General features: G+C 63.8%; 10 protein-coding genes, 2 long non-coding RNA genes and 1 other non-coding gene across 21 annotated transcripts; 7 read left to right on the plus strand and 6 right to left on the minus strand.

The window, feature by feature from the left end:
* The first annotated feature begins 14,211 nt into the window (after window positions 1-14,211).
* Window positions 14,212-16,187, plus strand: LOC138062707 (transcriptional regulatory protein AlgP-like). The gene is made up of 4 exons (XM_068921717.1): window positions 14,212-14,335; window positions 14,398-14,838; window positions 14,929-15,045; window positions 15,135-16,187. Exons 2-4 carry the CDS (start codon window positions 14,767-14,769, stop codon window positions 16,185-16,187), a joined length of 1,242 nt encoding a protein of 413 aa, XP_068777818.1. The 5' UTR covers window positions 14,212-14,335; window positions 14,398-14,766.
* Window positions 16,188-17,953: 1,766 nt separating this feature from the next.
* Window positions 17,954-34,175, minus strand: TTC5 (tetratricopeptide repeat domain 5). The gene is made up of 10 exons (XM_068921718.1): window positions 34,054-34,175; window positions 32,949-33,129; window positions 31,658-31,869; window positions 28,673-28,808; window positions 24,771-24,862; window positions 22,565-22,621; window positions 21,191-21,337; window positions 20,294-20,481; window positions 19,639-19,783; window positions 17,954-18,118 (listed from the first exon to the last, which is right to left on the minus strand). Exons 1-10 carry the CDS (start codon window positions 34,153-34,155, stop codon window positions 17,954-17,956), a joined length of 1,425 nt encoding a protein of 474 aa, XP_068777819.1. The 5' UTR covers window positions 34,156-34,175.
* A 171-nt stretch (window positions 34,176-34,346) lies between these two features.
* Window positions 34,347-37,444, minus strand: CCNB1IP1 (cyclin B1 interacting protein 1). The gene is made up of 4 exons (XM_068921719.1): window positions 37,211-37,444; window positions 36,232-36,543; window positions 35,848-36,151; window positions 34,347-34,507 (listed from the first exon to the last, which is right to left on the minus strand). Exons 1-4 carry the CDS (start codon window positions 37,355-37,357, stop codon window positions 34,347-34,349), a joined length of 924 nt encoding a protein of 307 aa, XP_068777820.1. The 5' UTR covers window positions 37,358-37,444.
* Window positions 37,445-38,148: 704 nt separating this feature from the next.
* LOC138062815 (uncharacterized) lies at window positions 38,149-38,588 on the minus strand. Its single transcript, XR_011136589.1, has 2 exons — window positions 38,534-38,588; window positions 38,149-38,265 (listed from the first exon to the last, which is right to left on the minus strand). It is a non-coding gene; the product is annotated as an uncharacterized lncRNA (long non-coding RNA).
* A 395-nt stretch (window positions 38,589-38,983) lies between these two features.
* TEP1 (telomerase associated protein 1) lies at window positions 38,984-99,918 on the minus strand. Its single transcript, XM_068921835.1, has 53 exons — window positions 99,831-99,918; window positions 99,551-99,608; window positions 98,941-99,075; window positions 97,970-98,131; window positions 97,629-97,751; window positions 96,763-96,855; window positions 95,724-95,845; window positions 94,538-94,665; window positions 93,276-93,385; window positions 92,924-92,999; window positions 91,638-91,797; window positions 89,683-89,821; window positions 87,320-87,679; window positions 85,644-85,718; window positions 84,149-84,273; window positions 83,256-83,318; window positions 83,036-83,167; window positions 80,654-80,827; window positions 80,407-80,503; window positions 79,305-79,423; window positions 78,888-79,004; window positions 78,089-78,206; window positions 77,044-77,208; window positions 75,752-75,957; window positions 74,708-74,849; window positions 74,304-74,486; window positions 72,922-73,014; window positions 72,676-72,805; window positions 70,535-70,685; window positions 69,541-69,677; window positions 68,661-68,749; window positions 68,231-68,345; window positions 64,215-64,554; window positions 62,886-63,005; window positions 60,276-60,375; window positions 59,313-59,468; window positions 57,908-58,129; window positions 56,645-56,825; window positions 55,657-55,872; window positions 52,660-52,835; window positions 52,057-52,182; window positions 48,408-48,515; window positions 47,230-47,356; window positions 46,733-46,800; window positions 45,274-45,448; window positions 44,489-44,652; window positions 43,501-43,622; window positions 42,793-42,942; window positions 41,036-41,462; window positions 40,412-40,517; window positions 40,054-40,139; window positions 39,415-39,522; window positions 38,984-39,334 (listed from the first exon to the last, which is right to left on the minus strand). Exons 2-53 carry the CDS (start codon window positions 99,602-99,604, stop codon window positions 39,140-39,142), a joined length of 7,566 nt encoding a protein of 2,521 aa, XP_068777936.1. The 5' UTR covers window positions 99,605-99,608; window positions 99,831-99,918; the 3' UTR covers window positions 38,984-39,139.
* Window positions 99,919-100,691: 773 nt separating this feature from the next.
* Window positions 100,692-109,301, minus strand: OSGEP (O-sialoglycoprotein endopeptidase). 3 transcript variants are annotated; one of them, XR_011136593.1, is made up of 11 exons: window positions 109,109-109,300; window positions 108,390-108,509; window positions 106,573-106,748; window positions 106,383-106,478; window positions 105,371-105,420; window positions 105,176-105,254; window positions 104,474-104,539; window positions 102,069-102,134; window positions 101,638-101,713; window positions 100,937-101,035; window positions 100,692-100,813 (listed from the first exon to the last, which is right to left on the minus strand). XR_011136593.1 is itself a non-coding variant. In XM_068921873.1 (11 exons), exons 1-11 carry the CDS (start codon window positions 109,221-109,223, stop codon window positions 100,774-100,776), a joined length of 1,008 nt encoding a protein of 335 aa, XP_068777974.1. In that variant the 5' UTR covers window positions 109,224-109,300; the 3' UTR covers window positions 100,692-100,773. The 3 variants fall into 3 exon arrangements, 2 of the variants coding, with proteins under 2 accessions (XP_068777974.1, XP_068777973.1); XM_068921873.1 differs by having other exon boundaries at window positions 102,044-102,134; XM_068921872.1 differs by lacking the exon at window positions 104,474-104,539 and having other exon boundaries at window positions 102,044-102,134; window positions 109,109-109,301.
* A 660-nt stretch (window positions 109,302-109,961) lies between these two features.
* APEX1 (apurinic/apyrimidinic endodeoxyribonuclease 1) lies at window positions 109,962-117,416 on the plus strand. 2 transcript variants are annotated; one of them, XM_068921836.1, is made up of 4 exons: window positions 109,962-110,058; window positions 112,241-112,407; window positions 113,604-113,796; window positions 115,697-117,416. In XM_068921836.1, exons 1-4 carry the CDS (start codon window positions 109,989-109,991, stop codon window positions 116,209-116,211), a joined length of 945 nt encoding a protein of 314 aa, XP_068777937.1. In that variant the 5' UTR covers window positions 109,962-109,988; the 3' UTR covers window positions 116,212-117,416. The 2 variants fall into 2 exon arrangements, with proteins under 2 accessions (XP_068777937.1, XP_068777939.1); XM_068921838.1 differs by having other exon boundaries at window positions 109,968-110,058; window positions 112,336-112,407.
* Window positions 117,417-119,187: 1,771 nt separating this feature from the next.
* PIP4P1 (phosphatidylinositol-4,5-bisphosphate 4-phosphatase 1) lies at window positions 119,188-127,184 on the minus strand. The gene is made up of 7 exons (XM_068921848.1): window positions 127,096-127,184; window positions 126,706-126,884; window positions 125,208-125,314; window positions 124,375-124,480; window positions 122,896-122,948; window positions 122,575-122,665; window positions 119,188-121,288 (listed from the first exon to the last, which is right to left on the minus strand). Exons 1-7 carry the CDS (start codon window positions 127,181-127,183, stop codon window positions 121,145-121,147), a joined length of 768 nt encoding a protein of 255 aa, XP_068777949.1. The 5' UTR covers window position 127,184; the 3' UTR covers window positions 119,188-121,144.
* A 694-nt stretch (window positions 127,185-127,878) lies between these two features.
* On the plus strand, window positions 127,879-149,577 carry PNP (purine nucleoside phosphorylase). Of its 3 annotated transcripts, XR_011136592.1 has the most exons (7): window positions 127,886-127,976; window positions 139,399-139,628; window positions 141,516-141,619; window positions 142,437-142,612; window positions 144,276-144,466; window positions 146,806-147,248; window positions 147,345-149,577. XR_011136592.1 is itself a non-coding variant. In XM_068921847.1 (6 exons), exons 1-6 carry the CDS (start codon window positions 127,966-127,968, stop codon window positions 147,090-147,092), a joined length of 936 nt encoding a protein of 311 aa, XP_068777948.1. In that variant the 5' UTR covers window positions 127,879-127,965; the 3' UTR covers window positions 147,093-149,577. The 3 variants fall into 3 exon arrangements, 2 of the variants coding, with proteins under 2 accessions (XP_068777948.1, XP_068777947.1); XM_068921847.1 differs by having other exon boundaries at window positions 127,879-127,976; window positions 139,462-139,628; window positions 146,806-149,577; XM_068921846.1 differs by having other exon boundaries at window positions 146,806-149,577.
* A 1,308-nt stretch (window positions 149,578-150,885) lies between these two features.
* Window positions 150,886-167,439, plus strand: LOC138062825 (protein NDRG2-like). 3 transcript variants are annotated; one of them, XM_068921869.1, is made up of 15 exons: window positions 150,886-150,930; window positions 151,316-151,366; window positions 152,307-152,415; window positions 153,385-153,505; window positions 154,883-154,945; window positions 155,083-155,143; window positions 155,255-155,341; window positions 156,769-156,825; window positions 158,790-158,884; window positions 160,773-160,817; window positions 161,059-161,110; window positions 161,216-161,263; window positions 161,345-161,380; window positions 161,511-161,562; window positions 164,502-167,439. In XM_068921869.1, the coding sequence occupies exons 2-15, from the start codon at window positions 151,319-151,321 to the stop codon at window positions 164,627-164,629; spliced, it is 1,002 nt and encodes a 333-aa protein (XP_068777970.1). In that variant the 5' UTR covers window positions 150,886-150,930; window positions 151,316-151,318; the 3' UTR covers window positions 164,630-167,439. The 3 variants fall into 3 exon arrangements, with proteins under 3 accessions (XP_068777970.1, XP_068777971.1, XP_068777972.1); XM_068921870.1 differs by lacking the exon at window positions 161,216-161,263 and having other exon boundaries at window positions 164,502-164,682; XM_068921871.1 differs by lacking the exon at window positions 151,316-151,366 and having other exon boundaries at window positions 150,920-150,930.
* An 11,757-nt stretch (window positions 167,440-179,196) lies between these two features.
* Window positions 179,197-182,900, plus strand: LOC138062817 (uncharacterized). Of its 2 annotated transcripts, XR_011136591.1 has the most exons (3): window positions 179,197-179,390; window positions 179,513-180,829; window positions 180,969-182,900. It is a non-coding gene; the product is annotated as an uncharacterized lncRNA (long non-coding RNA). The 2 variants fall into 2 exon arrangements; XR_011136590.1 differs by lacking the exon at window positions 179,197-179,390 and having other exon boundaries at window positions 179,423-180,829.
* Window positions 182,901-203,727: 20,827 nt separating this feature from the next.
* On the plus strand, window positions 203,728-203,800 carry TRNAK-CUU (transfer RNA lysine (anticodon CUU)). Its single transcript has one exon. It is a non-coding gene; the product is annotated as a tRNA-Lys (tRNA).
* A 43,990-nt stretch (window positions 203,801-247,790) lies between these two features.
* On the plus strand, window positions 247,791-248,702 carry LOC138062829 (olfactory receptor 14J1-like). Its single transcript, XM_068921880.1, has one exon. The coding sequence runs from the start codon at window positions 247,791-247,793 to the stop codon at window positions 248,700-248,702; it is 912 nt and encodes a 303-aa protein (XP_068777981.1).
* The last annotated feature ends 25,668 nt before the right edge of the window (window positions 248,703-274,370 follow it).

Here is a 274,370-nt window from a genome sequence, read left to right on the forward strand (position 1 = left end):
AACCTCCATTTTAGAGCCCCAAACCCCCATTTCGCGGCCCCGAACCCCCATTTTGGCGCTCCTGAACCCCCATTTTGAACCCCCATTTCGCGGTCCCGAACCCCCATTTTGGCGCTCCTGAACCCCCATTTTGAACCCCCATTTCGCGGTCCCGAACCCCCATTTCACGGCCCCGAACCCCACGTTGGGGCTGCCCACCCCCCTCTTTTACAGCTAACAGGCTCCGGCCCCGTTTCGGGTGGGAAAAGCCCCGTTTTGGGGGCCGACAGACTGCCGTCGGGCTCCGGCGACGCCCTCGCAGCCGCTTTGGGGGAGAAAGCGGCGTTTCGAGCGTTCGCGGAGCCCCGTTTCGGGGAGGGGGGGGGGGTTGACGCCTCGGAAGCGCCCGGGAGGGGGGCGACGCTCGTTTTGGGGAGAAACGACCCCGTTTTGGGAGCCTCGCGCTCCCCTCCTGCGACTGACAAGACGCCAACGCCCTTCCCGGGAACACCCCGCAAGGGCTGACACCCTTTTTGGGGCCCAAACGCCCCTTTTTGGGGCCCCGGCTCCCCCCCTTAGAGCTCCCATCCCACCCTGTGGCCCTCCCCACCCCCAACTTTGGGTCCAAACCCCCCCATTTTGGCTCTCAAACCCCCTTTTTGGGGACCGACCCCCCCCAAGACCCCCATTTTAAGGTCCTACATCCTTTTCTTGAGGTCCCACCCCCCATTTTAGGGTCCCAAACCCCCATTTTGAGACCCCAAGTGCCTATTTTGAGGCCCAAACCCCCATTTTGGGGTCCCATCCCCCCCTCTAGGCTACCGAAACCCCCCACTTTCCACCCCAAAGGCCAAATTAAGGGTCCCAACCCCTCTTTTTGGGTCCCAACTCCCCGTTTTAGGGTCCAACCCCCCATTTCAGGGGTCCCAGCCCCCCTTTAAACCACTAAAACCCCCAACGAGGAGCCCCCAGGCCCCAAATTAAGGACCCCCAACCCCCAAGTGCAGCTCCCACCCCCCCTTTTGGGGTCCCAACCCCCCATTTTAGGGTCCAACATCCCATTTTAAGGGTCCCAGCCCCCCTTTAAACCACCAAACCCCCCCAAATTAAAGACCCCAACCCCCATTTCAAGGTCCCATACCCCCATTTTGGGCCCCAAATCGCCCCTCAGAGCTCCCACCCCACCCCGGGGCGCCCCCTAACCCCCAATTTCAGCTCCCAACCCCCCATTTCGGGTCCCAAAGCCCCATTTTGGGGACTAAACCCCCCTTTCGGGGGTCCCACGCCCCCCCCCAGCACCCAAACCCCTTTAAACCACCAAACCCCCCCATTTTGGGACCCCCAACCCCTAAATAACGACCCCCAGCCCTATTTCAAGGGGCCCAAACCCCGGTTTTGGGGTCTAAAGTTCCAATTTTGGCCCCCAAAGCCCCCACTCGGGACCCCCCAGGCGGGTCCCCCCCCCCCCGGTAAAGGCGGCAGCGGCCGTCGCCGACCGTTACCTCAGCGCGCTGGGGGAGGGGCGGCCGCCGCCGCCGACGTCACCGCGCGCTGCGTCACCGCCCCGGCCCCGGCCGCCCCGGCCCCTTATAGCGGCGCGGCCGCGGCAGGCCCCGCCCCCCGCCCTCCCCGCGGCGTGACGTCAGGGCGGCGGCCACGCCCTCTGCGCGGCTGCCGCAGCGGGAGGGGCGGGGCCAGCGGGAGGGGGGCTCCGCCCACCGCGGACCACCCGGCCTCAAACTAGTATGAGGGGAAGGGGGCTCCCGGACGCCTGGGCCCCTTCCCCGGACACCTGGGCCCCTTCCCCGGGCGCCTGGGCCCCTCCCCGGACGCCTGGGCCCCTTCCCCGGACACCTGGGTCCCTTCCCCGGACACCTGGGCCCCTTCCCGGACGCCTGGGCCACTTCCCCGGACACCTGGGCCCCTCCCCCGGACACCTGGGCCCCCTCCCCGGACACCTGGGTCCCTGCCCCGGACACCTGGGCCCCTTCCCTGGACGCCTGGGCCCCTCCCCCGGACACCTGGGCCCCTCCCCGGACGCCTGGGCCCCTCCCAGACGCTTGGCCCCCTCTCCTCTGGATGCCTGGGTCCCTCCCCGGACACCTGGGTCCCTTCCCCGGACACATGCTCCCCCTTCCCGGGTGCCTGGGCTCCTCCCCCGGACTCCTGGGCCCCTCCCCGGACACCTGGGCCCCTTCCCCGGACGCCTGGGCCCCTCCCCGGACGCCTGCGTCCCTTCCCCGGACACCTGGGCCCCTCCCCGGACACCTGGGCCCCCTCCCCGGACAGCTGAGTCCCTCCCCCGGATGCTTGGGCCTCCTCCCCCGGACGCCTGGGCCCCTTCCCCGGACACCTGGGCCCCTGACCCGGACGCCTGGGCCCTTCGCTGGACGCCTGGGCCCCTCTCAGGACGCCTGGGCCCCTCCCCGGAAGCTTGGGCCCCTTCCCGGACACCTGGGCCCCTTCCCCGGACGCCTGGGCCCTTCCCCGGACACCTGGGCCCCTCACCCGGACACCTGGGCCCCTTCTCGGACGCCTGGGCCCCTCCCCGGACGCCTGGGCCCCTCCCCGGACGCTTGGGCCCCTTCCCCAGACATCTGGGCCCCCTTCCCCGGACACCTGGGCCCTTTCCCTGGACACCTGGGCCCCTTCCCTGGACACCTGGGCCCCTCCCCAGACACCTGGGTCCCCGCCCCGGACGCCTGGGTCCCTTCTCCTGGACGCCTGGGCCCCTCCCCCGGACGCCTGGTCCCGTTCCCCGGACACCTGGGCCCCTTCCTGGACACCTGGGTCCCTTCCCCGGACGCCTGGGCCCCTGCCCCGGACGCCTGGGCCCCCTACCCAGACACCTGGGCCCCTCCCCAGACACCAGGACCCCTCCCTGGACGCCTGGGCCCCTTTCCCGGACGCCTGGGCCCCTTCCCCGGACACCTGGGCCCCTTCCCCCGGACGCCTGGGCCCCTCCCCGGACGCCTGGGCCCCTTCCCGGACACCTGGGCCCCTCCCCCGGACGCCTGGGCCCCTCCCCGGACGCCTGGGCCCCTTCCCGGACACCTGGGCCCCTTCCCCGGACACCTGGGCCCCTTCCCCCGGACACCTGGGCCCCTCCCCGGACGCCTGGGCCCCTTCCCGGACACCTGGGCCCCTGCCCCGGACACCTGGGCCCCTCCCCGGACGCCTGGGCCCCTCCCCGGACGCCTGGGTCCCTTCTCCCGGACGCCTGGGCCCCTTCCCCGGACACCTGGGCCCCTTCCTGGACGCCTGGGTCCCTCCCCCGGACACCTGGGTCCCTTCCCCGGACGCCTGGGCCCCTTCCCCGGACACCTGGGCCCCTTCCGGGACACCTGGGCCCCTTCCCCGGACGCCTGGGCCCCTGCCCTGGACGCCTGGGCCCCTCCCCCGGACACCTGGGCCCCTTCCCCGGACGCCTGGGCCCCTCCCCCGGACACCTGGGCCCCTTCCCCGGACGCCTGGGCCCCTTCCCCGGACGCCTGGGCCCCTTCCCCCGGACGCCTGGGCCCCTCTCCGGACGCCTGGGCCCCTTCCCGGACACCTGGGCCCCTGCCCCGGACACCTGGGCCCCTCCCCGGACGCCTGGGCCCCTCCCCGGACACCTGGGTCCCTTCTCCCAGACGCCTGGGTCCCTTCTCTTGGACGCCTGGGCCCCTTCCCCGGACGCCTGGTCCCCTTCCCCGGACACCTGGGCCCCTTCCTGGACACCTGGGTCCCTTCCCCGGACGCCTGGGCCCCTGCCCTGGACGCCTGGGCCCCTCCCCCGGACACCTGGGCCCCCTCCCCGGACGCCTGGGCCCCTTCCCGGACACCTGGGCCCCTGCCCCGGACACCTGGGCCCCTCCCCCGGACGCCTGGGTCCCTCCCCCGGACACCTGGGCCCCTCCCCGGACGCCTGGGTCCCTCCCCCGGACACCTGAGTCCCTCCCCGGACGCCTGGGCCCCTCCCCCGGACGCCTGGGTCCCTCCCCGGACGCCTGGGCCCCTCCCCGGACGCCTGGGCCCCTTCCCCGGACCCCTGGGCCCCTTCCCCGGACGCCTGGGCCCCTCCCCGGACGCCTGGGCCCCTTCCCCGGACCCCTGGGCCCCTTCCCCGGACGCCTGGGCCCCTCCCTGGACGCCTGGGCCCCCTCCCCGGACGCCTGGGTCCCTCCCCGGACGCCTGGGCCCCCTCCCTGGACGCCTGGGCCCCTCCCCGGACGCCTGGGTCCCTTCCCCGGACACCTGGGCCCCTTCCCCGGATGCCTGGGCCCCTCCCCGGACGCCTGGGCCCCTTCCCGGACACCTGGGCCCCTGCCCCGGACACCTGGGCCCTTCCCCGGACGCCTGGGCCCCTCCCCCGGACGCCTGGGTCCCTCCCCGGACACCTGGGCTCCTCCCCTCCCCACCCACCCGGACACCTGGGCCCCTTTCCCTGGATGCCTGGGCCCCTTCCCCAGACGCCTGGGCCCCCTCCCCGGACACCTGGGCCCCCTTCCCCGGACGCCTGGGCCCCTCCCCGGACACCTGGGTCCCTCCCGCGGACACCTGAGTCCCTCCCTGGACGCCTGGGCCCCTCCCCGGACGCCTGGGCCCTTGCCCGGACGCCTGGGCCCCTCCCCGGACGCCTGGGCCCCTCCCCGGACACCTGGGTCCCTCCCCCGGACACCTGGGCCCCTTCCCCGGACGCCTGGACCCCTCCCCCGGACACCTGGGCCCCTCCCCGGACGCCTGGGCCCCTCCCCGGACGCCTGGGTCCCCTCCCTGGACACCTGGGTCCCTCCCCGGACGCCTGGGACCCTTCCCCGGACACCTGGGCCCCTTCCCAGACACCTGGGCCCCTCCCCGGACGCCTGGGCCCCTTCCCGGACACCTGGACCCCTCCCCCAGACACCTGGGCCCCCTCCCTGGACACCTGGGCCCCTCCCCGGACACCCGGGCCCCTTCCCCAGACGCCTGGGCCCCTTCCCCGGACGCCTGGGCCCCTCCCGGACGCCTGGGCCCCTCTCCCCGCACACCTGGGTCCCTCTCCCAGACGCCTGGGCCCCTTCCCGGACACCTGGGCCCCTCCCCGGACACCTGGGCCCCTCCCAGACGCTTGGGCCCCTTCCCCGGACACGTGAGTCCCTCCCCGGACGCCTGGGTCCCCTGTCCCCAGACGCCTGGGCCCCTCCCCCGGACGCCTGGGCCCCCTCCCCGGACACCTGGGCCCCTTCCCCGGACGCCTGGGCCCCTCCTCTGGATGCCTGGGCCCCATCTCCCGGACGCCTGGGCCCCTGCCCCGGACGCCTGGGTCCCTCCCCGGACACCTGGGCCCCTCCCCGGACACCTGGGCCCCTTCCCCGGACGCCTGGGCCCCCTCCCCGGACGCCAGGGACCCTTCCCCGGACGCCAGGGACCCTTTCCCGGACACTTGGGCCCCTCCCCGGACACCTGGGCCCCTCCCCCGGACGCCTGGGCCCCTCTCCCTGCACACCTGGGCCCCTCCCCGGACGCCTGGGCCCCTTCCCGGACACCTGGACCCCTCCCCCGGACACCTGGGCCCCTCCCCGGACGCCTGGGCCCCTCCCCGGACGCCTGGGTCCCCTCCCTGGACACCTGGGTCCCTCCCCGGACGCCTGGGCCCCTTCCCCGGACACCTGGGCCCCTTCCCAGACACCTGGGCCCCTCCCCGGACGCCTGGGCCCCTTCCCGGACACCTGGACCCCTCCCCCAGACACCTGGGCCCCCTCCCTGGACACCTGGGCCCCTGCCCGGACACCCGGGCCCCTTCCCCAGACGCCTGGGCCCCTTCCCCGGACGCCTGGGCCCCTCCCGGACGCCTGGGCCCCTCTCCCCGCACACCTGGGTCCCTCTCCCAGACGCCTGGGCCCCTTCCCGGACACCTGGGCCCCTCCCCGGACACCTGGGCCCCTCCCAGACGCTTGGGCCCCTTCCCCGGACACCTGGGCCCCCTCCCCGGACACCTGGGCCCCTTCCCCGGACGCCTGGGCCCCTCCTCTGGATGCCTGGGCCCCATCTCCCGGACGCCTGGGCCCCTGCCCCGGACGCCTGGGTCCCTCCCCGGACACCTGGGCCCCTTCCCCGGACGCCTGGGCCCCTTCCCCGGACGCCTGGGCCCCTCCCCGGACGCCAGGGACCCTTCCCCGGACGCCAGGGACCCTTTCCCGGACACTTGGGCCCCTCCCCGGACACCTGGGCCCCTCCCCCGGACGCCTGGGCCCCTCTCCCTGCACACCTGGGTCCCTTCCCCGGACACCTGGGCCCCTTCCCCGGACACCTAGGCCCCCTCCCCAGACAGCTGAGTCCCTCCCCCAGATGCTTGGGCCTCCTCCCCCGCACGCCTGGGCCCCTGCCCCGGACACCTGGGCCCCTCCCCGGACGCCTGGCCCCCTCCCCGGACGCCTGGGCCCCTCCCCCAGACATCTGGGCCCTTTCCCTGGACACCTGGGCCCCTTCCCTGGACACCTGGGCCCCTCCCCAGACACCTGGGTCCCCGCCCCGGACGCCTGGGTCCCTTCTCCTGGACGCCTGGGCCCCTCCCCCGGACGCCTGGTCCCGTTCCCCGGACACCTGGGCCCCTTCCTGGACACCTGGGTCCCTTCCCCGGACGCCTGGGCCCCTGCCCCGGACGCCTGGGCCCCCTCCCCAGACACCTGGGCCCCTCCCCAGACACCAGGACCCCTCCCTGGACGCCTGGGCCCCTTTCCCGGACGCCTGGGCCCCTTCCCCGGACACCTGGGCCCCTTCCCCCGGACGCCTGGGCCCCTCCCCGGACGCCTGGGCCCCTTCCCGGACACCTGGGCCCCTCCCCCGGACGCCTGGGCCCCTCCCCGGACGCCTGGGCCCCTTCCCGGACACCTGGGCCCCTTCCCCGGACACCTGGGCCCCTCCCCGGACGCCTGGGCCCCTCCCCGGACGCCTGGGTCCCTTCTCCCGGACGCCTGGGCCCCTTCCCCGGACACCTGGGCCCCTTCCTGGACGCCTGGGTCCCTCCCCCGGACACCTGGGTCCCTTCCCCGGACGCCTGGGCCCCTTCCCCGGACACCTGGGCCCCTTCCGGGACACCTGGGCCCCTTCCCCGGACGCCTGGGCCCCTGCCCTGGACGCCTGGGCCCCTCCCCCGGACACCTGGGCCCCTTCCCCGGACGCCTGGGCCCCTCCCCCGGACACCTGGGCCCCTTCCCCGGACGCCTGGGCCCCTTCCCCCGGACGCCTGGGCCCCTCTCCGGACGCCTGGGCCCCTTCCCGGACACCTGGGCCCCTGCCCCGGACACCTGGGCCCCTCCCCGGACGCCTGGGCCCCTCCCCGGACACCTGGGTCCCTTCTCCCAGACGCCTGGGTCCCTTCTCTTGGACGCCTGGGCCCCTTCCCCGGACGCCTGGTCCCCTTCCCCGGACACCTGGGCCCCTTCCTGGACACCTGGGTCCCTTCCCCGGACGCCTGGGCCCCTGCCCTGGACGCCTGGGCCCCTCCCCCGGACACCTGGGCCCCCTCCCCGGACGCCTGGGCCCCTTCCCGGACACCTGGGCCCCTCCCCCGGACACCTGGGCCCCTCCCCCGGACGCCTGGGTCCCTCCCCCGGACACCTGGGCCCCTCCCCGGACGCCTGGGTCCCTCCCCCGGACACCTGAGTCCCTCCCCGGACGCCTGGGCCCCTCCCCCGGACGCCTGGGTCCCTCCCCGGACGCCTGGGCCCCTCCCCGGACGCCTGGGCCCCTTCCCCGGACCCCTGGGCCCCTTCCCCGGACGCCTGGGCCCCTCCCCGGACGCCTGGGCCCCTTCCCCGGACCCCTGGGCCCCTTCCCCGGACGCCTGGGCCCCTCCCTGGACGCCTGGGCCCCCTCCCCGGACGCCTGGGTCCCTCCCCGGACGCCTGGGCCCCCTCCCTGGACGCCTGGGCCCCTCCCCGGACGCCTGGGTCCCTTCCCCGGACACCTGGGCCCCTTCCCCGGATGCCTGGGCCCCTCCCCGGACGCCTGGGCCCCTTCCCGGACACCTGGGCCCCTGCCCCGGACACCTGGGCCCTTCCCCGGACGCCTGGGCCCCTCCCCCGGACGCCTGGGTCCCTCCCCGGACACCTGGGCTCCTCCCCTCCCCACCCACCCGGACACCTGGGCCCCTTTCCCTGGATGCCTGGGCCCCTTCCCCAGACGCCTGGGCCCCCTCCCCGGACACCTGGGCCCCCTTCCCCGGACGCCTGGGCCCCTCCCCGGACACCTGGGTCCCTCCCCCGGACACCTGAGTCCCTCCCTGGACGCCTGGGCCCCTCCCCGGACGCCTGGGCCCTTGCCCGGACGCCTGGGCCCCTCCCCGGACGCCTGGGCCCCTCCCCGGACACCTGGGTCCCTCCCCCGGACACCTGGGCCCCTTCCCCGGACACCTGGGCCCCTTCCCAGACACCTGGGCCCCTCCCCGGACGCCTGGGCCCCTTCCCGGACGCCTGGACCCCTCCCCCGGACACCTGGGCCCCTCCCCGGACGCCTGGGCCCCTCCCCGGACGCCTGGGTCCCCTCCCTGGACACCTGGGTCCCTCCCCGGACGCCTGGGCCCCTTCCCCGGACACCTGGGCCCCTTCCCAGACACCTGGGCCCCTCCCCGGACGCCTGGGCCCCTTCCCGGACACCTGGACCCCTCCCCCAGACACCTGGGCCCCCTCCCTGGACACCTGGGCCCCTGCCCTGACACCCGGGCCCCTTCCCCAGACGCCTGGGCCCCTTCCCCGGACGCCTGGGCCCCTCCCGGACGCCTGGGCCCCTCTCCCCGCACACCTGGGTCCCTCTCCCAGACGCCTGGGCCCCTTCCCGGACACCTGGGCCCCTCCCCGGACACCTGGGCCCCTCCCAGACGCTTGGGCCCCTTCCCCGGACACGTGAGTCCCTCCCCGGACGCCTGGGTCCCCTGTCCCCAGACGCCTGGGCCCCTCCCCCGGACGCCTGGGCCCCCTCCCCGGACACCTGGGCCCCTTCCCCGGACGCCTGGGCCCCTCCTCTGGATGCCTGGGCCCCATCTCCCGGACGCCTGGGCCCCTGCCCCGGACGCCTGGGTCCCTCCCCGGACACCTGGGCCCCTCCCCGGACACCTGGGCCCCCTTCCCCGGACGCCTGGGCCCCCTCCCCGGACGCCAGGGACCCTTCCCCGGACGCCAGGGACCCTTTCCCGGACACTTGGGCCCCTCCCCGGACACCTGGGCCCCTCCCCCGGACGCCTGGGCCCCTCTCCCTGCACACCTGGGCCCCTCCCCGGACGCCTGGGCCCCTTCCCGGACACCTGGACCCCTCCCCCGGACACCTGGGCCCCTCCCCGGACGCCTGGGCCCCTCCCCGGACGCCTGGGTCCCCTCCCTGGACACCTGGGTCCCTCCCCGGACGCCTGGGCCCCTTCCCCGGACGCCTGGGCCCCTTCCCGGACACCTGGGCCCCTCCCCGGACACCTGGGCCCCTCCCAGACGCTTGGGCCCCTTCCCCGGACACGTGAGTCCCTCCCCAGACGCCTGGGTCCCCTGCCCCGGACGCCTGGGCCCCTCCCCCGGACGCCTGGGCCCCCTCCCCGGACACCTGGGCCCCTTCCCCGGACGCCTGGGCCCCTCCTCTGGATGCCTGGGCCCCATCTCCCGGACGCCTGGGCCCCTGCCCCGGACGCCTGGGTCCCTCCCCGGACACCTGGGCCCCTCCCCGGACGCCTGGGCCCCTCCCCGGACGCCAGGGACCCTTCCCCGGACGCCAGGGACCCTTTCCCGGACACTTGGGCCCCTCCCCGGACACCTGGGTCCCTTCCCCGGACACCTGGGCCCCTTCCCCGGACACCTAGGCCCCCTCCCCAGACAGCTGAGTCCCTCCCCCAGATGCTTGGGCCTCCTCCCCCGCACGCCTGGGCCCCTCCCCGGACGCCTGGGCCCCTTCCCCGGACGCCTGGTCCCCTTCCCCGGACACCTGGGCCCCTTCCTGGACACCTGGGTCCCTTCCCCGGACGCCTGGGCCCCTGCCCTGGACGCCTGGGCCCCTCCCCCGGACACCTGGGCCCCCTCCCCGGACGCCTGGGCCCCTTCCCGGACACCTGGGCCCCTCCCCCGGACACCTGGGCCCCTCCCCCGGACGCCTGGGTCCCTCCCCCGGACACCTGGGCCCCTCCCCGGACGCCTGGGTCCCTCCCCCGGACACCTGAGTCCCTCCCCGGACGCCTGGGCCCCTCCCCCGGACGCCTGGGTCCCTCCCCGGACGCCTGGGCCCCTCCCCGGACGCCTGGGCCCCTTCCCCGGACCCCTGGGCCCCTTCCCCGGACGCCTGGGCCCCTCCCCGGACGCCTGGGCCCCTTCCCCGGACCCCTGGGCCCCTTCCCCGGACGCCTGGGCCCCTCCCTGGACGCCTGGGCCCCCTCCCCGGACGCCTGGGTCCCTCCCCGGACGCCTGGGCCCCCTCCCTGGACGCCTGGGCCCCTCCCCGGACGCCTGGGTCCCTTCCCCGGACACCTGGGCCCCTTCCCCGGATGCCTGGGCCCCTCCCCGGACGCCTGGGCCCCTTCCCGGACACCTGGGCCCCTGCCCCGGACACCTGGGCCCTTCCCCGGACGCCTGGGCCCCTCCCCCGGACGCCTGGGTCCCTCCCCGGACACCTGGGCTCCTCCCCTCCCCACCCACCCGGACACCTGGGCCCCTTTCCCTGGATGCCTGGGCCCCTTCCCCAGACGCCTGGGCCCCCTCCCCGGACACCTGGGCCCCCTTCCCCGGACGCCTGGGCCCCTCCCCGGACACCTGGGTCCCTCCCCCGGACACCTGAGTCCCTCCCTGGACGCCTGGGCCCCTCCCCGGACGCCTGGGCCCTTGCCCGGACGCCTGGGCCCCTCCCCGGACGCCTGGGCCCCTCCCCGGACACCTGGGTCCCTCCCCCGGACACCTGGGCCCCTTCCCCGGACACCTGGGCCCCTTCCCAGACACCTGGGCCCCTCCCCGGACGCCTGGGCCCCTTCCCGGACGCCTGGACCCCTCCCCCGGACACCTGGGCCCCTCCCCGGACGCCTGGGCCCCTCCCCGGACGCCTGGGTCCCCTCCCTGGACACCTGGGTCCCTCCCCGGACGCCTGGGACCCTTCCCCGGACACCTGGGCCCCTTCCCAGACACCTGGGCCCCTCCCCGGACGCCTGGGCCCCTTCCCGGACACCTGGACCCCTCCCCCAGACACCTGGGCCCCCTCCCTGGACACCTGGGCCCCTGCCCGGACACCCGGGCCCCTTCCCCAGACGCCTGGGCCCCTTCCCCGGACGCCTGGGCCCCTCCCGGACGCCTGGGCCCCTCTCCCCGCACACCTGGGTCCCTCTCCCAGACGCCTGGGCCCCTTCCCGGACACCTGGGCCCCTCCCCGGACACCTGGGCCCCTCCCAGACGCTTGGGCCCCTTCCCCGGACACGTGAGTCCCTCCCCGGACGCCTGGGTCCCCTGTCCCCAGACGCCTGGGCCCCTCCCCCGGACGCCTGGGCCCCCTCCCCGGACACCTGGGCCCCTTCCCCGGACGCCTGGGCCCCATCTCCCGGACGCCTGGGCCCCTGCCCCGGACGCCTGGGTCCCTCCCCGGACACCTGGGCCCCTCCCCGGACACCTGGGCCCCTTCCCCGGACGCCTGGGCCCCCTCCCCGGACGCCAGGGACCCTTCCCCGGACGCCAGGGACCCTTTCCCGGACACTTGGGCCCCTCCCCGGACACCTGGGCCCCTCCCCCGGACGCCTGGGCCCCTCTCCCTGCACACCTGGGCCCCTCCCCGGACGCCTGGGCCCCTTCCCGGACACCTGGACCCCTCCCCCGGACACCTGGGCCCCTCCCCGGACGCCTGGGCCCCTCCCCGGACGCCTGGGTCCCCTCCCTGGACACCTGGGTCCCTCCCCGGACGCCTGGGCCCCTTCCCCGGACGCCTGGGCCCCTTCCCGGACACCTGGGCCCCTCCCCGGACACCTGGGCCCCTCCCAGACGCTTGGGCCCCTTCCCCGGACACGTGAGTCCCTCCCCAGACGCCTGGGTCCCCTGCCCCGGACGCCTGGGCCCCTCCCCCGGACGCCTGGGCCCCCTCCCCGGACACCTGGGCCCCTTCCCCGGACGCCTGGGCCCCTTCCCGGACACCTGGGCCCCTCCCCGGACACCTGGGCCCCTCCCAGACGCTTGGGCCCCTTCCCCGGACACGTGAGTCCCTCCCCAGACGCCTGGGTCCCCTGCCCCGGACGCCTGGGCCCCTCCCCCGGACGCCTGGGCCCCCTCCCCGGACACCTGGGCCCCTTCCCCGGACGCCTGGGCCCCTCCTCTGGATGCCTGGGCCCCATCTCCCGGACGCCTGGGCCCCTGCCCCGGACGCCTGGGTCCCTCCCCGGACACCTGGGCCCCTCCCCGGACGCCTGGGCCCCTCCCCGGACGCCAGGGACCCTTCCCCGGACGCCAGGGACCCTTTCCCGGACACTTGGGCCCCTCCCCGGACACCTGGGTCCCTTCCCCGGACACCTGGGCCCCTTCCCCGGACACCTAGGCCCCCTCCCCAGACAGCTGAGTCCCTCCCCCAGATGCTTGGGCCTCCTCCCCCGCACGCCTGGGCCCCTCCCCGGACGCCTGGGCCCCTCCCCGGACGCCTGGGCCCCTCCCCCAGGCGCAGCCACGTGCTCTCTCTGCATCATCCTTTATTCCCGCCGCCGCCGCGCGCCGCAGGGGGCGGAGCCCGGCCCCGCCCCCCCGCCATCGCCCCGCCCTGCCGCGCGGCGCCCGGGTGCGCGCGGCAGAGGCGTCCGGGCGGGCAGGGCGCGGCGGCGGCCGCGTTCCGGGCGCGCGCTGGTTCCGGCCGGGCCGGGGTCGGGGCCGGGCTCAGAGGAGCGGGCGCGGGCGCTGCGTGAGCAGGACGCCGAAGCGGCGCTTGAGGGCCAGGCGGTGCCGCGAGAACTTGTCGTCGGGCGAGAAGCGGGCCGGGTGCGCCGAGGCCGTCTGCCGCCCGTCCGGGGCCGCCTTCTGCCGCGGGCCAGCGCGCTCCACCCGCCGCCCGCCCCGCCGCCCCGCTACCGGGACCCCCCGGACCCGGTTCCCCCCAGACCCCGATCTGCCCCGGTCCCGTTCCCCCCCGGTCCCGGTCCCCCCCGTTCCCGGTTCCCCCCTTTTCCGGTTCCCCCCTTTTCCGGTTCCCCCCGCTCCCGGTTCCCCCCTTTTCCACTTCCCCCCGTTCCCGTTCCCCCCCCGTTCCCGTTCCCCCCTGATCCCGGTCCCCCTGGTCCCGCTCCCCCCCCGGTCCCGCTCCCCCCGGTCCCGGTTCCCCCCCGGTCCCGCTCCCCCCGGTCCCGCTCCCCCCCGGTCCCGCTCCCCCCCGGTCCCGCTCCCCCCGCTCCCGCTCCCCCCCGGTCCCGCTCCCCCCCGCTCCCGGTTCCCCCCCGCTCCCGCTCCCCCCCCCGGTCCCGCTCCCCCCCGGTCCCGGTTCCCCCCCGCTCCCGCTCCCCCCCCCGGTCCCGCTCCCCCCCCGCTCCCGGTCCCCCCGGTCCCGCTCCCCCCCGGTCCCCCCCGCTCCCGGTCCCCCCCGCTCCCCCCCCCGGTCCCGCTCCCCCCCGCTCCCGGTTCCCCCCCGGTCCCGCTCCCCCCCCGCTCCCGTTCTCCCCCCGCTCCCGTTCCCCCCCGGTCCCGTTCCCCCCCCGCTCCCGCTCCCCCCCCGCTCCCGTTCCCCCCCGCTCCCGCTCCCCCCCCGCTTCCGGTCCCCCCCGCTTCCGGTCCCCCCCCGCTCCCGCTCCCCCCCGGTCCCGCTCCCCCCCGGTCCCGCTCCCCCCCCCGGTCCCGCTCCCCCCCCCGGTCCCGCTCCCCCCCCCGCTCCCGCTCCCCCCCCGGTCCCGCTCCCCCCCCGGTCCCGCTCCGGTACCTGCAGCGTGTACACCCGCTCCCCCCGCTCGTTCTCGTAGAACTGCAGGAACATGATGTCGCCGCTGCCGCCGCCGCCGCAAGGTTCGCCGGGAAGGGGGGGGCGGGGCCGCACGGCACCCTGGGACGGCGGCGGGGCGCGGGGCACGCTGGGAAGTGTAGTCCTGGGGAGGGGCACACCGGGCAGGGGCCCAGGCGTCCGGGGAGGGGCCCAGGTGTCCGGGGAAGGGGCCCAGGTGTCCGGGGAGGGGGCCCAGGCGTCCGGGTAAGGGGCCCAGGTGTCCGGGAGGGGCCCAGGTGTCCGGGGAAGGGGCCCAGGTGTCCGGGGAGGGGGCCCAGGCGTCCGGGAAGGGGCCCAGGCGTCCGGGGAGGGGGCCCAGGCGTCCGGGGAAGGGGCCCAGGCGTCCGGGGAGGGGGCCCAGGCGTCCGGGGAGGGGCCCAGGAGTCCGGGGAGGGGCCCAGGTGTCTGGGGAAGGGGCCCAGGAGTCCGGGGAGGGGCCCAGGTGTCTGGGGAAGGGGCCCAGGCGTCCGGGGAGGGGCCCAGGTGTCTGGGGAAGGGAACCAGGTGTCTGGCAAGGGGCCCAGGCGTCCGGGGAGGGGCCCAGGCATCCTGGGAAGGGGCCCAGGTGTCAGCAGAGGGGCCCAGGCGTCCGGGGAGGGGCCCAGGCGTCCAGGCCCCGCCCAGAAGCCGTTGGGACGGTCGGGGCGGGGGCCGTTTCCATGGTGCCCCCCCGCTTGCTTGAGGCCAGGACACCTGGGTCCCTCTCCCAGCCCCACCACCCCGGTCGCCCGGGTCCCCTTGAGGGGTGTCGGGGGGCAACAAGGGCACCCGGACGCCTGGGTCCCTGCTTGGGGGAGGGGCGCGGACCCCCCCCTTCTTCCTGCCCCCCAGCTCCTCCCCCAGCAGAGGGAAGGGGGGGGGTCCTGCCCCATCATGGCCGCCCCAGAGCCGGGTCTCCTGCCCTACTTGGAGCAGCTCTGCGCCCACCACGACTTCCTCTGCCAGGTGGGTGGCAGGGGCCCAGGCGTCCGGGGGAAGGGGCCCAGGCGGGCCGGGGAAGGGGGCCCAGGCGTCCGGCTTCGCTCTCTCCCGCAGGCCGAGGCCGTGCTCTACCCGCCCTTCGTGGCCGCCCTGCTGTCCCCGGAGCCGCACCGCGACCCCCTGGCCCTGGCGGCGGAGCTGGAGGAGGAGCACGGGCTGAGCCCCGGCCAGGTGCCCCGGACGCCTGGGTCCCCGCGGGGCGGGGGGAGGGGCCCCGAGGCCGCCTCGGGGGTGACGCCCGCCTCCCCTTGTCCCCGCAGCTGGTGGAGCGACGTCTGCGGGAGCTCGGCCCCCCGGCTTCCTCCGACGTGGCCGCCGCTGCGGAGGGTCCCGAGGCCACCAAGATGGCCGCCAGGCCCAGGAGTGAGGGCCCAGCCAACGTGGCTGCTCCCAAAGAGCACCTCGTGGCTGCCAAGATGGCCGCCAGCCCCAGGAGTGAGGGCCCAGCCAACATGGCTGCTCCCATAGAGCACCTCGTGGCTGCCAAGATGGCCACCAGCCCCAGGAGTGAGGGCCCAGCCAACATGGCTGCTCCCATAGAGCACCTCGTGGCTGCCAAGATGGCCGCCAGCCCCAGGAGTGAGGGCCCAGCCAACATGGCTGCCCCCACGGAGCGCCCCATGGCCTTCAAGATGGCTGCTAGCCCCACAAGTGGTAGTATAGCCAACGTGGCTGCCCCCACGGAGTGCCGCACGCCCGCCAAGATGGCCGACAGCACGGTGAGGGATGGCGCCCCCATCCTGGCTGCCACCGTGACCTGCCCCGCACCTCCCAAGATGGCCGCCAGCCCCGTGAGCGTTGACACGCCCAATATGGCTGCCCCCGCGGAGCAGCCTGTGGCCTCCAAGATGGCCGACGGCGCCGTGAGAGATGCTGCGTCCAGCATGGCCGCTGCCGTAGAGCATCTCGCGGCCTCCAAGATGGCCGACAGCAGTGGGAGTGACGGCGCCCCCAAGATGGCCGCCCCCACGGAGCGCCCTGTGCCTTCCAAGATGGCTGCTGGCCCCATGAGTGACGACGCCCCCAAGATGGCCGCCCCCACGGAGCGCCCTGCATCCCCCAAGATGGCCGCCAGCCCCGTGACCCGCAGCGCCGCCAAGATGGCCGCCGCCCACGCCAGCCCCGCCCCCAAGATGGCCGCCCGCCGCGCGACTCGCGCCTCCCCCAAGGTGGCCGCCGCCCCTCCGGTGACCCGCGGCGCCGCCAAGATGGCCGCCGAGCTCCGCCCGCCGGGCCCCGCCCCCAAGATGGCCGCCACCGCTCCGCGGGGGCGGGGCCGCCCCGCCCGCCGGGCCCCGCCCCCCACCCCGTAGCCCCGCCCCCATGTCCCCCCCCCCGGTGTCCCACACGTGACCTCATACATGTGTCCTCCAACGCGTCCCGCGTCCTCGCACACGTGTCCCCCCTCCCCCACACGTGTCCCCACCCGTGTCCATCCCGGGTCCCGTCACGCCGGGTGCCACCTACTCGGCGGCCCGTGTTTGTCCCGTGTCCCCACGTCCATGTCTACGTCCCCACGTCCATGTCCACGTCCCCACGTCCCTCATGTCCACGCCCCCATGTCCCCGTGGCCGTGATGTCCCTCACGTCCATGTCCCCATGTCCCGTGTCCCCACGTCCATGTCCCCCATGTCCGGGTCCACGTTCTTCATGTCCCTCACGTCCATGTCCACGTCCCCACGTCCATGTCACCACACCCACGTCCCTCATGTCCACGCCCCCATGTCCCCGTGGCCGTGATGTCCCTCACGTCCATGTCCCCATGTCCCGTGTCCCCACGTCCATGTCCCCCATGTCCGGGTCCACGTTCTTCATGTCCCTCACGTCCATGTCTACGTCCCCACGTCCACGTCACCACACCCACGTCCCTCATGTCCACGCCCCCATGTCCCCGTGGCCGTGATGTCCCTCACGTCCATGTCCCATGTCCCCACGTCCATGTCCCCCATGTCCGGGTCCACGTTCTTCATGTCCCTCACGTCCATGTCTACGTCCCCACGTCCACGTCACCACACCCACGTCCCTCATGTCCACGTCCCCCATGTCCCCGTGGCCGTGATGTCCCTCACGTCCATGTCCCCATGTCCCGTGTCCCCACGTCCACGTCCCCCATGTCCGGGTCCACGTTCTTCATGTCCCTCACGTCCATGTCTACGTCCCCACGTCCACGTCACCACACCCACGTCCCTCATGTCCACGCCCCCCATGTCCCCGTGGCCGTGATGTCCCTCGTGTCCATGTCCCCATGTCCCGTGTCCCCACGTCCACGTCCCCCATGTCCGGGTCCACGTTCTTCATGTCCCTCACGTCCATGTCTACGTCCCCACGTCCATGTCCCCACACCCACGTCCCTCATGTCCACGCCCCCAATGTCCCCGTGGCCGTGATGTCCCTCACGTCCATGTCCCCATGTCCCGTGTCCCCACGTCCACGTCCCCCATGTCCGGGTCCACGTTCTTCATGTCCCTCACGTCCATGTCTACGTCCCCACGTCCATGTCCCCACACCCACGTCCCTCACGTCCACGTCCCCAATGTCCCCACGTCCATGATGTCCCTCACGTCCACGTCCCCACCTCCACGTCCCTCGCGTCCACGTCCCCAATGTCCCCACGTCCATGATGTCCCTCACGTCCATGTCCCCAATGTCCCCACGTCCATGATGTCCCTCACGTCCACGCCACCACCTCCACGTCCCTCACGTCCACGTCCCCGATGTCCCCACGTCCATGATGTCCCTCACGTCCACGTCCCCACCTCCACGTCCCTCACGTCCACGTCCCCGATGTCCCCACGTCCATGATGTCCCTCACGTCCATGTCCCCAATGTCCCCACGTCCATGATGTCCCTCACGTCCACGCCACCACCTCCACGTCCCTCACGTCCACGTCCCCGATGTCCCCACGTCCATGATGTCCCTCATGCCCACGTCCCCACCTCCACGTCCCTCACGTCCACGTCCCCGATGTCCCCACGTCCATGTCCGTGTCCACGTCCCCGACGTCCCCCCCCACCCCACCTCCACCTCCCCGACGCCCCCCAACCCCTCACTGGCTCGCCGGCGGCCGCTGGGGCACCTTTATTGGCCGGGGGGCGGTGACGCGGGCGGGGGGCCGGGGGGCGGTGACGGCGGCGGGGGGCGGCAGGCCAGGCCGGCGGGGGCCTGGGCGCGGGGCCGGGCCGGGCGCCCGTTCACCACCAGCCCCAGCGGCGTGCCCACCCGGATGGCGGCGAAGGAGAAGGTCTGCGGGGGGGGGGGGGGGACACAACGGGTGACAACGGGTGACGCCGGGTGACGCCGCCGCGTCCCCCTCCCCCCCCCCCACCCCGGAGCAGCGCTAGGTGCCGACCAGGGCTTCCCAGCTGCTCCCAGTAAGACCCCCCCCCCCCCGGGAGCCCCAGTGTCTCCCGCTACCCCTCCCAGGGTCCCCAGTGCCCCTCCCAGTGCCTCCCAGTGCCCCCATCCCACTCCCAGTGCCCCCATCCCCCTCCCACTGCCCCCAATCCCCCTCCCACTGCCTCCCAGTGCCCCCAATCCCCCTCCCAGTGCCCCCAATCCCCCTCCCAGCCCCCCCAACCCCCTCCCCGTCCCTCCCAGTGCCCCCAATCCCCCTGCCAGTCCCTCCCAGTGCCCCCAATCCCCCTCCCACTGCCTCCCAGTGCCCCCAATCCTCCTCCCAGTGCCCCCAATCCCCCTCCCAGGCCCTCCCAGTCCCTCCCAGTGCCCCCAATCCCCCTCCCAGTCCCTCCCAGTGCCCCCAATCCCCCTCCCAGGCCCTCCCAGTGCCCCCAATCCCCCTCCCACTGCCTCCCAGTGCCCCCAATCCCCCTCCCAGTGCCCCCAATCCCCCTCCCAGACCCTCCCAGCACTTCCCAGTGCCCCTCCCAGGCCCTCCCAGTGCCCCAATCCCCCTCCCAGGCCCTCCCAGTGCCCCCAATCCCCCTCCCAGCACCCCCAATCCCCCTCTCAGGCCCTCCCAGCACCCCCAATCCCCCTCCCAGGCCCTCCCAGTGCCCCCAATCCTCCTCCCAGTGTCCCCAATCCCCCTCCCAGTACCCCCAATCCCCCTCCCAGTCCCTCCCAGTGCCCCCAATCCTCCTCCCAGTGTCCCCAATCCCCCTCCCAGTGGCCCCAATCCCCCTCCCAGGCCCTCCTAGCACTTCCCAGTGCCCCTCCCAGGCCCTCCCAGTACCCCAATCCCCCTCCCAGGCCCTCCCAGTGCCCCCAATCCCCCTCCCAGCACCCCCAATCCCCCTGCCAGGCCCTCCCAGTGCCCCCAATCCTCCTCCCAGTGCCCCCAATCCCCCTCCCAGGCCCTCCCAGCACTTCCCAGTGCCCCTCCCAGGCCCTCCCAGTACCCAATCCCCCTCCCAGGCCCTCCCAGTGCCCCCAATCCCCCTCCCAGTCCCTCCCAGTGCCCCCAATCCTCCTCCCAGTCCCTCCCAGTGCCCCCAATCCCCCTCCCAGGCCCTCCCAGTGCCCCCAATCCCCCTCCCAGGCCCTCCCAGTGCCCCCAATCCCCCTCCCAGTGCCCCCAATCCCCCTCCCAGGCCCTCCCAGCACTTCCCAGTGCCCCTCCCAGGCCCTCCCAGTACCCCCAATCCCCCTCCCAGTCCCTCCCAGTTCGTCCCAGCACCCCCAATCCCCCTCCCAGTCCCTCCCAGTTCGTCCCAGCACCCCCAAACCCCCTCCCAGTCCCTCCCAGTTCGTCCCAGCGCCCCCAACCCCCCTCCCAGTCCCTCCCAGCGCCTCCCAGCGCTCACGTGGCCCTGGTGCTGGACGTGGTGGTGGCAGAGGTGGGGCTCGGGCACGGCCACGGCGTCGCCCACCAGGACGCCCCAGCCGGGCTCGGCGTTGTACACGCTGACGGCCACCGCCGCCCCGGCCCCGTCGGCCAGCCCCAGCGTGCTGCCGGCGGCCGCACACGCGTGTCGGTCTCCCCGCACACGCGTGTCGGCCCGGGTCGCCCCCCCCCCCCCCCCAGCCCCGTTCACGCGATACGGGGCCGGAAACGCCGCGACGGCGCCAGGACGGGACACGGTGACGTGTGTGGGGACGTGACCGCGCGCCGGGGCCCCCCCCCGCGCCGCACACGCCTCCCCGCACACGCGTGTTGGCCCGTGTCGCCCCCCCAAACAGCCCCACTGATGTAATACGGGGCTGAAAACACCGTGACGGAGCCAGGACAGGACAAGGGGACACACGTGGGGACCTGACCACGCGCCGGGGATCCCCCGTGCCACACCCAACTGCCGGCACACGCGTGTTGGCCCGTGTCGCCTACCCAAACAGCCCCGTTCACGCGATACGGGGCCGGAAACACCGCGACGGAGCCGGGTCGGGACACGGTGACGCCGGTGGGGACGTGACCGCGCGCCGGGTGCCCCCCGCGGTCGCCGCACACGCGTGTGTACTCACAAGGGCACGCGCTCGTGGGGCGTGAGGCTGAAGAGGACGCGGCCCAGCAGGGCCCGGCCGGGGTTGGGGCCGGGGCGGAGGCCGGCCAGCGGGGTGGGTGCCGGCCCCCCCGGGCGGCCCAGGGGGCCCAGGAGGGCGGGGGGCAGCGCCGCCAGCAGCCCCCGCAGCCGTCGCGCCCCCACTTTGCCCTGCGTCGGGGAAAGAAGCCGGGGGGGGGGGGACACACACACACGGGGACGGGTCCTCAGCCGCGTGTCCCCACCCCGTGTCACATGTCCCCCCCCCCGCAACGCCCTGGGTGCCCCCCACGTCCCCACCCCCATGTCCCTGTGTCCCCCCCTGCCCCCCCGTCTCCCTTGCGCCTCTTCTTGCGTCCCCCCCGCGTCCCGTGTTCCTGTCCCCATCGTGTCCCCCTGTCCTGTAGCCTCGTGTCCCACGTCCCCCTCGCGTCCCGTCCCCGCCGATGTGCCGCGGCGCCCCAATGTCCTGTGTCCCCCTGCTGTCCCGCGTCCCCCCCCCACCAGTGTCCTGTGGCCCCCCCCCGCAGTGTCCCGTGTCCCCTCTGGCATCCCGTGTCCCCCCCGGTGTCCCATGTCCCCCCATCTGCCATGTACTGCCCTAGTGTCCCCCCCCCCCCGCGGGTGTCCTGTGTCACCCCAGCATCTGACATCCCCCCCCAGCGCCCCACGTCCCCCCTGGTGTCCCACGACCCCCCATAAGCCACGTACTCCCCCAGCGTCCCCTGTCCCATATCCTGTGCCCCCCCGGCGCCCCATGTCTCCCCCAGCGTCCCGTGTCCCCCCGTATCCCATGAACCCCCCATATCCCGTGTCCCACCCGTGTCCCCCCCGTGTCCCGTGTCCCCCCCCCGGTGTCCCCCGTCCCCCCCGGCGGTACCCGGTTGGCCAGCAGGGCGCACAGGCGGCTCAGGTAGTCGAGGAGGCGGCCGTGCCGCAGCCGCGGTTCGGCCCAGCCGGGCTCCAGGGCGGCCGCCCGGGCGAAGCCCTCCAGCGCCGGCCCGTAGCGCTCCTCGTACTGCAGCAGCTGCAGCAGACAGGGCTTAGGGGGCGGGGCCAGGCCGGGGACACGCCCCCGGCCCCGCCCACACGGCCCCGGACCCGCCCACACGCCCCAAGCCCCGCCCACACTGCAGCCCCCCCCTCCAGCGCCGGCCCGTAGCGCTCCTCGTACTGCAGCAGCTGCAGCAGACGCGGCTCGGGGGGCGGGGCCAGGCCGGGGACACGCCCCCGGCCCCGCCCACACGGCCCCGGACCCGCCCACACGCCCCCGGCCCCGCCCACACGCCCCAAGCCCCGCCCACACTGCAGCCCCCCCCTCCAGCGCTGGCCCGTAGCGCTCCTCGTACTGCAGCAGCAGCTGCAGCAGATGCGGCTCGGGGGGCGGGGCCAGGCCGGGGACACGCCCACGGCCCCACCCACACGCCCCCGGCCCCGCCCACACGCCCCAGGCCCCGCCCACGCTGCAGCCCCCCCCATCCCCGCCCATAGCGCTGCTCCTACTGCAGCAGCTGCACTACAGAGCACGTTGGGGGCGGGGCCAGGGCAAGACACGCCCCCTGTCCCAAAGCCCCGCCCCTCCACCCCCTGGCCCCGCCCACAAGGCTCTGGCCCGCCCACATGGCAAACCCCGCCCCCCCCCAAAGCTCTTCCCAAACGGCAGCAGCTGCACTGGCCCACGTGCCTGGGGGCGGGGCCAGGCAAGGACACGCCCCCGCCCTGCCCCCGAGCACTTGGCCCCGCCCCTAGCCCCGCCCAGAGTGCACCCAGGGCCTGCAAAGCCGCTGGCTCCGCCCCCCCGGGTGCCCTGGCCCCGCCCCCAGCACAGCCCCAGGTCCGGGCCCCGCCCCCAACGCTCGGCCCCGCCCCCTCCGGGCTGGCCAAGGGGAGGAAGGAGCTGGCAATGGGGCACCCCGGGGTGCCCCCAGCCCCACGGTGTCACCCAGCCCCACGGCGTCACCCTGTCCCACGGCGTCACCCCCAGCCCCACGGCGTCACCCCCAGCCTCACAGTGTCACCCAGCCCCACAGCGCCACCCAGCCCCACAGCGTCACCCCCAGCCTCACAGTGTCACCCAGCCCCACGGTGTCACCCTCAACCCCACGGCGTCACCCAGCCCCACGGCGTCACCCCCAGCCTCACAGTGTCACCCAGCCCCACGGTGTCACCCTCAACCCCACGGTGTCCCCCCCAGCCCCACGGCGTCACCCCCAGCCCCCCGGTGTCCCCCCCCGGCCCCCCGGCGCCCGCTGACCGTGGCGCGGTTGAGGTGCAGGTCGGGGTTCTTGGCCGCTTCGGGGTCCACCTTCTCCTGGGGGGCAGCGCGGGGCAGCGGCGTCACCCCCGGCCCCCGGCCCCACGGCACCCAGCCCCACGGCACCCACAACATCCAGCCCCACAACACCCACAACACCCAACACCCACAACACCCAGCCCCACAGCACCCACAACACCCAACCCAACAACACCCAACACCCACAACACCCAACCCCCACAGCACCCAACCCCACAACACCCAACACCCACAACACCCAACACCCACAACACCCAGCCCCACAGCACCCACAACACCCAACACCCACAACACCCAACCCCCCAGCACCCACAACCCCCAACCCCACAACACCCAGCCCCCACAACACCCAGCCCCACAACACCCAACACCCACAACACCCACAACACCCAACCCCCCAACACCCACAACCCCCAGCCCCACAACACCCAGCCCCACAACACCCACAACACCCAACACCCACAACACCCAGCCGCACAACAACCAGCCCCACAACACCCACAACACCCAACACCCACAACACCCAACCCCCCAGCACCCACAACCCCCAGCCCCACAACACCCAGCCCCACAACACCCACAACACCCAACACCCACAACACCCAGCCGCACAACAACCAGCCCCACAACACCCACAACACCCAACACCCACAACACCCAACCCCCCAACACCCACAACCCCCAGCCCCACAACACCCAGCCCCACAACACCCACAACACCCAACACCCACAACACCCAGCCGCACAACAACCAGCCCCACAACACCCACAACACCCAACACCCACAACACCCAGCCCCACAACAACCAGCCCCACAGCACCCACAACACCCAACCCCACAGCACCCACAACACCCAACCCCACAACACCCAGCCCCACAACACCCAACACCCACAACACCCACAACACCCAACACCCACAACACCCAGCCCCACAACACCCAACACCCACAACACCCACAACACCCAGCCCCCACAACACCCAGCCCCACAACACCCAACACCCACAACACCCACAACACCCAACCCCCCAACACCCACAACCCCCAGCCCCACAACACCCAGCCCCACAACACCCACAACACCCAACACCCACAACACCCAGCCCCACAACAACCAGCCCCACAGCACCCACAACACCCAACCCCACAGCACCCACAACACCCAACCCCACAACACCCAGCCCCACAACACCCAACACCCACAACACCCACAACACCCAACACCCACAACACCCAGCCCCACAACACCCAGCCCCACAACACCCAGCCCCACAGCACCCACAACACCCAACCCCACAGCACCCACAACCCCCAACCCCACAACACCCAGCCCCACAACACCCAACACCCACAACACCCAGCCCCACAACACCCAACCCCCACAGCACCCAACCCCACAGCACCCACAACACCCAACCCCACAACACCCAACCCCACAACACCCAACACCCACAACACCCAACCCCACAACACCCAACACCCACAACACCCAACACCCACAACACCCAACCCCACAACACCCAGCCCCACAACACCCAACACCCACAACACCCAGCCCCACAACACCCAACCCCACAGCACCCACAACACCCAACCCCACAACACCCAACCCCACAACACCCAACCCCACAACACCCAACACCCACAACACCCAACCCCACAACACCCAACACCCACAACACCCAACACCCACAACACCCAACCCCACAACACCCAGCCCCACAACACCCAACACCCACAACACCCAGCCCCACAACACCCAGCCCCACAGCACCCACAACACCCAACCCCATAGCACCCACAACCCCCAACCCCACAACACCCAGCCCCACAACACCCAACACCCACAACACCCAGCCCCACAGCACCCACAACCTCCAACCCCATAGCACCCACAACCCCCAACCCCACAACACCCAGCCCCACAACACCCAACACCCAACCCCACAGCACCCACAACCCCCAACCCCACAGCACCCACAGCACCCACAACACCCAACACCCACAACACCCAGCCCCACAGCACCCACAACACCTAACCCCACAACACCCAACACCCCCAACCTCCAACCCCCCAGCACCCCCAACCGCCAGCCCCCCCCGCACCCGTAGCCCCCCCCAGCACCCACAACCCCCGGCGGCTGGGGGGGGGGGGGCCGCGCTCACCGCCTGGCCGTAGGCGCCCAGGGCCCGGCGCGCCGCCTCGGGGCTCTGGCCGCAGGCGAAGAACAGCGACACGTAGGCGTTGCCCAGCACGTCTGCCGGCACACGCGACCCCCCGTCGGCCCCCGGCCACGCACACGCCAAGGGGGGGGGCTGGCGGGTGCGCGAACACGCCAAGGGGGGGCTGGTGGGTGTGTGAACACGCCAAGGGGGGCTCGCGGGTGTGCGAACACGCCAACGGGGGGCTCATGGGTGTGCGAACACGCCAAGGGGAGCTCGCGGGTGTGCGAACACGCCAAGGGGGGTTCGCGGGTGTGCGAACACGCCAAGGGGGGTTCGCGGGTGTGCGAACACGCCAAGGGGGGCTCACGGGTGTGCGAACACGCCAAGGGGGGCTGGCGGGTGTGTGAACACGCCAACGGGGGGCTGGCGGGTGTGCGAACACGCCAAGGGGGGCTGGCGGGTGTGCGAACACGCCAACGGGGGGCTGGCGGGTGTGCGAACACGCCAAGGGGGGCTGGCGGGTGCGCGAACACGCCAAGGGGGGCTGGCGGGTGTGTGAACACGCCAACGGGGGGCTGGCGGGTGTGCGAACACGCTAAGGGGGGCTCGCGGGTGTGCGAACACGCCAAGGGGGGCTCACGGGTGTGCGAACACGCCAAGGGGGGCTGGCGGGTGTGTGAACACGCCAACGGGGGGCTGGCGGGTGTGCGAACACGCCAAGGGGGGCTGGCGCGTGTGCGAACACGCCAAGGGGGGGCTGGTGGGTGTGTGAACACGCCAAGGGGGGCTGGCGTGTGTGTGAACACGCCAACGGGGGCTGGCGTGTGCGCAAACACGCCAACGGGGGGCTGGCGGCTGTGCGAACACGCAAAGGGGGGTTCGCGGGTGTGCGAACACGCCAAGGGGGGGCTCACGGGTGTGTGAACACGCCAAGGGGGGGCTCACGGGTGTGCAAACACGCCAAGGGGGGCTGGCGGGTGTGCGAACACGCCAAGGGGAGCCCGCGTGTGTGCGAACACGCCAACGGGGGCTGGCGGGTGTGTGAACACGCCAACGGGGGCTCGCGTGTGTGTGAACACGCCAACGGGGGGCTCGCGTGTGTGCGAACACGCCAAGGGGGGCTCGCGGGTGTGTGAACACGCCAACGGGGGGCTCACGGGTGTGCGAACACGCCAACGGGGGTTGGCGGGTGTGCGAACATGCCAACGGGGGGCTGGCGGGTGTGCGAACACGCCAAGGGGGGCTGGTGGGTGCGCGAACACGCCAAGGGGGGGCTCACGGGTGTGCGAACACGCCAAGGGGGGCTCGCGGGTGTGCGAACACGCCAAGGGGGGCTGGCGGGTGTGCGAACACGCCAAGGGGGGGCTCACGGGTGTGCGAACACGCCAAGGGGGGCTGGCGGGTGTGCGAACACGCCAAGGGGGGGCTCACGGGTGTGCGAACACGCCAAGGGGGGCTCGCGGGTGCGCGAACACGCCAAGGGGGGCTGGTGGGTGTGCGAACACGCCAAGGGGGGCTGGTGGGTGCGCGAACACGCCAAGGGGGGGCTGGCGGGTGTGCGAACACGCCAACGGGGGGGGCTGGCGGGTGCGCGAACACGCCAAGGGGGGCTGGCGGGTGCGCGAACACGCCAAGGGGGGCTCGCAGGTGTGCGAACACGCCAAGGGGGGCTGGCGGGTGTGCGAACACGCCAAGGGGGGGCTCACGGGTGTACGAACACGCCAAGGGGGGGCTGGCGGGTGTGCGAACACGCTAAGGGGGCCTCACGTGTGCGCAAACACGCCAACGGGGGGCTCGCGTGCGTGCGAACACGCCAAGGGGGACTCGCGGGTGTGCGAACACGCCAAGGGGGGGCTGGCGGGTGTGTGAACACGCCAACGGGGGGCTGGCGGGTGTGTGAACACGCCAAGGGGGGCTCGCGGGTGTGCGAACACGCCAAGGGGGGGCTCACGGGTGTGTGAACACGCCAACGGGGGGTTCACGGGTGTGCAAACACGCCAAGGGGGGCTGGCGGGTGTGCGAACACGCCAAGGGGAGCCCGCGTGTGTGCGAACACGCCAACGGGGGGCTGGCGGGTGTGTGAACACGCCAACGGGGGCTCGCGTGTGTGTGAACACGCCAACGGGGGGCTCGCGTGTGCGCAAACACGCCAAGGGGGGCTCGCGGGTGTGTGAACACGCCAACGGGGGGCTCACGGGTGTGCGAACACGCCAACGGGGGTTGGCGGGTGTGCGAACATGCCAACGGGGGGCTGGCGGGTGTGCGAACACGCCAAGGGGGGCTGGTGGGTGCGCGAACACGCCAAGGGGGGGCTCACGGGTGTGCGAACACGCCAAGGGGGGCTCGCGGGTGTGCGAACACGCCAAGGGGGGCTGGCGGGTGTGCGAACACGCCAAGGGGGGGCTCACGGGTGTGCGAACACGCCAAGGGGGGCTGGCGGGTGTGCGAACACGCCAAGGGGGGGCTCACGGGTGTGCGAACACGCCAAGGGGGGCTCGCGGGTGCGCGAACACGCCAAGGGGGGCTGGTGGGTGTGCGAACACGCCAAGGGGGGCTGGTGGGTGCGCGAACACGCCAAGGGGGGGCTCACGGGTGTGCGAACACGCCAACGGGGGGGGCTGGCGGGTGCGCGAACACGCCAAGGGGGGCTGGCGGGTGCGCGAACACGCCAAGGGGGGCTCGCAGGTGTGCGAACACGCCAAGGGGGGGCTCACGGGTGTACGAACACGCCAAGGGGGGGCTGGCGGGTGTGCGAACACGCTAAGGGGGGCTCACGTGTGCGCAAACACGCCAACGGGGGGCTCGCGTGTGTGCGAACACGCCAAGGGGGACTCGCGGGTGTGCGAACACGCCAAGGGGGGGCTGGCGGGTGTGTGAACACGCCAACGGGGGGCTGGCGGGTGTGTGAACACGCCAAGGGGGGCTCGCGGGTGTGCGAACACGCCAAGGGGGGGCTCACGGGTGTACGAACACGCCAAGGGGGGGCTGGCGGGTGTGCGAACACGCCAAGGGGGGCTCACGGGTGTGCGAACACGCCAAGGGGGGGCTGGCGGGTGTGCGAACACGCTAAGGGGGGCTCACGGGTGTGCAAACACGCCAACGGGGGGCTCGCGTGTGTGCGAACACGCCAAGGGGGACTCGCGGGTGTGCGAACACGCCAAGGGGGGGCTGGTGGGTGTGCGAACACGCCAACGGGGGGCTGGCGGGTGTGCGAACACGCCAACGGGGGGCTGGCGGGTGTGCGAACACGCCAAGGGGGGCTGGCGGGTGTGTGAACACGCCAATGGGGGGCTGGCGGGTGTGCGAACACGCCAAGGGGGGGCTGGTGTGTGTGCGAACACGCCAACGGGGGGCTGGCGGGTGTGCGAACACGCCAAGGGGGGCTGGCGGGTGTGTGAACACGCCAACGGGGGCTCACGGGTGCGCGAACACGCCAAGGGGGGCTCGCGTGTGCGCGCACACGCTAAGGGGTGCTCGCACGTGCGCGTACGCGCGCCATGGCTGCACACGCCAACGGCCACTCCCCACGCGTGCACACGCCAGTGCCGCGCTGAACACGCGTGTGCGCGTCCCCGGATGCGGCTCCGGACGCACACGCGTGGCAAGGCAGTGCTTAACGCGCGCGCGCGTCCCGAGGCACCGCTAAGCGCACGCTAAGGCTTCCTTACATACGTGCAGCCGCCAACACGCCGAGCAGCACGTGCACGCGGTAACGACACGCTTAGCACACGCCAAGGGTCCCCTTCGCCCGTGCACGCAGCCAGCGCTCCCTCAACACGCGTGTGCGCACGCCAAAGCACCGCCAGACGCACGCGTGCCCCAACCGGGACCCCCCCCCCCCGCCGGGTGCACACGCGTGTCCGTCCCCCCCCAACACGCGTGTCCGGGCCGGGCGGACTCACACCAGGAGCGGCCGTCGGCGGGGTCGAGGCGCACGGCGGCCTTGGCGTGTTCGACGCTCTCGCGCACGGCCCCGGGGCCCCGGCCCGCCTGGCGCAGCGCCATCGACAGGCACCGCAGCGCCTCCTTGTCCGGGCCCTGCCCCACGCCAAGCACACGCTAAGCACACGCCAAGCACACGCTTAGCGCACGCTTAGCGCACGCTTAGCGCACACGCCTAGCGCACGCGCTAAGCACGTGTGACCCCCCCCGAACACCCTGCCGCGACCCACGCGTGTCCCCCAGCCCCGCATCGTGACCCACACGTGTCCCCCAGACCCGCACGTGTCCCCCAGCCCCGCACTGGGACCCACATGTGTCCCCCAGTCCCGCACTGGGACCCACGCGTGTCTCCCAGACCCACATCGCAACCCACACGTGTCCCCCAGACCCACACGTGTCCCCCAGTCCCGCACTGGGACCCACGCGTGTCCCCCAGACCCACATCACAACCCACACGTGTCCCCCAGACCCACACCGGGACCCACACATGTCCCCCAGCCCCACATCATGACCCACACGTGTCCCCCAGACCTGTACGTGTCCCCCAGCCCCGCACTGGGACCCACACGTGTCCCCCAGCCCCACATCATGACCCACACATGTCCCCCAGACCCACACGTGTCCCCCAGCCCCGCACCGGGGCCCACACGTGTCCCGCAGCCCCTCTCCGTGACCCACACGTGTCCCCCAGCCCCACATCGCGACCCACACGTGTCCCCCAGCCCCACACGTGTCCCCCAGCCCCACATCGCGACCCACACGTGTCCCCCAGCCCCTCTCCGTGACCCACATGTGTCCCCCAGCCCCGCATCGTGACCCACACGTGTCCCCCAGCCCCGCATCGCGACCCACACGTGTCCCCCAGACCCGCACGTGTCCCCCAGCCCGACACCAGGACCCACACGTGTCCCGCAGCCCCTCTCTGGGACCCACACGTGTCCCCCAGCCCCGCATCGCGGCCCACACGTGTCCCCCAGACCCACACGTGTCCCCCAGCCCCGCATCGCGACCCACACGTGTCCCCCAGACCCGCACGTGTCCCCCAGACCCACACCGGGACCCACACGTGTCCCGCAGCCCCTCTCCATGACCCACACGTGTCCCCCAGCCCCGCACTGGGACCCACACGTGTCCCCCAGACCCGCACCGGGACCCACACGTGTCCCACAGCCCCTCTCTGTGACACACACGTGTCCCCCAGACCCACATCGTGACCCACCCGTGTCCCCCAGACCCTCTCTGTGACACACACGCGTCCCCCAGCCCCCCGCCGTGCCCCACACGTGTCCCCCAACCCCTCGCCGTGCCCCACCCGTGTCCCCCAGCCCCCGCCGTGCCCCACACGTGTCCCCCAGCCCCCCGCCGTGCCCCACACGTGTCCCCCAGCCCCCCGCCCTGCCCCACCCGTGCCCCCCAGCCCCCCGCCGTGCCCCACACGTGTCCCCCAACCCCTCGCCGTGCCCCACACGTGTCCCCCAACCCCCGCCGTGCCCCACACGTGTCCCCCAACCCCTCGCCGTGCCCCACACGTGTCCCCCAGCCCCCCGCCGTGCCCCACCCGTGTCCCCCAGCCCCCGCCGTGCCCCACACGTGTCCCCCAGCCCCCCGCCCTGCCCCACCCGTGTCCCCCAGCCCCCGCCGTGCCCCACACGTGTCCCCCAGCCCCCCGCCCTGCCCCACCCGTGCCCCCCAGCCCCCCGCCGTGCCCCACACGTGTCCCCCAGCCCCCCGCCCTGCCCCACGTGTCCCCCAACCCCCTGCCGTGACCCACACGTGTCCCCCAGCCCCCTGCCGTGCCCCACACGTGTCCCCCAGCCCCCCGCCGTGACCCACACGTGTCCCCCAGCCCCCCGCCGTGACCCACACGTCTCCCCCAGCCCCCCGCCGTGCCCCACACGTGTCCCCCAGCCCCCTGCCGTGACCCACACGTGTCCCCCAGCCCCCCGCCGTGCCCCACACGTCTCCCCCAGCCCCCCGCCGCGACCCACACGTGTCCCCCAGCCCCCTGCCGTGACCCACACGTGTCCCCCAGCCCCCCGCCGTGCCCCACACGTGTCCCCCAACCCCCGCCGCGACCCACACGTGTCCCCCAGCCCCCTGCCGCGACCCACACGTGTCCCCCAGCCCCCCACCGTGCCCCACACGTCTCCCCCAGCCCCCCGCCACGACCCACACGTCTCCCCCAGCCCCCCGCCGCGACCCACACGTCTCCCCCAGCCCCCCGCCGTGCCCCACACGTCTCCCCCAGCCCCCCGCCGCGACCCACACGTGTCCCCCAGCCCCCCGCCGCGACCCACACGTGTCCCCCAGCCCCCTGCCGTGACCCACACGTGTCCCCCAGCCCCCCGCCGCGACCCACACGTGTCCCCCAGCCCCCTGCCGTGACCCACACGTGTCCCCCAGCCTCCCGCCGTGCCCCACACGTGTCCCCCAACCCCCGCCGCGACCCACACGTGTCCCCCAGCCCCCGCCCTGCCCCACACGTGTCCCCCAGCCCCCCGCCGTGCCCCACCCGTGTCCCCCAGCCCCCCGCCGTGCCCCACACGTCTCCCCCAGCCCCCCGCCGTGCCCCACACGTCTCCCCCAGCCCCCCGCCGCGACCCACACGTGTCCCCCAGCCCCCTGCCGTGACCCACACGTGTCCCCCAGCCTCCCGCCGTGCCCCACACGTGTCCCCCAACCCCCGCCGCGACCCACACGTGTCCCCCAGCCCCCGCCCTGCCCCACACGTGTCCCCCAGCCCCCCGCCGTGCCCCACCCGTGTCCCCCAGCCCCCCACCGTGCCCCACCCGTGTCCCCCAACCCCCCGCCCTGCCCCACACGTGTCCCCCAGCCCCCCACCCTGCCCCACACGTGTCCCCCAGCCCCCGCCCTGCCCCACCCGTGTCCCCCAACCCCCCGCCCTGCCCCACCCGTGCCCCCCAGCCCCCCGGGGCGGCTCTCACGTGGCCGAGGGCGCCGGCGAAGCAGGCCCGGGCGGCCTCGAGGTCTCCGCGACGCCATCGGGCTTCGCCCAGGCGGGTCCAGGCCTCGGCCAGACCCGGCGCCAACTTGACGGCCCGGCCCAGGGCGGCTTCGGCCCGGGGGGCGCCGGCGGGGGTGGCGCTCAGCGCCCGCGCCCGCAGCACCAGCGCCCGGCCCCGGCTGCGGCCCGACACTGCGGGTGGGGGCCGGGGGGGGGGTCATTCGGGCCCCACGGCGTCGCCTCTGCCCCACGGCGCCGGGGCGGGAGGGGGGGGGTGCTGAGCGGGCAGGGGGCCCCGGGGCATTGTGGGATACGCTGGGGGAGCTATCGGCAGGGTGGATTGTGGGACGGAGAGCGAACGGCTGCCCCAGGGCATCGTGGGGTAGAAGGGGGAGGTGCTGCCCCACAGCATCGTGGGGTAGAAGGGGGAGGCGCTGCCCCACGGCATCGTGGGGTAGAAGGGGGAGGCGCTGCCCCAAGGCATCGTGGGATAGAAGGGGGAGGTGCTGCCCCACGGCATCGTGGGGTAGAAGGGGGAGGTGCTGCCCCACGGCATCGTGGGGGAGGGGAGCCGCCACCCCAGGGCATCATGGGACGCAACAGAGCACCTACTGCCCCACGGCATTGTGGGATACAGGAGGGGAGCTGCTGCCCCAGGGCATCATGGGATAGAGCGGGGGAGCTACTGCCCTGGGGCGTTATGGGCTGTGTGCCGTGGGGCAGGACCCCTGCCCCAGAGCATTATGGGTTGTGGGGCAGGACCTCCACCCCAGAGCATTATGGGTTGTGGGACAGGACCCCTGCCCCAGAGCATTATGGGTTGTGGGGGCAGGACCTCCACCCCAGGGCATTATGGGCCTCGTGCTGTGGGGCAGGACCCCTACCCCAGGGCATTGTGGGTCATGGGGCAGGACCTCTGCTCTGAGGCATTATGGGCCACGTGCCGTGGGGCAGGACCCCCGCCCCAGAGCATTATGGGCCATGGGGCAGGACCTCCACCCCAGGGCATTATGGGCCACGTGCTGTGGGGCAGGACCCCCACCCCAAGGCGTTATGGGGATGCCCTGGGGACCTCTGCCCCAGGGCATTATGGGTCACGTGCCATGGAGCAGAACCCCCACCTTGGGGCACTACGGGCCGCGGGCCGTGGGGCGGGACCCCCACCCCACGGTATGACGGGCCATGGGGCAGGACCCCCGCCCCGGGGCATCGTGGGCCGCGCGCCGTGGGGCAGGACCCCCGCCCCGGGGCATCGTGGGCCGCCGCCGCACCTTGCACCTCCTCCATGCGCCGCAGCGTCCTCTCCATCTCCTCCTCGAGGGCGGCGGCGGCCGCCGCGTCCCCGCTGCCGTCCCCGCCGGTGTCACCGCCGGTGTCACCGCCGCCGTCACCGCCGCCCCCCGGCGCCCGCCGCAGCCCGTCCCGGAACCGGTACAGCTCCGCCACCAGCTCCTGGAACACCAGTGTCAGCAGGGCCCAGGCGTCCGGGGATGCCCCCGAGGGGCCCAGGCGTCCGGGGATGCCCCCAGGGACCCAGGCGTCCGGGGATGCTCCCGGGGGGCCCAGGCGTCCGGGGATGCTCCCGCGGGGCCCAGGCGTCCGGGGATCCTCCCGCGGGGCCCAGGAGTCCGGGGATCCTCCCGGGGGACCCAGGCGTCCGGGGACGCTCCCGCGGGAACCCAGGAGTCCGGGGATGCTCCCGGGGGGCCCAGGCGTCCGGGGATGCTCCCGCGGGAACCCAGGAGTCCGGGGATGCTCCTGGGGGACCCAGGCGTCCGGGGACGCTCCCGAGGGGCCCAGGCGTCCGGGGATGCTCCCAGGGAACCCAGGCGTCCGGGGATGCCCCCAGGGACCCAGGAGTCCGGGGATGCTCCCGGGGGGCCCAGGCGTCCGGGGACGCTCCCGCGGGACCCAGGCGTCCGGGGATGCTCCCGGGGGGCCCAGGCGTCCAGGGACGCTCCCAGGGACCCAGGCGTCCGGGGATGCTCCCAGGGACCCAGGCGTCCGGGGATGCTCCCGCGGGGCCCAGGCGTCCGGGGATGCTCCCGCGGGGCCCAGGCGTCCAGGGACGCTCCCAGGGACCCAGGCGTCCGGGGACGCTCCCAGGGACCCAGGCGTCCGGGGATGCTCCCGGGGGGCCCAGGCGTCCGGGGATGCTCCCGCGGGGCCCAGGCGTCCGGGGATGCTCCCGCGGGGCCCAGGCGTCCGGGGATGCTCCCGGGGGGCCCAGGCGTCCGGGGATGCTCCCGGGGGGCCCAGGCGTCCGGGGATGCTCCCGCGGGCCCAGGTGTCCGGGGATGCCCCCGAGGGGCCCAGGCGTCCTGGTCTGCCCCTCCCCCCCCCGCCAGGGGCCCAGGCGTCCGGGGCCGCCCCCACCTCCAGGGTCCGCAGCGCCTCCGCGTCGCCGTCGCCTTCCTCCTCCTCCTCCTCCTCCTCCTCCTTCGCCACCGCCGGCTCCGCCGGCTCCGCCGCCGCCATGGCCGCGCCGGGCCCCGCCCCCGCCGCCGGCTGCGCGCGCAGCACGGCCCCGCCCCCTCCTCCCCGCCCCTTCCCCAGGCCCCGCCCCCTCCCCCGCAGCGGCGTCTCCGAGCCGGAGACACCCCCCCTCCCGCCACGTGACCCACAACCCCCCACGTGACCCTCCCCCCTTCCTTCCCGTGGCCCCGCCCCTAGCGGCGGCGCGGGGCGGGGCCTCCGGGGGGCGGGGCCGGCTCGCCCGCTCCCCCCCCCGGGGAGCCGAAGGGGAAGAAGCTGCCGCCCGCCGCGGGGGGAGGGGAGGCCCCGAAGAGGGGCCCGAAGGCGCCCGGCGGCGTCGCCACGGCAACCGCACCTGCGGGGGGGGGGGGAAGGGGACGTCACCGGCCGCCGTCTTGCTCACCGCCATGGCGGCCGCCATAGCGCCCCAGCCCCACGGAGGCCGCCATCTTGCCCACCGCCATGGCGGCCGCCATCTTGCCCACCGCCATGGCGGCCGCCATAGCGCCCCTTCCCTGTAGTCGCCATCTTGCCCATCCCCATGGCGGCCGCCATCGTACCCCCTCCCAATGGTGGCCGCCATTTTGCCCACTGCAGCCATCTTTCCCATTGTGGCCATCTTGCCCACCCTCATGGAGACCACCATCTTGCCCACTGCCATGGCAGCCACCATTGTACCCCCTCTCAATGGTGGCTGCCATCTTGCCCACCGCCGGAGCAGCTGCCATCTTAACCCCCCACAGCAGTGATCATCTTACCCACCATTGCCATCCTGCCTACAGCCCATGGCGGCCACCATCTTACCCCTCCCTCATGGCGGCCGCCATCTTGCCCACTGCCATGGCAGCCGCCATCTTACCTAGCGTGGCCATCTAACCCCCCCCCCACCATGGTGGCCACTGTCTTACCCACGGCAGCCATCTTACCCACCACCATGGCAGCCGCCATCGCCCCCACCACAACCAGATTGCACCGTGCCCCATGGCAGCCACCATCTTCCCCACCACCATGGGGGCCGCCATCTTACCCAGCGCCATGGCAGCTGCCATCTTACCTACTATGCCCATCTAAGCCTCTCCCCCATGGGGGCCACCATCTTACTCGCCACCATGGGGGCCGCCATCTTACCCACCACCACGGTGGCTGCCATCTTGCCTACCACGCCCATATAACACCCCTCCATGGCAGCCACCATCTTACCCAACACCATGGCAGCCACCATCTTACCACCATAGCGGTCGCCATCTTACCCACCACCACGGTGGCCGCCATCTTGCCTACCACGCCCATAAAACACCCCTCCATGGCAGCCACCATCTTACCCAACACCATGGCGGCCACCATCTTACTCACCACCATAGCGGTCGCCATCTTACCCACCACCATGGTGGCTGCCATCTTGCCTACCACGCCCATATAACACCCCTCCATGGCAGCCACCATCTTACCCACCGCCACGGCGGCCGCCGCCTCCCCCACCACAACCATATCGCGCCGTTCCCCACGGCGGCAGCCATCTTGCCCCTTCCCCACAGCGGCGGCCATCTTGTCCCTTCCCCGTGGCGCCGATCACCTTCCCCGCCACAGCCGCCTCCCCCTCCCCGTGGCGGCCATGTCGCCCTCCCCACGGCAGCCATCTTCCCCCGCCGCCGCGGCCATCCTTCCGCCTTGCCCGCAGCAGCGGCGGCGCCTTACCCGTCAGCGAGGCCGAGGCGGGCAAGTCGCGGCCGGCGGCGGCCATGTTGCGCAGGCGCAGCCCGTCGTAGAGGCCCTGCAGCTTCTGGTACTGGCGGTTGCGCTCCATGAGGCGCTCGGAGAGCGCCGTGAACTTGCCCTTGTACTCCTCCAGCACCCGCTTCAGCGAGGCCACCTCGCTCTTGACGGCCGCCACCTCCGCCTCCTTGCCCTGCAGGCGCTGGGCGCAGGCCCGCTCCGCCTGCCGCAGCCGGCCCTCGGCCTGGCTGAAGGCGTACTCCTGGTAGAGGCGCTCCTGGTGCACCTGGAGCCAGAGGGCGGCGGGCAGCGGAGGCGGGCGAGGGGGCGGCCGCCGCCGCGGGCAGGGGGGAGGCGGCCGCTCACCTGGTAGGTCCAGAAGGCCAACGCGCGCGAGCTGATGTCCAGCACCACCTCGGGCCGGAGGCCGGCCAACACCATGGCTTTGTACTCCTCGGAGGGGCTCAGCTCGGTGCGCACGATGTCCAGCTTGCCCGAGAGGGCGCTGCCGCAAGCCGGGCACACGGCCGGCGAGCGGCTGAACTCCCCGCTGCCGTGCGGGTCGCAGAAGATGTGCGAGCAGGCCGTCACCCAGGCGTAACCCGCCAGCTTCGCCCGGCACTTGCGGTAGTTGCACAGCAGCAGGTCCTCGCACACCGCCATGGGCCGGGCGGCGGGCTGCAAAGGCGGCGCGGGGTGCTGCCGGCCGCCGCCGGACTTACGCCAAGCGGGGAAGCCCGGCGCCACGCGGGTTTTCCCGCCGTCCCCCCTACCCCGCCACTGCTTGACCGACGCGCCGGGCGAGCGGATCTCCCCTCCGCCCCGAGGCGGCCGCGCTACGGGGGAAGAGGGACCGATGGAGAGGGGCTCGAGGCGGCTGCTGTGGGGAGAGATGGGCAGGGAAAGTGCAACCAATGAGGGGCTCAAAGCAGCTGCCGAGGGGTGGGACGGGCAGGGGAGGTGCGAGCGATGGGGGGCTACAGGCGGCCGCCGTGGGGCGAGACAGGCAGGGAAAGCCTGAGCAATGGGGGGGCTCAAGGCGGCCGCCGTGGGCAAGACAGGCAAGGAAACTGTGAGTGATGGGGGGTTCAAGGTGGCTGCCGTGGGGCTCAAAGGAGTTGCCATGGGGCAAGACGGGAAGGGAAAGCGTGAGGGTGGCTCATGATGGGGTGGCTACAGGTGGTCACCATGGGGTGGGACGGACAGGGAAAGCGTGAGCGATGGGGAGGCTCAAGGTGGCCGCCGTGGGGCTCCGAACAGCTACCCCGGGCTGACACGGGCAGGGAAAGCGCGACCGCCATGGGGCTCCCCACAGCCACCGCGGGGCTCGAGGCGGCCACCCTACCTGGGCGCAGAGGGAGAAGCACCCAAGGCGGCGGGAGGGACGGCGGAGGCGCTGCCGCCTCCTCGCCGCCCTTCGCGGGAGGGAAGGGAGGCGCGCTTCTCCCCTCACGGCAAAAAGGGCGGGAAAGCGAGGGCCGCTACTGCGCATGCGCCGCCCGCGCCGCTTCCCGCCCTCAGGGCGCGCCCCGCCCCTAGAGACCGCTGCCGGCCACCGCGCATGCGCCGCTTCCCGCCCTCAGGGCGCTCCCCGCCCCCTCAAGGGCCGGTCCCACCCACGGCGCATGCGCCGCTTGCCGCCCTCAGGGCGCGCCCCGCCCCCTCAAGGGTCGGTCCCTCCCACGGCGCATGCGCCGCTTGCCGCCCTCAGGGCGCGCCCCGCCTCTAGAAACCGCTGCTGGCCACCGCGCATGCGCTGCTTGCCGCCCTCAGGGCGCTCCCCGCCCCCTCAAGGGTCGGTCCCTCCCACGGCGCATGCGCAGCTTGCCGCCCTCAGGGCGCGCCCCGCATCTAGAAACCGCTGCTGGCCACCGCGCATGCGCCGCTTGCCGCCCTCAGGACGCGCCCCGCCCCTAAAGACCGCTGCCACCCAGGGCGCATGCGCCGCTTGCCGCCCTCAGGGCGCGCCCCGCCCCTAAAGACCGCTGCCACCCACGGCGCATGCGCTGCTTGCCGCCCTCAGGGCGCGCCCCGCCCCTTAAGCGCCACTTCCTGCCCTCCGCGCATGCGCCGCCCCCCCCGCCTCCGGGCAACCCCAGCCCTCAACGGCCTTTCCCGCCCACTGCGCATGCGCCGCCCCCAACGCCTTTTCCCGCCCCAACCATGAGGCGAAGCGGGACGAACCATCATGGAGGCGGGGGAGGGGGGGGGGAGGGGAAGAGAAGCAGGAGGAAAAGCGGCTGAAAGGCGACGAAAAAAACTCGTTAAAAAACAACAACAAAAAAAAGAAAATAGAGGATTTTATTAAAACACACAAGGCGCGGGGCTTTCCCGCCCTCCCCGCGGCCGCTCGGGAAGGTGGTTCCGCCTCGGAGCACAACGCCGCCGCCCCCGCCGCACCTGAGGAGAAGGCAGGAAGAAGAGAGAGCGATGGCGGCGGTAGCGAACGGCCCTCGCCCGCCGCCGCCGTCTAATTGTGCGACCCCGCAAAATTCGCCGCCGGCCACCCGCGAGCGGCCGCACCGGGCCGCGGCCGGGAGAGTGAAGGAAAAAAGCCGCCGTTGTGCTCTGCGACGCCGCCAAACCCCGCCGCCCACGGCTCGCGGCGGCGGGGGGAACGCGGGTCGCCTCGGTGCTGTGGGAAAGGGGGGGGGGGGGGCAGCGTTACCTGCGCCGCAGCTCCCGCAGCTCCTTCCCCGCCGCCGCCGCGGCGCCGAATGAACGGCAGGCGGCCGAGCCCGCGTGACGTCACCCGCCCCGCGCCCGCTCATTGGGCCGCCGCCCGCCTCGCTCGCTCCTCCCCACCGCGGGGGGGCTGCCGGGGTGGGAGGGACGAGCCGCGCGACGGGCAGCGCGGCGGACCAATCAGCGCGGAGGTGGGCGGGGTTATGCAAACAGACCCGCAGGCCGGCTGGGCGGCGGGGGGCGGGGCGGGGGCGGGGCTTGCCGGCAGCGGAGCGCTGCGATTGGCGGGGGCGGGCGGAGGGGGGCGGGGCCAAGCGCTACCGTCGCAACGGGGGGGCCTTAAGGGGCCAAAACCTCCTGTTAGGGGGTGGTGGGCGGGGCTTGCTGGTGGGCGGGGCCCCTGGGCACCCCCTCCAATCAACACACAGAGACGGCAGGGGAGGGGCAACTTTATTCCACTGGGGGAGGGGTGCAGAAGAGGGGGCGTGGCCTGCCGCAGGGGGGAGCGACCACCCCTCGGCGGCAGGCCCCGCCCCTTAGCGCAGGCCACGCCCCCCCGCAGGGCAGGCAGCAGCTGGCTTGCAGAGCGCTAGGAGGGGCCGGGGGGCGGGGCCTCCGCCGTCCGGGGGGCGTGGCCAGCAGAAGGGGCGTGGCCAGCAGAAGGGGGCGTGGCCCAGCGGAGGAAGTAGACGCGGCCGCCGGCGTCGCCCAGGGCCAGGCCGGGTTCGGGGCCGGGCCGGACCTCGGCGCAGGTCACGGGGGCGGCGCAGGCGAAGTGGGCCAGCTGCCGGGGGGGGCGGGGCGTCAGCGGGCCACGCCCACCGCTAGCCCCGCCCCTCCTGTAACCCCCCCCCCCGCACTCACCGGAGAGCCCCCGGAAGGGCGCCAGAGCCGGGCCCGGCCGTCGGCCCCGGCCGTCACCAGCGTCGTCCCGTCCAGGGCGGCCACGGCCGTGACCGCGCCGCCGTGCGCCTGCCGCCCGGACGCCTGGGTCCCTCGCCCGGACGCCTGGGCCCCTCCCCGGACACCTGGGCCCCTCCCCGGACACCTGGGCCCCTCCCCCGACACCTGGGCCCCTCCCCGGACACCTGGGCGCCCCCCCGAACGCCTGGGCCCCTTCCCGGACACCTGGGCCCCTCATCCCGAACACCTGGGCCCCTTCCCAGACACCTGGGCCCCTCCCCGGACGCCTGGGCCCCTTCCCCGGACGCCTGGGCCCCGACCCGGACGCCTGGGCCCCTTCCCCGGACGCCTGGGCCCCTCATCCCGGACGCCTGGGCCCCTCCCCGGACACCTGGGCCCCTCATCCCGGACACCCGGGCCCCTTCCTCGGACACCTGGGCGCCCCCCCGAACGCCGGGGCCCCTCCCCGGACGCCTGGGCCCCTTCCCGAACACCTGGGCCCCTTCCCAGACACCTGGGCCCCTCCCCGGACGCCTGGGCCCCTTCCCCGGACGCCTGGGCCCCTTCCCCGGACGCCTGGGCCCCTCCGTGGTCACCCACCTTGCGGCAGCTCCAGGCCCTGCTGTCGCCCCGGCCCCGGGTCGCCCACAAGGTGCCATCGGAGCGGCCCAGGAAGAGCCCCTCACCTGGGCGGCGGCGTCAGGCCTCCCCGAAACCACCCCGGACCCCCCCCAAACCAGCCCCAGCGCCCCAAAATCCCCCCTTTTCACCCCAAAACCAGCCCCAGTGCCCCAAAATGCCCTTTTCACCCCAAAACCAGCCCCCAGAAACCCAAAATCTCCCTTTTTCACCCCAAAAACAGCCCCTAGAACCCCCAAAATCCCCCCTTTTCACCCCAAACGCAGCCCCCAGACCCGGCCGCCCCCAAAACCACCATTTTTCACCCCAAACCGCTCACCAGGCAGGAAGCAGCCGCCGTTGAACCACTGCGAGGGGCCGAGGGGCTGCGGGGGGGCGGCGGGGGCCCCGGCGTCCTGGGCCTGCCAGCCCCGCCCCCCCGGCACCTGCCACCGGCCGGCACGGCACGTCACGCGGGGCCTCCCAGACACCTGGGCCCTTCCCCGGACACCTGGGCCCCTGCCCCGGACACCTGGGCCCCTCCCCGGACACCTGGGCCCCTTCCCCGGACACCTGGGCCCCTTCCCGGACGCCTGGGCCCCTTCCCTGGACACCTGGGCCCTTCCCCGGACACCTGGGCCCCCTTCCTGGACGCCTGGGTCCCTTCCCCGGACACCTGGGCCCCTTCCCGGACACCTGGGCCCCTTCCCCGGACGCCTGGGCCCCTGCCCCGGACGCCTGGGTCCCTCCTGGACGCCTGGGTCCCCTTCCCGGACGCCTGGGCCCCTCCCCTCCCCACCCACCCGGACGCCTGGGCCCCTCCCAGGATACTTGGGCCCTTCTCCCAGACACCTGGGCCCCTCCCCGGACGCCTGGGCCCCCCACCCGGACTCCTGCCCCCCCCCGGACTCCTGGGCCCCTTCTCCCGGACGCCTGGGCCCCCCCCGGACGCCAGGGCCCTCACCAGGCGCCAGAGGCGGGGCTGGGCAGCCCCCGCCCACAGCAGGAAGGAGCCGTCGGGCAGCGCCTGGGCGTCCAGGGGGCTCCCGGGCAGGCGGAAAGCGGGCGGCTGGCGCGGGGCCCCGGCGTCCGGGCCCGTCGGCTCCTCGGGGGGGGCCCAGGCGTCCGGGCCCGTCGGCTCCTCGGGGGGGGCCCCGGCGTCCGGGCTCGTCGGCTCCTCGGGGGGGGCCCAGGCGTCCGGGCTCGTCGGCTCCTCGGGGGGGGCCCAGGCGTCCGGCAGCGCCTCTTCGTCCGGAGGGGCCCCGGCGTCCGGCAGCGGGGCCCAGGCGTCCGGGGAGGGGCCCAGGAGTCCGGGTCGGGCCCAGGCGTCTGGGTCCGTCGGCTCCTCGGGGGGGGCCCAGGCGTCCTCGCGGCTCTTGGCCAGCGTCACCCTGCAGCGGGGGGTCAGAGGGGGGGGACGGGGGGGGGACCCCCCGACCGCCCCCCCGGGACCCCTAATACCCCCCCCGGGACCCCCCAAATCCCCCCCAATCCCCCCCGACTCCCTATATCCCCCCCACGGGACCCCCCAGACCTCCCCAAATCCCCCCCGGCACCCCCAAATCTCCCCCAACCCCCCCCAGACCCCCTATATCCCCCCCGGGACCCCCCAGACCTCCCCAAATCCCCCCCAGGACCCCCAACATCCCCCCAAAATCCCCCCAGGTCCCCCCAAATCCACCCAAATTCCCCCCCCGGACCCCCAAAATACCCCTTAGGCACCCCCAAATCCCCCCACACCTCCCCAAATCCCCCCAAGACCCCCGAAATCCCCCCCAGGGACCCCCCCAGCCCCCCCAATTCCCCCCTGGGACCCTCCAATCCCCAAAATCCCCCCCCGAACCCCCAAAAGCCCCCCTAGGGACCCCCAACCCCCCCCGGGACCCCAAAATCCCCCCAAATCCCCCCTAGGGACCCTCAATTCCCCTCCAGGGACCCCTGAAATCCCCCCAAATCCCCCCAGGACCCCCAAAATCCCCCCCAGGGACCCCCCCCAGATCCCCCAATTCCCCCCAGGACCCTCCAATCCCCAAAATCCCCCCCCCAGAACCCCCAAAAGCCCCCCTACGTCCCCCACATCCCCCCAGGACCCCTGAAATCCCCCCAAATCCCCCCCAGGACCCCCAAATGCCCCTCCAGGGACCCCCAAACCCCCAAAATTCCCCCCAGGACCCCCGAAATCCCCCTTAAGAAACCTCAAATCCCCCCCAGTACCCCTGAAATCCCCCCAAATCCCCCCAGGACCCCCAAAATCCCCCCAAATCCCCCCTAGGGACCCTCAAATCCCCTCCAGGGACCCCCAAAATCACCCCAAATCCCCCCTAGGACCCCTAAATCCCCCAAAATCCTCCTAGGGCTCCCCAACCCCCCCCAAATCCCCCCCCAGGGACCCTCAATTCCCCTCCAGGGACCCCTGAAATCCCCCCAAATCCCCCCTAGGACCCCAATTCCCCCCCAAATCCCCCCCAGGGACCCCCAAAATCTCCCCAAATCCCCCCCAGGGACCCTCAATTCCCGTCCAGGGACCCCCGTAATCCCCCCACATCCCCCCAAGGTCTCCAAATCCCCCCCAAATCCCCTCCAGGGACCCCCCAAATCCCCCCTGAACCCCCAAATCCCCCTTAGAGACCCCCAAAATCCCCCCAAATCCCCCCCAGGACCCCTGAAATCCCCCCAAATCCCCCCCCCGGGACCCCCGACCCGCTCGGGGGGGTGACGTACGCGAGGGGCCGCAGCCCGTCGTCGCTGCCGTAGCCCCAGAGGCTCCCGTCGGCCGCCAGCGCCAGGGCCAGCAGCCCCCCGGGGGTCCCGGCCCGGCGCAGCCGCAGCACCGGGACCCCCAGCGCCCCCAGGGCCGCCCGCCGCCGCAGCCTGCGCCCCCCCCGGCGACGTCAGCGGGGCCCAGGCGTCCGGGCATCGCCCCGACACCCCCCCCCCACCGGCGACGTCGGCGGGGCCCAGGCGTCCGGGCATCGCCCCGACACCCCCCCCCCCGGTGACGTCGGCGGAGCCCAGGCGTCCGGGCATCGCCCCGACACCCCCCCCCCACCGGCGACGTCGGCGGGGCCCAGGCGTCCGGGCATCGCCCCGACACCCCCCCCCCCCACCGGCGACGTCGGCGGGGCCCAGGCGTCCGGGCATCGCCCCGACACCCCCCCCCCCCGGCGACGTCGGCGGGGCCCAGGCGTCCGGGCATCGCCCCGACACCCCCCCCCCCCGGTGACGTCCGCAGGGCCCAGGCGTCCGGGCATCGCCCCGACACCCCCCCCACCGGCAACGTCGGCGGGGCCCAGGCGTCCGGGCATCACCCCGAAACCCCCCCACCGGTGACGTCCACGCGGGCCCAGGCGTCCGGGAAGGCACCCAGGCGCACGGGGGAAAGGGGCCCAGGCGTCCGGGGGACGAAGGGGGCCCAGGCGTCCGGCTCACCTGTGCCGCTGGCCGGGTGGCGGCGCCTCCTCGACGTCCCAGAGCTCCAGGCGCCGCCCGGCCGCCACCAGCACCTGCCGGGGGGCGCAGAAGGCCACGGCCGCCACCGCCGGCGCCGGGCACTGGGGGCGCGTCAGGGGCCCAGGCGTCCGGAGAGGGGCCCAGGTGTCTGGGGGGCCCAGGTGTCCGGGGAGGGGCCCAGGTGTCCAGGGAAGGGGCCCAGGCGTCCGGGGGAGGGGACCCAGGCGTCCGGGGAGGGGGACCCAGGCGTCCAGGGAAGGGGCCCAGGCGTCCAGGGAAGGGGCCCAGGCGTCCGGGGAGGGGACCCAGGCGTCCGGGGAAGGGGTCCAGGCGTCCGGGGAGGGGCCCAGGTGTCCGGGGAGGGGCCCAGGTGTCCAGGGAAGGGGCCCAGGCGTCCGGGGGAGGGGACCCAGGCGTCCGGGGAGGGGGACCCAGGCGTCCAGGGAAGGGTCCCAGGCGTCCAGGGAAGGGGACCCAGGCGTCCAGGGAAGGGGCCCAGGCGTCCGGGGAGGGGACCCAGGCGTCCGGGGAAGGGGTCCAGGCGTCCGGGGAGGGGCCCAGGTGTCCGGGGAGGGGGCCCAGGCGTCCAGGGAGGGCGACCCAGGTGTCAGGGAGGGGCCCAGGCGTCCGGGGAGGGGCCCAGGTGTCCGGGGAAGGGGCCCAGGCGTCCGGGGAAGGGGACCCAGGCGTCCGGGGGAGGGGGCCCAGGCGTCCGGGAAGGGGGCCCAGGCGTCCGGGGAAGGGGCCCCAGCATCTGGGGAAGGGGCCCCAGGTGTCCGGGGAAGGGGGCCCAGGCGTCCGGGGAAGGGGCCCAGGTGTCCGGGGGGAGGGGCCCAGGCGTCCGGAAAGGGGCCCCGGCGTCCGGGGAGGGACCCAGGTGTCCAGGATGAGGGGCCCAGGCGTCCGAGCCCCCCCAACCAGCTGCCCCCCAACCCTCCGCGAGGGCCCAGGCGTCCAGGCCCCTCACCGTGGCTTCGGCCAGGGGGCGGCTGTCGCCCCAGAGCACCAGTCGGCCGCCGGGGCCCCCCGAGATCGCCAGGGTCCCGTCAGGGCTCCAGGCCAGCGCCGCCACCGGGCCCCGGATGCCTGGGCCCTCCTGGATGCTGGGGTCCTCATCAGGCAGCGGCTCGTCTGCGACGCGGGAGAGAGCTTAGGTGGACGCCTGGGCCCCCTCCCCGGACACCTGGGCCCCTCCCTGACACCTGGGCCCCCCTCCCCGGACACCTGGGCCCCCCCCCGGACGCCTAGGCCCCTCCCCCGGACACCTGGGCCCCCTCCCCGGACACCTGGGCCCCCCCCCCCGGACGCCTGGGCCCCTCCCCCGGACACCTGGGTCCCTGCCCCGGACACCTGGGCCCCCTCCCTGACACCTGGGCCCCTCCCCCGGACGCCTGGGCCCCTTCCCCGGACGCCTGGGCCCCTCATCCCGGATGCCTGGGCCCCCTCCCCGGACGCCTGGGCCCCTCCCCCGGACACCTGGGCCCCGACCCGGACACCTGGGCCCCCTCCCTGACACCTGGGCCCCTCCCCAAACACCTGGGCCCCTCTCCCGGACACCTGGGCCCCTTCCCCGGACGCCTGGGCCCCTCCCTGGACACCTGGGCCCCTCCCCCGGACGCCTGGGTCCCTCCCCGGACACCTGGGCCCCTCCCCCGGACGCCTGGGCCCCCTTCCCGGACACCTGGGCCCCTCCCCGGACGCCTGGGCCCCTCCCCGGACGCCTGGGCCCCCTCCCCGGACACCTGGGCCCACCTGGCCCCGGCAGATCGGCCACGCGCACGGTGCCGTCGTCGGCGGCGGTGATGAAGCGGGCGCGGGGGGCGGGGCTTCCCGCGGGGGCGGGGTTTCCGGCGGGGGGCGGGGCCACGAACGTCGCCAGCCCCGTGACGCAGCCGCAGTGGCCGCCCAGGGAGCGCGGAGCCGCCGCCTGCGCGTGCGCGGTGACGTCAGCGCCCCGCCCCCGCCCCCCCCGCGCCGGGGGCACGTGGCCGCCCTGCGGCCCCGCCCACTTCGTTGCCACGTGACCTCCCGGGTCCCGCCCCGCCCCCGCGGCCACGTGTTCCCCCCAGTTCCCTCCCAGTTGCTCCCAGTTGCTCCCAGTTGCTCCCAGTTCCCTCCCATTTCCTCCCAGTTGCTTCCAGTTGGGCCCAGTTCCTCCCAGTTCCCTCCCAGTTGCTTCCAGTTGGGCCCAGTTCCTCCCAGTTCCTCCCAGTTCCCTCCCAGTTCCCTCCCAGTTCCTCCCAGTTGCTTCCAGTTGGGCCCAGTTCCTCCCAGTTCCTCCCAGTTCCCTCCCAGTTCCTCCCAGTTCCCTCCCAGTTGGGCCCAGTTCCTCCCAGTTCCTCCCAGTTCCCTCCCAGTTCCTCCCAGTTCCTCCCAGTTGGGCCCAGTTCCTCCCAGTTCCTCCCAGTTCCCTCCCAGTTTCTCCCAGTTGCTCCCGGTTCCTCCCAGTTCCTCCCAGTTCCTCCCAGTTGCTCCCAGTTGGGCCCCGTTCCTCCCTGTTCCCTCCCAGTTCCCTCCCAGTTGCTCCCAGTTGGGCCCAGTTCCTCCCAGTTCCCTCCCAGTTCCCTCCCAGTTCCTCCCAGTTGTCCCCAGTTGCCTCCAGTTGCCCCCAGTTCCTTCCCAGTTCCCCTAGTTCCTCCCAGTTCCCTCCCAGTTGCTCCCAGTTCCCTCCCAGTTCCCCTAGTTCCCTCCCAGTTCCCTCCCAGTTGCCCCCAGTTCCCTCCCAGTTCCCTCCCAGTTCCTCCCAGTTCCCCTAGTTGCCCCCGTTCCTTCCCAGTTGTCCCCAGTTACCTCCAGTTCCCTCCCAGTTGCCTCCAGTTCCCTCCCAGTTCCTCCCAGTTCCTTCCCAGTCCCATCCCAGTCCCTCCCAGTCACCCCCAGTCCTCTCCCAGTCTCCCCAGCTGCTCCCAGTTCCCTCCCAGTGGCCCCCAGTCCCTCCCAGTCCCCTCCCAGTGGTCCCCAGTCCCTCCCAGTGCCCTCCCAGTCCCTTCCACTTGCTCCCAGTCCCTCCCAGTCCCTCCCAGTCCCCTCCCAGTTGCTCCCAGTGCCCTCCCAGTGCCCTCCCAGTCCCTCCCAGTTGCCCCCAGTCCCCCCCTGTGCTCCCCAGTCCCTCCCAGTCCCCTCCCAGTTGCTCCCAGTCCCCCCCAGTGCCCCCCAGTGCCCTCCCAGTGCCCTCCCAGTCGCTCCCAGTCGCTCCCAGTGCCCCCCGCACCTCGAGGGGCTCCCAGAGGCGGGTGAGGCCGTCGGCCCCCGTCAGCGCCAGCAGCGCCCGCCGCCCCCCTGCACCAGAATCGGGGCAAATTCGGGCGAAATCGGGCAAAACGGGGGGGGGGCAAAATGGGGGGGGGGCTGGGGCAGCAGGGGGCGTTTTGGGGTGAAAAAGGGGTATTTCGGGGCGCAAGAAGCACATAGCAATGCAGAGGGCTGCGGGAGGGCGATTTTGGGGCCAAAAAGGGAGGTTTTGGGTGCAGGCGGCAGCGCGGCGGGGAGGGGGGCTTGGGAGCGGGTTTTGGGGTGAAAAGGGGCGATTTTGGGGTCAGAGGTGATATTTTGGGGCGCCAAAGGCCCATAGAGGGGTCCAAAGAGGCCGTCGAGGGGTGCGGGAGGGCGATTTTGGGGTCAAAAAGGCAGGTTTTGGGGTGCGGCGGGCCTGGGAGCGACGGGGGGGGGGATTTTGGGGCGGAAAGCGGGCGGTTTGGGGCCGGGTACCTGGGGGGGCGACGGCGGCGTGGACGGGCGCCCTGGGGTGCCCCCGGAACTGGGTGCGGGGGGTGCCGGCGGGCAGGTCCCAGGCGCCGACCCCCCCGTCGCGGGCCACCGCCAGCACCCGCCGGCCCTGCGGCCCCGAATCCCCCCGTTTTAACCCCAAATCCCCACTGCGGCCCCCACAACCCCCGTCGCCCCCCGAATCCCCCCTTCCGCCCCCAAATCCCCCCGTCGCCCCCCAAATCCCCCTTTCTGCCCCCAAATCCCCCCATTGCCCCCCAAATCCCCCCGTCGCCCCCCGAATCCCCCCTTCTGTCCCCAAATCCCCCCGTTGCCCCCGAATCCCCCCTTCAGCCCCCAAATCCCCCCGTCGCCCCCCAAATCCCCCTTTCTGCCCCCAAATCCCCCCTTCCGCCCCCAAATCCCCCCATTGCCCCCCGAATCCCCCCTTCCACCCCCAAATCCCCCCATTGCCCCCCAAATCCCCCCTTCCGCCCCCAAATCCCCCCATTGCCCCCCAAATCCCCCCTTCCACCCCCAAATCCCCCCGTCGCCCCCCAAATCCCCCCTTCAGCCCCCAGATCCCCCCATGGGCCCCCAAATCCCCCCGTCGCCCCCCAAATCCCCCTTTCTGCCCCCAAATCCCCCCATTGCCCCCCGAATCCCCCCTTCTGTCCCCAAATCCCCCCTTCAGCCCCCAGATCCCCCCATGGGCCCCCAAATCCCCCCTTCCGCCCCCCAAATCCCCCTTTCTGCCCCCAAATCCCCCCATTGCCCCCCGAATCCCCCCTTCAGCCCCCAGATCCCCCCGTCACCCCCCTAATCCCCCCTTCAGCCCCCAAATCCCCCCTTCCGCCCCCAGATCCCCCCATGGCCCCCCAAATCCCCCCAAATCCCCCCTAATCCCCCCTTCTGCCCCCGAATCCCCCGTCACCCCCCAATCCTCCCTTCCGCCCCCAAATCCCCCCGTCGCCCCCCAAATCCCCCGTTCTGCCCCCAAATCCCCCCATCGCCCCCCTAATCCCTTCCACCCCCAAAACCCCCTGTTGCACCCCGAAATCCCCCTTTATGCCCCCAAATCCCCCGTTTCCCGCCCGATTTTGCCCATTCCGCCCCGTTTCGCCCATTTCCCACCCGGTTTTGCCCATTCCGGACGCTTTTGGCCCCGCTCCGCGACTCACGTGCAGGCCGAGGGCGGCGATCGGGGCCTGGAGCCCCTCGAGGTGCCGCAGCTGCTGCCCCGAACGCGGGTCCCAGAGCCCCACGGCGCCCGCCACTGAGCCTGACACCTGCGCCCGCCCCACGGCTCAGCCCCACGGGCGCCCGGAGGCACCCGTTGGGACCCATTGGCACCCTCCTGCCCCATTGGGACCCATTGGGACCCATTGGGACCCATTGGGATCCCCCTGCCCCATTGGGACCCATTGGGACCCACTGGGACCCCCCTGCCCCACTGGCACCCATTGGGACCCCCCTGCCCCATTGGGACCCATTGGGACCCCCCTGCCCCATTGGGACCCATTGGGACCCATTGGGACCCATTGGGATCCCCCTGCCCCATTGGGACCCATTGGAACCCTCCTGCCCCATTGGGACCCATTGGAACCCCCCTGCCCCACTGGCACCCATTGGGACCCATTGGGACCCATTGGGACCCATTGGGATCCCCCTGCCCCATTGGGACCCATTGGAACCCATTGGGACCCCCCTGCCCCATTGGGACCCATTGGAACCCCCTGCCCCATTGGGACCCATTGGGACCCCCCTGCCCCATTGGGACCCATTGGGACCCATTGGGACCCCCCTGCCCCATTGGGACCCATTGGAACCCTCCTGCCCCATTGGGACCCATTGGAACCCCCCTGCCCCACTGGCACCCATTGGGACCCTCCTGCCCCATTGGGACCCATTGGGACCCATTGGGACCCCCCTGCCCCATTGGGACTCATTGGAACCCCCCTGCCCCATTGGGACCCATTGGGACCCCCCTGCCCCATTGGGACCCATTGGGACCCATTGGGACCCCCCTGCCCCATTGGGACCCATTGGGACCCATTGGGACCCCCCTGCCCCATTGGGACCCATTGGAACCCTCCTGCCCCGTTGGGACCCTTGGGACCCCCCTGCCCCACTGGCACCCATTGGGACCCATTGGGACCCATTGGGACCCATTGGGATCCCCCTGCCCCATTGGGACCCATTGGAACCCCCCTGCCCCACTGGGACCCATTGGGACCCCCCTGCCCCATTGGGACCCATTGGGACCCCCCTGCCCCATTGGGACCCATTGGAACCCTCCTGCCCCATTGGGACCCATTGGGACCCCCCTGCCCCACTGGCACCCATTGGGACCCATTGGGACCCATTGGGACCCATTGGGATCCCCCTGCCCCATTGGGACCCATTGGGACCCATTGGGACCCATTGGGATCCCCCTGCCCCATTGGGACCCATTGGGACCCATTGGGACCCATTGGGACCCCCCTGCCCCATTGGGACCCATTGGGATCCCCCTGCCCCATTGGAACCCATTGGAACGCCCCTGCCCCACTGGGACCCATTGGGACCCCCCTGCCCCATTGGGACCCATTGGGACCCATTGGGACCCTCCTGCCCCATTGGGACCCATTGGGATCCCCCTGCCCCATTGGGACCCATTGGAACCCCCCTGCCCCACTGGGACCCATTGGGACCCATTGGGACCCCCCTGACCCATTGGGACCCATTGGGACCATCCTGCCCCATTGGAACCCATTGGGACCCCCCTGCCCCGTTGGGACCCATTGGGACCCCCCTGCCCCATAGAAAGCCATAGGGACCCATTGGGATCCCCCTGCCCCATTGGAACCCATTGGAACGCCCCTGCCCCACTGGGACCCATTGGGACCCCCCTGCCCCATTGGGACCCATTGGGACCCATTGGGACCCTCCTGCCCCATTGGGACCCATTGGGATCCCCCTGCCCCATTGGGACCCATTGGAACCCCCCTGCCCCACTGGGACCCATTGGGACCCATTGGGACCCCCCTGACCCATTGGGACCCATTGGGACCATCCTGCCCCATTGGAACCCATTGGGACCCCCCTGCCCCGTTGGGACCCATTGGGACCCCCCTGCCCCATAGAAAGCCATAGGGATCCATTGGGACCCCCCTACCCCATAGGGACCCATTGGGACCCATGGGTCCACCCTGCCCCATAGCACCCCATAGGGACCCATAGAGACCCATTGGGATCCTCCTACCCCATAGGGACCCATTGAGACCCATGGGACCCCTCTGCCCCATAGCACCCCATAGGGACCCATAGAGACCCATTGGGACCCCCCTGCCCATTAGGGACCCATTGGGACCCCTGGGAGCCCCCTGCCCCATAGCACCCCATAAATACCCATTGGGACCATCCTGCCCCATTGGAACCCATTGGGACCCCCCTGCCCCATTGGGACCCATTGGGACCCATGGGTCCACCCTGCCCCATAGCACCCCATAGGGACCCATAGAGACCCATTGGGACCCCCCTGCCCATTAGGGACCCATTGGGACCCCTGGGAGCCCCCTGCCCCATAGCACCCCACGGGGACCCATGAAGACCCATTGGAACCCATTCAGACCTCCCTGCCCCATAGCACCCCATGGAGACCCACGGTGACCCATAGGGACCCATTGGGACCTCCCTGCCCCATAGCACCCCATGGAGACCCATGAAGACCCATAGGGACCCATTGGGACCTTCCTGCCCCATAGCACCCCATGGAGACCCACGGTGACCCATAGGGACCCATTGGGACCTCCCTGCCCCATAGCACCCCATGGAGACCCATGAAGACCCATAGGGACCCATTGGGACCTTCCTGCCCCATAGCACCCCATGGAGACCCATGATGACCCATAGGGACCCATTGGGACCTTCCTGCCCCATAGCACCCCATGGAGACCCATGATGACCCATAGGGACCCATTGGGACCTCCCTGCCCCATAGCCCCCATGGAGACCCACAGTGACCCATAGGGACCCATTGGGACCTCCCTGCCCCATAGCACCCCATGGAGACCCATGATGACCCATAGGGACCCATTGGGACCTTCCTGCCCCATAGCACCCCATGGAGACCCATGATGACCCATAGGGACCCATTGGGACCTCCCTGCCCCATAGCACCCCATGGAGACCCATGAAGACCCATAGGGACCCATTGGGACCTTCCTGCCCCATAGCACCCCATGGAGACCCACGGTGACCCATAGGGACCCATTGGGACCTCCCTGCCCCATAGCACCCCATGGAGACCCATGAAGACCCATAGGGACCCATTGGGACCTTCCTGCCCCATAGCACCCCATGGAGACCCATGATGACCCATAGGGACCCATTGGGACCTTCCTGCCCCATAGCACCCCATGGAGACCCATGATGACCCATAGGGACCCATTGGGACCTCCCTGCCCCATAGCCCCCATGGAGACCCACAGTGACCCATAGGGACCCATTGGGACCTCCCTGCCCCATAGCACCCCATGCAGACCCATGAAGACCCATGGGAACCCATTGGGACCTACTTGCCCCATAGCCCCCCATGGAGACCCACGGTGACCCATGGGGACCCATTGGGACCTCCCTGCCCTATAGCACCCCATGGGGACCCACGAGGACCTATTGGAACCACGTGCCCCATAGCACCCCATGGAGACCCTTGGGACCTCCCTGCCCCATAGCCCCCCATGGAGACCCATTGGGACCCCCCTGCCCCACAGCCCCCCATAGGGCCCCGTGGGCACCCATAGGGACCCATAGGGCGCCCCCCGGCCCCCCTGCCCCACGGCGTCTCACCAGCAGCTCGCCGGCCCAGGCCACGGCACCCAGCCAGTCGCGGTGGGCGTGGGGCCAGCGGCGCAGGGGCTGCCCCACGGCGGCGGCCGCCCCCGGCCCCACGGCCACCGGCCACACCGCCAGCGCCTGCCCCACGGCGCCGTCAGCTCCATGCCGCCGCCCGCCCTGCCCCATAGCCGCCCCCTGCCCCTTATTGGCCCCCCACCCCATAGCACCCAGCCCCATAGCACCCTCAGCCCCATAGCTCCCAGCCCCATACCACCCTATAGCTCCATAGCTCCCAGCCCCATAGCGCCCACCAACCCCATAGCACCCTCAGCCCCATAGCACCCACCCCATAGCTCCCAGCCCCATAGCTCCTAGCCCCATAGCACCCAACCCCATAGCACCCACCAGCCCCATAACACCCACCCCATAGCTCCCAGTCCCATAGCACCCCCAGCCCCATAGCACCCAACCCTATAGCGCCCAGCCCCATAGCGCCCAATGCCATAGCACTGCCAGCCCCATAGCACCCAACCCCATAGCACCCAACCCCCCAGCATCCCCAGCCCCACGGCTGCCCCCCAGGCCCTCCAGTGCGCCCCACGGCAGCCTCCTTACCCTGTCGTGGCCGCCCGTAGCAAGGCGTAGGCCATCGGGGCTCAGCCCCACACATGCCGTGGGGCCGACGTGGGGCTGGATGAGGCGGGTGACGGGCGGCCCCCGCCCCACAGCTGCCCCCGGTGGGGGTGGCACCGCCAGGGCTTCAGCTGGCCACAGCCCCACGAACCCATCCTCTGTGGGGCACAGGGGCCTCAGCGACCCATAGCGACCCATGGAGACCCCCAGAGACCCATAGATACCCCATAGAAACTTCATGGAGATCCTCCTGACCTACAGAGACCCATAGCGACCTCCCACTGCCCCACAGACACCCCCTGCTGCCCCACACAGACCCCCCAGAGACCTCATGGAGATCCTCCTGACCTGCAGAGACCCATAGCGACCTCCCACTGCCCCACAGACACCCCCTGCTGCCCCACACAGACCCCCAGAGACCTCATGGAGATCCTCCTGACCTGCAGAGACCCATAGCGACCTCCCACTGCCCCACAGACACCCCCTGCTGCCCCACACAGACCCCCAGAGACCTCATGGAGATCCTCCTGACCTGCAGAGACCCATAGCGACCTCCCACTGCCCCACAGACACCCCCTGCTGCCCCACACAGACCCCCAGAGACCTCATGGAGATCCTCCTGACCTGCAGAGACCCATAGCGACCTCCCACTGCCCCACAGACACCCCCTGCTGCCCCACACAGACCCCCCAGAGACCTCATGGAGATCCTCCTGACCTACAGAGACCCATAGCGACCTCCCACTGCCCCACAGACACCCCCTGCTGCCCCACACAGACCCCCAGAGACCTCATGGAGATCCTCCTGACCTGCAGAGACCCATAGCGACCTCCCACTGCCCCACAGACACCCCCTGCTGCCCCACACAGACCCCCAGAGACCTCATGGAGATCCTCCTGACCTGCAGAGACCCATAGCGACCTCCCATTGCCCCACAGAGACCCCCAGAGACCTCATGGAGATCCTGCAGCCCCACAGAGACCCTTGGAGACCCCACAGAGACCCACAGAGACCCATAGACGCCCCATAGAGACCCCAGAAAAAGCCTTCTGACCCACAGAGAGTCACAGCTGCCCTATAGACCCCCTCTAATACCCTTAGACCCCCCACAGCCCCCCACAGAGCCCCATAGCCACCCCTAACACCCCATAGAGCCCCCATAGACCCCCATAGCCCCCCTGTAACACTTCATAGACCCCCATAGCCCCCATAACTCCCCATAGAGCCCCCACAGTGCCCCATAACCCCCATAACACCCCCAGCCCCCATAACACCCCATAGCATCCCCTATAATACCCCATAGACCCCATAACACCCCACAGAGCCCCCAATGCACCCCATAGCACCCCCTAGCACACATAGAGCCCCCATAGCATCTCATAGCCCCCCATAACACCCCATAGGACTCCCAAAGCCCCCCATAGCCCCCCATGACAACCCATAGACCCCCCTATAAGACCCCATAGCCCCCTATAACACCCCATAGCCCCCCATAACACCCTGTAGGCCCCCCATAACACCCCATAGACCCCCTATAACACCCTATAGACCCCCATAACACCCCATATCACCCCATAGATTCCCTATACCACCCCATAGCACCCCATGCCACCCCCATAACATGCCAGAGACCCCCTATAGCACCCCATAGCACCCCATAACACCCCACAGACCCCCCTATAACACCCCATAGCCCCCCGTAACACCCCATAGGCCCCCCATAACACCCCACAGACCCCCATAACACCCTATAGCCCCCATAACACCCCATAGCACCCCATAGACCCCCATAACACGCTATAGACCCCCATACCACCCCCATAGCACCCCATGGACCCCCTATAACACCCCACAACACCCCCATAACATTTCATAGCACCCCATAGCCCCCCATACCACCCCATAACACCCCGTAGCACCCCATAGACCCCCATAACACCCCATAGACCCCCCATAACACCCTATAGATCCTCCATAGCACCCCCATAGCACCCCATAGCACCCCATAGCCCCCCATACCACCCCATAACACCCCATAGCACCCCATAGACCCCCTATAGCACTCCATAGCACCCCATAGACCCCCCCATAGACCCCCATAGCACCCCATAGACCCCCCTGCAGCACCCCATAGCCCCCCATACCACACCCATAACACCCCATAGCACCCCATAGAGCCCCCATAACACCCCATAGACCCCCATAGCACCCCATAGACCCTCCATAGCACCCCATAGCACCCCCTAGACCCCCCATAGACCCCCATAGCACCCCATAGACCCCCCTGCAGCACCCCATAGCCCCCCATACCACACCCATAACACCCCATAGCACCCCATAGAGCCCCCATAACACCCCATAGACCCCCATAGCACCCCATAGACCCTCCATAGCACCTCATAGCACCCCCTAGACCCCCCATAGACCCCCATAGCACCCCATAGACCCCCCTGCAGCACCCCATAGCCCCCCATACCACACCCATAACACCCCATAGCACCCCCTAGACCCCCCATAGACCCCCATAGCACCCCATAGACCCCCCGGCAGCACCCCATAGCCCCCCATACCACACCCATAACACCCCATAGCACCCCCTAGACCCCCCATAGACCCCCATAGCACCCCATAGACCCCCCTGCAGCACCCCATAGCCCCCCATACCACACCCATAACACCCCATAGAGCCCCCATAACACCCCATAAACCCCCATAGCACCCCATAGACCCCCCTGCAGCACCCCATAGCCCCCCATACCACACCCATAACACCCCATAACACCCCATAGAGCCCCATAGCACCCCATAGACCCCCATAGACCCCCCTGCAGCACCCCATAGCCCCCCATACCACACCCATAACACCCCATAGACCCCCATAGCACCCCATAGACCCCCATAACACCCCATAGCCCCCCCATACAGCACCCCATAGCCCTCCCCAGCACCCCATAGCCCCCCCCGCCCCGGCCCCCTTACCGGTGGTGGCCACCAGGGTGCGGGCGTCCCCGGCCAGGGCCAGCAGGGCCCCCCCGGCCAGGGGCAGCACCCAGAGGGGCCGCGGGGTGCCGGGGGGGGGCGGCACCTCCCAGCTCCACAGGGAGCCCCCGGGCCCCCCCCCGGCCAGCGCCCGGGGGCCCAGCCAGGCCAGGCAGCTCACGGGCGCCCCGGCCCCGCAGCGCGCCGCCCCCCGGCCTGCGCGAGACAAGGGGCCCAGGCGTCCGGGAGGGGCCCAGGCGTCCGGGCCAGCCCCAACCCCCTCCCCCGCCGCGGCCGCTGCCACCCCGATCCCACCCCCGCGGACTGACGTGGCCAGCAGGGGCCCAGGTGTCCGGGGGAAGGGGCCCAGGCGTCCGGGAAAGGGGCCCAGGTGTCCGGGAAAGGAGCCCAGGCGTCCGGGGAAGGGGCCCAGGTGTCCGGGGAAGGGCCCAGGCATCCAGGGGAGAGGGCCCAGGTGTCCGGAAGGGGCCCAGGCATCCGGGAAAGGGGCCCAGGCGTCTGGGAAGGGGCCCAGGTGTCCGGGGAAGGGATCCCGGTGTCCGGGGAAGGGGCCCAGGTGTCCGGGGAAGGGGCCCAGGCATCCGGGATGAGGGACCCAGGTGTCTGGGAGGGGCCCAGGCGTCCAGGGCAGGACCTAGGTGTCCGGGGAGGGACCCAGGCGTCCGGGAAAGGGGCCCAGGTGTCCGGGAAGGGGCCCAGGCGTCCGGGGAGGGGTCCAGGCGTCTGGGTGAGGGGCCCAGGTGTCCGGGTAAGGGGCCCAGGCGTCCGGGGAAGGGGCCCAGGCGTCCGGGTGAGGGGCCCAGGTGTCCGGGGAGGGGCCCAGGTGTCCGGGGAGGGGGCCCAGGCGTCCGGGGAAGGGGCCCAGGCGTCCGGGTGAGGGGCCCAGGTGTCCGGGGAGGGGCCCAGGTGTCCGGGGAGGGGGCCCAGGCGTCCGGGAGGGGCCCAGGTGTCCGGGAGGGGCACTCACCCCAGGGCGCCCAGTGCACCCAGACGTCCCCGCGCTGGTGCCCCACGGCCAGGCGGGTGCCGCTGGGGTCAAAGGCCACGCAGAGGCCGGGGTCGTCGCCGGGGTCGTCGCCGGGGTCGTCGCCGGGGGGGGGTCGCAGGGTCGCCCGCACCCGGCCCAGCCCCGGCGGCCACAGCAGCACCTGGGGGCACCCGGGGGCCCCCTCAGCACCCCAAATCCGCCCTATCCCCCCACCCAACCCCCCCCAAACCCTCTCGGGGACCCCCAAACCCCCCAATTCACCCCAAAACCCCCCCGTACGGGGCCGCCGCCACCCCCCTAGAGCAGCCCTGGGGTCCCGGCCGGTTACGCCCCGGCCCCGGGGGCCACCCCAGGGTGCTCAGCACCCATCCGCCCCCACCCAAACCCCTCCAGGGACCCCCCAAAACCCTGAAATCACCCCAAAACCCCCCAATTCACCCCAAAACCCCCCCGTACGGGGCCGCCACCACCCCCCTAGAGCAGCCCTGGGGTCTCGGCCGGTTACGCCCCGGCCCCAGGGTGCTCAGCACCCATCCGCCCCCACCCAAACCCCTCCAGGGACCCCCCAAACCCCCCAATTCACCCCCAAACCCCCCCGTACGGGGCCGCCGCCACCCCCCTAGAGCAGCCCTGGGGTCCCGGCCGGTTACGCCCCGGCCCCGGGGGCCACCCCAGGGTGCTCAGCACCCATCCGCCCCCACCCAAACCCCTCCAGGGACCCCCCAAAACCCTGAAATCACCCCAAAACCCCCCAATTCACCCCCAAAACCCCCCGTACGGGGCCGCCGCCACCCCCCTAGAGCAGCCCTGGGGTCCCGGCCGGTTACGCCCCGGCGCCGGGGGCCACCCCAGGGTGCTCAGCACCCATCCGCCCCCACCCAACCGCCCCCAAACCCCTCCAGAGACCCCCCAAACCCCCCAATTCACCCCAAAACCCCCCCGTACGGGGCCGCCACCACCCCCCTAGAGCAGCCCTGGGGTCCTGGCCGGTTACGCCCCGGCCCCGGGGGCCACCCCAGGGTGCTCAGCACCCATCCGCCCCCACCCAAACCCCTCCAGGGACCCCCCAAAGCCCCCAATTCACCCCCAAACCCCCCCGTACGGGGCCGCCACCACCCCGCTAGAGCAGCCCTGGGGTCCCGGCCGGTTACGCCCCGGCCCCGGGGGCCACCCCAGGGTGCTCAGCACCCATCCGCCCCCACCCAAACCCCTCCAGGGACCCCCCAAACCCCCCCCCCGTACCTGGCCGCCGGGGCTGGCGCTGAGGAGGGCGGGGGCGGCGGGGGCCGGGGCCCAGGCCAGGGCGGCCGGTGGCCCCCCCAGGGTGCCCAGCACCCCGAGCGGGGTGCCCCCCGGCCAGCCCCACAGGCGCAGGGTGCCGGGGGTCTCGGCCGCCGCCAGCAGCCGCCCGGTCGGGTCGAAGGCGACCGCCCCGAAAGCGCCCGTCCCCCGCGGTCCCAGTTCCTGGGGGGGGGGGGGACCAGTTAGGGGACTGGGAGCACTGGGAGGGGGCCGGGGAGGGAGGCTGGGGTGTCCTAGGGTGGTTGCTGGGGGCACCCGGGGGACTCCCAGTGCTCCCAGTATCCTCCCAGTGCCTCCCAGTGGCCTCCCAGTGCCTCCCAGTGCTCTCCCAGTGTCTCCCAGTACCCTCCCAGTGCCTCCCAGTGCCTCCCAGTGCTCTCCCAGTGCCTCCCAGCACCTCCCACTGTCTCCCAGTACCCTCCCAGTGACCTTCCAGTGCCTCCCAGTGTCCTCCCAGTGCCCTTCCAATGCCTCCCAATGTCTCCCAGTATCCTCCCAGTGCCTCCCAGTACCTCTCAGTGTCTCCCAGTACCCTCCCAGTGACCTTCCACTGCCTCCCAGTGCCCTCTCAATGCCTCCCAGTGTCTCCCAGTATCCTCCCAGTGCCTCCCAGTACCTCCCAGTGTCTCCCAGTACCTCCCAGTGCATTCTAGTACCTTCCCAGTGACCTTCCACTGACTCCCAGTGCCCTCCCAATACCTCCCAGTGTCTCCCAGTACCCTCCCAGTGCCCTTCCAATGCCTCCCAATGTCTCCCAGTATCCTCCCAGTGCCTCCCAACACCTCCCAGTGCCTCCCAGGGCCCTTCCAATGCCTCCCAGTGCCTCCCAGTATCCCCCCAGTGCCTCCCAACACCTCCCAGTGCCTCCCAGTCCCCTCCCAGTGCCTCCCAGTGCATCCCAGTGACCTTCAGGTGCCTCTCAGTCCCCTCCCAGTCCCCTCCCAGTGCACCCCAGTGCCACCCAGTGCCTCCCAGTATCCCCCCAGTGCCTCCCAGTCTGCTCCCAGTGCCTCCCAGTCTCCTCCTAGTCCCGTCCCAATGCCCCCCAGTGCCCCCCAGTGCCTCCCAGTGTGCTCTCAGTGCCCCCCAGTGCCCTCCAGTCTGCTCCCAGTGCCTCCCAGTTCCCTCCCAGGTCCCTCCCAGTGCCTCCCAGTCTGCTCCCAGTGCATCCCAGTGCCACCCAGTGCCTCCCAGTATCCCCCAAGTGCCTCCCAGTCCCCTCCCAGCGCCTCCCAGTCTGCTCCCAGTGCATCCCAGTGCCCCCCAGTGCCTCTCAGTCCCTCTCAGTCCCCTCCCAGTGCCTCCCAGTGCATCCCAGTGCCCCCCAGTGCCCCCCAGTGCTCACGGTGGGGGGCGAGTCGCGGTCGAGGTGCAGCACGAGGAGGCGCCCGCCCCAACCGCCGGCCGCCAGCGCCGCCCCGCCGGGGTGGAAGGTGACGCAGGCCAGGGGGGAGCCCAGGGCCCGGCCCCCCGCCGGGACCCCCCCGGCCACCAGCCACAGCTGCGGGCGACCGGCCTCGGTGCCCGCCCGGACGCCGGGGCCCCTCCCGGACGCCTGGGCCTCTTCCCCGGACGCCTGGGCCCCTCCCGGACGCCTGGGCCCCTCCCCGGACACCTGGGCCCCTCACCCGGATGCCTGGGCCCCCTCCCCGGGCGCCTGGGCCCCTTCCCCGGACGCCTGGGCCCCTTCCCTGGACGCCTGGACCCCTCACCCGGATGCCTGGGCCCCCTCCCCGGACGCCTGGGCCCCTCCCCGGACACCTGGGCCCCTCCCCCGGATGCCTGGGCCCCCTCCCCAGACACCTGGGCCCCTTCCCCGGACGCCTGGGCCCCTCACCCGGATGCCTGGACCCCTCACCCGGATGCCTGGGCCCCCTCCCCGGACGCCTGGGCCTCTTCCCCGGACGCCTGGGCCCCTCCCCCGGACACCTGGGTCCCTCCCCGGACACCTGGGCCCCTTCCCCGGACGCCTGGGCCCCTTCCCCGGACACCTGGGCCCCTCCCCCGGACACCTGGGTCCCTCCCCGGACACCTGGGTCCCTTCCCGGACGCCTGGACCCCTCACCCGGATGCCTGGGCCCCCTCCCCGGACGCCTGGGCCCCTCCCCGGACACCTGGGCCCCTCCCCCGGATGCCTGGGCCCCCTCCCCAGACACCTGGGCCCCTTCCCCGGACGCCTGGGCCCCTCACCCGGATGCCTGGACCCCTCACCCGGATGCCTGGGCCCCCTCCCCGGACGCCTGGGCCCCTCCCCGGACGCCTGGGCCCCTCCCGGACGCCTGGGCCCCCCCCGGACGCCTGGGCCCACCTGGAGGCGCCCGTCGAGCCCGGCCGACGCCAGCAGCCGCCCGTCAGGACTGGGCGCCAGGGCGGTGACGGGGCCCCGATGCGCCGAGACGCTCCAGATGCTGCCGGGGGCCGGGGGGGGGGCGGGGGGGTCAGCCGGACCCTATGGGCCCCTATAGACCCCTATAGCCACTCCCAGCCCCCCCGACCCCCCGTGAGGCCCTATAGACCCTATACCCCTCCACAGCCCCTATAGCCCCTATAGCCCCCCTACCCCCTATAGCCCCCATGTCCCCCATCCCCCCCCATCCCCCCAACCCCCATAGCCCCCATAGGGCTCATATCCCCTATAGCCCTCTATAGTCCCCTATAGTCCCCAACCCCCCCAACCCCCTAGATCTCCCCATACCCCCTATAGCCCCCCACCTCCTATAGCCCCCAGACCTCCCCATACCCCCTATACCCCCTATAGCCCCCCACCTCCTATAGCCCCCTATAGCCCCCACCTCCTATAGCCCCCAGACCTCCCCATACCCATTATACCCCCTATAGCCCCCCACCTCCTATAGCCCCCTATAGCCCCCTATAGCCCCCATCTCCTATAGCCCCTAGACCTCCCCATACCCCCTATACCCCTATACCCCCTATAGCCCCCTATAGCCCCCTATAGCCCCCCACCTCCTATAGCCCCCAGACCTCCCCATACCCCCTATACCCTCTATAGCCCCCCACCTCCTATAGCCCCCTATAGCCCCCTATAGCCCCCATCTCCTATAGCCCCTACACCTCCCCATACCCCCTATACCACCTATAGCCCCCACCTCCTATAGCCCCCTGTAGCCCCCTATAGCCCCCTACAGCCCCCCACCTCCTATAGCCCCTAGACCTCCCCATACCCCCAATACCCCCATACCCCCATAGCCCCCTATACCCCCTATAGCCCCCCACCTCCTATAGCCCCTAGACCTCCCCATACCCCCTATACCCCCTATAGCCCCCATCTCCTACAGCCCCCAGACCTCCCCATACCCCCTATACCCTCTATAGCCCCCCACCTCCTATAGCCCCCTATAGCCCCCCTATAGCCCCCATCTCCTATAGCCCCCTGTAGCCCCCTATAGCCCCCCACCTCCTATAGCCCCCCATACCCCCTATAGCCCCCCCACCTCCTATAGCCCCCAGACCTCCCCATACCCCCTATACCCCCTATAGCCCCCCACCTCCTATAGCCCCCTATAGCCCCCTATAGCCCCCCATCTCCTACAGCCCCTACAGCTCCCCATACCCCCTATACCCCCTATACCCCCTATAGCCCCCTATAGCCCCCCACCCCCTATAGCCCCCAGACCTCCCCATACCCCCTATACCCCCTATAGCCCCCCACCTCCTATAGCCCCCTATAGCCCCCCATCTCCTGTACCCCTAGACCTCCCCATACCCCCCATACCCCCTATAGCCCCCCCACCTCCTATAGCCCCCTATAGCCCCCTATAGCCCCCCATCTCCTGTACCCCTAGACCTCCCCATACCCCCCATACCCCCTATACCCCCTATAGCCCCCTATAGCCCCCCACCTCCTATAGCCCCCAGACCTCCCCATACCCCCTATACCCCCTATAGCCCCCCCTCCTATAGCCCCCTATAGCCCCCTATAGCCCCCCCATAGCCCCCTATAGCCCCCTATAGCCCCCCACCTCCTATAGCCCCCAGACCTCCCCATACCCCCCATACCCCCTATAGCCCCCCGCCCCCTACAGCCCCCTACAGCCCCCTACAGCCCCCTATAGCCCCCGCACCGGCGGCCGGCCCGCAGGCAGCGCAGCTCCAGGTCCCCCGCGGCGCCGGCCAGGGCCACCGTCGCCTCGGCCGGGGGGGCCACGGCCTGCGCCCCCCCCGCCGCCCCCCGCACCGCCGCCGCCCCCTGCCCCGGGCCGCACCAGTCCGCACCAGTCCGCACCAGTCCGCACCAGCGCGGGCCGGCCCGGGCCCCCGCCCTCCCAGTATCCTCCCAGGGCCTCCCAGGGCCTCCCAGTATCCCCCCAGGGCCTCCCAGTACCTCCCAGTATCCTCCCAGTATCCTCCCAGGGCCTCCCAGGGCCTCCCAGTATCCTCCCAGTATCCCCCTAGGGCCTCCCAGTACCTCCCAGTATCCCCCCAGGGCCTCCCAGTACCTCCCATTACCTCCCAGTATCCCCCCAGGGCCTCCCAGTATGCCCCCAGTACCTCCCAGTATCCCCCCAGGGCCTCCCAGTATCCTCCCAGGGCCTCCCAGGGCCTCCCAGTATCCCCTCAGGGCCTCCCAGTATCCTCCCAGGGCCTCCCAGTGCCTCCCAGTATCCCCCCAGGGCCTCCCAGTGCCTTCCAGTATCCTCCCAGTACCTCCCAGTATCCCCCCAGGCACTCCCAGGGCCTCCCAGTGCCTCCCAGTATCCTTCCCAGTGCCTCCCAGTGCCTCCCAGTATCCCCCAGTATCCCCCCCAGGCCCTCACAGGGCCCCCAGTCCCTCTCCCAGTGCCTCCCAGCACATCCCAGTGCCCCCAATGCCCCCCCAGGCCCCTCCCAGTGGCTCCCAGTGCCCTCAATGCCCCCCCAGCCCCCTCCCAGTGGCTCCCAGTGGCTCCCAGTGCGGTACCCGGGGGCCGGCGGGGTCCAGCTCCAGCCAGTGCACGGTGCCCTCGGCGCTGCCGACCACCGCCCAGCGCCCGCCGGGGGCCACGGCCAGCGCCCGGGGGGCCCCCGGCAGCCGCAGCCCCTGCGCCCCCCTGCCCGGCCGTCAGCGCCCCGCCACGAGGGGCCCAGGCGTCCGGGGGGGCCCAGGTGTCCGGGAAGGGGCCCAGGTGTCCGGGAAGGGACCCAGGTGTCCGGGGAGGGGCCCAGGCGTCCGGGGAAGGGACCCAGGTGTCCAGGGAGGGGCCCAGGCGTCCGGGGAAGGGGCCCAGGCGTCCGGGGAAGGGGGCCCAGGTGTCCGGGGAAGGGCCCAGGTGTCCGGGGAAGGGGGCCCAGGTGTCCGGGGAGGGACCCAGGCATCCGGGGAGGGACCCAGGCATCCGGGGAGGGGCCCAGGTGTCCGGGGAAGGGCCCAGGTGTCTGGGAGGGGCCCAGGTGTCCGGGGAAGGGGCCCAGGTGTCCGGGGAGGGACCCAGGTGTCTGGGAGGGGCCCAGGCGTCCGGGGAGGGGCCCAGGTGTCCGGGGGGGGCCCAGGTGTCCGGGAAGGGGCCCAGGTGTCCGGGGAAGGGGCCCAGGTGTCTGGGATGAGGGGCCCAGGCGTCCGGGAAGGGGCCCAGGTGTCTGGGGAAGGGGCCCAGGTGTCCGGGGAAGGGGCCCAGGTGTCCGGGAAGGGACCCAGCTGTCCGGGGAAGGGGCCCAGGTGTCTGGGATGAGGGGCCCAGGTGTCCGGGGGAGGAGCCCAGGTGTCCGGGAAGGGACCCAGCTGTCCGGGGGAGGGGCCCAGGTGTCCGGGAAGGGGCCCAGGTGTCCGGGAAGGGACCCAGCTGTCCGGGGAAGGGGCCCAGGTGTCTGGGATGAGGGGCCCAGGTGTCCGGGGAGGGGCCCAGGTGTCCGGGAAGGGACCCAGCTGTCCGGGGGAGGGGCCCAGGTGTCCGGGGAGGGGCCCAGGTGTCCGGGAAGGGACCCAGCTGTCCGGGGAAGGGGCCCAGGTGTCCGGGGAAGGGGCCCAGGTGTCCGGGAAGGGACCCAGCTGTCCGGGGAAGGGGCCCAGGTGTCCGGGCGAGGAGGGGCCCAGGTGTCCGGGGAGGGGCCCAGGTGTCCGGGGAAGGGGCCCAGGTGTCCGGGGAGGGGCCCAGGTGTCCGGGGAGGGGGCCCAGGCATCCGGGCCGTGGGCTGTGGGTCTCTCTGGGACCAGTCAGTGGTCTGAAGGACGCCGTGGGGCAGGCCGGGGCCGGGTGGGTGGGGTGGGGGGGGGCGGGGGAGGCACCCGTGGGTGCCGTGGGGCAGCACCCACCTGCCGGGGAGGCTGGTGCCCGGGGGGCAGAGCAGCAGGCGGTGGCCGGGGGGCAGCAGGAGCCCGGCCTGGTGGCGGAGGGGGCAGGGAGGGGGCGCGTTGGCCGCCTCCTGGGCCAGCCCCACGGTCAGCCCCACGGCGGCGGCCTCTCGCCGCCCCCCGCCGAGGTCCTCCCGCTCCGCGCCGGGTCCTCCCGGCTCCGCCTTGGGTCCCTCCTCTTCCTCCTCCTCCAGCCCCACGGCGTAGAGGTCCTCCTGGGCCAGCCCCACGGCGGCCTGCACCACGGCGGCCACCTCCTCCAGCCCCACGGCCGCCACCGCCCCCCGCTGCTGGGCTTCGCCTGCGGGTGCCGGGAGCTCAGCCGTGGGGTGCCGGGAGGTCTCCTGCCCCATAGAGAGCCCCAGGAGGACCAGCGAGAGCTCCTGCCCCATAGAGAACCCATAGAGAACCAGAGAGATCGCCCGCCCCATAGTGATCTCCAGCCCCATAGTGATCTTCTACCCCATAGAGAGGTCCAGGAGAACCAGAGACACCTCCTGCCCCATAGACACCCATAGGCCCCCCCCCGAAGACCCAGAGAGACCTTCTGCCCCATACAGACCCATAGAGACCCATGGAGCTCTCCTGCCCCATAGACACCCATAGACCCCCCCCGAAGACCCAGAGAGACCTTCTGCCCCATACAGACCCATAGAGACCCTTGAAGACCCATGGAGACCCATGGAGCTCTCCTGCCCCATAGACACCCATAGGCCCCCCCCGAAGACCCAGAGAGACCTTCTGCCCCATACAGACCCATAGAGACCCATGGAGCTCTCCTGCCCCATAGACACCCATAGACCCCCCCCGAAGACCCAGAGAGACCTTCTGCCCCATACAGACCCATAGAGACCCTTGAAGACCCATGGAGACCCATGGAGCTCTCCTGCCCCATAGACACCCATAGGCCCCCCCCCGAAGACCCAGAGAGACCTTCTGCCCCATACAGACCCATAGAGACCCATGAGGACCCATGGAGATCTCCTGCCCCATAGACACCCATAGGCCCCCCCCGAAGACCCAGAGAGACCTTCTGCCCCATACAGACCCATAGAGACCCATGAGGACCCATGGAGATCTCCTGCCCCATAGACACCCATAGGCCCCCCCCCGAAGACCCAGAGAGACCTTCTGCCCCATACAGACCCATAGAGACCCATGAGGACCCATGGACATCTCCTGCCCCATAGACACCCATAGGCCCCCCCCGAAGACCCAGAGAGACCTTCTGCCCCATACAGACCCATAGAGACCCATGAAGACCCATGAAGACCCATGGAGATCTCCTGCCCCATAGACACCCATAGGCCCCCCCCGAAGACCCAGAGAGACCTTCTGCCCCATACAGACCCATAGAGACCCATGAAGACCCATGGAGATCTCCTGCCCCATAGACACCCATAGGCCCCCCCCCGAAGACCCAGAGAGACCTTCTGCCCCATACAGACCCATAGAGACCCATGAAGACCCATGGAGACCCATGGAGATCTCCTGCCCCATAGACACCCATAGGCCCCCCCCTGAAGACCCAGAGAGACCTTCTGCCCCATACAGACCCATAGAGACCCATGAGGACCCATGGAGATCTCCTGCCCCATAGACACCCATAGGCCCCCCCGAAGACCCAGAGAGACCTTCTGCCCCATACAGACCCATAGAGACCCATGAAGACCCATGGAGATCTCCTGCCCCATAGACACCCATAGGCCCCCCCTGAAGACCCAGAGAGACCTTCTGCCCCATACAGACCCATAGAGACCCATGAGGACCCATGGAGATCTCCTGCCCCATAGACACCCATAGACCCCCCCCGAAGACCCAGAGAGACCTTCTGCCCCATACAGACCCATAGAGACCCATGAGGACCCATGGAGATCTCCTGCCCCATAGACACCCATAGGCCCCCCCCCGAAGACCCAGAGAGACCTTCTGCCCCATACAGACCCATAGAGACCCATGAAGACCCATGAAGACCCATGGAGATCTCCTGCCCCATAGACACCCATAGGCCCCCCCCGAAGACCCAGAGAGACCTTCTGCCCCATACAGACCCATAGAGACCCATGAAGACCCATGGAGATCTCCTGCCCCATAGACACCCATAGGCCCCCCCCCGAAGACCCAGAGAGACCTTCTGCCCCATACAGACCCATAGAGACCCATGAAGACCCATGGAGACCCATGGAGATCTCCTGCCCCATAGACACCCATAGGCCCCCCCCTGAAGACCCAGAGAGACCTTCTGCCCCATACAGACCCATAGAGACCCATGAGGACCCATGGAGATCTCCTGCCCCATAGACACCCATAGGCCCCCCCGAAGACCCAGAGAGACCTTCTGCCCCATACAGACCCATAGAGACCCATGAAGACCCATGGAGATCTCCTGCCCCATAGACACCCATAGGCCCCCCCTGAAGACCCAGAGAGACCTTCTGCCCCATACAGACCCATAGAGACCCATGAGGACCCATGGAGATCTCCTGCCCCATAGACACCCATAGACCCCCCCCCCGAAGACCCAGAGAGACCTTCTGCCCCATACAGACCCATAGAGACCCATGAGGACCCATGGAGATCTCCTGCCCCATAGACACCCATAGGCCCCCCCGAAGACCCAGAGAGACCTTCTGCCCCATACAGACCCATAGAGACCCATGAAGACCCATGGAGATCTCCTGCCCCATAGACACCCATAGGCCCCCCCCCGAAGACCCAGAGAGACCTTCTGCCCCATACAGACCCATAGAGACCCATGAAGACCCATGGAGATCTCCTGCCCCATAGACACCCATAGGCCCCCCCTGAAGACCCAGAGAGACCTTCTGCCCCATACAGACCCATAGAGACCCATGAGGACCCATGGAGATCTCCTGCCCCATAGACCCCCATAGGCCCCACTGAAGACCCATAAAGACCTTCTGCCCCATACGACCCATAGATATCCATGAAGACCCATGGAGCTCTTCTGCCCCATAGCAACTCATAGAGCCCCATGAAGAGCCATGCTCATTTCCTGCCCCATAGAGACCCACAGACACCAGCGAAAGCCATGGAGACCCCTAGAGATCTTCAGACCCACAGACCCTGCTGAAAACCCACAGAGACCTTCTGCCCCATACAGACCCATGAACACCCATGGAGATCTCCTGCCCCATACGGACCCACAAACCCCAGTGAAAGCTAGGGAGACCCATAGAGATCTTCTGACCCATAGAGACCCATGTAGAACCATGGAGATCTCCTGCTCCATAGAGACCCATAGACCCCAGTGAATACCCACAGAGACCCATAGACACCTTCTGCCCCATAGAAATCCATACAGTGCCATGAAGACCCACGGAGACCTCCTACCCCTTAGAGACCCACAGAGTCCCAGGAAGACCCATGGAGACCTCCTGCCCCATAGACCTCAGTGAAGACCCAGAGAGACCTTCTGCCCCATAGCAACGCATAGACCCATGCAGACCTCCTGCCCCATAGACACCCATAGATCCCAGTGAAAGCCATGGAGACCCATAGAGAACTTCTGCCCCCTAGAGCCTCATGACGACCCATGGAGACCTCCTGCCCCATAGACCCCAATGAAGACCCAGACATATCTGCTGCCCCATGGTGACCCACAGACCCACGGAAACCTTCTGCCCCATAGAGACCCATAGACCCCAGTGAATACCCATAGAGGCCCATAGACACCTTCTGCCCCATAGAGACCCATGAAAACCCATGGAGACCTCCTGCCCCATAGAGACCCACAGACCCCAGTGAAGACTCATAGAAACTCTCAGGGATCTCCTGCCCCATAGCAACCCATGAAGACCAACAGAACCCCACGAAGCCCCATGGAGGCCTCCTGCCCCACAGCGACCCATAGAGACGTCTTGCTCCCCAGAGCTCCTTGAAGCCCCTCAGAGCCCTCCTGCCCCCCCCGACCCCCCCAATGCTCTGCCCCATAGCGCTGGCCCAGCCCCACTCACTTAGCAGGCCCAGGCTGTGGGGCAGGACCCCCAGGGCCCCCCAGCGCACGTGGGCCCCCAGGAAGCGCAGGTCGCTCAGCAGGGACCACAGCGGCTCCCATAGCTCCGCCTGGGCCTGCCGTGGGGTGGGGAGGGGGGACGCGTGACCCACGGCAGGCCCCGTGGACCCACCCCCTGCCCCATAGTTCCACCCCTTGCCCCATAGACCCACCCCCAGCCCCCTAACTCCACCCCCTGACCCATAGCCACCTGCCCCAGAGGCAGCCCCTCTGCCCCATAGCTCCACCGCCAGCCTCATAGCCCCACCCCCGACCCATAGCCCCACCCCCCAGTCCCATAGCTCCTCCTCCAGACCCACAGCTCTGCCTTCAACCCCATAGCTCCACCCCCAGCCCCTTAGCTCCTCCCCCTGCCCCATAGCCCCACCCACCAGGTGAAAGGGCAGCTCGGCCAGGCTCTCGGCGTCCGCCCCACTGAAGGTCCGCTGCCCGCTGGGGTCACAGGCCCGCCACAGGCACGCTGCCCCACGGCAGGTCAGCCCCCACGGATGGGTCCTCCGGGCCCAGCCATGGGTCCTCCCACCCCATAGATTAGTCCTCCAACCCATAGGTTCGGTCCTCCAACCCCTCAGATGGGTCCTCCAGCCTCACAGGTTGGGTTCCCCCCACCACGTGTGGGTTCTCTGCCCCATAGATTGATCCTCCAGACCTGTAGATGTGTCCTCCACCCCATGGATGGCTTCTACACCCCACGGGTTGGGTTCTCTGCCCCATAGATTAGTACTCCACCCCCACAGATGGGTCCTCCACCCCACAGATGGGTCCTCCATCCCACAGCTTGGGTTCTCCACATCATAGACAGGTCCTCTACCCCATAGATGCCTTCCCCACCCCATGGGTTGGGTTTTCTGCCCCATAGATTGGTTTTCCAGACCCATAGATGGGTCTTCCACCCTGTAGATGTGTCCTCCACCCCACAGAAGGCTTCTCCACCCCATAGGTTGGGTTCCCCACATCATAGATGGGTTCTCCAACCCATAGATGACTCCCTCGCCCCTTAGACCGGGTTATTCCCATCTTAGATGACGTTCTGCACCCCACACATGCGTTCTCCAGCCCCCTAGATGGGTCCCCCCTGCCCCACTTAGGGGTCATCCACCCCCTAGATGGCTCCTACACCCAGAGACGGGTTCTCCAGCCCCATAAATGACTCCACCACCCCCACAGCTGGGCCCTCCAGCCCCATAGATGAGTCCTCCAACACCATAGATGGGTCCTCCAGCCCCACAGATGGGTGGGGGCCCCGCTCACCCGCCAGCAGCTGGTGGGCCCGGGCCTGCAGCCCCCCACGGCCCAGGTACTGCCCCACGGCCTCGCGCAGGGGGGCCCCGGCCAGGTGCAGCCGGGCTCCGGGGGGGGCCAGCGGGACCCCACACGCCTCCAGCAGCCTGCGGGACCCAGGTGTCCAGGGAAGGGACCCAGGCGTCCGGGGAGGGGGCCCAGGTGTCCGGGGAGGGGCCCGGGTGTCCGGGAGAGGGGCCCAGGTGTCCAGGGAAGGGGCCCAGGTGTCCGGGGAAGGGCCCAGGTGTCCGGGGGAGGGACCCAGGTGTCCGGGGAAGGGGCCCAGGCGTCCGGGAAGGGGCCCAGGCGTCCGGGGAAGGGGCCCAGGTGTCCAGGGAGGGGCCCAGGCGTCCGGGGAAGGGGCCCAGGTGTCCGGGGGAGGGACCCAGGTGTCTGGGGAAGGGGCCCAGGTGTCCAGGGAAGGGGCCCAGGCGTCCGGGAAGGGGCCCAGGCGTCCGGGGAAGGGGCCCAGGTGTCCAGGGAAGGGGCCCAGGCGTCCGGGAAGGGGCCCAGGCGTCCAGGGAAGGGGCCCAGGCGTCCGGGAAGGGGCCCAGGCGTCCGGGGAAGGGGCCCAGGTGTCCAGGGAGGGGCCCAGGCGTCCGGGGAAGGGGCCCAGGTGTCCGGGGGAGGGACCCAGGTGTCTGGGGAAGGGGCCCAGGTGTCCAGGGAAGGGGCCCAGGCGTCCGGGAAGGGGCCCAGGCGTCCGGGGAAGGGGCCCAGGTGTCCGGGAAGGGGGCCCAGGTGTCCGGGGAAGGAGCCCAGGTGTCCGGGAAGGGGCCCAGGTGTCCGGGGAAGGGACCCCGGTGTCCGGGGAAGGGGCCCAGGCGTCCGGGGAGGGGCCCAGGTGTCCGGGGAGGGACCCAGGTGTCCGGGGAAGGGCCCAGGCGTCTGGGGCGGAGTCTCAAGCCTCCCCCCTCCCCTCCCCCCCGCCGGGGGCCCAGGCGTCCGGGCCCCGCCCCCTCACCAGCGCAGGTCCCGCAGCAGCTCCCAGAGGGGGGCGGGGGCGTCGCCGGGGTCGGGGGTCGCGGCCTGCACTGACTCCGCCCACGTGGGCTCGGCCCCGCCCAGCCGCTGCTCCGCCCCCAGCACGGCCAGCAGCTGCCCCTCCCCCAGGCCTGGGGAGGGGGCGGGGCCGGGTGTCAGCGGTGGAGGGGGCGGGGCCTCCCCATATATGGTGTGAGGGGGAGGGCCAGCTCCCCATATAAGGCATTGTGGGTGGGGCCTCCCCGTATAAGGAACCAATCACTAGACCTTTCCATATAAGGATCTGTGGGTGGGGCTTCAAGGCACTGGGGGCGTGGCCTTCCCATATAGAGCACTGCAGGGGGGCATTGTGGGTGGGGCTTGCCATACAAGGCATTGTGGGGGGCGGGGCACCCCATATAAGGAGTGGTGGGCGGGGCTTCCCATGTAAGGTGTTGGGGGCAGGGTCTTGTTGGGGTGTGCGCCGTATAAGGAGCGGTGGGCGGGGCTTCGGGGAGGTGGAGCGAATGATGGGCAGTGCCGCCCGTATAAGGTGGGCGGAGCATGCCATATAAGGCAGGGTGGGTGGGGCTTCCCATATAAGGAGCAGTGGGCGGGACTTACCATATAAGGAGTTTTGGGTGGGGCCCACCATGTAAGGAGCGGCGGGGAGGAGCGGTGGGCGGGGCCACACCATGTAAAGAGCAGTGGGTGGGGCGCAGTGGGCGGGGACACGCCATATAAGGAGCAGTGGGCGGGGCATACCATATAAGGAGCAATGGGCGGGGAGGAGCACTGGGCGGGAGCGATGGGCGGAGTCAATGGTGGGGCACACCATGGAGCAGTGGGCGGGAACATGCCATATAAGGAGGGGTGGGTGGGGCCACACCATATATAGGCACGGTGGGTGGGGCAGGCCATATAAGGAGCAGTGTGTGGGAGCATGCCATATAAGGAGCGGTGGGCGGGGACACACCATATAAGGAGCGGTGGGCGGGGCCACACCATATAAGGAGCAGTGGGCGGGGCATGGCGCAAAGGAGCGGTGGGCGGGGACACACCATATAAGGAGTGCTGGGTGGGGCACGCCATATAAGGAGCGGTGGGCGGGGACACACCATATAAGGAGTGGTGGGCGGGGACACACCATATAAGGAGCAGTGGGCGGGGCATGGCACAAAGGAGCGGTGGGCGGGGACACACCATATAAGGAGCGCTGGGCGGGGCATACCATATAAGGAGAGGTGGGCGGGGACACACCATATATAGGCACGGTGGGTGGGGCATGGCACAAAGGAGCGGTGGGCGGGGACACACCATATAAGGAGTGCTGGGTGGGGCACGCCATATAAGGAGCGGTGGGCGGGGACACACCATATAAGGAGCGCTGGGCGGGGCCACACCATATAAGGCAGGGTGGGCGGGGCATGGCACAAAAGAGCGGTGGGCGGGGACACACCATATAAGGAGTGCTGGGCGGGGCACGCCATATAAGGAGCAGTGGGCGGGGACACACCATATAAGGAGCGGTGGGTGGGACACACCATATAAGGAGCAGTGGGCGGGAACACACCATATAAGGAGCAGTGGGCGGGACACGCCATATAAGGCAGGGTGGGCGGGGCATGGCACAAAGGAGCGGTGGGCGGGGACACACCATATAAGGAGTGCTGGGCGGGACACACCATATAAGGAGCGGTGGGCGGGGACACACCATATAAGCAGTGGTGGGCGGGGCACACCATATAAGGAGTGGTGGGCGGGGACACACCATATAAGGAGTGCTGGGCGGGACACGCCATATAAGGAGCAGTGGGCGGGGACACACCATATAAGGAGCAGTGGGCGGGGACACACCATATAAGGAGTGCTGGGCGGGACACACCATATAAGGAGAGGTGGGCAGGGACACACCATATAAGGAGCGGTGGGCGGGGACACACCATATAAGGAGCAGTGGGCAGGGACACACCATATAAGGAGCGGTGGGCGGGACACACCATATAAGGAGCGGTGGGCGGGGACACACCATATAAGGAGCGGTGGGCGGGGACACACCATGTAAGGAGAGGTGGTTGGGACACACCATATAAGGAGCGGTGGGCGGGACACACCATATAAGGCGGGGTGGGCGGGGCTCACCGTGGCGGGCGGCGGCCAGGGCGGCCAATGCCAGGCCGAGGGCGGGGCCGTGGCGGGCGTGGAGGCGGCGCAGCAGGAGGCGGAGCATCCCGGGCAGGGTGGGGGGCAGGGCCGCCAGGTGGGGGGTCAGCTGCGGGGGCGGGGAGGGGGCGGGGTCAGGGCCGGCCCCGCCTCCTCCTCCTCCCTACCACCCCCCCCGGAGAGGGGGCGGTGGGCGGGGCCGGAGGGAGGGGGGGCGGGGCTTACGTCGTCATGGCGGGCGAAGGCGCGCAGCTCCCGCGTCAGCAGCGCCAGGTAGAGGGGCTGCCGCGAGCCGGCCTTGCCCAGCACCAGCCCCATCTGCCGGGGGGGCCCAGGCGTCCGGAGGGGCCCCGGCGTCCGGGCAGGGGGCCCAGGCGTCCGGGGAAGGGGGGCGGGTGTACGGGGAGGGGGCCCAGGTGTCCGGGGAGGGGCCCAGGCGTCCGGGGAAGGGGGCCCAGGTGTCCGGGGGAAGGGGGGCGGGTGTACAGGGAGGGGGCCCAGGCGTCCGGGTGAGGGGCCCAGGTGTCCGGGGAGGGGGCCCAGGTGTCTGGGGGAGGGGCCCAGGCATCCGGGGAAGGGGGAGCGGGTCTCCGGGAAAGGGGCCCAGGTGTCCGGGGCAGGAACCCAGGCGTCCGGGGAAGGGGCCCAGGTGTCCGGGGAGGGGGCCCAGGTGTCCGGGGAAGGGGCCCAGGTGTCCGGGGCAGGGGCCCAGGCGTCCGGGGAAGGGACCCAGGTGTCTGGGAAGGGACCCAGGCGTCCGGGGAAGGGGCCCAGGTGTCCGGGGAAGGGGCCCAGGTGTCCGGGAAGGGGCCCAGGTGTCCGGGGAAGGGACCCAGGTGTCTGGGGAAGGGGCCCAGGCGTCCGGGGAGGGGGCCCAGGTGTCCGGGGAGGGGCCCAGGCGTCCGGGGAAGGGGGAGTGGGTGTCCGGGGAAGGGGCCCAGGTGTCCGGGGAAGGGGCCCAGGTGTCCGGGCGAGGGGCCCAGGCGTCCGGGGAAGGGGGAGTGGGTGTCCGGGGAAGGGGCCCAGGTGTCCGGGGAAGGGGCCCAGGTGTCCGGGCGAGGGGCCCAGGCGTCTGGGGAAGGGGCCCAGGCGTCCGGGGAGGGGGCCCAGGTGTCCGGGGAGGGGCCCAGGCGTCCGGGGAAGGGGCCCAGGTGTCCGGGGAAGGGGCCCAGGTGTCCAGGGAAGGGGCCCAGGTGTCCGGGGAAGGGGGAGTGGGTGTCCGGGGAAGGGGCCCAGGCATCCGGGGAAGGGGCCCAGGTGTCCGGGGAAGGGGCCCAGGTGTCCGGGCGAGGGGGCCCAGGCGTCCGGGGAAGGGGCCCAGGCGTCCGGGGACGGGGCCCAGGTGTCCGGGGAAGGGGCCCAGGCGTCCGGGGAAGGGGGCCCAGGTGTCCGGGGAGGGGCCCAGGCGTCCAGGGAGGGGCCCAGGTGTCCGGTGAGGGGCCCAGGTGTCCGGGAAAGGGGCCCAGGTGTCCGGGGAGGGGGCCCAGGCGTCCGGGGCAGGAACCCAGGTGTCTGGGGAGGGGCCCAGGTGTCCGGGGAAGGGACCCAGGCGTCCGGGGAGGGGGCCCAGGTGTCCGGGGAAAGGGGGCCCAGGCGTCCGGGCGCACCTGGCTCTCCAGGGGGCCCCGGTCCAGGCGCCGCCCGCACCCCTCCAGCACCCCCCGCACCAGAGCCGCCCGCTCGGGGGGGGCCAGGGGCCGCAGGGGCACCTGCGTGACCCCCGGCCCTTCCCCCCAGGAGGGGCCCAGGCGTCCGGGGCCTTCGGCCGCGCTCAGCACCAGCGTCACCCGCTGCGGGGGGGGGGGCGGGGAGAAGGGGGGGAGGGGTCAGAGGCAGGCACGCCCCTCCCCCGCCCCATAGCCCCGCCTCCCCTATAGGTACCCCCCCACCGCCCCTCCCCCCATAGGGACCCTCAGCCCCTCCCCCACCCCATTGGGACCCCTATAGGGACCCCCCCACCCCTTAGCCCCACCATAGCGACCCCTCCCCCCCACCCATGGGTGCCGCTCACCGGGCCCAGCTGGGGGGGCACCCAGTCGCCCCGGGGCGCCCCCCCCTCCTGCAGCGCGTCGGCGTCGTCCACCAGCACCACCAGCCGCCGCCGGCCCGGCGCCGGCCGTCCCAGCATGGCCGCCAGCCGCCCTCGCAGCTCCCTGCGGGGCCCAGGCGTCCGGGTGAGGCCTCAGTCTCCCCCCCCCCCCCACCACCGATCTGCTGACATGGCCGCCGCATGGCCCTCCCCCCCCCCAGCACCAGCCCCACAGGAGTCTGGGTGATCCAAGATGGCCGCCACCAGGAGGCCCAAGAGTCCAGGTGACCCTCTCCAAGATGGCTGCCCAGGGGGCCCAGGCATCCGGGGGAAACCCCTCCAAGATGGCCACCCAGGAGGCCCAGAAGTCCAGGAGACCTCCCTCCAAGATGGCCACCCAGGGGGCCCAGGTACCTGGATGATCCCCTTCCAAGATGGCTGCCCAGGGGGCCCAGGGCAACCCCTTCCAAGATGGCTGCCCCAGGGGGCCCAGGCGTCCGGGTGACCCCCTCCAAGATGGCTGCCCAGGGGACCCAGGCATCTGGGTGACCCCTTCCAAGATGGCCGCCCAGGGGCCCAGGGAGACCCCTTCCAAGATGGCTGCCCAGGGGGCCCAGGTACCTGGATGACCCCCTTCCAAGATGGCCTCCCCCAGGGGGCCCAGGCGTCCGGGTGACCCCTTCCAAGATGGCCGCCCAGGGGCCCAGGGAGACCCCTTCCAAGATGGCTGCCCAGGGGGCCCAGGTACCCGGATGACCCCCTTCCAAGATGGCCGCCCCAGGGGGCCCATGCGTCCGGGTGACCCCCTCCAAGATGGCCGCTCAGGGGCCCAGGGCAACCCCTTCCAAGATGGCCGCCCGGGGGGCCCAGGTGTCTGGGCGACCCCCTCCAAAATGGCCGCCCCAGGGGACCCAGGCATCTGGGTGATCCCTTCCAAGATGGCCGCCCAGGGGGCCCAGGGCGACCCCTTCCAAGATGGCCGCCCCCCGGGGGGCCCAGGCGCCCGGCCCCTCCCCCAGCGCTCACCCGTAGGAGGCAGAGCCCGGTGGGGCGGGGCCGTCGGGGGCGGGGCCCAGCAGGGCGGCCAATTGGGCGCAGAGGTGGCCCAGGGCCTGGCGGGCGTCGGCCTGGTCGGGCCGCGCCCCCGCGAAGTGATAGGCCACCAGGCAGGGGAGGAGGGGCCGGGCCCCGCCGGGGGGCGGAGCCTCCTGCAGGGCCCCCACCAGCCCCGCCTACGGGAGGGAGGGAGGCAGGGAGGGGGGGCGGGGTCAACCCTGAGCCCTAGCCCCGCCCCCTACAAGGCCATATATGCATCAGGCCCCGCCCCTGCTCTCTGGCCCCTCCCACCAGCCCGTATAGGTCCAGCACCGCCCACTGCCTTTCAGGCTCCACCCACAACGCCATATATGGATGCTAATGCTGCCCTGCGGCTCACCGACCCCGCCCACGTGGGAAGCCCCACCCACCGCCCACGAAGCCCCACCCACGTGCCCATATATGGCCATCAAGCCCCACCCATGTGCCCATATATGGACACAGCCCACCCCATGCAGCCAATATGGCTGTAAGCCCCGCCCACCACCCCATATATGGGCAAAGAACAGCCCCTACGCCTCCTACCCCTATATAGGGACATAAGCCCCGCCCACCACCCCATATATGGGCAAACCCCATCCCACATATGGGCACAAGCCCCGCCCACCACCCCATATATGGGCACAGAACAGCTTCCACCCCATATATGGGCACAAGCCCCACCCACAACCCCATATATGGGCACAGAACAGCCCCAACCTCCATATAGGGACTTAAGCCCCGCCCACCACCCCATATATGGGCACAGACCAGCTTCCACCCCATATATGGGCACAAGCCCCGCCCACCACCCCATATATGGGCACAGAACAGCCCCAACCTCCATATAGGGACTTAAGCCCCTCCCACAACCCCATATATGGGCACAGAACCCCCATCCCACGTATGGGCACAAGCCCCGCCCACCACCCCATATATGGGCACAGAACCCCCCCATCCCACGTATGGGCACAAGCCCCGCCCACCACCCCATATATGGGCACAGAACCCCCATCCCAGTATGGGCACAAGCCACGCCCACCACCCCATATATGGGCACAGAACCCCCATCCCAGTATGGGCACAAGCCCCGCCCACCACCCCATATATGGGCACAGACCACCCCCAGGCTCCCAAGCCCCGCCCCCATCGCCATATACGGGAGCAGACCCTTCCCCACGCCCATATACGGACGCCAGCCCGCCCCAGGCCCCGCCCCCCCGGGCGGAAGCCCCGCCCCCCACCATGAAGACGGTGCGGCCGTCGCCGGGGGCGCCCGTCACCAGGAAGCGGTTGCCGGGGCCGCGGCGGATGGCGGTCGCCGTGGCGACGAGGAGGCGGCGCCGGGCCACGCCCACGGCCTGCTGGGCCGCCAGGAAGGAGCCCTGCAGGGAGGGACCCGCCCCCCCCTGCCCCGCCCCGTCAGGGCCCCGGCGTCCGGGCAGAGAGGGGCCCCGGCGTCCGGGGAGAGAGGGGCCCAGGTGTCTGGGCAGAGAGGGGCCCAGGCGTCCGGGAGGGGCCCAGGCGTCCGGGGAGAGAGGGGCCCAGGCGTCCGGGCAGAGAGGGGCCCAGGCGTCCGGGAAGAGAGGGGCCCAGGCGTCCGGGGAGAGAGGGGCCCAGGTGTCCGGGCAGAGAGGGGCCCAGGCGTCCGGGGAGAGAGGGGCCCAGGCGTCCGGGGAGGGGGCCCAGGCGTCCGGGGAAGGGTCCACGCAATGGAACAAGGGGCCCAGGCGTCCGGGGAAAGGGCCCAGGTGTCCGGGGAGGGGCCCAGGCGTCCGGGGAAAGGGCCCAGGTGTCCGGGCAGAGAGGGGCCCAGGTGTCCGCGGAAGGGGCCCAGGCGTCCGGGAGAGGGGCCCAGGTGTCCGGGGAGAGAGGGGCCCAGGCCAGGCTTCCGGGGAAGGGGCCCAGGTGTTCAGGAGGGGGCCCAGGCGTCCGGGGAAGGGGCCTAGGTGTGCGGTGAGGGGCCCAGGCGTCCGGGAAGGGGCCCAGGCGTCCAGGGAGAGAGGGGCCCTGGCATCCGGGGAGAGAGGGGCCCAGGCGTCCGGGGGAGGAGTGGGCCCAAGCGTCCGGGCAGGAGGAGGAGGGAGGGGCCCAGGCGTCCGGGGCAGGAGGGGGCCCAGGCGTCCGGGGAGGAGGAGGAGGGAGGGGCCCAGGCGTCCGGGGCAGGAGGGGGCCCAGGCGTCCGGGGAGGAGGAGGAGGGAGGGGCCCAGGCGTCCGGGGCAGGAGGGGGCCCAGGCGTCCGGGGAGGAGGAGGAGGGAGGGGCCCAGGCGTCCGGGGCAGGAGGCACCTGCAGGAAGCGCCGCTGCAGCAGCTCCCAGACGTCGGCCACCACCAGGCGCACGAAGGCGTCGAGGGCTCCGGCCTGGGGGGGGCCCCCGCTCGCCCCCCCCCACTCACACCCGTAGCTGCGGGGGAGGGGCGTCAGGGGCCCAGGCGTCCGGCACCCGCCGCCTCCCCCCTCCCCCCAACCCCACACACGCTCCCAGGGAGCCCAGGTGTCCGGGGAGGGGCCCAGGCGTCCGGGGAGGGGCCCAGGTGTCTGGGGAGGGGGCCCAGCTGTCCGGGGAAGGGGCCCAGGTGTCCGGGGAGGGGCCCAGGCGTCCGGGGAAGGGGGAGTGGGTGTCCGGGGAAGGGGCCCAGGTGTCCGGGCAAGGGACCCAGGTGTCCAGGGAGGGGCCCAGGTGTCCGGGGAAGGGGCCCAGGTGTCCGGGGAAGGGGCCCAGGCGTCCGGGGAGGGGCCCAGGTGTCCGGGGAAGGGGCCCAGGTGTCCGGGGAGGGGGCCCAGGCGTCCGGGAAAGGGGCCCAGGTGTCCGGGAAAGGGGCCCAGGTGGCCGGGGAGGGGCCCAGGCATCCGGGGAGGGGCCCAGGTGTCTGGGGAAGGGGCCCAGGTGTCCGGGCGAGGGGGCCCAGGTGTCCGGGGAGGGGCCCAGGTGTCCGGGCGAGGGGCCCAGGTGTCTGGGGAGGGGCCCAGGCGTCCGGGGAAGGGGCCCAGGCGTCCGGGGAGGGACCCAGGTGTCCGGGGAAGGGGCCCAGGTGTCCAGGGAGGGGCCCAGGCGTCCGGGCGAGGAGGCCCAGGCGTCCGGTACCTGCGCACGGCCGCCACCCCCGGATGCTCCTTCAGGCGCCGCTTCAGGTCGGCCATTTTGGCCGCCGCCTCCTCCGACTCCGCCTCGAAGTCGCCGCGGTGACGCTCCGGCACTTCCCTGCGCTCCCATTGGTCGGCATCGAGCCCCACCCCCCTCCTCTTAGCTCCGCCCCTTCTTTCATCCCCACCCCCTTCTCTAACCAGCCCCTCTGCCTTTGGCTCCGCCCCCCATGCCCAAGCCCCACCCACCACCCTATTGGCTCCACCCAGCACCTTGCCCCTCCCACCTCTTTCATCTGGCTCCGCCCTCCCTGCTGGCCACACCCTCTCCTCACCCCACCCTGCCAGGCTCCTCCCACCACCCTCCTCAGCCCCGCCCCCTCCTAGACCCCGCCCCATCCCTTAGCCCCACCCTTACTTGAGGAAGGCGGGGTCTCGCATGTAAATGAGGGTGGGGGCGGGGCCTTGCCCGGGCTGCCACGCCCCCAGGAAGTGCAGCAGCTCCAGCTCCGTCACCGAGCGCCCGGCCGGGAGCCCCTGCGAAAGGGCCCAGGCGTCCGGGAGGGGCCCAGGTGTCCATGGAAGGGCCCAGGTGTCCGGGGCGAGGAGGGGCCCAGGCGTCCGGGGTGAGGAAGGGACCCAGGCGTCCGGGGTGAAGAGGGACCCAGGTGTCCGGGGCGAGGAGGGGCCCAGGCGTCCGGGGTGAAGAGGGACCCAGGCGTCCGGGGTGAAGAGGGACCCAGGCGTCCGGGGTGAAGAGGGACCCAGGCGTCCGGGGCGAGGAGGGACCCAGGCGTCCGGGGCGAGGAGGGGCCCAGGCGTCCGGGGCGAGGGAGGGCCCAGGCGTCCGGGGCGAGGAGGGGCCCAGGCGTCCGGGGCGAGGAAGGGACCCAGGCGTCCGGGGCGAAGAGGGGCCCAGGCGTCCGGGGCGAGGAGGGACCCAGGCGTCCGGGGTGAGGAAGGACCCAGGCGTCCGGGGCGAGGAAGGGGCCCAGGCATCCGGGGCGAGGAGGGGCCCAGGCGTCCGGGGCGAGGAGGGGCCCAGGCGTCCGGGGCGAGGAAGGGACCCAGGCGTCCGGGGCGAAGAGGGGCCCAGGTGTCCGGGGCGAGGAAGGGGCCCAGGCGTCCGGGGCGAGGAGGGACCCAGGCGTCCGGGGCGAGGAGGGACCCAGGCGTCCGGGGCGAGGAGGGGCCCAGGCGTCCGGGGGAAGGGGACCCAGGCGTCCGGGGTGAGGAGGGGCCCAGGCGTCCGGGGCGAAGAGGGGCCCAGGCGTCCGGGGCGAGGAGGGACCCAGGCGTCCGGGGCGAAGAGGGGCCCAGGCGTCCGGGGTGAAGAGGGGCCCAGGCGTCCGGGGCGAGGAGGGGCCCAGGCGTCCGGGGGAAGGGGACCCAGGCGTCCAGGGTGAGGAGGGACCCAGGCATCCGGGCCGAGGAGGGGGCCCAGGCGTCCGGGGTGAGGAGGGACCCAGGCGTCCGGGCCGAGGAGGGGCCCAGGCATCCGGGCCGAGGAGGGGCCTCACCTGGGGCGGCGCGGGGGGCACGCAGCCGTACCGCTCCCCCAGGATCCCCAGCAGCACGTCGCAGCGCCCCACCTCCTCCAGGCACAGCTCCACCTGCCTGTCCGCGGGCCCAGGCGTCCGGCTCAGCCCCCGGCAGGGACCCAGGCGCCCGGGTGAACCCCCCCCCCCCGCTTTGAAACCCACCTCCCCCTCCCCTCAAAGGATCCCCCCTCCCAAAAAAAAAAGGGGGCCCAGGCGTCCGGCTCACCGTTGGGGCTGGGGGGCGCTGGCCCCCCACCGCAGATCCACCTCCTGCAGCCCCAGCCCGTGGGGGGCGGCCAAGGCCCGAAGCCGGGGCAGCGCCGCCCGCACCAGCGCGTCCCGCTCGCCCCCCATGTCCAGGAAGGTCGACGAGATGAAGAGCCGCAGACCCCGCCAACGGCTGCCCCGCCGGTCCTCCGTCAGCTTCCCGGCCGCTCTCCCGGCTTCCCGCGGGCCTCCCGAGGCCCCCGGTGCCCGCCGGAGCCCGCCGGAGCCCACCGGATCCCTCTAGATCCCTCTGGATCCCACCGGATCCCTCTAGATCCCACCAGATCCCTCCAGATCCCTCTGGATCCCACCGGATCCCTCTAGATCCCTCAAGATCCCACATGATGCCACCAGATCCCTCCAGATCCCACACGACACCACCAGATCCCTCTAGATCCCGCCGGATCCCGCCGGATCCCAGCCCTCCTGACGCTTGCTCGGGGTCACGGAGCGCCCAGCAGCCCAGAAAGCTCTGCCAACCCCCCCAGATCCTACCAGATCCCATCAGTGGCCCCTGAAAACCCCAGATGCCCACCCCAATACCACCAGATCCCTCTAGATCCCACCGGATCCCTCCAGATACCACCGTATCCCATCAGATCCCACCAGATCCCAGCCCTCCTAACGCTTGCTCGGGGTCACAGAGCGCCCAGCAGCCCAGAAAGCTCTGCCAACCCCCCCCAGATCCTACCAGATCCCATCAGCAGCCCCTGAAAACCCCAGATCCCCACCCCGATCTCACCAGACCCCTCTAGATGCCTCCATATCCCTCCATATCCCTCTAGATCCCACCGGATCCCACCGGATCCCACCAGATCCCAGCCCTCCTGACGCTTGCTCGGGGTCACAGAGCGCCCAGCAGCCCAGAAAGCTCTGCCAACCCCCCCAGATCCTACCAGATCCCATCAGTGGCCCCTGAAAACCCCAGATGCCCACCCCAATACCACCAGATCCCTCTAGATCCCACCGGATCCCTCCAGATACCACCGGATCCCACCGGATCCCACCAGATCCCAGCCCTCCTGACGCTTGCTCGGGGTCACAGAGAGCCCAGCAGCCCAGAAAGCTCTGCCCACCACCCTCGATCCTACCAGATCCCATCAGCGGCTCCTGAAAACCCCAGATGCCCACCCCAATCTCACCAGATCCCTCTAGATCCCACCGGATCCCTCCAGATACCACCGGATCCCACCACATCCCACCGGATCCCACCAGATCCCAGCCCTCCTGACGCTTGCTCGGGGTCACAGAGCGCGCAGCAGCCCAGAAAGCTCTACCCACCACCCCAGATCCTACCAGATCCCATCAGCAGCCCCTGAAAACCCCAGATCCCCACCGCAATATCACCAGACCCCACAGGATCCCACCTGATCCCTGCAGATTCCACATGTTCCCACCAGATCCCACTGGATCCCACCGGATCCCTCTGGATCCCACCAGATCCCACCAGATCCACCCATATCCCACATTATCCCACCAGATATTGCCAGATCCTGCCGGATCCCATCAGATCCCACTGGATCCCAGCCCTCCTAACGCTTGCTCGGGGTCATGAAGCGCCCAGCAGCCCAGAAAGCTCTGCCAACCCCCCCCAGATCCTACCAGATCCCATCAGTGGCCCCTGAAAACCCCAGATCCCCACCCCGATCTCACCAGACCCCTCTAGATCCCACCAGATCCCTCCAGATCCCACTGGATCCCACAGATTCCCACCCTACCTCAGCCAACCAGGCATCCCCGAGACCCCCAGACCCCCCGTGGGTGGCAGCAGGGCCCCAGGGACCTCCCAGATCCCACCAGATCCCCCCCCACACCCAGCAGATCCCACCGGATCCCACCGGATCCCCACACCACCGAGGCCAGCCAGGCATCCCCGAGACCCCCAGACGCCCCCGTGGGTGGCAGCAGGGCCCCAGGGACCTCCCAGATCCCACCAGATCCCCCCACACCCAGCGGATCCCACCGGATCCCACCGGATCCCCACACCACCGAGGCCAGCCAGGCATCCCCGAGACCCCCAGACCCCCCGTGGGTGGCAGCAGGGCCCCAGGGACCTCCCAGATCCCACCAGATCCCCCCACACCCAGCGGATCCCACCGGATCCCACCGGATCCCCACACCACCGAGGCCAGCCAGGCATCCCCGAGACCCCCAGGCGCCCCGTGGGTGGCAGCAGGACCCCAGGGACCTCCCAGATCCCACCAGATCCCCCCACACCCAGCGGATCCCACCGGATCCCAAGGGATCCCGGCGTCTCTCCGGCTCCTTCGGCCCAACCCGGCGCCCCCCCCCCCACCGGGATCCCCCCCCGCCGCCTTCCCGCCACCCGGGATCGACCGACCTGTGCAGAGGGGGCGGGGGCAGGGGGCCGGGCGGGGCAGGGGGCGGAGCCGGGGGCGGGGCCAGGCCGTGGCGGGCGGGGGCGGCCTCCACGTGGGCCACCAGCTGGGCGGCTCCGCCCGCCGCCGCGAACCTGGGGGGGGGGAGGGGCGGGGAGGTCAGAGGTCACGGCGGGGTCGCGACCCCCCCCCCCCCGCCGCCCCGGCCCCTCCCCCGCTCACCGGATCACGGCCTCGCTGCAGCCCGCCAGGGTCACCGTGTCGCTGCGCGACTCCCATTGGACCCTGCCGGATGTTGGGGGCGGGGTCAGACAGGCCACGCCCCCCTCCCCTCATTTCCCCCCCCCGGACCACCGAGCAGGAGGGGGCGGGGCTCGAACCCAGGGGCGGGGCAGGAGGAGGGGGTGGGGCTTGCTGGGAGGGGCGGGGCTTCGCTGGGGGCCAGGCCGGGGCTGGAGGGAGGGAGATGGGGGCGTGGCCAGTCCGGGGTGGGCGTGGCCTGACAAGAGGGGGGCGTGGCCAGATGATTGACAGGCCGAGGGGGGCATAGAAGGGGGCAACAGGGTGCTGTTGGGGTGGGAGGGAGTCTGGAGGGGGCGGGGCTTGGTGGAGGGGGTGTGGCCAGCCCAGAGGGGGCGTGGCCTACCCGGAGGGGGCGTGGCCAGATGATTGACAGGCCGAGGAGAGCATAGAGGGGGCAATAGAGTGGTGCTGGGGGGGGGGAGTGGTGCTGGGGGGGGAGGGAAGCTGGAGGGGGCGTGGCCAGTCTGGAGTGGGCGTGGCCTGTAGGTGGGCGTGGCCAGAGAGTAGGGGGCGTGGCCTGATGATTGACAGGCCGAGGAGAGCATAGAAGGGGGCAATAGAGTGGTGCTGGGGGGGGAGGGAAGCTGGAGGGGGTGTGGCCAGTCTGGAGGGGGCGTGGCCTGCAGGGGGCGTGGCCAGCGAGTAGGGGGCGTGGCCAGATGATTGACAGGCCGAGGCGAGCATAGAGAAGAGCGACAGGGTGCTGCTGGAGGGGGGGGAGAGAGGGAGGCTGGAGGGGGTGGGGCTTGGCGGAGGGGGCGGAGCCTGTCCGGAGGGGGGCGTGGCCTGCCCGGAGAGGGGGCGGGGCTTACCAGGAAGGGCGGTGGGTGACGTTGAGGAAGCGGCAGGGCCGGAGCTGGCGGCGCCGGAGGCAGCTCAGGGCTTCGGCCGCCGCCGGCAGCTCGGGGCCGGGGCTGAGCACCAGCAGCGTGTCCACCTGCGGGGCCCAGGCGTCCGGCTGGGAGCGGGCCCAGGCGTCCGGGGGCGAGCAGGGGCCCAGGCGTCCGGGGGCGAGCAGGGGCCCAGGCGTCCGGGGCGAGCAGGGGCCCAGGCGTCCGGGGGGGGAGCGGGCCCAGGCGTCCGGGGGGGAGCAGGGGCCTAGGCGTCCGGGGGGGGAGCGGGCCCCGGGGCGAGCAGGGGCCCAGGCGTCCGAGGGGGGGGGCGAGTCCCGGGGCGAGCAGGGGCCCAGGCGTCCGGGGGGGAGCAGGCCCCGGGGCGAGCAGGGGCCCAGGCGTCCGGGGCGAGCAGGGGCCCAGGCGTCCGGGGGGGAGCGGGCCCAGGCGTCCGGGGCGAGCAGGGGCCCAGGCGTCCGGGGGGGAGCGGGCCCAGGCGTCCGGGGCGAGCAGGGGCCCAGGTGTCCGGGGGGGAGCGGGCCCAGGCGTCCGGGGCGAGCAGGGGCCCAGGCGTCCGGGGGGGGAGCGGGCCCCGGGGCGAGCAGGGGCCCAGGCGTCCGGGGGGGAGCGGGCCCAGGCGTCCGGGGCGAGCAGGGGCCCAGGTGTCCGGGGGGGAGCGGGCCCAGGCGTCCGGGGCGAGCAGGGGCCCAGGTGTCTGGGGGGGAGCGGGCCCAGGCGTCCGGGGCGAGCAGGGGCCCAGGCGTCCGGGGGGGAGCGGGCCCAGGTGTCCGGGGCGAGCAGGGGCCCAGGCGTCCGGGGGGGGAGCGGGCCCAGGCGTCCGGGGCGAGCAGGGGCCCAGGTGTCCGGGGGGGAGCGGGCCCAGGCGTCCGGGGCGAGCAGGGGCCCAGGCGTCCGGGGGGGGAGCGGGCCCCAGGGCGAGCAGGGGCCCAGGCGTCCGGGGGGGAGCGGGCCCAGGCGTCCGGGGCGAGCAGGGGCCCAGGTGTCCGGGGGGGAGCGGGCCCAGGCGTCCGGGGCGAGCAGGGGCCCAGGCGTCCGGGGGGGGAGCGGGCCCCGGGGCGAGCAGGGGCCCAGGCGTCCGGCGGGGGGAGCGGGCCCCGGGGCGAGCAGGGGCCCAGGCGTCCGGGGGGCGTCCGGGGGGGCGTGGGGGGGGGGAGAGGGGCCCAGGCGTCCGGGGGGCGTCCGGGGGGATGGGGGGGGGAAGAGGGGCCCAGGCGTCCGGGGGGCATCCGGGGGGGGTGTTGGGGGGGGAGAGGGGCCCAGGCGTCCGGGGGGCGTCCGGGGGGGTGGTGGGGGGAGAGGGGCCCAGGCATCCGGGGGGCGTCTGGGGGGGAGAGGGGCCCAGGCGTCCGGGGGGCGTCCGGGGGGGTGGTGGTGGGGGAGAGGGGCCCAGGCGTCCGGGGGGCGTCCGGGGGGGCGTGGGGGGGGGGAGAGGGGCCCAGGCGTCCGGCCCCACCTGCTGGCCGCTCTCCAGCAGGTCCCAGAGGACGTCGCTCAGGGAGCTGCCGCCGCCCCCGGCCGCGTCCAGGCTCTGCCCGGGGGGGGGGGGGGGGGCGCTGAGGCCTCGTGCGAGGCGGGCGGGCTCCTCGTGCAAGGCCCCGTGCAATGTCCCAAACCCTCGTGCGAGGCCCCCACCCCTCGTGCAAGGCCCCGTGCAATGTCCCAAACCCTCGTGCGGGGCCCCCACCCCTCGTGCGAGGCCCCGTGCAATGTCCCAAACCCTCGTGCAAGGCCCCGTGCGAGCCCCCAACCCTCGTGCGAGGCCCTCAACCCTTGTGCGAGGCCCCGTGCAATGTCCCAAACCCTCGTGCGAGGCCTCCACCCCTCGTGCGAGGCCCCGTGCAATGTCCCAAACCCTCGTGCGAGGCCCCCAACCCTCGTGCGGGGCCCCGTGCAATGTCCCATATCCTCGTGCGGGGCCCCCACCCCTCGTGCAAGTCCCCGTGTGAGCCCCTGACCCTCGTGCCAGGCCCCCAACCCTCGTGCGAGGCCCCGTGCTATGTCCCAAACCCTCGTGCAAGGCCCCGTGCAAGGCCCTCAACCCTCGTGCAATACCCCAAGCCCTCATGCAAGGCCCTGTGCGAGGCCCCCAAGCCTCGGGCAAGGCCCCGTGCAATGTCCCAAACCCTCGTGCGAGGCCCCGTGCGAGCCCCCGACCCTCGTGCGAGGCCTCAAGTCCTCGTGCAATGCCCCCAACCCTCATGCAGGGCCCCCAACCCTCATGCAAGGCCCCGTGCAATATCCCAAAAACTCGTGCGAGGCCCCCAACCCTCGTGCAAGGCCCCGTGCAATGTCCCAAACCCTCGTGCGAGGCCCTGTGCAAGCCCCCGACCCTCATGCGAGGCCCCGTGCAATGTCCCAAACCCTCGTGCAAGGCCCCCAACCCTCGTGCGAGGCCCCGTGCGAGCCCCCGACCCTCGTGCGAGGCCTCAAGTCCTCGTGCCATGCCCCCAACCCTCGTGTGAGGCCCCCACCCCTCATGCGAGGCCCCGTGCAAGGCCCCCAACCCTCGTGCGAGGCCCTGTGCAATGTCCCAAACCCTCGTGCGAGGCCCCCAACCCTCGTGCGGGGCCCCCACCCCTCGTGCAAGGCTCCATGCAAGGCCCCCAACCCTCGTGCGGGGCCCCGTGCAATGTCCCAAACCCTCATGCAGGGCCCCCAACCCTCATGCAAGGCCCTGTGCGAGCCCCCGACCCTTGTGCAAGGCCCCGTGCAATGTCCCAAACCCTCGTGCGAGGCCCCGTGCGAGGCCCCCAACCCTCGTGCGAGGCCCCGTGCGAGGCCCCCAACCTCTCGTGCGAGGCCCCGTGCTGGGTCCCTGCCCCTCGTGCAAGGCCCCAAGCCCCCCCCGTGCCATGTCCCCGCTGCTCGTGCGAGCCACAGACCCTCGTGCAAAGCCCCAACCCCCTGTGCAAGGCCCCGTGTGAGGCCTCCAACCCCTCGTGCGAGGCCCCAAAACCCCTGTGCGAGGCACTGTGCAAGGTCCCTGCCCCTTGTGCGAGAGCCCAAACCCCGGTGCAAGACCCAAACCCCTTGTGCAAGGCCCTGTGCCATGTCGCTGACCCTCGTGCAAGACCCCAAAACCCCCTGTGCGAGGCCCCCAAACCCCTCGTGCGAGCCCCCCCCCCCCACCTGCAGGTGCTGCCGCAGGCGCCGCACGGCGCCCAGCAGCGAGCGGCCGTCCCGGAGCCAGGCCACGTGCGAGAAGGGGGCGGCCTCCTCGTGCAAGGAGGGGTCCTCGTGCAAGGAGGGGTCCTCGTGCGAGGCGGCGGCGTCCTCGTGCGAGGCGGCGGCGTCCTCGTGCGAGGCGGCGGCGGCGTCCTCGTGCGCATCAGGGTCGGCGTCCTCGTGCGCCGGCCCGTCCTCGTGCGAGGGCCGGTCCTCGTGCGAGGGCCGGTAGGCGTGCGAGGGGCCCCGGCCGTACACCACCAGCCGGCCCCGCTCGGCCAGCGCCAGCCCCAGCAGCGCCACCAGCGCCGCCTGCCCCTCCGCCTAGCGTCGTTAACACCCCCCCCCAGCTAATTAGTCTCTAGGACTAATTACCCCGCCGGGGGGGGGGGTTATATACCCTCCTAAGGCCCTAATTACCCCCCTGCAGGGTTTTATTTACCCGCCCAGGGCCCCTAATTACCCCTCCAGGGTCCCTAATTACCCCCCCTCAGGCCCCTAATTAACCCTCCAGGGTCCCTAATTAACCCCCTAGGGGCATAATTACCCCCCCCGGGCACTAATTACCCCCCTAAGGCCCCTAATTACCCCTCCAGGGTCCCTAATTACCCCCCCTAAGGCCCCTAATTAACCCTCCAGGGTCCCTAATTAACCCCCAGGGGCATAATTACCCCTCCAGGGCACTAATTACCCCCCTAAGGCCCCTAATTACCCCTCCAGGGTCCCTAATTACCCCCCTAAGGCCCCTAATTAACCCTCCAGGGTCCCTAATTAACCCCCAGAGGCATAATTACCCCTCCAGGGCACTAATTACCCCCCTAAGGCCCCTAATTACCCCTCCAGGGTCCCTAATTACCCCCCCTCAGGCCCCTAATTAACCCTCTCGGGTCCCTAATTAACCCCCTAGGGGCATAATTACCCCCCAGGGCACTAATTACCCCCCTAAGGCCCCTAATTACCCCCCTAAGGCCCCTAATTAACCCTCTCAGGTCCCTAATTAACCCTCTCAGGTCCCTAATTACCTTTCTCAGAGCACTAATTACCCCCCCAAGGCCCCTAATTACCCCTCCAGAGTCCCTAATTAACTCCCCAGGGTCCCTAATTAACGTCCTAAGGGCATAATTACCCCCCCAGGGCACTAATTACCTTTCTCAGAGCACTAATTACCCCCCTAAGGCCCCTAATTAACTCCCCACGGTCCCTAATTCACTCCCCAAGGCCCCTAATTAACCCCCCAGGGCCCCTAATTGCTGCTGTTAGGACACTAATTACCCCCCAGGGCCCCTAATTAACCCCCCAGGGTCTTAATTACCCCCTCCAGGGCCCTAATTACATCTCTCAGGGTATTAATTACCCCCCCAGGGCCCCTAATTAACCCCCCAGGGCCATAATTACCCTCCCCCCAGCCCCTAATTACCCTTCTCAGGGCACTAATTACCCTTCAGGTCCCTAATTACTCCCCCTAGGGCACTAATTACCTCTTCTAGCCTCCTAATTACCCTACTCCCAGCCCCTAATTATCTTTCTCAGGCCACTAATTACCTCTTCCAGGGCACTAATTACCCCCTAGGGCCAGTAATTATCCCCCCCCAGGGTCCTAAAGCCCCTCCAATCCCCCCCAGGGTCCTAAAGCCCCTCTCAGCTCCCCCAGGGTCCTAAAGCCCCTCCAATCCCCCCCGGGTCCTAACGCCCCTCCAATCCCCCCCTGGGTCCTAAAGCCCCTCCAATCCCCCCCTGGGTCCTAAAGCCCCTCCAATCCCCCCCCCCGGGTCCTAATGCCCCTCTCAGCTCCCCCAGGGTCCTAGAGCCCCTCCAATCCCCCCCTGGGTCCTAACGCCCCTCCAATCCCCCCCTGGGTCCTAAAGCCCCTCCAATCCCCCCCCGGGTCCTAGAGCCCCTCCAATCCCCCCCGGGTCCTAAAGACCCCTCAACCCCCCTGGGTCCTAGAGCCCTTCCAATCCTCCTCCCCCAGGGTCCTAAAGCCCCCCCAATCCCCCCCCCGGGTCCTAGAGCCCCCCCCCAATCCTCCCCCCAGGGTCCTAAAGCCCCCCCAATCCCCCCCTCCCCGGGTCCTAACGCCCCCCAATCCCCCCCAGGGTCCTAGAGCCCCTCCAATCCTCCCCCTGGGTCCTAAAGCCCCTCCAATCCCCCCCGGGTCCTAAAGCCCCCCCCAATCCCCCCCCCGGGTCCTAGAGCCCCCCCCAATCCTCCCCCAGGGTCCTAAAGCCCCCCAATCCCCCCTGGGTCCTAGAGCCCCTCCAATCCCCCCCCAGGGTCCTAAAGCCCCCCCCAATGCCCCCCCCCCGGGTCCCCGAGCCCCCTGGTACCTTCGGGGTCCCCCCCGGGCGCAGCAGCAGCACGGTGGTGCCGGGCAGGGGGGGCAGGAGCCGGGCGGCCTCCCCCGCCGCCGCCCCCAGCGCCCCCCGCACCTGGGCCAGGGCCGCCGCCGACGGGGGGAACCGGGGCCTGCGGTGGGGGGGGGGGGACAGGGTGAGAGACTCCCACCCCCCCCAGGTACCCCCCAGGTACCCCCCGATACCCCCCAGGTACCCCCAAATACCCCCCGATACCCCCCAGGTACCCCCAAATAATCCCAGGTACCCCCAAAAATCCCCCGATACCCCCCAGGTACCCCCAAATACCCCCCAGGTACCCCCAAATACCCCCAGGTACCCCCAAATATCCCCCAATACCCCCCAGGTACCCCCCGATACCCCCCAGGTACCCCCAAATAACCCCAGGTACCCCCAAAAATCCCCCGATACCCCCAGACACTCCCAAATACCCCCCAGGTACCCCCTGATACCCCCCAGATACACCCAATACCCCTCAGATACCCTTCAGAGACCCCCAAATACCCCCAGATACCCCCCAGGTACCCCCAAATACCCCCAGGTACCCCCAAATAATCCCAGGTACCCCCAAATACCCCCAGGTACCCCCCAGGTACCCCCAAATAATCCCAGGTACCCCCAAATATCCCCCGATACCCCCCCAGATACTCCCAGGTACCCCCCAGGTACCCCCTGATACCCCCCAGATACCCCCAATACCCCCACATACCCCCCGATGCCCCCCAGATAATCCCAGATATCCCCCAATACCCCCCAGATACTCCCAAATACCCCCCGGATACCCCCCAGATACCCCAAAATACCACCAAATACTCCAATATCCCCAAATACCCCCCAAATACCCCCCAAATACCCCTCAAATACCCCCAATACCTCCAGACACCCTTCCAATACCCCCAAGTACCCCCAGACACCCCCAGATACTCACAAATACCCCTGAAATAACCCAGATACCCCCAGATACCCCCTAAATAGCCCCCAACACTCCTGAAATACCCCCAAACACCCCCCTGGCACCCAAATACCCCCCTAAATACCCCCCAATATCCTCAAACACCTCCCTAAATACCCCCCAATACCCCCAGATACCACCCAAATACCCCCAAACAACCCCTAATACCCCCCTAATACCCCCAGATACCCCCAAATACCCCCAAACAACCCCTAATACGCCCCTAATACCCTCAGATACCACCCAAATACCCCCAAACAACCCCTAATACCCCCCAATACCCCCAGATACCCCCAAATACCCCCAAACAACCCCTAATACCCCCCAATACCCCCAGATACCCCCAAATACCCCCAAACAACCCCTAATAGCCCCTAATACCCCCAGATACCCCCCAAATACCCCCAAACAACCCCTAATACCCCCCAATACCCCCAGATACCCCCAAATACCCCCAAACAACCCCTAATAGCCCCTAATACCCCCAGATACCCCCCAAATACCCCCAAACAACCCCTAATACCCCCTAATACCCCCCAATACCCCCAGATACCCCCAAATACCCCCAAACAACCCCTAATACCCCCCTAATACCCCCAGATACCCCCAAATACCCCCAAACAACCCCTAATACCCCCCTAATACCCCCAGATACACCCCAAAAACTCCTAATACCCCTGGATAACCCCCCAAATACCCCCCAAACAACCCCTAATACCCCCCGTTACCCCCCAGATACCCCCTAATACCCCCCGTTACCCCCCAGATACCCCCTAATACCCCTCGATACCCCCAGATACCCCCAAACAACCCCCGATACCCCTGGATAACCCCCAAACACCCCCCAAATACCCCCCTAATAACCACCAAATACCCCCAATGCCCCCCAAATACCCCCCCAAACACCCCCCCAGCACCCAAATACCCCCCCCGCCCCCCCCGCCGGCGCTCCCAGTGCCCCCAGTGCCCCCAGTACCGGTGGCGGCGCTGGTGGGCCCGGAGGCGCCGCACGGCCCCCCGCACGGCCCGGACCCCCAGGGCCGCCCGCAGCTCCCGGCGGCCCCAGCTCGGGGGGGGGCCGACGCCGGCCGCCCCCAGCACCCGCCGCACCAGCGCCCAGCGGCCCGCCGGCCGGCCTGCCGGGGGGGAAGGGTCCAGGCGTCCAGGGGGGGCCCAGGCGTCCGGGGAGGGACCCAGGTGTCCGGGCAAGGGCCCAGGCGTCCGGGGAGGGGCCCAGGCGTCCGGGGAGGGGGCCCAGGCGTCCGGGAAGGGGCCCAGGTGTCCGGGGGAGGGGCCCAGGTGTCCGGGGAGGGACCCAGGCGTCCGGGGAGGGGCCCAGGCGTCCGGGGAGGGGCCCAGGTGTCCGGGGAAGGGGCCCAGGTGTCCGGGGGAGGGGCCCAGGCGTCCGGGAAGGGACCCAGGTGTCCGGGGAGGGGCCCAGGTGTCCGGGTTGGGGGCCCAGGTGTCCGGGGGAGGGGCCCAGGTGTCCGGGGAGGGGCCCAGGTGTCCGGGGAGGGGGCCCAGGTGTCCGGGGAGGGGCCCAGGTGTCCGGGAGGGGCCCAGGTGTCCGGGAGGGGCCCAGGTGTCCGGGTTGGGGGCCCAGGTGTCCGGGGGAGGGGCCCAGGTGTCCGGGGAGGGGCCCAGGTGTCCGGGAGGGGCCCAGGTGTCCGGGGAGGGGCCCAGGTGTCCGGGGAAGGGGCCCAGGTGTCCGGGGAGGGGGCCCAGGCATCCGGGCGAGGGGCCCAGGTGTCCGGGGAGGGGCCCAGGTGTCCGGGGAAGGGGCCCAGGTGTCCAGGAGAGGGGCCCAGGTGTCCGGGGAGGGGCCCAGGTGTCCGGGGAGGGGGCCCAGGCGTCCGGGGAGGGGCCCAGGCGTCCGGGGAGGGACCCAGGCGTCCGGGGAAGGGGCCCAGGCGTCCGGGGAGGGAACCAGGCGTCCGGGCCGGGACCCAGGCGTCCGGGGAAGGGGCCCAGGCGTCCGGGAAGGGGCCCAGGCATCCGGGGAAGGGGCCCAGGTGTCCGGGGAGGGGGCCCAGGCGTCCGGGAAGGGGCCCAGGCATCCGGGGAAGGGGCCCAGGTGTCCGGGGGAGGGGCCCAGGCGTCCGGGGAGGGGCCCAGGTGTCCGAGCGAGGAGGGGCCCAGGTGTCCGGGGAAGGGGCCCAGGTGTCCGAGCGAGGAGGGGCCCAGGTGTCCGGGGAAGGGACCCAGGTGCCCAGGGAGGGACCCAGGTGTCCGGGAGGGGCCCCGGCGTCCGGCCGCGCTCACCTCCCGCCCCCCGCCCCAGCTCCTCGTAGGCTCCCAGCAGCTGCGACGGCTCCAGGTGGCTCCGGGCGACGGCGCCCTGCGGGGGGTGGGGGGAGGGGTGACCGCGTGGCCCCGCCCCCATGGCCCCGCCCCCTCCTATGGCTCCACCCCCGTGACCCAGCCCCTCCCATTAACCCAGCCGTTCCGTGACCCCGCCCCCTCCCGTCGCCCCGCCCCCATGACTCCACCCCCTCAGCCCCCGCCCCTGTGACCCCGCCCCCTCCCTTGGCCCCGCCCCCGTGACTCCACCCCATGACCCCACCCCGTGACCCCACCCCTCGGCCCCGCCCCCCGGCCCCGCCCCCGGCGGTACCGGCTCCCGCAGGCGGCCCACGATGCTTTGCAGCCCGGCCCGGCCCAGCCCGGCCCCCAGCAGCCCCCGCAGGTTGCGCACCAGGGCCTGCGGGGGAGGGGGCGCCGCCGCTGCCCCCCCGGGGTCAGGGGTCAGCGGGGGGTCGGGGGTCAGCGGGGGGTCAGGGGTCAGCGGGGGGTCAGGGGTCAGCGGGGGGTCGGGGGTCACCGAGGGGTCAGGGGTCAGCGGGGAGTTCAGGGGTCAGCGGGGGGTCGGGGGTCACCGACGGGTCAGGGGTCACCGAGGGGTCAGGGGTCAACGAGGGGTCAGGGGTCACCAAGGGGTCGGGGGTCACCAAGGGGGGTCAGGGGTCACCGAGGGGTCAGGGGTCAATGAGGGGTCGGGGGTCACCGAGAGGTCAGGGGTCACCGAGGGGTCGGGGGTCACCGAGGGGTCAGGGGTCAACGAGGGGTCGGGGGTCACCGAGAGGTCAGGGGTCAGCGGGGAGTCGGGGGTCACCGACGGGTCAGGGGCCACCGAGCGGTCAGGGGTCACCGAGGGGTCAGAGGTCACCGAGGGGTCGGGGGTCACCGAGGGGTCAGAGGTCACCGAGGGGTCGGGGGTCACCAAGGGGTCGGGGGTCAGCGGGGGTTCAGGGGTCAACGAGGGGTCGGGGGGTCAGCGGGGGGTCAGGGGTCACCGAGGGGTCAGGGGTCAATGAGGGGTCGGGGGTCACCGAGAGGTCAGGGGTCAGCGGGGGGTCGGGGGTCACCGAGGGGGGTCAGGGGTCACCGAGGGGTCAGGGGTCACCGAGGGGGGTCAGGGGTCAGCGGGGGGTCAGGGGTCACCGAGGGGGTCAAGGGTCAACGAGGGGTCAGGGGTCAATGAGGGGTCGGGGGTCAGCGGGGAGTCGGGGGTCACCGAGGGGTCGGGGGTCACTGAGGGGTCAGGGGTCACCGAGGGGGGTCAGGGGTCAGCGGGGGGTCAGGGGTCACCGAGGGGGTCAAGGGTCAACGAGGGGTCAGGGGTCAATGAGGGGTCGGGGGTCAGCGGGGGTCGGGGGTCACCGAGGGGTCGGGGGTCACCGAGGGGTCGGGGGTCAGCAGGGGGTCGGGGGTCACCGAGGGGTCGGGGGTCACCGAGGGGTCGGGGGTCAGCAGGAGGTCAGGGGTCACCCAGGGCTCAGGGGTCCCAAGGGTCAGAGGTCGGGGGGGGTCACGCGCATGGGGGGGGAGGGGCGGGAGGGAAGGGGCGGGGCCAGGGCCTCGGAGGTCGCCGCTCACCAATCAGCTGCTCCCAGGTGACCCGGGCGGGGACGCCGGCTGCCCCTCCCCCGCTGAGCGCCCGCTCCCAGGTGCGGGGGGGGGGCAGGCAGGGCCGGGGGGCGCCCCTCCCCCACAGCCCGGCCGGCCTGCGGGCCACCGTCACCCGGACGCCTGGGCCCCTCCCCGGACACCTGGGCCCCTTCCCCGGACGCCTGGGTCCCTTCCCCGGACGCCTGGGCCCCCTCCCTGGATGCCTGGGTCCCTTCCCGGACACCTGGGCCCCTCCCCGGATGCCTGGGCCCCTTCCCGGACACCTGGGCCCCTCCCCAGACACCTGGGCCCCTCCCCGGACACCTGGGCCCCCTCCCCGGACACCTGGGCCCCTCCCCCGGACGCCTGGGTCCCTTCCCGGACGCCTGGGCCCCTTCCCCGGATGGCTGGGTCCCTTCCCGGATGCCTGGGCCCCCTTCCCGGACACCTGGGCCCCTTCCCGGACACCTGGGCCCCTCCCCGGACACCTGGGCCCCCCGGACGCCTGGGCCCCTCCCCGGACGCCTGGGCCCCTCCCCCGGACACCTGGGTCCCTTCCCCGGATGCCTGGGCCCTCCCCCGGACACCTGGGCCCCTCCCCCGGACGCCTGGGCCCCTTCCCGGACACCTGGGCCCTGCCCCAGACGCCTGGGCCCTTCTCCGGACGCCTGGGCCCCTCCCCGGACGCCTGGGCCCCTCCCCCGGACACCTGGGCCCCCTCCCCGGACGCCTGGGCCCCTCCCCGGACGCCTGGGCCCCTCCCCAGACACCTGGGCCCTTCTCCGGACGCCTGGGCCCCTCCCCGGACACCTGGGCCCCCTCCCCGGACACCTGGGCCCCCTCCCCGGACGCCTGGGCCCTCCCCCGGACACCTGGGCCCCTCCCCGGACGCCTGGGCCCCTCCCCGGACACCTGGGCCCCTCCCCCGGACACCTGGGTCCCTTCCCCGGATGCCTGGGCCCTCCCCCGGACACCTGGGCCCCTCCCCGGACGCCTGGGCCCCTTCCCGGACACCTGGGCCCTGCCCCGGACACCTGGGCCCTTCTCCGGACGCCTGGGCCCCCTCCCCGGACACCTGGGCCCCTTCCCCGGATGCCTGGGCCCCTCCCCCGGACGCCTGGGTCCCTTCCCCGGACACCTGGGCCCCCCCGCACTCCGGGGCCCCCCGGCCCACCTGCGGCCCAGCAGGGCCTGGACGAGCTCGGGCGGCTCCCGCACGTGCAGCCGTCGCACCAGCGAGCGCAGGGAGAAGAGCGACGGCGGCAGCGGCGGCCGCGGCGGCCTCGGACCCTCCAGCTGCCGGCGGGGCCCAGGCGTCCGGCCGGGGCCCAGGCGTCCGGCCCGCAGCCACCGCTTGCCGATACCCCTCCTCCTCCCCTCCCCCCGCTCCGCTCATATCCCCCCTCCCCCAGGTGACCCCCCCCCAATTGCCCCTCCTCCCCCAAAAAGGGGCCCAGGCGTCCGGGAGAGCCCAACCCTCACCCCAAAGGGCCCAGGCGTCCGGGGACCCCCCCATTACCCCCACCAAAAAGGGGCCCAGGCGTCCGGGGACCCTATTACCCCCCCAAAAGGGGCCCAGGCGTCCGGGAGAGCCCAACCCCCCCCACCAAAAAAGGGGCCCAGGCGTCCGGGAGAGCCCAACCCTCACCCCAAAGGGCCCAGGCATCCGGGGACCCCCCCGTTACCTCCCCCGAAACGGGGCCCAGGCATCCGGGGACCCCCCATTTCCCCCCCCCAAAAAGGGGCCCAGGCGTCCGGGAGAGCCCAACCCTCACCCCAAAAGGGGCCCAGGTGTCCGGGGACCCCCCCATTTCCCCCCCCCAAAAGGGGCCCAGGCGTCCGGGGACCCCCCCATTACCCCCACCAAAAAGGGGCCCAGGCGTCCGGGGACCCTATTACCCCCCCAAAAGGGGCCCAGGCGTCTGGGAGAGCCCAACCCCCCCCAGCAAAAAAGGGGCCCAGGTGTCCGGGGACCCCCCCGTTACCCCCACCAAAAAGGGGCCCAGGCATCCGGGAGAGCCCAACCCTCTCTTGCAAGGGGCCCAGGCGTCCGGGGACCCCCCCCATTTCCCCCCCCAAAAGGGGCCCAGGCGTCCGGGGACCCCCACACTGTCCCCCCCCCAATAAGGGCCCAGGTGTCCGGGAACCCCCCCCCACCCATGTAACCCCCCCTGCCCCCTCCCCCGCCACAAGGGGCCCAGGCGTCCGGGCACCTTCTTGGCGGCAGCCTTCAGGAGGCCGCGGAGGCACCGGGGCGGGGGCTGGGCCGGGGGCTGCTGGGGGCCCCGGGGGGGGCCGCGGGGGCGCTGCGGCGGGAGCGGGGCTGGGGTCAGCCCGGACGCCTGGGTCCCTGTCAGGGGCCCAGGCGTCCGAGGGACCCAGGCATCCGGGCCCACCCACGAACCCAGCCAGGGGCCCAGGCGTCCGGGGAAGGGACCCAGGCGTCCGGGCAAGGGACCCAGGTGTCCGGGGAAGGGGCCCAGGCGTCCGGGTGAGGGACCCAGGTGTCCGGGGAAGGGGTCCAGGCGTCCGGGTGAGGGGCCCAGGCGTCTGGGGAAGGGGCCCAGGTGTCTGGGGAAGGGACCCAGGTGTCCGGGGAAGGGGCCCAGGCGTCCGGGCAAGGGACCCAGGTGTCCGGGGAAGGGGCCCAGGTGTCCGGGGAAGGGGCCCAGGCGTCCGGGCAAGGGACCCAGGTGTCTGGGGAAGGGACCCAGGTGTCCGGGTGAGGGGCCCAGGCGTCTGGGGAAGGGACCCAGGCGTCCGAGCGAGGGGCCCAGGTGTCCGGGGAAGGGGCCCAGGCATCCGGGGAGGGGCCCAGGCGTCCGGGGAGGGGCCCAGGTGTCCGGGGAAGGGGCCCAGGCGTCCGGGGAGGGGCCCAGGTGTCCGGGGAAGGGGCCCAGGCATCCGGGGAGGGGCCCAGGCGTCCGGGGAGGGGCCCAGGTGTCCGGGGAAGGGGCCCAGGCATCCGGGAAGGGACCCAGGTGTCCGGGAAAGGGACCCAGGCGTCCAGGAAGGGGCCCAGGCGTCCGGGGAAGGGGCCCAGGCGTCCGGGGGGGGACCCAGGTGTCCGGGCGCTCACCTTGCCCGGGCGGCCCCGGTACTTGCCCAGCTGATAGCGGTCGAAGGCAGCGAAGCGGCTCACCAGGGCGTCGCGCAGGGCCCGGGGCAGCGGGGCCAGGACGTTGGGGTCTGGCGCCAGGCTCTGGGGGGAACCGGGGGGGGGGGTTAGGGGGCCCAGGCGTCCGGGTCGGGGCTCAGGCGTCCGGGGAGGGACCCAGGTGTCCGCGGACGGAGGGGCCCAGGCGTCCGGGGAAGGGGCCCAGGCGTCTGGGTGAGGGGCCCAGGCGTCCAGGGAGGGGGCCCAGGCGTCCGGGTGAGGGGCCCAGGCGTCCGGGGAGGGGCCCAGGCGTCCAGGCGCACCTGGTAGAGCCGGGGCACGGCCGTCCAGTCCGAGGGCAGGCGGACGATGGCGCCCAGGTAGCGCCGCAGATGGGGCCGACACGGAGGCGCCGCCGCCGCCGCCGCCAGCACGAAGCAGCTCATGGTCCGAAGGCCGAGCTCGCGGCGGGCGAAGAGAGCCACCTGCGGGGGCCCAGGCGTCCGGGGGGGGACCCAGGCGTCCGGGGAGGGGCCCAGGTGTCCGGGGAGGGGCCCAGGCATTCAGGGAGGGACCCAGGCGTCCGGGGACGGACCCAGGCGTCCGGGGAAGGGGCCCAGGCGTCCGGGAGAGGGACCCAGGTGTCCAGGGAAGGGGCCCAGGTGTCTGGGGAGGGGCCCAGGCATCCGGGGAAAGGGCCCAGGTGTCCGGGGCAAGGGGGCCAGGTGTCGGGGGAGGGGCCCAGGCGTCCGGGTGAGGGACCCAGGTGTCCGGGAAGGGGCCCAGGTGTCCGGGGCAGGGACCCAGGTGTCCGGGGAAGGGGCCCAGGCGTCCGGGAAGGGGACCAGGCGTCCGGGGAGGGGCCCAGGCGTCCGGGGAGGGGCCCAGGTGTCCAGGGAAGGGGCCCAGGCGTCCGGGAGAGGGGCCCAGGCGTCCGGGGGAGGGGCCCAGGTGTCCGGGGGAAGGGGGCCAGGCGTCTGAGGAGGGGCCCAGGCGTCCGGGGAAGGGGCCCAGGCGTCCGGGAAGGGGCCCAGGCGTCCGGGGAGGGGCCCAGGTGTCCAGGGAAGGGGCCCAGGCGTCCGGGAGAGGGGCCCAGGTGTCCGGGGAGGGGCCCAGGCGTCCGGGGAAGGGGCCCAGGTGTCCGGGAAGGGGCCCAGGCATCCGGGGAGGGGCCCAGGCGTCCGGGGAAGGGGCCCAGGCGTCCGGGGAGGGGGCCCAGGTGTCCGGGGAAGGGGCCCAGGCGTCCGGGAAGGGGCCCAGGCGTCCGGGGAGGGGCCCAGGCGTCCGGGCGCACCTGCAGCAGGAACTCGGGCTCGGCGGGCGCCAGCCTCCGGCAGAGCTCGGCCACCCGCAGCCGCAGCCCGTCCTGGGGCCGCTCCAGGTTGGCGCCGGGAACCAGCGCGGAGCACACGGCCGTCACCAGGTCCAGCTGCGGGGGCCCAGGCGTCCGGGAGGGGCCCAGGCGTCCGGGTCCCCCCTCCCCCAAGGGACCCAGGCGTCCAGGAGGGGCCCAGGCGTCCGGGTCCCCCCCTCTCCCTCAAGGGACCTAGACATCTGAGAGGGGCCCAGGCGTCCGGGAAGGGCCCAGGTGTCCGGGTCCCCCCCTCCCCCAAAGGAACCAAGGCGTCCAGAAGGGGCCCAGGTGTCCGGGTCCCCCCTCTACTCAGGGGGCCCAGGCGTCCGGGAGGGGCCCAGGTGTCCGGGTCCCCCGTCTACTCAGGGGGCCCAGGCGTCCGGGAGGGGCCCAGGCGTCCGGGTCCCCTGTCTACTCAGGGGGCTCAGGTGTCCGGGAGGGGCCCAGGCATCCGGGTCCCTCTCTCCCGCTCAAGGGACCCAGGCATCTGAGAAGGGCCCAGGCGTCCGGTGGGGGGGAGGGGAGAGGGGCCCAGGCGTCCGGGCCGCACCTTGAGCGCTTCCACCTGCTCGGGGGCCTCCTTGACGGCTCCGGGGGGCTCCATGGCTCTGGTTGGGGCAAGGCACCAGGGTGAGGGGCCCAGGCGTCCGGGTGAGGGACCCAGGCGTCCGGCTGGCGCCCCTCCCCCACCCCCTCCCGAGGGCCCAGGCGTCCGGGAGGGACCCAGGCGTTCGGGTTTCCCCCCCTCGCCCCCCCCGGCTCCAAAACGCCACCCAGGCGTCCGAGGGGCCCAGGCGTCCGAGGGGCCCAGGCGTCCGGGAACCCCTCACCCTGCTTCCTCCTCGCCCGCAGGCCGCGTCCGTGGGCGGAACCAGCACCGCTCCCGGCAACCTTTGCTCGGGAGGGGCCCAGGCGTCCGGGCGGCCGGCCCCCCCCCTCCCCCAGCCCCGCAGCGGGGCCCAGGCGTCCGGGATGCTCCCATCTGCCCCGAGAAGGGGCCCAGGCGTCCGGGGCACTGCCGTCTGCCCCATGGAGGGGCCCAGGCGTCCGGGACGCTCCCATCCACTCTGCAAAGGGGCCCAGGCGTCCGGGGCGCTGCTGCCCCCCCCCAGCCCCGCAGCGGGGCCCAGGCGTCCGGGATGCTCCCATCCACTCTGCAAAGGGGCCCAGGCGTCCGGGGCGCTGCTGCCCCCCCCCCCCCCCCAGCCCCGCAGAGGGGCCCAGGCGTCCGGGACGCTCCCATCCACTCTGCAAAGGGGCCCAGGCGTCCGGGGCGCTGCTGCCCCCCCCCCCACAGAGGGGCCCAGGCGTCCGGGCGCTCCCATCCACTCTGTAAAGGGGCCCAGGCGTCCGGGGCGCTGCTGCCCCCCCACCCCCCGCAGAGGGGCCCAGGCGTCCGGGGCGCTGCTGCCCCCCCCCCCGCAGAGGGGCCTAGGCATCCGGGAGGCCCCAACCACGAGGGGCCCAGGCGTCCGGGCTCCCCCAAGAGGGGCCCAGGCATCCGGGAGCCCCCCACCACGAGGGGCCCAGGCGTCCGGGCTCTTCCCTAAGAAGGGCCCAGGCGTCCGGGCTCCCCCCCAAGAAGGGCCCAGGCGTCCGGGTGCCCTCGGCCATCTTGTCACCCCTCTGCCCCCCCGCCCCCAACCAAATACCCACTGCGCCCCCCCCCCCCACCACAAAAGAGGCAGAGCAACAGGTCAAAGGGGGCGGAGCCTTTTATTGTGGGTGGAGCCTCCAGAGGGGGGGCGGAGCCTGGGGCGGGAGGGGGCGGGGTCAATCCCGCCAGGTGACCTCCACCTCGTCCGTGCGGTACCTGTCGAGGGGGGGGAGGAGGAGTCAGGTTGGGGGGGGGGGCGGAGCTCAGCACGGCCCCGCCCCCCCCGGAGGGAGGGGGGGTGGAGCTTGAGCGCCCCGCCCGGACGCCTGGGCCCCTCACCTCTGGGTGACGCCGGAGCGAGCGATGTCGGTGACCTGCCCCGAGCGCAGCATCTCCCAGCCGGCCTGAGCGATCATGGCGCCGTTGTCCACGCAGAACCTGGGGGCGCCCGGACGCCTGGGTCCCTGCCCGGACACCTGGGCCCCTGCCCGGACACCTGGGCCCCTTCCCGGACACCTGGGCCCCTCCCCCAGACACCTGGGCCCCTCCCCGGACGCCTGGGCCCCTCCCCCGGACACCTGGGCCCCTTTCCCAGACACCTGGGCCCCCTCCCCGGACACCTGGGCCCCTCCCCGGACGCCTGGGCCCCTCCCCGGACGCCTGGGCCCCTCCCCCGGACGCCTGGGCCTCTCCCCGGACACCTGGGCCCCTCCCCGGACACCTGGGTCCCTCCCCCGGACACCTGGGCCCCTCCCCGGACGCCTGGGCCCCTTTCCCGGGCACCTGGGCCCCTCCCCGGGCACCTGGGCCCCTCCCCCGGACGCCTGGGCCCCTCCCCGGACGCCTGGGCCCCTTTCCCGGGCACCTGGGCCCCTCCCGGACACCTGGGCCCCTCCCCGGACGCCTGGGCCCCTTTCCCGGGCACCTGGGCCCCTTCCCCGGACGCCTGGGCCCCTCCCCGGACACCTGGGTCCCTCCCTGGACGCCTGGGCCCCTTTCCTGGACACCTGGGCCCCTCCCCGGACACCTGGGCCCCTCACCGCTCGTCAGTGGCGCACAACCGGGCCCCCCGGGCGCTGCACATGGCGCCCAGCATCTCCTGGAGCCGCTCGTTACCTGTGTGGGTAGATGGGAGCGGGTCGGGGGTCATCCCGGACGCCTGGGCCCCTCCCCTGGATGCCTGGGCCCCTCCCCCGGACACCTGGGTCCCTCCCCCGGATGCCTGGGCCCCTTCCCCGGATGCCTGGGCCCCTGCCCCGGACGCCTGGGCCCCTTCCCCGGATGCCTGGGCCCCTTCCCGGACACCTGGGCCCCTTTCCCAGACACCTGGGCCCCTTCCCCGGACGCCTGGGCCCCTTTCCCAGACACCTGGGCCCCTTCCCCGGACACCTGGGCCCCTCCCCCGGACGCCTGGGCCCCTTCCCCGGACGCCTGGGCCCCACGTACAGCCGACGCCGCCCACCAGCAGCACCTCGGGGGACCGGCACTGGGCGGCCGCTCGCTCCGTCACCTCCACCAACATGGCGAACACCGTCTCCTGCGGGGGGGGGGCAATCTCACAGCGGCACCCCCAAATACCCCCCGATTCACCCCAAAATACCTCCCCGCCCCCCCCATGCCCGCTGGGACCCCCCAAAAACAACCCCTCAAAAACTGCCCCCGGAAGAAACCCTAAAACCCCCCTAATACTCTCTAATACTCATTAATACTCACTAATACCCCATTAATACTCTTTACCCCCTACTAATAGGCCTTAAAAGCCCCCAAACAACCCCAAATACCCCCAAAACAGCCCCCCAAACCCCTCCGAAAGCCCCCAACGCTCCCCAAATACCCACCGGTACTCACTCCTACTCCGTTAATACTCCCACGTGCAAAATACCCCCAGTGGCCCCTGTGGTACCCCCAACCCTCCCCGAGCCCGATACTTCCAGATACCCCAAACGCCCCATTAATACTCCCGCCCGGCCCCAAAACACTTCTTTCCACCCCAAAGACCCCCTGAAAGCCCTCAAAAATACTCTAGCATGCAAAATACCCCATTAATACTCCGTCCTGCTCTCCAGTACTTTCCAACACCCCCGATACCCCCCCCCATATTTTAGCAACGCTCCCCCAAGGCCTCAATACCCCCCAAACGCTTCCCCCATACCCCAAATACCCCGTTAATACTCCCGGATACTACAGCCCCCCCCCCCCAGCAGCCCCCAAACGCCTCCGAACGCACCCAAGTGCCCCCCAAATACCCCCAGCGACCCTGCAAATACCCCCCACGGCGCCCCAACACCCCCAAGGGTCACCCGATACCCTTTGACACCCCCAAATACCCCCCCCGGATACTCCCAAATACCCCCAAAATACAAAAAAAATACTCCCAAATACCCCAAATACTGCCCAAGTACACCAAAATACCACCCACGTACTCCCAAATACCCCCAAATAGGAAAAATACTCCCACACACCCCCCAGATATTCACCAAGTACACCAAAATATACCCCCATACTCCCAAATACCCCCAAATAGAAAAAAAATACTCCCAAATACTCCCAAATACCCCCAGATACTCCCTAAGTACACCAAAATACCGCCCACGTACTCCCAAATACCCCCAAATAGGAAAAATGCTCCCACATACCCCCCAGATACTCACCAAGTACACCAAAATATACCCCCATACTCCCAAATACCTCCAAATAGAAAAAATACTCCCAAATACTCCCAAATACCCCCAGATACTCCCTAAGTACACCAAAATACCACCCATGTACTCCCAAATACCCCCAAATAGGAAAAATACTCCCACATACCCCCCAGATACTCACCAAGTACACCAAAATATACCCCCATACTCCCAAATACCTCCAAATAGAAAAAATACTCCCAAATACTCCCACATACCCCCAGATACTCCCTAAGTACACCAAAATACCACCCATGTACTCCCAAATACCCCCAAATAGGAAAAATGCTCCCACATACCCCCCAGATACTCACCAAGTGCACCAAAACATACCCCACATACTCCCAAATACCCCCAACTAGGAAAAATACTCCCAAATACCCCCCCAGATACTCCATAAGTACACCAAAATACCGCCCACGTACTCCCAAAATACCCCCAAATAGGAAAAATACTCCCAAATACCCCCAGATACTCACCAAGTACACCAAAACACCACCCACACACTCCCAAATAGAAAAAAATGCCCCCAGATACCCCCAGATACCCCCCAAGTACACCAAAACGCCACCCAGCTACTCCCCAGCACCCCCAAAATACTCCCAAATACCCCCAGATGCTTCCAAACACCCCAAATACCCCCAGGTCCTCCCCAAATACCCCAAATTACTCCCAAAATACCCCTAAGCACCGGCCAAACGCACCCAAGTACACAACAAAATACTCCCAAATACCCCCAAACACCCCCAGGCACCCCCAGATACTCCCCAAATACCCCAATACTAACCAAGCACACCAAAACACTCTCCAAATACCACCTAGAGAGTCCCAAAAGACCCCCAAAATGCTCCCAAATCCCCCTGGATACTCCCAAACATCCCCAAATACCCCAAGTACCCTGCAAATACCCCAAAATACTAATTCATCACCTAGATACTCCAAAATACACACAAAAATACTCTGAATTACCCCCAAATACTCCCGAATACCCCCAGGTACTCCCAAACACCCCCCGGGCGCTCTCAAATACTCTAGGCCCCCACAAATGCTCCCCCCAAACCCCAAACGTTCCCAAATTACAGCAAAACACTCCCCAAAACAGCCCCCGGGGAGCCCGGACGCCCCCCCCAGGCCCGTCCGCAGACCCCCGGACGCCTGGGCCCCCGCCCCGGACGCCTGGGCCCCCCGCGGGCACCTGCAGCGAGAAGCAGAGATCCTCAACGGTGGCTTCGCCCGACGCCAGCAGCTGGGGGGCCACCGCCTGCGGGGGGGCAGCCGGACGCCTGGGCCCCTCGCCCGGACGCCTGGGCCCCTTCCCCGGACACCTGGGCCCCTCGCCCGGACGCCTGGGCCCCTCGCCCGGACGCCTGGGCCCCCTCCCCGGACGCCTGGGCCCCTCGCCCGGACGCCTGGGCCCCTTCCCCGGACGCCTGGGACCCTCGCCCGGACGCCTGGGCCCCTTCCCCGGACGCCTGGGCCCCTTCCCCGGACACCTGGGTCCCTTCCCCGGACACCTGGGCCCCTCACCCGGATGCCTGGGCCCCTTCCCCGGACACCTGGGTCCCCTCCCCGGACACCTGGGCCCCTCCCCGGACACCTGGGCCCCCTCCCTGGATGCCTGGGCCCCTCCCCGGACACCTGGGCCCCTCCCCGGACACCTGGGCCCCTTCCCCGGACACCTGGGCCCCTGCCCGGACGCCTGGGCCCTTCCCCGGACACCTGGGCCCCCTCCCCGGACGCCTGGGCCCCTCCCCCGGACACCTGGGTCCCTTCCCCCGGACACCTGGGTCCCTCCCCGGACACCTGGGCCCCTTCCCCGGACACCTGGGCCCCTTCCCGGACACCTGGGCCCCTCGCCCGGACGCCTGGGCCCCTCCCGGACGCCTGGGCCCCTCACCTCGATGTGCGACAGGAGGCCCGAGAAGGAGACGTCCAGGCCCTTCACCACGTACGGCAGCTCCAGCAGCTTCGTCCCCCTGCGGCCGCAGCCCCGACCCCGCCGTCAGGGCCCCCCGGACGCCTGGGCCCCCCCTCCCCCCCCGGCCGCGTGGCAGGGGGCCCAGGCGTCCGGGCCGGCCCCCGAAACACTCACTTCTTAGCCAGTTGTTCGATGTTGTAGCCGGGACTGGGGTCGTTGGAGATCTGCGGGAGACCGGGCAGGACGTCCAACGGGGCCCAGGCGTCCGGGGAGGGCCCAGGCGTCCGGGGAGGGGCCCAGGTGTCCGGGAAAGGGGCCCAGGCGTCCGGGGAAAGGGCCCAGGTGTCCGGCGAAAGAGCCCAGGCATCCAGGGAGGGGCCCAGGCGTCCGGGGAAGGGGCCCAGGCGTCCGGGGAGGGGCCCAGGTGTCCGGGGAGGGGGCCCAGGCGTCCGGGAAAGGGGCCCAGGTGTCCGGGGAGGGGCCCAGGCATCCGGGGAGGGGCCCAGGTGTCCGGGGAGGGACCCAGGTGTCCGGGGAGGGGCCCAGGTGTCCGGGGCAGGAACCCAGGCGTCCGGGAAGGGGACCCAGGCGTCCGGGAAGGGGACCCAGGTGTCCGGGGGAGGGGCCCAGGTGTCTGGGGAAAGGGCCCAGGTGTCCGGGGAAGGGACCCAGGTGTCCGGGGAGGGGCCCAGGCGTCCGGGGCAGGAACCCAGGCGTCCGGGGCAGGAACCCAGGTGTCCGGGGCAGGGACCCAGGCGTCCGGGGCAGGAACCCAGGCGTCCGGGCCAGGGGGCCAGGTGTCCGGGGAGGGGCCCAGGCGTCCGGGGCAGGAACCCAGGCGTCCGGGCCAGGGGGCCAGGTGTCCGGGGAAGGGGCCCAGGCGTCCGGGGCCGGAACCCAGGTGTCCGGGGAAGGGACCCAGGCGTCCGGGGCAGGAACCCAGGCGTCCGGGGCAGGGACCCAGGCGTCCGGGGCCGGAACCCAGGCGTCGGGGGAAGGGACCCAGGTGTCCGGGGCAGGAACCCAGGCGTCCGGGGAGGGGCCCAGGCGTCCGGGGCCGGAACCCAGGCGTCCGGGGCAGGAACCCAGGTGTCCGGGGCAGGGACCCAGGCGTCCGGGGCAGGAACCCAGGTATCCGGGGCAGGAACCCAGGCGTCCGGTCCAGGGGGCCCAGGCGTCCGGGCACCTGCAGGGCGCGAGCGAAGCGGTCCAGGCAGTTGCCCACGGCCACGTCCAAGGTCTCGCCCAGGATGCGGTAGCGGCGCCGGGCGAAGGCGATCACCTGCCGGCAGACGGAGAGCGAGAGTTCAGCGTTCGGCCCGGGGGCTCCGTGTCCCCCCCCCCCCCGAACACGCGTGTCGCCCCGAGCCGTGTACCTGCGTGTTGCCGCCGCTGACGTAGAGCACGAGGGGGTCGCGGGCCCCGCACACCAGCCGCCCCATCTCGATGTGCCCCACGCAGTGGTTCACCCCCAGCAGCGGCCGGTCCCACAGCTGCGCCAGCGTCCGGGCCGCCGCCGCCACCACCGCCAGCGGCGCCCCCATGCCCGGCCCTGCGCCCCGCGCACGCTAAGCACACGTCAGCCCCCTCGTGCCCCCCCATGACCCCCACGCGCCTCCCGTGCGCTTGGGACGCGGCTATAACCACCGATAAGGCCCCTGGGAGGAGTGCTGAGCGCACACGCTAAGCACATGCTAAGCACATGTGAACCCTATCACGCCTCTGGGGCCCCCCACGACCCCCACGCGCCTCCCGTGCGCTTGGGATGCGGCTATAGCCACTAATATGGCCCCCACGAGGAGTGCTGAGCGCACACGCTAAGCACATGCTAAGCACATGTGAGCCCTATCGAGCCTCTGGGGCCCCCCATGACCCCCACGCCCGTCCCGTGCGCTTGGGATGCGGCTATAACCACCGATAAGGCCCCTAGGAGGAGTGCGGAGCACACACGCTAAGCACATGCTAAGCACATGTGAACCCTATCACGCCTCTGGGGCCCCCCACGACCCCCACGCGCCTCCCGTGCGCTTGGGACGTGGCTATAACCACTAATATGGCCCCCACGAGGAGTGCTGAGCGCACACGCTAAGCACATGCTAAGCACACGTGAGCCCTATCGCGCCTCTGGGGCCCCCCACGACCCCCACGCGCCTCCCGTGCGCTTGGGACGCGGCTATAGCCACTAATATGGCCTCCACGAGGAGTGCTGAGCGCACACGCTAAGCACATGCTAAGCACATGTGAACCCTATCGCGCCTCTGGGGCCCCCCACGACCCCCACGCGCCTCCCGTGCACTTGGGACGTGGCTATAACCACTAATATGGCCCCCACGAGGAGTGCTGAGCGCACACGCTAAGCACATGCTAAGCACATGTGAACCCTATCACACCTCTGGGGCCCCCCACGACCCCCACGCGCCTCCCGTGCGCTTGGGATGCGGCTATAGCCACCGATAAGGCCCCTGGGAGGAGTGCTGAGCGCACACGCTAAGCACATGCTAAGTACATGTGAACACTATCACGCCTCTGGGGCCCCCCACGACCCCCACGCGCCTCCCGTGCGCTTGGGACGCGGCTATAGCCACTAATATGGCCCCCACGAGGAGTGCTGAGCGCACACGCTAAGCACATGCTAAGCACATGTGAACCCTATCACGCCTCTGGGGCCCCCCACGACCCCCACGCGCCTCCCGTGCGCTTGGGATGCGGCTATAACCATCGATAAGGCCCCTGGGAGGAGTGCTGAGCGCACACGCTAAGCACATGCTAAGCACATGTGAACCCTATCACGCCTCTGGGGCCCCCCACGACCCCCACGCGCCTCCCGTGCGCTTGGGATGTGGCTATAACCACTAATATGGCCCCCACGAGGAGTGCTGAGTGCACACGCTAAGCACACGCTAAGCACACACGACCCCGATTGGGCCTACATGACCCCCAGTGACTCCCACCCACCTCCCCCCCACCCGGGACACGTCTCCAAGTGCTCCCAGGGCCCCGGGGACGCACACGGCACGCACACGCTAAGCACACGCTAAGCACACGCTAAGCACACGCGACCCCGATCGGGCCTACATGACCCCCAATGACTCCCACCCACCCAGGACACGTCTCCGAGTGCTCCCAGGGCCCCGGGGACGCACACGGCACGCACACGCTAAGCACACGCTAAGCGCACGCCAAGGACACGCACCGCGGGTGAAGGCCACGGCGTCGACGTCGGCCGCCCGCAGCCCGGCCTCCCGCAGCGCCGCCGCCACCAGCCCCGGCAGCCGCCGCCGGTGGTGCCGCGCCGCCGCCCCCGGGGCGAAGCCTGCGCGGGGGGGGGGGGGTCACCCAGGGGTCGGGGGTCACGGCGGGGTCACGCGGAGGGGGGGGAGCGGGAGGGGGTCGCCCGGGGGGGTCAGGGGTCACGGGGGGAGGTCGGGGGTCATTCAGGGGTCACCCGGGGGGGGTCGGGGGTCGCCTCGGGGTCACGGGGGTCACAGAGGGAGGTCAGGGGTCATTCAGGGGTCACCCGGGGGGGGTCAGGGGTCAACCGGGGGGGTCAGGGGTCATTCAGAGGTCACCTGGGGTCAGGGGTCACGGGGGGGGTCAGGGGTCATTCGGAGGTCACCAGGGGGGTCAGGGGTCACGGGGGGAGGTCAGCGGTCATTCAGGGGTCACCCAGGGGGGTCAGTGGTCACGGGGGGAGGTCAGGGGTCACCCGGGGGTCACGGGGGGTCAGGGGTCACGCGAGGGTCAGCGCTGCCCTCACCCCCCCCGAGCGGTGACGTCACTGGGGTGGGGGGGGGAGGGAAGGCCGTGACGTCAAAGAGCGGTGAGCTCGTGGAGGAGGGGGGGAAGGGCGGAAGTGACGTCACGGCGCGCGCGGGGAAGGGGGAGGAGGGCGGAAGTGACGCGGGCGCTCACCGTGGCCGGGCGCGGTGACGTAGGTGGCGCGCGGGTTGCTCAGCACCGCCCCGTCGCGCACCAGCCCCGCCCCCACCTTGTTGGCCGAGCCCTCCAGCCCCAGCACCACCGGCATGACGTCACCGCCCGCGTCACCGCCCGCGTCACTGCCCGCGCTCCTCTCCCCGCGCCGCCGCCGCCGCCGCCGCCGCTTCCTACTTCCGCTTCCGGCCCCCGCGGGTCCCGCCCCTTCCGCTCACGTAGATCCGGCGCGCGCTGATTGGTTGGGGAAGCGGCGCGCGGGGAGGGGGAAGCGGCGGCGCGCGCGGATTGGCTGGAGCGGGGCGGGGGTGGGCGGGGGGAGGAGGAGGAGGGAGCAGCGGCCGGCGGCGCGCGCTGATTGGCTGGAGCGGGGCGGAGGGGGGCGGGGGGAGGAGGAGGAGGGAGCAGCGGCCGGCGGTGCGCGCTGATTGGCTGGAGCGGGGCGGGGGTGGGCGGGGGGAGGAGGAGGAGGGAGCAGCGGCCGGCGGCGCGCGCTGATTGGCTGGAGCGGGGCGGGGGTGGGCGGGGGGAGGAGGAGGAGGGAGCAGCGGCCGGCGGCGCGCGCTGATTGGCTGGAGCGGGGCGGGGGTGGGCGGGGGGAGGCGGAGGAGGGAGCAGCGGCCGGCGGTGCGCGCTGATTGGCTGGAGCGGGGCGGGGGTGGGCGGGGGGAGGCGGAGGAGGGAGCAGCGGCCGGCGGTGCGCGCTGATTGGCTGGAGCGGGGCGGGGGTGGGCGGGGGGAGGAGGAGGAGGGAGCAGCGGCCGGCGGCGCGCGCTGATTGGCTGCGGCGGCGGGCGCTGATTGGCTGCGGATGTGGGGGCGGGGCCTGGGGCGGAGGGGGCGGGGCCTGGCGGCGGCCATGCCGAAGCGCAGCAAGAAGGAGGCGGCGGCGGACGGAGATGGCGGCGAGGAGGCGGCGGCGGAGACCGGTAGGGACCAGTATAGACCAGTATAAACCAGTACGGACCAGTATGGACCAGTACGGCCCGGCACAGGCCGGCGCCGGCCCGTAACCCCGCCCACTGCCCCCCCCACGATATCCCAGTGCCCCCCCACCCCCCTCCCAGTGCTCCCAGTAGCCCCCCCAGTGGCCCCAGTGCCTCCCAGTGCTCTCCCAGTGCTCCCAGTAGCCCCCCAGTGCCTCCCAGTGCTCTCCCAGTGCTCCCAGTAGCCCTCCCAGTGCCTCCCAGTACCTCCCAGTTCCTCCCAGTACTCCCAGTAGCCCCCCGTGCTCTCCCAGTGCTCCCAGTAGCCCCCCCAGTGCCCCCAGTACCTCCCAGTGCTCTCCCAGTGCTCCCAGTAGCCCCCCCAGTGCCTCCCAGTGCTCTCCCAGTGCTCCCAGTACTCCCAGTAGCCCCCCCAGTGCCTCCCAGTACCTCCCAGTCCCTCCCAGTGCCCCCAGTAGCCCCCCCAGTCCCTCCCAGTCCCTCCCAGTGCTCTCCCAGTGCTCCCAGTAGCCCCCCCAGTGCTCCCAGTAGGCCCCCGTGCTCTCCCAGTGCTCCCAGTAGCCCCCCCAGTCCCTCCCAGTGCCTCCCAGTCCCTCACAGTGCTCTCCCAGTGCCCCCAGTAGCCCCCCACTGTCTCCCAGTGCTCTCCCAGTGCTCCCAGTAGCCCCCCCCAGTGCCTCCCCGTGCTCTCCCAGTGCCTCCCAGTGCCTCCCAGTGCCTCCCAGTGCTCCCAGTAGCCCCCCCAGTGCCTCCCAGTGCTCTCCCAGTGCCTCCCAGTTTTCTCCCAGTGCTCCCAGTGCTCTCCCTGTAGCCCCCAGTGCTCTCCCAGTGCCTCCCAGTGCTCCCAGTAGCCCCCAGTGCTCTCCCAGTGCCTCCCAGTTTTCTCCCAGTGCCTCCCAGTGCTCCCAGTGCCTCCCAGTACCTCCTAGTGCTCTCCCAGTGCTCCCAGTAGCCCCCCACTGCCTCCCAGTAGCCCCCGTGCTCTCCCAGTGCTCCCAGTAGCACCCCCAGTCCCTCCCAGTGCTCTCCCAGTGCTCCCAGTAGCCCCCCCAGTGCCTCCCAGTAGCCCCCAGTAGCCTCCCAGTGCCCCCAGTAGCCTCCCAGTGCTCCCAGTAGCCCCCCCACTGCCCCCCACTGTCTCCCAGTGCTCTCCCAGTGCCCCCAGTAGCCCCCCACTGCCTCCCTGTGCCTCCCAGTGCTCTACCAGTGCCCCCAGTAGCCCCCCCAGTGCCTCCCAGTACCTCCCAGTCCCCCCAGTAGCCCCCCAGTCCCTCCCAGTGCTCTCCCAGTGCTCCCAGTACCCCCCACTGCCTCCCAGTACCTCCCAGTGCTCTCCCAGTGCCCCCAGTGCTCTCCCAGTGCTCCCAGTAGCCCCCCCAGTGCTCCCAGTAGCCCCCCATGCTCTCCCAGTGCCCCCAGTAGCCCCCCAGTCCCTCCCAGTCCCTCCCAGTCCCTCCCAGTGCCCTCCCAGTGCCCTTACAATCCCTTCTAGTCTCTCCCCGTGCTTCCCAGTCCCTCCCAGTCCCTCCTAGTGCCCTCCCAGTGCCCTTCCAATCCCTCCCAGTGCCTCCCAGTCCCTCCCAGTGCCCCCCAGTGCCTCCCAGTGCCCCCCAGCGCCCTCCCAATCCCTCCCAGTACCCCCCAGTCCCTCCCAGTGCCCCCCAGTGCCCTTCCAATCCCTCCCAGTCCCTCCCAGTGCCTCCCAGTGCCCCCCAGCGCCCTCCCAATCCCTCCCAGTACCCCCCAGTCCCTCCCAGTGCCCCCCAGTGCCCTTCCAATCCCTCCCAGTGCCTCCCAGTGCCCCCCAGCGCCCTCCCAATCCCTCCCAGTACCCCCCAGTCCCTCCCAGTGCCCCCCAGTGCCCTTCCAATCCCTCCCAGTGCCTCCCAGTGCCCCCCAGCGCCCTCCCAATCCCTCCCAGTGCCCCCCCAGTCCCTCCCAGTGCCCCCCAGTGCCCTTCCAATCCCTCCCAGTGCCCCCCAGTGCCCCCCAGCGCCCTTCCAATCCCTCCCAGTGCCCCCCCAGTCCCTCCCAGTGCCCCCCAGTGCCCTTCCAATCCCTCCCAGTGCCTCCCAGTGCCCCCCAGCGCCCTCCCAGTGCCCCCCAGTGCCCCCCCAGTCCCTCCCAGTGCCCCCCAGTGACGGCGGCGCGCCCCCCCCGGCAGGCGGGCGCCCCCCGAAGGCGGCGCGGGGCGACGGGGGGGCGGCGGCGGCCCCCTACGAGGACCCCCCCGACCGGCTGACGGCGCCGGGGGGGCAGCGCTTCACCCTCAAGGTGACGTCCTGGAACGTCGACGGCCTCCGCGCCTGGGTGCGCAAGCAGGGCCTGCAGGTGGGGCCCCGGCGTCCGGGAGGGGCCCCGGCGTCCGGGGGGGGGCCCAGGGGTCCGGGGGAAGGGGACCCAGGTGTCCGGGAGGGGCCCAGGCGTCCGGGGAGGGGGCCCAGGTGTCCGGGAGGGGCCCAGGCGTCCGGGGAGGGGGCCCAGGTGTCCGGGGAAGGGGCCCCGGCGTCCGGGGAGGGGGCCCAGGTGTCCGGGGAAGGGGCCCAGGCGTCCGGGGAGGGGCCCAGGTGTCCGGGGAGGGGCCCCGGCGTCCGGGGAGGGGGCCCAGGTGTCCGGGGAAGGGGCCCAGGCGTCCGGGGAGGGGGCCCAGGTGTCCGGGGAGGGGGCCCAGGCGTCCGGGGAAGGGGCCCAGGCGTCCGGGGAGGGGCCCAGGTGTCCGGGGAGGGGCCCAGGTGTCCGGGGAGGGGCCCAGGTGTCCGGGGGAGGGACCCAGGCGTCCGGGAGGGGGCCCAGGCGTCCGGGGAAGGGGCCCAGGCGTCCGGGAAGGGGCCCAGGCGTCCAGGGAAGGGGCCCAGGCGTCCGGGGAGGGGCCCCGGCGTCCGGGAGGGGCCCAGGCGTCTGGGAGGGGGCCCAGGCGTCCGGGAGGGGCCCCGGCGTCCGGGAGGGGGCCCAGGCGTCCGGGAGGGGCCCCAGCGTCCAGGGAAGGGGCCCAGGCGCCCGGGGGAGGGGCCCAGGTGTCCGGGGAAGGGGCCCAGGTGTCCGGGGGGGGCCCAGGCGTCCGGGGAGGGGCCCAGGCGTCCGGGGGAAGGGGCCCAGGCATCCGGGGAGGGGGCCCAGGCGTCCGGGAGGGGCCCAGGTGTCCGGGGAAGGGACCCAGGCGTCTGGGGAAGGGACCCAGGCGTCTGGGGAAGGGACCCAGGCGTCCGGGAAGGGACCCAGGCGTCCGGGGGAAGGGGCCCAGGTGTCCGGGGAAGGGGCCCAGGTGTCCGGGAAGGGACCCAGGCGTCCAGGGAGGGGCCCAGGCGTCCGGGGAAGGGGCCCAGGCGTCCGGGGAGGGGCCCAGGTGTCCGGGAAGGGGCCCAGGCGTCCGGGGAGGGGCCCAGGCGTCCGGATGAGGGGACCCAGGTCTCCGGGGAAGGGGCCCAGGCGTCCGGGGGAGACCCGAAACGCCGGCCCTCGAAGACCTGACGGACCCAGGCGTCCCGCACCCGGGGGGGGGGTGGGTGGGCCGCGCCGGTGTCGCCCAGTGGGTGCAGGAGGAGGCGCCGGACGTGCTGTGCCTGCAGGAGACCAAGTGCGGGGGGGCGGCGGTGCCCCCCGAAGTTCGGGCCCTGCCGGGCCTCCCCCACCAGTTCTGGGCCAGCGCCGAGGGCAAACCGGGCTACAGCGGCGTCGGCCTGCTGGCCCGCCACGAGCCCCTCAGCGTCACCTACGGCATCGGTGAGCCCCCCGGCCCGCCCACCCGTGATACCCCCCCCAAAGCCTCCTTCTGCCCCCCCTCGAAACCGCCGGCTGCTCCGTCCTGCCCCCTGCCGAAACCGCCGGCTGCTTCATGCTGCCCCCCGCTGAAACCGCCGGCTGCTTCATGTTGCCCCCCACTGAAACCGCCGGCTGCTCCATGCTGCCCCCCACTGAAACCGCCGGCTGCTCCATGCTGCCCCCCACTGAAACCGCCGGCTGCTCCATGCTTCCCCCCACCGAAACCGCCAGCTGCTCCATGCTGCCCCCCCTGCCGAAACCGCCAGCTGCTTCATGCTGCCCCCCACTGAAACCGCCGGCTGCTTCATGCTGCCCCTCACTGAAACCACCGGCTGCTTCATGCTTCCCCCCACCGAAACCGCCAGCTGCTCCATGCTGCCCCCCACCGAAACCACCGGCTGCTCCATGCTGCCCCCCTGCCGAAACCGCCGGCTGCTTCATGCTGCCCCCCACTGAAACTGCCGGCTGTTCCATACTGCCCCCCTACCGAAACCACCAGCTGCTCCATGCTGCCCCCCACTGAAACCACCGGCTGCTTCATCCTGCCCCGCACCAAAACTGTCGGTTGCTCTATGCTGCCCCCCACTGAAACTGCCAGCTGCTTCATTCTGCCCCCCCACCGAAACCGCCGGCTGCTCTATGCTGCCCCCCACTGAAACCGCCGGCTGCTCTATGCTGCCCCCTACTGAAACCACCGGCTGCTCCATGCTGCCCCCCTGCCGAAACCGCCGGCTGCTCCATTCTGCCCCCCACCGAAACCGCCAGCTGCTCCATGCTTCCCCCCACTGAAACCGCCGGCTGCTCCATCCTGCTCCCCTGCCGAAACCGCCGGCTGCTCCATGCTGCCCCCCGCCGAAACCGCCGGCCCGCACCGCTCCGCCGCCCATCCCCTCTCTCTCCCCCCACCCCGTGCCCGAAACGCTCCCGCCTCGCTCCCCGTCGCCCTCTCCCCAAAAACACCCCGTCTTGCCCCGAAACGCCCCCTTCTCCCCCTCCCGACGCTCCCGCGCGCTACCGGCTGCGCTCCCGCCGCCTTCGCGTACTCCCCCCTACCCCAAAACGCTCCCTCGTTACCCCAAACGCTCTCTTAGTGCCTTAAAACGCTCTGTTACTGCTCTTGGGTACTTCCTAGTACTTCTAGGTACTCCTCGGTGCTTCCCGGTGCGCCCCCGATACCGTTTCGGGACGCCACGAAACCCCTTGGTACCCCCCAAATACTCCCCCTACCCCAAACTCTTCTCCCACCCCCCAAATTACTCTTTCCCTATCCCAAAACGCCCTTTGTTACCCCCAATACTCCGCCGGTACCCCGGAATACCCGTGAGTACCCTCGAACATCTCCTCGCTCCCCCCGAAACATCTCCTGGTGCCCTTAAAAGCCCCTTCAACGCGTTGGTATGTGTCCAACCCTCCCTTGATTAGACCTTAATTACTCCAAAATACTCCTCGGTGCCTCTAGGTCCTCTTCGAGTACTCGAGGATGTTTCTTAGTAGGGTTAAACGCCTCTTTAGCGCCCTGAGGTACTTTTGGGTGTCTCAAAGGTGGGGTTAATGCTCCAGCATCGTGCTGGTGCTCCTGAGTACTGCCTTGGTGGTCCAGGGTGCTCCCTGGTGGCCCTCAACGCCCGTTAAACGCTCTGGACCGTCACCCAACGCCCGTAAACGCGTCCCGGCTTGGCCAAAAATACTCGGGGGCGTCCATAAATACCTGCCCGAGAGCGTTTGCCGTCCTGTACGGTCCTCGCTCCGGCGGCCCAGGTCATCTGCTGGCGCCTCCAACCGCCTCCCCGCACCTCTGGCGTCCGTCTACCTCCCGCGTCGACCGGTTCCCACCGCCGCCGCCGTGTCCCTCTTCCCGCAGGTGACGAGGAGCACGACCGCGAGGGCCGGGTGGTGACGGCCGAGTTCCCCGCTCTCTACGTGGTGGCCGCCTACGTGCCCAACGCCGGCCGGGGGCTGGTACGCTTGGATTACCGGCGCCGCTGGGACGTCGCCCTCCGCGCCTTCTTGGCCCGCCTGGACGCCCGCAAGCCGGTGGCCCTCTGCGGCGACCTCAACGTGGCCCACGGCGAGCTCGACCTGCGCCACCCCCGGGCCAACCGCCGCTCGCCCGGCTTCACCGCCGAGGAGCGCCAGGGCTTCGGCGACCTCCTCGACGCCGGCTTCCTCGACTCCTTCCGGCACCTCTACCCGGCCGTGCCCCACGCCTACACCTTCTGGACCTACTTGGGGGGCGCCCGGGCACGCAACGTGGGCTGGCGCCTCGATTACTTCGTCCTCTCGCGCCGCCTCGAGGGAGCCCTCTGCGACAGCAAGATCCGCTCCAAGGTGCTGGGCAGCGACCACTGTCCCATCACCCTCTACCTCGCCCTATAGCGGCCCCCGCCCTCAGCCCCTAAGTCCGGCCCCCGCCGGGCTCTCTTGGCCGGCGGGCCGCGGTGGCCGCGTCGCGCCCTGCTCGGCCGTAGGGTCACCCTAGTCCCCGTTAGCCTGGTCTATATGGGTCTGTGGGCTTCTCCGGGGGGGTTGTGGTGGCCACATCACACCCGGCTTGCCGTAGGGTCACCCTACAGCCCCGTTAGCCTGGTCTACGTGGGGCTGTTGGGTCATGGTGGCCTCCTCAACCTCCACTTGACCCTATAGTCGTTCTATGTCCCCATTAGCCTGGTCTATATGGGTCTGTGGGCTTCTCTGTGGGGTTGTGGTGGCCACATCACACCCAGCTTGCCGTAGGGTCGCCCTACAGCCCTGTTAGCCTGGTCTACGTGGGGCTGTTGGGTCCTGGTGGCCACCCCAACCTCCACTTGACCCTATAGTGACTCTGTGTCCCTATTAGCCTGGTCCATATGGGGCTGTCGTTGTCTCTGCTGGGTTGTGATGACCACATCATGCCCTACTTGGCCATAGGGTCGCCCTACAGCCCCGTTAGCCTGGTCTACGTGGGGCTGTTGGGTCCTGGTGGCCACCTCAACCTCCGCTTGACCCTATAGTCGTTCTATGTCCCCATTAGCCTGGTCTATATGGGTCTGTGGGCTTCTCCGGGGGGTTGTGGTGGCCACATCACACCCAGCTTGCCGTAGGGTCGCCCTACAGCCCCGTTAGCCTGGTCTACGTGGGGCTGTTGGGTCCTGGTGGCCACCTCAACCTCAGCTTGCCCCTAGAGCCCCCATACTGCCCCATAAGTCTGCTCTATAGGGGATTATCATGTTTCTTCTGGGCTCACGATGGCCCCCTCAGCCTCCGCGCTGACCCTATAGCCCCCCCACGGCCCGGCTATATGGGCCCGCCGTGCCGGTCTTCGGGTGGCAACGGTCCCACCAACCTCCGTTTGGTCCTATAGCCGCCCTACGCCCCCCCTCCCACGGCGCTATATGGCCCCCGCGCGTGCTCGTGGGGCAGATACGGCCCCGTATGGCCCCTCCTGCCTATGGGGCAGATATAGCCCCAGGACCCCCCCCCCCCAAAAATCCATACCGCCCCATAGGGACCTCCCCCAGCTCCTGTGGACCCATAGAGACCCTCCGTGCAGCCCCTATGCCCGCCGCCTGAGCCTATAGGGCCCTATAGGCTCCTCCGCTCCATACAGCCCTATATAGGCCCCCTACAGCCCCCTTGATCTATACAACCCTACTTAACCCCTATAGACTCCTCATCTATATGGCCCTACATAGCTCTCCTGCCCCATATAGACCCCCCATAACGCCCCTGAGCCCTATAGCTCCCACCAGCCTATATAGACCCCATGCTCCTTATAGCCTCCCCCCGACCCCTATACACCCAATTCATATAAGCTCCCCCCCCCAGACCCTATAGCTCCCCCCGACCCCTACAGGCTCCCCCCCAACACCCGTAGCCCCCCTGACCCTTATAGACCCCCCTGGCAGCCCTATAGTCCCCCGTGACCCCCTATAGCCTCCCCCAACCCCTATAGATGCCTCTAACCCCTATAGACCCCCCCCAGCCCCTATAGATCCGCCCCCCAAACCTATAACTGCTCTGGCTCCTCTAGAGTCCCCTGAAACCTATGGAGACCCCTATAGCCCCCCCACCCCCTATAGCTCCCCTATAGCCCCCCCACGGCCCGGCCGGCCCTCAGGGATCCCCCCCCCCCACGGCTATTTTTTTAACTTTCCTGAAACTCCCCCCGAGGGGGCAATAAACCTGGCGAGAAACCGCGGCCCCCAGGCTCTCCGGGGGCCCAGGCGTCCGGGGAGGGGCCCAGGCGTCCAGGGAGGGGACCCAGGTGTCCGGGGAGGGGCCCAGGTGTCCGGGGGAGGGACTCAGGCGTCCGGGGAGGGGGCCCAGGCGTCCGGGAAGGGGGCCCAGATGTCCGGGGAGGGGCCCAGGCGTCCGGGGAAGGGGCCCAGGTGTCCGGGGAGGGGCCCAGGCGTCCGGGGAGGGGGCCCAGGCGTCCGGGGAGGGGCCCAGGTGTCCGGGGGAGGGACCCAGGTGTCCGGGGAGGGGCCCAGGTGTCCGGGGAAGGGCCCAGGCGTCCGGGGAAGGGGCCCAGGTGTCCGGGGCAGGGACCCAGGTGTCCGGGGAGGGGCCCAGGTGTCCGGGGAAGGGCCCAGGCGTCCGGGGAAGGGCCCAGGTGTCCGGGGAGGGGCCCAGGTGTCCGGGGGAGGGGCCCAGGTGTCCGGGGGAGGGACTCAGGCGTCCGGGGAAGGGGCCCAGGTGTCCGGGGGGGGGGCCCAGGTGTCCGGGGACAGGGGCCCAGGCGTCTGGGTGAGGGGCCCAGGCGTCCGGGGGGGGGCCCAGGCGTCCGGGGAGGGGCCCAGGCGTCCGGGGAGGGGGCCCAGGTGTCCGGGGAGGGGGCCCAGGCGTCCGGGGAGGGGCCCAGGTGTCCGGGGGAGGGACCCAGGTGTCCGGGGAAGGGGCCCAGGCATCCGGGGAAGGGCCCAGGTGTCCGGGGAGGGGCCCAGGTGTCCGGGGGAGGGACTCAGGCGTCCGGGGAAGGGGCCCAGGTGTCCGGGGGGGGGGCCCAGGTGTCCGGGGACAGGGGGCCCAGGCGTCTGGGGAAGGGGCCCAGGCGTCCGGGTGAGGGGCCCAGGCGTCCGGGGAGGAACCCAGGCGTCCGGGGAAAGGGCCCCGGTGTCCGGGGAGGGGCCCAGGTGTCCGGGTGAGGGGCCCAGGTGTCCGGGGAGGGGCCCAGGTGTCCGGGGAGGGGCCCAGGCGTCCGGGAAGGGGCCCAGGTGTCCGGGGGAGGGACCCAGGTGTCCGGGGCAGGGGCCCAGGCGGCCGGGGGAGGGACCCAGGCGTCCGGGGCAGGGGCCCAGGCGTCCGGGTGAGGGGCCCAGGCGTCCGGGTGAGGGGCCCGGGTGTCCGGGGAGGAAAGAACAAAACGGGCCCAGGCGTCCGGGGCTTTATTTACAGTCTGTTCCCTTCCCCCACTGCGCGCGGAGGAGCAATTAATTAAATATTTATATACAGGGGGCGGGGCTTATGTACAGCAGAGGGTGGAGCCTTACAGAGGGGGGAGGGGCTAGCACCCCCCAGGGCATTGTGGGATGGGAGGGGCGCTCCTTCTCGTCACCAATTGCATGCTGGGAAGAAGAAGGGCGGAAGCAGGTCCCGGGCGCCGAACCGGGGGGGGGGGGGGACCAAGATGGCCGCCGAGGGAGAGAGCGTCCGTCCAAGATGGCTGCCCCAAGATGGCCGCCGCCGCGGAGGGCGTCCGTCCGACACCCATCCAAGATGGCCGCCGCGCTGGGGCTCGGGCCGGCCAAGATGGCCGCCGCCGCGGAGGGCGCCATTCCAAGATGGCCGCCGGGCCGGCGAGCCTTCAGGCTCGACGAGGCGTGTCGAGGCGTGTCGAGGCGTGTCGAGGCGGTGGCCACCTCCCCTCGACGCGCCCCGTCTCCAGCCCACGCGTGACGCAGGCGCGTCCAACTGCGACGCGACCGCGCTGCAGCGCGCGGCGACGTGGTGAAGTATGTTGAGCCGTGCCGCGGGACGCCGAGGCGTGTTGAAGCGTGTTGAGGCGTGTCGCAGCACACTGAAGCCTGTTGCGGCACGTCAGAGCACAATGAAGCGTGTTCAAGTGTGTTGAGGCGTGTCGCAGCACACTGAAGCGTGTTGGGGCCCGTCGGAGCACACTGAAGCGTGTTGAAGCGTGTTGAGGCGTGTCGCAGCACACTGAAGCGTGTTGGGGCATGTCAGAGCACGCCGGGGCGTGTTGAAGCGTGTTGAGGTGTGTTGCAGCACACTGAAGCGTGTTGGGACACGTCGGAGCACAATGAAGCGTGTTCAAGCGTGTTGAGGCGTGTCACAGCACATTGAAGTGCGTTGAGGCACGTTGGAGCACGCCGAGGCGTGTTGGGGCAGGTTGCAGGACACCGAGGCGTGTTGAAGCATGTTGAGGCGTGTTGCAGCACACTGAAGCGTGTTGGGGCCCGTCGGAGCACAATGAAGCGTATTCAAGCGTGTTGAGGCGTGTCGCAGCACACTGAAGCCTGTTGCGGCACGTCAGAGCACAATGAAGCGTGTTCAAGTGTGTTGAGGCGTGTCGCAGCACACTGAAGCGTGTTGGGGCCCGTCGGAGCACACTGAAGCGTGTTGAAGCGTGTTGAGGCGTGTCGCAGCACACTGAAGCGTGTTGGGGCACGTCGGAGCACGCCGAAGCGTGTTGAAGCGTGTAGAGGCGTGTCGCAGCACACTGAAGCGTGTTGGGGCCCGTTGGAGCACAATGAAGCGTGTTCAAGCGTGTTGAGGCGTGTCACAGCACACTGAAGCGTGTTGGGGCAGGTCGCAGCACACTGAAGTGTGTTGGGGCAGGTTGCAGGACACCGAGGCGTGTTGAAACGCGTTGACGCGTGTCGCAGCACACTGAAGCGTGTTGGGGCACGTCGGAGCACGCCGAGGCGTGTTGAAGCGTGTAGAGGCGTGTTGCAGCACACTGAAGCGTGTTGGGGCCCGTTGGAGCACAATGAAGCGTGTTCAAGCGTGTTGAGGCGTGTCACAGCACACTGAAGCGTGTTGGGGCAGGTCGCAGGACGCCGAGGCGTGTTGAAGCGTGTCGGGGCGTGTCGCAGCACGCCGGGGCGCGTCGAAGCGTGTCGGGGGCAGAAGGCCGCCTCGCCGCGCACCGCCCCCAGCGGGCAGGCGTGTTGAAGCGTGTTGAGGCGGGCGGAAGCGCGGCGCGGGCCCTCACCCGGGCAGCACACGCGTGACGCAGCGCGCACACGCGTGGCCGAGCGCGTCGAAGCAGCAGCAGCAGCTCCGGCGGCGGCGGCAGCCCGGGGACTGGGGCGGGGGGCAGAGGCGGCGCGCCGAGGCGTGTTCAGGCGTGTCGAGGCGTGCGGAGGCGTGTTCAGGCGGGGCCGGGCAGCGGGTGGCTCACGCGGACGCAGCCCCAGTAGCCGGCGCGCAGCAGGCAGGCGCCGGCCCCGGCCACCAGCAGGGCCCAGGCGGCGTGGAGCCCCCCGAAGCGCCGGGCGGCCGCCCACGTGCCCACCTGCGGGCCCGGACGCCTGGGTCCCTCGGCTCGGACGCCTGGGCCCCTCCCCGGACGCCTGGGTCCCCTTCACCGGACGCCTGGGCCCCTCCCCGGACACCTGGGTCCCCTTCACCAGACGCCTGGGTCCCTCCCCGGACGCCTGGGTCCCCTTCCCCGGACGCCTGGGTCCCCTTCCCCGGACGCCTGGGCCCCTTCCCCGGACGCCTGGGCCCCTCCCCGGACGCCTGGGCCCCCTCCCCGGACGCCTGGGTCCCCTTCACCGGACGCCTAGGCCCCTCCCCGGACGCCTGGGCCCCTCCCCGGACGCCTGGGTCCCCTTCACCGGACGCCTGGGCCCCTTCCCCGGACACCTGGGCCCCTCCCCAGATGTCTGGATCCCCTTCACCGGACACCTGGGCCCCTTCCCCGGACGCCTGGGCCCCCTCCCCGGACGCCTGGGTCCCCTTCACCGGACGCCTGGGCCCCCTTCACCGGACGCCTGGGCCCCCTTCACCGGACACCTAGGCCTCTTCCCGGACACCTGGGCCCCTCCCCGGACGCCTGCGTCCCTCGGCTCAGACACCTGGGCCCCTCCCTGGACACCTGGGCCCCTTCCCCAGACGCATGGGCCCCTCCCCGGACACCTGGGCCCCTCCCCGGACGCCTGGGCCCCCTTCACCGGACACCTAGGCCTCTTCCCGGACACCTGGGCCCCTCCCCGGACACCTGGGCCCCTTCCCCGGACACCTGGGCCCCTTCCCGGACGCCTGGGCCCCTCCCGGACACCTGGGCCCCTCCCCGGACACCTGGGCCCCTTCCCCGGACGCCTGGGCCCCCTTCCCCGGACACCTGGGCCCCTTCCTGGACACCTGGGCCCCCTTCCCCGGACACCTGGGCCCCTCCTGGACACCTGGCCTCCTCCCCGCACGCCTGGGTCCCCTTCACCGGACTCCTGGGCCCCTTCCCGGACACCTAGGCCTCTTCCCGGACGCCTGGGCCCCTCCCCGGACGCCTGGGTCCCTTCCCCGGACGCCTGGGCCCCCTCCCCGGACGCCTGGGTCCCCTCCCCGGACGCCTGGGCCCCTTCCCCAGACGCCTGGGCCCCTCCCCCGGACACCTGGGCCCCTCCCCCGGACACCTGGGCCCCCTCCCCCGGACACCTGGGCCCCCTCCCCGGACACCTGGGTCCCCTTCACCGGACACCTGGGCCCCTCCCCGGACACCTGGGTCCCCTTCACCGGACGCCTGGGCCCCCTCCCCCGGACGCCTGGGCCCCTCCCCGGACGCCGGGGCCCCTCACTCACCGCCAGGCCGGCGCCGGCGGCCGCCATGAGCAGCCCCAGCAGGAAGCAGCAGACGCAGCGTCTCCGGGGGTAGCGGCGCCCCACGGCCGACCTGGGGGGGGGGGGGGGTCGACAAGGGACCCAGGCGTCCGGGGAGGGGACCCAGGCGTCCGGGCCCGGATCCCCCCCCCCCCTCCCTTCCCCACCTCCAACCTCCCCGTCCAGCACCCACGGGGGAGCCCAGGCGTCCGGGCTCCCCCCCCCTCCCCCCCGCCATGAAGGGACAGGGGTGCCTGGGGCCCCTCCCCCGCCGCGAGGGGCCCAGGCGTCCGGGGCACTCACACTTTGCGGCAATGGGGGCACCGGGCCAAGGTCCGCTCCGAGAACTCCGTCCACTGCGGGGGGGGAGGGGGCGTCAGGGACCCCGGCGTCCGGGTGCTGTGACCCCCTCCCCCCCCCCACCCCGCCACACACCCCCAAGGGGCCCCGGCGGCCGGGGGAGAGAGGGGCCCAGGCATCCGGGGAGGGAAGGGGCCCAGGCGTCCGGGGCGGAAGGGACCCCGGTATCCGGGAGGAGAAGGGGCCCAGGCGTCCGGGAGCAGAAGGGACCCAGGTGTCCGTGGCGAGAAGGGGCCCAGGCGTCCGGGGGGGAGAGGGGCCCAGGCATCTGGGAGGAGAAGGGGCCCAGGCGTCCGGGGGGGAGAAGGGGCCCAGGCGTCCGGGGGGGAGAAGGGGCCCAGGTCTCCGGGGAGGGGCCCAGGTGTCCAGGGAAGGGACCCAGGTGTCCGGGACAAGGACCCAGGCGTTCGGGGCAAGAAGGGGCCCAGGCGTCCGGGGCGGAAGGGGCCCCGGTGTCTGGGGCAGGACCCAGGTGTCCGGGGAGGGGCCCCGGCGTCCAGGGTGAAGGGGCCCAGGCGTCCGGGGCGAGGAAGGGGCCCAGGCGTCCGGGGCGAGAAGGGGCCCAGGCGTCCGGGGGGAGAAGGGGCCCAGGCGTCCGGGGGAGAGAGGGGCCCAGGCATCCAGGGGGGAGAAGGGGGCCCAGGCATCCAGGGGGGAGAAGGGGGCCCAGGCATCCAGGGGGGAGAAGGGGGCCCAGGCGTCCGGGGGGGAGAAGGGGGCCCAGGCGTCCGGGGCGAGGAAGGGGCCCAGGCATCCGGGGCGAGGAAGGGGCCCAGGCGTCCGGGGCGAGGAAGGGGCCCAGGCGTCCGGGGCGAGGAAGGGGCCCCGGTGTCCGGGAGGAGAAGGGGCCCAGGCGTCCGGGGAGGAGAAGGGGCCCAGGCGTCCGGGGCGAGGAAGGGGCCCAGGCGTCCGGGGCGAGGAAGGGGCCCAGGCGTCCGGGGAGGAGAAGGGGCCCAGGCGTCCGGGGCGAGGAAGGGGCCCAGGCGTCCGGGGAGGGAAGGGGCCCCGGTGTCCGGGAGGAGAAGGGGCCCAGGCGTCCGGGGAGGAGAAGGGGCCCAGGCGTCCGGGGGAGAGGGGCCCAGGCGTCCGGGGCGGAAGGGACCCCGGTGTCCGGGGGAGAGGGGCCCAGGCATCCGGGGCGGAAGGGACCCCGGTGTCCGGGGGAGAGGGGCCCAGGCGTCCGGGGCGAGGAAGGGGCCCAGGCGTCCGGGGAGGGAAGGGGCCCAGGCGTCCGGGGAGGAGAAGGGGGCCCAGGCGTCCGGGGAGGAGAAGGGGGCCCAGGCGTCCGGGGAGGAGAAGGGGGCCCAGGCGTCCGGGGAGGAGAAGGGGCCCAGGCGTCCGGGGAGGAGAAGGGGCCCAGGCGTCCGGGGCGGAAGGGGCCCCGGCGTCCGGGGAGGGAAGGGGCCCCGGCGTCCGGCTCACCAGGAAGGGGCTCCCGCAGTGGCCGCACGCCACCCGCCGCCCCCCGGGCTGCGGTTCGGGGCTGGGGGCTCCCGCCTGCACCGGGCCCAGGTTGATGATGCGTTTGCTGGCGGAGGAACACAAACTGGTTAAACTGGGAGGACTGGGAGGACTGGGAGAGGCCGCTGGGAGCGGCCGGGGCAGCCCTGGCCCCTCCCAGTGCCTCCCAGTATGGCCCAGTGTCCTCCCGATCCCTCCCAGTACCCCCCGGTGTCTTCCCAGTATATCCCCGTGCCTCCCAGTATGGCCCAGTGCCCCCCGGGGTCCTCCCAGTATGTCCCAGAAGCTCCCAGTATAGTCCAGTGCCCCCAGCAGCCCCCAAGAGCCCTCCTAGTCCCTCCCCAGTACCTCCCAGTATGGCCCAGTGTCCTCCCACTGCCCTCCAGTGTTCTCCCAGTATATCCCAGTGCCTCCCAGTATGGCCTGCTTTCCCCCAAGAGCCCCCCAGAGCCCTTCCAGTCCTTCCCAGTATCCTCCCAGTTCGCCCCAGGGCCTCCCAATATGGCCCAGTGTCCTCCCACTCCCTCCTAGTGCTCCCCCCCGACCTCCCAGTATATCCCAGTGACTCCCAGTATGACCTGTTTCCCCCCAAGGGCCCCCCAGGACCCTTCCAATCCCTCCCAGTATATCCCAGTGCCTCCCAACATGGCCCAGTGCCACCCAGAACCCTCTCAATCTTCCCCCAGTGTCGTTCCAGTATATCCCAGTGCCTCCCAGTATAGCCCAGTCCCTCCCACAGCCCCCCAGGACCCCCCGCCGCCCCACCCCCGCCCCCCAGGCCCTCCCAGTCTGACCAGTAAGGCCGGGGGCAGGCGATGCGCTGGGACGACGCTTTGCAGACCAGGAGGCAGTTGCAGGGGCAGCGGACGTACTTCTTGCCGCCGGGCGCCGTGCGGATGGGCTGCGGGCGGGCCGGACGCCTGGGCCCCCTGCCCGGACGCCTGGGCCCCTCCCCGGACGCCTGGGCCCCCTGCCCGGACGCCTGGGCCCCTCCCCGGACGCCTGGGCCCCCTGCCCGGACGCCTGGGCCCCTCCCCGGACACCTGGGCCCCCTGCCCGGACGCCTGGGCCCCTTCCCGGACACCTGGGCCCCCTGCCCGGACACCTGGGCCCCCTGCCCGGACGCCTGGGCCCCTTCCCGGACACCTGGGCCCCCTGCCCGGACGCCTGGGCCCCTGCCCGGACGCCTGGGCCCCCTGCCCAGACGCCTGGGCCCCTTCCCGGACACCTGGGCCCCCTGCCCGGACACCTGGGCCCCCTGCCCGGACGCCTGGGCCCCCTGCCCGGACGCCTGGGCCCCTTCCCGGACACCTGGGCCCCCTGCCCGGACACCTGGGCCCCCTGCCCGGACGCCTGGGCCCCTCCCCGGACACCTGGGCCCCCTGCCCGGACGCCTAGGCCCCCTGCCCGGACGCCTGGGCCCCTGCCCAGACGCCTGGGCCCCTTCCCCGGACGCCTGGGCCCCTCCCTGGACACCTGGGTCCCTCCCCGGACACCTGGGTCCCTTTCCCCGGACACCTGGGCCCCTCCCTGGACACCTGGGTCCCTTCCCCGGACGCCTGGGCCCCTCCCCGGACACCTGGGCCCCTTCCCCGCACACCTGGGCCCCTTCCCCGGACGCCTGGGCCCCCTCCCCGGACGACTGGGCCCCTCCCCGGACGCCTGGGCCCCTCCCTGGACACCTGGGCCCCTTCCCCGCACACCTGGGCCCCTTCCCCGGATGCCTGGGCCCCTTCCCCCGGACGCCTGGGCCCCTTCCCCGGACGCCTGGGTCCCTTCCTCGGACGCCTGGGCCCCTTCCCCGGACACCTCGGTCCCTCCCCGGACACCTGGGCCCCTTCCCCGGACACCTGGGCCCCTGCCCCGGACGCCTGGGCCCCTCCCCAGGACGCCTGGGCCCCCTCCCCGGACGCCTGGGCCCCTCCCCGGACGCCTGGGCCCCTTTCCCCGGACGCCTGGGCCCCTCCCCAGGACGCCTGGGCCCCTCCCCGGACGCCTGGGTCCCTCTCCCGGACGCCTGGGCCCCTCCCCCGGACGCCTGGGCCCCTTCCCGGACGCCTGGGCCCCTTCCCCGGACGCCTGGGCCCCTCCCCCGGACGCCTGGGCCCCTCCCCGGACACCTGGGCCCCCTTCCCCGGACGCCTGGGTCCCTTCCCCGGACGCCTGGGCCCCTTCCCGGACACCTGGGCCCCTTCCCCGGACACCTGGGCCCCTCCCCGGACGCCTGGGCCCCTTCCCCGGACGCCGGGGCCCCTCCCCGGACGCCTGGGCCCCCCCGGCCGCGGGGCTCACGGTGGCCTCGTTGCACACGTGACACTTCACCACGTGCTGGTGCGTTTTGCCCTCGACGCTGATGCGGCTCTGACACACGCGGCACGTGACCGCCGGCCCCGCCCCCCCTTCGGGGCTGCCCAATGGCGAGTAAGGGGGCGGGGCCTCCGCCCCTGGCCCCGCCCCCGGCGAGGCCCCGCCTGCGGGAGACGCCCGGTAAAGGGGAGTGGCGTTAGCCCCGCCCCCTCCCCAAGCCCCGCCCCACTCCTCTAAGCCCCGCCCACCACGGCGCACCGCCCCACCTAGGAAGGCCCCGCCCACGTCAAGCCCCGCCCCCAGACCGCGGCGCCCTCTCAGGCCCCGCCCCTCCCAAAGCCCCGCCCCCTCCCCGTAGCCCCGCCCCCTCCTCACCGGGGGGGGTCGCGGGTGCCGCCGCCGCCGCCGCCGGCCCCGGTTCGGGCTCGGCCGGCAGCAGCGGGGAGCGTTCGCCGTCCGCCATGGCCGCCCGTGCCGGCCGCCGTAGCGCCGCCCCCACGTGACGCCGGCGCCGCGCCGCGATTGGGCCCGGCCGGCCGCGCCGCCGCTCACGTGACCCCTCCCCCTCCCTCCGCGGCGCTCCCTCGCCACCACGTGACGCCGCGTCGCTAGGCGACCGCCCCGCCCCAGCGCTCCGCCGCGCTCGCCCGACGCCCTCCCCGCGCTTCTCATTGGCCCGCCGGCCCGCCCGCGCCACGTGACGCCGCGTTGCTAGGCGACCGCCTCCCCTAGGGCTCCGCCCCGCTCGCCCGACGCCCTCCCCGCGCTTCTCATTGGCCCGCCGCCCCGCCCGCACCACGTGACGCCGCGTCGCTAGGCGACCGCCCCGCCCATGCGCTCCGCCCCGCTCGCCCGACGCCCTCCCCGCGCTTCTCATTGGCCCGCCGCCCCGCCCGCGCCACGTGACGCAGCGTTGCTAGGCGACCGCCCCCCGCTCACCCACAGCGCGCCGCCGGCGGTCACGTGCGCCTCTCCGCCGCCTCCCATTGGCTCCGGGCGGTCGGGAGCGGAGCGGCGCCTTCACCCCCCTCCCCTCACCCAACTCCCCTTCCTTCCGCCCCGCCCACCCGCCGCCGCTGACCAATGGCGGCCGCCGCTGCCCGCCGTCGCCCGGGGCGACGCGGCGGCGGTGCCGGCGGACGGCGCCGCTGATTGGCTCTCCCGGCCGTGACGTCGGCGCGGGTGAGGGGGGGGCGGTTTTAGGCGGGCAGCGGCGACCGGCCCGCTCATAACTGACCGGCGACTATGGACGGCAGGTGCGCGGTGCGCATGCGCGGTGGGGGGGGGCCGGACACCTGGGTCCCTCCCCGGACACCTGGGCCCCTCACCCGGGACGCCTGGGCCCCTTTCCCGGACACCTGGGCCCCTTCCCCTGGACACCTGGGCCCCTCCCCGGACGCCTGGGCCCCTCCCCGGACGCCTGGGCCCCTCCCGGGACGCCTGGGCCCCTCCCCGGACTCCTGGGCCCCTTCCCCGGACACCTGGGCCCCTTCCCCGGACGCCTGGGCCCTTCCCCGGACACCTGGGCCCCTTCCCCGGACACCTGAGTCCCTCCCCGGACGCCTGGGCCCATCACCCGGACGCCTGGGCCCCTTCCCCGGACGCCTGGGCCCCTCACCCGGACACCTGGGCCCGTTGCCCACTTCCGGGTTGCCCCTTTCCCTCGTTCCCCCCCCCCGTCCCCCGCCGGCCCGAACCAGCCAATCAGGAGGCGGCGCGGCGCTCACACCCCCCGCCGGGCCGGCCAATCAGAGTGCGGCTCTCCTGACACGCCTTCCCTCCCCCATCCACCCTAGGGGCCCAGGCGTCCGGGCCCTGCCCTACGCGTGGGCGGAAGGGGTCACGTGGGTCCCACGTCATGCCGCAGTCACGCTGTGGGTCCCGGGGCCACCCGTGGGTCCGGTCGTGGGTGTTGGGGCCGTCTGTGGGGCGCCGCGTGGGTCCCACCGTGGGTCCCGGTCCATCCGTGGGTCCGGTCGTGGGTCCTGGACCATCTGTGGGTCCTGTTATGGGTGCTGGGGTTGGTGATGGGTCTCACCATGGTTCCTGGTCCATCCGTGGGTCCGGTCGTGGGTCCTGGACCATCTGTGGGTCCTGTTATGGGTGCTGGGGTTGGTGATGGGTCTCACCATGGTTCCTGGTCCATCCGTGGGTCCGGTCGTAGGTCCTGGACCATCTGTGGGTCCTGTTATGGGTGCTGGGGTTGGTGATGGGTCTCACCATGGTTCCTGGTCCATCCGTGGGTCCGGTCGTAGGTCCTGGACCATCTGTGGGTCCTGTTATGGGTGCTGGGGTTGGTCATGGGTCTCACCATGGCTCCTGGGCCATCCGTGGGTGCTGTTATGGGTGCTGGGGTTGGTGATGGGTCTCGCTCTGGGTCCTGGTCCATCCATGGGTCCTGTTATGGGTGCTGGGGTTGGTCAAGGGTCCCACCATGGCTCCTGGTCCATCCGTGGGTGCTGTTATGGGTGCTGGGGTTGGTCATGGGTCACGCTCTGGCTCCTGGCTGCATGCCCAAGTCATGCCATGGGTCCTGGGTTACATCATGGGTCTCCCCATAGGTGTTAGGTGCATCCATGGGTCACGTTCTGGGTTGTGGGTGCATCCATGGGTGCTGTTATGGGTGCTGGGGTTGATTATGGGTCTCACCATGGGTCCCGGTCTGTCCATGGGTCCTGTCATGGGTGCTGGGGTTGGTCATGGGTCTCGCTCTGGGTCCTGACTCCATGCCCAAGTCACACCGTGGGTCCTGGGTCACGCTATGAGTCTCACCATAGGTGTTAGGTGCATCCATGGGTCACGGTCTGGGTTGTGGGTGCATCTGTGGGTTATATTACGGGTGCTGGGGTTGGTTATGGGTCTCACCATGGTTCCTGGTCCATCCGTGGGTCCCACCATGGTTCTTGATCCGTCTATGGGTGCTGTTATGGGTGCTGGGGTTGGTCAAGGGTCCCACCATGGCTCCTGGTCCATCCGTGGGTTCTGTTATGGGTGCTGGGGTTGGTCGTGGGTCCCACTATGGGTCCTGGTCTATCCATGGGTGCAGTTATGGGTGCTGGGGTTGGTCATGGGTCTCACTCTAGGTCTTGACTCCATGCCCAAGTCATGCCATGGGTCCTGGGTCATACCATGGGTCTCACCACAGGTCTTGCATCCATCCATGGGTCGTGTTATGGGTGCTGGGGTTGGCCATGGGTCGCACGCTGGGTCCCGGGTCCATGCCCAAGTCACGCCATGGGTCTCACGATAGGACTTAGGTTCATCCATGGGTCACTCCATAGGTCCTGGGCCCATTCCTGAGTCCTGCCAGGGGTTCTGGGACCAACTATGGGTCACACTATGGGTCCCAGGTCCATTCACGGGTCCCGCGATGGGTCCTGGGTCCATCCCTGAGTCCCACCATGCGTCCCAGGTCTATCCATGGGTCATATTAGGGAGGCTGGGTCCATCCTTGAGTCCCACCATAGGTCTTGGGCCCATCCGTGGGTCCAACCATGGGTTCTGGGACCATCCCTGGGTCGTGCTATGGGTCCTGGGTCCATCCCTGAGTCCCACCATAGGTCCTAGGTCCATCCCTGAGCTGTGCTATGGGTCTCGGGGTGATCATGGAAGCCACCGTAGGTTCTGAATCCATCTATGGGTTGCGGGTCGCACCACAGGTCATGCTATGGGTCCTGGCCTCACCCATGGGTCACGCCATGGATCCTGGGTTATGCTATGGGTCAGATAGTGGGTCATGGGTCCATCCATGAGTCCTGCCGTGGGTGGGTGCTAGGTCCATCAGTGAGTCCCACCATAGGTCCTGACACCATCCCTGGGTCCCACCATGAACTTCAGGTCCATCCGTGGGTCACGCTATGGGTCTTGAGCCCAACTCTGGGGCGCAGCATGATTAGTAGCTCATAAAGTAGGTCCATCAAGGGGTGCTGGGTCCATCCCTGGGTCCCACCACGAGCTTCAGGTCCATGCCTGGGTCACGCTATGGGTGCTGGGTCCCTGTATGGGTCACAACATGCTTAGTAGATGACAATGTAGGTTGTGTTATGGGTCTTGGGTCCATCTCTGGGTCACAACATGATTAGTTAGATCATGACATAGATCATGTTATGGGTGCTGGGTCCATCCCTGGGTCCCACCATGAGCTTCAGGTCCATGCCTGGGTCACGTTATGGCTCTTGGGTCCATCCCTGGGTCCCACCATGAGCTTCAGGTCCATCTGTGGGTCACGCTATGGGTCTTGGGTCCATCTCTGGGGCACAGCGTGATTAGTAGCTCATAAAGTAGGTCCATCAAGGGGTGCTGGGTCCATCCCTGGGTCCCACCATGAGCTTCAGGTCCATCCGTGGGTCATGCTATGGGTCTTGGGTCCATCTCTGGGTCGCAGCATGCTTAGTAGATGACAGTGTAGGTCGTGTTATGGGTGCTGGGTCCATCCCTGGGTCCCACCACGAGCTTCATGTCCATCCGTGGGTCATGCTATGGGTGCTGGGTCCCTGTATGGGTCGCAACATGCTTAGTAGATGACAGTGTAGGTCGTGTTATGGGTGCTGGGTCCATCCCTGGGTCGCTGTATGGGTGCTGGGTCCATGCTTGGACCATGCTATGGGTCTTGGGTCCATCTCTGGGGCGCAACATGATTAGTTAGATCATGACATAGATCATGTTATGGGTCTTGGGTCCATCCCTGGGTCCCACCATGAGTTTCAGGTCCATGCCTGGGTCACGTTATGGGTCTTGGGTCCATGCCTGGGTCCCACCACGAGCTTCAGGTCCATCCGTGGGTCATGCTATGGGTGCTGGGTCCCTGTATGGGTCGCAACATGCTTAGTAGATGACAGTGTAGGTCGTGTTATGGGTGCTGGGTCCATCCCTGGGTCGCTGTATGGGTGCTGGGTCCATACTTGGACCATGCTATGGGTCTTGGGTCCAACTCTGGGTCACAACATGCTTAGTAGATGACAATGTAGGTCGTTTTATGGGTCTTGGGTCCATCCATGAGTCCCTGTATGGGTGCTGGGTCCACCCCTGGGTCACGCTATGGGTCTTGGGTCCATCCCTGGGTCCCACCATGAGCTTCAGGTCCATGCCTGGGTCACGCTATGGGTGCTGGGTCCCTGTATGGGTCACAACATGCTTAGTAGATCACAACATAGGTCGTGTTATGGGTGCTGGGTCCATCCATGGGTCCCACCATGAGCTTAAGGTCCATGCCTGGGTCACGCTATGGGTGCTAGGTCCCTGTATGGGTCGCAACATGCTTAGTAGATGACAGTGTAGGTCGTGTTATGGGTGCTGGGTCAATCCCTGGGTCGCTGTATGGGTGCTGGGTCCATGCTTGGACCATGCTATGGGTCTTGGGTCCATCTCTGGGGCGCAACATGATTAGTTAGATCATGACATAGATCATGTTATGGGTGCTGGGTCCATCCCTGGGTCCCACCACGAGCTTCAGGTCCATGCCTGGGTCACGCTATGGGTGCTGGGTCCCCGTATGGGTCGCAACATGCTTAGTAGATGACAATGTAGGTCGTGTTATGGGTGCTGGGTCCATCCCTGGGTCCCTGTATGGGTGCTGGGTCCATGTATGGGTGCTGGGTCCATGCTTGGACCATGCTATGGGTCTTGGGTCCATCTCTGGGGCGCAACATGATTAGTTAGATCACAACATAGGTTGTGTTATGGGTGCTGGGTCCATCCCTGGGTCCCACCACGAGCTTCAGGTCCATGCCTGGGTCACGCTATGGGTGCTGGGTCCATCCCTGGGTCCCACCACGAGCTTCAGGTCCATCCGTGGGTCATGCTATGGGTCTTGGGTCCATCTCTGGGGCACAGCATGATTAGTAGCTCATAAGGTAGGTCCATCAAGGGGTGCTGGGTCCATCCCTGGGTCCCACCACGAGCTTCAGGTCCATGCCTGGGTCACGCTATGGGTGCTGGGTCCCTGTATGGGTCACAACATGCTTAGTAGATGACAATGTAGGTTGTGTTATGGGTCTTGGGTCCATCTCTGGGTCACAACATGATTAGTTAGATCATGACATAGATCATGTTATGGGTGCTGGGTCCATCCCTGGGTCCCACCATGAGCTTCAGGTCCATCCGTGGGTCACATTATGGGTCTTGGGTCCATCCCTGGGTCCCACCACGAGCTTCAGGTCCATGCCTGGGTCACGCTATGGGTGCTGGGTCCCTGTATGGGTCACAATGTGATTAGTAGATTATAATGTAGGTCGTGTTATGGGTGCTGGGTCCATCCCTGGGTCCCACCACGAGCTTCAGGTCCATCCGTGGGTCACACTATGGGTCTTGGGTCCATCTCTGGGGCACGGCGTGATTAGTAGCTCATAAAGTAGGTCCATCAAGGGGTGCTGGGTCCATCCCTGGGTCCCACCACGAGCTTCAGGTCCATCCGTGGGTCACGCTATGGGTGCTGGGTCCCTGTATGGATCATGACATAGATCATGTTATGGGTGCTGGGTCCATCCCTGGGTCCCACTACAAGCTTCAGGTCCATGCCTGGGTCATGCTATGGGTGCTGGGTCCCTGTATGGGTCGCAACATGCTTAGTAGATGACAGTGTAGGTTGTGTTATGGGTGCTGGGTCCATCCCTGGGTCCCTGTATGGGTGCTGGGTCCATACTTGGACCATGCTATGGGTCTTGGGTCCATCTCTGGGTCGCAGCATGCTTAGTAGATGACAATGTAGGTTGTGTTATGGGTCTTGGGTCCTTCTCTGGGTCACAACATGATTAGTTAGATCATGACATAGATCATGTTATGGGTGCTGGGTCCATCCCTGGGTCCCACCACGAGCTTCAGGTCCATCCCTGGGTCACGTTATGGGTCTTGGGTCCATCCCTGGGTCCCACCATGAGCTTCAGGTCCATCCCTGGGTCACGTTATGGGTCTTGGGTCCATCTCTGGGGCACAGCGTGATTAGTAGCTCATAAAGTAGGTCCATCAAGGGGTGCTGGGTCCATCCCTGGGTCCCACCATGAGCTTCAGGTCCATCCGTGGGTCATGCTATGGGTCTTGGGTCCATCTCTGGGTCGCAGCATGCTTAGTAGATGACAGTGTAGGTCGTGTTATGGGTGCTGGGTCCATCCCTGGGTCCCTGTATGGGTGCTGGGTCCATGTATGGGTGCTGGGTCCATGCTTGGACCATGCTATGGGTCTTGGGTCCATCTCTGGGGCGCAACATGATTAGTTAGATCATGACATAGATCATGTTATGGGTGCTGGCTCCATCCCTGGGTCCCACCACGAGCTTCAGGTCCATCCGTGGGTCATGCTATGGGTCTTGGGTCCATCTCTGGGGCACAGCATGATTAGTAGCTCATAAAGTAGGTCCATCAAGGGGTGCTGGGTCCATCCCTGGGTCCCACCACGAGCTTCAGGTCCATGCCTGGGTCACGCTATGGGTGCTGGGTCCCTGTATGGGTCACAACATGCTTAGTAGATGACAATGTAGGTTGTGTTATGGGTCTTGGGTCCATCTCTGGGTCACAACATGATTAGTTAGATCATGACATAGATCATGTTATGGGTGCTGGGTCCATCCCTGGGTCACGTTATGGGTCTTGGGTCCATCCCTGGGTCCCACCATGAGCTTCAGGTCCATCTGTGGGTCACGCTATGGGTCTTGGGTCCATCCCTGGGTCCCACCACGAGCTTCAGGTCCATGCCTGGGTCACGCTATGGGTGCTGGGTCCCTGTATGGGTCACAATGTGATTAGTAGATTATAATGTAGGTCGTGTTATGGGTGCTGGGCCCATCCCTGGGTCCCACCACGAGCTTCAGGTCCATCCGTGGGTCACACTATGGGTCTTGGGTCCATCTCTGGGGCACGGCGTGATTAGTAGCTCATAAAGTAGGTCCATCAAGGGGTGCTGGGTCCATCCCTGGGTCCCACCACGAGCTTCAGGTCCATCCGTGGGTCACGCTATGGGTGCTGGGTCCCTGTATGGATCATGACATAGATCATGTTATGGGTGCTGGGTCCATCCCTGGGTCCCACTACAAGCTTCAGGTCCATGCCTGGGTCATGCTATGGGTGCTGGGTCCCTGTATGGGTCGCAACATGCTTAGTAGATGACAGTGTAGGTTGTGTTATGGGTGCTGGGTCCATCCCTGGGTCGCTGTATGGGTGCTGGGTCCATACTTGGACCATGCTATGGGTCTTGGGTCCAACTCTGGGTCACAACATGCTTAGTAGATGACAATGTAGGTCGTTTTATGGGTCTTGGGTCCATCCATGAGTCCCTGTATGGGTGCTGGGTCCACCCCTGGGTCACGCTATGGGTCTTGGGTCCATCCCTGGGTCCCACCATGAGCTTCAGGTCCATGCCTGGGTCACGCTATGGGTGCTGGGTCCCTGTATGGGTCACAACATGCTTAGTAGATCACAACATAGGTCGTGTTATGGGTGCTGGGTCCATCCATGGGTCCCACCATGAGCTTAAGGTCCATGCCTGGGTCACGCTATGGGTGCTAGGTCCCTGTATGGGTCGCAACATGCTTAGTAGATGACAGTGTAGGTCGTGTTATGGGTGCTGGGTCAATCCCTGGGTCGCTGTATGGGTGCTGGGTCCATGCTTGGACCATGCTATGGGTCTTGGGTCCATCTCTGGGGCGCAACATGATTAGTTAGATCATGACATAGATCATGTTATGGGTGCTGGGTCCATCCCTGGGTCCCACCACGAGCTTCAGGTCCATCCGTGGGTCATGCTATGGGTCTTGGGTCCATCTCTGGGTCGCAGCATGCTTAGTAGATGACAGTGTAGGTCGTGTTATGGGTGCTGGGTCCATCCCTGGGTCCCTGTATGGGTGCTGGGTCCATGTATGGGTGCTGGGTCCATGCTTGGACCATGCTATGGGTCTTGGGTCCATCTCTGGGGCGCAACATGATTAGTTAGATCACAACATAGGTTGTGTTATGGGTGCTGGGTCCATCCCTGGGTCCCACCACGAGCTTCAGGTCCATGCCTGGGTCACGCTATGGGTGCTGGGTCCATCCCTGGGTCCCACCACGAGCTTCAGGTCCATCCGTGGGTCATGCTATGGGTCTTGGGTCCATCTCTGGGGCACAGCATGATTAGTAGCTCATAAGGTAGGTCCATCAAGGGGTGCTGGGTCCATCCCTGGGTCCCACCACGAGCTTCAGGTCCATGCCTGGGTCACGCTATGGGTGCTGGGTCCCTGTATGGGTCACAACATGCTTAGTAGATGACAATGTAGGTTGTGTTATGGGTCTTGGGTCCATCTCTGGGTCACAACATGATTAGTTAGATCATGACATAGATCATGTTATGGGTGCTGGGTCCATCCCTGGGTCCCACCATGAGCTTCAGGTCCATCCGTGGGTCACATTATGGGTCTTGGGTCCATCCCTGGGTCCCACCACGAGCTTCAGGTCCATGCCTGGGTCACGCTATGGGTGCTGGGTCCCTGTATGGGTCACAATGTGATTAGTAGATTATAATGTAGGTCGTGTTATGGGTGCTGGGTCCATCCCTGGGTCCCACCACGAGCTTCAGGTCCATCCGTGGGTCACACTATGGGTCTTGGGTCCATCTCTGGGGCACGGCGTGATTAGTAGCTCATAAAGTAGGTCCATCAAGGGGTGCTGGGTCCATCCCTGGGTCCCACCACGAGCTTCAGGTCCATCCGTGGGTCACGCTATGGGTGCTGGGTCCCTGTATGGATCATGACATAGATCATGTTATGGGTGCTGGGTCCATCCCTGGGTCCCACTACAAGCTTCAGGTCCATGCCTGGGTCATGCTATGGGTGCTGGGTCCCTGTATGGGTCGCAACATGCTTAGTAGATGACAGTGTAGGTTGTGTTATGGGTGCTGGGTCCATCCCTGGGTCCCTGTATGGGTGCTGGGTCCATACTTGGACCATGCTATGGGTCTTGGGTCCATCTCTGGGTCGCAGCATGCTTAGTAGATGACAATGTAGGTTGTGTTATGGGTCTTGGGTCCTTCTCTGGGTCACAACATGATTAGTTAGATCATGACATAGATCATGTTATGGGTGCTGGGTCCATCCCTGGGTCCCACCACGAGCTTCAGGTCCATCCCTGGGTCACGTTATGGGTCTTGGGTCCATCCCTGGGTCCCACCATGAGCTTCAGGTCCATCCCTGGGTCACGTTATGGGTCTTGGGTCCATCTCTGGGGCACAGCGTGATTAGTAGCTCATAAAGTAGGTCCATCAAGGGGTGCTGGGTCCATCCCTGGGTCCCACCATGAGCTTCAGGTCCATCCGTGGGTCATGCTATGGGTCTTGGGTCCATCTCTGGGTCGCAGCATGCTTAGTAGATGACAGTGTAGGTCGTGTTATGGGTGCTGGGTCCATCCCTGGGTCCCTGTATGGGTGCTGGGTCCATGTATGGGTGCTGGGTCCATGCTTGGACCATGCTATGGGTCTTGGGTCCATCTCTGGGGCGCAACATGATTAGTTAGATCATGACATAGATCATGTTATGGGTGCTGGCTCCATCCCTGGGTCCCACCACGAGCTTCAGGTCCATCCGTGGGTCATGCTATGGGTCTTGGGTCCATCTCTGGGGCACAGCATGATTAGTAGCTCATAAAGTAGGTCCATCAAGGGGTGCTGGGTCCATCCCTGGGTCCCACCACGAGCTTCAGGTCCATGCCTGGGTCACGCTATGGGTGCTGGGTCCCTGTATGGGTCACAACATGCTTAGTAGATGACAATGTAGGTTGTGTTATGGGTCTTGGGTCCATCTCTGGGTCACAACATGATTAGTTAGATCATGACATAGATCATGTTATGGGTGCTGGGTCCATCCCTGGGTCACGTTATGGGTCTTGGGTCCATCCCTGGGTCCCACCATGAGCTTCAGGTCCATCTGTGGGTCACGCTATGGGTCTTGGGTCCATCCCTGGGTCCCACCACGAGCTTCAGGTCCATGCCTGGGTCACGCTATGGGTGCTGGGTCCCTGTATGGGTCACAATGTGATTAGTAGATTATAATGTAGGTCGTGTTATGGGTGCTGGGCCCATCCCTGGGTCCCACCACGAGCTTCAGGTCCATCCGTGGGTCACACTATGGGTCTTGGGTCCATCTCTGGGGCACGGCGTGATTAGTAGCTCATAAAGTAGGTCCATCAAGGGGTGCTGGGTCCATCCCTGGGTCCCACCACGAGCTTCAGGTCCATCCGTGGGTCACGCTATGGGTGCTGGGTCCCTGTATGGATCATGACATAGATCATGTTATGGGTGCTGGGTCCATCCCTGGGTCCCACTACAAGCTTCAGGTCCATGCCTGGGTCATGCTATGGGTGCTGGGTCCCTGTATGGGTCGCAACATGCTTAGTAGATGACAGTGTAGGTTGTGTTATGGGTGCTGGGTCCATCCCTGGGTCCCTGTATGGGTGCTGGGTCCATACTTGGACCATGCTATGGGTCTTGGGTCCATCTCTGGGTCGCAGCATGCTTAGTAGATGACAATGTAGGTTGTGTTATGGGTCTTGGGTCCGTCTCTGGGTCACAACATGATTAGTTAGATCATGACATAGATCATGTTATGGGTGCTGGGTCCATCCCTGGGTCCCACCATGAGCTTCAGGTCCATCCCTGGGTCACGTTATGGGTCTTGGGTCCATCCCTGGGTCCCACCATGAGCTTGAGGTCCATGCCTGGGTCACGCTATGGGTCTTGGGTCCATCTCTGGGGCACAGCGTGATTAGTAGCTCATAAAGTAGGTCCATCAAGGGGTGCTGGGTCCATCCCTGGGTCCCACCATGAGCTTCAGGTCCATCCGTGGGTCATGCTATGGGTCTTGGGTCCATCTCTGGGTCGCAGCATGCTTAGTAGATGACAGTGTAGGTCGTGTTATGGGTGCTGGGTCCATGCCTGGGTCCCACCACGAGCTTCAGGTCCATCTGTGGGTCACGCTATGGGTCTTGGGTCCATCTCTGGGGCACAGCGTGATTAGTAGATCATAAAGTAGGTCCATCAAGGGGTGCTGGGTCCATCCCTGAGTCCCACCACGAGCTTCAGGTCCATGCCTGGGTCACGCTATGGGTGCTGGGTCCCTGTATGGGTCGCAACATGCTTAGTAGATGACAGTGTAGGTCGTGTTATGGGTGCTGGGTCCATCCCTGGGTCCCTGTATGGGTGCTGGGTCCATGCTTGGACCATGCTATGGGTCTTGGGTCCATCTCTGGGTCACAACATGATTAGTTAGATCATGACATAGATCATGTTATGGGTGCTGGGTCCATCCCTGGGTCCCACCACGAGCTTCAGGTCCACCCCTGGGTCACGCTATGGGTTTTGGATCCATCCCTGGGTCCCACTACGAGCTTCAGGTCCATCCGTGGGTCACGCTATGGGTCTTGGGTCCATCTCTGGGGCGCAGCGTGATTAGTAGCTCATAAAGTAGGTCCATCAAGGGGTGCTGGGTCCATCCCTGGGTCCCACCACGAGCTTCAGGTCCATGCCTGGGTCACGCTATGGGTCTTGGGTCCAGCCGTGGCTCCAAGCGTGGCTTCTGCCTCGCGCCGGGGGTCCCGCCCCGGGGTCCCGCCCCCTCCCCGCTCCTCCCACGTCCTCCCACGGCCCGTCCCACCACCTCCCCTCCCCTTGCCCGGCCCCGCGCCCCCCCGCCCCCGGCCCCGCCACGTCCCTATGACCTCCCAGACTCCAAAACACGTGTCGGACGGGTCCCGCGTGTCTTCCTCTCGGGGGCGCCGGCGTTGGCAGCTACGAGGCCTGCGCGGCGGCGGCAGCCTGGGTGATGGCCCGGGCCGGGGGGCCGCCCCCCCGCCTGGCCGTGGTCTGCGGCTCCGGCCTGGGCGAATTGGCCGAGGCGTTGAGCGAACCGCAGGCCTTCGACTACGCCGACCTGCCCCACTTCCCCCGCAGCACCGGTGAGTCCCGGGGTGGGGGACTGGGAGGGACTGGGGGCAACTGGGAGGGTTTAGGGGGCGGATTCGAGGAGGTCTGGGGGGGGTCTGGGGGCAACTGGGGGGGTTCTGGGGGTCCTGGAGGGTAATGGGGGGGTCTGAGGGCCAACTGGGGGGGAACTGGGGGGTCCCGGGGGCAACTGGGAGGTGTTGGGGGGCCTTGGGGGGAACTGGGGGATCTGAGAGGCGACTGGGGAGAACTGGGGGGGAACTGGGGGGTCTGGGGGGCAACTGGGGCAACAGGGAGGCAACTGGGGAGTCTTTGGGGGGTCCTGGGGGGCAACTGGGGGTGACTGGGAGGGTCTTGGGGGGGGGAACTGGGAGTAACTGGGGGGTGTGGGGGGCAACTGGGGGGACGGGGGGAACTGGGGGGGACTGGAAGGTCTGGAGGGAACTGGGGGGGTCTGGGGAGAACTGGGGGGTCTGGGGGGAACTGGGGAGGACTGGGGGGGTTTGAGGGGAACTGGGGGGGAACTGGGGCTCTGGGGGGCTCTGGGGGGCTCTGGGGAGGACTGGGGGGGTCCTGGGGGGCTCTGGGGAGTCCTGGGGGGGTCCTGGGGGGCTCTGGGAGGACTGAGGGCTCTGGGGGGGTCCTGGGGGGCTCTGGGAGGTCCTGGGGGGGGTCCTGGGGGGCTCTGGGGGGTCCTGGGGGGGGTCCTGGGGGGCTCTGGGAGGACTGAGGGGTCCTGGGGGACTCTGGGGGGGGTCTGGGGAGGAACTGGGAGGTCCTGGGGGGGCTCTGGGGGGTTCTGGGGGGCTCTGGGGGGTCGTGGGGGGCTCTGGGAGGACTGGAGGGTCCTGGGGGCTCTGGGAGGGTCTGGGGGGCTCTGGGGGGTCGTGGGGGGCTCTGGGGGGTCCTGGGGGGCTCTGGGAGGACTGGAGGGTCCTGGGGGCTCTGGGGGGCTCTGGGGGGCTCTGGGGGGTCGTGGGGGGCTCTGGGGGGTCCTGGGGGGCTCTGGGAGGACTGGAGGGTCCTGGGGGCTCTGGGGGGGCTCTGGGGGGGCTCTGGGGGGTCCTGGGGGGCTCTGGGGGGTCCTGGGGGGGTCCTGGGGGGTCCTGGGGGGCTCTGGGGGGTCCTGGGGGGCTCTGGGAGGACTGGGGGGGTCCTGGGGGGCTCTGGGAGGTCCTGGGGGGCTCTGGGAGGTCCTGGGGGGTCCTGGGGGGCTCTGGGAGGACTGGGGGGGTCCTGGGGGGCTCTGGGAGGTCCTGGGGGGCTCTGGGAGGACTGGGGGGGTCCTGGGGGGCTCTGGGAGGTCCTGGGGGGCTCTGGGAGGACTGGGGGGGTCCTGGGGGGCTCTAGGGGGCTCTGGGGGGCTCTAGGGGGCTCTGGGGGGGCTCTGGGGGTCCTGGGGGGTCCTGGGGGGCTCTGGGAGTCCTGGGGGGCTCTGGGGGGGCTCTGGGGGGGCTCTGGGGGGGTCCTGGGGGTCCTGGGGGGCTCTGGGAGGCTCTGGGAGGTCCTGGGGGGGTCTGGGGGGGTCTGGGAGGCTCTGGGAGGTCCTGGGGGGGTCCTGGGGGGGTCTGGGAGGTCCTGGGGGGGTCCTGGGGGGGTCTGGGAGGCTCTGGGAGGTCCTGGGGGGGTCCTGGGGGGTCCTGGGGGGCTCTGGGAGGACTGGGGGGGTCCTGGGGGCTCTGGGGGGCTCTGGGGGGCTCTGGGGGGGTCCTGGGGGGGTCTGGGGAGGACTGGGGGTGTGTGGGAGCTCTTGGGGGGTCCTGGGGGGGTCCTGGAGGGGTCTGGGGGGCTCTGGGGGCTCTGGGGGGTCTGGGGGCTCTGGGGGGGTCCTGGGGGGCTCTGGGGGGTCTGGGGGGTCTGCCCCCCCCGGCGCTGACGGTGACGGGGGGTGGGGGGGGCAGTGGCGGGCCACGCCGGGCGCCTGGTGCTGGGCTGGCTGGGGGGGCGGCGCTGCGCCCTGCTGCAGGGGCGCTTCCACCTCTACGAGGGCTACAGCCCGGCCCAGGTGCGCCCGGACGCCGGGGCCCCCGCCCCCCCCACCCCCCCAGCCCTGCGCGCGCCCCACCCGGACGCCGGGGCCCCTCCTGAAACTCCTGGGCCCCTTCCCCGGACACCAGGGCCCCTCCCCCGGACGCCTGGGCCCCTCCCCGGACGCCTGGGCCCCTCCCCGGACGCCTGGGCCCCTCTCTGAACACCTGGGACCCCTCCCCGGACACCTGGGCCCCTCCCCGGACACCTAGGCCACCTCCCCCGGACGCCTGGGCCCCCTCCCGGACGCCTGGGCCCCTTTCCTGGACGCCTGGGCCCCTTCCCCGGACGCCTGGGCCCCTTCCCCGGACACCTGGGCCCCTCCCCGGACACCTAGGCCACCTCCCCCGGACACCTGGGCCCCCTCCCGGACACCTGGGCCCCTTTCCCAGACACTGGGGCCCCTCCCCGGACGCCTGGGCCCCTCCTGAAACTCCTGGGCCCCTTCCCTGGACGCCTGGGCCCCCTCCCCGGACGCCTGGGCCCCCTCCCCCGGACACCTGGGCCCCTCCTGAAACTCCTGGGCCCCCCGTTCCCCGGACACCTGGGTCCCTCCCCGGACACCTGGGCCCCTTCCCCGGACACCTGGGCCCCTTTCCCAGACACTGGGGCCCTTCCCCGGACGCCTGGGCCCCTCCTGAAACTCCTGGGCCCCCTTCCCCGGACACCTGGGCCCCTCCTGAAACTCCTGGGCCCCCCGTTCCCCGGACGCCTGGGCCCCGTGCCCGCACCCTGGCCCCCTCCCCGGCCCCCCGGCCCCCCACCGGCGGCCAGCTGAGGGCGGCCGGCGGCAGGTGGCCATGCCGGTGCGCACGCTGCGCCTGCTGGGCGCCCGCACGCTGGTGCTGACCAACGCGGCCGGCGGCCTCGGGCCCGAGCTGGCCCCCGGCGACCTGCTGGTGCTGCGCGACCACCTCAACCTGCCCGGCCTGGCCGCCTGCAGCCCCCTGGCCGGCCCCAACGACGAGCGGTGAGCGCCCGGCGCCCCCGGCAGCGGCGCGGGGGGCCCAGGCGGCCCGGCGGGGACGGAGGCAGGGGGCCCAGGAGTCCGGGGAGGGAGGAGAGGGCCCAGGAGTCCGGGCGGCTGCGGAGGGAGGGGGCCCAGGAGTCCGGGGAGGGAGGAGGGGGCCCAGGAGTCTGGGGAGGGGGCCCAGGAGTCTGGGCGGCTGCGGAGGGAGGGGGCCCAGGAGTCCGGGGAGGGACGGAGGGGGCCCAGGAGTCCGGGCGGCTGCGGAGGGAGGGGGCCCAGGTGTCCGGGGAGGGACGGAGGGGGCCCAGGAGTCCGGGCGGCTGCAGAGGGAGGGGGCCCAGGTGTCCGGGAACAGAGGGAGGGGGCCCAGGAGTCCGGGGAGGGAGGGGGCCCAGGAGTCCGGGCAGCGGCGCGGGGGGCCCAGGCGGCCCGGCGGGGACGGAGGGAGGGGGCCCAGGAGTCCGGGGAGGGAGGAGGGGGCCCAGGTGTCCGGGCAGCGGCGCGGGGGGCCCAGGCGGCCGGGCGGGACAGAGGGAGGGGGCCCAGGAGTCCGGGGAGGGAGGGGGCCCAGGAGTCCGGGCAGTGGCGCAGGGGGCCCAGGCGGCCGGGCGGGACAGAGGGAGGGGGCCCAGGAGTCCGGGGAGGGAGGGGGCCCAGGTGTTCGGGGAGGGAGGGGGCCCAGGTGTTCGGGAAGGCAGTGGAGGGAGGGGGCCCAGGTGTCTGGGGAGGGAGGAGGGGGCCCAGGAGTCCGGACGGGCAGGGAGGGAGGGGGCCCAGGAGTCCGGGGAGGGAGGGGGCCCAGGTGTCCGGGCAGCGGCGCGGGGGGCCCAGGCGGCCCGGCGGGGACGGAGGGAGGGGGCCCAGGAGTCTGGGGAGGGAGGGGGCCCAGGTGTCCAGGAAGGGAGGGATGGGGCCCAGGAGTCCGGGTGGCTGAGGAGGGAGGGGGCCCAGGAGTCCAAGGAGGGAGGAGGGGGCCCAGGCGTCCGGGGAGGGAGGAGGGGGCCCAGGAGTCCGGGGAGGGAGGGGGCCCAGGTGTCCGGGCAGCGGCGCGGGGGGCCCAGGCGGCCCGGCGGGGATGGAGGGAGGGGGCCCAGGAGTCCGGGGAGGGAGGGGGCCCAGGAGTCCGGGGAGGGAGGGAGGGGGCCCAGGAGTCCGGGCGGCTGCAGAGGGAGGGGGCCCAGGTGTCCGGGGACAGAGGGAGGGGGCCCAGGTGTTCGGGGAGGGAGGAGGGGGCCCAGGTGTTCGGGGAGGGAGGGAGGGGGCCCAGGCGTCCGGGCGGGCAGGGGCGGAGGGGGCCCAGGAGTCCGGGGACGGAGGGAGGGGGCCCAGGAGTCTGGGGAGGGGGCCCAGGTGTCCGGACGGCTGCGGAGGGAGGGGGCCCAGGAGTCCGGGGAGGGAGGGAGGGGCCCAAGCGTCCGGGGAGGGGCCCAGGCGTCCGGGAAAGGGGCCCAGGCGTCCGGGGAGGGGCCCAGGCGTCCGGGGAAGGGGCCCAGGCGTCCGGGAAAGGGCCCAGGTGTCCGGGGAGGGACCCAGGCGTCCGGGGAAGAGGCCCAGGCCTCCGGGAAAGAGGCCCAGGCGTCCGGGCCGGGACCCAGGCGTCCGGGAGAGGTTGGGTACGACCCCCCCCCCGACCCCCCCCCCACCTTGGGGTGCCGCCCCGCAGGTTCGGGCCCCGCTTCCCGGCCATGGCGGACGCCTACGACGCGGGGCTGCGGGCGCTGGCCCTGGAGCTGGCCGCCCGGGTGGCGCCGGAGCTGCGGGCCCGCGAGGGCGTCTACTGCGGCGTCGGCGGCCCCAGCTACGAGACGGTGGCCGAGTGCCGCTTCCTGAAGCTCGCCGGCGCCGACGCCGTGGGTGAGTGGCGCCGCGGCGTGTAATTAGCCCGTAATTACAACTTTGGGCCTGTGTAATTAGCATGTAACAAGCCCATGCGTTGCCAATTGCCCGCATTGTAATTACAATGTAATAAGCACCGCGCGGCTTTGTAATTACCATGTAATTACACTGTAATTACTATGTAATTACTAGCTAATTACCGCACGGGTAGCTCGCAGTCGGCGTGTAAGGCTGCGCTCAGCCCACACTCAGCCCACACTCAACCCGCACTCAGCCCGCTCTTTGCAGACATGTTGCATGCAGCTTGCACACGCTTAGCGCGCTCTTTGCGTGTCCTTTGCAGGCGCTTTGCACGTGCTTGGCGTGCGGTTTGCACACACTCGGCCCGCGCTTTGCCCGCTCTCTGCGTGCACTTCGCGCGCACGTTGCGTGCACTTTGCGTGCTCTTTGCACGCGCGTTGCACGCACGTTGTGTGCGCATTGCGTGCAGTTTGCATGCGCTTTCTGCGCTCTTTGCACGCTCGTTGCCTGCACTTTGCGTGCACGTTGCGTGCACTTTGCGTGCTCTTTGTGTACACGTTGCACACATGTTGCACGCACGTTGCACGCACGTTGCATGCACTTTGCGTGCACATTGCGTGCTCTTCTCGTGCTCTTTGCATGCACGTTGCATGCACGTTGCAGGCACTTTGTGTGCACGTTGCCTGCACGTTGCACACACGTTGCGTGCACATTGCATGCACTTTGCACACACGTTGCACACACATTGCACGCACGTTGTGTGCTCTTTGCGTGCTCTTTGCCTGCACTTTGTGTGCACGTTGCGTGCATGTTGCACGCACTTTGTGTGCTCTTTGCACACACATTGCCTGCACTTTGCACACACGTTGTATGCACTTTGCACGCACATTGCTTACACTTTTGCACGCACCTTGCATGCACTTTGTGTGCACATTGCACGCACTTTGCACACACATTGCACGCACTTTGCATGCACTTTGCGGGGTCTTTGCACACACATTGCCTGCACTTTGCACACACATTGCACGCACTTTGTGTGCACGTTGCATGCACTTTGCATGCACTTTGTGTGCACATTGCATGCACTTTGCACACACGTTGCACACACATTGCACGCACTTTGCACACACTTTGCGTGCACTTTGCACGCACATTGCACACACATTGCACGCACTTTGCGTGCTCTTTGCCTGCACTTTGCACGCACGTTGCCTGCACTTTGCACGCACTTTGCACGCACTTTGCACGCACATTGCACACACTTTGCCTGCACTTTGCACGCACTTTGCACACACATTGCACGCACTTTGCATGCACTTTGCGGGGTCTTTGCACACACATTGCCTGCACTTTGTGTGCTCTTTGCCTGCACTTTGCACACACATTGCACGCACTTTGCACACACATTGCACGCACTTTGTGTGCACGTTGCATGCACTTTGCATGCACTTTGTGTGCACATTGCATGCACTTTGCACACACGTTGCACACACATTGCACGCACTTTGCACACACTTTGCGTGCACTTTGCACGCACATTGCACACACATTGCACGCACTTTGCGTGCTCTTTGCCTGCACTTTGCACGCACGTTGCCTGCACTTTGCACGCACTTTGCACGCACTTTGCACGCACATTGCACACACTTTGCCTGCACTTTGCACGCACTTTGCACACACATTGCACGCACTTTGCATGCACTTTTTGTGCACTTTGCCTGCACTTTGCACGCACATTGCACACACTTTGCCTGCACTTTGCACGCACTTTGCACACACATTGCACGCACTTTGCATGCACTTTTTGTGCACTTTGCATGCACTTTGCACGCACATTGCACACACGTTGCCTGCACTTTGCACGCACTTTGCACGCACTTTCCGTGCTCTTTGCCTGCACTTTGCACACACATTGCACACACTTTGCACGCACTTTGCGTGCTCTTTGCCTGCACGTTGCCTGCACTTTGCACACACATTGCCTGCACTTTGCACGCACTTTGCGTGCTCTTTGCCTGCACTTTGCACACACATTGCACACACATTGCACACACTTTGCATGCACTTTGCACACACTTTGCGTGCTCTTTGCCTGCACTTTGCACGCACGTTGCCTGCACTTTGCCTGCACTTTGCACACACTTTGCACGCACTTTGCCTGCACTTTGCCTGCACGTTGCCTGCACTTTGCACGCACTTTGCACGCTCTTGCCGTGCTCTTGGCGTGCTCTGGCCGTGCTCGGCCGCCGGGGGGGGGGGGGGGAACACGCCGCCGCGCGTGGCCCGGCGCCGTCGGCCCCCCCCTTGACCCCCCCCCCGCCGCCGCCCGCCGCCAGGCATGAGCACGGTGCACGAGGCGGTGGCCGCCCGCCACTGCGGCCTGCGCCTCCTCGGCCTCTCGCTCATCACCAACGCGGCCGCCCTCGACTACGAGCGGCCGCCGGCCGCCGGCCACGCCGAGGTGCTGGCGGCCGCCCGCCGGGCCGCCCGCGCCCTCCGCGCCCTCCTGGCCGCCCTCGCCCGCCGCCTGCCCCCCGACGACGAGGAGGAGGAGGAGGCCGAAGGCCGCCGCGGGGAGGAGGAGGAGGAGGAGGGAGACGGCGCCCGCCGCCAGGCTGCCTAGCGGCGCCTCCCCAGTGCGCGGTTCGGGGAGGGGCGGGGGGGGGGCCCAGGCGTCCGGGTGCTTTAACCCCCTCCCGCCCCCCCCCATCCCCTCCCACAAAGGGCCCAGGCGTCCGGGGACCCGCCATCCTGCCCATCCCCCCCCTAAAGGGCCCAGGTGTCCGGGGACCCTCCATCCTGCCCATCCCCCACCCCGAAGGGCCCAGGCGTCCGGGGACCCACCATCCTGTTCATCCCCCCCCAAAGGGCCCAGGCGTCCGGGTGTCTTAACCCCCCCCCCAAAGGGCCCAGGCGTCCGGGGACCCTCCATCCTGCCCATCCCCCCCCCCCAAAGGGCCCAGGCATCCGGGTGTCTTAACCCCCCCCCACCCCAATGGGCCCAGGCGTCCGGGTGTCTTAACCCCCCCCCCAAAGGGCCCAGGCGTCCGGGGACCCTCCATCCTGCTCATCCCCCCCCTAAAGGGCCCAGGCGTCCGGGTGTCTTAACCCCCCCCCCAAAGGGCCCAGGCGTCCGGGGACCCTCCATCCTCTTCATCCCCCCCCTAAAGGGCCCAGGCGTCTGGGTGTCTTAACCCCCCCCATCCCCCACCCCAAAAGGGCCCAGGCGTCCGGGGACCCACCATCCTGCCCATCCCCCACCCCCAAAGGGCCCAGGCGTCCGGGTGTCTTAACCCCCCCCCATCCCCACCCCAAAAGGGCCCAGGCGTCCGGGGACCCTCCATCCTGCCCATCCCCCCCCCAAAGGGCCCAGGCGTCCGGGTGTCTTAACCCCCCCCCCAAAGGGCCCAGGCGTCCGGGTGTCTTAACCCCCCCATCCCCCCCCCAAAAGGGCCCAGGCGTCCAGGGACCCACCATCCTGCCCATCCCCCCCCCAAAAGGGCCCAGGCGTCCGGGGACCCTCCATCCTGCCCATCCCCCCCCTAAAGGGCCCAGGCGTCCGGGTGTCTTAACCCCCCCCATCCCCCCCCCAAAAGGGCCCAGGCGTCCAGGGACCCTCCATCCTGCCCATCCCCCCCCAAAAGGGCCCAGGCGTCCGAGTGTCTTAACCCCCCCCCCCAAAGGGCCCAGGCGTCCGGGTGTCTTAACCCCCCCCCAAAAGGGCCCAGGCGTCCGGGGACCCGCCATCCTGCCCATCCCCCCCCCAAAGGGCCCAGGCATCCGGGTGTCTTAACCCCCCCCATCCCCCACCCCGAAGGGCCCAGGCGTCCGGGGACCCTCCATCCTGCCCATCCCCCCCCAAAAGGGCCCAGGCGTCCGGGTGTCTTAACCCCCCCCCCAATGGGCCCAGGCGTCCGGGTGTCTTAACCCCCCCCCCAAAAGGGCCCAGGCGTCCGGGTGTCTTAACCCCCCCCCCCAAAAGGGCCCAGGCGTCCGGGGACCCTCCATCCTGTTCATCCCCCCCCCAAAGGGCCCAGGCGTCCGGGTGTCTTAACCCCCCCCATCCCCCCCCCAAAGGGCCCAGGCGTCCGGGGACCCGCCATCCTGCCCATCCCCCCCCAAAAGGGCCCAGGCGTCCGGGTGTCTTAACCCCCCCCCCCCAATGGGCCCAGGCGTCCGGGTGTCTTAACCCCCCCCCCAAAAGGGCCCAGGCGTCCGGGTGTCTTAACCCCCCCCCCCCCAAAAGGGCCCAGGCGTCCGGGGACCCGCCATCCTGCCCATCCCCCCCCTAAAGGGCCCAGGCGTCCGGGGACCCGCCATCCTGTTCATCCCCCCCCAAAGGGCCCAGGCGTCCGGGTGTCTTAACCCCCCCCCAAAAAGGGCCCAGGCGTCCGGGGACCCTCCATCCTGCCCATCCCCCACCCCGAAGGGCCCAGGCGTCCGGGGACCCTCCATCCTGCCCATCCCCCACCCCGAAGGGCCCAGGCGTCCGGGGACCCTCCATCCTGCCCATCCCCCCCCCAAAGGGCCCAGGCGTCCGGGGACCCTCCATCCTGCCCATCCCCCCCCCAAAGGGCCCAGGCGTCCGGGGACCCTCCATCCTGCCCATCCCCCACCCCGAAGGGCCCAGGCGTCTGGGGACCCGCCATCCTGCCCATCCCCCACCCCGAAGGGCCCAGGCGTCCGGGGACCCTCCATCCTGCCCATCCCCCCCCCAAAAGGGCCCAGGCGTCCGGGTGCCCCAGGACCAACCCCTCCCCCCAACATCCGCCCCTCCCGGGGATTAATTAACCCCTCGAGGGTTAATTAATTGGGGGGGGGAGGTGCACGGTAATTAACCCTGCTTCCGTCCTCAACGGTTAATTAGCAGCTTGTCACCCCGTAATTAACGGTCAGTTAATGGTTGGCCACCGGTTAATTAATGGTTAATTAACGGCGGGTTAATTAATGGTTAATTAACGGCGGCCGCCAGGGAACGGGCGGGTAACGATGACCAAATAGGTAATTAGCGCCGGGTTGCTAATTGCGCCCCTCCCCCGCCCCGTCCGCGGTTGATTTTTGGCACTTTTGTTTTATTTAAGGTTAATAAACGGCTTTAATTAAGTTAACGAAGCACCAATTTAATGGGAAAAGGGGCGGAGGGGGAGGTAGGGGGAGAGACGGGGCCCCTCCCCCACCCCCAGGGGGCCCAGGCGTCCGGGCACGGCCCCTCCCCCCAGTCTGGGGTATTTATAGCCTGGAGATGCCCCTGCCCCTCCCCCACCCTGGAGGGGCCCAGGCGTCCGGCTCGTGGGTGCCGGGGTGGGGGTGGGGGGGGCTGGTCGGGAACCCGGACGCCTGGGCCCCTTCCCGGACACCTGGGCCCCTCGCCGGACGCCTGGGACCTTCCCGGACGCCTGGGCCCCCTTGCCCGGACGCCTGGGCCCCTCACCCGGACGCCTGGGCCCCTTCCCCGGACACCTGGGTCCCTCCCCGGACGCCTGGGCCCCTCCCCGGACGCCTGGGCCCCCTCCCCGGACGCCTGGGCCCCTCCCGGACGCCTGGGCCCCTTCCCCGGACACCTGGGCCCCCTCCCCGGACACCTGGGCCCCTCCCCAGACGCCTGGGCCCCTTCACCGGACGCCTGGGCCCCCTCCCCGGATGCCTGGGCCCCTCCCCCGGACACCTGGGCCCCTTCCCCGGACACCTGGGCCCCTTCCCCGGACGCCTGGGCCCCTTCCCTGAACGCCTGGGCCCCTCCCTGGACGCCTGGGCCCCTTCGCGGACACCTGGACCCCTGTCCCGGACGCCTGGGCCCCTCCCGGACGCCTGGGCCCCCTCCCCGGACACCTGGGCCCCTCCCCGGACACCTGGGCCCCCCCCGGACACCTGGGCCCCTCCCCGGACGCCTGGGCCCCTTCCCTGAACGCCGGGGCCCCTTCCCGGACACCTGGGCCCCTTCCCCGGACACCTGGGCCCCTCCCCTGGACGCCTGGGCCCCCTCCCCGGACGCCTGGGCCCCTTCCCCGGACACCTGGGCCCCTCCCCGGACGCCTGGGCCCCTTCCCCGGACACCTGGGCCCCTCCCCTGGACGCCTGGGCCCCCTTGCCCGGACGCCTGGGCCCCGCGCGGGCAGTGAAGCAGTTCTGGGCCGGCGGCGGCGCCCGGACGCCTGGGTCCCCCGGAGGCCCCGGGAGGGGGAGCGGGAGCACCCGGACGCCTGGGCCCCGTCCCAGAAAGAGGCGCTGCGGGGGGGGGGGAGACGCCTGGGGCTCCGAGCGGGGGAGGAAACCGGTTCCTCCGGGGACGCCTGGGCCCCCCCCTTCCCGGACGCCTGGGCCCCGCCCTGCGGGGGTGTCCCGGGTGGGGGAGGGGCGGGGATCCCCGGCGGCGGCCGGGGGGGGAGGGGCGGGGGGAGGGGCAGGGGTGGGGGAGGGGCCGCTCGCCGTCAAAGGCAAGTGAAGGTGGCCGGAGAACGGAGGTACCCGGACGCCTGGGCCCCTTCTCGGACGCCTGGGCCCCTTTTTAGGCCTAACCCGGACGCCTGGGTCCCTTGCGGGGCTTAGTCGACCGCTTTGGGCACCTGCCCCCCGGACGCCTGGGCCCCTCTCAGACGCCTGGGTCCCTGCCCGGACGCCTGGGCCCCTCCCGGACGCCTGGGTCCTTTTTGGGTGCCGCTGGGACGCCTGGGCCCCTTCCCAGATGCCTGGGTCCCTGCCCGGACGCCTGGGCCCTTCCCAGTCTCCTGGGACCCGGACGCCTGGGTCCTCCCCCCTCCTCGCCAGGGGAATTATGGGATAGCGGGGGTGTCGATGGTGGGGGGGGTCGGAGGTCACGACCTCTGACCCTTCCCCCCCCCCCCCAAGGCCATGACGGAGCTGCGGGATGTCGGCGCCGCCCCCCCGGGGCCCCCCGAGGTGAGCGCACCCCTCCCCCAGCCCCGGGGGCCCCGGTGTCCGGGGAGGGGGCCCAGGTGTCTGGGCGACGGGGGCCCAGGTGTCCGGGGAGGGGCCCAGGCGTCCGGGGAGGGGCCCAGGTGTCCGGGCGAGGGGGGCCCAGGTGTCTGGGAGAGGGGCCCAGGTGTCCGGGGAGGGGCCCAGGTGTCCGGGCGAGGGGGGCCCAGGTGTCCGGGGAGGGACCCAGGTGTCTGGGAGAGGGACCCAGGTGTCCGGGCGAGGGGGGCCTAGGCGTCCGGGGAGGGGCCTAGGCGTCCGGGCGAGGGGGGCCCAGGTGTCCGGGCGAGGGGGGCCCAGGCGTCCGGGCAAGGGGCCCAGGTGTCCGGGGAGGGGCCCAGGTGTCCGGGAAGGGGCCCAGGTGTCCGGGGAGGGGCCCAGGCGTCCGGGGAGGGGCCCAGGTGTCCGGGGAAGGGGCCCAGGTGTCCGGGCGAGGGGGGCCCAGGCGTCCGGGCAAGGGGCCCAGGTGTCCGGGGAGGGGCCCAGGTGTCCGGGGAAGGGGCCCAGGTGTCCGGGGGGGGGCCCAGGTGTCCAGGGAAGGGGCCCAGGTGTCCGGGCAAGGGACCCAGGTGTCCAGGAAGGGGCCCAGGCGTCCAGAGAGGCCCCTCAGAGCCTTCCTGGGGCGGGGGGGGGGGTTAAGGAGAAGTAATTGGAGGGGAGGGCTGTATTAAGGGTTAATTAATACTTAATTAAGGGTTAATTAAAGGTTTATTAATGGTTAATTAACGGTTAATTACGTCTGCAGTCGGGAGGGTAATCGAGGCGACGAGGGGGCGATTTTGGGGGGGTATTTGGGGAGGGTGATTAATCACGGGGGGGTGATTAATTGCAGGGGGGGTCAATTAAGGGTTAATTGGGGGGGGGGGACATGGAGGACGGTTCATGACGGGTGTCCCCCCCGCAGGTCCGGGCCCAGCTGGAGACGCCGTACGGGGCCGTCAGCGTCGCCGCCGTGGGGAGCCCCCGGCCCGGGCGCCCGGCGCTGCTGGGCTGGCCCGACGTGGGGCACACGCGTGAGTGCCGGACGCCTGGGCCCCCGTCTCCCCCGGACGCCTGGGCCCCTTCCTCCATTGGGTGGACCCTTCCCCGGACGCCTGGGCCCTTCCCCGGACACCTGGGCCCCTGCCCCGGACGCCTGGGCCCCTTCCTCCATTGCATGGACTCTTCTCCGGACGCCTGGGCCCCCTTCCCCGGACACCTGGGCCCCTGCCCCGGACGCCTGGGCCCCTTCCTCCGTTGCATGGACTCTTCTCCGGACGCCTGGGCCCCTTCCCCGGACGCCTTGGCCCCTTCCTCCACTGGGTGTACCCTTCCCCGGACGCCTGGGCCCCCTCCCCGGACGCCTGGGCCCCCTCCCCGGACACCTGGCCCCCTTCCCCAGACACCTGGCCCCCTTCCCCGGATGCCTGGGCCCCCTTCCCCGGACGCCTGGGCCCCTTTCCCTGGACGCCTGGGCCCCTTCTTCCATTGCGTGGACCCTTTCCCGGACGCCTGGGCCCCTTCCCCGGATGCCTGGGCCCCTTCCTCCACTGGGTGTACCCTTCCCCGGACGCCTGGGCCCTTTCCCTGGACGCCTGGGCCCCTTCCCCGGATGCCTGGGCCCTTCCTCCGTTGCATGGACTCTTCTCCGGACGCCTGGGCCCCCATCTCGCCCGGACGCCTTGGCCCCTTCCTCCATTGGGTGGACCCTTCCCCGGATGCCTGGGCCCCTTTCCCGGACGCCTGGGCCCCTTCTTCCATTGCGTGGACCCTTTCCCGGACGCCTGGGCCCCTTCCTCCATTGCGTGGACCCTTTCCCAGATGCCTGGGCCCCCTTCCCCGGACGCCTGGGCCCTTCCCGTGTTGCATGGGCCCCCTTCCCCGGACGCCTGGGCCCTTCCCCCATTGGGTGGACCCTTCCCTGGATGCCTGGGCCCCTTCCTCCATTGGGTGGACCCCTCCCCGGACGCCTGGGCCCCTCTCCCCCTCTTCCCCCCCCCCAGACGAGTCGTGCTTCGCGCCGCTCTTGGCCCACGAGGAGATGCAGGAGATCGTCAAGAGCTTCCTGGTGGTGCACGTGGACCCGCCCGGCATGGAGGACGGGGCTCCCCCCTACCCGTCGGGGTCAGGCTCCGCCCCCGCCACCCCCTGCCCCCCCGGCCTCCCCACTCCCCCCTTCCTGCCTTTCTGCCCCCCTTGACCCCCCCAACGATGCCGTTGACCCCCTGTTGGCTCCTGTGGAGACCACTGACCCCCTCCTCACCCCCCGTTGACCTCTGTTGACCCCCATTGACCCCCAATGGTGCCACTGACCCCCGCCTTGACCCCTGTTGGCCTCCGATGATGCTGTTGACTCCCCCGAACCCCCCCATTGACTCCCCCCCCGTTGACCCCCATTGACCCCCAATGGTGCCATTGACACCCCCCATTGACCCCCATTGACCTCCAATGATGCCACTGACCCCCTGTTTCCCCCGTTGACCCCTAATGATGCCCTTGACCCCTGTTGGCCCCCAGTGATGCCATTGACCCCCCCCGTTGACCCCCCCTGCTGACCCCCACTGACCCCTGTCGGTCCCCAATGATGCCGTTGACCCTCACTGACCCCCAGTGATGCCATTGACCCCTTCAGTTGACCCCTTGACCTCCTATTGACCCCCCCTTTGACCCTCCATGCCGCTCCTTGACCCTCCCATTGGCCCCATTGACCCCCCATGCCCCTCCTTGACCCTATTGACCCTCCCATTGGCCCCATTGACCCCCATGCCCCTCCTTGACCCCCATGCCCCTCCTTGACCCCCATTGACCCCCCGCTGACCCCCATGCCTGTCCTTGACCCCTATTGACCTCCCATTGGCCTCATTGACCCCCCATGCCCCTCCTTGACTCCTGTTGACCGCCACATTGGCCCCCATGCCCTGACTCCCATGCCCTGCTTTGACCCCATTGACCACCATACCTCTCCTTGACCCCGTTGACCCCCTCATGGGCCCTGTTGACCCCCTTACCCCTCCTTGACCCCCATGTCCCTCCTTGGCCTCCATTGACCCCCTATTGGCCCCATTGACTCCCATGCCCCTCCTTGACCCCTGTTGACCTCACATTGGCCTCCTTGACCCCCCTATGTCCCTCCTTGACCCCATTGACCTCCCATTGGCCCCTTTGATCCCCATGCCCCCATTGATCCCTATGTCCCTCCTTGACTCCGTTGACCTCCCATTGACCCCCATGTCCCTCCTTGACCCCTATTGATCTCCCATTGGCCCCATTGACCCCCATGCCCCTCCTTGACCCCTATTGACCTCCCATTGGCCTCATTGACCCCCCCCATGCCCCTCCTTGACCCTGTAGGCCCCCCAGTGCCCCTTCTTGACCCCGTTGACCCCTATGTCCCTCCTTGACCTCCCATTGGCCTCGCTGACCCCCCATGCCCCTCCTTGACCCCATTGACCGCCCCAGTGTCCCTCCTTGACCCCAACGACCCCCTTGACCCCCCCCCAGGTACCAGTACCCCTCCCTGGAGCAACTGGCCGAAACCATCCCCTGCATCCTTGAGCACTTCAAGTGAGTTGGGGGTCAGGGGAGGGGGGTCGGGGGGGCCCCATAGGGGGCCAGAGGGAGGTGGGGGGGAGGGGTCAGGGCCCGGCTGACCTGTCCCGCGTGTCGTGTCCGTCCCCCCCCCCCGCCCCCCAAAACCGCAGCATCCGCACCATCATCGGCATCGGGGTGGGAGCCGGCGCCTTCATCCTGGCAAAATTCGGGGTGAGTGGGGGCCGCGGGGGGTTGGGGGGGGTCCTTGAGGGTCAGACCACCCCCACCCAGGACCCCTCCCTTGACATGATCTCCCCTTTCCCCCTTTCCCCTCCCCCAAAGATGACGCACCCCGAGGCCGTGGAGGGGCTGGTGCTCATCAACATCGACCCCCACGCCAAGGGCTGGATGGACTGGGCCGCCCACAAGGTGGGGCGGGGCCTGTGGGGGGCGGGGAATATGGGGGCGGGGCTGTGGCGAGGTGGGGGGGCGATGGGGAGGGCCTATGGGGTCTCCCTGTGTCCCCCACCCCGGGCCTTATGGGGGGTGGGGGCTATGTCCGCTATGGGACCCATGTAGGACCTTGTGCTGTATGGGTCTCCTATGGGTCCCTGTGGGTCTCCTGTGGGTCTCTGTGTCCCTGTGGGTCCCCATGTCCCTCTGGGTCTCCTATGGGTCCCCTGTGGGTCCCCGGGTCCTTGTGGGTCCCCTGTGGGTCCCCATGTCCCTCTGGGTCTCCTCTGGGTCTTCTATGGGTCCCTGTGTCCCTGTGTGTCCCCTAAGGGTCCTCATGTCTCTCTGGGTCCCCTGTGGGTCCCCGTGTCCCTGTGGGTCTCCTATGGGTCCCCATGGGTCCTTGTGTCCCTGTGGGTTCCCTGTGGGTCCCCATATCCCTCTGGGTCCCCTATGGGTCTCTGTGTCCCTGTGGGTCCCCTATGGGTCCCCATGTCCCTCTGGGTTTCCTATGGGTCCCCTGTGGGTCCCCGTGTCCCTGTGGGTCCCCTAAGGGTCCGCATGTCTCTGTGGGTCTCCTATGGGTCTTCTATGGGTCCCTGTGGGTCCCCATGTCCCTCTGGGTCTCCTATGGGTCTCCTCTGGATCCCCGTGTCCCTCTGGGTCCCCTGTGGGTCCCCATGTCCTTCTGGATCCCCTGTGGGGCTCCTCTAGATCCCCTCTGGGTCCTGATGTCCCTATGGGTCTTCATTTCCTTCTGGTTCCCCAGCGGGTCCCCGTGTCCCTGTGGGTCCCCTAACGGTCACTTATTGGTCCCCGTATCCCTCTGGGTCTCTTAGGGGGTTCCCTATGGGTCTATGTGTCCTTATGGGTTGCCTATGGGTCCCCATACTCCTACGGTCCCCTGTGGGTCCCCGTGTCCCTATGGGTCTTCCATGGGTGACCTCTGGGTCCCTTTGTCCCTATGGGTCTCCTATGGATGCTAGTGGGTCCCCAGTGGGTCCCCATGTCCCTATGTGTCCCCAGTGGTTCCCCATGTTTCTATGGGCCCCCAATGGGTCCCTGTGTCCCTAGGGATCTCCCATGGGTTCCCAATGGATCCTCATGTCCCTATGGGTCTCTGTGTCCCCAGGGATCTCCCATGGGTCCTCCAATGGGTCCCCATGTCCCTATAGGTCCCCATGTCCCTAGGGATCTCCCATGGGTCCCCTAATGGGTCCCCACGTCCCTATGGGTCACCTACAAGTATTATTGTCTGTATGGGTCCCGTCTGGATCCCCTTGTCTCTATGGGTGCCCTGTGGGTCCCCAGATCCTTATGGGGCCCTACGGACCTCCTCCGTGGGTCTCCCATGGGTGCCCCAGGCTGAGGTGTCCCTGCGTCTCCCCCCGCCCCAACTCTAGCTCTCAGGGCTGACGTCCTCCTCCACCGAGATGATCCTGGCCCACCTCTTCAGCCAGGTGGGGCCGTTGCGGGGAGGGCGGTATTTTGGGTGTATTTTGGGTTATTGTGGGTTTTTTTGGTGGATATTTTGGCTTTGGGGGGGGATATTTGGGGTGTATTTGGGTGTATTTAGGGTGACATCCCTGGAGGAGGAGCTCATGGTCACCATGTCCCAGGGAGGTATTTTGGGGTAACGGGGGCATTTGGGGGGGGTATTTGGGGTTATCGGGCAATTTGGGTGTAACAGGTTGTTTTTGGGGAGGTATTTAGGGGGTATTTGGGGTCTTGAAGCTGACATGTCCATGGAAGGACCTGGTGGCCACCATGCCCTGGAGAGGGGGTTGGGGGTGGTATTTGCAGGTATCAGGTTGTAATTAGGGTATTTTGGGGGTATCTGGGGGTATTGGGGGGTATTTAGGGTGTATTTGGGGGTAATGTGGGGGTTGCAAGGCTGTTTAGGGGTTATTTGGGGGCTTGTTGTGGTATTTTGGGGTATTTTGGGTGTCGGGAGTGTCTGGGTCCCATCCCTGCTCGGGGCCACCCTGTCCGGGGGTGGGGGGGGCATTTGGGGCAATATTGGGGCATTTTGGCATTTTTCTGGGGATTTCGTGGGGTATTTTGAGGGTGTTTTGGGTGTATCAGGGTGTTTTGGGGGCATTTAGGGGGTATTTTGGGGTATTCGGGTGCTGTCCCCACAGGAGGACCTGGTCACTGTGACCTCGGGGGCATTTTGGGGGTATTTTGGGTGTATTTGTGCATGTTGAGGTATGTTTTGGGGGTATTGATGGGGGTATGGTGGTATCTGGCTACCATCCCAACAAGAAGACCTGGTGGCCACCATATCCAGAGAGGTATTTTGGGGGCAGTTGGGGCATTTTGGGTGTATTTGTGCACGTTTGGGTATGTTTTGGGTGTATTTATGGATGTTTTGAGGGTGTTGTGAGGGGTATTTTGGTGTATGGGGGGGTATCTGGGTGTTGTCACTGCAGGAGGACCTCATGGCCACCAGGTCCTGGGGGGTACCTGGGGGTTGTTGGGGCATTTTTAGGGTATATTTTGGGGTATTTGAGGTGTATTTGTGCATGTTTAGATGTATTTTGGGTGAATTTGTAAGTATTTTGGGGGTGTTATGAGGGATAGGGGGGTATCTGGGTGGCGCCCTGCAGGAGGACCTCATGGCCACCATGGCCTGGAAACTATTTTGGGGGTATTTTCTGTGTATTTGGGCATATGTTGGGGGTATATTTGGGGTATTTTTGAGTACTGTGGGGGTATCCGGGGGTGTTTTGGGGGTATTTGGGGGTATTTTGGGTATCCAGGCACTGTCCCTGTAGCAGGACCTCTTGGCCACCATGTCCTGGGGGTTATTTTGGGGATATTTTGCTGTTTTGGGTCTATTTTGGTGTCATTTTGGGGTATTTTGGGGGTATTGCAGGGGTATCTGGGGCAATTTTGGGGGTAATCGGGGGGATTTGGGGTATCCAGGCGCCATCCCCCGCAGGAGGACCTCATGGCCACCACATCTAGCGGGGCATTTTGAGGGTATTTTGCTATTTTGGTGTCATTTTGGGGTATTTGGGGGCTATTGCAGGAGTATCTAGGGGGAATTTTGGGGTTAACTGGGGGGATTTGGGGTATCCGGGTGTTGTCTCTGGAGGAGGACCTCATGGCCACCACATCCTGGGAGCTATTTGGAGGGTATTTTGGGTATGTTTGGGGTATATTGGAGGTACATTTTTGGCATTTGTGGGTATTGCGGGGGTATTTGAGGATATTTTGGGGGAAATCAGGGGGCTTTAGGGTGTGTGGGCGCCGTCCCCGCGGGAGGACCTCATGGTCACCATGTCCTGGGGGTGGCGTGGGGTATTTTGGGGGTGTTTTTGTGTAATTTGATGTAATTTTTTGGTATTTTGGGGCATTGCGGGGGTATCCGGGGGTATTTTTGGGGGGGATTTGGGGTATCCGGGCACCGTCCCCACAGGAGGAGCTCGCGGCCAACTCGGCCCTGGTGCAGCAGCGGCGCCGGGCCCTGGCGGCGGCCCCCAACACCCCCCTCTACTGGGCCATGTACAACAGGTGGGGCGATGGGGGCCGATGGGGGGGTGACCGGGGCTACTGGAAGGGAAAATAGGCCAATGGGGGACCACTGGGGTGATGGGGGGGTGACTGGGCCAAAGGGGGGGTCAACGGGGGCAACTGGGGCAGACTAGGGGGCAATTGGGGTGCTGGAGGGGCAACTGGGCCAATGGGAGGGTCAACAGGGGCTACTGGGGGGATCAATGAGGGGGCAACTGGGGTGACAGGGGTCAATGGGGGCAACTGGGGAGCAATTGAGGTGATGAGACAACTGGGTCAGTGAGGGGGTCAACGGGGGCTACTGGGATGGCTAGGGAGCTACTGGGGGGCAACTGGGGCAGACTAGGGGGCCATTGGGCTGCCAGAGGGGCAACTGGGCCAATGGGAGGGTCAACGGGGGCTAATGGGGGTGTAAATAGGTCAATGAGGGGGCAACTGGGGTGACGGGGGTCAATGGGGGCAATTGGGGGGCAACTGAGGTGACGAGGCAAGTGGGTCAGTGAGGGGGTCAACGGGGGCTACTGGGGGGGGTAAATAGGCCAATGGAGGGCAACTGGGGAGATGCAGGGGCAACTGGGGTGGTGATGGGGCAATGGGGCTAATGGAGTGTCAATAGGGGTGAATGGGGGGGCTACTGGGGTGGTGGGCAATCAACGGGGCCAGTGGGGGGGTCAATGGGGACAACTGGGGTGACTGGGGGGCAACTGGGGAGATGGGGGGGCAACTAGGCCAACGGGGGTCAACAGGGGTCAATGGGGGCAACTGGGGGGGCAACTGGGGTGGTGGTGGGACCACTGAGCCAACGGGGGGCAACTGGGCCAACTGGGGGAGGTCAATGGGTCCAACGGGGAGCCAATGGGGGGGCAGTTGGGCCAACTGGGGCCAGCTAGGTCAATGGGGGGGAAACTGGGTCAATGGGGGTGTCAATGGGGCCAACGGGGGGGGCAACTGGACCTACGGGGAGGTCAGTGGGGGGTAAATGGGGGACCAATGGGTCAGCAGGGGGGGGCAACTGGGCTAATGGGGGGGTCAGTGGGGTCAAGTGGGCAGAACTAGGCCAATGGGGGGGGTCAATAGGGCCAACGGGGGGGCAACTGGGCCAACGGGGTCAGTGGGGTCAACGGGTGGGCAATTGGGCCGACAGGGGGGGGCCAATGGGGTCAACTGGGTCAGCAGGAGGTCAATGGGGCCAATGGGGGGACAACTGGGCCAACAGGGGGGTCATTCAGGTCAACTGGGGGTCAACTGTGCCAAGGGGGGGATCAACAGGGCCAATGGGGGGGTCAGTAGAGTCAATGGGGGGGTCAATGGGGGTCAACTGGGCCAAGGGTGGGATCAGCAGGGGGTCAGTGGGGTCAACAGGGGGTCAAGGGGTCAACTGGGCCAATAGGGGGTCAATGGGGCCAGCAGGGGGGCAACTGGGCCAACGAGGGGGCCATTCAGGTCAATTGGGGGTCAACTGAGCCAATGGGGGGGATCAATGGGACCAACAGGGGGTCAGTAGGGTCAACGGGGGGGTCAATGGGGGTCAACTGGGCCAATAGGGGGTCAAAGGGGCCAGTGGGGGGCAACTGGGTGGATGGGGGGGGCCATTCAGGTCAACTGGGGGTCAACTGGGCCAATAGGGGGGGGTCAACGGGACCAACGGGGGGGTCAGTAGGGTCAACAGAGGGGTCAATGGGGTCAACAGGGCCAATAGGGGGTCAACGGGACCAACGGGGCGACAATGGGGGGTCAACTGGGCCAGCAGGAGGTCAATGGGGCCAAGGGGGGGGTCAACGGGGTCAAGTGGGGTCAAGGGGGGTCAACGGGGTCAAGTGGGGTCAAGGGGGGGTCAACGGGGTCAAGGGGGACCAGAGCGACCCCCCCCCCCCGACCCCCCCAACAGCCGCCGGGACCTGGGCCTGGAGCGCAGCGGCGACGGCCCCCTCAAGTGAGCGACCCCTGACCCCCCCCCGCGTGACCCCTGACCCCTGCATGACCCCCCCATGCGACCCCTGACCATCCCCCGCATGATGACCCCCATCCCCCCACCGCGACCCTTGACCTCCCCAGCCACCCCCATCTCCCACGTGACTCCACACCAACCCCCCCACACCGTGACCCTTGACCCTGGGGGGGTCAGAGGTCACCCACGCGTGACTCCGCCTCCCCCCCCCCCCAAAAAAAACCAGGTGCCCGGTGCTGCTGGTGGTGGGCGACAGCTCCCCCCATGAGGACGCCGTGGTGAGTGGGGGGGGCGGAGCTCAGGCGAGGGGGCGGGGCCGTGACGCAGGGGGGGCGTGGCCACGGCCGCCAAGCCCCGCCCCCCTCCTCCCGCTCCCCCTCTAGGTGGAATGCAACGCCCGGCTGGACCCCACCCAGACCTCCTTCCTCAAGGTAGCCCCGCCCCCTTTCCCCCCCCAGCGTGGCCACGCCCCCTTCCCCACGCGTGGCCACGCCCCCTTTTCCTCCCCGCAGATGGCCGACGGCGGCGGGCAGCCCCAGATCAGCCAGGTGAGGGGGGGGTCATGGGGGGTCAGGGGTCACGGGGGGTCAGGGGTCACGGGGGGGTCAGGGGTCACGGGGGTGGGGTCAGGGGTCACGGGGGGTCAGAGGTCATGACCCCTCCCCTCCCCCCCCGCAGCCCGCCAAGCTCACCGAGGCCTTCAAGTACTTCGTGCAGGGCATGGGCTACAGTGAGTAATTAGCGCGCCGCTTCTTAATTAATTAAAGCCCTGGGGGGTGCTGGGGGGGGGGGTTAGGTTGCCAGGGGCAATTAGGTTCCCCCATAGGGCAATTAACCCCCCTCAGGAGCTATTAGCTCCCCCCATAGGGTAATTAAACTCCGTGTAGGGTAATTAAGCCCCCCTAGGGGCAATTAGCTCCCCCCCATATGGTAATTAACCACCCCATAGGGTAATTAAGCCCCCCTAGGGGCAATTAGCTCCCCCCATATGGTAATTAACCCCCCCATAGGGTAATTAACCCCCACCAAGGGCAACTAGCTCCCCCCCATAAGGTAATTAACCTCCCTGTAGGGTAATTAAGCCCTCCCAGGGGCAATTAGCTCCCCCTACAGGGTAATTAACCCCTCCCAGGGGCAATTAGGTCCCTTCATAGGGTAATTAAGCCCTCCCAGGGGCAATTAGCTCCCCCTATAGGGTAATTAACCCCCCCCAGGGGCAATTAGGTACCTTCATAGGGTAATTAAGCTCCTCATAGGGCAATTAGCTCCCCCCATAAGGTAATTAAGCCCTCCCAGGGGCAATTAGCTCTCCCTATAGGGTAATTAACCCCCCCCAGGGGCAATTAGGTCCCTTCATAGGGTAATTAAGCTCCTCATAGGGCAATTAGCTCCCCCCATAGGGTAATTAAGCCCTCCCAGGGGCAATTAGCTCCCCCTACAGGGTAATTAACCCCCCCCAGGGGCAATTAGGTCCCTTCATAGGGTAATTAAGCTCCTCATAGGGCAATTAGCTCCCCCCATAGGGTAATTAAGCCCTCCCAGGGGCAATTAGCTCCCCCCATAGGGTAATTAAGCCCTCCCAGGGGCAATTAGCTCCCCCCATAGGGTAATTAACCCCCTTATGGAGTAATTAAGCCCCCCCAGGGGCAATTAGTTCCCTCCATAGGGTAATTAACCCCCTTATGGGGCAATTAGCTTCCCTCATAGGGTAATTAACCCCCTTATGGAGTAATTAAGCCCCCCCAGGGGCAATTAAGTCCCCCCGTAGGGTAATTAACCCCCTTATGGGGCAATTAGCTCTCTCCATAGGGTAATGAACCTCCCCTCCCCCCGTTCCGGGTAATTAAGCCCCCCCCGGGTATTTACCCCCCCCCGCTCCGGGTAATTACCCTCTCCCCCCTCCCCCCAGTCCCCAACCTGCCCGACCGCCGCCTCGGCCCAGGTACCGGCCGACACGCGTGTGCGGGGGGCGGGGGCAGGTCACGTGTGCTGTGCTCCGCCCCCTCCGCGGTCACGTGTGCTGCCCCACCCCCCCCCCCCACCGTCACGCGTGTGCGCCTCTCTCCCCCCTCCCTGCACTACGTCACGTGTGCTCCTCCCCCTCCAGGCGGGGGGGGCGTGGCCGGGGGGTGGAGGGGGCGTGGCCGGCGGGGAAGGGGGACACGCAGCCAATGGGGCGCGGCGCGGGCTCCCGGGGGGCGTGGCCAAGCGGGAAGGCGGGGCGGGGTGGAGAATGGAGGGGCGTGGCCGGCGGCGGGCTGGGCCAATGGGGTCGCTGCTGACTGGGCCGGGGAGCCGTTGCCGGGGCAACGGGGCACTGTGGAGGGTTGGGCGGAGGGGGCGTGGCCGGCGGCGGTCTGGGCCAATGGGATGGCTGCTGACTGGGCCGGGGAGGGGGGGGGGAGTGTTGCCGGGGCAACGGGGCGCGGAGGGGAGGGCTGCTGACTGGGCGGGGGGAACGTTGCCAGGGCAACGGGGCGCGGAGGGGAGGGCTGCTGACTGGGCGGGGGAACGTTGCCAGGGCAACGGGGCGCGGAGGGGAGGGCTGCTGACTGGGCGGGGGAACGTTGCCAGGGCAACGGAGCGAGGAGGGGAGGGCTGCTGACTGGGCGGGGGAACGTTGCCAGGGCAACGGGGCGCGGAGGGGAGGGCTGCTGACTGGGCGGGGGAACGTTGCCAGGGCAACGGGGCGCGGAGGGGAGGGCTGCTGACTGGGCGGGGGAACGTTGCCAGGGCAACGGGGGGCGGAGGGGAGGGCTGCTGACTGGGCGGGGGGGAACGTTGCTACGGCAACGGGGCGCGGAGGGGAGGGCTGCGGCGGGCTGGGACAATGGGATGGCTGCTGACTGGGCGGGGGGAACGTTGCCAGGGCAACGGGGCGCGGAGGGGAGGGCTGCTGACTGGGCGGGGGAACGTTGCCAGGGCAACGGAGCGAGGAGGGGAGGGCTGCTGACTGGGCGGGGGAACGTTGCCAGGGCAACGGGGCGCGGAGGGGAGGGCTGCTGACTGGGCGGGGGGGAACGTTGCTACGGCAACGGGGCGCGGAGGGGAGGGCTGCGGCGGGCTGGGACAATGGGATGGCTGCTGACTGGGCGGGGGGAACGTTGCCAGGGCAACGGGGCGCGGAGGGGAGGGCTGCTGACTGGGTGGGGACAGCGTTGCCAGGGCAACAGGGCGCGGAGGGGAGGGCTGCGGCGGGCTGGGCCAATGGGGTGGCTGCTGACTGGGCCGGGGGGGGGGGAGCGGGAGTGTTGCCGGGGCAACGGGGCGCGGAGGGGAGGGTAGCGGTGGAGGGGGCGTGGCCTGCAGCGGTCTGGCCCAATGGGGTGGCTGCTGACTGGGTCGGGGAGAGGGAAGCGTTGCCGGGGCAACGGGGGAAGCGTTGCAGCGGAGGGGGCGTGGCCAGCGGTGAAGTGGGCCAATGGGGCGGGAGGGGGCGTGGCCAGCGCGTGTGTATCGACGGTGGGGAGAACGGGCCAAGAGGAAGGGGGCGCGGCCGGGGTGGGCGTGGCCGGGGTGGAATGGGCGTGGCCAGCGGAGGGAGTGGGCGTGGCCAGGGGGCAGCAGCCAGCGCTCTCCCTGCCGGAGCTGCGCTATTACGCGGGGGGGCGGGGGCGTGGCCTCCGAGGGGCGGGGGCGTGGCCTAACTCGCCCCCGCCCCCTCCGCAGTGGCATCGTCGTGCATGACACGGCTGTCGCGGTCGCGCACGGCCTCGCTCTCCAGCGGCGCCTCGGGCGACGGCGGCCGGGCCCGGAGCCTGTCGCGGGGCAGCGAGGCTTCGCCCGCCGCCTGCTGAACCCGCCGCCCCCTCCCCAAATCCTCCCCAGATCCCCCCCGGACTCCATAGCCCCCCCCCCAAAACCCTCCCCAGACTCGAAATCCCCCCAAATCCTCCCCAGACGCCCCCCCCCCGGACTCGATACCCCCCCAATATCCCCCCAAATCCTCCCCAGACCCCCCTGGACTCGATATCCCCCCCGATATCCCCCCCAAAACCCTTCCCAGACCCGATATCCCCAATATCCCCCCATATCTTCCCCAGACCCCCCCCCGGACTCGATGTCCCCCCCAATATCCCCCCAAATCCCCCTGGACTCGATATCCTCCCAATATCCCCCCAAATCCTTCCCAGACCCCCTCCCTGGACTTGATATCCCCCCCAATATCCCCCCAAATCCTTCCCAGACCCCCCCTGGACTCGATATCCCCCCAATATCCCCCCAAATCCTCCCCAGATCCCCCTGGACTCGATATCCTCCCCAATATCCCCCCAAATCCTCCCCAGACCCCCTCTCAGACTCGATATCCCCCCCGATATCCCCCCCAAATCCTTCCCAGACCCCCCGGGACTCGATATCCTCCCCAATATCCCCCCAAATCCTTCCCAGACCCCCTCTCAGACTCGATATCCCCCCCAATATCCCCCCAAATCCTCCTCAGACCCCCTCTCAGACTCGATATCCTCCCAATATCCCCCCAAATCCTTCCCAGACCCCCTCTCAGACTCGATATCCCCCAATATCCCCCCAAATCCTCCTCAGACCCCCTCTCAGACTCGATATCCCCCCCAATATCCCCCCAAATCTTCCTCAGACCCCCTCTCAGACTCGATATCCCCCGCAATATCCCCCCAAATCTTCCCCAGATCCCCCAATATCCCCTCAGACCCCTCCAATATCCCCCCAGATCCCTCCAATACCCCTCAAATCTTCCCAGACCCCTCTGGACCCCCAAACATCTCCCAGACCCCCCCAATATCTCCCCCAAACCCTCCCCAGGCCCCCTTGGACCCCCCAAAAGCCTTCTAGACCCACCAATATCCTCCTAAAACCCTTCCCAGACCCCCCTGAGCCCCCCCCAAAGCCTCCTAGACCCACTTGGACCCCCCCAAAAACCTTCCCAGACCCCGCAATACTCCCCCAAACCCTCCCCAGATCTCCTTGAACCCCCTAAAAGTCTCCTAGACCCCCCAATATCCCCGTAAAACTCTCCTAGACCTCCCTGGACCCCCAAACATCTCCCAGATCCCCCAATATCCCCCCCAAAACCTCCCCAGACCCTTCTGGACCCCCCAAAACCCTCCCCAGACCCCCAATATCCCCCCAAACACTCCCCAGATCCCCTTGAACCCCCCAAAAGCCTCCTAGATCCCCTAATATCCTCCTAAAACCCTCCTAGACCCCCCTGGATACCCCAAAACTCTCTTCTGACGCCCCCAAATCCCTCTAAAGTCCTCCTAGACCCCCCCAAACCTTCCCAGACCACCCTGGACCCGTCTAAAGCCTCCCACATCCCTCGGTCCCTCCCAGACCCCCCAATATCCCCCTAAAACCTCCCCAGACCCCCCTGAAGCCTCCTAGACCCACCTGGACCCCCCCCAAACCCTTCCAGACCCCCCAATATCCCCCTAAAACCTCCCCAGACCCCCTTGAAGCCTCCTAGACCCACCTGGACCCCCCCCTAAACCCCTCCAGACCCCCCAATATTCCCCTAAAACCTCCCCAGACCTCCCCCGAAGCCTCCTAGACCCGCCTGGACCCCCCCGGACTCCCCCAAACCCTTCCAGACCCCCCAATATCCCCCTAAAACCTACCCAGACCCCCCTGAAGCCTCCTAAACCTGCCTGGACCCCCCCAAACCCCTCCAGACCCCCCAATATCCCCCTAAAACTTCCCCAGACCCCCCCAAAGCCTCCTAGACCTGTCTGGACCCCCCCAAATCCCTCCAGACCCCCAATATCCCCCTAAAACCTCCCCAGACCCCCCCAAAGCCTCCTAGACCTGTCTGGACCCCCCCTAAACCCCTCCAGACCCCCCAATATCCCCCTAAAACCTCCCCAGACCCCCCCCAAAGCATCCTAGACCCACCTGGACCCCCCCAAACCCTTCCAGACCCCCCAATATCCCCCTAAAACCTCCCCAGACCCCCCCGAAGCATCCTAGACCCACCTGGACCCCCCCCAAATCCCTCCAGACCCCCCAATATCCCCCTAAAACCTCCCCAGACCCCCCTGAAGCCTCCTAAACCTGCCTGGACCCCCCCAAACCCCTCCAGACCCCCCAATATCCCCCTAAAACTTCCCCAGACCCTCCCCAAAGCCTCATAGACCTGTCTGGACCCCCCCAAATCCCTCCAGACCCCCAATATCCCCCTAAAACCTCCCCAGACCCCCCCCCGAAGCCTCCTAGACCTGTCTGGACCCCACCAAACCCCTCCAGACCCCCCAATATCCCCCTAAAACCTCCCCAGACCCCCCTGAAGCATCCTAGACCCACCTGGACCCCCCCAAACCCCTCCAGACCCCCCCAATATCCCCCCAAAACCTCCCCAGACCCCCCAACACCCCCATTTACCACCCCCCACCTCCCTGCCCCCCCCTCGGCGAGTGACCTCCGACCTTTGACCTCTGCCCGCGCAGTGCCCGCCCCCCCCCCACCGCCAAAGCTGGGTCAACCGGGCCCGTGGCAATAAACGCTGCAGTGCAAACGGCTCCCGGTGCCTGTGTCGGCCTTGAGGGAGGAGGGGGGGTTGAGCCCCCTCCCCCGGGGTCCCGGTTCCCCCCCCCCCCCAACCCCGCACCGGGCCGCAGCGGCCTGTCGCCACCGCGCCGCCATTTCGCGGAAAGGAGGGGGCAGTGCGCATGCGCGCGGGTCTAGGCGGCAGCGCGCAAGCGCAGAGTGCCCACACCCCCCCGCCTTGGTTGCGTACCGCGCGGTCCTGCCGCCCGCCGGATGAGCGGAGCACGCATGCGCACAGCCCTGAGCTTTCCCCCTCGCTTCAGGGAAATACGCATGCGCAGCGTGCAGGAGGCGCTCCACCCCGCCCCTGCGCGGCGGCGGCAGACGCATGCGCACTGCTCTGCTGATAGTCCCCCCCCCTCCCGCGCGTTGGCGGTGAGCGCATGCGCAGCACCGCGCAGCCGCCCCGTTCTGGCCACGCCTCCAGTCTGCGCATGCGTAGTGGGCAGGCCTCGCCCCCCCCTCCCGAGCCAGCGATCAGTGCATGCGCACTGCGGAGGAACCGCTCTTCACCCCGCCCAATGAGGGACCTGCGCATGCGCAGTGCGGAGGAGCGGCGGTTCCCCCCGCCCCAGAAATGCTTCGCGCATGCGCAGCTCATGGAGCGGCCGGCGCCCCGCCCCCCTTCGGCGCCGCGCGCATGCGCAGTGCGGGCGGCGCCATGGCGGCGTCAGTAGCGGCAGCCCGGCGCGGGCTGGGGGAGCCAAGTAGGGTGAAACTGCCCCAAAATCCTGCCCGGGGAGGGGGGAAAACGGGTGAAACCACAAAAATCGACTGAAATATACTGAGAATCGACTGAAATAGCCTAAAAATCTGCCACAAATCTGCTGAAAAGCGACGAAAAGCGCAAAATGGCCTCAAATTTACTAAATATCTACTAAAACCTGCCAAAATGGACGAAAAAGCTGTGGAAATGCACGAAAAACAGGCCCAAAATCTGCCGAAATCACCCCAAATTTCCCTAAACCTGCTAAAAACCACCACCATCTACTAAATCGCTGCTAAAATTGGCCAATGTCCTAAAAATCTATGAAAACCCCCCGAATCTACCGGAAGTCAAAAAATTGACGAAAATTGCCAAAAACGTACTCAAAATCTGATAAAAATGCAAAACCCCCCAAAGCTGCTTAAAATCGACGGAAGTTTGCCACAAGAACGCAAAAAACATGCTAAACCGCACCGAAACGGCCCAAAGGCGGCTCTGGGGCGCCGCCGAAATTCTCGTTTTTCCCAAAATCGCGGGTTCTGGCGGCCGATGAAACTGGGTTTTTTTTGCAGCAGGTCGTTGGCCCTCGAGGGGAGAAAGCAGCAAAAGAGCCAAATTGGGTGAAAACGCCCCAAATCGGGTCATCAACGGCCCCCAAAACGTGTTTCTACAAGGGCCCGCCCAGGAAAACTTTAATTTTTGCTGAAAAAAGTGTTTCTCTGGGGTGAAACTCCACAGACGACTGGGTCCGCCCGGACGCCTGGGCCCCTCGGACGCCTGGGCCCCTCGGGGAACTGGATGTGCCCGGACGCCTGGGCCCCTCGGACGCCTGGGCCCCTCTGGGGAACTGGGTCTGCCCGGACGCCCGGGCCCCTCGGACGCCTGGGCCCCTTTTCGGAACTGGGTCTGCCCGGACGCCTGGGCCCCTCGGACGCCTGGGCCCCTTGGGGAACTGGGTCTGCCCGGACGCCTGGGCCCCTCGGACGCCTGGGTCCCTTTTTGGAACTGGGTCTGCCCGGACGCCTGGGCCCCTCGGACGCCTGGGCCACTTTTCGGAACTGGGTCTGCTGGATGCCTGGGCCCCTCGGACGCCTGGGCCCCTTGGGGAACTGGGTCTGCCCGGACGCCTGGGCCCCTTTTCGGAACTGGATGTGCCCGGACGCCTGGGCCCCTCTGGGGAACCGGGTCTGCCCGGACGCCTGGGCCCCTTTTCGGAACTGGATGTGCCCGGACGCCTGGGCCCCTCTGGGGAACCGGGTCTGCCCGGACGCCTGGGCCCCTCGGACACCTGGGTCCCTTTTCGGAACTGGGTCTGCCCGGACGCCTGGGCCCCTCGGACGCCTGGGCCCCTCGGGGAACTGGGTCTGCCCGGACGCCTGGGCCCCTCGGACGCCTGGGCCCCTGGGGGAACTGGATCTGCCCGGACGCCTGGGCCCCTCAGACCCCTGGGCCCCTGGGGGAACTGTGTCTGCCCGGACGCCTGGGCCCCTCAGACCCCTGGGCCCCTCGGGGAACTGGGTCCGCCCGGACGCCTGGGCCCCTCGGACGCCTGGGCCACTTTTCGGAACTGGGTCTGCCCGGACGCCTGGGCCCCTCGGACACCTGGGCCCCTTTGGGAACTGGGTCTGCCCAGACGCCTGGGCCCCTCGGACGCCTGGGCCTCTTGGGGAACTGGGTCTGCCCGGACGCCTGGGCCCCTCGGACGCCTGGGCCCCTTGGGGAACTGGGTCTGCCCGGACGCCTGGGCCCCTTGGACGCCTGGGCCCCTCGGGGAACTGGGTCTGCCCGGACGCCTGGGCCCCTCGGACGTCTGGGCCCCTTTTTGGAACTGGTTCTGCCTGGACGCCTGGGCCCCTCGGACGCCTGGGCCCCTCGGGGAACTGGGTCTGCCCGGACGCCTGGGCCCCTCGGACGCCTGGGCCCCTGGGGGAACTGGATCTGCCCGGACGCCTGGGCCCCTCAGACCCCTGGGCCCCTGGGGGAACTGTGTCTGCCCGGACGCCTGGGCCCCTCGGATGCCTGGGCCCCTCGGGGAACTGGGTCCGCCCGGACGCCTGGGCCCCTCGGACGCCTGGGCCACTTTTCGGAACTGGGTCTGCCCGGACGCCTGGGCCCCTCGGACACCTGGGCCCCTTTGGGAACTGGGTCTGCCCAGACGCCTGGGCCCCTCGGACGCCTGGGCCTCTTGGGGAACTGGGTCTGCCCGGACGCCTGGGCCCCTCGGACGCCTGGGCCCCTCGGGGAACTGGGTCTGCCCGGACGCCTGGGCCCCTTGGACGCCTGGGCCCCTCGGGGAACTGGGTCTGCCCGGACGCCTGGGCCCCTCGGACGTCTGGGCCCCTTTTTGGAACTGGTTCTGCCCGGACGCCTGGGCCCCTCGGACGCCTGGGCCCCTTGGGGAACTGGGTCTGCCCGGACGCCTGGGCCCCTCGGACACCTGGGCCCCTGGGGGAACTGGGTCTGCCCGGACGCCTGGGCCCCTCGGATGCCTGGGCCCCTCGGGGAACTGGGTCTGCCCGGACGCCTGGGCCCCTCTGGGGAACTGGGTCTGCCCGGACGCCTGGGCCCCTCGGGGAACTGGGTGTTCCCGGACGCCTGGGCCCCTTTGGGAACTGGGTCTGCCCGGACGCCTGGGCCCCTTTTCGGAACTGGGTCTGCCCGGACGCCTGGGCCCCTCGGACGCCTGGGCCCCTTGGGGAACTGGGTCTGCCCGGACGCCTGGGCCCCTTGGACGCCTGGGCTCCTCTGGGGAACTGGGTCTGCCCGGATGCCCGGGCCCCTCGGACGCCTGGGCCCCTCGGGGAACTGGGTCTGCCCGGACGCCTGGGCCCCTCGGACGCCTGGGCCCCTCGGGGAACTGGGTCTGCCCGGACGCCTTGGCCCCTCGGACGCCTGGGCCCCTCGAGGAACTGGCTCTGCTGGATGCCTGGGCCCCTTGGACGCCTGGGCCCCTTTTCGGAACTGGGTCTGCCCGGACGCCTGGGCCCCTTTTCGGAACTGGATGTGCCTGGACGCCTGGGCCCCTCTGGGGAACTGGGTCTGCCCAGACGCCTGGGCCCCTCGGACACCTGGGCCCCTCTGGGGAACTGGTTCTGCCCGGAGGCCTGGGCCCCTCGGACACCTGGGCCCCTCTGGGGAACCGGGTCTGCCCGGACGCCTGGGCCCCTCGGACGCCTGGGCCCCTCGAGGAACTGGCTCTGCCCGGACGCCCGGGCCCCTCGGACGCCTGGGCCCCTCTGGGGAACTGGGTCTGCCCGGTCGCCCGGGCCCCTCGGACGCCTGGGCCCCTCAGGGAACTGGGTCTGCCCGGATGCCTGGGCCCCTTGGACGCCTGGGCCCCTCGAGGAACTGGTTCTGCCCGGACGCCTGGGCCCCTCGGACGCCTGGGCCCCTTGGGGAACTGGGTGTTCCTGGACGCCTGGGCCCCTCGGATGCCTGGGCCCCTTTTCGGAACTGGTTCTGCCTGGACGCCTGGGCCCCTCGGACGCCTGGGCCCCTCGGGGAACTGGGTCTGCCCGGACGCCTGGGCCCCTTTGGGAACTGGGTCTGCCCGGACGCCTGGGCCCCTCGGACGCCTGGGCCCCTCGGGGAACTGGGTCTGCCCGGACGCCTGGGCCCCTCGGACGCCTGGGCCACTTTTCGGAACTGGGTCTGCCCGGACGCCTGGGCCCCTCAGACCCCTGGGCCCCTCGGGGAACTGGGTCCGCCCGGACGCCTGGGCCCCTCGGACGCCTGGGCCACTTTTCGGAACTGGGTCTGCCCGGACGCCTGGGCCCCTCGGACACCTGGGCCCCTTTGGGAACTGGGTCTGCCCAGACGCCTGGGCCCCTCGGACGCCTGGGCCTCTTGGGGAACTGGGTCTGCCCGGACGCCTGGGCCCCTCGGACGCCTGGGCCCCTCGGGGAACTGGGTCTGCCCGGACGCCTGGGCCCCTTGGACGCCTGGGCCCCTCGGGGAACTGGGTCTGCCCGGACGCCTGGGCCCCTCGGACGTCTGGGCCCCTTTTTGGAACTGGTTCTGCCTGGACGCCTGGGCCCCTCGGACGCCTGGGCCCCTTGGGGAACTGGGTCTGCCCGGACGCCTGGGCCCCTCGGACACCTGGGCCCCTGGGGGAACTGGGTCTGCCCGGACGCCTGGGCCCCTCGGATGCCTGGGCCCCTCGGGGAACTGGGTCTGCCCGGACGCCTGGGCCCCTCGGATGCCTGGGCCCCTTGGGGAACTGGGTCTGCCCGGACGCCTGGGCCCCTCGGACGCCTGGGCCCCTTGGGGAACTGGGTCTGCCCGGACGCCTGGGCCCCTCGGACGTCTGGGCCCCTTTTTGGAACTGGTTCTGCCTGGACGCCTGGGCCCCTCGGACGCCTGGGCCCCTTGGGGAACTGGGTCTGCCCGGACGCCTGGGCCCCTCGGACACCTGGGCCCCTGGGGGAACTGGGTCTGCCCGGACGCCTGGGCCCCTCGGATGCCTGGGCCCCTCGGGGAACTGGGTCTGCCCGGACGCCTGGGCCCCTCTGGGGAACTGGGTCTGCCCGGACGCCTGGGCCCCTCGGATGCCTGGGCCCCTTGGGGAACTGGGTCTGCCCGGACGCCTGGGCCCCTCGGACGCCTGGGCCCCTTGGGGAACTGGGTCTGCCCGGACGCCTGGGCCCCTCAGATGCCTGGGCCCCTCGGGGAACTGGGTGTTCCCGGACGCCTGGGCCCCTTGGACGCCTGGGCCCCTGGGGGAACTGGGTCTGCCCGGACGCCTGGGCCCCTCGGACGCCTGGGCCCCTGGGGGAACTGGGTCTGCCCGGACGCCTGGGCCCCTCGGGGAACTGGGTCTGCCCGGACGCCTGGGCCCCTCGGACGCCTGGGCCCCTCTGGGGAACTGGGTCTGCCCGGACGCCTGGGCCCCTCGGACACCTGGGCCCCTTTTCAGAACTGGGTGTTCCCGGACGCCTGGGCCCCTTGGACACCTGGGCCCCTTGGGGAACTGGGTCTGCCCGGACACCTGGGCCCCTCGGACACCTGGGCCCCTTGGGGAACTGGGTCTGCCCGGACGCCTGGGCCCCTCGGACGCCTGGGCCCCTTTTTGGAACTGGTTCTGCCCGGACACCTGGGCCCCTCGGACGCCTGGGCCCCTTGGGGAACTGGATCTGCCCGGACGCCTGGGCCCCTCGGACGCCTGGGCCCCTCTGGGGAACTGGGTGTTCCCGGACGCCTGGGCCCCTCGGACACCTGGGCCCCTTGGGGAACTGGGTCTGCCCGGACGCCTGGGCCCCTCGGACGCCTGGGCCCCTCGGGGAACTGGGTCCGCCCGGACGCCTGGGCCCCTCGGACGCCTGGGCCACTTTTCGGAACTGGGTCTGCCCGGACGCCCGGGCCCCTCGGACGCCTGGGCCCCTTTGGGAACTGGGTCTGCCCGGACGCCTGGGCCCCTCGGACGCCTGGGCCCCTCGGGGAACTGGGTCTGCCCGGACGCTTGGGCCCCTCGGACGCCTGGGCCCCTTGGGGAACTGGGTCTGCCCGGACGCCTGGGCCCCTTGGACGCCTGGGCCCCTTTGGGAACTGGATCTGCCCGGACGCTTGGGCCCCTCGGACGCCTGGGCCCCTTGGGGAACTGGGTGTTCCCGGACGCCTGGGCCCCTCGGACGCCTGGGCCCCTCGAGGAACTGGGTCTGCTGGATGCCTGGGCCCCTCGGACGCCTGGGCCCCTTTTCAGAACTGGGTCTGCCCGGATGCCTGGGCCCCTCGGACGCCTGGGCCACTTTTCAGAACTGGGTGTTCCCGGACGCCTGGGCCCCTCGGACACCTGGGCCCCTTTTCAGAACTGGGTGTTCCCGGACCCCTGGGCCCCTTGGACACCTGGGCCCCTTTGGGAACTGGGTCTGCCCGGACGCCTGGGCCCCTCGGGGAACTGGGTCTGCCCGGACGCCTGGGCCCCTGGGACGCCTGGGCCCCTTTTTGGAACTGGCTGTTCCCGGACGCCTGGGCCCCTCGGACGCCTGGGCCCCTCTGGGGAACTGGTTCTGCCCGGACGCCCGGGCCCCTCGGACGCCTGGGCCCCTCGGGGAACTGGGTCTGCCCGGACGCCTGGGCCCCTCGGACGCCTGGGCCCCTTGGGGAACTGGGTCTGCCCGGACGCCTGGGCCCCTCGGACGCCTGGGCCCCTGGGGGAACTGGGTCTGCCCGGACGCCTGGGCCCCTCGGACGCCTGGGCCCCTGGGGGAACTGGGTCTGCCCGGACGCCTGGGCCCCTCGGACGCCTGGGCCCCTTGGGGAACTGGGTGTTCCTGGACGCCTGGGCCCCTCGGACGCCTGGGCCCCTTGGGGAACTGGATCTGCCCGGACGCCTGGGCCCCTCGGACGCCTGGGTCCCTTTTCGGAACTGGGTGTTCCCGGATGCCTGGGCCCCTCTGGGAACTGGGTCTGCCCGGACGCCTGGGCCCCTCTGGGGAACTGGGTCTGCCCGGACGCCTGGGCCCCTTGGACGCCTGGGCCCCTTGGGGAACTGGATCTGCCCGGACGCCTGGGCCCCTCGGACGTCTGGGCCCCTTGGGGGAACCGGGTCTGCCCGGACGCTTGGGCCCCTCGGACGCCTGGGCCCCTTGGGGAACTGGGTCTGCCCGGACGCCTGGGCCCCTCGGACGCCTGGGCCCCTCTGGGGAACCGGGTCTGCCCGGATGCCTGGGCCCCTCGGACGCCTGGGCCCCTTGGGGAACTGGGTCTGCCCGGACGCCTGGGCCCCTCGGACGCCTGGGCCCCTCGGGGAACTGGGTGTTCCCGGACGCCTGGGCCCCTCGGACGCCTGGGCCCCTCGAGGAACTGGGTCTGCTGGATGCCTGGGCCCCTCGGACGCCTGGGCCCCTTTTCGGAACTGGGTCTGCCCGGACGCCTGGGCCCCTTTTCGGAACTGGATGTGCCCGGACGCCTGGGCCCCTCTGGGGAACTGGGTCTGCCCGGACGCCTGGGCCCCTCAGGGAACTGGGTCTGCCCGGACGCCCGGGCCCCTCGGACACCTGGGCCCCTCTGGGGAACCGGGTCTGCCCGGACGCCTGGGCCCCTCGGACGTCTGGGCCCCTCTGGGGAACTGGGTCTGCCCGGACGCCTGGGCCCCTCGGACGCCTGGGCCCCTCGGGGAACTCCATCTGCCCGGACGCTTGGGCCCCTCGGACGCCTGGGCCCCTCGAGGAACTGGCTCTGCCCGGACGCCGGGCCCCTCGGACGCCTGGGCCCCTCGGGGAACTCCATCTGCCCGGACGCTTGGGCCCCTCGGACGCCTGGGCCCCTTTTTGGAACTGGGTGTTCCCGGACACCTGGGCCCCTCGGACGCCTGGGCCCCTGGGGGAACTGGGTCTGCCCGGACACCTGGGCCCCTCGGACGCCTGGGCCCCTTGGGGAACTGGATCTGCCCGGACGCCTGGGCCCCTTGGGGAACTGGGTCTGCCCAGATGCCTGGGCCCCTCGGACGCCTGGGCCCCTTGGGGAACTGGGTCTGCCCGGACGCCTGGGCCCCTCGGACGCCTGGGCCCCTTGGGGAACTGGGTCTGCCCGGACGCCTGGGCCCCTCGGACGTCTGGGCCCCTTTTCGGAACTGGTTCTGCCTGGACGCCTGGGCCCCTCGGACGCCTGGGCCCCTTGGGGGACTGGGTCTGCCCGGACGCCTGGGCCCCTCGGACGCCTGGGCCCCTCGGGGAACTGGGTCTGCCCGGACGCCTGGGCCCCTCGGACGCCTGGGCCCCTTGGGGAACTGGGTCTGCCTGGACGCCTGGGCCCCTCGGACGCCTGGGCCCCTTGGGGAACTGGGTCTGCCTGGACGCCTGGGCCCCTCGGACGCCTGGGCCCCTTGGGGAATTGGCGTCTGCCCGCACAGCACAAATTTGGGGCGTTTTCGCCCAGTTTTGCACTTTTGCTGCTGTCTCCCCTCGAGGGCCACGATCTCCTGCCAAAAACCCCCAGTTTCATCGGCCGCCAGAACCCGCGATTTTGGGAAAAACGAGAATTTCGGCGGCGCCCCAGAGCCGCCTTTGGGCCGTTTCGGTGCGGTTTAGCATGTTTTTCGCGTTGTTGGGGGAAACTTCCGTCGATTTCAAGCAGCTTTGGGGGCAGTTTGAGTTTTTAGCGGATTTTCATCACATTTTTGGCAGATTTGAGTTGGTTTTTAGCAGATTCCGGTAGATTTGGGGGGTTTTAATAGATTTTTTGCATATTAGTGGGTTTTAGCAGCTCCTCAGTAGATTTTGGTGCTTTTTAGCAGTTTTGGGGAAATTTGAAGGTTTTCCTCAGATTTTGGCCCCATATTTATTTCTTTTCCGCAGCTTTTTAGTGCATTTTTGGGAAGTTTTATTAGATTTTTAGTAGATTTGAGTCAATTTTGTGCTTTTAGTTGATTTTCAGCAGATTTTGGCCCCTCCCCAGCAGGATTTTGGGGTGTTTTGGGCCATTTTGCCCCCCCGGGCAGGATTTTGGGGTGTTTTGGCCCCTCCTGGGCACGGTTTTGGGGTGTTTTGGGCTGTTTTGGCCCCTCCTGGGCAGGGTTTTGGGGTGTTTTGGGCCATTTTGCCAACCCGGACAGGATTTTGGGGTGTTTTAGGCCATTTTGCCCCCCCGGGCAGGATTTTGGCATGTTTTAGGCAGATTTTGCCCCCCCCCCGGCCAGGTTTTGGGGTGTTTTGGGCCATTTTGGCCCCCTGGGCAGGGTTTTGGGGTGTTTTAGGCCGTTCTGGCCCCCCTGGGTAGGACTTCGGGGTGTTTTAGGCCGTTTTGGCCCCCCCCCCAGGCAGGCTTTTGGGGTGTTTTGGGTGTTTTGGCCCCCCGGGCAGGATTTTGGGGTTTTTTAGGCCGTTTTGGCCCCCCCCCGGGAAGATTTTGGGGTGGTTTAGGTCGTTTTGGCCTCTTGGGCAGGATTTTCGGATGTTTTGGGCCATTTTGGCCGCCCCCGGGCAGGGTTTTGGGGTGTTTTGAGTGTTTTGGCTCCCCGGGAAGGGTTTTGGGGTGTTTTGGGCCATTTTGGCCCCCCCGGACAGGATTTTGGGGTGTTTTAGGCAGATTTGGCCCCCCCCGGGCAGGCTTTTGGGATGTTTTGTGCCGTTTTGGCTCCCCCGGGCAGGATTTTGGGGTGTTTTGACCCCCCTGGGCAGGATTTTGGGGTGTTTTAGGCTATTTTGACCCCCCGGGCAGGATTTTGGGGTGTTTTGGGGTTTTTTGACCTGCCCAGCCAGAATTTTGGGGTGTTTTAGGCCATTTTGACCCTCCCTGGGCAGGGTTTTGGGGTGTTTTGGGCCATTTTGGCCCTTCCTCAGCAGGATTTCGGGGTGTTTTAGGTCGTTTTGCCCCCCCGGGCAGGGTTTCGGGGTGTTTTAGGCTGTTCTGGTCCCCCCAGGCAGGGTTTTGGGGTGTTTTAGGCCGTTTTGGCCCCCCCAGGCAGGGTTTTGGGGTGTTTTAGGCAGATTTGGCCCCCCCCCCGGGCAGGCTTTTGGGATGTTTTGGGCTGTTTTGGCTCCCCCGGGCAGGATTTTGGGGTGTTTTGACCCCCCTGGGCAGGATTTTGGGGTCTTTTAGGCTATTTTGACCCCCCCGGGCAGGATTTTGGGGTGTTTTGGGGTTTTTTGACCTGCCCAGCCAGAATTTTGGGGTGTTTTAGGCCGCTTTGGTCCCCCCAGGCAGGGTTTCGGGGTGTTTTAGGCCGTTTTGGTCCCCCCAGGCAGGGTTTTGGGGTGTTTTAGGCCGTTTTGGTCCCCGCAGGCAGGGTTTTGGGGTGTTTTAGGCCGCTCTGCCCCCCCCCGCGCCGGGCTGCCGGGGTTTCTCGGCTCCGGCCGAGGCCCCGGGGTTGGGGCAGCGATTTGCGGCGGCCCCGACCCTTCCCGGCGGCCTCACCACCCTCCCGGGGCTCCCGGTGGCTGCGTCCCTCTTCCCGCCGCCGCCATGGCGTCTCCGACACTGCGCATGCGCGCGGCGCCACGGGGGGGCGGGGCGTCTGTGACTGTGGAACTGCGCATGCGCTATTGGCTGCGCGGGCGGGGGCAGTGCGGCTCTTGCGCACTGCGCACGCGCCATTCTCTGCTCGGGCGGGGTGAGGTGCCGCTCCTGCGCACTGCGCGTGCGCCAGCCGTCGGGTGGGGGGGGGGACGCGCGGGATGCTTAGGGAGCGCGCATGCGCGATGCGCTGCGTGGGCGGGGAAGGGCTGCTCCTTCAGAATGCGCATGCGCTGAGCTCTAGGCGGGCGGGGGAGAGTGGGGCTGCTGCGCCTGCGAGAGTCCCCGCGCGGATTGGTGGTGGTGGTGGGGGGGGGTGAGTGCGTCTTACGCGCACTGCGCATGCGCGAGTCTCCGCGCGGGCGGGGTGAGTGCCTGTTCTGCGCACTGCGCCTGCGCACCGCGCTGCGCGGGCGGGGGGAGAACCGGCTCTTTCGCTATGCGCATGCGCCAGTCTCTGCTCGGGCGGGGGCGCGCGGCTTCTGCGCATGCGCGAGTCGCTGCGCCTGTGGGGGGGCCTGCTCGCCTCCTCGCTCTGCGCATGCGCCAATCCCTGTGCGGGCGGGGGAGCATGCGCCTCCTTAGCACTGCGCATGCGCTCCTCGCTGCCCGGGCGGGGGGGGAGGGCGACCCCTGCGCAGTGCGCATGCGCAGTCCGTTGCGCGGGCCGGCGGGCTGGCGACATGGCGGCTGCTACCTGTTGCGCAGTTGAAATTGAGGGGGAAAAACGGCTCCGGCGTCCGGCTGCCCTGACTGCCGAGGGTATAAATGTTCCAAATGTCGACCTAGAAGCTCCTGCTCCCCCTCATACCCCTCTGGAGCCGCGTCCTGCCGATTGGTCTGTCAGTAACTGCCCCCCTGCGGCGGCGGGCCTGTCTCCTCCGCTTCGTGGAGCGGCAACACCCTCGGAGGGAAAGAGACCTAGAAATGGAGGGGGGAAAGAAAAAAGTCAAGGGAAGGGTCGCGATCGGCATTGCTTGGCCCGATAGCTTTGAAAAAGGAGGCTGAGGGAAAAAAATCCCCTTTGGATTTTGTGGGGGGGGGGTGAGGCTCCAGCTGGGATGTTGGCTTCCCCTGCGTGAGACAACCCCAGGGGATGTTGACCACCCCCCCCATCCCCAAATTGTGGGTACAGCATTGACCTGGGTCGCTTCCTCTACGATGCCGCCTTAACAACCGGTCTTACAGCTCGGACTGGCAGAAACTGCCGCCCTCGACCTTCGTCTGAATCCGTCGTTTATCGCCCGTTGGACAGGATCCAGGCGGCGGCTTTCCATCTCGGTGTGACTGCCGGCGGTTTCGGCAAGAGCGATCAGCGGACGGGGCGCGTCGTCGCTCTTCTTCGGAGAGCTTGACGTATTCCAAGGCTTGTTGAGCGCACGGTAATACCTCGGGCAAAGACCCCCAAGTCATGTTTTTTTTTAGGCCATTCCATCGCCTACCAGGCCTATGTAGCTCACAAAAATAGCAAAATTCAACTTACACAAGAATATTTGGCCAGCAGCTCTCTACACCAACCGGCCAGCAGCAGCTTGGAGCAGTCCACCAGCTAGTGAAGATCCAACGATCCGGAAGATGCTCTCTACTTCGTAGAGCCCAGATGTGACTTCTCGCCTGGCACCGTTGGTGGACCTGGCCGCAGTCACCTCCCTGGCCCTGCTCAGATGCCGTGGGCCTGGAGGAGGAGGAGGAGCCCATGGAGGTGGACCTCGCAGAGGAAGAGGAACCCCTGGACATGGACTCCCCCAGAGGAGGAGCCCATGGAGGTGGACCCCCTCGGAGGAGGAGGAGCCCGTGGAGGTGGACCTGAAGGAACGGCTCTGACTGCATTGGGGTCACCTTCTTCTTAGTCTTCCTCCGTTGTGGAGCAGCCCCATCAGGCTCCTCCCTGACAGGGCACCCCGGGGGTAATCCTGGGACCTGTACCAATTAACGTCTGATAACGACCTGACAGGTGGGAGGAGTTGCACGCCGCCGTGTCAGCAGTGACCTCAGCGCCCCTCTTCCAGAGTTGGTGCCAGGCCTGGCGGTGGAAGAGGGCCTGAGATCGAGCTCTCCGCTCCTACCCTCCACGGGGGCTCCAGCCCTGAGCCAGCGGCCGTGGGAGAGGTGAAAGGCGGCGCTGTGGACCAAGAGGAAGGTGGATGCAACCACCTGGCCACCCTGGAGCCCATGGAGGTGGACCTCCTAGAGGAAGAGGAGCCCGTGGAGGTGGACCCCTGCAGAAGAGGAGGAGGAGGAGCCTATGGAGGTGCACCCCTGCAGAAGAGGAGGAAGAGGCGGCCATGGAAGTGGACCTCCCCCTGAGGAGGAGCTGATGGAAATGGACCCCCATGGAGGACGAGGAGGAGGAGCCCATGGAGGTGGACCTCCCAGAGGAAGAGGAGCCCATGGAAAGGAACTCCTCCAGAGGAGAGGGAGAAGGTGGCCATGCAGGTGGACCTCTTGGAGGAATAGGAGCCCATGGAAATGGACTCCCCCAGAGGAAGGGGAGGAGCCCATGGAGGTGGACCTCCCAGAGGACCCAGAAGCTGGGTCTTGAACCACGTCCGTCTCTTCAGCTGCGGGGAAGTCATGGGAAAGTTTTGCTGTCTGTCCTGAGTTGTCAGCGTCTTCTTCCTTGGACAGTCCTCCGTGTCCGGAGAGAGCAAAGTGTCCAACAGCAGCTCCTTCAAGGGGTTCCTCCTCCTGCCGTTGGCGGACATGCGGGAGCTGCAGCTCTTGCACTTCTCGCTCTTCCTGGGCACCTACCTGGCTGCCCTCCTGGCCAACGGCCTCGTCATCACCGCCGTAGCCTGCCACCATATTCCAATATGATCAGGTCAGACAGTTCCTGAGTCTCAGATTAATTATGTTACTTTGCTTAAACGACATAATCCCCTTTTAAACAAATAGATAGTTGGAATTTAATAAATGTTCAAGCTGTAACCACCTGTTTTTTTCCTCATCACCTTTTACAGTGTAGATTAAGTACTTTGTGGACGACAGCTCGGCAAACCTGCTCCGTGCTTACTCACAAATTTCAGCTTTTGAGGCCGACCCCGAGCGTGGCGTTTTCCGATTCTGCAGAGAGCGGATAACACACCAGGAGCACCTGGCTGAGAGACGCCTTTTGAAAACCACTTACTCCTAACTATGCCGTACTTCCTAAAGGTCGTTCATCGGTGGGCCTCCGTAGCGTTGGACAGATAACTGGTCAAGAATGCCTCATTTCAGCAAATCTCAGTGCGGTGTTTCTTACAGCCCTTTGCCCAGCGAGAATCTGAGATAATTACCATGTTGTTCTCCATTACGAAACTAGGGTCAGAGAAGCCTTGAAAATGTCATCTGTATAAATATTCATTGTCTCTGAACAGATAACCTTAGAAGCAGATTTGTCAGTGAAGGCAAAGAATAGCGTCTCCACTTTGCAGTACGTGACTTAAGATAATTTGAATGATTTATTGATAAGCCAGTGTGTAGAAGTTCAAAAAAAACCCCCAAACCTTTGATTCCAAGAATAACTAACATTGTTATGAATTCATAAATATAAGAGCACTATGACTCTGTGTGTTTTGCAGAAAGTCCCACATGATAGAGAAAAATATTGATGATTGCAGCTAGTTAAGGGACAGAAAATTCTATGACCTCACCACTGTTTTTTTTTTGAATTTAGGAGTTATTTATTTATTTTTTAAGAACTGGAAAGATGTTTTAATTCCAACATGAGCTTCATGAGCAAACTTTCTTTTTTTTTTTTTAAATCTTTCTATTGAACCTGAGTTAAGCCACAAAGTGGAACAATACAGTTGCCAGTAAATCCGCGACAGTAAACTTCAATGTCATAACAGTGTTGTGGACAAATTAGGCATCTATTCTGTCACCTTTGCTGTATAAAGTGGTACTTACAGGAGTAATCCTGTTGAGATGTGCACTACGAGCTACCTAGTGGAAGGATGGCAGGCTGGAGGCAGACAAAGTATATCTGTGTTAGATGAAAAACCCGTTACTTACATACGAACAAGGAAAAGGGGAAGAGGAAGGGCACGTTGAAGTTTTGTGTGGCGGCGAAGCTCATTTTACTGAGATACCAACAATTTGCAACTGCAGTTGGCAAAACAGCCCCAAGATTACATGAGCTGCCCAGGGTGTCATAGGATCAGCTTCAAGAATGTGGCTTAGCACTTGGCAAGATCGGGGCCTTCTAGTGGTAATGCTGAGCAAAGTAAGGAAGGCTCAAATTCTGGAGTAAACCCTACTCTTATTTTCTCATACTATGCAACCCCTAGGTTGCTAGTCGTCTTAAACTCTTAGGATTTTTCCTACTATGAAGACAACACAGCAAAAGACAGAATGTTGCTGTTTGACATAGCAATCTGTATCTTATGCTTTAATGTCATAAATGCATCTTTTCCTAATGTTATTCCATCTGTGTTCAAGATACCTGACAACGATCGCCATTGCAATAATTACGCAATAGATGCATCGTCTTAAAGACAGAAGAAATGGAAGACCGTGACTATGAATTAAGGGTAAAGGTCAGAGTGAGGGGCACTTTCCAACAAAGGGAAACACAGCTTCTGGATTACAAGCTTAGGAGTGAGACTAAAAGAAGCATTTTAAAAGAAAGTCCAGCTTTAACTTCAAAAGCGAACTGCTTCTTTTTTTAATTTCAGCCTTTAACAAGAGGGGGTTGAACAAGAGAAAAAATTTAGCTGCAAAAGACACTTGACAAGTTTGATAATACATGAATGGAACTGAAAGTATTATACTCAGCTTAAAAGATTAAAAGATAGAAAAATAAAAGTAGTGTTCTGAATTAGAGAAGTCATATGCTATATGAAATAAATCCTGGTAATAGAATAGCCCAGAATTACAACCTTATTTTTAAATAGATCCTCATAATTCTGTTAGATGCTGTATTTCTGATTTATTTACTAAAATATTAAGATCACAGAGTTATGAAAAAATGCACTTCAGACGCTTGCTTCTGCTGTTGTCCAACTATAGATATGAAACAGGAGAAAAGCACGTTGCCATTAATTATAGAGGCAAAACAAGCATAATGTGTACAAAGGAGATTAGGTAAAACCAAAAATGTACAAGGCTGCTGAACTCACCCTTAGCTCTGATGACAGGTGGAAGCAGATTACGATCCTTTTTTATTACACTGAAAAGGCAGAAAACTAGTCGAACATGGTTTGTATCCTCTGCAAAAATCAACACTCCCGTATATGGCTTCAGAGAGTATCTAACAGAGACATAAATAGTCCCGCAGGGCAAGTTTGACACATGCACCAGTGTCTACAAGGTCAAGACCCAGCTCTACTAACACGTGCCACCAAGGTTTGTGTGCTCAAGATCCTGGGCAAGGGCTACGAATCACCCGAGTCCTCCTCAAACCCCAGTTGCACAGAAAACAACATTTAAAGCCAGAGATGCACAAACCAGCGCTGATAATATGTCCTTTAGCGCAGGAAATATAAAATGAGGTGGTTTTTTTTTTTTTTTTTGAGTGGAAAGCTTAATCTCCTACACTTACCTTCAAGAGCTCTGCCAGCACTGCATTTGCAAAAGAGCTAGAAGATCCAACTTTACTTTCATAACTAGTGATAAAATGTCTGATTTTTAGTGACAAAGCATGCTACTTGCTGGAATATTGATTCCACTGCCACCTTGAGCTCCTGAAAACTTATTTTGCTAGGGGTGTTTAATCATGCCAGAGGGATAGTGCTTTCCACTTTTTGTAGGTGCTTGCTTATGCAAACCTTCAAGGCAAGTTAGTCAATTGATTTTTCACAGTACTGCAATTAGATATTGATTTATTGGCTCTCAAGGGTTGTTAACGCACCTGACATTCAGAAAACGTCCTTCCACCTGCCTAAATTCGAGCAGGAACAGGGTGAGCTAGAAACAGTCCATACCCCATGAAATAGAAACCTATGCTCTTAACTCTTCAGAAGGTTTCGATTTAGAACAGGAACAAGACAGAAGTTCTAGATTTGGGGGTGGGAGGATATATGGAGACCTTTTGATAAGGTTTTCTCGGGGGGGGGGAGAACTTTCTTGCCAGAGACTTCTAAACTCTCTACATATATTATTTAAAGCTTTACAAAAGACTACTCTGTCCCGCTGAATACTCATTTTGCTTGTGCTAGTTCAAATACTCCATCGGTTTGTTTGGATTTCCTTTTTGATTTGCTAGTTGTTATTTTATAGTAAAAGGAAAAGTATATGCATTTATTTCTCCTAAAGCATGGAAGTTGCCCTAACGTTGCTATTTTTATCTCAATGCCTGTCCGTACTGGATGAATGCAGAAATCGGACAACTTAAATAGCCTAACTTGCAGTCAAAACCTCATTAGTGATATGTGATTTGACAAGGAAGAGCTTTAGCAGTGTTATGTGAGTGTTTCTACATTAACCTTTACATTTCAAGTCAAGGGTACAATAACCGCAGCTGATGTGGCTTTGAACAAAAACCTGGGGGTCGGACACCGCTCCTTTCTCAAATTTTAATGAAACCTCAGAAAGGCCCTTGTAGCAATGCTGCCAAATCGAGATTTGTCCAAAGCAAAACGGACTAAATTCAGAGGTCGTTATTCAAGGGGAACATGCCCTAACTTCACCTGGGGATTCATCCGAATACAGCTCCACTGGGGTCCTTCACGATTTAGCTCAGTGAACGTTCACCCGCCGGAGACCAGGCAGAGGAGTTTCATGCGTTAGGTTTATGAACTGCGTTATAACTCTATTGACAAGGGCAAGTGTCATTCACGTGCTTGGGTCTACCTAGTCAAAAGCCAAAATTAATACACCGGTAACCTGAAAGCAACTTCCACGGCTGGGAGACCTACGTGCAGATCCTCCTCTCTCCTGGAGGTGGAGGCCGGGGCAACCATCTCAACATAGACCCTTACGACAACTAATTCGGACTTCAGCCGGAGTAGATCTGAATTCAAGCCGGAGTAGATCTGAATTCAAGGAAGCTTCCAGTGTTTCCCCCCGCCCCGTCACAAAGAAAGAAAAAATTGCAGAACGTTTTGCAACAAATTCGGCAAGACTGAAGCCAATGAGAGATTTTCCCACTCTAGTAGACACTGAGTGAAAAATTTAAATAGACGTTAAGCAAAAACCGAATGCAGACCTCAAGGAAGCACCCTCTCGCCATCTGGCCACTTTTTCCTTTGACCTTTGCCAGGCAGCGACCTGTTGTTTCCAGGTTTTCTTTATGAAAGACACTTCTGTTGGGTTTGACCGGCTGCTTTGACGATAATCGGTTAATTATCGCTGCAGAAGCCGCCTCCGCGCCATCTCCTCGTGTCTCAGTCTGGTTATGCTGTATGTGGAGTTAGTCGTGAACCATTGACAGAGTAAAGCAAATCTGTCGCAGTGAGGTTACCACGAGCCTAAAAAGTTGCCCAGCATGTGCTGTGGGCTCCGGTGAATGCATAGAAATCGTGAGTCTAGGTTTGGCTTGGCACAGGAAACAAGGTCTCTTGCATTTTATCTAACCCAAATTAATGAGGAAGAAGTGTCAAGTCATATTTAACTTATTTTCCGCAGCTCACTGTCCAAATTCTTGAGTAGTCTATTTTAAAAAAAAAAAAAATCCTGCGTCTTTGCCAAGGTTAGAGAGGTTGAGCTTGAGAAAGTTGTAGGGAAGGAAGATTTAAGGAAGATTTCTGTCACACTAGTGGAACAGGATATGACACCGAGCTGAAACGCCCCGATCCTGTCTGGACTGGGACATCTCCCAGGAAATATTTCGCCCTAATGAGCAGCAATATCTGCTATTTATCTGGTAGACCATAATAATAAAATCTGAATAAAAGGAAAGCATGTGCCTAGCGCCGAGTGATTAAAGAACGTCTAAGCAGGCATTAAAATTCTCAAACTTTGAGTCTTTCAGTATAAAAGTTAGCAAACAAACGTCGAGCAGGGAAAAGAGAACGACTGACAAATGAAATACCTAACTATAATTATTGTTTAATAAATGTCCGGTTTCCTTTTAAGTCTTTGGGGTTATGAGTTAGGATGAAAAGACTTCTGGTGTCATTCCTTTGCATCTGCTCTTACGGGAATAATTTGGAAACGTCCCCAGCCCCGTCTATGGGAAACGACACAAAACCACGGCTGCCGATTTCCTAGAGACTATGCTAGTTTCCTCTTTCTTTTCTTTCATTTCCTCACATATTCATAATTTTATATCTAAACATTTGTGCAAATTTTCAAAGATATCGCAGCATGGCACCTTTCAAAATACAGACGCTTTTGCTGGAGATATCAGGCAGGGAGCAGAGCCCCATTTCCTTACTCATCACTCCAGCTGAGCGCTGGACTGATCCACGCGGTAAAGGTGTCACTGCCAGATGGGGCCCTGAATAATACAGTGCATTCGCTTTAAAATTCTGTATTTTCAGCAACGTATTCTGGCCATTTCTCGCTTATTCTTCCACTGCTTCTTTCTAAGAGTTTTTGCAGGACTTATTTACCTAGACAAGAACATGAAGCAATTGCAACCCAAGCTTTTAAGACTTGGGATTCTGAATTTGGTAAAATGAGTTCTCATGCCCAAAACTTAGGCTGAGCTACATTCCCAGACATAGGAAAGAGAAGTATATCACGACCCCTGTGCTTATTCAGAATAGTTCACGTTTCTGCTCGTTATACGTTGAACGCTCCTAATGTTCAGTACTGCATTGTATTTTAGCGCCTGTTCCAAAGAAATGTCGTCGCTGCCAAATTCAAAGTAACACAGGGTCCGAACAAAGAACAGCCATTGCAAGACGAGAGTATTTAGTGCGTTGAGCCGTTTTTCTTATAGTTGCTCTTATACTTGATTAAAGAAAATATCCCGCAACCGAGTTTTCTGTTTCATTTATTAGACGCTCAGATACACTCTGAGTATAACTCCTTGGTCCCATACTGGGATATATAGAAGCTTTTCGGAGAGGAAAAACAACCTGCCACACAGAGCATCAGCTGTCTGCAAACTTGACTTGTCTTGATAGTATTTCTCTTCCGCAAAGCTCGGAGAAAGGCCGGGCCAATCCGCCTAAAGAAAGAATATGCTTCAATGAGGCAGCAGGGAGAGGGTAAGTATCCTTTAGGCAGCCTTGTTTCATAAAACCTATGATTTGGTGAGCCAAGAGAGTCAAACAGCATTCTTTACAAACGGGAAGGTCTTGTCGTCTGGCCAGATCAGAGCTGTACTGCCCATAGTCAATGCTGTCACAGTCCAAGGAAGCCAAAAAGCCGGAAAACCCTAAATTAACCTGACCTTTGTTTGCACTGCTATGAAAAGAAGTGATTACGGTGAGGGAATACGCAAACTCGCAAAAAGTACGTTCTTCTGCTCGTGTTCAAATCGGCGCTGCCTGACAACACGGAAGAGAGAAAAGGTCGAAAAAACCCGGTGGCAAAGCGTGCGTATGTATTTATTAAGACAACGGTCTGCTTCCTTAGTCTCATTTCAGGCGAATCCTACCGTTGAGAAAAACGCAAAATAATCCGGGCAACGGACAAATACACAAATTGCCTGATAATATTTATTATCATTTGGAATATTCAAGTTAATTTGTTTAAGAGTCTGGATGCAGTCAAAATACAGTCTTCGCCTGGGGTGAGTGCAAGAGCCCTGGCTGTGTGCTTGATTCACAAGGAGGAAACGGCACTCCTGGGCAATTGCTTCGTCCGCCATCGTAGACCCAAAGCTGGCCTGGGGTCAGCTGGGACGGTCCTAGCATAAGAAGGGGACTAGCTGGCCGAAGGGTAGCCCGTCTCCAGCGAGCGTGATTAGGAGACCTCTCGCAACGTTTTAAGAAGTGAAGAGCTTTGAAGGAAAGTAGAAGGCGGTGGATTCGTAGGCATTAATGATTTAAAAGCCAGGGTGCTGTGGGTTGGTCTTCTTCAGCCAGCGAATGCTACAGCTCTCTGTCTACTCAGAGCCATTCTTCTTAAATTCAGAATACGTATTTCCACTAGGGTCTAGATTTTGAAGTGCTTATTCGGAAATTGGTCTAGGTAAAAGTCCTACTGAAGCTGCCGGGATTTTTTTTTTTTTCCAGTTGACAAAAATACTTAAAATTCCTAAATACCTTGAAACTGACATGTTAAGTCGTAAGATTGTCTTGCTGTGCCAACGTCTGCCCGTGCTACCGTCTCACTCTTACATTTGCGGGCGATCGCTCTTTGCGTTTCTGCAGCTCCATAATTCACACAATTATTAAGACAACGGTCTGCTTCCTTAGTCTCATTTCAGGCGAATCCTACCGTTGAGAAAAACGCAAAATAATCCGGGCTGATTGACTACAGTGTTAAAGCTCTTGGGTTTAAAAACAATCCAACAGCGCGGGCAATTTGCTAGGGATGAAATTAACTCGATAGGAGCCGCGTGATACTAAAGCATGCTCAGCACAAACTTCAGTTTAGTGAATCTCAAAGTAAAGGGTGTACCAAATTAACATTTGCAGCAGGAACTTAAGGCCTAATTGCAAAAAGAAATCTTGAAATCACTCTGCTGTGGCTGGTTGTGCTCTCCCATTAATATAACCAAACTAAGTGTAGTTAAGTATTAAAAGCAGAGTATTAGACTAAAATGTGGTAAAACCCCACCTAAACTGATACTTAAGGTTTTCATATGAGTCACGTATTTACAAGTATTCATCTAAGCCTAAGGAACCAAGGTGAAGGGGGTATCAAATGATCTCATTTGTGAAGAAATGCCGAACAAAGATTTTTCTAGCAAAAACCCTATTCCTGCCAGAAACTGTGTCTATGAAACCAGCTGTGGAAAGCTAGAAAGAGATAACCGTCATTACTACTGGAAACGTCTTTCCAGGGTTCATACCTTAACTATGTCACATGCGGAAATGCAATGGCTCCAATTTTGCACAAAGGTATGTCACGGGTGACATCAGAGGAGGGAGCTCTGACCCTGGGAGCCAGGAGGGACCCCCAGGACGGGCCAGCGGTGTGATGGGGCACCGGCAGGATCCCTGGCACGGAAAAGTCGTCTCGAGAGGGAGAAACGGGGTTTAGACTAAGGAAATTTGTGAAGGCCAGTGCCCAGTAGCACTCTGAAGTTCAGGCAGGCTCTTCAAATGACCCAGTGTCAGAAGCCCGAGGGAAGTAGCCAGCTATTTCATAAGCAGAGTGGTTGCACAGGCAGGGCTGAGGTGCAAGGACTGAAAAAACAGAGGTCTAGAGGGTCTGTGCTGCATGCTGGAGTGGTGGAAATCTTGAGGGAGAGGGGGAATGGAGACAGCTGAGCATGAGCTAATCGGGAACGCTGATATGTCCCCAGGCTTCTGTTGGACTAATGGGCACGGCCAGGACAGGATGCTGCTTCTGTGCAGCCGTGTAGCAAGATCGGAAGTATTGCATGATGAGGATATACAGGTGTGCGGATGATCAAATGCAGCGTTATGAAATTGCAGTGTACAAACGAACGGACGGCATCGGCAGTAAGTGGAACGTGAGTGTGTTTTTAGCGTGTGCATAATGTAATTATTATTAAGAGAGGCCCAATCAACACAGAACAAGATAAAAACCAGCAGGAAAACAAATTGTATACATTACAGATATGTAAAGGGGAGCTTTTATATCCTGGGTATTGCTGTTCAGCCGCTGGGTGGACAGACCCTACTGCTTAAGCTGTGCTTTCCTGTTTGAGGTACTAATTGCCGTATTGCTGAATGTGCCATCATCCAGTGGCAATTTCAAGGGGGAAAAAAAAGATATGCATTATGAAGGGAATTAAGCCCTTGAACTTGTGAGGGGCTAAGGATATCGTGGGAGCTAAGTATGATGGAACAAATTCATGGAGTTAAGAGTCTCTTGGGGACTGTTGAAAATATGGAGGTATCTCTTAGGGCTCAGGAAGGTGAAGTTGCCTAAGGAGTGAACAGCCAGCCCTGATAACGGTGACCTAGGTCCTACTGTGAAAAAGACAGCCCGAAAGGAAGAAATGTCCAACTTTCGTGTTCAGTGTGACAGATGGGGTGGGAGGAAGGCAAATGGTGCTTTTTGAAGGACTAGGCTAGCAAGACGTTGCTGTACCATACACAAAATTCACATTATATGGCGCTTATGAATTAGAACTCGGGCATTAAATGAGTTAGACCCTTGCCAGATGTGCTGCTTTCAAATACGTTTCTGAATAAAGAAGTAGTTCTTCCCGTGCAAAGAGAGTGCCTGTGCAAAGAGGAGTGTGGTTACCACGCCAGACTTGGAGTTATTTTCACAGGAGCCTTCTGGCTGGAGGTAAGCAGGACGCCAGCCCAGAGAAAAAGATATTGCAGTATTTGGTAACCGATAGCCGACTTCAGCAACCGCAAAGGAGGCAGCAGAGATGGGCGAGGGTGGGGAATCAAGAGCTCTGCACTGCACCACGAAAGACTTTGCAGACAAAGCTCCACGGGACCTTCCTCTGCGGACTGATGTCGAGGAGATGGCTTAAGAGTTTCGTTTGCCTTTTCTATTGCCTTACATGCAGAGCTTTGAATTGTCAACATCAAGACACTAGCTCAATTTGCACTTGCGATTAAACCAACTGGGAATAAGGCGAATAAAGCCTGAGACAGAGGGAACCTTGTGGAACCACTGCAGGAATTCAAGGACAAACAGAGATGAGAGATGAGACCGTCAATCTCATCTCATCAATAGAGATGAGTGGAGTACATGGAGAAATAGGAGAATCCAGAAAGGCAGGAGCAACGGGAGCTAGGATATGGCAGCTTTTCAGATTTTTAATTTGTTGGGCAGGTGCTATCAGGTGACTAGCTGATGTATTCAAGAAAAGTGGTCTTTTAGGGACTTTTTGCCTTGAAATGGCAGGTTGTAATAAAAAAATGGATAAGGTTACGATTTTCCATGTTTTCATGTGTAGCTCTTCAAAGGTTTTTCACCTTTTAGATGAACAACCAGTCTGATGTTAGCAATTCTTGTACGAAGAAAGGTGCCACTTCTTGGTATTTGGAGCCCAAATCAGGCAGGCCTTCAGGCACTCTGCATCCAAGACTTTTGAGAGGTTTTGCCTTCCTAAATTCTAGAAAGGAGTGAAATTCAGACTGGTTGTTAAGTGTACGTTAGTTAGTGAGTACGGACGATGCGGCGCTATGTCTAGCGGTTTGGCCCACATCCGGTAAAATGTTATTTTATCCAGATTTTTTTACTCTACACTTGCTAAATGAATCTCGGTGACAGCCACCGAGCGGAAGGAGCCCTAGAAGCAGCACATGTGCTGCAACATATGCTCTGGTTCTGCCCTTGAACGGGACGGTTCTGAAAACAAATTATAAAATGTGTTGGCAGAAAACTATAATCCCTGGGGTAAATCTGGCTTGAGAAAACATTCTCCAAGAACCACCTGAGAAACCCTTTGAGAACAAGGATATATGGTAGGAGTGGTATATGGTATATATGAGATGCATTCAGACCCACTCCAGCTCCTTTAAAAGACTAGAAATAGCCACAATTTAGAGTGGATATAGGAGAGAGATTACAATATTTGCTTAATTTTAAAGGCAAGGAGAGAGCGAGAGCGCTTTGCAGCCTTCAAGGTTATCTTCCAACGCGTTCCTTCTCAAAGCTACATCTAGAGAAAATGGTCCAATTTTGCTGAGTCCTGCGGAGGAGCGGGTCAAACTCTCAGCTGAGCCGACGGCAAGCCAGAAGAAGCCTTTCGGTCAGTGACGTCTGCTGCACTAACACAACGACAACTGACATAAGCGGACTCGATGAAATATCGCTAAGTGGCAACTATTTAAGAAACGGCGGCTGTCGACCCAGCTTTCCTCACTGATGCAGACCGGAAAAGAGCGTGCGGCACTGGGGCATGGCTACGGCTTGAACGGATGGGTTTTTTTCAGAGCTTTTCATTTTAGGGTGCTCTAAAAAGAGCGCAGTTTCCACAGGGAAGGCGTAATACCGTTATTTAGGTGCTAGCCAGATCCCAGAGAAAAGCATATAGCCGTTTCAAAACCATTTCCAGTAATAAAGGCGCTGTACAATATTCGCAATGCACACTGTTCAACCGCTATATGGCACGTAAGCAACCTCAACAAAACGAGATGTACAGTGAACCTAAGGAGAAGTTTACCTTCAGGAAAGTCCATTTCCTTTGTTGATAACTGCTGGGCCTAGGCTGTTTCTGGCCATTTACAGGAAATTCGGTAGGTTTGGTGGGTCTGGCAAACGGAGGCCAAGCTCTGACATTTACTTCTCCACCTTTCCTTGAAGGGGAAATTATCCGCCATTTGCTACTCCTGCAATTTTATTATGGCTGTCCCTTTTAATTTGCTGTCCCCCGCTGTAAATAACGTCACCAAAAATCCTGGATACGGAGAATTCCTTCCCCCTTGTTGGGGGCAGAAGCGACGGCTCCCGGCGGCCGACGCACCCGCGCGGGTTCAGCAGGGCTCGGGGACATCACTGACCCGAGGAGGTGGTGGGACAGTCAGATCGGTCACCAGCCAGGCCCAGCCGGTGGCCTTGGTGTCACCACACCTGGGTGTGCTCGGAGGACCTGGGCGCTAGTGATGGGAGATGTTTGCGGACGTCAAGGGGAAAGCGTGCACCGGTGCAGGGTTTGGAGAGCTAAAAATTTAGGGAAAACTGGCTGTAGCCTGCACTTCCGCGCTTGTTGTCTCTCTCTTTCACAGTAAATCATCTCACCCAAAAGACGCAATCTCAGGCTGGAACTGGAAAGTCCAAGGCAATGCTTCTGGCTCCTGCGTCGTTGCGAGCCGTCTTGGCTTGGCGTTGATCCAGTCCCATCAGACCCGCGTTAAATCGGCACTACGCGGGTCGATTCGAAGCTTTAAGCCAGTGGATTTTCGCGTGCGCCCAGGTTGCTGACTCACGCGTAACTTCTGCAGTTTAGTACCTGTGCTTAAGCTTGCTCGTATATGCTGAATATAATGAGCTTGAAGTTATCCAAGTTTCTAATGCTGCCTTGCGTTTCTGCCTTTGGACATAAGGCAGAATGCACATAAAGGGCAAAAGTCATATTTTGGTGGTGGAAGCCGTTTAAAAATGGTCTTCAAAAGCTTTATGGGGGAAAAAAATGATATTTTACAGCAGAAGAGTTCTTGCTATTTTGTTCAGTATGTTCTTCCCGCCTTATCGTATTTGAGTATATGATACCACCGTCTGGTCTTTGATCGTTCTGGTGGATTAAAGGGCAATTGCAAAGCACTGAAAAGGTGATTAGTGTGTGTGTGAGAGCGGATCACCATGGTCCAAACTCAACTTCTTGCACGTTTTTAATAGAGGAAGATCCCACCGATCTCAGCGTCTAAATTTTGGTTCGTCCATACTTGCAAGCTCCACGTTTGTTATGTTGCGGAGAAATTATTTTTTTAGCAACGGAAGCTGTTGTCTTATTAGACTTCGGAACCAATTGTGACACTTCAGACGTAACCTGGCTTTGAAAGGAGGGTGAAATGAGAAGGATTTCTTCACGGGCCTAGCCTATGTTATACCAGAAATATTAAAATACCAAGGGAAATGGTTCCTTCTTGCGTGGTTCATCAGAAGAGATGTAACTTCTGTTTAAGTTGTTCTTTCACTGAAATACTTTTTAAAAAAGGAGGAGTAGAACAAGAGAGCCAAGCAATGCTGGCTGTAGCCTATTTTACAGAATCAACAAGAAGACATTTTGCTGCTCCTCTTATTAACTTCCTAGTGAAATACTAAAATGATTAAAGTGATCCTTCCGGTCAATTTTAGCAGAAAACTCTTATAATTGGTGATGTTTCATATCTGCAAGCTGGCTTTTGGTTTCTGTTTTGTCCCTTGTGGCATGAGCAGCCACCAACTTTGACAGCCCTGGGCCTTCATAAAGGCAGTAGGAAGGTTTTGTTTTTTTTTTTTTTCCTCCCCCCAGATTTTTTAGTTTGGCAAGAATATTCTTAAAAGTTCTTATTTCATGCTTTTCTCGCCTCGCTCTAGTAGGAACATGTGTTGCTCCACTGGTAAGCTGTCTTCGTCCAGCTAAGAGGCTAGGACACTGCTGCTTGGTGGGCCACCAGGAACTACTTTAAGAGCTACGAAGTTGTCTCAGCTTCTCCCTTGTCAGTGAGTTTCTATGACCGTACTCAACATACATAGACTCCCCTCCTGGGGGGGGGTCAATGGCACGAAGTGGTGGCTCTTGCTCTGGTATCATGATCCCCCCCAGTGGCACTATGGGGACAGCACGGTTGTCTGCCACAGCGTAAAAACCTTTTTGCTCCACGTGATTTATTCCGTGTTTCTGTGTTAGGCATTGGAACTTTTTTTGGGACAGCTCTTTCGCTTTTTTTTGGTGTTTTAGTCTTACCTAGAAGATGTTTCCGCTCTGCATTCGTGAGGTCTCTTACGACGTTCGTTTGGGCTTTGGGGAAAACGTTCAAGCTGTGTAAACTCAGGGCAAGCCAAAGGCCACCTGCAGGAGAGCGTGCTGGATGAGCTTGCAGCACGGCAGTATCGTGCTCGCACTGACGGTCCCTCCTCCGGTTTTCACAGAAAACAGAGGAACTTGTGTGCACTGGAGAATTTTCATTCTCACGTGCTCTATTCTATGGATTTCCAGTGCTAGAATCCAGAAGACTGCGTAGCGAGCGACTCAGCCTTGCCGATTTAGGGTCGGGTCGGCTCAGCCCACAAGAACTTCACAGCAATTTATCTGCCCTGCCTGAAAAGACCGGACCTAAAAGGAAGACGACTGAAATACGGCGAACGAGAGGAAATGAAAACGAGCTAAGACTCTGACCTAAACTAATCCTTCAGGGATTTTTCTCACTGAAATCAGTTCACTGTACACAACAGGTCAAAGGGGCTACATAATCTCGCCAAGCAAAACTCGAATTTTAACCTTTTTCCCTTAATCCTGACACTAGCCGTGAGCTTTCATTCCTACATTGCATCTTTAATTCTAAAACAAGGCACCCATTCTTGACCTAAATTGCTCCAGATCAGGCAACTCAATCCCCTTGGTCAGATTTTATGCATAAATAAATGCATAGATTAAGCATAGATATGCATATATAGATAAACATGCATAGGAATTTTTTTTTTATTAGCACCGTGATCAATGTTTTATTGCTCCGACAGTGACGATAAAAACCAGGATAAATATGGAAAGGGTTTCAGTCATGCATGCAAGTGACACATATTCAAGTGACTGCAGGACTAGGTTTCTCTTCCTGGACTTTGAAGAATCGTCCAACTGGAACCGCCAGCTACAGGTTAAAAAAAAGCAATCTATCCCTCTTTTTCAATGTGATCTCTTTAGAGTCTTCCAAGTGATGAGGACGGGTGTGAGTAGCCAAATCTCAATTACGTCACGTCAGGCGCGAGGAGTCTCCGGTTGCGTCTTGCAGGTTTCGCTTCTCCTGACTAGGAGATATTATCAGAACATCTTGTTTCAGGCCATTTGAAACATTTAATTGCAATGTTGACATTTCCATGTTGATACTCTTAAGTATAAAAAAGCACACAATATGCACAACGCTTATAAAATGCTTGAAAAGTAAAAGTTAAGATATTGCATTTGTTTAATCTAGACCGGAGAGAGACCGGAGGAAGAAGACCTATTAGTTTCCAAGGACGAAAAGGCTAAGGGAAAGGGACTAATTGCCTTAATTGTAAGAAAAGCTGGCTTAGGATAAGTAAAAATATGTTAATTCTATGGATATTTAAGAACCAAAAAAGCTACATGTGGGGGCTGTGAAATGCCCTTTTTTTGCAGAATTTTAATTCTAGGTTAGACAAATATCTTGCTGGGACGGCAGAGTCTTACTTGACCTTGTCTCTGTTTCGAGGCATAAATGAGATGACTTCTTAAGGTCCCTTTTTGATTATTTTTGTAATAAAATGTCAAAGGGATGGCATCTAAACGAAATGTTTTGAAAAAGATTGAAATGAAATAGATCTGATATCTTCCTATATCTTACTTGACGACGGAACCAAACCTCAAAATGTGCCATAGAAAAGAAACTCTAATTTTTCACTAACGTAGTTGGGATTTGGATAACATTTCAGCTCGGAGAGTATCTACTTTTTGTGATCAAATTGATAAAGATGGACCAGTAAAATATGTCTGCTTTCAAAAGAGGTGACTGTAGGCCATCCGTGACTCTCACTCATTTCTGATCTTATTTATGCAGCTCTCTAGCAGTGTTGCTCTACTCCTCTGCATTGCGATTGCTGCTAATTTTCACCATGTGAAAGTGGTCTGCTCTGGTTTCTTGCTTTCTTTTTTCCATCTGCCTGAGTTTTGCAGTCCCTGAAAAAGCATATATCACACCAAGGATTCACCAGGTTATGCAAGGAATATGCATGTAAATTCCCCCCGTAGTGTAGACAGTCTTAGTAATTCTTTAACATATATTGCCTTACAGACTGGAGGAAGCATGCTTATTGATAGATACCAGTGAATGGACTTTTGACTGAACAGGCAAAACGACCTGAATGCAAGCGTGTAATTTGTAACAACCTAAAATAAATTTCAGATTCACAAATGGATTAATGATGTGTTTTGCAGCAGCCAGAGCAATCAATATTGCTTTCAGTCTCTGTCTATTATTTAACACTCTGGTTTGTGCTTCTAAAAGCACTGATTAAAAGCATTCTTCCCACAAATATATCTCAAACTAATTGGCTTTCTCAGATAGAGCTTGACCTAACCAAAACCACATGATTTCAGCTGTTCAGGGACACACCGTTGCGTCTGGGATGAGAGGAATGAATCACGCCTTCTACCAGAGAAAATGAATATTGTGCATTATTATCTCATGTTTGCGTGGCACCAAGAATGACCCAGGTGCTATAGAGATAGGCAATAAAACAAAGGCGAACGAGCTCCAAATACAAATTATCCTGCTCTGCACAAAAGTGGATCCAGGCATAAGAAGGGAATGAGCTGAAAGAAAAGCTATAAGGAGGTTTTAGCCTGAAGACTCGGCAATTGTTATGTGGAGCCCATTAGTGCTGTGAAGTACCAGGGTGTAGGAGGACATTACAGGGCTGACCCTCAGACTCATTATGGAGATGACATCACTTTTGCAAAACTGACCTTGTCTCATCCGGAAGTACAAGTCACCCTAGAGGAAGGAGGTGTAACACCTCTTCCCCCAAATATGTCCAAGGAGAGAGCTTGCAGAATCAGGCACTCGGTATTACCGCTACCATGACTTTAATGGTCAATGATAACAAAGCAATCCTAAGACATGAACCCATGCCTTATAACAGCCAAAATACTACAGAGCCAATATAATTTGTTAGAAATGGAAATGTGTAAATGTTGTCAACTGTCATTTCAGGAGCTTTGCGTTTGACAGTAACTGCTAAAAAAAGAGCATCCTCATTAATAAACTTATGATCTTATGAGGTCTACAGTGAAAATTCTCCTGCATAGAAAGTATATTTTTGAGAAGGGCTATTAACGTTTCTGATAAAAAGAAAGGGATTCTAGTGGTTTTAATAAGAAATGCTGCCTGTGCGGCAGTCCTGGGGTGGAGTTATCGTCTGCCCTCAAGCAAAATCAGCAACTTGGGCCAGTATCCTGGGGTGCATTAGGCAGAGTGTTGCCAGCAGGTGGAGGGAGGTGATCCTGCCCCTCTCCTCAGCCCTGGGGAGGCCTCCCCTGGAGTACTGTGTCCAGTTCTGGGCTCCCCAGTGCAAGAGAGACATGGCACTCCTGAAGAGAGTCCAGCGGAGGGCTACAAAGAGGATTAGAGGGCTGGAGCACCTCTCCTCTGAAGAAAGACTGCAAGAGCTGGGCCTGTTCAGCCTGGAGAAGAGAAGATTGAGAGGGGATCTCATCAACGTGTACAAGTATCTGAAGGGGGAGTGTCAAGAGGATGAGGCCAGCCTCTTCTCCGTGGTGCCCAGCAACAGGACAAGAGGCAATGGGCACAAACTGAACCACAGGAAGTTCCATCTGAACCTGAGAAAACACTTCTTGACTGTGAGGGTGACAGAGCATTGGAACAGGTTGCCCAGAGAGGTGGTGGAGTCTCCTTCGCTGGAGATATTCAAAACCCATGTGGATGTGATCCTGGGCAATCTGCTCTAGAGGACCCTGCTTGAGCAGGGAGGTTGGACTAGATGATCTCCAGAGGTCCCTTCCAACCTAAACGATTCTGTGACCCTGCTTGAGCAGGGAGGTTGGACGAGATGATCTCCAGAGGTCCCTTCCAACCTCAACGATTGATTCTGTGATTCTGTGTGTGCTCGCATCACAGAAATATCCTAACATTCATTCTGATTGTCAGGTCCTACGTTTTATCCTCTGACTTTGGGAAAGAATGGGAGCATCACTGGGTCTTGTTTGTTTCCAGTCAGAGTAACAATTTATTTATGACTTATATTATAATACATCATATTCCACAGTACTAGGTAGGGTGCAAAAGTATGCCATCAGCTTGTGTGCCAAGTGGTCGAATGTGGAAGCTAGGAAAGAGGGAGGAGAAGAAAGGAAACAAGCAAGTGCATTCGGCCCACTTTTTGGAACGGAGCTGGGGGAGCTAGAAACGAGACGGAAAACCGTGCAGGCAAAGTGTAGGCAACGACAAATGTTCAAAAATGAGTAAGTGCCTCAAAATTGAGCCAATAATTCACAGGTTGCTTAAGAAACTTTATTCTACCTAATGGGATTTTTGGGGGTCTGTAGGGAATGTATTTTTAGCTTCCCTCTGTGGTTATGTGAGGTTTCTTCCTTTTTCCCCGTAAACTAAAAGCTGACCTCCTGACAAAATCACCCCATTCTAGCATTTAAAGATACGCTGTGAGTTATGAAACACTGAGTGTTGAAAACCTGACAGCCTGGGCAATGTGAGATGGAAATCCATAGGAATTAAAGGCCAATAAATAACCCGGAGCAGAAACGGGACTGAAGCACGGGGAGAAGAAAGTGACAAACATGGAGGTTACCGGTGTAAACTGCCCCATCTGATAATTTAACTCAGATATTTTGCTGGCCATAAGGAATGAGTATCTTCTATGCAAGAGCCAACGCAATCCTTCTTGCACAAAACCTTGTATTTAAGCACTGTTTTGGTTTATTTTCTCAGGTTCTTCCACGTAGCAAGCTGCAGAGCTTTCAGGTGTTTCTTTTTGCAGCCACAGTGTGACCGTGAGCACCTCAGTTCTCGACACCTTGGAGAAGACCCGCTCGCTTCCTACCTTGCCAGCGTCCTCTCCCTGCGAGTCCTGGGGCTTGTGCCAGACTGCATCGAGTGCTGCAAGATGAGCCTGTCTATATGTACAAAGTGGGGAGATCAGAGCTGCTGCCGGAAGCAGCTGGGACACGCTATATTTTTAAGGTAGAACAGGTGAAACAGTGGAACAGGCCAGTGATAGGAGGTCAAGTCCCCCTTGCCCTGTTCCCACAGAAGGAAAGGAAGGCGGGCGGTTGTTTATGAAACTTCAAACGAATGACAGCTTCCCCGTTTTCTTCTACTCTCCTTCTAGACTTTGCTATGCATCTCTAAACTAGAGAAATATACTTGCTGTTGTAAAATAGCGAGGATTTTTTGTAAAGATCAGTTTGCTTCCGTTTCAGGACGCTAACAGGGTCCTGAGGCAGGGCCAGATAAAGCCACTAGTCCCCTGTGATGGACCAGGGTAAGAGAAAAGATGAGTAATTGCGAGGCAAAACTACTGACACAGCCACTTGGCTTGGAAAGTGCCAAATGCAAAGCACTGCAAAGTTCTGCAAAAAGTCCTTCACGTAGACAGCTTAGAGCTCCTAGGTTTCTGCAGGTTTCTATTTTGATAGGCGGTAGTTACCGTTTTACAGAAATGACAGAGAGTGAATCACAGCAGGCTGCCGTGTTAATGAGTTGCCATGTTCTTAGGATCTCCGAAAGGCAAAATGTTTCGTGTTTTACAGAAACTTCTTTTGGTAACTTAACGTTGCTTTGCTTTGGCGTGCTGGGAAACAGCTCTGCCCCACGAGGGGTGTGCTGGAAGTGGTACAATACCCGCTGTGACGGTGCAGAAAAACTACATCTGTTTGTGAACGTCATGCACACCATGTCTTTTACAGGTAAAGCAAGATGAAAAGAAATTAATAGTTTCACCAGCTATACGATCTTTTCTAGTCGGGAGAACCAGCTGCGTGAATGGGTGTTTGAGCAAACAGGAAGACAGTGGTCATTAGGGCTGGTACCAGAATAATGGCATGAAAAATTGGATTTCATGAAACAGCCTGAAGTCACGGAATACAGACAACGTGGGTGGTAACCTGCGGATATCCACGAGTGGTTTGTTGGATATTTAAAGCGGATAAAAATTTTGGAGGATGTATCCTCTCTTGGTGAAAGCTAGGTTAACTTAACTGGCTTAAGTCAAGCTGTACTGGTTTACTCTGTTTTCATTGCCTGACTGTGACGCCTTTAACTAAAGGCCGGTGAGAAATCGCAAGTTAACGTGACCTCTTCATGCAGGGTAAACGTAGAGCGGTTGTTATAATAAAGGTTGTTTTGCTTGTCTGTTAAACAAGCTATTTGTTTGTTTTGAGCATGATTGCCTCAAAAAAAAAGAAAATCCTACGGAGGGTGACGGTCATCTTGTTCTCTCCTGGTTGCCCACCAGTTATAATCTGGTAAGATGCAGAATTTTAGGGCTTCCTCGTTCATGTGGGAGGGCGCAGAGACGCTCGCACGAAGCAGAGGACGGGGAAGGCTTTGGGAGGCCCCCGTGGCGCTCCTCCACCAGTCCTGCAGACTGTCTCCTACTGCATTAATGGATTCAAAAACATGGCAGGTAATTTTGTGCAACAGAGGCCGAATTTAAATAAGCGGTGGCTCCTAAATTTTCTTTGATTCAAATCAATGAAAGATAAGAAATTTACTTTCAAGTTTTCCTGTTGCAAGACTCGAAGGCTGGCGCATAAGCTTATTTTGATGCTTTTGAGATCTGGAAATAAGTGGGGGGGGTGGTGCTCTTTCTGCAAAATATGGCTTGTATATAAAATTCTTTTTCTCCTGCTTTTTAACAAGAAAGGAATTTCATAAATTTGAATACTATAAACCTCATATTCCTATAGGGATTAACTACATATAGAAGCACTGTAAATAATAAATACTGGTTTAACTCTTCAATGGACTTTTCTAATGCATGTCATAAGGGATTGTGACCGCTGGGTGCCTTGTAATTTTCTCTCACTTCTGTGTATTACTGTATTTTCCATTTGTGTATCAGGCGTGATAAAGCAGGAAGAAATAGCAGATGGTGAAAAACCAGGTAAAGTGATAAAGTGCTTTGTTTTAAATCCTTATTTTTGTTTGTTCTTCTGCTGGAGCACCATCCCTTGGTTCAGCTGGTAAATTACACCCATGTTCGTGAGCTTCCTGACCTTAAAGCAGGACTTTAAATGAGGCTCCGAGGGGGAGGATAACAAAATCCTGCAGGTAATTGGGATAACCTCTGCACCAGAGTCCACAAATTAGAAGGTTTAGGTTATTTATGACAAGCTCAGAGGAGGAACGGCGACAGTGGCTCAGTCTACAAAGCACCTTTGATGTCTTCATGTTAGACCTATGGAAAATAGAGAGATTTGATCTTCAGGGGTAGCTTATGTGACAAGAATAATACAGTGGAGAACCTGGTCAACAAACACAAACCTTGTAAACAGAGGTTTACAAGGAAAAGGGCATCGCTCTGTGTGTCAAATAGGTATGTGCCTGTTCTGACGTAGAGATCAGAGAGGGTGAAAGACCTGTTGGAATAATCTGTGGGTGACGACCACAGAGGAGAGCAACATGGGCGCTGCGGTGGTGGTGGCTCGCTGTGGAGTGCCAAACCTTGAAGGGTCAGGGGAAGCTCTCAGCGAGCAGTGGACAGGAACGCCCAAGGCACATGGGGGATTTCAACCACTTGAGCTGGGAAAGGAGTTTAATAGGGTGCAAATCATTCAAAATCTTGGAGTGAGTTGGCATCATCTTTTTACGTCAAAAAAGTGCGGAAAGACTTAGACTTTTCCAGACTTGATTGTACCAGTTAGGTAATTTCTGGATGAAAACGTTGAATCAGAAGGCTGTGTGAATGAGGACAACCCAGAAGCGATAGAGTTCATGACCTTTAGAAAGGTAAGAGGAACAGAAGCAACCTGCTCCTCCCAAGCAAAGAAAAAACTCTCAGCAGCCAAAACACTTTTCCAAAGGACCCTGAATATTTTGTAAAGATAGATTTCAGCTGCCTCGGGGAACTCTTAAATGATTTTCTCTAAGGGGCTGGTCCAAGAGAAAAACCTATTTCAATGATGTAGCAGAGCTTTTAAAGCAAATAATTTTCAGAAACAATCTAGGGAAGCACAATGTAGGTGAAGTTACTACAGACAGGTGCAACACTGGTTGGAAATCCATATCCAGAGAATCAGCCAGTGGTCCAGAGTCAAAATGGATGGCTGTGTCGAATGGGCTGTGCTTGTCTTGTTTGATTCTTCCCGCCCGTATGCGTTCATTTAGCTTTTAGTGAATGAGCTAGAGGACAGAATAGATTGTCAGCTTATTAGATCTGCAGAAGGGGCACAGCTGGGAGAGCATGTGGATGTGTTGGAGGACAGAATTAGAATCCAAAATTATCTTGACAAATTGTCTGAAGAAGAGGGATGAAATCTGATGGTTATAAGGACATGATGCTATCTACTTGCTGGGAGTGAAAGCAGGAGTCCTGCAGGAAGGGACCATGAGCTTGTAGTGGATCACGAACTGTATGTGACTCTAGATTTGTCTTAACAAAGACCAACTCATTACTTGCGCTGTGGCTGGAAAGAACTATCACGAGCAATTTAGGGAAACGTGATCCGGATGAAACTGGTATGAACAGAAGTGTAATCTGCCAGATGTAGGAGGTAATCTTTCTGCATTACTAAGCAAGCCTCAGCTGCAGTGCTGTCATTTGGACACTGCAGGTCAAGACAGATACACACAAAATGGGAGATGCTATAGAAGAGGAATGGGAAATCTGAGGGATATGGGAAAAAAAAACAGACTTTACAGAGGCAAGTGGAATGGACTGGGGAAGAAAAGGCTGGAGAGATGTGATAAGTCTTTAGTGTTATAAAATGCTGCTGCAAAAGGGAAGAGAATCTGTTCTACATGTCCACAGTGAATAGGACAGGGAGCAATGATCTTACATTGTAGAAGGAAGGACTGACATTAGACATTGGGACAAATTCTGTCAGTGTCAAAACTGGACAGTTTTGACACGGGAAATGATTGCCTGTGTAGGTTGTGGAATTTCAATGACTGGAAGGGTTCCAGAACAGAAGCCTGTCAGGAGTGATGGAGGGGCACAGGGACAGAGCACGTAACTGCTTGAGATGTCTTGCAGGCATATCTTTTTGTCTCTGTATGTTTTCATGATTCTATAAAAGAAAACACAAAAAATCAAAATGAAGAGGTACTGCAAAGCTCAAGGTCTCCTGTTTCACTGCTTCTCAGTGTTCCAGCTGAGTGCAAAGTGCCTGGAAGTCTGATTTTACTTGGTTGCTACTTTAGCTGTTAGTGATGTAAATGGAATCTCAAAGCTTTCTGTCCCTCATGTTTAACTGAAGTCAGCCTCCCTACAATGACTGCTTTTGTTTGCACAAAGAACCTTCTGAATTAGAGACTTGAAATTAAATGTATAGTTTCTGTATTTCCATTGTCTGTGCTTTTAGGAGCAGGACAGAGGGACGGTGGTTACTATTCTGGTTCAGGTGTTGCAAGTTGTTCCATCTCAAAGGCGTGGGACTTGACCACTGCCCGGCTAGCTCAGTCGGTAGAGCATGAGACCCTTAATCTCAGGGTCGTGGGTTCGAGCCCCACGCTGGGCGCTTGGCTTTTGACTTCAGGAGAGCTAACTTTGACCTCTTGAGGGACCTACTTAGGGGAATCTCCTGGGACAGGGCCCTAGAAGGAAGAGGGGTCCAAGAAAGCTCCTTAATATTCAAGTATCACCTCCTCCAGGCTCAAGAGCAGTGCATCCTTCTGAGGAAGAAGTAGAGCCAAGTGGGCAGGAGACCTGCCTGGATGAGCAAGGAACTCCTGGCAAAGCTCCAGCAGAAAAAGGAAGTGTACAGAATGTGGAAAAGGGGACAGGCCACTTGGGAGGAATACAGGGACGTTGTCAGAGTGTGCAGGGATGCGACAAGGAAGGCTAAGGCCCAGTTGGAATTAAATCTGGCAAGGGATGTCAAGGACAACAAGAAGGACTTCTTCAAATACATCAATAGCAAAAGGAAGACGAGGGAAAACGTGGGCCCGCTGCTGAATGGGGCGGGTGCCCTGGTGACAAAGGATACAGAGAAGGCAGAGTTATTGAATGCTGCCTTTGCTTCCGTCTTCACTGCTAAGGCCAGTCCTGAGGAATTCCAGACTTTGGAGACAAGAGAGGGAGTCTGGAGAAAGGAAGACTGTCCCTTGGTGGAGGAGGATCAGGTTAGAGATCTTTTGTCCAAACTTGACATCTATAAATCCATGGGCCCCGATGGGATGCACCCATGAGTGCTGAGGGAGCTGGTGGATGTTATCGTTAGGCCACTCTCCATCATCTTGGAAAGGTCCTGGAGATCAGGAGAGGTGCCTGAGGACTGGAAGAAAGCCAATGTCACTCCAGTCTTCAAAAAGGGCAAGAAGGAGGAGCCAGGAAACTACAGGCCTGTCAGCCTCCCCTCCATCCCTGGAAAGGTGATGGAACAGCTCCTCCTGAAGGTCATCACTAAGCATCTGGAGGACAAGAAGGTGATCAGGAGGAGTCAGCATGGATTCACCAAAGGGAAATCATGCTTGACCGATCTGATAGCCTTCTGTGACGGAATGACTGGCTGGGTAGATGAGGGCAGAGCAGTGGATGTTGTCTTTCTGGACTTGAGCAAGGCTTTGGACACTGTCTCCCATCATATCCTCCTAGGTAAGCTCAGGAAGTGTGGGCTAGATGAGTGGACGGTGAGGTGGATTGAGAACTGGCTGGCTGGATGGCCGAGCTCCGAGGGTTGTGGTGAATGGCGCAGAGTCAAGTTGGAGGCCTGTGGCTAGTGGTGTCCCCCAGGGGTCAGTCCTGGGCCCAGTCTTGTTCAATATATTCATCAATGACCTGGAGGAAGGGACAGAGTGCACCCTCAGCAAGTTTGCTGATGAGACTAAACTGGGGGGAGAGGCTAACACACCAGAAGACTGTGCTGCCATTCAGAGGGACCTGGACAGGCTGGAGAGGTGGGCAGAGAGGAACCTCCTGAAGTTCCACAAAGGCAAGTGCAAGGTCCTGCCCCTAGGCAGGAATAATCCCATGCACCAGGACAGGCTGGGGGTTGACCTGCTGGAAAGTAGCTCTGCCGAGAAGGACCTGGGAGTGCTGGTGGACAACAAGTTAAACATGAGCCAGCAGTGTGGCCTTGTGGCCAAGAAGGCCAATGGTCTCCTGGGGTGCATGAGGCAGAGTGTTGCCAGCAGGTGGAGGGAGGTGATCCTGCCCCTCTCCTCAGCCCTGGTGAGGCCTCCCCTGGAGTACTGTGTCCAGTTCTGGGCTCCCCAGTACAAGAGAGACATGGCACTACTGGAGAGAGTCCAGTGGAGGGCTACAAAGAGGATTAGAGGGCTGGAGCATCTCTCCTAGGAAGAAAGACTACAAGAGCTGGGCCTGTTCAGCCTGGAGAAGAGAAGATTGAGAGGGAATCTCATCAACGTGCACAAGTATCTGAAGGGGGAGTGTCAAGAGGATGAGGCCAGCCTCTTCTCCGTGGTGCCCAGCAACAGGACAAGAGGCAATGGGCAGAAACTGAACCACAGGAAGTTCCATCTGAATCTGAGGAAAAACTTCTTGACTGTGAGGGTGACAGAGCATTGGAACAGGTTGCCCAGAGAGGTAGTGGAGTCTCCTTCGCTGGAGATATTCAAAAGCCGTCTGGATGTGATCCTGGGCAATATGCTCTAGGTGACCCTGCTTGAGCAGGGAGGTTGGACTAGATGATCTCCAGAGGTCCCTTCCAACCTAAACGATTCTGTGATTCTGTGATTCTGTGAAATGTTACCTCCATCTTCAAGAAAGGCCACAAGGACAAGCTGGGGAGCTGCAGGCAGTTCAGCCTCCCTTTGGTGAGGAGTACATCATGCAGTGAATCTTCTCAGATCACATTTCTGGGCGCATGAAGGAGAAGAAGGTGACAAGGACCAGTTAGCATGGATTTACCCAGGGTAAACTGTGCTTCGCCCACCTGATTGCTTTCTATGATTCAATAACTGTGTTTGTGGATGGAGAAGAGAGAATGTCTTTCACCTCGACTTTAGCCAGGTGTTGGACACTGTCTCCCACCGTATTCTTGCTTACACGTTAGAACGCTACAGTCCGGAAGAGCAGACAACCGGATGGGTAAAAAGCTGCTTGGCTGATCAGGCTCAGAGGGAACTTTTGGATGTGTAGTGCTCTTCCTGGAGGCCAGGGAGAAGGGGAGCACCACTGATGTCTCCAGGAACTTGTCCTGTTTATCTTCTTGATTAGTGACACAGAGGAGGCAACACTCCTCATGCTTGTAGATGACCCCAGGCTGGAGGTCAAGGGGGGCCCAGTCCTTTGCTGGAGGGCTGCCATTCAGAGGGACCTAGACAGGCAGGAGGCATGGGCTGTCAGGAACCTCCAGAAATTCAGCCAGGACAAATGTCAGCTCTTGCCCCTGTGGCAAACCAGCACCCCACAGTGTTACAGGATGGGGCCAGAGGGCCTGGGGAGCAGCTGTGTGGAAAAGGACCTGAGGGTCCTAGTGGAGAGGAGGCCAAAGATGAGGCAGCAGTGTACCCTGGCAGCAAAGAAGGCCAGAAGTATGGTGGGCTGTAGGACCAGGAGGATAGCCTGAAAGGTCAAGAGAAATGATCACCTTCTAGTCAGAATTCATTAGATCCCAGATAGAACACTGTATCCAGTTTTGGGCCCCCAGAAAGAACGAGGTTGATAACTGGGAGTAAGTTCAGCTGAGGGCCCTCACAATAGTCGACGAGCTGGAGCTCTGAGGAAATAGGCCTTGTTCCACTTGGAGAAGAGATGGCTTTGGAGGGATCTCATAGGCAGCCTACAAGGAGGTCCTCAAGAAGATGGAGGCCGGCTCTTCACCAGGGTGCATGGTGAGAAGACAAGAGACAATGGGCCTAAGTGGAAAGAAGAGACATTTGTGCAGGAGGCAAGGAAAAGCTTTTCCACTGCGCGGATGGTCAAGCATTGCAAGTGGTTGCCCAGAGAGGCTGGGCAGTCTCTTCCCTTGGAGGCTTCCAACACCAGACTGGAGGAAGCCCAGAGCACCCTGCTCTCACCCTCAGCGCTGACCCTGCTGGGAGCAAGGAGATTGCACTAGAGACCTCCTGAGCTCCCTTCCACCCGGAAGGTGTCCACGATTCTTCCCACTCTCGATCTTCTCTTGCTGATGTCAGGGAAGCACGCAGGTTCCCTGTGAGAGTGGAGGTAGGCCAGCTTTCTTGTCCTCCTCCACTCAGAGGTATTCAGATGCAGGACTTCTTGGCAGGGATCCCCAGAACAGTCCTCATCAATCTTTTCCTTCACTTTCAGTTTCCTTTTTTTTTTCTTTTTCTTTCCCCTCTTTTAAGTTCGTCTCACTTACCGTCCTGATCTCTTTCCATAGAATTGGCCCTCCCCTGCTTAACCTTAACCCATTGGCGCTTTTTTGGGTTGTTTTGTTGGGGTTTTTTTGGTTTGTTTTTTTGACACAGAGGTGCTTCAGTCCAGAAGGATCTTGAGAAACAAAGGTGATTCGGAAAAACAAATACCTCATGAAGATTTACAAGAGACGTGTCGTGTCAAGTCCTGCACCTAGATGGGAATAACCCCGCCCATGAGGAGAGGTAGAGGGACCTGGGCTTCTTTATCCTGCTGAAATGGAGGTGAAGGGCAGTAGAGTAGTAGACTGTGACAGCTTGAAGAGATGACAGAGCTTTTCTTGGTAGTGGGAAACAGCATGAGAAAGAGAAAAAGCCACACACAGCAGCTTGAGGGGTTTAGAAGTGACATTAGGAAAAGAAAATGTCACTTGAAGGGTAGTGCTGTGGTGATACAGGCCACACAGAGGGACTCTTGTGATCAGCCCCTGCCTTTGTGTTTCCAGGAAAAGCAAGTGAGGACAGGAAGACATCAGTAGAGGCAGGGAGATGCTGGGGTGAGAGCAAGGTGCGGAAGGAGGTTGGGAGTCTACAGGCTGCAGGGAAACAGCAGCAGGCATGGGGGCAGTGTAGGATGGCCTGTGGTGGAGATGGCTGAGGACACTGCCAAGGCTGAAAGCTCCCAGCAGAGCTAGGTCTTTGGCCTCTTGACTGTGGCTGGTATCTCTGCCACCAAGGCCCACAAGAAGACACCTTTTCCTTAAAGCACTGTGGCCTTGCTGCCTCCTAGTCCCTGGGGAGCCCAGGAGGTGCCACATCATGGTCCTGCACTGGGCGTTGCATATGCCCACCCGCACACTGCCCACAAGAGCAATGTGTGATGGAAAGGATCACCCTGTGCAGGGGTTGGGGGTCAGGGCCTGGTTGCTGTGATTCATAACACACATCAAGGCTGACTTGGCATCACAGAGGCACCTGCACATTGCCTTTAGCCTGCCTGCAATCAGGGCCTCCAGCTCTGTGCTCTCATCAGCCCCCTGGGGAGGCTTTGTCAGTAATGGCCCTCAGTGGGACTCCTTAACACTCCAAGAAACTTGGGATTTTCTTCTCACTTCAACTTCTGGAGAGGTTTCTTCAGCCTCTCCTCAGCATCTGAGGTTCATGGGCTCAGCACCAAATACCCTCGAGGGGTCATTAAAATGCAAATAGCCCTAACAACCCCTGTCTCTTTCCATCCTTTTCTTCAGTTCTTCAGTTCTGCTGTGGCTAATTGGCAAGTGTTCAGGAGGGCATTGAAAAGAGGAAGATTTCAAGGAGCACCTGAGAGATGTCTGTTTTTCAAACTTTCTTCAGTCTTCAGGTTTCAGAAGAAGTGATACCCACCTCCTCCAATTCACACTGACCCACAGGGTCCCCTGATGAAGCCTGCACATCTAGGAAAAGCAGTAGTTTGGATAGGAGACATGTATGGACAACCTTCCTCCCCACCTCCCCCAGCCCTCACATTTCTCTCCTCGGCCCCTGGGGACTTCCCTCACTCGGCTTAACATCTAGCCTTTTCCCACTCAAGCCTGTAGCTGAATGTTACAGCTCCTGGGCACCAATTCCCACCTGCTTTCCTTAGAAAATCAACTGCAAACAGACACAGAAGCATGTGTCTCAATTCTGATCCAACACAAAGAAACATGATGCAGTGTCCTAAGAAATAACATACAATCCTCAAGTGTATGTCAAGGGCAAGTTGCCTCCAGGGCGGTCCATGAGGCTGGAAGGAATAACCTTCCTTGACATGTTCTTGACAAACAGATAGGCAAGGCTAGACAGAAACAGAGTGAAGGAGTTGGTTGAAGAGACAATGAGACTGCTGAAAGACGAAGGCAAGCTTCCGACTCCCTGAAGCTCAGAGCAGCGACTAGGGAGTGGAGAAGCACCTGAATGATAAAGAGTAAGGGGCAAACTGTATTTTTAAATGGCCAGATTGGCACAAATCTCAATATACCTGTGTCATAGTGACGTCTTACAGGTGTCCCAATGAGTCTAGCCACACTCCCTTCTCCTTCCCTGCACCGTCAGTGAAGTGCGACCCCATCTGAGGTGACAACAGGGCTGAGACTGATCTCACCCCATGCCTGACCCCTCCAGGGCAGATGTCTCTGCCTAACCCAGGTGTCTGCCCTTCCCTTTCTAGTCATGGGAACTCAGTGACCCCAGGGCATCTCAGGCAGCAACAGCCTCCATATGTGGGCAAACGAATAAAGGCCTGAATCAAAATGTTTAGCTGTAACTTGAAACCTATCCAAAACACAACTCTATGCCAAAACTGAAAAGAACACACAGCCATTTCCAGAAGGTCAAGTATGTTTTACCAGTTCTAATGAATCTTGTCTTTCTTATTAGCAGCACCAAGTGCATGCAGTGCAGTATTTCCTTCTTCTAGTGGAGTATAGATATTTGTGTCCAGTTATTCAGCCCAACACCTTTTCTACCAACCCTCTGAATGCAGAAGCTTTGTTCTGAGCAACTACTTTATTCAGAGGGACCTATTTCCTCTGCCGCCTTCTGCCTCCCTGTCCTTTCTGCTTCCTCTCACTGTTCTGTCTTGCCAGAGCTCTTGAGGGAAAGATTCACTGAATCACAGCACTTAGGGTGGACGAGACCTCTGGACGTCATGTAGTCCCGTCCCCCACTCACTCCAAGGGAACTAGATGAGCTTGCTCAGGGGCTTGCCCCAGTTGCACCTAGTCCACAAACATGCAGAGAGTGTGCTCCATCCTATGGTCCAGGATGTTAACAAAAACCTTAAGCAGTGCTGCCCTACCTGCTGATCCCTGAGGGATGCTGTGTGCCACTGATCACAGCATTTTGGCCCAATGGTACAGCCCATTTTCCACCTGCCTTACGGTCCATTTGTGCAGTGCTGTGGACTGGCTCATCACCATCTCTAGGGCAAAGCTCTGTGCACTCTGGCCACCCCTTTGCACAGAGCACACCTCCACCTCCTCGCTGTCCCAGCCTGCCTTCCCCAGGAGCCCATTTCCATCCTGCCATATGAGTTGTCCCACCACATGTGTGGAGGCAAGACAGTGATTTAACAGAGTAAAAGCGTAAATAAGACAGTGACTTAACAGGGGTCAAATGGTACGGTTCACATGGTTATTTACTATGTGGAGGACAGGGTCACACAAAAGTGTCTAGTAGACCCTCCCGCCGAGTCACGAGGTTCAGAATGGACCTAATGGATCCAAACTTACTCCCAGACGTGGTCAACAGTTTATGTCTAACGATTATGTGCACAATCCAGCAGAGAGGTAACTTGAGAAAGTTACAAAGCTTTAGCATGCTTTCAGTGTCACTTACCGAGGATGTGACGCGGGTAAGGAATGTCTTGACCTCCAGGGGTAACCTTGAGAGGCATCCCCGCTCAAGGGGAGATTCTGCCATGCAGCCTGTCACCATGCGGGAGAGCTCAATGGGCTCTGCGTAGCCCCCTATTTATGAGGTAAAGAGGATGGACTCATAGTCCTATTTGCATTCTAGATGGATTTTAGTTGGTGCATGCTCAGCCCCTGTCCAGGTGCTGTTTCCGAAGAGGCCAGGCTAGGGGAGGAAGAGCACATCGGGGGCAGGGAGGAGTGCACCATCACACACCGCTGTGACGTTCATAGTGAGGTCACTTCTTGTGCAGGAACCTCACTGGCCAGCATGTGGAAGGAGCCATTCTGAGGACAAGAAGCACATCACACCACCACTCATCCCAGCCAAGATGAGATACGAGTGGGAGGCTGGGGAGAGGCAGGCAAAGGGGACACACCTGCACTGTTGATTGTGAGGTCCCACCCATGTGCCTGCTCCTTGCCCATCACTGGCAGAGACAGAAGTGACCTCGCAGTCACCTTCACAGCCATGGGCCTCCAACTGGCCTTGGAGATTGTGGGACTCTCACTCTGTCAGAATCCAGTACCGTCACCATCACGCTGGGTGCTGACTGGCTGGAAAGCAGCTTGGCAGAGAAGGGCCTGGAGGTCCTGGTAGACAACATGAAGCAGCAGGAGCCAGACAAGTGTCCTGATCTGCAAAGGCTGCATCAGTTTCCTGAGCTGCAGTGGGAAGAGCGTTGCAGCAGGGCGAGGGCTCTGTGCCTGCAGGCTCTGGGTCAGCAGGCTCTGCGCCTGCTGTCTAACCACATCCTCAGGCAGAACTGACCTCACAAACACCTGCCTTAGGCCGCAGCCAAAGGCTCACCTCTCAGCTGCTCACACAGAAGTCACCTCACAATCATCCACCAAGCCAAGGGGCCTACTGCTGGCCCTCCAGCTTCTCTCATGCATGTGACCAGCTATGTGCCTGCTGTTATCCAGTCAGGTCTTAAGGCAGAGGGGGCTTCACAACCAACATCCAAGCCTTGTGCCTGCTGCTGGCCTATCACCTGCAAAGACAGGAGACACCACCAAATCAGCACCCTAGCCCTGTGCCTGTGGGTAGCCTATTGGGTACTCAGGCAGCAGTGACCTCACCATGAGCATCCAAGCAAATGAGCTGCTGCCACATCCAATCCATGGGCCTCCTAATGGTCTACCAGATGCTTGCACAGAAGGGACCTCACAGCCACTTTCCCAGCAATGTGCTTGCTGCTGGCCCATCACCTGCGGAGACAGAAGGGACATCACTTTCACCTTTACAGCCATATGCCTCCTACCATCCAAGGAGCTTCTGAGAAACAATGGCTTTCATCACAATGTCCCCACCTGTTAGACTTTTGGCCTACCAGCGGCTCCTTTACCAGTAACCTCACAGTCTCTTCCAAGCCCACCTGCCTGCAGGAGGTCTGCTGTGTTGAGGGGGATAATGGCTCCCCTTGTGTGGGTGGCCACGCTCCTCCTAAGGCAGCCCGTAGTCATCTGGCCTTCTTCACAATGAGTGTGCCCCACTGGCTCATATGGCATTTCTCACAGCGCCCACACCCTTCTCCTCAGGGTCACACCGCAGCTGGTAAGGTCCCAACCTGCCCTGATGCATGGGATTTACCCTTCCCCAGGGGCAGGACTTGCCCCTTCTCCATGGAAAACTCCATGAGGTTCCTGTTCCCCAAGTTTCTGAAGGTCCCCTAGACTGAAGGTCTCTTGTGTCAGCTGTTACTGTGTGTGTGCAGATGGCTCCCCCTGCCTTGCGGTGCCTCTGAGAAGATCACAGCATGAGGAATCAGTCAGGGGGGAATCAGTCTGCTGCCTTTCAGGAACTGTGAGCCCTGGAGCCCTGGAACCATCTCGAGGGCGCACAGGGGACAGAGAAAGTCACGTCTTCAGCTGGGCCTCTGCTCCTGAGCTGGGCCTGGCTCCTGGGACTGCCGGAGCCCAGGGCAACCTGGCAGGCGCTGCAGAGAGACAGCTCTGTCCAGGTGCAGCTCCTTTGAATGGAGCAGCAAGACTCAGGGCACTGCCTGCAGGGGCCAGGAGGAGATGAGCGACTCAGAAGTTAAAGGCAGTTGGGAACGGGAGGACAGCTGAGAGCTCACTGCAGGGAGGAACCTTCACAGCCCCTAACACAGTAAGTCTCTGGCTGCAGGGCACCGCTGCTGTGGTTCCTGGAGGGCTCTTCTGCAGCTGGCACCTTCCACAGCTGAGAGCGTCTGTCCGGGTGGCTCTCCCAGCTTCTGCTGTTTGGAGCAGGAGGTGCTTGAGAGCAGGGATGCGCTGCCACATGGTCAGAGGGACAGGGCATGAGGGCTACCTGCTTGCAGGGCTGGTGCAGGGCTGTGAAGCCAGGGAGCGCCCCCAGTTGTGCGCAGGGCTGTAATTCAGAGCAGATCCCTGCACCCCAGGGTGCTGTGTGCCCGGGGCAGTGACTCTGCTGCCTGTGTGGGTCAGCCCTCAGCCTGCCCGGGGAGCTCCCCACAGTGCTGTGGGGAGAAGGTCTGGGTGGAAGGAGCGACCCCCTTCAGAGCAGGTTCATTCTGCTATCGAGAGGGTGCTGTGTGGGTCAGGGCTGCTCTCAGCTCCAGCTCACCCCCACGGTATTTCCAAGGGACCTTTGCAGGAGGTCACTCATGGCAGGGGTTGCCTTGAAGATCAGGAGCTTTCCTGAGTCTCTGCTTTCCGATTCCTGCTTTCTGCAGGTGGGAGTGTTGGAAAAGGAGCTGCCAGGTTTGGACAACAGACTGATGTTCCTAGACTTGACAGAGAGAGATCAAGAGGTCTGCGAGGAACCTCCGAAAACTCTTTCCCCACTCTGCATGGGGTCTGTGAGCGGTGACAGGGAGAAGACGAGGGATAGAGAAGCAGCTCCCATTTCCCAGGAGGAAAAGCTCTGAGCAGGGAAGATCTGATCAGTGAAAGAGAGGAAGCTAGAAACGTGAATGCTGTGGGAGGGGGAATGTGGAGACCTCCCCGTGAACCTCTTCCGTGCAGACGTGTTCCTCTAAGGAAGCCCCTCTGTGTCTCCTCTCCCACCCAGCAGAGCCTCTGCCCTCCAGGCCAGGGGGTGCAGGGCATGAGGCCCCTCCTCAGCAGCCCGACCTCCAGCAGAGCTTTGTTTCTCACTGTGGGACAAAGGGGCTGAGAGTGACTGTCCTGCTCTGGTTGCTGTCTGGGAGGTGGTGAGCACAGCTGGGTGAGCTGAAGGCTTTCCTGAGAGCCCGTCTGTGTCTTGCTCCTTGCTTTCCTTGTGGTCGGAGCGTCACAGTAGTCCTCACAGTTTCCTCACCTCTTTGTGCTGCTCTGGTTCTTGCTCTCACGCTCGGTGGGGTTAAGGAGGGGGTTCAGCTGCAGCGGAGGCAGGAACTTCCCACTCCCCTGACAGTGCCTGAAGAAAGAGTGCAGAGGGTGAACTGATGTGAGGGCAGGGTCCATGTCAGTGGGGCAGAGAGGTTGAGGAAGGGTTGGGTCAGCCCCTGCCTTCACTGCACTGTTTCTCTCCCATGCTGGAGTGGGATCTGGTGCGACTGGTTCAGATATGGGCAGCTTCACTCAGCTCAGGGTGCCCATCCCCAGGTATCTCCACCAACTGCACAGGACAGTCTGACACCTCCATTTACAGGTCCAGGTGGAGCAGGGCTGACTCCTCTGTAGCCCATGGGCAGAGGCCCCTGCTCGTGCAGAGGCCGCACACTCAGCCCAAAGCAGAGGTGAGGGAAGGGAGCTGAACAAGGTAAAGGAGAGAGGCAATGTGGGGGTTGCTCTGAGGAGGGCAATGGGTTTGGCTCAGAGAAGCCTGTTCCTAACTTGTCAATGCCTTTTCCTCCTTGGACAATGTCCTGAAGCAAGGGCACAGCAAATGTCCAACAGCAGCTCCCTGAAGGAGTTCCTCCTCCTGGTGTTTGCAGAAACACGGGAGCTGCAGCTCTTGCACTTCTCGCTCTTCCTGGGCATCTACCTGGCTGCCCTCCTGGCCAACGGACTCATCATCACAGCCGTAGCCTGCGACCACCGCCTCCACACCCCCATGTACTTCTTCCTCCTCCACCTTGCCCTCCTCGACCTGGCCTCCATCTCCACCACTGTCCCCAAATCCATGGCCAATTCCCTGAGGGACACCAGGGCCATTTCCTATGCAGGATGTGCTGCCCAGATATTTTTGATTGCCTTTTTCCTGTCGACTGAGTATTCTCTCCTCACAGTCATGGCCTACGACCGCTACATTGCCATCTGCAGACCCCTGCACTACGGGACCCTCCTGGGCACCACAGCTTGTGTCAGGATGGCAGCAGCTGCCTGGGCCAGTGGTTTTCTCAATGCTCTCCTGCACACTGTAAATACATTTTCCATACCTCTCTGCCAAGGCAATGTCCTGGACCAGTTCTTCTGTGAGATTCCCCAGATCCTCAAGCTCTCCTGCTCAGACTTCTACCTCAGGGAAGTCGGGCTTATTGTGCTTGGTCTTTTTTCATTCCTTGGGTGTTTCATTTTCATTGTGCTGTCCTATGTGCAGATCTTCAGAGCTGTGCTGAGGATGCCCTCTGAGCAGGGTCTGCACAAAGCCTTCTCCATGTGCCTCCCGCACCTGGCCGTGGTCTCCCTGTTCCTCAGCAGTGACATGTTTACCTACATGAAGCCCCCCTCCATGTCCTCCCCAGCTCTGGATCTGGTGGTGGCTGTTGTGTACTCGGTGGTGCCTCCAGCAGTGAACCCCCTCCTCTACAGCATGAGGAACAAGGAGCTCAAGAATGCACTGGGGAAACTGATTTAAATGTTACTATTTCAGCAGGAATAAACTGGCAATCCCTCTTCAAAACTGGTTTCTAATTTGTCTCAAACAACTGTTGTGCTTTGGGCATTCTCTCTGTGATAATCATGTTTGTACAGGTTTGAATTCATCCCACTTCTCCGGCAGCATCAACCCCATCTATTTAACACAGAGGTCTCCTGTCAACATGTCTGTCACAGGGTCAGAGCTGGCTTAGCTCTAATAAAAGAGGATTTCCTCTGTGCAATGCTTTCAGGTTGGGCTCTCCTTCCAAAGCTGGAGTCAAAAATGTGCTTGAAGACTTCAACCCTGAGAGACCCCGATGCTTTTCCAGGGTTCTCCATGGGCTCAAGGTGATGAGCTCATAGGTGATGTGTTAGTGAAAGAAGGTGGGATTCAGCTGTCACTTGTGGGTGCCCAGGGCTCCTGGAGGTGATGGATGGTCAAGGGGTCTCTCCCATCCGACAGGGCTGGAGACGGATTCCTGTCCTTCTCTAAGGCAGTATGGAGCCTCCAGGAGAGCATTGGGTATCTCCAAGGGTACTATGTGCCTCAGGGTGGGCAGTGAATGGAGCTTCACAAAGTCAACTGGAGGCACCAAAAGGTAAAGGGCCCAACCAATGAATGTACAGGTGAGTGAAAGCTCTGAAATCCCACTACAGTCAGTGAGGATCTCGCAGGCACAGGAAGGGAGCCTGGAGAGTCCTTCATGTCACCTTCAATGAAAAAGCATGGGCTGGATCTTGGAACGCAGCTGAACACAGCCTGAGCCATTGCAAATGCCCTGTGATTGCTCAGAGTGTTGTCCATGGCCACAGACCCCTCGGTGTTGGCGGGCGGGGGGGGGGGTTGTCAGGTGCAATGATGGCCATCCACCTGGGTCTGCTTCCCACCGTGACCACCCCAGCCAGTGTGGAGTCATCCCATGGCCCTGTGGCCCCACAGCCCACTCCCTCTGCACAGCAGCACCGCCAGCCCAGGGCCCTGCGGGGAGCCCAGGGGAGGGTCCAGGAATGGCCGGGCAGGCCAGCCTGGACACACGGACGTGGGGAAAGGCTCTGTGGAGAGCAGGGAGGTCCCTGGAGAAGAGGAAAGGAGCAATTGTGCACTGGCAAGGAGGCATAAAGGAGGAAGAGGAACGTGTTTCTCTGTGTGTCCAGGAAGGGCAGGGTGCTGTGCCCCTGGGGCAGCAGGAGCGGCCGGAGGAGCCCCAGGGCAGGGGGTCTTGGTGTGTTGTGGAGAGAGGGGCTGGCCCGGGGGGCTGCAGGCAGGCTGGGGGTAGGGGATCTCCTGGACACCAGAAGGAGGGACCCAGAGTGTCCCTGTGGCCTGCCTCCTGGGGCCAGTTCCAGCTGGGAGGCTGGTGGGGCGGCACACACGCACCCACCCTGCCCTGGTCGCCCACCCCAGGTTTCATGGTACGTGTTGCTGTGTGGCCAGCTCCGTCCTGCCAACACCAGCCATGACCCCTTGCTGAAGCCCCCACTGCTCCCTGCCCTTCCTCTGCTGACCTGCCACCAACCCCTTTGCTGCGCCATCTCCCCTCTCCCCAAACTGCAAGGACCAGTGGTGTGGTAGGAGCTGGCACCACCCCACAGCTGCTCTCCAGTCCCAGCCCTCCCCACCTTCCCCCCAAACATTGCATCCACCTTCCAGAAGGACAAGAAAGAGCCTCTGGGAAAGGACAGACTGCTCCTTGTCACCTCCGCCCCTGGGAAGCAAATCTTCCTGGGAGTGATTTCCAGCCCCAGGAAGGGATTGGGATCAGCCAGCATGAAGTCATGGAGGGCAGCGTGTACCTGACCCACCCAGATTGCCTCCTGGGATGGGATGACTGGCTTTGGGGACAAGGGGAGTGCCCTGCATGCTGTATAGCTTGAAAGGAGGAAGGCCTTTGACATGGTCTTCCCTAGCACCTTTGTCGCCAAAGTGGGCAGATGTGGGATGGAGCCGTATGCACTGGAGTATGCAGGAAATTAGCTGGAGGCCACCTGGCCCAAAAGGTGGAGAACAGTGGTGCAAAGTCCAACGGACTAATGGCTACCAGTAATGTTCTTCAGAGGTCACTACTGGAGCCAATGCTGTTTGCCTTTGTGAGTGATGCAGAGGATGGGATGGAGTGATGGGATGCTGTGGTGAATTATCTCCCCTCCCCACCATAGGAACATACTAGAAGATGAACTACCAATCACCGTGCCCTATCTATAACCTGGAGCGGGATCGGTACTGTGCCACAAGGTCCCCACTACTTTCCTTTTAAGTTGATTGGGCATCCCAGATCAGGTGGTCTGGGCTGTCGACCAAAGGAACCTTCTGGGAGGCTGGCAAGGCAGCGGGTATGCAAATGGCCGGATTGAAAGTGCATGATTTGATTGGTCAGGTTAGTCCCTCCTGGGTGACTACATACTGGATTAGTCTGGTTATAAGAACCCCTGGATAAAAGCACATGTGTGCATGTTGGAGACCTAGAGCTTGAACTTGCGAAGGCAGGTGGACACTCGCCGAAGGTCGATGCACCCAGGGAAGAAGAGGCTGTGGCAGCTCTTGTCAGAGCTCTCGAGTCGCCCAGCCGCCTCCTACAGGCACATTTCCCCGGCTGAAGACGCTGAGCAGCTGCAGCGGCTGGCCACCGTCGGAGCGGTGGAAACGATGCTCCACGGGACTTCGTCACCAACACCCCCTCAACCGGGGCGCCGTGCGAGGGCACCACACTACGTGGAGAGGAAGCCTGACCTTTCCCTCTCTGACTCCTACAATGAGGTGTCACCCCATCCGGAGGGTCTTGCGGGAGGTCTCTAACTGAGTGCTGCTTCTTCCAGCAAGAGCCATGTGTCCCAGTCCCAGTAGGGAGCTGCTGCTCCGTCCCCGGGATCAGAGAATACCCCGTCCGGAGGGATAATTGCAGCAGGCCCTGCACGCAGGTGCCACTTCTTCCCTCTGGGGCTATTGCCCCCCAGCCGTGTTCATTGTCAGTTCAGCTCTAGCCGCAGCCGTCTAGTAGCTTGGGCATCAATCCCCTTCCACGACCTTGTTCCCCTTTCTAAAGGTTGTTTCTTTATTGTTGCTGCACACTTTGATATGAAATAATGTCATTATTGTTAATTTTCATTTCTGTACTAGTATATAAATAGTGTGTCTATGTACATATGCATATATATATATACACATATATATACAGTTACTGTTATGAGAGGAGGAATAAAGTTTGTTTACTGTTAAGTGTTGTGTGCGCTGGCTCTTGTAAACCCCCTCACACCTCAAGAAGGCAACCCCCAGGTCAGCTAAAGAATCTCTAAGTGGCACATACGGCTATCCAACATGCCCTTTTCGTGGTGCACGTGCACTACTGGCATGGGCCGCAACAACAGCATAACTCCGACACGGCCCAAGGACAAGGGGAGCAGCTCCCCGGCAAAGGGGACGAGGCCCCACAGTGAGGCTGGTCACTCTGTCTCCCCTGCTCTTGTGCCCACGAGATCCCCCTCCCTGGCTGCCTGCAGCCCCTCCATGCCCACCCTGCTGCCCAGCACACCACCACAGCCCTGGCCCTGCAGCCCCTCCGGCACCTCCTGCTGCCCCGGGGACAGAGCCACCTGCCCCGAGCTGGTGCCCAGAGAAACCTGTTTCTCGTTCTCATTTTCTCTCTCTGCCTGCTGCCCTGCTTTTCTCCTGGGACGTCCCTGCTCCCCAGAGAGCCTTTCCCCAGGTCAGTGTGTCCGTGCTGGCCTGGCTGTTCTTGCATCCTCTCCCCTGTGCACCGCCAGGCTGGCGGTGCTGCTCTGCAGGGTGAGCAGGCTGTGGGGCCGTGGGGCCATCAGGTGACTCCTGACTTGGCCCTGGCAGAGCAGGTCATGGTGGGAAGCAGACCCCATTGGACAGGGATCACCACCACTGACACTGCTGCCCTGTGTCTGTGCTCATCGATGGTGCTCAGAGTGATGCCCAGGGTGTTGGCCAAGGCAGGAGATGTGTTTGGGTGTGCACTGTGATGTCCAGCCTGTGGTGTTTCACTGAGGCTGCAGGAATCACTCTCCCGTCCCCCTTCCCTGCACCTCCTGGGTCCCCACTGCCTCTCTGGGGACTGCAGAGCCCTCGTTTCCGCAAGCATACCCGGATCTAGCTCTTTGCCTTCTGCTTACTCCACCATGGACCCTCCCTCATTTTGTGAGGCTCCACTCACTGCCCACCCCATGCAAACACCATGTCACAAGAGCACTGAGGCCATATGTGCACATGAGAGCAGAGCAGGAGAGGGTGGAAATGAGGAGAGCAACCCTGACAAGAGAAATTCCTGCTGCTGTTGGTGGACATGTCGGCAGGAAGTCTGCAGCCTCCACTCAAAGGCAGCAGTGAAGAAATGTGTGCTGTGGTAGAGGGGAGATGGTCCTGCGGAGCAGAGGGTCTGTTGCCACAGGTTTCGTCCAGACCCTCCTCCCCCGCCTTTTCGACTCCACTGTGAGTGTTGGAGCTCTGTAGAGGGAAGGAACCAGCCCACGGTGACAGCCAGCTGCCACCCTTGCAGGAGAGGGGTAGAAGATCACACCTGGAAGAAGACCGCAGCTGGGGAGCTGAGCTCTCCTAATGCACAGAGGACCCAAGGTCTCACCCTGCCTGTACTCGTCTGAGCCTGACTCTGTGCCCCTGAGCTCCCTTGGCATCACAAAAGAGACCTCACAAAGGGAAACTCCCCTCATTGCCCTGGGGGCATCCGAGGGAGCTCAGACTAGTGGGCTCTGAGGTTCCCCCATCTCTGGGGGATGAAGGGGGAAGCCTGGCTTCCTGCTTCATCATGGTCTCGGGTTTATATTCAAATGAGAGACTTCTGAGGAGAATTGACAACACTTTTTATTCTTTTTGCAAGCATGGATCAGAGAAAGTAAGGGGAAAAAAAAAAAAAGAACGACATGTAGCCTTGATGCCAGATGCCCTGGGAATGAGGAGGAGATTGCAGATGGGACAGTTACTGGTGCTGACAGTGTACCCATTGAAAGAGTTTCCTCAGGGCCTCCTTGAGCTCCTTGTTCCTCATGCTGTAGAGGAGGGGGTTCACTGCTGGAGGCACCATCGAGTACACAACAGCCACCACCAGATCCAGAGCTGGGGAGGACATGGAGGGGGGCTTCAGGTAGGCAAAAAATGAGCTGCTGATAAACAGGGAGACCACGGCCAGGTGAGGGAGGCACATGGAGAAGGCTTTGTGCCTTCCCTGCTCAGAGGGCATCCTCAGCACAGCTCTGAAGATCTGCACGTAGGACAGCACAATGAAAACAAAACACCCAAACATTAAAAAGGCAGTAAACACAAGAAGCCCGACTTCCCGGAGGTAGGATTGTGAGCAGGAGAGCTTGAGGATCTGGGGAACCTCACAGAAGAACTGGTCCACGTCATTGCCTTGGCAGAGAGGAATGGAAAATGTGTTGGCAGTGTGCAGGAGAGCATGGAGAAAACCAGTGGCCCAGGCAGCTGCTGCCATCCTGACACAAGCTCTGGTGTCCATGAGGGTCCCGTAGTGCAGGGGTCTGCAGATGGCAACGTAGCGGTCATAGGCCATGACAGTGAGGAGAGAATACTCTGCTGAAAATAAGAAGACAAAGCAAAAGACCTGGGCAGCACATCCTGCATAGGAAATGGCCCTGGTGTCCCTCAGGGAGTTGGCCATGGATTTGGGGACAGTGGTGGAGATGGAGGCCAGGTCGAGGAGGGCGAGGTGGAGGAGGAAGAAGTACATGGGGGTGTGGAGGCAGTGATGGCAGGCTACAGCTGTGATGATGAGGCCGTTGGCCAGGAGGGCAGCCAGGTAGGTGCCCAGGAAGAGGGAGAAGTGCAAGAGCTGCAGCTCCCATGTGTCTGCAAATGCCAGGAGGAGGAACTCCTTCAGGGAGCTGCTGTTGGACATTTTGCTCTCTCCATGCATGTAGGACTGTCCAAGGAGAAAAAGACAGTGATAAATCAGGAGAGACCCTCTCTGATCCAAACTCTTTCCCTTTCTCACAGACATCCCTCCCCCATACACAGACACACTGCTCTTCTCCTTCTCAGCAGCACCTTTGTTCCACTCCCTGTCCAGAGCTCCACTTTGTGCTGGCTGAGTGTGCCATGAGGAGCAGGGACCTCTGCCCAACGGCTCCAGAGGCATCAGTCCTGCTCTAATGTACAAGGGCTGTTCAACATGTTCACACCCAATTTGGAGGTATTTTGACCAACAAGTAACAATTTCAATTTGGGGGGGAAGCCGGGGAGGGGGGCTTGTTGGTCTGCTCTGCAGGGTAGGAATATGCACCCTCTGCACTGCTCTCAGTGTGAAGACGAGTTTGTCGTGAGAGGCCAAAGCTCTCCCAGTGCCCTACGACAGAGCCAGCACACTGGTCTCCCCAGCAGTCCCAGTCCCTGATGCCTTGGGCATTCACCTCTCTCAGCCACAGGACAATCTCAGCCACAACTTACCCTGAAAGGAAACTGGCCTGTGCTGATAGTGGTGTCCACTTGCACAGCGCACATCTCCAAACTCTCCTCCCTTTCTCAGCTCACATGTTGTGAGAGTGATGGAGAGGGTGTGACATAGTGCATGGCTCTGATGATCAGAAGAAGGACTTGGTGATGTGGCTCTGACACAGAGGGAGGTCTCAACACTCAGCTTCTAGCCAAAGACACACAGGGCTTATTTCAGCTGCCCACGTACAGCCACCGCCAGCAGCAGTTCCAGCTCCTTAGCACCTCTGGGGCTTCTGCATGGGACATTCAGCTATCACGCACGTCCTCCAGAAGAGCTGTGCCCTTCTTGAGGGCAGCACATAGCCAAGCAGCACAGCCCAGGGAGGGTCAAGGGTCTTAAAGGTGGAGGTGTCGTGAAGGGACAGTCAGCTCATTCCCCAGCCCCACACTCTGCTCCTTTGAGCCCCTGAGGCAAGAACGAGAACTCCTCCTCTCACTCCATCCACAGAAACAGCTCTGCAGCAGGCGAGTTTGTTTTAGACTCTGTAGCTGCAAATGTCATCCCCAGAAAGCCCCCGAGCAAGAACAAGAGCAGCCCGGACAGGGGGAGAAGCAAGGAGCAACACCTTGATGCTTCTGCCTAGGGTGGCAAAGAGAGAAAGAGTGAGGGACACTGAGCAAGGTCTTGCCCTAACCCAGCTGTGCACACCACCTCCCAGATGCAGACATCACGGGGCAGTTGTCCTCAGTCCCTTGCTCACGGTTTAGGAAACGGGCACTCAGCAGGAGAGCTGCTCCTCTCCTCTTTTCGGGCTCTGGGTGCCGAAAAAGCTATTTGGGTCCTAGATCCCTTGACCTTGAGGGCAGAGGGCTCTGCTGGGTGGCAGGGGACAGATGCAGGGGACTTGCAGAGGGGAAAGCATCTGCACTGCCGGAGCTGGCAGAGCATTTCCTGCACCCCAACCTCGCATGAGGTTTCTGGTAGCAGTTTCCTCTCCCTCTTGGATCATTTCTCTGCTGCTTGGAGATGTCCTTGCTGGGAGCTCTTCCTCTGTCCCCACACAGACCCCACCCCCCCCAATGTGATCCCAGCTCTGCCCTACAGAAACCTCCAAGCAGCAGGAAGCTGCCCAGCAGCATCTCCCTGTGTGCAGGAGCTAAAGAGCAGACCAGAAGATCTCCCATGAGACTGGCAAGGTGATGTTGGTGGTGCCTGCAGGCTGAGGGGTGGTGAAGGCACTTGCTGAGGTGCCTTGCAAGTGTTGTCACCCTTCAGTGTGCTGGTGAAGAGGCTTAGCCCCAGGATTAAACCTGACTGCTGCATTTCCATTCCCACCAGGCAGAGACAAGTCCTCTGGAAAACTCCACTCTCCAAATATCCTCGTGGTGAGCGAGAGCTGTGGGCAGCCCTGACCCACGCAGCACCCTCTCAGCACGACAATGAACCTGCCCTGCTGGGGGGTCGCTCCTCCCACCCAGACCTTCTCCCTGCAGCACCGCAGGTTGCTGCCCAGGCAGGCTGAATGCTGACCCGCACAGGCAGCAGAGTCACTGCCCCGGGCACACAACACCCCGCGGTGGCAGGGACACTGCACCTGGGACTATACCCCAGCTTCACACCCCTGCACCAGCCCTGGGAGGAGGAAGCAGCATGCCCTGTCCCGGGGACAGTGGGGCAGGACATCCCTGCTCTGAAGCCTCTCTCCCTCTTCTGCCCTGGAGGAGCCGGGAGAGCGATCCTCACAACCCCATTGCCCTGCAGCCAGACACTCACCATGCAAACAGCTGGGAAGATGTCTCCCACAAGGAGCTCTCCTCTCTCCTCCCACTCCACACTGCCTTCCACTTCTCTCTGCCTTCTCGCAGCTCCTCTCAGCAGCAGCAGGCAGTGCCCACAGCCCTGCTGCTCTTGGCAGAGGAGCTGCTCCTGCACACAGCTGGGCACATGGGCACTGCTGCCACGGTGCCACCAGCTCCCTCTCTCCCAGGAGCCTGGCCCCACTCAGGAGCAGGGGCACAGCTGCAGGCATGAATTTCTCTGTCCCTCGGGCTCCCTCGCGATTGTCCTGGGGCTCCAAGGCTGACAGCTCCTGAGTGGCAGCACGGTCCCCTCTGGGAAATGCTCTTGCAAGTGTGCTCTTCACCTCCAGTCCCTCTCTGGGCTGTGGAGGGAGACTGATTTCAGCAGTGTGCTTGATCCCATCAGGGGACAGAGGTGGAGAGAGGGGGACATGTTCCCCTCTCTCAAGCCCTATTCCTGGCCCAGCACCTGGCAGTAGACCTGGGCAGGGACAGGGACAGGGACAGGGAGAGGGGGTCATTTCCCCTGCACAGGGCAGGGATTCAGAGGAGGAAATGCAGGTGGTTCATGTCAGCTTGGCAGGCCTTGGGCAGCAGGGGGATTCAGCTCCCTCCCAGGCAGCCCACAACCCCCTAGCAGGTGGGATCCCTCTGGCCTCAGCTCAGCTGTGCCCAAAACAGGTGCCCGCATGCAAGCCCTTGTCTGAGCTGCCACCATGAGCAATAGGGATGGAGAGGGGAGTCAGCAGCTCACACCCACAGCCCTGGTGATGGCTGAGCTTCCAGGCTTGGTCCAAGAGCTGTGTGTGTGTGTCTGCCAGCTGTGATGGAGCAATTCTGAGACACCCACATCCTGCCTGAGCCTCAGCTGTGGGCCGGAGGGGTCGTGGGGTGGATTCCCCTGGCCATCTGAAACTACACCAGATATTTTCAGTGTCTGAACCTTCCTTAGCCATGTGTTTCTATGGAGTCCACAGAGCTGTTCAGCTGACCAAAAGGAGGAATTCACCAGAAGGACAGCCAGCTCACTCTCCAGGCTCCACCAGCTGTATGTACTGCCGCTCAAGTCACCACAAAGCTAAGACACAGGCACATCCTGGCTTTGCAGACACTTCAGTTAATTCAGGGCTCTCATTTTCAGGCAATATAAAGAGCCTCTAGCACCATGCCAGGTGCCTGGGGTGCCCAGCAGGATCTGCAAGTGGCTGGCACATACCACACAGGACCTCCAGGGAAGCCATGGGCTGGTGGAGGGTGTTTGGGGCAGACCCCACAGAGTCTCTCACAGGGGTTTGGGGCCTGCATGCCAGCAACTGAACACCAACACCATGGCATGGTGGGAAGGTCCTTCCCAGCTACAGCCAGGGGTGCTGCAGGACTGGGAGGCACATCACACCAAGGTCTCCACTCATGTCTCTGCACTCTCCAACCCTCCTAGCTCTTCTCCCCCTGAACCTCTTCTCACCCCCTCACATGATATGAACAGGGACTGGGCTAAGGATGTCCTCGGGATGTCTGGATCAAAGGCTGCCCAGGCCTAGGGACTCCCTCAGTGGCACCTTGTCCTTCATGGAGATTGGTTCACTTCTGTCACAGACCCCAAGGTGCTGCAGACGCAGCTCAGGCAGCAAACCCCTCTCCTGCCATTCCTGCACAGCCCAGCACTGGTTCTCCCTGGCCTTGGGCCCTGCAGGGTTTGCCCTCTCAGGGGGAACCTCCTTTCACCAGCACATTGCCACCTGCTTTTTACGCCAGCATCTCTCTGCTCTGAAGTGGGACCATCGCACACTTGGTGTTCCTGGCCCTTGGTAACAGGTTTCACCATGGCCAGTTGGACTTTAACATTTCTAGAATAATTGAGATGTGGTAGGGTCAGTCACAGTACTGGAGAGCACAGAGGGTGGGGTACAAGCTCTTCAGGACAGATCAACAGGGAAGATGAGGAAGGAGGATGCCCTTTGTGTGAAGAGGCAGCTTGGATGGGTGGAGGTCTTCCACGGGAGAGGCAAGGGTTTGGGTGAGAGCTTGTGGGTGAGCCTCAGAGTCAGGGTGACATCACAATGGGAGCTAGAGACCACCCAATGAGGGTGAGGAGGTGGATGCAGTCTCCTTGAAGCAACATGAGAAAGTCTGTGGATCACAGGCCCTGGTTCTTATCAGAGGGACTTTACTCTCCCAGACATTAGCTGCAAGGGCAAACAGTCCTGGAAGGCATCAGGGACAGCTTCTTAGCACATCCACACGACAGGCCAATACTCATGATGCTTTTCTGTAGCTGGACATTTCCAACAGGGAGGAACGGACCAGGGATGGGATGCTCAGTGTCAAAGTTTCCTGTCATGACCTGGAAGAAGTAGAGTTCTAGATCCTGAGGGGAGTGAGGAAGGACAGGAGTGGAGCACAGACCATTAACTTCAGAGGAGCAGACTTTGGCCTGTTTTGGGGAGTGGTGGGAGATCCCATGGGAGGCCGCTCTGAAGGGCCCAGGAGCTCAGGAAAGGCAGCAGGTCTTTGAGGACAGCACCTGACAAGCACAAGGATGCTCCATCCCAATACTCAGTAAAACTAGTAGACACCTCGAGAGAGTGGCTGGGCTGCACTGGGAAGTCAGGACTGAACTCCAGGGCAATCAGGCAGCATACTGGAAGCAGAAGGAGGGAGAGGCTGCAATGGAGGAATTCAGAAATATTGTCCAGCGAAGCAGGGATGGTGTTAGGGAAGCCAAAGCTCCCCAAGGGTAGATACTTGCAGGGGACATCAAAGGCATGAAGAAGAGCTGCTACTGCTTCAGGGTCAGTAAAAGAGTAAAAAGGAAAATGTTGGCTCACTCCTGGATCAGGCAGAGGAAAACAACCAACAGTGAGTGATGACGAAGCGAGGGATGACTTGCAAGAACTCAACCCATATAAGTCTGCAGGACTGGGTGGGCTGCATCTGAGGACATTGAGAGAGCTGGCCACTATCGCAACAAGACTGCTGTCTGTTATCTTTGAAAGGCTGTGGAGATCAGGGGAGGTCCCAAAGAGCTGAAGAAGGAATATGCTGTGCCCATCTTCAAAAAAGGCCACAAGGACAAATCAGGGAGCTGCAGGCCATTCAGCCACACTTTGGTGGGGAGTGTGTCATGGAATGAGTTATCTCGCTTTACATTTCTGGGCACAGGAAGAAGGTAATGGGGAACAGTCCGCATGGGTTTACTGGAGGTAAAGCCTTCCTGATCAACTTGATTACCTTCTGTGATAAAAGGCCTGTCCTTGTGGAGGAGAGGAGAGTAGTGGATGTCATTTACCACAGTTTTAGCAAGGGGTTTGACATCATTGTCTCACACTAGATGGTTGAGGGCTGCCATCCAGATGGACCCCTGCAGGAAGGAGGAATGGGTTGCCAGGAAGTTTATGGAATTCACAAATGAAACAAATGCCAGGTCCTGCACCTGGGGTACACAAAACACCCTGCAGTGATCTGGGCGGGAGAGTGGCCAGCTGGGCAGCAGTTCTGCAGAGAAGGACCTGGGAGTCTTTGTGGGCAGCAAAGAGAGCGAGAGCCAGCAGCACGCCCTGGCATCAACGGAGGCCACAGTGTCCTGAGCTGCCTGAACAAGAGCACAGCTGGGAGATTGAGGGAAGGGATTATCCCCCTCTACTCCACACCTGTTAGAGCACATCCAGATACTACAGCCATTTGGGGTCCTGTGTAGAAGAACACTGTTGATGACATGGAGTGAGTTTGGTGGCACACCCCCAAGGAGCCCAGGCACCAGAGCACTTGCCCTGTGAGGAGAGGCTGAGGGAATGGGCCTTGCTCAGCCTGAAGAAGGGAAGGCTTTGCGCAGACCTAATCACAGCCTCCCCGTACCTTCCAGGATGTCACCAAGAAGATGCAGTCAGGCTCTTCACCATTGTGCACAATGGGAGGATGAGGCCCCAATGGGCATTAGCTGAAACTAGAGAGAGCTTGAAGCTGGGGATAAGGGGAAACTTTTGACCCATCCAGACAGTCAAGCACTGGGGCAGGTTTTCCAGAGAGGTGGTGCCATCTCCACCCTTAGAAGTTTTTGAAGTCCTAAAGGAGTAAAGCCTTGAGCAACCTGGATGGAGCTGACAGCTGACCCTGCTGGACCCTGCTGGACCCTGCTGCGAAGGAGGCTGGACTAGAGACCGCTGCAGGCCCCTCCCAACCTGCCTGAATGATTCAGCATTTCCTTCCACCCTGGGTCTTCCCTTGTTGACCCTAGGGAAAACCTTCAGCTTCCTCGTGACTATAGAAGTCGGTCTCCCAAAAGTATGACCAGATCAATTGCATGTTCCTTGTCCCGCTCTGGTCAGAGGCATTCAGATTGAGGGCTGCTTGGCAGCCACCCCCAAATCACCTTCAGTTTTCTTTTCCTTCACCTTTTATTGCATTTTGTCCCTCTTTTCTCCCTTCCAAACTCTTCTTTTACCATCCTGATCCCCTCCCATGCAGTCAGCCAACCTCTGTTTACCCATTGGCCCTGGGTTTCCTTTCTTTGTGCATTCATTTGGCTTGTCTGAGATGGTTGCCATGACGATTTCTACTTTTACCACTAGGGCCTTGAAACTGGTACTGCCTTTTATTATGTGTAGTGTCCTGCAGGTCCTCATGCTGTTACCCTGCCAGAGGCACTGCAAGATAGGATGAGCCATCAGCACGCATATATTAACAGCTGACCCAGAGGAGCCTGAGTCCAGAGGGGCCTTGAGAAACTTGGGGTTTTGTCCAACAAAAACTTCATGACGTTGTGCAAGGAGAAGTGTCAGACCTTGCATCAGGGGGCAGAACAGGCTGTGCATCAGGACAGGCTGAGACCTGACCGGCAGAAGAGTGACCCTGAGGAGAAGGGCCTAGATGTTACAGGAGGGATGCCCTATGAGCCAGTGCTGCGTGCTCACCACAAATGAGGCCAGCTGCATAGAGGGCTGCATTAGGAAGCGCATAGCCATCGAGACAAGGGCAGTTCTTATCCCCCTCGACTCAGCACTGGTGTGGCCACATGTGGGATGGTGTGTCCCAGTGTGGGCTGCCCAGTGCTGGAGGAATGGGGAGGAACATGGAGAGGGTCCAGAGGAGGTCTGCCAAGATGGGGTTGGGGGCCTGAAGGCCACGGCCTGTACGGAGAGGCAGAGGGACCTCGACTTCTTCAGCCTGGTGAAGTGTTAAAGACAAATGGAATATAGTAGTAGCCTGGGACTGCTTGAAGGGTGGTTCCAGAGGGGATGGAGCTTTTGTTGGTAGTAGGAAAGAGCATGAAGAGGGGAAAGGGTCACAAACTGCATCTTGAGAGGTACAGCCTGGGCTTCACGAAAAAGACATGTCACTTGAAGGGTAGTGCTGTGGTGCAACAGGTCAGCCAGAGGCCTCTGAGGTCACCCCATGCCTTTGTGTTTCAAAGAACACCAGCAAGGATAGAGAGACCTCAGTAAGTATGGAGAGATCCTGGGGACAGAGCAAGGGGAGGAAGCATGTTGGGTGTCTACAGGCTGCAGGGAAGGAGGCACAGGCATGGGACAGTGTAGGACAGCCTGTGGTGGAGACGGCTGAGGGCACTGCCATGGCTGAAAGCCTCCAACAGAACCGAGGTCTCTAGCCTCTTGGCTATGGTTGGTGTCTCTGCTCCTAAGGCCTCTGAGAAGAAGTTTCCTTAAACCACTGGGACCTCCTTGTCCACGGGGAACCAAGAGATGCCATATTGTTGTCCTGCAGTTGGAGCTGCACATGCCCACCTTCACACTGACCCCCAGAAAGAGCCCCGAACAACGCGTGAGGGAAGTCACCACCCTTCACAAGGACTGGGTGTCAGGGCCTGGTTGCTCTGCTTCATTACACACATCAAGGCTGACTTGGCATCACAGCCACCTGCACATTGTCTTGGCCTACCTGCCTTCAGGGCCTCCAGCTTTGTGCTCTCATCAGCCCCCTGGGGAGGCTTTGTCAGTAATGAGCCCTCAGTGGGACTTGTTAACACTCCAAAAAACTTTGAGATTTACTACTCCCTTCAACTTCTGGAGAGGTTTCTTCAGCCTCCTCTCAGCATCCAAGGTCCATGGGCTCAGCACCAAATACACCTGAGGGGTCATTAAAATGCAGAAAGCCCTAACAACCCATGCCTCTTTCCATCATTTTCTTCAGTTCTTCTGTGGCTAATTGGCAAGTGTTCAGGAGGGTATTGAAAAGAGCAGGATTTCAAGGAGCACCTGAAAAGTAAAGACGTCTGCTTTTCGAGCTTTTTTTATTCTTCACGTTTCAGAAGTGATACCCACCTTCTCCAATTCACACTGAACCGTGGTGTTTTCTAATTAAGCCTGGACATGTAGGAAAAGCAGTATTTTGGATGGGAGACATGTATGGACAACCTTCCTCCCCACCTCCCCAGCCCTGACATTTCTCTCCTCAGCCCCTGGGGACTTCCCTCACTCGGCTTAACATCTAGCCTTTCCCCACTCAAGCCTGTAGCTGAATGTTACAGCTCCTGGGCAACAATTCCCACCTGCTTTCCTTAGAAAATCAGCTGCAAACAGACACAGAAGGATTTGTCTCAATTCTGATCCAACACAAACACGATGCAGTGTCCTAAGAAATAACATACAATCCTCAAGTGTATGTCAAGGGCAAGAAGCCTCCAGGGAGGTCCACAGTCTGCAAGGAATAACCTTCCTTGACGTGTTCTTGACAAATAGATGGGGAAGGCTAGTTAGAAACACAGTGAAGGAGTTGTTTGGAGAGACAATGAGACTGCTGAAAGAGAAGGCAAACTTCAGGCTCCCTGAAGCTCAGAGCAGTGACTAGGGAGTGGAGAAGTACCTGAATGATACAGAGGAAGGGGAGGAGGAAAACTGGGAAACTATGGGAAGGGCATATGCCCAGATCATCCGAAGCAAAGTTGACCTCAGAAATGATGAATGCAATCAGGACACGTGGAAATACGTGAAAGGATTCTGAGATTAAATCCACAGCATAAGAGCAGTGGTCATGGAAGTTTGGGGTAGGTCAAAATTACTTCTCCTGAGATTCATATCCTTCCTCAACATTTCCATTATGTAATCCTGAGAAAGCACTGACATTTTGTTAAAATTAGTCAATCATTTCAGCTGATGAAAATGTAGTCTTTTTTAAACATAACAAAAGAAAACAAAACTTTGAAAATTGTTTTTTTTGAGGAAGAGCTCAGGTGTCTGAGTACAAGCACCCACCAGGACTCCCCAGGTCCTTCTCTGCAGAGCTACTTTTGGAGTATATGGCGGTGATTCTGTTATTGCTCTTACCTCTCCATCATCTCAAGATCACTGCAGTGACAGACAGCCTCCACATTTCCATTCCCACCCAGGCTGAGTTCCTGAGAAAGGGGAGGATGGCACCATCTACTTCGAGGTGCAAATTGCAGAGGTAGAGACATCACACTGCAGAAAAGCCTGCTGTTCTCCCCTCACCTCTGAGGGGATCCAGGCCATGGACTTAAAGGTGGATGCAAAGAAGTTCAGGGGTAATGTAGATATGCCTGAGGCAGTGCCTCCCAGGCTGCCCTTACAGTCACTGGAGAGAAGGAGGTGTTCACCGGCCTTCTTCAAGATGGTCACATAAAGCACAAATGACTCATGTCCCAGAAACATTTGCTCGGTGCTTGAAATGAGGCCTGAGAGCACAGGCTTTTAGGATACTTCAAGCTGAAGGGACCACAGGAAGCCTGTAGTGCAACCTGCTGCTGCTCAAAGCAGGGTCAGAAATAGGGTCAGAAACCAAAAAAATGTCCCTGTCAAAGGATTTCAGGGGTGATACAACAAGAGAAGACGGTAGAAGCTTGACAGGGTGGTAGAAGTCCTGTGGACAAAAGGGTTTCCTTTTTCCTGTTCTCCAGAGAATTAAATCCTCCGCTCTGCAGAGAGAAGAAGCTGGGACACTACCTTTGCCACTAACACGGAGGTGGAGAAGCTCCTGAGTCCCTTTCAGAGAGAGGCTGCTCCAGAGGTCACCACCCCAGTGGCACTAGACCCCCCAGGCGTGCCTGCCTTTCTGCTGGGCACCCTCCAGCCCCAGGCAGGAGGTCTGCGGGGAACCGAGTGGGGTCTGCAGCCTGCACCCTGGCCACCCAGCAGGTGTGGAGGGACCCCACTCCCCTAGATGAGCCTGGGCTCTCCTGCATTTCCTTAGCGTGAAGTCTGTGTCCCCTCTGGGTGGTCACACAGCCCTGCAGGGAGGGCCAGCACGGGAAACACAATCTCTGTTCTGGGGGGTGAAGAGAGAGGGGAGGGCAGAGGGGGATCTGCTCCTGCCCCGGGCAGCGATGCCCTCCCTGCAGCTGGTGCAGCCCTGCTGATGCCCTGTAACCCATGAGCCCTGGAGATGGGACTCAGCGGGCTGAATGCCTGGCGTCTTCCTGAGAACTTTTCTGCAGTCTCCCTGCCCTGGTTGGACTCCTCTTGCCCATGGTGCAGAGACTCCTTCTGAGGATGAACTCACTCACTGTGTAACTCCGAGGACATGGTCGACCAGGTATTACAAAGGCCAGCAAGATCTCAACCCCACAACAGTGTCCCCTGCCCCTCTCTCCACCTTCCAGCTCCTTCCTCCTAGAGCATTTAGATTGGGAGGGACCACTTTGGACCTCCAGGACCACGACCTGCTCTGAGCTGGGCGAACTTTACAGTTAGATCAGGTTGGTAAGTGCTTTCTCCAGGAGAGTTTTTGAAGATCTCCTGGCCCCTGCCCCAGAACTGCTCCACTCTCATGGCTATTACTATTATTCTTTCCCTTAAACTCATTTGAAATTTCCTTTGCTGCTGCTTGTCCTTGTTATCTCTTGCCCTTTCCTCCTCCCAAGCCCTGAGCCCCGAGTCAGACCATCCCACCAACTTTGAGGACAATCACAGCCCTGTCTCCAAGCACAGTCTTGCTAGATTCTCCTGGGACTGCGCAGGCAAGTCATGGTGGCCAGCTCCAAGCAGAGCTATGCACTATGCGTCCCTATGTGGTCTTAGAGGAGAGCGTATGGAGACATAACATTATGCAAGGCAGAGCCTGTGGGCTGTCTGCAGGGCAGAGCTGGGGGCAGCAGGGGTGAGAAGAGAAGACCTCCAGCAGCTCCTCTCCACACCCAGGCAAGGAATGAAGCACCTGGAGGTGCTCCTGAGAGAGGATGGTGACACAGGAGAGAGGGCACCAGGAGCTGCGGTGCTTGGCCCCAGGACCTCCCCTGCACGCTCCCTTTCAGTCCTGCACAGGTCTCGTCCTCCCAAGGGTCATATCTGAATGCCCAGTCCTCCAGCTGGGCGTGGAGCCCTGTCTGGAGGTGACTTTTGGGGTAAGGGCCAGCATGCCGGCTGGGGGAGATTGTCGCAAGGACATGTGCGGGGGACAGGGCCTGAGGGACAGCAGCAACCTGACACGGCTCCTGGGTCCTGCTTCCTTCAAGGCAAGCTCTGACACAGGGTCTCAGCCTTCCTTTTGGTGCCACCCTTCAGGAGGGACCATGGCACTGTGAGCGGGGAGGGTGGGGAGCATTAATCCTTCTTCAGCCACTTCCCAAGCCATGCAGAGGGCCAGGACTGCAAAGATTTCTGGCTCAGCATCGTGAGCTCACTTTAATATACCCACGCTCTGAATGTTTGTTTGTTTGTTTTTAAATTAAATGTCAGCATTTTTCGCTCCAAGAAACTTCCAAGCCCAGTCCCACTTCCTCCTTCTGATCTCTCCCAACCCCTCCTCTGGTCTCGTTGCCATTCCCACACCCCCTGCCCTGATCTCCCCACAGGGCCCTGAGATGACAGTGCTGCTCTGCACAGCAAGCACACTGTGGAGCCACAGGGCCGTGGAGGGACTCTGCACCTCTGCACTGGTGGTACTGGTGAGGATGGGAAGCAGACCCAACCATTAGGGATCACGGCCTCTACTCCCTCCAGGGGTCTGCTGATGTGTCAAGTGCTTGGAGGGACTAGGGAGCATTTCCGGGGGTACTTGCTGTGCCCAGCTGCACCTCTAGATCCTGCCTCTGCTATTTCACAGAAAGCGACATGAATCACTCTCTAGTCTGCCTTCCCCATGCCAGCTGGGTCCTTACTGTCTCTCCTGGGATTGCAGAGTCCTCCTTTGCCTGCGGAGACCTGGGTTTAGTGCTTTCCCTTGAGGTGACTCCACCTTGGACCATCTCTCCCTTTGTGAGGCTCCACTCACTGCCCACCCCAGGCACAGGCTGCCCCAGGACACCCCCCTGGGCTCTCCTGGCAGCCCCAGCTTCCCCTCCAGAAGGACAGGCATCTGACACTGTGCCTGAACATGTGCGACAGCTCTGGGCATGTCAATCAGTGACCATTCATCCCCCCTGCTGTCACTGGGCACCGATGGGTGGCCGAGTCCTAAATGCAGCCCTTGGTCTCTAAGAGGTCATTACGTGAGTATGAGCTTTTTGCTCCTGAACCCACGGAGAAGCCAGCCCAGCAGGCCCTTCTGGGACACAATTCCTTGGGCCTCTTCTTGACACCAGCTTTGGAGGAAGAGCCCAGCCTTCAGGGACTGCAGCAGGAAGAACCTACTTTATTCCAGAGATAACTGGGAGGGCGTCAGCTCTGACCCAGTGTTAGACACAATATGATATGGGCACCAGGGGAGACAGAGCAGTCTCAGGAAAGGTGGAGGGAATCTAAGCATTTATGTAGCAATATGATAAGAAATTATGCCAAGAACAGTAATAACAGTAATCAGAAAACTAAAGTGAACAAACAAAGCTCAGTCCCGTTATGGGACACAGTGGGAGTCATTTGTGGAGAGAAATGGCACTTTTATCACTGCTGAAAAATGTCCATGGCATCACTTTCCTCAGGGCATCTCTGAGCTCCTTGTTCCTCATGCTGTAGAGGAGGGGTTTCACTGCTGGAGGCACCACCGAGTACACAACAGCCACCACCAGATCCAGAGCTGGGGAGGACATGGAGGGGGGCTTCAGGTAGGCAAACATGCCAGTACTGATAAACAAGGAGACGACAGCCAGGTGAGGGAGGCACATGGAGAAGGCTTTGTGCCTTCCCTGCTCAGAGGGCATCCTCAGCACAGCTCTGAAGATCTGCACGTAGGACAGTACAATGAAAATGAAACACCCAAACATTAAAAAGGCAGTAAACACAAGAAGCCCCACTTCCCGGAGGTAGGATTGTGAGCAGGAGAGCTTGAGAATCTGGGGAATCTCACAGAAGAACTGGTCCACGTCATTGCCTTGGCAGAGAGGTATGGAAAATGTGTTGGCTGTGTGCAGCACAGCATGGAGAAAACCACTGGCCCAGGCAGCTGCTGCCATTCTGACACAAGCTGTGGTGCCCAGGAGGGTCCCGTAGTGCAGGGGTCTGCAGATGGCAACGTAGCGGTCGTAGGCCATGACAGTGAGGAGAGAATACTCTGCTGAAAATAAGAAGACAAAGAAAAAGACCTGGGCAGCACATCCCGAGTAGGAAATGGTCCTGGTGTCCCTCAGGGAGTTGGCCATGGATTTGGGGACAGTGGTGGAGATGGAGGCCAGGTCGAGGAGGGCGAGGTGGAGGAGGAAGAAGTACATGGGGGTGTGGAGGCGGTGGTCGCAGGCTACGGCTGTGATGATGAGGCCGTTGGCCAGGAGGGCAGCCAGGTAGATGCCCAGGAAGAGCGAGAAGTGCAAGAGCTGCAGCCCCCATGTGTCTGCAAAGGCCAGGAGGAGGAACCCGTTGAGGAAGCTGTCATTGGACATTTTGCTCCCCCTGAGTATGGGGAACTGTGCAAGGAGAAAAAGATAGTGACTAGTTAGAAAAGAATTTTAAAAATAAACAATTAAACAAATAAAGTGTTCAATTTCTCACTAAAAACACCACATTGCCTCCCAGGTACAGTAGGGGGTACATGGGAACGGGGGTGAACAATTTCTGTCAAATGAAGTCCATCATCTGAGTTTTGCAGAAATTAGTTTCAGGGATTTTTTAAAATATTTTTTATTTTCTCTGAGATGCCCCTGTCACCCCAAGGTAGAAATCCTCAGCATTTCTGCTGTGAGTCCTGAGAGGAAAGCATCCACTGTCACTTGGGGCAGAGTGAGGACATTTCCTTTCTTAGCCTTGTTCCTAAGCTGTCCTGTGCTCGCACCTCTTTCAGCTGGAGGATGATGTTACCCTTAAAAGAAACCAGCCCCTGCTGAGAGCAGAGCAGTGCACTTTCAAAGGGCAGATCTCCAAACTCCTCACCCTTTCTCCAGGCACCTCAGGCAGCTCTCCACACTCCCCTTCTGGCCAAGGACACTCAGGGCTCTTTGCAGCTGCCCACCTACAGCCTCCCACCTCCTTCTCCACACTCTCTGCCTCCCTGAACCTTCTTGACAGGTCTGTCAGCTATCAGAGAGAAGCTGAGAGACAGCGGTGCCTTTCGAGAGGGCAGCTCGCAGCCTGGCAGGACACCACAGGGAAACAAAGGACTGTTAGGACTGAAGACGGGCTCTCCTTCAGGGAGAGCCAGCTCATTTCCCAGTCCCACGGACTGCATTTTCTGGAGCTCCACAGGTCAGGAGGAGGCAGGGGAAAAACTCACTCCCATTCACACCCCTCTGTTGCCGAACTTGCAGTGTCAGTGTCTGAACTGCAGCTGGAACCCCCCAACCCCAGGGAGCCTGAGAGAGGAACAGGAGCAGCATGGAGAGGAGGGGAAACAAGGGGCAGCACCATGATCCTGCTGCCCAGGGAGGCAAGGAGAGAGACAGACGGGCACTCACAAAAGCCGTCACCTTGCCCACCTGGCCATGCTGCCTCACAGACAGTGACATTGCAGGGCAGGTGCTCCGAGTCCCTTCGTCGGGCTGCATGAAATGAGCCGGTGGCAGGAGAGATGCCCCTCTCCTCTGCTGGAGGTCTGGCTGCAGAGGAGGCAGCTCATGCCCTGGACTCCATGGCTGTCAGGGCAGAGGCTCTGCTGGGTGCGAGAGGAGACACGGGGAGCTTGCTCAGAACTGCAAAATTCTGTTGCTCATGACTTCTGAAAATCCATCCTCCCATGACAATTCTGTTAGCATTTCCCTCTCATTCCCTGCCCATCGCTGCTGCCTGCAGCTGCCCCTGCTGGGACCTCTTTCTCTGTCGCTACACCTTTTCCCTCTCAGTGATCACAGACCCCAACCTACCTGCTGTGTGTTCAGTTGTGTTCTACAGAAACCTTCTGGGACTGGGATTTGGGCAGGGGCATCTCTGTGCTTGCAGGTGCTAAGGAGCAGGTCACATAAACCCTGGGGAAGCCCATAAAGGTGATGCTGGTGCTGCTGTAATTTGAGGTATGGGTTGAAGAGGGTGTGCTGAGCTTTCTCACAGACCTCCTGATCTCGGAGGGTTAAGATTTGTGAGTCCCAAGTCCTTGCCAGACTAGACAACACTGTCTTTTTTTTTCCACCCTGTCAACATTAGGAAAAGAATAGAAAACGGAAAGCCCTGGAAGGAAAGCTCCTTCCCGTTGCAGTAGTCCCTTTTTCACTTTCCTCTGCAGGACAGGGACACTGCTCTGAATCACAGCCCTGGGCAGACTTGTGTGCATGTCTCGGCTTCACAGCCCTGCAGCCATCCCTGGGAGAAGGTAGCAGCATGCCCCGTCCCTGTGACGGGGTGCCAGGGAACCTCTGCTCTAAAGCATCTCCTCCTCCACTACACTGGAGAAGCTGGGAGAGAGATCTTTAAAAAACCTGTCATGGGGTGAACTGGGTTCAGAAGACCCCTCCAGGAACCTCAGTAGTGTTGTCCTTCAGCCAGAGACTTACCGTGTCAAGGGCTGGGAAGATGTCTCCCACAGTGAACTGTCAGCTGTCCTCCCACTCCACACTGCCTTCCACTTCTCTCTGCCTTCTCTCAGCTCCCGTCAGCAGCAGCAGGCAGTGCCCGCAGCCCTGCTGCTCTTGGCAGAGGAGCTGCTCCTGCACACAGCTGGGCACATGGGCACTGCTGCCATGTTGCCACAAGCTCCCTCTGTCCCAGGAGCCAGGCCCCACTCAGGAGCAGGGGCCCAGCTGAAGGTAGAAGCTTCTGTCCCTTGGGCTCCCTCCTCCCGGGAAATGTTCACTGATGAACACCTAAATAATCACCTTTGCTCGTCTCTAAAAAAATACAGGGAGACCAGTTACAGCACTGGCATTTGTCTCATCAGAGGATGGTTCTCTATGAGAGGTGGAAACATCCTACCTTGGAAATCCATTTCCATGTCTTAACTAGGCAGGACTCCTAGAGAGGGGCCAAGAAGGGAGTTCATTTTCCCATGGTTCAGGTTTTCATTCACATTAGTCCATCTAGGCTTCTTATGCCCGTTTAGAAGCCCCGGGGCTGAAGTGGGATTCAGATCCCTCCCCTGAACTCCAGAAACACACAGGAGGTGGGATTCCCCTTGCCCAACCTGAAGTGGGCCCAGCAGAGATGTGTCTGCACGCAAGCCCCTTCTCTAAGCTCCCATTATGATCCCTGGAGATAGTGGGTGGGAGTCAGTTGCTCACACGCAAACACCTGGGGATATTGGAAGAGGCAGAAGTGGTCCAAAGCATGTGCCAGTGTCTGCTTGCTCTGATGGAGCAACTGGGAGACCCGCATCCTTCTGCAGTGTCAGGTGGGGGCCGGGTGGGGAATTTCCTCGGCCATTTCGAATGACCCCAAATTCCCTAATACTGCTAGATCCCACTCACTAGAAAGCTGAGGCATATGAAGATCCCAATGTTACAAACAGCTCATGTAATTCGGTGCAGACACTTGTTGCAGCGACATGGAAATAGGCTGGCAGAGCCATGTCACATGCTTGGGCTGTGCAGCACAACTGCATGCTTGTAGTAGACACCATGGCATCTACAGGAAAGCCATGCCCCTTTGGAGTGCTTGCTGGCCAAAAACCCCAGGGTCTCTTACTTTTCCTGCCTGTCCCCCAAAAACTAAATCCCATCACTGCCTTTAGGGAAAGTCCATCCCATCTACATTCAAGTGCGCTGCATAAACCAGAAGCATATCACACCAAGATCTCCACTCATGTCTCTGCACTCTAACTCTTCTACCTCTCCTCTCCTTTAAGCAATATGAGCAAGTCTGTGGATCACAGGCCCTGGTTCTTATGCGAGGGACTTTAATCTCCCAGACATTAACCGGAAGGTCAAGGGTGCAAGCAGTCCAGGAGGTTTCTGGAGGGCATCAGGAACAACTTCCTTGAAGAGCTGCCAGATGGGCCAGTAAGGGTGATGCTTTCGTGCATCTGAAAATTGCCAACAGGGAGGAATGGATCAGGGATGGGATAGGTAGTGTCAGCCTTGTCTTCCGTGACCTTGACAAGGTGGATTCCCAGATCCTGAGGGGAATGAGGAAGGACAGTAGCGGAGTGCAGAACATTAACTTCAGAGGAGCAGAATTCGGCCTCTTCTGGGGACTGGCAGGGGATCCCCTGGGAGGCAGTTCTGAAGGGCCAGGAGCTCAGGTCTTTGAGGACAGCACCTGCCAAGCACAAGGATGGTTGATCCTGATATTAAAGAAAACTAGCAGATACCTCAGGGGACCAGCGTGGCTAAACAGAGACCTCACACCTTAGCTCCAGGGCAGTCAGGCAGCATCCCGGAAGCAGGAGGAGAAAGAGGCTGCAAGGGAGAAATTTAGAAATTTTGTCCAGCATCACAGGCGGGGTGTTAGGGAAGAAAAAGCTCCCCTGGGATTGGCACTTGCAGGGGACGTCAAGGGCCTGAGGATGAGCTGCTACTGCCTCAGTAAGAATCAAAGACCCAAAAGGAAAAGGTGGGCTCACTGCTACATGGGGCAGGGAACCTTGTAGCAGCAGATGCAGAGAGGTGGGAGGAACTCCACCCCTTGTTAGCTTCAGTTTTCCCAAGCAAGGTCTCCCAGGCTGTTGTGCCTTGGCTCAAGACTCCAGAGGACAAAAACCACCAACAGTGGATGAGGCTAGTGAGGGATGACTTGGGAGAACTCAAACCATGCACGCCAATGGGGTTGGATGGGCTGCAGACGAGGATGCTGTGAGAGCTGACTGCTGTCACAGCAAGGCCACTCACTATCATCTTGGAAAGGTTGTGGAGCTGGGGCGAAGTCCCACTGACTGGAGAAAGGCTTTGGACACTGTCTCCCAGCACATCCTCCTAGGGAAGCTCAGGAAGTGTGGACTAGATGAGTGGACAATGAGGTGGCTTGAGAACTGGCTGGATGGCCGAGCTCCGAGGGTTGTGGTGAATGGCGCAGAGTCAAGTTGGAGGCCTGTGGCTAGTGGTGTCCCCCAGGGGTCAGTCCTGGGTCCAGTCTTGTTCAATATATTCATCAATGACCTGGAGGAAGGGACAGAGTGCACTCTCAGCAAGTTTGCTGATGATACTAAACTGGGGGGAGAGGCTAACACACCAGAAGACTGTGCTGCCATTCAGAGGGACCTGGACAGGCTGGAGAGGTGGGCAGAGAGGAACCTCATGAAGTTCCACAAAGGCAAGTGCAGGGTCCTGCACCTAGGCAGGAATAATCCCATGCAGCAGTACAGGCTGGGGGTTGACGTGCTGGAAAGTAGCTCTGCTGAGAAGGACCTGGGAGTGCTGGGGGACAACAAGTTAAACATGAGGCAGCAGTGTGCCCTTGTGGCCAAGAAGGCCAAGGGGATCCTGGGGTGCATTAGGCAGAGTGTTGCCAGCAGGTGGAGGGAGGTGATCCTGCCCCTCTCCTCAGCCCTGGGGAGGCCTCACCTGGAGTACTGTGTCCAGTTCTGGGCTCCCCAGGACAAGAGAGACATGGCACTCCTGGAGAGAGTCCAGTGGAGGGCTACCAAGATGATGAGAGGGCTGGAGCACCTCTCCTATGAAGAAAGACTACAAGAGCTGGGCCTGTTCAGCCTGGAGAAGAGAAGATTGAGAGGGGATCTCATCAATGTGTACAAGTATCTGAAGGGGGAGTGTCGAGAGGATGAGGCCAGCCTCTTCTCCGTGGTGCCCAGCAACAGGACAAGAGGCAATGGGCAGAAACTGAACCACAGGAAGTTCCATCCGAACCTGAGAAAAAACTTCTTCACTGTGAGGGTGACAGAGCATTGGAACAGGTTGCCCAGAGAGGTAGTGGAGTCTCCTTTGCTGGAGATAATCAAAACCCCTCTGGATGTGATCCTGGGCAATATGCTCTAGGTGACCCTGCTTGAGCAGGGAGGTTGGACTAGATGATCTCCAGAGGTCCCTTCCAACCTACACGATTCTGTGATTCTGTGATTCTGTGAAATGTTACCTCCATCTTCAAGAAAGGCCACAAGGACAAGCTGGGGAGCCGCAGGCAGTTCAGCCTCCCTTTGGTGAGGAGTACATCATGCAGTGAATCTTCTCAGATCACATTTCTGAGGACAAGAAGGTGACAGGGCGCATGAAGGAGAAGAAGGTGACAGGGAACAGTTAGCATGGATTTACACAGGGTAAACTGTGCTTCGCCCACCTGATTGCTTTCTATGATTCAATAACTGTGTTTGTGGATGGAGAAGAGAGAATGTCTTTCACCTCGACTTTAGCCAGGTGTTGGACACTGTCTCCCACCGTATTCTTGCTTACACATTAGAACGCTACAGTCCAGAAGAGCAGACAACCGGATGGGTAAAAAGCTGCTTGGCTGATCAGGCTCAGAGGGCAGTGGTGAATGTGTAGTGCTCTTCCTGGAGGCCAGGGAGAAGGGGAGCACCACTGATCTCTCCAGGAACTTGTCCTGTTTATCTTCATGATTAGTGACACAGAGGAGGCAACACTCCTCACGCTTGTAGATGCGGATCAAACATGATGCAGTGTCCTAAGAAATAACATACAATCCTCAAGTGCATGTCAAGGGCAAGTTGCCTCCAGGGAGGTCCACAGTCTGCAAGGAATAACCTTCCTTGACATGTTCTTGACAAACAGATAGGGAAGGCTAGATAGAAACACAGTTAGGGAGTTGGTTGAAGGGACAATGAGAGTGCTGAAAGACGAGACAAGCTTCAGACTCCCTGAAGCTCAGAGCAGCGACTAGGGAGTTGAGAGGTACCTGAATGATACAGAGGAAGGGGAGGAGGAAAACTGGGAAACTATGGGAAGGGCATAAGCCCAGATCGTCTGATGCAAAGTTGACCTCGGAAGTGATCAATGTAATCAGGACATGTGGAAATATGTGAGAGATGACTGAGATGACATCCACAGCCTAACAGACAGAGCAGTGGAAACTCAAGGTCAAGAGCATATTAATACTTATTCTCCCGAGATTAATACCCTTCTTCAAAATTTCCACTATTTCATCATACAAAAACACTGATATTAAAATTACTCAGTCATTTCACCTGATGGATGCATGTTCATATATTTGAAACGCTGAAACCAACTCTTCCCCTTTCCAGGCAGAGCTCAGGTGTGTAACCACAAGCAGCCAGTAGCACTTGGAGAGGCCCCAGTGTCTCGGAGGTTCCTGCCTGGGCCTGGCAGCTCTCCTAGGGGAACTGCAGGAGATCAGAGCCCCTTGGAGCTTCGGACGGAGGCTGGGAAGAGGGGACCAGGGCACCTGCAGTGACACCAGCTGTCCATGACCCTGTGACGGCATCCCAATCCAGTTCTGAAAAATCTTTCCTTAAATAAATAAATAAAAAAAACCCCAACTATAAGACCACTAAATCACCCTAAAAGACCACTAAATTAAAAAGAAAAAAAAATTCAGAAAGACAATAAGAATATACACAGACACACGCACAAACACACACACAAAATCCAAGCTGGAAAGTATAACAAATATTTATTTGCTTTATTTATTTGCTTAAAATCTTTTTCTTAATTTCTTTCTTGTCTCATTTTTCATGTCATTTTCCAAACATTCCTGTTATAATCAGGCCTACACCATTAAAAAAGAACTTTTTGTGTCTCACACAGAGCCCAGTCCTCAGAAAGCCACCCCCTGCCACTGGCCACACACCCAGGTGTCTGCATTTCCCTTTCTAGTCATGGGAATTCAGCGACCCCAGGGCATCTCAGGCAGCAACAGCCTCCATATGTGGGCAAACGAATAAAGGCCTCAATGAACGTTTTTAGTCTTAAAGTTGAAACCTATCCAAAAAACAGCACTCTGACCAAACTGAAAAGAACACACAGCCATCTCCAGAAGGTCAAGTATGTTTTACCAGATCTAATGAATCTTGTCTTTTTTTCTTTCTTTCTTATTAGCAGCACCAAGTGCATGCGGTGCAGTATTTCCTCCTTCTAGTGGAGTATAGATATTTGTGTCCAGTTATACAGCCCAATACCTTTTCTACCAACCCTCTGAATGCAGAAGCTTTGTTCTGAAGAACTATGTCCTCCTTGTCCTTTCTGCTTCCTCTCACTGTTCTGTCTTTCCAGAGCTCTTCAGGGAAAGATTCACTGAATCACAGCACTTAGGGTAGCTGAGACCTCTGGACGTCATCTAGTCCTGTCCCCCACTCACTCCAAGGGAACTAGACGAGCTTGCTAAGGGGCTTGCCCCAATTGCACCTAGTCCACAAACATGCAGAGAGTGCGCTCCATGCCATCGTCCAGGATGTTAATGAAAACCTTGAACAATGCTGTCCCACCTGTTGATCCCTGCAGGATGCTGCTCATAACCAGCCACCAGTTGGACCTTGTGCCACTGGTCACAGCATTTTGGCCCAGTGGTCCAGCCCATTTTCCACCTGCCTTACGGTCCATTTGTGCAGTGCTATGGACTGGCTCATTACCATCTCCAAGGAAAAGCTCTGTGCACTCTGGCCACCCCTTTGCAAAGGGTACACCTCCACCTCTTTGCTGTCCCAGCCTGCCTTCCCCAGGATCCCATTTTCATCTCGCCATGTGAGCTACCCACCACGTGTGGGTAATTCCATGGGGATAGGGGAGAGGGAGGTGCCCGTAAAGGGGCTATGGCTGGGATGTTGAATGTGGGGTCCAGAAGAGAGGAGGACTCAGAAGAGGGGATCAGAAGAGGAAGGCCAAGGTGACACAGCTGTGGTGTTGACAGTGAGGTCACTTCTTGTGCAGGAAGCTCGCTGGCCTGCATCGGGAAGAAGCTATTCTGAGGACAAGAAGCACATCACACCACTACTCATCCCAGCCAAAAGAAGATAAGGGCAGGAGTATGGGGAGAGGCAGGGAAGGGGGACACGACTGCAGTGCTGATTGTGAGGTCCCACCCATGTGCCTGCTCCTTGCCCATCACCTGCAGAGACTGGAGTGACCTCACAGTCAGGCACTCAGGCAGAAATGATTTCACAGTTTCCAACCCATGTGCTTGCTCCTGGCCTATCACCTGCAGACACACAAGTGACCTCACAGTCACCTGCATGGTCCTGGGTCTCCTAAGGCCCTACAACATTCTGAGATACAATTCTTTCCTAAAACACAAACATAATACAATAGATGTTTGCCCTGTCAGTGAGAAGGACCTCTGCAGGCTGGAGATATGGGCAGAGAGGAGCCTCAGGAAGTTCCACAAAGGGAAATGCAGTGTCTTGCACCTGAGGAAAAATAACCCCATGCAGCAGGACATGCTGGGTGCCGAGTGGCTGGAAAGCAGCCTGGCCAAGAAGGGCCTGGGGGTCCTGGTAGACAACATGAAGCAGCAGGAGCCAGACAAGTGTCCTGGTGGCAAAGGTCACCCCGGTTTCCTGAGCTGCAGTGGGAAGAGCGTTGCAGCAGGGCAAGGGCTCTGTGCCTGCAGGCTCTGGGTCAGCAGGCTCTGCGCCTGCTGTCTAACCACATCCTCAGGCAGAAGTGACCTCACAAACACCTGCCTTACGCCACAGCCAAAGGCTCACCTCTCAGCTGCTCACACCGAAGTCACCTCACAATCATCCACCAAGCCAAGGGGCCTACTGCTGGCCCTCCAGCTTCTCTCATGCACATGACCAGCTATGTGCCTGCTGCTCTCCAGTCAGGTCCTAAGGCAGAGGAGGCTTCACAATCAACATCCAAGCCTTGTGCCTGCTGCTGGCCTATCACCTGCAAAGACAGGAGACACCACAAAATCAGCACCCTAGCCCTGTGCCTGTGGGTAGCCTATTGGGTACTCAGGCAGCAGTGACCTCACCACGAGCATCCAAGCAAATGAGCTGCTGCCACATCCAATCCATGGGCCTCCTAATGGTCTACCAGATGCTTGCACAGACGTGACCTCACAGCCACTTTCCCAGCAATGTGCTTGCTGCTGGCCCATCACCTGCAGAGACAGAAGGGACATCACTTTCACCTTTACGGCCATGTGCCTCCTACCATCCAAGGAGCTTCTGAGAAACAATGGCTCTCACCACAATGTCCCCTCCTGTTAGACTTTTGGCCTACCAGCTGACCCTTTACCAGTAACCTCACAGTCTCTTCCAAGCCCACCTGCCTGCAGGAGGTCTGCTGTGTTGAGGGGGATAATGGCTCCCCTTGTGTGGGTGGCCACACTCCTAATGCAGCCCGTGGTCATCTGGCCTTCTTCACAATGAGTGTGCCCCACTGGCTCATATGGCATTTCTCACAGTGCCCACACCCTTCTCCTCAGGGTCACACCGCAGCCGGTAAGGTCCCAACCTGCCCTGATGCATGGGGGTTACCCTTCCCCAGGGGCAGGACTTGCCCCTTCTCCATGGAAAACTTCATGAGGTTCCTGTTCCCCAAGTTTCTAAAGGTCCCCTAGACTCAAGCTCTCTTGTGTCAGCTGTTACTGTGTGGGTGTGCAGATGGCTCCCCCTGACTTGCGATGTCTCTGCGGTGTCTCACAGCATGAGGAATCAGTCAGGGGGGAATCAGTCTGCTGCCTTTCAGGAACTGTGAGCCCTGGAGCCCTGGAACCATCTCGAGGGTGCACAGGGGACAGAGAAAGTCACGTCTTCAGCTGGGCCTCTGCTCCTGAGCTGGGCCTGGCTCCTGGGACTGCCGGAGCCCAGGGCAACCTGGCAGGCACTGCAGAGAGACAGCTCTGTCCAGGTGCAGCTCCTTTGAATGGAGCAGCAAGACTCAGGGCACTGCCTGCAGGGGCCAGGAGGAGATGAGCGACTCAGAAGTTAAAGGCAGTTGGGAACGGGAGGACGGCTGAGAGCTCACTGCAGGGAGGAACCTTCACAGCCCCTAACACAGTAAGTCTCTGGCTGCAGGGCACCACTGCTGTGGTTCCCGGAGGGCTCTTCTGCAGCTGGCACCTTCCACAGCTGAGAGCATCTGTCCGGGTGGCTCTCCCAGCTTCTGCTGTTTGGAGCAGGAGGTGCTTGAGAGCAGGGATGCGCTGCCACATGGTCAGAGGGACAGGGCATGAGGGCTACCTGCTTGCAGGGACAGGGCATGAGGGCTACCTGCTTGCAGGGCTGGTGCAGGGCTGTGAAGCCAGGGAGTGCCCCCAGGTGTGTGCAGGGCTGTAATTCAGAGCAGAGCCCTGTACCCCAGGGTGCTGTGTGCCCGGGGCAGGGCAGTGACTCTGCTGCCTGTGTGGGTCAGCCCTCAGCATGCCTGGGGAGCTTGCTGTGGGGAGAAGGTCTGGGTGGAAGGAGCGACCCCCTTCAGAGCAGGTTCATTCTGCTATCGAGAGGGTGCTGTGTGGGTCAGGGCTGCTCTCAGCTCCAGCTCACCCCCACGGTATTTCCAAGGGACCTTTGCAGGAGGTCACTCATGGCAGGGGTTGCCTTGAAGATCAGGAGCTTTCCTGAGTCTCTGCTTTCCGATTCCTGCTTTTTGCAGGTGGGAGGGTTGGAAAAGGAGGTGCCAGGTTTGGACAACAGACTGACGTTCCTAGACTTGACAGAGAGAGATCAAGAGGTCTGCGAGGAACCTCCGAAAACTCTTTCCCCACTCTGCATGGGGTCTGTGAGCGCTGACAGGGAGAAGACGAGGGATAGAGAAGCAGCTCCCATTTCCCAGGAGGAAAAGCTCTGAGCAGGGAAGATCTGATCAGCGAAAGAGAGGAAGCTAGAAACGTGAATGCTGTGGGAGGGGGAATGTGGAGACCTCCCCGTTAACCTCTTCCGTGCAGACATGTTCCTCTAAGGAAGCCCTTCTGTGTCTCCTCTCCCACCCAGCAGAGCCTCTGCCCTCCAGGCCAAGGGGTGCAGGGCATGAGCCTCCTCCTCAGCAGCCCGACCTCCAGCGGAGCTTTGTTTCTCACTGCGGGACAAAGGGGCTGAGAGTGACTGTCCTGCTCTGGTTGCTGTCTGGGAGGTGGTGAGCACAGCTGGGTGAGCTGAAGGCTTTCCTGAGAGCCCGTCTGTGTCTTGCTCCTTGCTTTCCTTGTGGTCGGAGTGTCACAGTAGTCCTCACAGTTTCCTCACGTCTTTGTGCTGCTCTGGTTCTTGCTCTCACGCTCTCTGGGGTTAAGGAGGGGGTTCAGCTGCAGCGGAGGCAGGAACTTCCCACTCCCCTGACAGTGCCTGAAGAAAGAGTGCAGAGGGTGAACTGATGTGAGGGCAGGGTCCATGTCAGTGGGGCAGAGAGGTTGAGGAAGGGTTGGGTCAGCCCCTGCCTTCACTGCACTGTTTCTCTCCCATGCTGGAGTGGGAGCTGGTGTGACTGATTCAGATACAGGCAGCTTCACTCAGCTCAGGGTGCCCATCCCCAGGTATCTCCACCAACTGCACAGGACAGTCTGACACCTCCATTTACAGGCCCCGGTGGAGCAGGGCTGACTCCTCTGTAGCCCATGGGCAGAGGTCCCTGCTCTGCACCGCACACACAGCCCAAAGCAGAGGTGAGGGAAGGGAGCTGAACAAGGTAAAGGAGAGAGGCAATGTGGGGGTTGCTCTGAGGAGGGCAATGGGTTTGGCTCAGAGAAGCCTGTCCTAACTTGTCAATGCCTTTTCCTCCTTGGACAATGTCCTGAAGCAAGGGCACAGCAAATGTACAACAGCAGCTCCCTCAATGAGTTCCTCCTCCTGGTGTTTGCAGACACACGGGAGCTGCAGCTCTTGCACTTCTCGCTCTTCCTGGGCATCTACCTGGCTGCCCTCCTGGCCAACGGCCTCATCATCACAGCCGTAGCCTGCGACCACCGCCTCCACACCCCCATGTACTTCTTCCTCCTCAACCTCGCCCTCCTCGACCTGGCCTCCATCTCTTCCATGATCCCCAAATCCATGGCCAACTCCCTGAGGGACACCAGGGCCATTTCCTACTCAGCATGTGCTGCCCAGATATTTTTGATTGCCTTTTTCCTGTCGACTGAGTATTCTCTCCTCACAGTCATGGCCTACGACCGCTACGTTGCCATCTGCAGACCCCTGCACTACGGGACCCTCATGGGCACCAGAGCTTGTGTCAGGATGGCAGCAGCCGCCTGGGCCAGTGGTTTTCTCAATGCTCTCCTGCACACTGCCAACACATTTTCCATCCCTCTCTGCCAAGGCAATGTCCTGGACCAGTTCTTCTGTGAGATTCCTCATGTTCTCAAGCTCTCCTGCTCACACTCCTACCTCAGGGAAGTTGGGCTTAATGTGGTTAGTGCTTGTTTATTCCTTGGGTGTTTCGTTTTCATTGTGCTGTCCTATGTGCAGATCTTCAGAGCTGTGCTGAGGATGCCCTCTGAGCAGGGAAGGCACAAAGCCTTCTCCATGTGCCTCCCTCACCTGGCCGTGGTCTCCCTGTTCCTCAGCAGTGGCATGTTTACCTACATGAAGCCCCCCTCCATGTCCTCCCCAGCTCTGGATCTGGTGGTGGCTGTTCTGTACTCGGTGGTGCCTCCAGCAGTGAACCCCCTCCTCTACAGCATGAGGAACAAGGAGCTCAAGAATGCACTGAGGAAACTGATTTAAATGTTACTATTTCAGCAAGAATAAACTGACAATCCCTCTTCAAAACTGGTTTCTAATTTGTCTCAAACAACTGTTGTGCTTTGGGCATTCTCTCTGTGATAATCATGTTTGTACAGGTTTGAATTCATCCCACTTCTCCAGCAGCATCAACCCCATCTATTTAACACAGAGGCCTCCTGTCAGCATGTCTGTCACAGGGTCAGAGCTGTCTTAGCTCTAATAAAAGAGGATTTCCTCTGTGCAATGCTTTCAGGTTGGGCTCTCCTTCCAAAGCTGGAGTCAAAAATGTGCTTGAAGACTTCCACTCTGAGAGACCCTGATGCTTTTCCAGGGTTCTCCATGGGCTCAAGGTGATGAGCTCAGAGGTGATGTGTTAGTGAAAGAAGGTGGGATTCAGCTGTCACTTGTGGGTGCCCAGGGCTCCTGGAGGTGATGGATTTTCAAGGGGTCTCTCCCATCCGACAGGGCTGGAGACGGATGCCTGTCCTTCTCTAAGGCAGTATGGAGCCTCCAGGAGAGCCCAGGGCATCTCCTAGGGCACCATGTGCCCTGGGGTGAGCAGTGAATGGAGCTTCACAAAATCAAGTGCAGTCACCCACACTTAAAGGGCAAACCCAATGAATGTGCAGGCAAGTGAGAGCTCTGAAATCGCACCACAGCCAGTGGGGACCCAGCAGGCACAGGAAGGGAGCCTGGAGAGTCCTTCATGTCACCTTCAATGAAAAAGCATGGGCTGGATCTTGGAACGCAGCTGAACACAGCCTGAGCCATTGCAAATGCCCTGTGATTGCTCAGAGCATTGTCCATGGCCACAGACCCCTCGGTGTTGGCGGGTGGGGCGGGGGGGGGGGGGTTGTCAGGTGCAATGATGGCCATCCAGCTGGGTCTGCTTCCCACCATGACAACCCCAGCCAGTGTGGAGTCATCCCATGGCCCCGTGGCCCCACAGCTCACCCACTCTGCACAGCAGCACCGCCAGCCCAGGGCCCTGCGGGGAGCCCAGAGGAGGGTCCAGGAACGGCCAGGCAGGCCAGCCTGGACACACAGACGTGGGGAAAGGCTCTGCGGGGAGCAGGGAGGTCCCTGGAGAAGAGGAAAGGAGCAATTGTGCACTGGCAAGGAGGAATAAAGGAGGAAGAGGAATGTGTTTCTCTGTGTGTCCAGGAAGGGCAGGGTGCTGTGCCCCTGGGGCAGCAGGAGCGGCCAGAGGAGCCCCAGGGCAGGGGGTCTTGGTGTGTCGTGGAAAGAGGGGCTGGCCCGGGGGGCTGCAGGCAGGCTGGGGGTAGGGGATCTCCTGGACACCAGAAGGAGGGACCCAGAGTGTCCCTGTGGCCTGCCTCCTGGGACCAGTTCCAGCTGGGAGGCTGGTGGGGCGGCACACACGCACCCAGCCTGCCCTGGTCGCCCACCCCAGGTTTCATGGTACGTGTTGCTGTGTGGCCAGCTCCGTCCTGCCAACACCAGCCATGACCCCTTGCTGAAGCCCCCACTGCTCCCTGCCCTTCCTCTGCTGACCTGCCACCAACCCCTTTGCTGCCCCATCTCCCCTCTCCCCAAACTGCAAGGACCAGTGGTGTGGTAGGAGCTGGCACAGCCCCACAGCTGCTCTCCAGTCCCAGCCCTCCCCACCTTCCCCCCAAACATTGCATCCACCTTCCAGAAGGACAAGAAAGAGCCTCTGGGAAAGGACAGACTGCTCCGTGTCACCTCCGCCCCTGCGAAGCAAATCTTCCTGGGAGTGATTTCCAGCCCTAGGAAGGGATTGGGATCAGCCAGCATGAAGTCACTGAGGGCAGCTTGTGCCTGACCCACCCAGATTGCCTCCTGGGATGGGATGACTGGCTGTGTGGACAAGGGGAGTGCCCTGCATGCTGTATAGCTTGAAAGGAGGAAGGCCTTTGACATGATCTTCCCTAGCACCTTTGTCGCCAAAGTGGGCAGATGTGGGATGGAGCCGTATGCACTGGAGTATGCAGGAAATTACCAGGAGGCCACCTGGCTCCAAAGGTGGAGAACAGTGGTGCAAAGTCCAACGGACTAATGGCTCCCAGTGATGTTCTTCAGAGGTCACTACTGGAGCCAATGCTGTTTGCCTTGATGAGTGATGCAGAGGATGGGATGGAGTGATGGGATGCTGTGGTGAATTAACTCCCCTCCACACCATAGGAACATACTAGAAGACAAACTACCAATCACCGTGCCCTATCTATAACCTGGAGCAGGACCGATACTGCGCCAAAAGGTCCCCACTACTTTCCTTTTAAGTTGATTGGGCATCCCAGATCAGGTGGTCTGGGCTGTCGACCAAAGGAACCTTCTGGGAGGCTGGCAAGGCAGCGGGTATGCAAATGGCCGGATTGAAAGTGCATGATTTGATTGGTCAGGTTAGTCCCTCCTGGGTGACTACATACTGGATTAGTCTGGTTATAAGAACCCCTGGATAAAAGCACATGTGTGCATGTTGGAGACCTAGAGCTTGAACTTGCGAAGGCAGGTGGACACTCGCCGAAGGTCGATGTGGCCGGGGAAGAAGACGCTGCGGCAGCTCTTGTGAGAGCTCTTGAGTCGTCCAGCTGCCTCCTACAGGCACATTTCCCCGGCTGAAGACGCCGAGCAGCTGCAGTGGCTGGCCACCGTCGGAGCGGCGGAAGCGATGCTCCACGGGACTTCGTCACCAACTCCCCCTCGACCGGGGCGCCGTGCGACGGCACCGCACTACATGGAGCGGAAGCCTGACCTTTCCCTCTCTGACTCCTACAATGAGGTGTCACCCCATCCGGAGGGTCTTCCAGGAGGCCTCTAACTGAGTGCCATTTCTTCCGGCAAGAGCCGTGTGTCCCAGTCCCACTAGGGAGCTGCTGCTCCGTCCCCGGGAACGGAGAATACCCCGTCCGGAGGGATAATTGCGGGAGGCCCTGCACGCAGGTGCCCCTTCTTCCCTCTGGGGCTATTGCCCCCCAGCCGTGTTCATTGTTGGTTCGGCTCTAGCTGCAGCCGTCTAGTAGCTTGGGCATCAATCTGCTTCCACGACCTTGTTCCCCTTTCTAAAGGTTTTGCGTCTTTCTTGTTGCTGTACACTTTGATTTGAAATAATGTTATTACTGCCAATTTTCATTTCACTACTGGTATATAAATATTGTGTGTGTATATATATAGATATATAAATATATATAGTTACTGTTATGAGAGGAGGAATAAAGTTTGTTTACTGTTAAGTGTTGTGTGCGCTGGCTCTTGTAAACCCCCTCACACCTCAAGAAGACAACCCCCAGGTCAGCTAAAGAATCTCTAAGTGGCACATACGGCTATCCAACATGCCCTTTTCGTGGTGCACGTGCACTACTGGCATGGGCTGCCACAACAGCATAACTCCGACACGGCCCAAGGACAAGGGGAGCAGCTCCCTGGCAAGGAGGATGAGGCCCCACAGTGAGGCTGGTCACTCTGTCTCCCCTGATCTTGTGCCCACGAGATCCCCCTCCCTGGCTGCCTGCAGCCCCTCCATGCCCACCCCGCTGCCCAGCACACCATGACAGCCCTGGCCCTGCCGCCCCTCCGGCACCTCCTGCTGCCCCGGGGACAGAGCCGCCTGCCCCGAGCTGGTGCCCAGAGGAACCTGTTTCTCGTTCTCATTTTCTCTCTCTGCCTGCTGCCCTGCTTTTCTCCTGGGACATCTCTGCTCCCCAGAGAGCCTTTCCCCAGGTCAGTGTGTCCATGCTGGCCTGGCTGTTCTTGCATCCTCTCCCCTGTGCACCGCCAGGCTGGCGGTGCTGCTCTGCAGGGTGAGTAGGCTGTGGGGCTGTGGGGCCATCAGGTGACTCCTGACTTGGCCCTGGCAGAGCAAGTCATGGTGGGAAGCAAACCCCATTGGACAGGGATCGTCACCACTGACACTGCTGCCATGTGTCTACGCTCATCGATGGTGCTCAGAGTGACGCCTAGGGTGTTAGCCAAGGCAGGAGATGTGTTTGGGTGTTCACTGTGGTGTCCAGCCTGTGGTGTTTCACTGAGGCTGCAGGAATCACTCTTCTGTCGCCCTTCCCTGCACCTCCTGGGTCCCCACTGCCTCTCTGGGCACTGCAGAGCCCTCGTTTCCCCAAGCATACCCGGATCTAGCTCTTTGCCTTCTGGTTACTCCACCATGGACCCTCCCTCACTTTGGGAGGCTCCACTCACTGCCCACCCCATGGAAACACCATGTCACAAGAGCACTGAGGCCATATGTGCACATGAGAGCAGAGCAGGAGAGGGTGGAAATGAGGAGAGCAACCCTGACAAGAGAAATTCCTGCTGCTGTTGGTGGACATGTCGGCAGGAAGTCTGCAGCCTCCACTCAAAGGCAGCAGTGAGGAAATGTGTGCTGTGGTAGAGGGGAGATGGTCCTGCGCAGCAGAGGGTCTGTTGCCACAGGTTTCGTCCAGACCCTCCTCCCCCGCCTTTTCGACTCCACTGTGAGTGTTGGAGCTCTGTAGAGGGAAGGAACCGGCCCACGGTGACAGCCAGCTGCCACCCTTGCAGGGGAGAGGTAGAAGATCACACCTGGAAGAAGAGCGCAGCTGGGGAGCTGAGCTCTCCTAATGCACAGAGGACCCAAGGTCTCACCCTGCCTGTACTCGTCTGAGCCTGACTCTGTGCCCCTGAGCTCCCTTGGCATCACAAAAGAGACCTCACAAAGGGAAACTCCCCTCATTGCCCTGGGGGCATCCGAGGGAGCTGAGACTAGCGGGCTCTGAGGTTTCCCCATCTCTGGGGGATGAAGGGGGAAGCCTGGCTTCCTGCTTCATCATGGTCTCTGGGTTATATTCAAATGAGAGACTTCTGAGGAGAATTGGCATGAACCAAAACTCTTTATTCTTTTTTGCAATAATGGATCAGAGAAGGAAAAAAAAAAGAATGACATGAGCCTTGATGCCAGATGCCCTGGGAATGAGGAGGAGATGCACATGGGACAGTTACTGGTGCTGACACTGTACCCATTGAAAGAGTTTCCTCAGTGCATCCCTGAGCTCCTTGTTCCTCATGCTGTAGAGGAGGGGGTTCACTGCTGGAGGCACCACCGAGTACACAACAGCCAGCACCAGATCCAGAGCTGGGGAGGACATGGAGGGGGGCTTCAGGTGGGCAACCATGACAGTGCTGACAAAGAGGGAGACCACGGCCAAGTGAGGGGGGCACATGGAGAAGGCTTTGTGCCTTCCCTGCTCAGAGGGCATCCTCAGCACAGCTCTGAAGATCTGCACGTAGGACAGCACAATGAAAATGAAACACCCAAACATTAAAAAGGCAGTAAACACAAGAAGCCCGACTTCCCGGAGGTAGGATTGTGAGCAGGAGAGCTTGAGAACATGAGGAATCTCACAGAAGAACTGGTCCAGGACATTGCCTTGGCAGAGAGGTATGGAAAATGTGTTGGCAGTGTGCAGGAGAGCATTGAGAAAACCAGTGGCCCAGGCAGCTGCTGCCATCCTGACACAAGCTCTGCTGCCCATGAGGGTCCCGTAGTGCAGGGGTCTGCAGATGGCAACGTAGCGGTCATAGGCCATGACAGTGAGAAGAGAATACTCGGCTGACAACAAGAAGACAAAGCAAAAGACCTGGGCAGCACATGCTGAGTAGGAAATGGTCCTGGTGTCCCTCAGGGAGTTGGCCATGGATTTGGGGACAGTGGTGGAGATGGAGGCCAGGTCGAGGAGGGCGAGGTGGAGGAGGAAGTACATGGGGGTATGGAGGCGGTGGTCGCAGGCTACGGCTGTGATGATGAGGCCGTTGGCCAGGAGGGCAGCCAGGTAGGTGCCCAGGAAGAGTGAGAAGTGCAAGAGCTGCAGCTCCCATGTGTCTGTAAATGCCAGGAGGAGGAACTCATTGAGGGAGCTGCTGTTGGACATTTTGCTCTCTCCAGGCATGTAGGACTGTCCAAGGAGAAAAAGACAGTGATAAATCAGGAGAGACCCTCTCTGATCCAAACTCTTTCCCTTTCTCACAGACATCCCTCCCCCATACACACACACACTGCTCTTCTCCTTCTCAGCAGCACCTTTGTTCCACTCCCTGTCCAGAGCTCCACTTTGTGCTGGCTGAGTGTGCCATGAGGAGCAGGGACCTCTGCCCGACGGCTCCAGAGGCATCAGTCCTGCTCTAATGTACAAGGGCTGTTCAACATGTTCACACCCAATTTGGAGGCATTTTGACCAACAAGTAACAATTTCAATTTGGGGGGGAAGCCGGGGAGGGGGGCTTGTTGGTCTGCTCTGCAGGGTAGGAATATGCACCCTCTGCACTGCTCTCAGCGTGAAGACAAGTTTGTCGTGAGAGGCCAAAGCTCTCCCAGTGCCCTACAACAGAGCCAGCACACTGGTCTCCCCAGCAGTCCCAGTCCCAGATGCCTTGGGCATTCACCTCTCTCAGCCAGAGGACAATCTCAGCCACAACTTAACCTTAAAGGAAAGTGGCCTGTGCTGATAGTGGTGTCCACTTGCACAGCGCACATCTCCAAACTCTCCTCCCTTTCTCAGCTCACATGTTCTGAGAGTGATGGAGAGGGTGTGACATAGCGCATGGCTCTGATGATCAGAAGAAGGACTCGGTGATGTGGCTCTGAGATGGAGGGAGCTCTCAACAGTCAGCTTGTAGCCAAAGATACACAGCGCTTATTTCAGCTGCCCACATACAGCCACCGCCAGCAGCAGTTCCAGCTCCTTAGCACCTCTGGGGCTTCTGCATGGGACATTCAGCTATCACGCACGTCCTCCAGAAGAGCTGTGCCCTTCTTGAGGGCAGCACATAGCCAAGCAGCACAGCCCAGGGAGGGTCAAGGGTCTTAAAGGTGGAGGTGTCCTGAAGGGACAGTCAGCTCATTCCCCAGCCCCACACTCTGCTCCTTTGAGCCCCTGAGGCAAGAACGAGAACTCCTCCTCTCACTCCTTCCACAGAAACAGCTCTGCAGCAGGCGAGTTTGTTTTAGAATCTGTAGCTGCAAATGTCATCCCCAGAAAGCCCCAGAGCAAGAACAAGAGCAGCCCGGACAGGGGGAGAAGCAAGGAGCAACACCTTGATGCTTCTGCCTAGGGTGGCAAAGACAGAAAGAGACAGAGATACTGGGCAAGGTCTTGCCCTAACCCAGCTGTGCACACCACCTCCCAGATGCAGACATCATGGGGCGGTTGTCCTCAGTCCCTTGCTCACGGTTTAGGAAACGGGCATTCAGCAGGAGAGCTGCTCCTCTCCTCTTCTGGGGCTCTGGGTGCCGAAAAAGCTATTTGGGTCCTAGATCCCTTGACCTTGAGGGCAGAGGGCTCTACTGGGTGGCAGGGGACAGATGCAGGGGACTTGCGGAGGGGAAAGCATCTGCCCTGCCGGAGCTGGCAGAGCATTTCCTGCACCCCAACCTCGCATGAGGTTTCTGGTAGCAGTTTCCTCTCCCTCTTGGACCATTTCTCTGCTGCTTGGAGATGTGCTTGCTGGGAGCTCTTCCTCTGTCCCCACACAGACCCCATCCCACCCACTGTGATCCCAGCTCTGCCCTACAGAAACCTCCAAGCAGCAGGAAGCTGCCCAGCAGCATCTCCCTGTGTGCAGGAGCTAAAGAGCAGACCAGAAGATCTCCCATGAGACTGGCAAGGTGATGTTGGTGGTGCCTGCAGGCTGAGGGGTGGTGAAGGCACTTGCTGAGCTTCCTTACAGGTGTTGTCACCCTTCAGTGTGCTGGTGAAGAGGCTCAGCCCCTGGATTAAACCTGACTGCTGCATTTCCATTCCCACCAGGCAGAGACAAGTCCTCTGGAAAACTCCACTCTCCAAATATCCTCATGGTGAGCGAGAGCTGTGGGCAGCCCTGACCCACGCAGCACCCTCTCAGCAGGACAATGAACCTGCCCTGCTGGGGGGTCGCTCCTCCCACCCAGACCTTCTCCCTGCAGCACCGTAGGTTGCTGCCCAGGCAGGCTCAGTGCTGACCCACCCAGGCAGCGGAGTCACTGCCCTGGGCACACAACACCCCGCGGTGGCAGGGACACTGCACCTGGGACTATACCCCAGCTTCACACCCCTGCACCAGCCCCGGCACAAGGAAGCAGCACGCCCTGTCCCGGGGACAGTGGGGCAGGACATCCCTGCTCTGAAGCCTCTCTCCCTCTTCTGCCCTGCAGAAGCCGGGAGAGCGATCCTCACAACCCCATTGCCCTGCAGCCAGACACTCACCATGCAAAGGGCTGGGAAGATGTCTCCCACAAGGAGCTCTCCTCTCTCCTCCCACTTCACACTGCCTTCCACTTCTCTCTGCCTTCTCTCACCTCCTCTCAGCAGCAGCAGGCAGTGCCCACAGCCCTGCTGCTCTTGGCAGAGGAGCTGCTCCTGCACACAGCTGGACACATGGGCACTGCTGCCACGGTGCCACCAGCTCCCTCTCTCCCAGGAGCCTGGCCCCACTCAGGAGCAGGGACACAGCTGCAGGCATGACTTTCTCTGCCCCTCGGGCTCCCTCGCGATTGTCCTGGGGCTCCAAGGCTGACAGCTCCTGAGCGGCAGCACGGTCCCCTCTGGGAAATGCTCTTGCAAGTGTGCTCATCACCTCCAGTCCCTCTCTGGGCTGTGGAGGGAGACTGATTTCAGCAGTGTGCTTGATCCCATCAGGGGACAGAGGTGGAGAGAGGGGGACAGGTTCCCCTCTCTCAAGCCCTATTCCTGGCCCAGCACCAGGCAGCAGACCTGGGCAGGGACAGGGAGAGGGAGGGGGTCATTTCCCCTGCACAGGGCAGGGATTCAGAGGAGGAAATGCAGGTGGTTCATGTCAGCTTGGCAGGCCTTGGGCAGCAGGGGGATTCAGCTCCCTCCCAGGCAGCCCACAACCCCCTAGCAGGTGGGATTCCTCTGGCCTCAGCTCAGCTGTGCCCAAAGCAGGTGCCCGCATGCAAGCCCTTGTCTGAGCTGCCACCATGAGCAATAGGGATGGAGAGGGGAGTCAGCAGCTCGCACCCACAGCCCTGGTGATGGCTGAGGTTCCAGGCTTGGTCCAAGAGCTCTGTGTGTGTGTGTGCCAGCTGTGATGGAGCAATTCTGAGACACCCACATGCTTCCTGAGCCTCAGCTGTGGGCCAGAGGGGTGGTGGGGTGGATTCCCTTGGCCATCTGAAACTACACCAGATATTTTCAGTGTCTGAACCTTCCTTAGCCATGTGTTTCTATGGAGCTCGCAGAGCTGTTCAGCTGACCAAAAGGAGGAGTTCACCAGAAGGACAGCCAGGTCACTCTCCAGGCTCCACCAGCTGTATATACTGCAGCTCAAGTCACCACAAAGCTAAAACACAGGCACATCCCAGCTTTGCAGATACTCTAGTTAATTCAGGGCTCTCATTTTCAGGCAATAAAAAAGGCCTCTAGTGCTGTTCCAGGGGCCTGGGGTGCCCAGCAGGAACCGCAAGTGGCTGGCACATACCACACAGGACCTCCAGGGAAGGCATGTGCTGGTGGAGTGAGTTTGTGGCAGACCCCACAGGATGTCTCAAACGGTTTTGCGGCCTGTGTGCCAGCAAGTGAACACCAACACCATGGCATGGAGGGAAGGTCCTTCCCAGCGACACCCAGGGGTGCTGCAGGACTGGGAGGCACATCACACCAAGGTCTCCACTCATGTCTCCGCATTCCCCAACTCTTCCAGCTCTTCTCCCCCTGAACCTCTTCTCACCCCCTCACATGATATGAACAGGGACTGTGTTAATGATGTCCTCGGGATGTCTGGATCAAAGGCTGCCCAGGCCCAGGGACTTCTTCAGTGGCACCTTGTCCTTCCTGGAGATTGGTTCACCTCTGTCACAGGTCTCAAGGTGCTGCAGAATCAGCTCAGGCAGCAAACCCCTCTCCTGCCATTCCTGCACAGCCCAGCACTGGTTCTCCCTGGCTTTGGGCCCTGCAGGGTTTGCCCTCTCAGGGGGAACCTCCTTTCACCAGCACATTGCCACCTGCTTTTTACACCAGCATCTCTCTGCTCTGAAGTGGGACCATTGCACACACGGTGTTCTTGGCCCTTGGGAACAGGTTTCACCATGGCCAGTTGGACTTTTAACATTTCTAGAATAATTGAGATGTGGTAGGGTCAGTCACAGTACTGGAGAGCCCCGAGGGAGGAGGATGCTCTTTGTGTGAAGAGGCAGCTCGGATGGGTGGAGCTCTTCCACAGGAGGGGCAAGGGGCTGGGTGAGAGCTTGTGGGTGAGCCTCAGAGTCAGGGTGACATCTCAATGGGAGCTACAGACCACCCAGTGAGGGTGAGGAGGTGGATGCAGTCTCCTTGAAGCAACATGAGAAAGTCTGTGGATCACAGGCCCTGGTTCTTATCAGAGGGACTTTACTCTCCCAGACATTAGCTGCAAACAGTCCTGGAAGGCATCAGGGACAGCTTCTTAGCACATCCACACGACAGGCCAATACTCATGATGCTTTTCTGTAGCTGGACATTTCCAACAGGGAGGAACGGATCAGGGATGGGATGCTCAGTGTCAAAGTTTCCTGTCGTGACCTGGAAGAAGTAGAGTTCTAGATCCTGAGGGGAGTGAGGAAGGACAGGAGTGGAGCACAGACCATTAACTTCAGAGGAGCAGACTTTGGCCTGTTTTGGGGAGTGGTGGAAGATCCCATGGGAGGCAGCTCTGAAGGGTCCAGGAGCTCAGGAAAGGCAGCAGGTCTTTGAGGACAGCACCTGCAAAGCACAAGGATGCTCCATCCCAATACTCAGTAAAACTAGTAGACACCTCGAGAGAGTGGCTGGGCTGCACTGGGAAGTCAGGACTGAACTCCAGGGCTATCAGGCAGCATACTGGAAGCAGAAGGAGGGAGAGGCTGCAATGGAGGAATTCAGAAATATTGTCCAGCGAAGCAGGGGTGGTGTTAGGGAAGCCAAAGCTCCCTGAGGGTAGATACTTGAAGGGGATGACAAGGGCATGAAGAAGAGCTGCTACTGCTTCAGGGTCAGTAAAAGAGTAAAAAGGAAAATGTTGGCTCACTGCTGGATCGGGCAGAGAAAAACAACCAACAGTGAGTGATGACGGAGTGAGGGATGACTTGCAAGAACGCAACCCATATAAGTCTGCAGGACTGGGTGGGCTGCATCTGAGGACATTGAGAGAGCTGGCCACTATCACAACAAGACTGCTGTCTGTCACCTTTGAAAGGCTGTGGAGATCAGGGGAGGTCCCAAAGAGCTGAAAAAGGCATATGCTGTGCCCATCTTCAAAAAAGGCCACAAGGACAAATCAGGGAGCTGCAGGCCATTCAGCCACACTTTAGTGAGGAGCAGTGTGTCATGGAACGATTCCTCTCGCATCACCTTTCTGGGCACAGGAAGAAGGTGACTGTGAACAGTCTGCATGGATTTAATGGAGGTAAAACATTCCTGATCCACTTGATTACCTTCTATTGTCAAAGGTCTATACTTGTGGAGGAGAGGAGAGTTGTGGATGTCATTTACCACAGTTTTAGCAAGGTGTTTAACAGTCTTCCACTATATGGTTGAGGGCTGCCATCCAGATGGACCTCTGCAGGAAGGAGGAATGCATTGCCAGGAACTTTATGGAATTCACAGATGAAACAAATGCCAGGTCCTGCACCTGGGGTACACAAAACACCCTGCAGTGATCTGGGCTGGGGAGTGGCCAGCTGGGCAGCAGCTCTGCAGAGAAGGACCTGGGAGTCTTTGTGGGCAGCAAAGTGAGCGAGAGCCAGCAGCATGTCCTGGCATCAATGGAGGCCACAGTGTCCCGGGCCGCCTGAACAAGAGCAAAACCAGGAGATTGAACGAAGGGATTATCCTCCTCTACTCAACACCTGTTAGAGCACATGCATTTGGGGTCCTGTGTAGAAGAATACTGTTGGTCACATGGAGTTCAGTGGCATGTCCCCAAGGTGGTTGAGCAGTGGAGCACTTGCCCTGTGAGGAGAGGCTGAGGGAATGGGCCTTGTTCAACCTGGAGAAGGGAGGCTTTGGTGGGAACTCACAGCAGCTTCCCAACTCAAGGTTACCACCGAGTAAAAAAACAGGGTTTTCTGCAGAGATTCATGGCAGGAGAATGAGAGGCAACGGTTATAAGCTGACCCAAGTGCAGTTAAAAGTGGATATATGGAAGAAAATTCCCTGAGGTTAACAAAGCATTTGAAGGGTCCAGGGAGGTTACGGACTCTCTCTTCTTTCAGGACTCTGTTGGACAAAGCTCTGAGAACTCAGAGTTGACCCTGACTGGAGCAGGAGGTTGGACTAGAAACCTCCCAATGTGCCTTCCAACCTGAATGCTTTGCTGATTCTGTCATTGCTGGCCATAGCCTCTGCAGTTCTTGCAGTCCTGAATTCCTTTGCTGCATGTGGGTTAGCACCAAACATGGCCTCCCCAGAGGCAGCCCCTCCCAGTGCGGTGAGGTTGCCCCTTGGGCCTGGAAGGTTTTAAATTGCAAGTTTTATTCTGAGTGACTGCTTGTCCAGTATGGGCCCTCCTCACAGCCCACCACACCTGGACAGTAGTACACAATGTGAAATGAGTGTGACGCACGTAGACAGTCATGGCACGAGGGTGATTGCACTCTAATGTGCCTAAGTCCTAAAGTGGATCCAGTAAAGTCCAGAAAGATTGGAGGAGCCTTTTACTTCCTAGGCACCCCTAGGTAATGGTGACTTTGTCACCAGGGGAGGCTGAGGGAGCTGGGTTTGTTCAGCCTGGAGAACAGAAGGCTTTGCGCAGACCTAATCACAGCCTCCTCATACCTTCCAGGATGTCACCAAGAAGATGGAGCCAGGCTCTTCACCATCGTGCCTGATGGGAGGATGAGGCCCCAATGGGCATTGGCTTAAACAAGAGGGCTTCAGGCTGGGTGTAAGGAGAAACTTTTGACCCATCCAGACAGTCAAGCACTGGGGCAGGTTTTCCAGAGAGGTGGTGCCATCTCCATCCTCAGAAGTTTTTGAAGTCCTAAAGGAGTAAAGCCTTGAGCAACCTGGATGGAGCTGATCGCTGACCCTGCCGTGGGAAGGAGGTTGGGCTAGAGACCTCCTCAGGCCCCTCCCAGCCAGAATGATTCAGCATTTCCTTCCACCTCAGGTCTTCCCTTGTTGACCTTAGGGAAAACCTTCAGCTTCCTCGTGACCATGGAAGTAGATCTCCCAAAAGGATCACCAGATCAGCTGCATGTTCCTTGTCCCGCTCTGGTCAGAGTCATTCAGATTGAGGGCTGCTTGGCAGCCACCCCCAAATCACCTTCAGTTTTCTTTTCCTTCACCTTTTATTGCATTTTGTCCCTCTTTTCTCCCCTCTAAATTCTTCTTTTACCATCCTGATCCCCTCCCATGCAGTCAGCCAACCTCTGTTTACCCATTGGCCCTGGGTTTCCTTTCTTTGTGCATTCATTTGGCTTGTCTGAGATGGTTGCCATGGTGATTTCTACTTTTACCACTAGGGCCTTGAAACTGGTACTGCCTTTTATTATGTGTAGCGTCCTGCAGGTCCTCATGCTGTTACCCTGCCAGAGGCACTGCAAGATAGGATGAGCCATCAGTACGCATACATTAACAGCTGACCCAGAGGAGCCTGAGTCCAGAGGGGCCTTGAGAAACTTGGGGTTTTGTCCAACAAAAACTTCATGACGTTGTGCAAGGAGAAGTGGCAGATCTTGCCTCAGGGGGCAGAACAGGCTGGTGCATCAGGACAGGCTGAGACCTGACCGGCAGAAGAGTGACCCTGAGGAGGAGGGCCTAGCTGTTACACGAGGGATGCCCTATGAGCCAGTGCTGCGTGCTCACCACAAATGAGGCCAGCTGCATAGAGGGCTGCATTAGGAAGCGCATAGCCATCGAGACAAGGGCCGTTCTTATCCCCCTCGACTCAGCACTGGTGTGGCCACATGTGGAATAGTGTGTCGCAGTGTGGGCTGCCCAGTGCTGGAGGAATGGGGAGGAACATGGAGAGGGTCCAGAGGAGGTCTGCCAAGATGGGGTTGGGGGCCTGAAGGCCACGGCCTGTACGGAGAGGCAGAGGGACCTGGGATTCTTCAGCCTGGTGAAGTGTTAAAGACAAATGGAATATAGTAGTAGCCTGGGACTGCTTGAAGGGTGGTTCCAGAGGGGATGGAGCTTTTGTTGGTAGTAGGAAAGAGCACGAAGAGGGGAAAGGGTCACAAACTGCATCTTGAGAGGTACAGCCTGGGCTTCAGGAAAAAGACATGTCACTTGAAGAGTAGTGGTGTGGTGCAACAGGTCACCCAGAGGCCTCTGAGGTCACCCCATGCCTTTGTGTTTAAAAGAACACCAGCAAGGATAGAGAGACCTCAGGAAATATGGAGAGATCCTGGGGACAGAGCAAGGGGAGGAAGCATGTTGGGTGTCTACAGGCTGCAGGGATGCAGGCACAGGCATGGGACAGTGTAGGACAGCCTGTGGTGGAGACGGCTGAGGGCACTGCCATGGCTGAAAGCCTCCAACAGAACCGAGGTCTCTAGCCTCTTGGCTATGGTTGCTGTCTCTGCTCCTAAGGCCTCTGAGAAGAAGTTTCCTTAAACCACTGGGACCTTAAACCACTGGGACCTCCTTGTCCACGGGGAACCACGAGATGCCATATTGTTGTCCTGCAGTTGGAGCTGCACATGCCCACCTTCACACTGACCCCCAGAAAGAGCTCTGAGCAATGTGTGAGGGAAATCACCACCCTTCACAAGGACTGGGTGTCAGGGCCTGGTTGCTCTGCTTCATTACACACATCACAGCCACCTGCACATTGTCTTGGCCTACCTGCAATCAGAGCCTCCAGCTTTGTGCTCTAATCAGCCCCCTGGGGAGGCTTTGTCAGTAATGGCCCTCAGGGGGACTCGTTAACACTCCAAGAAACTTTGAGATTTACTTCTCCCTTCAACTTCTGGAGAGGTTTGCTCAACCTTCTCAGCATCTGAGGCCCATGGGCTCAACACCAGATACACCTGAGGGGTCATTAAAATGCAAAAAGCCTTAACAACCCCTGTCTCTTTCCATCATTTTCTTCAGTTCTTCTGTGGCTAATTGGCAAGTGTTCAGGAGGGTATTGAAAAGAGAAGGATTTCAAGGAGCACCTGAGAGATGTCTGCTTTTTAAGCTTTCTTTAGTCTTCAGGTTTCAGAGTAAATGATGCCCACCTTCTCCAATTCACACTGACCCACAGGGTCCCTTGATGAAGCCTGGACATGCAGGAAAAGCAGTAGTTTGGATAGGAGACGTGTATGGACAACCTTCCTCCCCACCTCCCCAGCCCTGACATTTCTCTCCTCAGCCCCTGGGGACTTCCCTCACTCGGCTTAACATCTAGCCTTTCCCCACTCAAGCCTGTAGCTGAATGTTACAGCTCCTGGGCACCAATTCCCACCTGCTTTCCTTAGAAAATCAGCTGCAAACAGACACAGAAGGATTTGTCTCAATTCTGATCCAACACAAAGAAACATGATGCAGTGTCCTAAGAAATAACATACAATCCTCAAGTGCATGTCAAGGGCAAGTTGCCTCCAGGCAGGTCCACAGTCTGCAAGGAATAGCCTTCCTTGACATGTTCTTGACAAATAGATGGGGGAGGCTAGTTAGAAACACAGTGAAGGAGTTGGTTGAAGGGACAATGAGAGTGCTGAAAGAGGAGACAAGCTTCCGACTCCCTGAAGCTCAGAGCAGTGACTAGGGAGTTGAGAGGTGCCTGAATGATACAGAGGAAGGGGAGGAGGAAAACTGGGAAACTATGGGAAGGGCATAAGCCCAGATCGTCTGATGCAAAGTTGACCTCAGAAGTGATCAATGTAGGCAGGACATGTGGAAATATGTGGGAGATGACAGAGATGATATCAACAGCCTAATAGATGGAGCAGTGGAAACACAAGGTCGAGGGCAGATCAGTATTTCTTCTCCTGAGATTAATATCCTTCCTGAAGATTTCCACTATTTCATCATACGAAATCATTGACATTAAAATTATTCAGTCATTTCAGCTGATGAAAGCGTGTTCATATTTTTGAAACGTCAAAACCAAGTCTTCCCCTTTCCAGGCAGAGCTCAGGTGTCGAACCAGAAGCAGCCAGTGCCGCTTGGAGAGGCCCCGGTGACTCTGAGATACCTTCACGGACCTGGCAGCTCTCCCAGGGGACCTGTGGGAAACCAAAGCCCCTCGGAGCTGCAGAGGGAGGCTGGGCAGAGGGGACTAGGGCACCTGCAATGGCACCAGGTGTCCGTGACCCTGTGACAGCATCCTACCCCAGTTCTGAACATCTTTCCTTAAATAATAATAATAAAAAAAAATTATAAGACCACTAAATCATACTAACAGATCACTAAATTAAAAAGAAAAAGAAATTAAGAAAGACAATAAGAACACACACACAGACAAAATTTGAAGCTGGAAAGTATAACAAAACATTTCTTTGCTTTAAATCTTGTTCTTAATTTCTTTGTTGTTTCATTTTTCATGTAATTTTCCTAACAGTTCTCTTATAATCAGGCCTACACCATTAAAAAAGAACTTTTTGTGTCTCACACAGAGCCCAGTGCTCATAAAACCTCCCCCTGACCACAACTGTCCGTGCCACCCCTCACTCTTTGCACAGAGCGAGTCACCCTCTGACATGCCGAGCTCTCTCGCCTGATAGAGGAAAGCAGGCTGACCAGCTTCAAGAAAACGCTGTATTCTTGGAAGGCCACATCTGCACAAATCTCCACGTACCTGTGTCACAGTGACGTCCTACAGGTGTCCCAATGAGTCTAGCCACACTCCCTTCTCCTTCCCTGCACCGTCAGTGAAGTGCGACCCCATCTGAGGTGACAACAGGGTTGAGACTGATCTCACCCCATGCCTGACCCCTCCAGGGCAGATGGCTCTGCCTAACCCAGGTGTCTGCCCTTCCCTTTCTAGTCATGGGAACTCAGTGACCCCAGGGCATCTCAGGCAGCAGCAGCCTCCATATGTGGGCAAAGGAGTAAAGGCCTGAATCAAAATGTTTAGCTGTAACTTGAAGCCTATCCAAAAAACAACTCTCTGCCCAAACTGGCACATAGCCATTTCCAGAAGGTCAAGTATGTTTTACCAGATCTAATGAATCTTGTCTTTCTCTCTTTCTTTTTAGCAGCACCAAGTGCATGCAGTGCAGTATTTCCTCCTTCTAGTGGAGTATAGATATTTGTGACCAGTTATTCAGCCCAATACCTTTTCTACCAACCCTCTGAATGCAGAAGCTTTGTTCTGAGCAACTACTTTATTTAGAGGGACCTATTTCCTCTGCTGCCTTCTGCCTCCCTGTCCTTTCTGCTTCCTCTCACTGTTCTGTCTTTCCACAGCTCTTCAGGGAATGAATCCCAGCACTTAGGGTGGACAAGACCTCTGGACGTCATCTAATACCATCCCCCACTCACTCCGAGAGAACTAGAGCAGGTTGCTCAGAGGCTTGCCCCAGTTGCACCTAGTCCACAAACACACGGAGAGTGCGCTCCATCCTAATGTCCAGGATGTTAACGAAGACATTAAACAGTGCTGCCTAAAATGTAGATCCCTGAGGGATGCTGCATGTAACCAGCCACCAGTTGGACCTTGTGCCACTGGTCACAGCATTTTGGCCCAGTGGCCCAGCCCATTTTCCACCTGCCTTAGGGTCCATTTGTGCCGTGCTTTGGACTGGCTCGTCACCATCTCTAGGGCAAAGCTCTGTGCACTCCAGCCACCCTTTTGCACATAGCACATCTCCACCTCCTCACTGTCCCAGCCTGCCTTCCCCAGGAGCCCATTTTCATCTTGCCATGTGAGCTGCCCACCACATGTGTGAAATCCCATGGGGACAGGGGAGAGGGAGGTGCCAGTAAAGGGACGATGGCTGGGAGAGAGGAGGAGAAGCGGAAGGGGGAAGGCAGAGGTCAGAAGAGGGGAGCGGAACAGGAAGGCAGAGGTGATACAGCTGTGGTGTTGATAGTGAGGTGGCTTCCTTTACAGGATGGGGAGAGGCAGGCAAAGGGGACATGGCTGCAGTGTTGATTGTGAGGTCCCACCCATGTGCCTTCTCCTTGCCCATCACTGGCAGAGACAGGAGTGACCTGACTTTCAACTTTACGGCCATGTGCCTCCTACCATCCAAGGAGCTTCTGAGAAACAATGGCTCTCACTACAATGTCTCCACCTCCTAAGACAATGGCTCTCATCACAATGTCCCCACCTGTTAAGACTTTTGGCCTACCAGCTGATCCTTTACCAGTAACCTCACAGTCCTCTTCCAAGCCCACCTGCCTGCAGTGAGTCTTTCAGCCATGTGCCTGCTGCTATCCCAACAGGTACTCAGGCAGGAACGTCATCACAATCAGCATCCAAGCCATCGGCCTGCAAGTGGCCTATCATGTACTCAGGCAGAAACAATCGCACAAGCACCTCCTCTGCTCGGGAGCCAGTGGCTGCCCTATCACGTGCCGAGACAAAAATGACCTCACAACCAACATCCAAGCCATGTGCCTGCTGCTGGCCTATGAGGTACTGAGACACAAGTCACCTCACAAACAGTTTCCCACCCACAAGCTTCTTCCTGGCCCATCACCTACAGACACAGAAGGGACCACACAGTCACCTGCATGGGCCTGTGCCTCCTAAGGGCCTGCAAGTTTCTGATTGCACTGCCATTCAGAGGCATTGTGACAGACTGGAGACATGGGCAGAGAGGAACGGTCAGGAAGTTTCACAAAAGGAAATGCAATGTCTTGAACCAGGACATGCTGACTGCCGACCAGCTGGAAAGCAGCTTGGCTGAGAAGGGCCTGGGGGGGTCCAGGGAGGCAGCATGCAGCAGCATAAGCCAGCAATATGTCCTCAGGACGAAGGCAGTCCATGGCTTCCTGGGCTGCCTTGGGGAGAGAGCGCTGGCAGCAGGGTGAGGGCTCTGGGCCTGCAGGCTCTGTGTCAGCAGGAGGTGGGCCTGCTAGCTGGTCTGCTACTCATCAGATACTGGCCCATCAGATGGGGAGGCAGAAAGAATCTCACAATCACCTTCCAAGCTCTGTGCCACCTGCTGGCCTTTCCCCTTCCTCAGGGACATGAGGAGCCAGCTATGGGGGTCTCTTCTCTCTCTCTCTACCAGAAAGGAGACACACTGGGATTGAGTCAGCTTTCCAGCTGGAGATCCTGGCAAGAGCTCCCGAAACTGCAGGCCTCAGTGACCAGCTCAGTGACACTCTGCCAAATGTGCTCACTTGGACACCTGAAGGGTCAGCTCCCAAATGACCCCCTTAGGGCAGAGAGGAGCATGTGGAAAGGGGAGGAACCTAATTCTGAGGCGGTTATTTGCATCAAACAACTCCAGCTTGGCACGCTGATTCTCAGCTCGGACCCAGGAAGTGTTTCCTGCTGACTTGCAGGAAAGTGCCTGAGCATCAGCTGATGTTTCTCCCAGTCCAAAAGCAATGGGCTCATTTGCTTAGTCTTCAGCACAGAAAGTGAGCTCTGGGCAGCTGAGATTACTACTCCCTGCGGCAGGCACCTCTGGGAGAAGTGGTTTTAAAGGCCAATGATTTTCTGAAGAAATACTTGGTCTTTGGAAGTTTCCCTTATTTGGCCCATTTCAAATGGGCCAATGACTGTGGCACTGCCCCTGGAAAGAGCACCTCTGAGCGCTCCACTGTGGAGAGACCATTTCCTTGTGAACTGTGTGGGTGAAGAAAGTCCCACATGATCTGAACTGCTCTCTGTGGCCTCCTGCTGGATGTCCGTCCCTGGATATCTGGTTTCAGAGCCCAGGGCAGGGTGCAGGGTGCAAGGTGCAGCAGAGAGCCCCGAAGCAGTGAGGCCTTTGGCAGGAAGAGCTCAAGACCCTCTCCCCTCACCTGCCATATTTCACTGGGTTGGAGGGAGGTTAACTGGATGGTTAATTAAGGGCTAATTGTTGAATACCACTGCACTATAAGCAAAGAGTTCCTAGGGTCCTGCCACACCAGAAGAAAGCAGTGTCTGCTCCAGTTATGTATAGGAGTAGTACCCCAATTAACCCTTGCTACTAGGGGAGAGAGGCAACTGCTTACGCCTCTATCCTAATAACACTTGTGGTTGGGCAGATCCCAGAAATGTTAATTAGGAATCTCCAGCAAGGAACCCGTTCTGAAGCATGACCTCTTCCACTCCAAATACTCCCAGCTGTATATTGAGATGTATCTCACAGTCTGTGTGGGATATCTGGCTTCAGAGCCTGGCAAGAGCGGAGGAAACTCCAGGCCTGAAGCTGAGCGGGCAGAAGGCAGCCGGCTGCCAGCGTGCCTGGCTCATGGGGCCACCAGGGCAGCCGGGCCCCAGGAGCCAAGGCACCTGCTCACCTCGCAGCGCTCCCCACCTCCCCAGCCTCATGGCACTGCCCACGCACACCACTGCTCTCTCCACACGTCTCCTCCCGCACCCAGAACCAACACCCTGGGGCCACCGCCTCTCCCCACCACACGCCACCCAACTTCTGGCACACACCTCACCCCCACCCCTCCCCTCACACACGGTGGACAGCCAGCACACCCCTCTGCAGCAGGCACACACAGGCCACACCACCACACAGGGCAGCAGCCACGCCACCACCCCCCACCATGGACCCAAATCACACCGAGGCCCACTCTCCAGCCCTTCTCTTTGCTTCTAGTCCTCCAAGAGGCAGCAACAAGCACTTCCTCTGAACATCCACTCCCACCTCTGCTCCTGCTCCCTTCCCACCTCCACCAATCCAAGGGCAGAAAGAGCATTCCCATCTTGCAGACAAAGCTCACCAGGCCCCTCTCTTCTCATGGGGCACAATTTCCACACCACGCACACACTGTCAAGCCTACATTTCACCACCAATGTCTAAGCCACGCTGCAGGCCTACATACTGCGGGGATAGGCGGGACCTCCGAGTCACTTCCCAGCCATGGGCAACCGGGGCTGCTCTCTCTGCAGTCACCTCACAAGCACCTTCCCAGCCACCTGCCTCCTGCTGCCCTATCAGCCACTCCAAAAGACAGGACCTCACGGCCACCTTCCCAGCCGTCTGCCCGCCACTGCCCTACAAGCCCCTGACACACAAGTGACCTCACAATAACTTCCTCAGCCATCAGCCAAATGCTCACCTCCCAGCTGCTCCGGCCAACGTCACCTCCAAAGCACGCGTCCCAGCCGTGCACCTGCTGCTGCCCCAGCAACTGCTCACCTAGAAGACACCTCACCAGCACCTTCCCAGCCACACGCCTCCTGCTAGCCAATCACGTAATCGTTGCAGAAGGGACCTTACAGACAACACGCCAGCCTTGTTCCTGCAGCTGGCCTCTCAGCTCCTCAGCCCCAAGGGACCTCAGAATCAGCAGCCGAGCCACGGGGCCCCTGCTGGCCTCTCAGCTACCGACAAAAACTGATTGGGCAGTGGTCATTTGCTGGCACAGCTCTCGCAGACACTAGGGACCTCGTGGCTGTTGCCCCCTGCAGCTGCCCCTGCTCTCCCCAAGGCTGAGCCAGATCCTGAACGGTCTCCCTCACTCACCCTGGCGCCTCACACTGCTCCTAGTGCAGCAAAACACCCAGGACGGGCCAGTTCCTGCCCCAAGAGAAGATCACCTTCTGCCCAGCTAGTACCCACACTGAGCCCGTGAAGCTCAGGAATTGGAGAAAGAGCTGCAAGGGATTCGTGGCAACATTTCCTAAGGGGCCAATTGCGTGGGAGCAGCGACCATGAAGTGGAAGACTGCAGGGCCCCATGGCCCAGGCCAAGCAAGAAGCCTTCCCGCAACTCCAAAGGCCACTTCCTGCCCCAAGGCTGAACCAAGCCAGCACATCCCCTACACATCAAGGACAACAAGCACTCTCTGGTTTGGTGCCCTGACAGTTTGGGACACGGGGAAGGACTGAGGCGAGGGCATCTCAGCTGGGGACACCAGCAGAGGCAGCACTCAGCAGCTCTTCCCCCATTAGCTCCCGCCAGCAGGGCTAATGACAACGGCAAGGGGAGGACGGGCCCTTCCCCAGCCTCCAAGGCCCTGCGAAAGCCAAACAGTTGCCACGCTCAGAGCTGCTCTGCCAACACTTTTCAGGCTGCTTCCAGGGCCACAGGTCTCAGGGCCCAGCAAGAGGCACGCAGCACCACCAACGGCCAGGCCACGGCGTGCCGCGTGGGCACAGCCTCTCTCGGAGCCCTCCGACATGCAGGTTTTCCGAGCAGAAGCGACCATGGGCAAGGGCCCCAAAACACACCAAGACCCACTCTCCAACCTTTCCGCTTGCTTCTAGTCCTCCAGAGCCTTTCCACAGGCATTTCCTCTGAACATCCGGCTCACCCCGGAGCCTGCTCCCTTCCCACCTCCACAAAGCACAGGGCAAGTGCTCTCCCAGGAGGCGCATCACGCCAGCTCTTGCCTCTCTCTTGTGCCTCACGTGCCCTCAAGGCCCTCACCCCACAGGCCTCCCTACTGAGGGGCCCTTTGGGGCTTCAAGGCAGGAGGACAAAACTCTTTGGCACCACTCCCCCTCTCTCGGGCCATGCTCCGAGAGCTCACCAATGACCACACGGCTGCACACGGACACACTCAGCAGCACGGACAGGGCAAGTGCACCAGCCTTAGACAAGCACACTTCCAACCAGGGAAACGGCACAAGGCTTCCGCTGCTCTCAAGCCTTTGCCTTGCCCTGCCTCAGCAAGGCCTGGGATTTCTCTGCCAAGCAAAGCCTCGAGCCAAGCCAGCAGCTTTCAGCAGGGCACGTGCCACATGGAAAAGCCAGCGCAGGCTCTGCCTCCAGGGTCCCCCCTGGCATGGCCCAGGCAGAGCCCGAGAGCACCAGCTAAGCCACCCACTGAAGGAGCTGGGCGTGTGGCAGAGCCAAGCTGGTTTGTCCTCCGCTTTGGTGCCAGGAGCTCTCCTCCAAAGCAGCACCAGGCAGCAGCCTGCAGCAAGGACCACTTCCCTCTCTTCTCTTAGCAAGCACTTGAGCCACTAGTGCTCCACTCTTTGGCCCCTGCATTGCTCAGGCCTGCAAGGACACGACCCCATCACGGCGTCAGCAGGGAGCAGTCTGAAAAACACGAGCGGTCACAATGCAAAGGCTCCAGGACTCTCCCCACCTCCCAAAAAAGGAGTGGCAACTCTCCAAGCGCTCAGGGAGAAAACACCAAGGGGAAAGGGCTTCCAGCGCTCAGCGTCCACAATGCCTGCCCACAAGCCGGCAGGCTGCTGGGAGGACGCCTGTGCTCACCACCACTCCCTTGGCTCCAGAGACTCGCAGCAATGCCCCTAGAGCTCCGTGGGGCTCCTCACTCCCACCCAAACCTCAGGCCAACACCACCACCTTCCCCGCGTCAGCACCTCACAACACCACACCTCGCACACTCATGCCTGCCCAAGGGGGCTCTCTCGCTGCCCTGCTGCAGCACCCAGAGCTCACCCTGCAGCAGGACGGTGCAGGAACTTGCCGAGACGGCAGCTGGAAGGAAGAGAGACCTGGGCTGCGCATCCCTTGCAGGCCACTCTTGCCTTGCCTTCCCTCCTCCAAGGCACTCCTTGTCCAGGGAGATTTGGCACAGGGAGCCATCAGCCCCCCTCCAGAGTCCTCTCCCAAGAACACACCTGCCCCTCTCCCAAGAACACCTCTCCACAAGGCCTTCACTCCTCCAAACACCTTCCAGCACACTAACGCCCAGCCGGGAACGAGCACCTCCCCCGGCCTCCTGCTCCTTCAGCCAACACTGCTGCAAGACCAAAGCTCTCCCCACAAAAAGCAACCGAGAGGAAAGGAGGGAAAAGCATGCCTCGTACAGCTCTCAGAGCAAGGAGAAGCGCTCCCTGCACTTTCGGGTGGGTGCTGGCTGCAGAGCCTGGCAAGAGCGGAGGAAACTCCAGGCGTGAAGCTGAGCGGGCAGAAGGCAGCCGGCTGCCAGCGTGCCTGGCTCATGGGGCCACCAGGGCAGCCAGGGCCCCAGCAGCCAAGGCACCTGCTCACCTCGCAGCGCTCCCCACCTCCACAGCCTCATGGCACTGCCCACGCACACCACTGCTCTCTCCACACGTCTCCTCCCGCACCCAGAACCAACACCCTGGGGCCACCGCCTCTCCCCACCACACGCCACCCAACTTCTGGCACACACCTCACCCCCACCCCTCCCCTCACACACGGTGGACAGCCAGCACGCCCCTCTGCAGCAGGCACACACAGGCCACACCACCACACAGGCCAGCAGCCACGCCACCACCCCCAAATGCCCCAAATCACACCGAGGCCCACTCTCCAGCCCTCCTGTTTCTTTCTAGTCCTCCAAGAGGCAGCAACAAGCACTTCCTCTGAACATCCACTCCCACCTCTGCTCCTGCTCCCTTCCCACCTCCACCAATCCAAGGGCAGAAAGAGCATTCCCATCTTGCAGACAAATCTCGGCCAAACCACACTGTACCGCCCAGCGCAGCTGCTTGGGGCCGGCCAGCACATCTGGATTGCAGGACAGCTCCCCTGGGGCCCAGGCACCTCTGTCCTATGGTCCTAAGCCCGTGGCAGCTCCTGGAGGAGAGCAGCCCCACACGGCCAGGGCCAGCATGGGAACACACCTACAGACCCACTCACTCCCACTCCTGCTCTCCTGCTTTGCTCCCGCTGCACTTATAAGTGTCTTTAACCCACGTGCTGGACTGTGATGGGCTGACAGAGACATCCGGCAACCCAACACAACCCTCCTCCTCTTGTCAGCCAGTAGCAGGGCAGCACTGGGGGCGATGCCATGGCAACATTGCAGACACATGACCCAGCAGGCAGCTCCTTCCTCCCACCATCGTTGGTGGTGGGTCTGGTGCCATGCTGAGGGCTGTTACAAGGGGAAGGTTTCATGTCCTCTGTGGGCATTTCCAGCAGGCTCTTGAGATCCCCCTGGGATCTGCTGGACATTGCAGCCTCTGGGAGCCAGGACCCCTTTCCTGCCAGAGCCAGACCCCAAGGGGGGACCCACTTCCAGGGAAACTTGGGCCTGAATTTCCTCCCACCCTACCAGGAGGGGATGGAGCCAGCCCCACAGGAGCCTCGGGGCTCAGGACAGCCCCAGCCCCAGGACCCAGCACTCCTGCCTGCCCCATTGTGCCCTGAGCCAGAGGGGACCCTCCAGCAGGGCTCTTGTGGCCGCCCCCAGCCCTGTCCAGACACCCCCACAGCCCAGGACCCACAACTGTTTTTGCATTTCACAGTCTCTGTGCGACACCTCAGGAAGGAGTTCCTCAATCCCTTACCCTTGGTGGAGAGCTGCAGGAGCACTGGAAAGCAAGTATCCGTGGTCTGGGCTAATGTTCTTGGTCCAGCAGTCTGCATCTCGTTTGGCCCCTTTCCTTCGGCTCGCCTCTCCCTCCAGGGAAAAAGGACTCTCTTGTCTCCTGTCTCATCACTCACAATTCCTCTCCAATGTGTCCCTGCTCTTGTGCCTGTTGGTGAGGAGCCCCAGTGCAGCCCCACTGCCTCCTGGCCTCCCTCCTTGCTGGGGAGTAGCTCTGAAGGGCAGCAGTGGGGAGTGTGTGAGCCGTGCCCTGGCGTCGCAGGGAAGTGAGGGCTCTCCCATGGCACCGGGGAGAGACCTCTCTGTGATGCGGCACATCCCCCTGTGACCTCAGCCCGTGTCATCTCAGGGCTCAGTAGGTCACCGCCATGGAGATGGCACAGCCAGGGAGGGAGCAGAGAGATTTCCCTCCATGTTCTGCAAA

This window comes from Struthio camelus, chromosome 29 (assembly GCF_040807025.1).
Source record: "Struthio camelus isolate bStrCam1 chromosome 29, bStrCam1.hap1, whole genome shotgun sequence".
Classification (NCBI taxonomy): Eukaryota; Metazoa; Chordata; class Aves; order Struthioniformes; family Struthionidae; genus Struthio; species Struthio camelus.

Bases quoted from the DNA above. Each gene is read 5' to 3' on its own strand.
- LOC138062707 (XM_068921717.1), top strand. From the start codon at position 14,767: ATGGCCGCCCCAGAGCCGGGTCTCCTGCCCTACTTGGAGCAGCTCTGC. The intron at 14,839-14,928 runs GTGGGTGGCAGG...TCTCTCCCGCAG, and splicing joins ACCACGACTTCCTCTGCCAG to GCCGAGGCCGTGCTCTACCC. The intron at 15,046-15,134 runs GTGCCCCGGACG...TTGTCCCCGCAG, and splicing joins ACGGGCTGAGCCCCGGCCAG to CTGGTGGAGCGACGTCTGCG.
- TTC5 (XM_068921718.1), bottom strand. From the start codon at position 34,155: ATGGCGGCGGCGGAGCCGGCGGAGCCGGCGGTGGCGAAGGAGGAGGAG. The intron at 28,809-31,657 runs GTGAGAGCCGCC...GGCGTGGGGCAG, and splicing joins TCGCCGGCGCCCTCGGCCAC to GGCCCGGACAAGGAGGCGCT. The intron at 20,482-21,190 runs GTACCGCCGGGG...TCCCCGACGCAG, and splicing joins GCGCCCTGCTGGCCAACCGG to GGCAAAGTGGGGGCGCGACG.
- CCNB1IP1 (XM_068921719.1), bottom strand. From the start codon at position 37,357: ATGCGCAGTAGCGGCCCTCGCTTTCCCGCCCTTTTTGCCGTGAGGGGA. The intron at 36,544-37,210 runs GTAGGGTGGCCG...CCGCCTTTGCAG, and splicing joins GCTTCTCCCTCTGCGCCCAG to CCCGCCGCCCGGCCCATGGC. The intron at 34,508-35,847 runs GTAAGGCGCCGC...CCCCCCCCGCAG, and splicing joins CGCCTCGGCCTCGCTGACGG to GTGCGGTTGCCGTGGCGACG.
- TEP1 (XM_068921835.1), bottom strand. From the start codon at position 99,604: ATGGAGCCCCCCGGAGCCGTCAAGGAGGCCCCCGAGCAGGTGGAAGCG. The intron at 77,209-78,088 runs GTGCCTCCTGCC...GGGGCGGGGCAG, and splicing joins TGCAGCGGCGCTTCCTGCAG to GGGGGGGCGGGTCCCTCCCT. The intron at 48,516-52,056 runs GTGAGACGCCGT...GGGCGGGCGCAG, and splicing joins CCTGGGCCGGCGAGCTGCTG to GTGTCAGGCTCAGTGGCGGG.
- OSGEP (XM_068921873.1), bottom strand. From the start codon at position 109,223: ATGCCGGTGGTGCTGGGGCTGGAGGGCTCGGCCAACAAGGTGGGGGCG. The intron at 106,479-106,572 runs GTACACGGCTCG...GTCTGCCGGCAG, and splicing joins TCAGCGGCGGCAACACGCAG to GTGATCGCCTTCGCCCGGCG. The intron at 101,714-102,043 runs GTACGTGGGGCC...CTACCCACACAG, and splicing joins GCTGGTGGGCGGCGTCGGCT to GTAACGAGCGGCTCCAGGAG.
- APEX1 (XM_068921836.1), top strand. From the start codon at position 109,989: ATGCCGAAGCGCAGCAAGAAGGAGGCGGCGGCGGACGGAGATGGCGGC. The intron at 110,059-112,240 runs GTAGGGACCAGT...CCCCCCCGGCAG, and splicing joins GGAGGCGGCGGCGGAGACCG to GCGGGCGCCCCCCGAAGGCG. The intron at 113,797-115,696 runs GTGAGCCCCCCG...CTCTTCCCGCAG, and splicing joins CAGCGTCACCTACGGCATCG to GTGACGAGGAGCACGACCGC.
- PIP4P1 (XM_068921848.1), bottom strand. From the start codon at position 127,183: ATGGCGGACGGCGAACGCTCCCCGCTGCTGCCGGCCGAGCCCGAACCG. The intron at 126,885-127,095 runs GTGAGGAGGGGG...CGTCTCCCGCAG, and splicing joins GGCACCCGCGACCCCCCCCG to GCGGGGCCTCGCCGGGGGCG. The intron at 125,315-126,705 runs GTGAGCCCCGCG...GCCCGCCCGCAG, and splicing joins ACGTGTGCAACGAGGCCACC to CCCATCCGCACGGCGCCCGG.
- PNP (XM_068921846.1), top strand. The intron at 139,629-141,515 runs GTGAGTCCCGGG...TGGGGGGGGCAG, and splicing joins CCACTTCCCCCGCAGCACCG to TGGCGGGCCACGCCGGGCGC. The intron at 144,467-146,805 runs GTGAGTGGCGCC...GCCCGCCGCCAG, and splicing joins CGCCGGCGCCGACGCCGTGG to GCATGAGCACGGTGCACGAG.
- LOC138062825 (XM_068921869.1), top strand. From the start codon at position 151,319: ATGACGGAGCTGCGGGATGTCGGCGCCGCCCCCCCGGGGCCCCCCGAG. The intron at 160,818-161,058 runs GTGAGCGACCCC...AAAAAAAACCAG, and splicing joins AGCGGCGACGGCCCCCTCAA to GTGCCCGGTGCTGCTGGTGG. The intron at 161,111-161,215 runs GTGAGTGGGGGG...CTCCCCCTCTAG, and splicing joins CCCCCCATGAGGACGCCGTG to GTGGAATGCAACGCCCGGCT.
- LOC138062829 (XM_068921880.1), top strand. From the start codon at position 247,791: ATGTACAACAGCAGCTCCCTCAATGAGTTCCTCCTCCTGGTGTTTGCA.